Source organism: Chionomys nivalis, chromosome 12 (genome assembly GCF_950005125.1).
Source record: "Chionomys nivalis chromosome 12, mChiNiv1.1, whole genome shotgun sequence".
NCBI classification, from domain to species: Eukaryota; Metazoa; Chordata; class Mammalia; order Rodentia; family Cricetidae; genus Chionomys; species Chionomys nivalis.
In genome coordinates, this window is record NC_080097.1 from 38,876,926 (window position 1) to 39,130,805 (window position 253,880).

At 44.6% G+C, this 253,880-nt stretch overlaps 3 protein-coding genes across 3 annotated transcripts; 1 reads left to right on the forward strand and 2 right to left on the reverse strand.

Moving 5' to 3' along the window:
- Positions 1-10,375: 10,375 nt before the first annotated feature.
- Positions 10,376-104,836, reverse strand: Lcp1 (lymphocyte cytosolic protein 1). Its single transcript, XM_057786541.1, has 18 exons — positions 104,793-104,836; positions 59,283-59,347; positions 57,279-57,396; positions 38,270-38,355; positions 37,963-38,126; positions 37,483-37,612; positions 34,948-35,080; positions 33,510-33,591; positions 31,909-32,074; positions 29,789-29,931; positions 26,970-27,065; positions 25,037-25,232; positions 22,986-23,064; positions 22,324-22,438; positions 21,100-21,233; positions 17,587-17,710; positions 15,467-15,591; positions 10,376-12,029 (listed from the first exon to the last, which is right to left on the reverse strand). The coding sequence occupies exons 4-18, from the start codon at positions 38,331-38,333 to the stop codon at positions 11,897-11,899; spliced, it is 1,884 nt and encodes a 627-aa protein (XP_057642524.1). The 5' UTR covers positions 38,334-38,355; positions 57,279-57,396; positions 59,283-59,347; positions 104,793-104,836; the 3' UTR covers positions 10,376-11,896.
- A 1,444-nt stretch (positions 104,837-106,280) lies between these two features.
- Positions 106,281-139,521, forward strand: Lrrc63 (leucine rich repeat containing 63). The gene is made up of 9 exons (XM_057786725.1): positions 106,281-106,425; positions 109,436-110,143; positions 110,618-110,665; positions 111,691-111,851; positions 113,801-113,899; positions 122,280-122,416; positions 129,482-129,565; positions 137,600-137,839; positions 139,281-139,521. The coding sequence occupies exons 1-9, from the start codon at positions 106,311-106,313 to the stop codon at positions 139,519-139,521; spliced, it is 1,833 nt and encodes a 610-aa protein (XP_057642708.1). The 5' UTR covers positions 106,281-106,310.
- Positions 139,522-172,677: 33,156 nt separating this feature from the next.
- On the reverse strand, positions 172,678-207,591 carry Rubcnl (rubicon like autophagy enhancer). Its single transcript, XM_057786434.1, has 14 exons — positions 207,485-207,591; positions 196,046-196,657; positions 191,843-191,925; positions 191,139-191,349; positions 187,746-187,847; positions 187,286-187,346; positions 184,602-184,734; positions 183,019-183,164; positions 181,536-181,600; positions 177,349-177,587; positions 177,002-177,063; positions 175,545-175,698; positions 175,032-175,122; positions 172,678-173,199 (listed from the first exon to the last, which is right to left on the reverse strand). The coding sequence occupies exons 2-14, from the start codon at positions 196,623-196,625 to the stop codon at positions 173,084-173,086; spliced, it is 2,043 nt and encodes a 680-aa protein (XP_057642417.1). The 5' UTR covers positions 196,626-196,657; positions 207,485-207,591; the 3' UTR covers positions 172,678-173,083.
- Positions 207,592-253,880: the final 46,289 nt, after the last annotated feature.

The window sequence follows — 253,880 nt, forward strand, 5'->3', positions numbered from 1 at the left end:
AGAGGGTGGAGCTAGCCACTAGCTAACCATAAAGGTCTGGAAGTCTCTTAAAAAAAAAAAAAAAAAGACTGAGCTCCTGTCTCCTGTCACCTTATACTTCCTCTCTCTGCCCAGTCATATCACTTCCTGTCTGTCTGGACAGACCTCCAGACCTCTATGGTGAATTAGTGGCTAGCTCTGCCCTCTGCTTTTCGGGCAAGCTTTATTTGTACAAACAAGGTTATCACCACACTCCACCCTTCCAGCTCCAAGCTTTCTTCCTCTCTCTCTCTCTCTCTCTCTCTCTCTCTCTCTCTCTCTCTCTCTCTCTCTCTCGCTTTAGGAAACAAACAGGCAGACACACAAACAAATTACCAAAACCAGAATAAAATAAAACAAAGAAAAAGCACAAAAACACATACACACACATAAAACATAAAAACACAAAACAAGAAAGCATAATATATGAGCATAAAACCAGTAATGGGGAAAATGCCCAAATAGCACGGCAGTGGTAACACACATACCTTTAATCCCAGCACTCGGGAGGTAGAGACTGAGGCAGGTGGATCTCTGTGAGGCCAGCCTGGTCTACAAGAGTGAGTTACAGGACAGCCAGGGCTGCACAGAGAAACTCTCTTCAAAAGACAAAAACAAAAATACCATTGAGTTAATTTTGAGTTGGCTATCTACTGCTGGACATAGGCCTGCCCTTAAGAGTGGTTTGTATACCCAGTGAGATTCTATTGGAGAAAACTAATTTTTCATTTTTGAGCAGTTATCAATTGGAGGTGGCTTTTTGGCCAGGTATGGGAGATTGTGTCCACTTTGCTGTTCCAGCACTGGGAACCCATCTGGCACAAGCAATGCATGGCCTGTGTATGCTGCCACAGTCTCTGAAAATACATAATGCTTATGTGTGTGTGTTTGTGTGTATATACATATGTGTGTACATGCACATATGGGCATAAGTTTTTCCTTTTGTTAGCCCAAGAAGTAACTAGTCAAGAGTTAAGATACTCTGACAAAAATAATAAATTTCATACTATCTATTTTTTTCTGTGTTTCCTAGAGAAAGTATGAAAATCAATATCTTACTTCTGCTGAAGTATGGACATTTCTTTTAGCAACAAATCTACAGGGTGGCATGATCTTTTATGTTCTTTGTGTCTGAGTGTATTAGTTAGGGTTCCTACTGCTGTAATAAAGCATCATGACCAAAAGCACCCTGCCGAGGAAAGGGTTGACTTGCCTTATATAGACTAAATCACAGGACATCAAGGAATGCCAAGGTAGACACTCAAACAGGGCAGGATTCTGGAGGCAGAAGCTGTTGCAGAGGCCATGAAGGACCGCTGCTTAGTGGCTTGCTCCTTGTGGCTTGCCCAGCCTGCTTTCTAAAGAACCCCCAGCCCAGGCTGGCACCACCCACAATGCATACTGGGCCCTCCCCCATTGTCTCATGAAAACAATGCTAAAAGTTTGCCTGTAACCTGATCTCACAGAGGCATCTTCTCAGTTGAGGTTTCCTTCTCTCAGATGACTCTAGTTTGTGTCAAGTTAACATGAAAGCACCCAGAACGCTGACCTTAGTACCGAACACTAGTCTAGTCGCACACAGCACGCATGACGTAGGCTTCCCGTCCAATAGCATTTCTTGCTGTGCTGTGACAGAGGCTTCTTGTCCGGTGACGTCTCTTGCTGCGTTGGGACTCTGCTGACAGGGTCGTTGCTGCTCCTGGGCAGGCTAGCTGTCCTGAAGTCCATCTTCTTAATGCTTCTCAGGCCTGTCCCTCTGGTCTAGATGTGGTTTTAATTTTTATTATCTTTTGATTTGAGGATTTAGGTGCTTCTTCAGTTTTAGAAGAAACACTCTTCCTTCTCCAGCCATCTCATCTTTGCTGCTCCTAGGCTGGGCCTTCCACTAGCGCTTGTTACTCACTCCTTCATGTCCTAGATCTGCCCTTTCACCATTAGAAAGTCATGATATTGCTTCCTTTAAGTTTCATCCTGGGTGCGTTTCTCTGCACCACCTTCAGATTCACTATTTTAGCAGTGGCCACATAGTCCCTGGAGAACTCAGCAACTATAAACCTGCCTAGGGCGTTTATATGTTTACCCATTTTGTTTTTATATCAGTATTTTAAATGACTATGTTAAGATACTTTATTGTTCAATCTTTTACAGTAAGATTGCTTAAGGCCCCTCCCTTCCTCCATCCCCCCCTGCTCCCCCACCCCCCCCTCCACCTTCCTCTCTCCTCTCCATTCTCTTTCTGGCCAGCCAGTCTCTCTTTCAGATCCCAAGAGCGCTCAGAATATTTCTTTAAAGTCAGTGTCACACTGCTCTGCCAGGTCAATTGCGTTCAGAGTGAATCTGTGCTGATTTTGTTGCCGCCCTCGTTAGCTTTGTGTTTTCAGAGACAGAGTCCTAATCTGCAGGCTCATTTTGAGCAGGGTGTCTTTCGTGAAGGAAGGCTCTGTTTCTCTCTTTCTATGCTCATTTCTTACTGTCCCGTACCCCCAATACCAGCCCCAAGTAAGTCCCTTCCCCCCACACAACAGGGTTTCTCTGTGTACCCCTGGCCATCCCGGCACTCAGAGATCCACCTGCCTCTGCAAGTAACTCCTTAACGTCTGGCCCAAGTCCCGGCTTATGCCAGATTTTGGATTTCCTGTGACAGAATAATGTTGATGGCTTTCAAAATGCAGGCACCAGGCGAGGGCAAAGGGACGCCTTTATTGATTGATTTTTCTCTTTTATTGCTTGTAAACCAGCACCTATTTGTAAACCACTCTGGGCAGCAGTGAGCAACCCTTTGAGATTCTTTTGGTTGTGGCGTGCACAGAAAAACACACAGATCTGTGAAGCTGGGTTCGCCTTACAAGATACATGTACTGGAGTACCGCACACCCCATCAAGGTACAGCCCTGTCACCCTGTCTGCCCCAGCCAGGTTCTCCTACTGCAGCAGCCTCTGGCTATGATCCTATCTCTGTAGTGTGGCTTCCGCGGCTTGAGAACATCAAGTGAGCATACAGGGAGCTGTACTTTGTGTCATGCTTTGTCTGCTGTTGTACGCTAAAGAATCTCCCACGTCCTTCCATGCACTAGAAGCTGGTTCTTTCTTACTGCTGGGCGGCATGCAGATATAACTGCTGCACTGTTTACTCAGTTCTTCCAGGAAAGGACATCTGGGGTATGCTCAGTTTGGAGCTATTATTGTGCATACAGCTGCTATGCATATTCGGCTACAAGGCTTCTTTCATGAGTGCCATTGTCAGGGAACAAGTGTGTGTAGATGTTAAAGTCCTAACCGCTCCGTTTTCTTCTCATTATTTGTTGTGGCCAGTCTTGTCACTGGGAAGCTATTCTAGCAAGTGTGTGGTGCTTTTCGGTGGGGTTTTAATTTGTATTTCCACGATGAAATGTTGGGAAACACTTTTCCGTTCCTGCTGGCGGTGCATGTGTGTTGTTTCTCTGTTGGTTTCAGGGATCAAATTCAGGTCATCAGGTTTAGCAGCAAGTACTTTGCTTGGTCTGCTGAGCCATCTTGCTGGCCCTCTATCTTATTTTTAATCAGATGTTTGCCTTATTACTAATGGGTAGGAATTATCACTTCTGGAACTCAGTACTTTGAGACATAGATTATATGCACACACATACACACACACACACATATCTTTTGGTCTCTTAGAAGTGCACCTTCTGAGCCAGCACTAGGGAGGCAGAGGCAGGTGGGTCTCTGTGAGTTCAAGGCCAGCCTGGTCTACAAGAGCTAGTTCCAGGACAGGCTCTAAAGCTACAGAGAAACCCTGTCTTCAAAAAGCACAAAAAAGAAGGAGGAGGAGGAAGAGGAGAAGAGGAAGAAGAAGAAGAACAAGAAGGAAGGAAGGAAGGAAGGAAGGAAGGAAGGAAGGAAGGAAGGAAGGAAGGAAGGAAGGAAGGAAGAAAGAAGTGCATCTTCTGAAGACAAACTTTTAGCACAGCTCATTCATATTAAACTGGTAAGCGGGAAAGTGTGAGGATAGGCCAGTGCATGCCCCACTCAGAACCTCATCTGGCCCATCACGACCCCAGATGCTGTGCTGTTTTAGGTGGTAAACTACCATGCACAGAAATAGCCTAGCAGATACAGCGAATTGGACCATGGCCCCTCTGGAGGATCAGTTTCATTCAGAGATTGGTTCTCCAGCTAATTTGGAGTATTCTCTGGCAAAAATAACCTAATAGGGATTTCTAAAAGTCTTACAACCCTCTGTCTTTATTAAGGCAGAAGCTTCGGCAGCGATTTCTGCTTTGGAGTTTCTCCTGGCTTCAAGCAGAGTAAGAACAAGGGCCAGGGCCATGGTGGCCTCAGCCAGCTCATTTCAGACATACCCTTCAGTCTCACTGCAAGGGAAGCACTGAGAGCCAATTAATTGGATGCCTTTTTTTAAAAAAAAATATATATATATATATGAGTTCAGGTACAGCTCACTTTCCAAGGTTTCCTTTCAAAATTACCCAGTCATTAAAGCTGCATAATCTTGGGAGGCTTTGAAAAACATAATTGATAGACCTTTCTTACGCTTCACACCTTTCCTCTCATGTTTATTCATAGGAAATGAGTCTGTGTTATAATTTACACCAAGTCATAGAGTATTTGGAGGAAAGAAGACACACATTAAAAGACATTTAAAAAGCTGAAAGCAGACAATTGAGTCCTGAGTTCCAATATCCTTGCTTTGGTGAGCAAAAGCAAAGAAATGAAAAAGGAGCCTGAGATCTGGAGGACCAAAAAGGTTGCCTGGCACCCACACAGGAGAGCACTACCCATTGAATAGCTGGTTAGAGCCAGGGAGAGAGTAAGGCTTATCGTTGAGAGATTTCTATGAATTCATACTCACTTTGATGTTCTGCTCACCTGCTGAGATGCTCCAGCCAGATGCTGCAGCCAGGCCTGCCCTTCGGATCAGTTCTCCAGATATAAAGCCATCATTCTCAAACGTCCCTGTACATTCAGTTCGTTGGGGATGTTTTCAATATCCATGTTTAAACCAACTGTATCCACATGCTGAGGCAATAGTTATAGTCACAAACTTTCCAAAAGTTCCCTGTGGTGGTTCCAAGAAGGAGCCAGGGTGCTGGGCAGCTCATCTGAGCCAGCCAAGCCCCCTCCAAGTGTATGGCATGAACCACAAGCTGTAGAATGTCTTGGGGCAAATTACTGGCCTCATCAGCCCAGGTGGGACTGAGTTTCAAAGTAGGATGCAGGGCATTTGTAGCACTGAGCTCCAGGCAGTTCCTACATACTTTAAAGGTGAAAATCTCTCCTAAGTTTTGCCCTTGTCCACCTGTTTCCACAGACAGGACAGCTTCCAGTTGCAGTCATGCTGGTCATATACCTATATATGTATATACGTATATACATACATACATATATTCACACATACACATATATACAGGCGCTATAGGATATTCCTTTACACTGTGTGAAGATGTGTCACTGTGAATGGTTTAATAAAGAGTTGATGGCCAACAGCTAGACAAGAAGAGGTTAGGTGGGACTTCTGAAGACAGAGAGGATTTAGGGAAGAAGAAAGCTGGAGTAGCCAGCCAGACATGGAGGAAGCAGGACATGCAGAAGAAGTAAGAGCCAGGAGTCACGTGGCAGCATGTAGATTAATAAAAATGGGTTAATTTAAGTTGTGAGAACTACTTAGAAAGAAGTCTAAGCCAAGGCTGAGCTTTTATAACTAATAATAAGTCTCAGGATCATTTTTTGTGAGATGTCAACCCAAAGAAAAATCAGTCGACATACAGGTGTGCATATGTGTGTGCAAATACACAAGGAGGTCAGAAGTCAACCTCATCCAATGTTCTTTCTCTGGTGTCCTTCCTCAGGCTCCTTCCCCTTTATTTTAAAACGGTCTCTCATTGGCTCAGGATTTTTCCAAGCAGTCTAGGTTGGCTGGCCAGTGAGCCCCAAGGATCTGCCAGTCTCAACCTTCCCACTGCTGGGGTGACAATTCCATACCACTACACTGACTTTTGGCTTTTTACGTAGGTTCTAGAGATCAAACTTATTGCCCACGCTTTACCGAATGAGTTGTCCTCCCAGCACCATACTGGTCTTTTAGTTCCTCAAAGATATTAAACGCCTTCACTCTTCAGTATCTTTTGTACTACACTACTTGGTAAACACATCTCCTCCCTCCCCGCTTTCAGTGATTTGGCAGAGGTTAAAACAATGAAGTTATAACTCCCAATGACTTCTTAGTCGTTGGAAACTGCACGTTTGGGGAAAAGAAGAATAATTATGGAGGCTTCTGGACAGTTTGTTTACCAAATTACCTAGCTGTTCACTGAGCATTATAGATAGACCATCCCAGAAATGGTTGAAGAGAAGCATCCAGGTGCGATGTGAACTATAGAGAGACAGAGGGAAAATGTGTGGGATTAGGCACAGACTAGGTCAGGTCCATTAATGAGGCAGCCACCAGGAGACGGTAGTGCCCAGCCACCAGGAGACGGTAGTACCTGGCTACTGGAAGACAGTAGTGTTTAGCTACCGGGAGAAGGTAGTGCCCAGCCACCAGGAGACGGTAGTGCCCAGCCACCAGGAGAAGGTAGTGCCCAGCCACCAGGAGACGGTAGTGCCCAGCCACCAGGAGACAGTAGTACCTGGCTACTGGAAGACAGTAGTGTTTAGCTACCCGGAGAAGGTAGTGCCCAGCCACCAGAAGAAGGTAGTGCCCAGCTACTGGGAGAAGGTAGTGCCCAGCCACTAGAAGGTAGTGCCAAAAGACACTCTTGATGAATCCAGGAGGCCCAGAAGACACAGTTCCTTGGACCTGTGCTGAAGAGAGGATGCTGTAAGGGAAGGACTATGGATAAGGAGAGCACTGAAAGTCAGCGCTGGGTTGTGGAGGATGTGGAAATGGAGGGAAGAGGTACTCCGGCTGTCTCAAACAGTTCTGATGGCGGGAATGGCACTGGACATTCTACCGATGTGGATGAAGAAGAAAAGTTGAGGCAGAAGATGCAGTAACAGGAGGGAGGTGGCACCCAGGACTGTCCCAGGGATAATGGAGGCACATCGACATGAATGTCACTTACTCCCTAAGCATTAGTGTGGCATAGACTAGTCTAGGTTGCTACAAGTCACAATATTATACAGTAATTGCTCAGCCATCTTTTCATGAGTGACTTACCAGAGTCAAGGGCTTTTTTTTTAGTAAAAGTTAAATCAAGATTCAAGAAAATTTTGGTGTTACTGCTTCGTGAATAATGTGACTGTCTTTTGCTGTAGACTTTCACTGTAGCTAACTCCCCTTCTGTTATATATTTGGGAATTAATCCCCACAGTTCAGAATTGTTTCTCCCTAGGTATATGTGAAAACAGTTTCTCACTGCCAGGTCTTCATTCCTCTCTCCTAGGTAAGTGCAGAAATCTGCCTTCCTGCAATTATCTTTATCAGCAATTATTTGGTCAGTGTTTAGGGTCCTGAAAAGAGCATTCCATTTATGATATTCACAGATATCCAAGGACATAGAATTACTACCTGCCCAAGCTGCTGCTCTGGTTTTACCTCACTCAAAAGAATCCTAACTCCTTATGCTCACCTTCACCTCAGTTTACTGATGATTTTAGTTCAGAAAATTTAGTGCTTGTGTTTTACTCTCAAGCCCTATTCAAAATTTTACAAAAAATAAACCTTTTATCTCTTTAGTAACCACCAAAAATGTAGTGTAGCACACAAGCCTTCCTCTCTAGAATTCCCTGATTATTTAATTCCTTTCCTAACTAACTTTCTCCATTAAGGAGCTCACCAGATATGCTCTAGCCACTCCCACTTTTGAACCAACACCCACGGATCTCTGTGTGTGTGTGTGTGAAAACCCTTATTATTTATTTTTTTTTATGGGGAAAAAGAATTCCGGCCCTGGAACCTGCTAGGCCTGGAGAATTGCTGGTTTTAAACAGTATATGTAACTGGGAACATTTGTAACGGGATGGAAAAAGAGAAAAATAAAGAAACATGGGCAGATGTATCCCATTGTGAGTAGATTTCTTACCCCTTAGATTTCTAATCTCCTTTTATCTTATTGTGGTGTCTTTAATTGGACCCTGAGAGGGATCCCTAGAAGCTGGACTTTTAGGGACTCCATTACTAGGTGACCATCTACGAAAGAGGCTGATGGTGTGCCCTGGGACAGCCTTGATGAGCATGTGCCTGTGGTATATGCATGTCTAAGTGGATACAGTTGATAGGTTAGCTGGGATTTTGCAAGTCACCTAATCTAACCATTGCATCATGTAGGCTTCAGAGTCCTAATTTCCAGGCAGACAACAGCACACTCTATGCCAAGATCTTTCCAGGTAGGTCCATTTCATAACTTTCCTTGTAATCACGTCTGTCTGTTCAGTGTTTCCCAGTCAGTAAACATTGCTTGTAACTAGTATAAATCACATTCAAAATAGTTTCCTCGCTCTTACTGAAGACTAGGGAATGTGTATGGCTTCGTAGGGAGCACCAAAACATGTCAGTCATGGATCCTAAACATGTAAGTCATGGATCCTGCTTGCTTCTCATTCATCAGACCTGAATTCCCACATAAATGTTTGAAGATTCTTCATTCAGAATTGAGTTCTGAGTTCCCATAGGACTACACCTTTATTGAAGTCTACACTTCATTTTAGCCTTGTGTACACAAGCACGGGTGTGTGTTATCTCTTTGCTGTACTAACATCTTTCTCTAGATATAAAAATGAGAAGTTGGAATTGGTTGTCTTGGGTTCTATGTAACATAATTTGAGGAAATGTAAAAGCATCTCTGATGTTCTTCCCCAGCATGTAGTGAATTGGATAGGTCAGAAATTGATAGGTACCTGTTCAGTGAAAATTAAGTCTATGCTCAAGAAGTGGGGATATTATTATTCACTTTGGTCTTATTTGCTAGACTGAGACAATGTAAACATCTATAAGCTACAAACCAAACCCAGCTTGGACACTGAACAAGGCAAGGTACCTACTGAAGAGACTGAGCTGGGTCTCTAGGTAAAGATAATGTCTCCATCTCCAGGACAGGGTGTTAAGTGGAAAAGAGTAAGATAAGGAGCATCTTAGGATGTAGGCATGACATGTGCATGGATGTTCCTGGGATGAGAATAAGTGGTGACAGTAAGTATTAACTGGGCAGAAAGTTGAGGGATTGAGACAGAGGCCGTAGATGGTAGGTGCAGTAGCACTTTAAGGATCGCAAGCAGTACGGGTAGAACTTGAAAATTCCTATATCATAAATATCCCCTGTGCTGACTTTAAGCCTCCACTGTTTTAATAACAGTTGGACAAAATCCAGTCGCCTCCAGTGAACCAATACACGATAGCTTCAAAGAACGACTCTAGCATGGGGTCAGGAAGGAGTGGTTGCTGTCTATTACAGATGTTCATTTGGGTGCAGTTTAGGCAGGGAAGAGAGTGGCTTCTGTCTACTGCACGTTTTGGAGTACACTTTTGCCTTACTTGGTTTCCCCAAGTGAAATCTGACCATAAGAAGCTAAATTTAGAATCTTGTATCCCTTAGGCTACTGAATACTTGTCTGTCATTCCTGGTGGTTCTCCTTTCTTGGTAGAGCTTGTATGTTAACCTGTCCTTGTTCTGTGTGCTTGTGTATAAGACCTAGAGCTACAGTCTAGTCCCAACCAATAGTACCAGTAGCTTCTTTGTGTGTAATAAACACAGATACTGTGCCCACACAGGAGCTGAAAATACATCCAGTCTAGGAAAGAGCCATTTTTACATTAGCCACCTGCAAGCCTGGGCATACATTTAGATGCAAACGATTGGTTTCCTAGCCGCTACATAGCAGTGTGATTTTTTTGTGGGTCAAGGTAGAGCCATGCCACATTGATGGCAAATTTCAGTTGTCTCAGCAGTCCAGCCTAGAAGGAGCTAGCTTCTACAGACTCTCTTTACATTCCCCCACGAGGACGCACCCTCTGCCAAAGTGATCTAGCCCAGAGGGAGAGGAGGCCCCAGATGTGACTGACACAAAGCACATTTTCTCATTTCCCCGTAGAAGTCAGTTCCCCAATCTCTAAGCTTGATCTTCGTGACTGGATCCAAAGCGTTTTGAATAATTCTTGTTTCAACTTCCTTCATGTAAATAATAGCAATGCATCCTTCAATCTTCAGCTGAGACACTTCTCCTCATTACACCACTTAAAACACATCCAGAGTTGCATGTGTGTATGTGTGTGTGCATATGTGTGTGTGTGTCTGTTTTTGCCAGTTACTTGAGTGCAAGACTATCTCTTGTATGGATACCTTCCTTAGCCCTTAAACATTTCCCATAGACATTAACAGTGCTCTGGACTTGTGGGGGACAAGCAACCTTGAACAGATCCAGACAAAGCCAGAACTGGGAACATTTTATTTGGAAAGACCGTTAACATGATTTGTCTTCATTTTCCATTAAGGCAATAACACCCTTCCTTCATGGAGGCGGACGGGGAGACAGCATCTGAGGCGTCGCGGAGTTCAGGCTAAGGTCACAGCCACACACTTTGCACTCAGACGCAGCAGGGATACTGGCAGAGAGCTGGAAAGAGCCATTTCTTGGCTTTCTGAGCCCACTGCCAAGGAATGAAGTCAAGATCCTGCATTTTCACTGCTTTCGGAAGATGCTGAAGTTCCATTACATCCTGCTGTCTCCAAAGAAGATACCTTGGGAATAAGTCTTTCACTAATGCAGAGGGAGTTTAGCATCGGTTTACAATGCTCTGTGGCATTTTTAGCTTTTGATAAGTTTTCATGAAAATCGCTTATCTAGTGGATCTATTCAAATTCATACTGTCCTTTTTGGTTTGCTTTGGAAACCCAGGCAGTTCCTAGTAAGCGAGTCTACTCTTGACATCCAGCTACATATGTGTATGTACCTGCGCAAGCATTTGGGTGAGGCGGGGACATATATTATTGGCACATATTAACCCCTCAGGAACTTGAGGGCGGGGGAAAAAGCTTTTGCAGTACCAACAAAATGAGAATTGGTAATACGGCCTGGCGGCAATCAAATATTCTGATGTCTCAGAGCAAATGACACTGAGCAGGATTGTTTCTGAATGTCATCAGACATGTTGCCAACACTGCAGTGACCAGATATCTAAGGAGGAGGGATAACTGTGTGGAGATGCAGCACCCAGCAGAGCAGATGCTCTGTGATTCCCCCTGCACCTGCCCTTAGTGGTTTCATTCTTTATTATACTTTCCTTGAGCGCCCCCCAATTTTGCAGGCTCCCAGAGACTCTTGGGATGCCAAGAGCTTGACTGGCTGGTCAGAGGCACCAGTGGCTCAGAGAGACAAAGATGGCAAGGAAGGAGACCACAGAGCAGATGAGGTTCTGAGGGGCTGGAGCAAACTCAGAAGGTGAGAGAAGGGAATGCAAGGAGAAGCTGCGACCATCCAGGGTTGGCCTCCAGCAACAGGCTTTATTTAAGGCAAGGAAGATGATCTCCTCCAGGTCCTCACACTACACAAGGAAAAAAGCAGCTAGATAAAACTGGTTTGAAAAATCAAGTGACAGAAACACTGTAGTTTTACCCTTGATTACCAGTGAAATCAGGGAAGGCATCTGGAAGTAACTTCTCTTTAGCTTTTTTTTTTTTCTGGTAGAATTTCAAAGAATTAAAAAAAAAAATCTGTAGAAGAGTAAATCTTCTGAAAAACAAAAACAAACCAAAAGAGAGAAGCATGTATTGCTAAGGACAGTAGAAGCTACTTGGCCAAACAAATACGCACTTTCTGGAATCTCATATAATGTCTCTAAGGTTCAGGACTTTGGAATGGCTTGAACAGTCCTCTGTATCCTGGGAGCACCCTGCGCTGACCTTCAGGGATGATCGGGTCACCTTCTGGCTTGCTCCCCTGGGCCTTACACCCTCTTCATCCCTTTCCCCATGAGGCAGGCAAACACCGTCATGACCATTTTGGGGTTCACTTCAACCAGGTCTTCTGGAAGAGCATACACTCTTGCTCCAATTTTTCGGGCCATGGAGATGGCATACCTGAAAGGGAGAACAAATGCAGATCCTGAGCAGCTGTGGGTGAGGAGGACCCTTGAGGGACAAAGGTGCAGAGTCTTCAGTCAGGGCAGCGGCTGGTCGCCCCATCTGCCCACATGTGCAGACAAACCTTGGCTCAAGAGGCTCCCCCAGAAGCCTCAGTCCTGCTCTCTAGACACACGATGACTATGAAACATACGTTGGACCCTTTAAGGCCTTCTCAACTTTTACCTTTTCTATGTATATATGCATTTGTGTTCATGTATGTGAAGGTCAGAGGTCAATATCGAGTGCCTTTCTCAATCATGCTTGGCTTTATTTTTCGAAGCAGGATCTTTCACTGAGCCCCAGCAAGCTCACTGATTAGGCTGGGCTGGCTGCTCCATAATCCCCAGGGAGTCACCCGCCTCCACCCCCAGCACTGGCACCATAGCTGTGCAGGACCAGACATGGATTTCAGCATGGCTGCAGGGCATGGCCACACAGATTCTGTGTTTGGATGACAGACACTTTCCCAACTGAGCCCTCTCTCCAGCTTCCCCCTGCCACTTTTAAGACCCACATGCAGAATATTCTCTTGAGGTACAAAGTGTGGCAGAACAAGTCCAAGAACGAAGTAAGAACTGCAAGGAATGAACACTCTACGGATTTCAACTACAGCACCAAAAGGAGAAAACCGCACGTATAATATATCTTGTCACACATGATACCCAAGTGTATCATTTCCTGTTCTGTGTACAGATGTTTTTATTTATAGTGTGCTGCTATTAGACCAGTCAGTGTTTTGTGCTCTGTTTTCCAATGAAATCATCTCAGCTACGCCAGTACTTCACTGCGCTGATATATTACATCATCTCTGCTAGCTGCGGCCTGTTCTCGCGCACCCACACTGTTGCCTTGCAGCTTGTCCCCTCAAGTTAGTGCGCCCTCTTGCTGGAGCTACTCCTCAGGCTCTCCCCCACCCACCCAGGGCCCCGCCACTTCCTCTTGCTCTCCCAAAGAACTTCCTCGTACTTAGTGACCAAACGAATTTGAGAGCAGCACTGTTCTCCCTCCTCTAAGTAACTTCCTCCATGTTAATTATTTAAGAGGCAAAATGAATATTTTCACCATAAAATACATAGGGAAAGCTGCATGTAAATCTGGGTGTTAACAAACAAACAAACAAACAAACAAACAAACAAACAAACAAAGAAACCCAACTCAAACCAAAACCACTGAAACAATCTTGTCTCCAAAACAACCATTCTTAACATTTTGTGGACTTTTCCCTTTCATTTCATGGTGTGTGTGTGTGTGTGTGTGTCGTATGTATGCTTGCATATGTATATGAGTGATGTGTGTTTGAGTGTGTGTGTCTATGGAAAGCAGACAAAAATTTTACCTGTTGTTCCTCAGGTTCTGTTCACATTATTTTATATTATTTTATTACTTATTTTGGTTTTTTGGAGAGTGTCTCTCACTGCCCCGGAACTCATCATGTTGACTAGAGAAGCGACTAGCCAAAGGGCTTCACCTACCTGGCAGGGCGATTACAGCCCAGGCTACCATGCCCATATCTGCCATACTCTACTCCCCAACTCCGTAAACTCTTTTCTATAAAGAGAGGTTAGTTTGTTTTTGTTTTGTTTTTCCATGCTAGCGAGCAACCCAAGGCTTCTTGTATATTCGGGAAGGTTCTACTGCCGACTCTGTCGCCAGAGCCTGGTCTCTGAAGTCAACTGGGGCGCTCACCTGGCAGCTTAAAACTGTGTGACCTTGGCAAGTCCTTAAACTGAACCACAGTGCCCAGGACTGGTTTGTTTCAAGTCTTCGTGGGGTTTTGTTTGTTTGTTTGTTTTGTTTTCTTTCTGTTGTCATGGTGTTTTTCTATCTAGAATTTCTACCTCCTCCATCTGCTTCCTGCTGGCTTACCTGTCCTTGCAGATGAGCTCAGCCTAGGAGTCATTTACTTTAAAGAGCTACAGCCCCTTCCTGCCCCTCCCTGACCTGTGCTTCCATTTGTATACCCATCACACTCTGTGTAACCGCAGCTTAACTAACTTCTCTCCAGCAGACTGTATGGAGCATCATCATCTGGGAAATGCAGGTCCCCGTTTCCAAAGCTGACCACAGGGAGAAAAGGGTACTGCTGGGATTTAAAGCAGGGTACTACGAATTCTAGATCTGTGAGGGATTCAGTTGTGTCCCTTCTCCCAGAAAGATATGGTGAATACCTAGATCCCATAATCTCCGGCTGAGATCTTATTTGGAAATACAGCTGCTGTAGGTATCACAAGACAAGGTCATGCAATGAGTCTAATATGGCCTGTGTCCTCATAAGGGAGAAGACACATGAAGTCACACAAATAGAGTGAGTGGACACAGAGATTACGATTATGGGTCTGGAGAGATGGCTCAGAGGTTAAGAGCATTGTCTGCTCTTCCAGAGGTCCTGAGTTCAATTCCCAGCAACCACATGGTGGTTCATAGCCATCTATAATGAGATCTGCTTGCATGCCAGAAGGAATGTTGTATACATAATAAATAAATACATCTTTTTAAAAAATTACGATTATGCTTTACAATCCAATGAATTCAAAGGTTTGCTAGCTATTACAGCAGCCAGAAGAGAGCATGGGAGTCTGTCTCAGAGCTGTTGGGATCAGCCCGCTTTGATGTCAGCTTGATTTCTAGTTTCTACGATTATGAATGAACACATTTCTGTTGCCTTAAACCAGCTAGTTAGTGTGGTACTTTACTATGGCACTGCTGGGGAGTTAACACAAATTCATCTAAGTACGGTACCTCTGTAGAGCAGCAGTTAGTACACCTTCATCTAAGAGACCACACAGAGCCATATCCTGACTTTTTAGATCAAGTGAAGCCCAGACAGCAACTGCCTTAGCTTTTGCAGACTCTGCTGTAACTTCTGAACTGTGCTGTTGGAGCAGAGACGCTCCTATGTAAATGAATGAACTGTGATTCAATAAATCTTTATTTAAAAATGCATACAATGGGCCAGATTTGGAGACTAGTGCCCTGGCGCCCATCACAGAGGGTTCATTTGGTAGGACAGGCAAAGCACAGTGGCTCTGTTGGTGACATTCCCAACATATCTGTGGATAGTCATGAGCAAAGTGCTCAAATCTGGACTTTCCACACCAAACTTTAGTTTTGAAATCTATAGGTTAGGATTAAGAGACCAGTTTTATAAAATGGTAGCCTTGCTTATTATTTATGAGAATAGTCTAGATTTTGTTTTGCTCCATTCTAACACAAGCAATCTTAAACAGCTACTGTACCACGCCTAAATTGATGATGAGGCCTCAATAAATCACGAGAAGAAAAATCAGGAATCGTAGGGATAAAGTATGTGCAGAAAGCGTCAACATCAGATTCCACAACCACCCTGCTGGCAGCTGTGGACCTCTCTCCCATCCCCAAGTTTATCTACATACTTTGCATTGTTGAGTTTCTCTTCATCGTCCAGGTTTTCTGTCTTTAGAAGGTCATAGTTTATGGAGCCTGGTTGAATGGCATCAATGAGATCCAGAACCGGAAGGCTGGTACTGATTTTGGGGTCCTGAGTAAAGAGAAAGGGAGGGTTATCATCACATCCTAGAGGTACTTCTGTCGGCCTTAAGGGAAGTGGGTAGGTCTTTTTTTTTTTTTTTAAATATAGAATAAACATAGAAAGAAGAGAACAAAGGTGTCTTAAAAGCCTTGCTTTGTGTAAGAGGAGCTCTGCATGTGTGCCTTCTTTAGCCACGTCCTGGGCAAGAGGAGCATGCCCATGTCACTGTCTAAGCATGCAGAGTTCAAGCAGCACATGCTCAGAAGGCATGAGTCAGAATAAACTCCAAGGCTTGTAAGAGATACCAGTCCTCTTGCCCAATTTTCCTCTGCAGGTAAAACAATCCTTTGTCATAACAGAATGTAGTCTATTTTAATATTTCCTTTTGGTTGATAAAAAGAATTGATGCGGCCAAAACCAAGGATGGATTTGTACTCTCGTTTCTTCCATTAGCATCCACGGCTACCTCCATAGGATGCTTTGGTGAAAAAGCATCACTGAAGCCAAATGGAGAGATCCAATCCCCATCTCCTCCCTGCATCCTGCCCTGGGTGTGGAGCTGACAGCAGGTGAGGGATGGTGGGCATCTAGAAGGTGACAAGGGAATGGGCTCGGGGCTCGGTTCCAAAATGGTTAATCAGGAGTGGGCTGCATCCATTGCTTTCGAGTCTCACTGGAAAAGAACTTGGCTACCCTGACCTTTCGTTTTGCATCACCACAGGGCCCTTTCTAATCAGCGCTGTAACAATTTAGCGAGAAGGCAGCGAAAATTAGACCAGAACGACTCGTGGAATAAGAATCAAGCACTCCAAAGAGTGAGTGTCAGCCCGGCTTACCAAACCTCAGCCCCACAAGGACACCCAGGACACCGGTGTGGAATTAGTGCCCGGGGCAGCAACTGCTTTCCAAGGAGAAGCACCTGCAACTGGTCAGTTCACAGCTATGCTAAGTGACCCATAGCCCCGCTGCCCCAGGGGAAGGTATTTTCCCCTCACTTAGAGAACAGCGCCTGCAAACCAAATGTTTCCTAAGCTTTAGTTTCCTTACCTACAGGATGAAGTCAGAGACAAGAGCCCCTGGGACTCAGAAGGCAGCAGTAGCCGAGATGCCTGTGACGCTTCCCCACTGCCCTTCCAAATCTTTCTCAGGAATGAATGATCTGCTCACTTCAGTCACTAGCCAGAGCAGAAGGCTTGGAGGGGGCTGGAACTCACCCAGGATGAGCTCACAACAGACAGGGTTCTTGCCACTGCCCTACCCAGCTTTGTCCCAGCAAGAAGTGACTATGATTTCTCTTTTCCTTCCTGTGGGGTGTAAGGGGTCCCTCCCCACAAATCCTGACCTTTAAATTAGAACACTGAAGTTACGATGCACGGACATTATTGCAATATGGATCAAAAGTCATGGACCTTGAAAAAGACTCTAGCTATCAGACAGTCAAGTTAATAAATTTCATAATATATAATGGTATTATTAATAAAAATAGGATTGAGATGGAATACACCCCCAAAAAATAGCTCATGAGAGATTTTTTGGCATTTCACACTTCACCATTATAATGTAAAAAACTCTGGCCGGGCGGTGGTGGCGCACGCCTTTAATCCCAGCACTCGGGAGGCAGAGGCAGGCGGATCTCTGTGAGTTCGAGGCCAGCCTGGTCTACAAGAGCTAGTTCCAGGACAGGCACCAAAGCTACAGAGAAACCCTGTCTCGAAAAACCAAAAGAAAAAAAAAAAACTCTGATTTGGGGAAGTGTGAACATTTTAAGAAACATATTACTGTGTTTTATATCACTTCAAAAGAACAGAGCCTAGAATGAGGTGCTTAAAAAAAATAGATTTTTTAAAATTAACCATTAAATGAAAAGAGAAATTTGTCACTGAAATGGCCATGAGCATTAGGACAAAAATGGATCATTTAAGAAAAACCAAAGGGATCATCAAACCTCTAGCGCCTAAGGCCACGTAACGAAAACAAAGGGGAGAAGAGGAGATAAAACCTCACCTTGAAGCTGGTGATGGACGAGCTTTTCTGTGCCTCCTTCAGCGTTTCATTCACCCAGTTGACAATAATGTCATCGTTGACTTTCTGGCCATCTCCGATGTCTTCCAGCATGTTCAGTGTGTACCTGAATGAAACCGAGAATGATTTTTATGGAAAAGCAGCTAAGATATTCTTTTCTTTCTAGGCACACCATGGAAGGGAGTCTGAACACTATTACATCGGAGAGGGAAGAGAGTATTGAATAACTCTGGCCCCTTCTGCTCATCCTGTGTTCATGGCCGCTCTGTTCACAGCAGCTGGGAAATGGGAAAAGCCCAGAAGCCCATCAGCTGGTGGCTGGGTAATGAACACGTGATACATTTATAACACAACGGAATGTCGCTTGGATCCAATGCCCTCTTCTGTCCCCACGGATACCTACACTCTGGTCTACACACTCCACACAAGCACACACACACACACACACACACACTTCTCTTTAATAAAACCAATTAAAGGCCGTGCCCACCTAGATTTTCCCCTTAGGAGGTCATTACCCTTTAATATCACACAAGTGACTGTGCTTTTCGCTGGAACGTTGCTGACAAGATCTCAATACTTGCAAAGCACACTGGACTGAAAAGCCTTTTGCCCAAATGAAGCAGCAACATGAGCTCCAGGTCCAGCCAGTGCCTCACTCAACAAAAGAGGATAGATGGGGGGGGGGGGCATCTGAGAGGCCAGGGAAGATGGAATATCTCTGGCTTGTTCTCTCTCCTGCCTTCCCATGCTCAATGCTCATCTATTCAGCATGTGATAAGAGGGACAAGCGTGGTGTTTTGTTGGTAGGGACCTGGTCCATCGTCACCCTCCACAGCCTGTTTCACTGCATTCTCTCTCGCCTGCCTTTGACTCTGTCCTCCTGCCTCGCTCTGCCATTGCCACCTGCTGGCAGTTTACTTGTTTTTAGCTTCTGTCTCCTAATGTGTGCCTTATTTGCCAGCTGTCTCCAATCTTAGAATGATCTCCATGCTCCTGAAGGGGGAAAGGGAGGCCGAAGCGTACAACCCTCGTTTGTTCTTGGAGGGGAAAAAAAAAAGTGACATGTTATTTATTGTCCTGATAAATGGCCAAATTAGCAAATCTGTGCAATCCAAGTGAAATAAATTCTCCTTAGAACTGGATGCAAATTGAATAGATCTGTTAACTCTGTGGCAGCCTGAGGGGGAAAAGGGAAGGAAAACAAGGCAAAAACAAATCCCTCCTGGTACCGTTTACACAATCACCAGTCATTTTTCCTCCTCCAGCAGAAATGTATTTCTCTGCCCACTTCCGTGTATGCAGGAATCTTGGGTAATAAACATTTGTGAGAACTGTCACTGGTCATCTGGGTGAAGTCAGCTGCAGCAGCAGAAAGGCCTTACCTCATCTACAAACCAGCCCCGTAGAAAGGCCACATATGTTTGAAACTTCTGAAGCAGGTAAGCATGGGGAATAATTTAGCAACCTGGAGCACCGCTTGGTCTGGGCTATGAACACAGCCCTCTCCTAAGAATGCACTTGGCAGTCTGAGACCCTTACCCGTGCATACCACACACACACACACACACACACACACAAACACACACACCCCTCACCCACACAAGGCAGCTAGCAATCTGATAGTGATCCAGGACCCCACCTGTACTGGGCTGAGTGCTCACCCATCTCTGAACAACGGATAAGTTTCCCCTTCCTTTGACAGTGAAAAACAGATAAACCCCTTCACTCATACGCCATTATGTCTGGGTAAGACAATGTGGTTTAGATCGGGTCTGGGCATACCTGCAATAAGACACACTGTGTCCTCAAGTCAACATCTAGGGAGGCTCTCCTAGTTGTCTTTTAGGCCTGTGCATAACTGGGTACGCATTGGATTAAAATAAGATGCAGATGGGAAGGGGCATAGCATGTGCAGTAAAAAACAAACAAGCACAAACCTTACATAACTTAAATCTGTCAATCAAAATAGAGACCTACTCAAATTAGGACCCTAGTAACCAAACTCTTACTCCTGTGTCCCCCAAGGAAGACCCAAATAATAATCAGGCCCTTTGAGTGCTCCCAGTCATGTGACCTCTGTCACTCTCAGCATAGAATTCTCATAATTCTTTCTGGTATATACTATTGTTCACTTTTAAAATAAGTTTTCTTGCTACTGTGGCAATCTGTGTGAGCCTTTCTGTCAATTCCGTACGTAAGAAGTCAAGAGCTTGGAAACATCCAGACGTCCTGACCATAAATAACACTGTCAGGACAAATAGCACAATACAGGGTGGGTTTTTAGATAGTATAAAATTCAAAATAGAATAGTGTTCAATTAAGTTTTCTTATCATTAAATTAAAACATATAAATATTATCCTATATTGTAGCCCATGAGAAAATGTAGTTATAACACTAAAAAGGACTTTTGCTTTCAAACCATCAGCACCTCCCCCAAATATATGAAAGACAATGAATCTCATTTAGGAATAGTTCTTGAAACTATATATTGGTGAGACTGGCCCTCGGGAACTTTCAAGTCATAGTGTCCCACCTATGGCCTTTGGGCCCCATGTGACTGAGGACAGCCAACACAAAATCCACAAACCCACTTCAAACATGCACTCAGGGTTTCTCAAACGGGTGGGAGTGAACACAGAACAAATAATTAAGAAAATTAAAAACTAAAAGTTTGATGCAAAGTCAGACCAGTACCATCCAAGAATTCAAGGACCTTAAAATATAAGAAACAACTTTGCACAACATACATAATCAAATTATTTCAAACTGGTGAGAAGGAGAAATCTTACAAGAGCCCCATGGGAAAAAATCTATCATATCAAATACAGAGGAGCAAAGATGAGGCTCACAAAAGGTTTTCTGCTGTTAGCAACACAGGCAAGAAGACAGTGAACGTTAATTTCAAAGCAGTAGAAGAAAAATACACTAATATACAATTCTACATTCAGAGAAGATATATTTCAAGAATAAAAAAGCAACTAAGGCTGTTTTGGGCATATAAAAACTTTAACAATTAGTGATCAATAGACCTGTACTATGAGAAAGATTACAGATAGAAGAGAAAGCTCTAAGGTGGAGATTGAAACCTATAGGAAAGGAATTCACTGTTATTGGCACAAAATCAGTTGAAGGTAAAAGGACAGGAGAAGATGTGCCAGCCAAGAGGAGGTAGGGTGACTATATTAATAACGGGAAGAAAAAGCTCAATATGACCAGGCACACAGAAGGTCATTCTGTAAAGATAAAAGTATGATTCATTCAGAGGAAACAATAATCTAAAATACGAATGAACCTAAAGATAGGCTTCATAAGAACTCAAACAAAAAGCAAAATCGGGAAGAAAAAAATGTAGCAGAAAAACAAAAGGCACTTCCTTAGTTACAAACTTGGGTTATAGCTTTACCGAATTCAATCACTTCCCTGAAATTTTTATGTTTCCAGATGAATAACCCATTCACGAAGATCTCACTCATCCCTGTGGATGGTATTACCTTCTCATGAGCTGCCACACCAACGCCAACGTGAGAGTGTGGTTCCCTTCGTTGAGATCTTGTCCTGCGATGCCAACTAGGGAGAACTTAGCCTGATTCTTCCCCAGCTCCACGGCATAATTACAGTTCTCAAGCTGTTAGTGAGGCAGAGAGAAAACAACTTAACAGCTTACGGCATCATACGGTTATCATAAACCTCAGGAAAATCATAAAAAAAATAAAGATACAAAGTCAATAGCATCAAATGTGTAATCACAAATATCAACTGGATTCTGCACTACTACAATCTACAATAACTAAAGAGATTTCCATCCATAAATACAACTCCTCAGTGCCACCAAAAGTACCCAGGTGTGAAACAAGAAGAAATTTACTGTCTTGAGCATTTTCATGAGCATTCACAGCACACAGCGAGCCATCCTCAGTTATCTGTCTGTGATATTTCTAAAATAGTTGGGCTTTTGGAGATAAATAGACAGGAAAAATGTATATTCTCCATCTTACAGACACACGGTGGACAGACGTGGAACACAGATAGATATTCTAGCAGCTACTTGTAGATCATGAAGGACCACAGAAGGCAAGTCGGATGGCTCAGAGGGTAAATGAATTTGCCGGGTTCGATCCTCGGAACCCACATCATAGGAGGAGAGAACTGATTATCCTAAAAGTTGTCCTCTCATACCCATGTGTGCACGCGTGCTGTAGCACATGTGCATGTATGTGTGCACTCCACATACAGGCACACGTGCACACACGCATGCGCACGCACACACAATAAATAAATACGGAAAGAGTCACAGAGAGGAGGAGTGGTGGGACATGGCTGTGTCAATCCTATCCTTACAAAACAATGTTCCCACCGTGTTGACAGCAGATAAACCGTACCAGTCAAGCTGTGAGCACAAAGCTCCAATTCTTTAAAAAAGTAGAATGAAGATCTTGCTAGGCGGTGGAGAGACCCCGTGGCTTTGCTTTCTCTAACTACCTTAACTGGAGAATGTTCATGATAATGCACAGCGACGTCCAACATGAATCATGAAGAGCAATCAGCTGCAAGGGCAGGTTCATTGTAATGGAAGCATTCATGGGGCCTCTGGTGGCTGCGCTATTATTTAATCCCTGCTACACACTTGAGGAAGCGTTCACAAAGGGCTTTTGCAGGCTAACCCCTCCCCCCGCCCCCCGCCTGTCTCCTGGCCCAGCAGAAAACTCATCGCTTACCTTTTTCATATTGCCCCCCAGCTTGGGGTACGGAGGCTTGTTTACTCTGTTCCAGTCAACAGGGACTTTGATCTTTTCATAAAGCTGGAAGATGACCAGGGCATCCGATAAGTCACTGAACACAAACAAACACAAAGAATTGTCAGAGACCCAGCATTTTGCTCGGGGACTACAGCATGTGAGTCACCTAGTTCCGGCAACATTCCCAGCGACCCTGGAAGCGTGGTAGGAGTAGTTCCACCTCTAAAGATGCAGAAACTGCGATTCAGAGACCTAGGTTTACTCTCCCCATGCTCCTTCCATGGACACAAACTGCCTTGAGTCAGGAAAAGAAACATGGCTTTAGCCGCGGCACAGGGGATACTTAATTGTGAACTTAACACTCTGCTTAGCCTGCTCCTGAGAAGATGATGGGCTTATGACACACATCAAGATAGTTGTTTTGCTGAGGTATAATTTTTGTATTAAATTCAGTGAAAACTGATCCATGGGTGTGAGCTTCTCAGTGGAGGAGGTCACAGCGCCACTCCTGTATCCCATCAAGGTACACATCTGGGAAAAAGCCCCACACCACAGTAGTACGGTGTGTGGGATCCTGTACTCCTTCAGGGTCTCTGTGTTACAGATCAAGGATGAGTCCCCCACCCCCCAGCTCCTCCTACCTGTACAAATGATTGACTCGAGGGTTGACTCCCAAGGAGTTCATCCAGTTCCTGAACGTCCGCTCTTCCCTCGTCTCACCTAGGTGAGTGAAGGCTGGTTAATATATATATATATATATATATATATATAATATACGCCCTAGGACAGCTCTTGCTTATGATCTGAGTTTATCTACAGCCGATAGAATACAGATGGAAGGCACAGAAGACAGACACTACTAGAAGAGGGCTGATACTCTAATTTTCCCCATTTAATTTCTCCAAACATTTCTATAGCATCTAACAAGATTTAGCATCATCATCAGGGTCCATAGAGTCAGCTGGATGTACAGAGGTAGAAGGCAAATAGATATGTTTGCCATTCTAGGTGAGACAGGGGTAAGGACCACATAGTTCAGATTTGGAAGCATGGAGCTGAAACTTCACTGCCTGGGAATGAGGGGAAGAGGAGAGCCTTTGGAGGACAGGAAGAGGTAAGAGTAAGAAGGGTGTAACCCTGAGCACAGAGGGAGCAATAGGCAAGTTCTCTGCTCAGAACACTGGGAAGTGAAGTGTCGGGGATCTATGCAGTGTAGCTACAGAGCTAAGACTGTCTAGAAGCTGCAGCTGGGACTGGGAATCTGTGTAGGCCGTGTAGCAGATTTACGCTGATATATTATACAACACCAGTTATTGTGGGTTCTTCTGTTTGATGGCTGTAATAAATTCTCGGGCAAGGCAGAGATATAATGAAAGCTATGCCAGATGTGCCTGGCAGCGGTGCACAGGATGACTGAAGGGTGATACGCATTTACATTAAACATGCAGAAGGGATCACGTTTGGGGTTGGTGTGTGGGGCACATTTAACTGTTTGATGAGTGGAGGAACAGACCCCAAAGATCAAGTGGAGGAACAGGCCCCTAAAATCGACTAAAATGGACTAAGACAATGAGTCCAGATGAACAGAAAGGGAAAATGTTTCCTAGAAGGCATTTCAAATAAAGAAGTATTGGTAGTTATTTACATACTAGATTAAGAGGGAAGGGCAGAAAGGTATCTTAGCAAAACTCAAGACCATTAGTTTTGGTGACCAAAATAAAAACAAACAAAAAACAGGATTGCCGAACCGAAATGAGACTCACTAGCGGGGAGTAGATCAGACAGGGCGTGGGGAAGGTAACGGAGATGAGAAGTGTTCAGTTCTGGCCTGGATGTGCTTTATTGGGAGAACCCAAACTGTGGTGCCGAAGTGGCAGCCAGAAATGCACAGCTAGTCAGTCTGATGCACAGAGTTAAGATCAGGACAAATACACCAAGCCACGGCTTCTCCAAAGCGGCCGCGTTGGACACGGACGCTACCGTATTGGTAACGAGACTGAAGCATCATGGGAATGGCCTTAGATAAAAGCAGCCTGGATTTCCTTGAGTTAATAACATTCATTCCACACTAATTTTTACGACAATGCAGAGACTAGCTTATGTTTTTTAAAGGATCAGTAAATATCTCTGGAATCATTGGCTGGTAGACGCTGGGCTGACTGAAACGGCCTGCCATTTTATATCAGGGCTTTCATCTGTAAAATGTGACGGTCAGGATTCTGCTTCAAAAGACTCTTCTGTGTCCTAATGGCCTCATAAAGAACAAAGTAGAAGTGAAAACATGAGGAGCCACGTTCTAGTGCAAGTTACATATCACTTCAGATGGCCAGTGGTGGCCATTTCTTGCCTCAGGAATTAACCCAGTCCATTAAGTAGATACATTAGGGTTCTGGAGCTTACAATTTATCTCATTCAATAACTAAATATATTGTCTTTCCTAAAACAGTTAATTCTGATAATAAATGATGCCTGTGTATAATGGCTGTGATAGAATCGTATTTGACTATTGCTGCTTGGCTATAATTGACCTGATTAAGTCATTCTCTTTGCTGTACATTGGAGAATTGATGGCCTGCTTGTGTATGTGTGGGGGTTCGCATTTGCTTCAGGGCTGGTTTTGAATTGCTGTTTAACCAGAACTGTGAGCCTTTTTTTTTTCTTGAACACCTTAAGCAGCTAACATTATGGTTACCTTCCAGGGCCCCCCAGTCAATGTCCTGGTTCTCTGGTTTGTGCAAGGCAGGGTATTTGTTAAAGAGGTTGGCAATGAAAGCCAGGTTCAACTTGGGGTTCCCTCGGACAACATCGGTGGCTGTGACAAACTGCCGGCAGCCCAGCCTCTCCGCCTGCTGCAGCATGCACTCTGCCCTCTGGATGTCATCCTTCTCCTGCAATGAAAAGGATGTCAAGAGGCTGGGTCAAGGATCCATACACATCTGGGCATGCATAACATGAAGAAATAGTAGGGTCTCATTAATGCGCCAAGTGCTAACACGGGCAGGTCCCTATTACATATACCACACGCACCCAAGTCACGAAGTCACAGGGTCCGTAACTGAGACCAAGGGCCCCTCATCATTTAACAAGTTCAGATGAACAGCTGGTTGCATTTTAAAGGGAACCGCAGGAAAGTCTGACATCCATTACGCGGCCCTAAACTATTTTCAGTCGCTAGGCTTCCTTTTGTTGTAGCTTTTTGCACAGACTTTATGAGAATTTGCGCTATTGAAAGTTTATTAAGTAATAATTTATGTTCCTGTTTCTACTTCAGAGAAGACATTTACAGTCATAAATTAAGAACGTCTGATGCATACAATTACTTTTCCCACACTGGGTTGGTTAAAACCCAAAGTAAGGGTCAGCCTCCATACCATTGGTAAATGTCCCATAATAACTTGGCTTTGGTGAACTCCCAGCTAAGGACTGCAGCCCATGCTCAGGCAAGGGAGGACAATTCCCATCATTTGTAATCAGATTCTTAAAACGATGTCTTAAGACATCGTCAACAGTCTAGACGATGAGCCACTCTTTGTGAAGTCCGTGGCACCGCTTCCTTTCACAAAGCAAAGCCTCCCATCAGAATTATTCCCTAGGCTGCTGCTTCAGTAGGTGACAAGCTCATCTCATGACCATCAGTCCTTGTTTGCAGTCACTTCATCTCTCCTTCAGAGATCCAATACTAACTCATTGGCTTTAGTCCCAGTGACATTAGAGGAGGCATGTTAACAGACAAGGCAATGCTTGAGAATCAGAGAGCTTGCTCATGCGTGTGAAGCCCAGAGCTCTCTCCCAAGCACTGCGACACACAAACAAAAACAAAACAACGGAAACCACTGACAGCAACAAAATCCCTTGAAGAACTGTGCTTTGATTGGATCCTCACCCAAGGCGTCTATCCCGAACAGCTTTCTTTCTGTTAGCTTGACTCAAGCTAAAGTCACCTGAGAAGAGGAATCTCAACTGAGAAAACTCCGCCATCGGATTACCCTGTAGGCAAGTCTGCAGAGCTTTTTCTAGCTTTGATTGATGTGGCACTTCCCCTAGCAGGGTAGCCCAGGCACGACAGAAAGTGCCACCCCTGGGCAGGACGTTCTGATAGCTTGTCTAAGAAGACAGGCGGAGCAAGGCAGTAAGCAGCGTTCCTCCATGCCTTCCGCTTCAGCTCCTACCCTGACTTTCCTCTGTGATGACTGTGATTGGGAAGTGCGAGCCAAATAAACCCTTTCCTCCCAGAGTTTCTTTTTGCCAGAGTGTTCTATGACACCAACAGGAACCTACGACAGCATAGATTGCCATAGCCCACAAATTAATGGTTATTAGTCATCGATTGAGAATAAAAATACAAAACAGAAAGAACACTTTCCTATTTAGACCCAGGTTGGTGTTGCTGTGCCTTTGGAACGATGGGCATACAAAACGTTCTGTGTGGTACATGTCACTGCATTAGTAACTATTCTTACCCTGGAGTTTCATGCCCGGTTCAGTTTTCCATAATTATTATCAAAAATTACTAACAGTGTTCAATAGTTTAACAGGCACTTAAGCAGAGCAGAGGCCAAGGTGACCCATAGGAGCAGTCAACACCGAGAGTATGGTGTCCTTTGAAGACAGTGGCACAGCCTTACCCTCAGCCCTGACATGTCAATCACAACAGCGGGGATTCCTTCTTCGTCTCCTTTGGGAGCCACCTGCTCAAGCAGGTGGTAATACGCCTTCGAGTCCTGAGAAAAGGTTAAGAAATTACAATGTAAAAAAGTGAAGTTAATTGCACACTTAACACAACAATCATCTCCTAAAAACATACATCGTACTTTTTATCCCTGTCATTCAGGAATGTAGCAATTAACTGACCTAGAAATACTAACTCGCTAGAATGTTCACGCTGTCCAGTTGCATATTATATTTCTTTCTCTTTAAAGGAGTCTAGCAATAAAGAAAATACAGGGCCAACATAAAAGGCAACACAAAGGTTCTGTTGTCTTCAGGGGTGAGAAACAGTTTATTTACATGAATTAAATTATATACAGGAAAATATGTATATACCTTTATACTGTTGTAGAAGTCAGTCAGCTAAGGGTTAATTAAAAAAAGCAACAGAGAAAAAGGAAGCAGAAGTTTAAAGCAGAGTTTAAAATACAGTCAAACGGATAATCAGCAAAAGAGAAAATTCAAAGACAGACGATTAACACATTGGCAAGCTGTCTTGTGTTGCTGCTTTATCAAATTACGATTTATTTACATGTGTATGTGGAGGGGCACATGTGTGCAGAGGTCAGAGGACAGCTTCCGGTCTGTTCTCTCCTCCCACTGTGTGGGTCCTGAGGACTCTACTCTGGTCCTCAGCCTTAACAGAATACGTTTATCGGTTGAGCCATTTTGATTGCTTTTTTATTTTATTTTATGAGACAGAGTTTCATCATGCATTTTGAGCTGGCTGGCCTTGAACTTGTGGTTCTCCTCCTGCAGCTTCCTAAGTGTTGGGGTCACAGGCAATAAGCAGTTTCTGAGGAGAAGGAAAGATATCTCCAGGGTTAAGAGCATCTCATGTCTTTCTATAAACTAGAAACTATGGGTAATCTGGGTTATAAGGAATTGGGCTGGGGATGAATTCTTAATATGATTATTGACAAATAGAATTTTCAGGGTCATGATCTTAAAAATACAGATTTATGCTCAGTCAATGGAAGCATATAGAATTTCACTCCATCTGTTCAGATAATTTGAAAGCCTTTTAATTTAGCTTAAATACTGAGAACTCAGGAGTTGCACCACTGCTTTTAACTGGGGTACACACCTCAGACACATGTATTATAGTAGCTCCCCTACACACATACATTTACAAGCCCTGTGTAAATGCTCTATTGACTTTCCCAAAGTCCAAAATGGTTAGTTAAGAACACAGCCTTTCAGTGAGAGTAAATCAGGCCCATTTATGACTGAGATCATAACTTAGGGTACATAGTTCTCCAACATAACAGGGCAGAACTATTGAGCACAGATAGGAAGTGTTGTCTGGCTCCTGTGAGCCCCACTAGTCCTGTGGCTAGTGCTGCCTGAAGATGGTTCACCAGTGTGCCTAGCTGAGCGCCTGGGGGTGGGGGAGGGGCTGCTCCGCTATACGCTTTACTCTGATTGGCCCTGTGCCTGACAAATGCCAAGTTCTGAACAAGCCAGGTCAGCCCACGTGGTGCAGCAGTCAGAAGCTGCTGTTACTCAATTATAAGCCTGGCAGATTCTTGGCAGATCATGTGACCTTTCCTCTGGCTCTTCACGTTTGAGAGAGTAGACACAGGAATCTTGCCTAATGTTGGTAGCCCATGTCTCGCTGTTGCTCTGGGGACTCTAATCCTCCTTAGCTGTTCCTTAGGTGTTTGTCACCCTAGTCCATCTGTCACCAGTTACAGCTATTTCCTCTCACCTTAATATAGAATTTTTCATAAAGTTGAAGACCACATGTTGGCCTTCCTGACCATTCTTTTATGGATCTTTTATTTCTTTGTTTCCATATTTGTGAAATTCTTTTTTTTTTTTTTTTTGATTTTCGAGACAGGGTTTCCCCGTAGCTTTTTGGTTCCTGTCCTGGAACTAGCTCTTGTAGACCAGGCTGACCTCGAACTCACAGAGATCCACCTGCCTCTGCCTCCCAAGTGCTGGGATTAAAGGCGTGCACCACCACCGCCCGGCCATTTTTGTGAAATTCTTACCTTAGGGCTTGTGGTAAGGATTCAGTGAGTCAATCACAAAAGCACCTAGCAACGCCTGGCATGTAGCAAACACTGTACTTGCTTACGATTACTTATTACTATTATTAGTGATCAGAAAGACATCTTCACTTAACTCTGTGGAAGGAACCCCTCTAGGATGGCACCATTTATAAAGGGAGAGACATCAAACTCTTACATACACTTTCTTTTCTATGATTTATTTATTTGCATGTGTTCAGACATGTGCATGCATATGTATATGCACAAGGGAATGCTCATGTGTGTGCAGGTGTGCAGGTTCTCCTGCCTGGTCAAAAGTGGGCATTGGCTTCTTGTAGCTGGAGTTACAAAGGCTTATGGGATGTCAGGCTTGTCACGTGAGTGTTCGATCTACACTCTGGTCCTCACGATGAGAGCCATCTCTCCAGCCCCTACACATACCCTCTTCACCTTAAAGTAGTATCGCCCTTGCACCGCCATGCACTCCTGATGATCTCCTTCCTGCCACTGAAATTCGCAGTGAGACTCATCTCCCTTTGAAGCTGCACAAGGGCTCAGGGCAGATGTGTGTGTGACCCGGAACTAGAGCTGCAGATTGGCTCTGGGGGATGGTGAGTGGCTGCAAACAGAACCACACTAAACCCAGGCTGCTAAGACACAAGGCCCAGCATCTGTCCTTTCTCTGTGAACTCCACACCTCCCCTCCGTTGCAGTAGGCACGTTCAGCAGAGTGCCCCTACCTTGATGTCAGTGCTGAAGTTGGCGATTTTGGTGCAACCTGCATTTTCCAGGTGGTAGTTAGCCCACCGCAGCAGCAGGTCTTCGGGAGATAGCTTCATCAAGTCCTCTAGGCTCTCTCCTTCTCTCAGAAGGGCAATCAGAGCTGGAGACACACACATAATAATAAAATGACTCAAAATAAACACAAGGATGTTTGGGGGCATTTGTTGTGCCTGACGTGGAGCCCTGTTGGAAGAGCAAAGAGCAACCTTTGGGTGCAATGTCTTATAGCCCTGCCCATGAAGGAAACAACTCACTTATACTTCCTAAAAGGGGTGCATTAATGCAAGTTAACTTGCTATCCCCATTTTTCAGTTAGGAAAGGTAAGGACCAAGGAATCTCAAGCCTTTGCCTATGAGCACTAGTTATAGCACAAAGGTAAGCTAAGTGACTTGCTGGAAGTGCTCTGTTGGGTCTGCTGGACCACACTTCATATCACAATGACACCTCTGCTTTTAGGAGGTTGATGTTGCAATCATGACAATGTTCTCTTTTCTATCCCCATGGGCGTTTTATAGTCCAAATGCTTACCTGTATAATTATAGCAATGCAACAATGCAACCAACTTTCCTCTGCGTTTCCCCAGAAGAATAAATATTTTCTGCCTGGCTGTGTTTAAATTTAGTTGATTTGATTTTGCAAATCAATATTCTTTCTCTTGAGTTCTAAGATTCCTATTTGCTATTTTTTTTTTTTGCTTTTTAAACATAATGCTTAGTATTTGGGTTTTAAAGTGATATCTCAACGTTTGTACTGCTTGTTATAATTTGATTTAAAATATATGCATAGTTGGGGCTGAAGAGATGGCTCAGCAGTTAAGAACCTGGCTGCTCTTCCATAGGATCCAGGTTCAATTCCCAGCATCCACATGATGACTCACAACCATCTGTAACTTCAGTCCCAGGGGACCCAACACCCTCTTCTGTTCTCCAGAGGCACCAGGCATGCATGTAGTATATGTACATACAAAATACTGACATGCTTAAAGATAATTAATTAATTAATTTGAAAATTAAATATGTATAACTGAAGATTATAATTTAGCTGCAGATTTCAGAATGGTGGGAACAGTACCTGAAATTTTTGAAAGGTAACATGAGTTTTGTGTGGTGCTTGTCAAGGTCCACACATGAGAACTCACCTGGGCTATCATTGCTTATGTACCTTGTTCAAAATTTCCCCTTTTCCTTTCTTTTTCCCCAGTGCTGGGGGTTGAACCTACAGCCCTGAGCAAATAACCAGGGTCTCATTTAGTTGCCCTTGAATTCACTCTAAAAATCTAGGCAGGAGTTAAGCTTGTCATCTTCCTGCCTCTGCCTCCCAAGTAGCTGGGACTGTAGGTCAGTGCTATCAGGCCTGGCTTTAGTTCGGAATTTCAAAGCTCTAATGTGGTTTTCTGAAGATGTATTGCGTGTATTTAAGGTACATAATATGGTGTTTTCATGTACTGATCACACTAGACGCAGCGATGTGATTATTCTAATCAGGCAAACGAGTACCCCATCAATTTATATAGCTGCTTGGTTCTCTCTGGGCAGCGGTAACAGTATCCAAAGTCTCTTTGGGCAAGTTAGCAACATGTGCTACAGTATGACAGATTTCGCCTCATGTTTACCTGAGGGCTCTAGACTCATCCATCCTGTATAAATACAACCTACAGCTTCCTTTGTAGTCAATAAGAAATAGACCAATCTCACCCAATCTGGTGCATTTGCTAAAGTATTTGAATGTGATTAGTCTTTACAAAATATGTATCAAAATTCAGCCTGTTTACTGTGAAGCCCCTGTAGACCATTTGAGCGGGAAAGCAGCCTCTGAGGTGAGGGTTCCAATCAGGCCAAGCTCTATATTCTAAACAAAGCGCTATTGCCAGTCTGTGGTCTCTAAAAGCCTTGCACTGACATTTTAAAAACCTGGTTTGCATGGATAGATAGAGTCTGTTACTCTAATTCTGTGGACTCAGTATTACTGAGTGGTTTTCTCAGCTGGAGAATGCCTGATATCTTCGCCCAATCACCAACACAGGCAATGTTAGAAAGCCATGCCAGAAAATCTTAGCACGTGAGACTTTGTCTTTACCTTCATTTCTGCTGAGTTCGATGTCAGCAAACAACCCAATCTTAATGACTTGCCACAAAAGTCCCAGGACCAAATAAGGCTTTCCCTCCTTCAGGTCCTCGGCTCCTATATTAACCACATGGCATCCAATGGCTGAGGCAGAGTTCAGAGCCAAGTTCAAGTTTTCCTGAAGAAGAAAAAAATATGCAAGCTTGGTTCCTTCACTTTGACGATGCCCAGAGATTATTATCAACAGCCAGTGTTATCCTTCTGGAATGTTCTCAGACCCAGAGGCAAGGTCTTCACTAGTTTTAACACTGAGAAAAAGCAGTGGAATAATAATGAGGAAGGACCTAATAGCCCACACACTGAGCTTATACAGGGGTCTACTCACTCAAACCAGTACCCAGCGTGGAGGACGAGTCCTATGCTGGTCTGTTTTGCACTTTGATGAAGCCTATACATTCAGAGCCTCCATTAACTGAAGAAAGTCATTGTCCTATCATTGCCTATGGCTAAGAAGATAATTGTTTATGTAAATTAGGGTCATAAAAAAGAACAACAGAATGGTCTTTTGACTTGCAAATTTACTGTCAGGGAAAGAAAATGATATAAATCTAATTCCCGGAAAAGACATCAGTTCGTTTGTTTGTTTTCTTCAAAAAACAAGCTACTGAGTATCCCTGACAACTAGCAAACTTGCATATGCACCTATGTATGCAAGTTCCAGGCTGCTATACCAACCAGGCATGCATCTACGGTAACTCGTATACAGCTGGGACAGTCAGAGTGTTCCATCTCTCATGTTCTGTTTCTGGACAGTGTCAGAGAGTAGAAAGGCTTTTGCAGTGTGTATGGCAAATTAAGAAGAAACTCCCCCAGAAGTCCTTCCCAGCCATTCCAAACAGTAAATAAAGACAGTCCCTACTATAGCCAAAATTATGAATAAATCTAACATTAAGTGCATTCTCATATGCTCAACTCTTGTTACTAACTTGGTTAAACATCTTAAAAGTACACAGGACTGCTTAAGTCCAAACAGGAGATAACCTGTTATTCATGATTTAGGGTATCAAACATGGTTCCTGAGCTAGAGAATTACAATAGTGCTAAAATATTGGAATACAAGAAAGAAACCCAGCTTATCTTCCGCTGGTGACTAGTTGGGCTAATCGACAAGCAGAAGGGTGGAAGCGGGTTCTATTTATTCCACTCTTGGCTGTGTCCCAGCACTGTGGAGTCCTCCAGAGCATAGCCTGTTTTCCCATCCCTTCCCTGCTCAGAAAGCCTTGTCTTTTCCACTAATGTGGTCTATTCGGCATCAATTCAAAGGTGATTTGGTAAGGCAAGCTTGAGTTACAATTACAGCCACTATGAAGTGTATTCTTATGTGGCCTAAACAAACCCAGCTGCTAACACACCCCAGCCTCCTTCCTGGACTGCTCCACCAATAAACACAAGCCAGGAATGCGTCCTTCTACCCACGGGCTGTAAGAACCATCAGCCAAGGCCTAAGCATGGGGAAGGAAGCCTGAGCGCTTGCATAAAGCTGACTCAGCGGTGATGGCAGGCGCTCACACCAAGCCGGCACCCCGTGTTTGTGCAGCAGCAGAGAGACAAACCTGAATGGTGAAGGGTGTGAGCTTCTTTTTGTTGATTGTTCTCTCATCGATCGTGTCTGGCACTGACAGGTTGATCATTTTACTGCAAGAGAAACAATGGAATTAAAGAAGGCAACCCACTGAGTAGCCGAGTCCGGTGGGGTGAAATTGAAGGTCAAGCAGGACCTTAACTGGACCTGTCAGCAACACTCTATTTCCCCACAGCGTGCACGAGCTGCGCTGTCGTGATTGGATCTGAACTCTGTGGGGGACCGGCAGTGTTCAGGAACCTATCACAATGCAGTGAGTTAGGAAGAGAAGCCGGCTTCTTTCACTCACCTAAGCTATTGTAGAACAGTGGTTCCCCACCTTCCCTTCCCGATGTTGCAACCCTTCAATACAGCTCCTCGTGTTGTGCTGACCCCAACCATAAAATTATTTTCATGGCTTCTTCATAACTGTAGTTTTGCTACTGTTATGAACCGTAAAGTAAATATCTGATATGCAACCCCCAAAGGAGTCGTGACCCACAGGTTGAGAACCGCTGCTTCAGACCATCATTGAATTCTAGGTGGGTAGTTAAAGCAAACCCCCGGTGAGTTTCTTAGCCTTGTAAATTGTCCCTACTATGCAAGAGACTGCTGATCTACTTTCTGGATTTACATTATGTAAATATTTCTATCTGATATCTGATCAATACACTTAACTAAACAAGCAATGGCTTGTCCTATCATTCTGCAGTCATTTGATCGATGAGTGATAAATTTTCCTCACTTAAGTATCCAATACATTGATCAGAAATCCAAACAAGTGACGGTTGTTTATGAAAACCTGATTTTGCTCAAGTTATTGTTTGCTTAATCTTCAACAGGGCGGAGAAAATAAATGACATTAGTGGCTTCTGTTTTATTTAAAGAAAGGAAACGAAAATCCAATCCCCAAACGGAAGCCAGACTTCGTGGTGCAGGCCCGTAATCTCAGCTACTCAGGAGGCTATCTTTTGTAGTTACTTTGAAACATATATTTTCCTAACTTTGTCATGTGTGTACACATGCTCATGTATCTCTATGTGCACACTCGTGTATTTAAAATAAACTTCGGCTGCTCTGTTTCCTTCCCAAGTCCATCGGGGCAGGCCATGCTCAGGTGAAGCAGAGTGGCACACACTTCCAAAAACCACTGCTCTGGGCCGGCATCACCGTGGTGTCTTGGCTTATGCACAAGTTCATGTTTATACGTGGTGTCCCTTCTCTCCATGGAGACAACAGCAGTTTGACGGACTGCACTATAAGTCGCTTCTGAAGTTAGTTAGCTCCCCTGTGCCCCTGTCAAATACAGTCCATAAAAGTACCTCATATATGCAAACATCAAAAAAAATGGTCTACAATAAAAACACTCAGCTGCTGATACATCAATAAAGGGGGGGGGCTTTGGAAATTAAGAAGGAACTTGCATTTACCAAAGAACTATGCCGTCCCCTACAGCGTTGAAGAGATCATTGGTGTTGGGGTTCATGGGGATGACATGCCGGCAGTCGGGGTCATTCTCCAGGGCTTTGTTTATCCAGTTGACGAAGGCATACTTTTCTTCCTCTGCAAATAAAGAGCTGAAGTGACTTGCATGCAATGTGAAAGCCAGAGGAAGGCATTGCACACATGGACCTCACGTTCTCATGCCCAAGAGTAATACTGCAAGGCTACCAGGCCATCCTCCCACCATCTTGGATTTACTGGTTTTATAAATCAGAACTCCCTTAAGAAACAGGCACTGAATCCGGTAATAAAGATACAATTAAAGATTTAGAACAAAATTTTAAATGCATGTTATATCTGGATAATTATAAATAATAAAATACTTTGTGTGGGTGTAATTTAAATAATGTGGTTTGATATTTATAGGATAAAACTCAGGATCCTGCTTGTGTAACTCCCCCAACCCCCAATTTAAATGTTGTATGTCGTGGTCAATCATTACAATATTGTTGGCCTTTTCTACGGTTATAATGAAACAGTTAGGAAATGAAATCACCTGTGATAGACTTCTTCCTTCCTATAAGCAAAGCTACAATGAGTTGATCTTAAGTCTTACTGAAAACCTGGGCTGGAGCGATGACTCGCAGTTAAGAGCACTGTCTGCTCTTCCAAAGGTCCTGTGTTCAATTCCCAGCAACCAGATGGTGGCTCACAACCATCTGGTGCCCTCCTGAGGAAGAGACCTGGTCCGTCATTCTCATCAATTTAGACCATGAAACCCAATATGGACAACTTCAACAGAACTGCCATATATGGGCTGCCCATGCCTGCTTCAGCATTGCCAGGGCATAAATTTCAAAATTTCAACTTTCTTAGTAAACCCTGAGGCTCTGCCTTCTCCTCTAGTTCCATGTTTTACAATAGTATGTAAATTGTTGAAACTGGTAAAGACAGGAAAGTGAATTGCTATCCTCAGATTTCTGGTGCACTTTGACACAGTAAAGGCTTGAAAAATCCCTACTAGGCTAGACAAGATTGAGTAGTACATTCAGAACCCTGTAAGCTACAACATTGGCCTAATACGATAGGCCCACTAGTGCAAAAGTGGTACAAATGTTAGAGGAGTAACCAGCTACTTTAAAAATTGCATCTAAGACCTATTTCATGAGATGGAACCCATACCCGACATGGTTAAAGGGGCCAAGCACCTGTGGCTGCTTAAACCACAGGCTCTAGGAGTGAACACATTATTATTCTGCTAAATGGGCACAGTATGAAACTGAATCTTTTGACATATTGCTACACCCATAGGTTAGAGCATCGCTTAATCCTCATAAAAGAAGCTTCGGTAGATAACTATTAACAGAGATTCCTAACCAAGCTCTGAGACTGTGGAGTATTCAGCTCTAAATGGGACATACATATCACACCCCTAACCCTCAAGGCTCCGGATCTTCTCTGAAAAGGGGCTAGAGAGACTCCAAGAGTCAGAGGTGGTTGGTGACATCAAGGAAACAGTGTTTACCAGACACAACTGGGCAGCTGCACAGATGAACACACAGTGATTCTGAGAATTGCACAGATGAACACACATGATTGTGACAGCATGCATAAGACCTGAGCAAGCTGCAGCCAGATAAGATCCCAGCATGGTGGGGGTGATGTGGGCATGAAATCCCACCATTGTCCAAGGAGAGGGAGAGCCCACTTTCTATAGTGATGTGACAACCACACAGCAGGGCAGGCCCCACTCCCAAGACTAACTGGGCAACACAAACTGGACTCAATGGAGAAAGAAAAAAGGAAGAAATCTCAATATAGGTGGGACAGTAGAGAGGATGGTTATGGGAGGAGTTGGGGAGGGGTGTGCATATCCAAAATACATCCTATAACATTCCCAAAGAATTAATAGTATTTTTTTTTAAAAAAAAAAAAAGCTAAACCTTTTCTCATCAACTGCAAGCAATGCTTATCTATAAACTTATCTTTAACACTGAATCATCTCTTAGAAAACTAAAGTTTGGGAAATACTGAGTGATTACACCATTTGGGATCTTAGAAGCTTCCACTAAGGCTGCTTTGTATCAGCATTTGGAATAAACATAAAACTTCTCTTCCCAATCAATATTTTGTGACCACTCAGCAGGCATTAAGAATAATCATTATTCTGAAGACAGCGACTCAAAGGGCCAATTTTGTCTGGGAGATGTTTAAAGGAATTTTGAGCAGTTTTTAAAACCCACTTGAAATGCAAATGAGACCACTCAGTACGGGAAGGTCCCTGGGGCTCCAGGGCTCCTGCCTCCTGTGCCTGGGCACTGACCCACTCCTACAGGGGAGACAGGCTTCCACCACACAGGTGGGCTTGCTTCTTCACTTTTAACCCTTTGGCTTGTATACCAAATTTTGATTCTGTAACCCCAGGAAGCCTGGACCCTCTCTCCTCCGTTTATCCTCCTCTAGTCCTCTACTCTGGCAACTCTCGCCTGCCCCCCTGCTCCTCGCCCAGCAGCATGGCTTACCGGAGTAGGAGTGCTGAGTGCCAACGCTGGACTGCTCGGAGGTGCCGCCGATCGCGCAGATCCCTTCCTTTTTGTTGATAGCTTTCCGGAAAGTCTTGGCAACCTCGGTGCTTTTCAGGCCATGGAAGACCTATAAAAATGCAAAATTTTTTACCTCATTTGGTTTAATTTTTAAAAAAAAAAAAAAAAAAACTGGGTCTTGTTATGCAGTTTAGGCTGGCCTGGTACTATGTAGCCCAGGCTAGCCTTGAACTCAAAGCAAATTCTCTTGCCTTAGGCTCCCAAGTGCAGGGATTACAGAGGTGGGCTACCACGCCCAGCTAGATTAAGGCATTTCTAGTGACCCAAACTACAGTCAAGAAAACCGCAAAGGTAAGACTGTAATGATGAACCAGGGAGGGAAGGATTGCTACTCTGGATATTTGTTGACGCTACGTTCAAGTTCCAAATGCATCACCTTGAATTCAGTAGCATGCTCACCTTGATAAACTCATCAAAGCTGATCTTCCCATCTTGGTCTAGGTCGCCCGTGGCCATCAGGTTTTCTGTGATCTCTCTCACGCGATACCCAGGCAGAGGCAGGCAGGCGGCCTTGAACAAGTCATTCAGCTCATTGCAGCTGATGTATCCATTGCCGTCGGTGTCTGTAACGAGACAGTGAAGTTTCGGGTGACTCAGGCGCAGTCTTTAGAAAGGGCAGCAGCCCACAGGTTGAGAACCTCTGCTTTAAACAGTTCGTGAGGTGGTTCGGTAGAGAGCGGCACACAGCGGCTCCAGGCCCACTCACCGACTTTGGCAAAGGCCTCTCTGAGTTCCATCATCTCCTCATCAGACACTGATCCTCTGGCCATTCTGACTGCTTAGGTGACAGACCTAGGGGAAAGAGAACACAGGGGTGAGCGCTGTGCATCTTCATCCTTACAGCAGCACCTTCAGAACAAATCCTGTTTATTAGAGGAAGACGCGTTCCTCCCCACTCCATGACTCGTAGCCATCATCCAAACTGTCCCAGCCTCCCACGAGCAGTCGTCAAAGAGAGCTGTCTACAATCCCCTCCCTGCACGGAGACGGCTTCTTTCCACCTCTTTTTCTTGGAAGTGTTCATTCTTGGGATACTCATCCTTTGTCGAATCCTCCTGTTCTCATAAGGAAGCCAGTGAAGAAGAGCTATATAATACCAGCCCCTCATGAGCTCCCAGCTACAGGGTTCCCCGGCACCCGCCGGAGGGAGCCCTGCGGGGCGGACCTTCTGGCCCCTTTGAACTCTGAGCCAACATTATAGGGAACACAGAAAGAGGTGGTAAGGTTACTATATTTAGGTGTAATTTATCTTATAGAGATATACAAATAAAACATTTAACTTTTACCTAAGTGTCTTTGCAAACATCATCATGTTCTTAATGCTTGACCAAGCCGATAGATACACTTCATAAATTCAGAGTTCTATGTATATGTTTGACCATACATAGTCAAGGACGAAGGAAGGAGGTGGCTTTCTAAGAATTCATGTATGAAAATCTGAAGCACATTCTAGGGGTTTTCTCAGAAAAGCTTGCTGAGCAACCTGCTAGCCCTGTGCATCACTACTGCCCTCTAGTGGGCAGAAAGAGAAGGCCCTGGCTAACCCAGGAATTACAGCCGTCAATAGTGGGGGAGAGTCATGGAAGTCAACTGGATTTCCTGTTGGGGAGGGTTGTAATGGTGTGAGAAGACAGCCGGTGAGACGTTTCTAACTAATTTCATTTTGACTATCGTAACAAAATTATCTATTTTAAAATGTCTTAAATGTGTGGGAAGGATACTTTAAACCGACTTCCTTTTTTCCTTTTAAATATTTTCATATCACTTTTTGGTGCCGTATTTGTTCTCAGTGACAACTGACACCCACGCAAAGAGGCAATGTTTTAACATTAAAACCTCCAGGCCAAACTACATCACACTCAGCTCTGAAAACTCTGCATCCATTATCTACCAACATGAGTGGAACTTTCCTGCCATGTGCCGTGACAGTGGCTTCAACCGTTCGTTACCCTAGGTAACTTTTTGTTAACAGAATTCTTATATTATATAAACAAATATCCAAGACCATAAGAAGTAAACAAAAATAACAACGATGAGAATGTCGTCTGAGATTAGACTGTGCCTTGCCCCACATGCTCTGATCTCCTTGACACCACAGGCATCTATAGAACATACTGGAGATCTGGCTGCCATCTCCCTTCCGGTCCCTCTCCGTCTCCATCCCTCCTCTCACAATCTTCTTTTTTCAAAACTCATTTGAATGAAGTTACAAAGGTATCTCCAAGTCAAAGGGGAGTAGACACAGACGCAGCAAGAGGACGGAGGGACAACGCACCAACTAGACGCACGATGCGACGCACGACGCACGACGCAGCGAGGAGCTTCCGCACTTGGTGGATACCTAAAACCTGTCTAGTTTTGCCTAGAAGTGACTCAAAATCAAACCCTAGTTTGCTGAAAGCTACCACCAAAAGAACTCGGCTGGTAGCAAAATCCTTATCTGGCATTAAGAAGAGGGCATTTGCGGGGTGAAGTAAATACCATATTTGATTGTCCCTTAATGACTCTCACGGCTAAATTACCATGAGGATTTCCATTCTATAGAGGACACAAGCTAGTCCCGGCAACATTCCAACTCTCAATTCTCTCCCCTCCTCCAGCTGTCTGCTCAGGCTCCACACCCTCACACTCCTGGCAAACACTCCTCTCCCCAGCAGCTCATTGCTCAGCAAGTACTCACTAAAGAGGGAGATTTGAACTTCAACCCTGCGGGCCTGCCTGGGAATTGCAGAAGAGGAAGCTCGTGCTTCTTTGTGTTATGCAATCGAGGCTTCGGTTACAGGAACACAGCTACAACTTTACAAAACGATTGTGACTGAGATGGCACCCGCACGTTCATAGCAGGGTCTCCCTGTCACACTGTAGCAATCCCTGGATTTCACAGCTGGTCTGGTTCTACAGCTGGCAGGCCACACTTGTTAGACGTCTTACACTTGGTTCACGGGTGTCCATTCAACACACATTTTACAAATGCCTACATGAGTCAGGGCCTGTTTTTTCTTCCAAGTGAAGTGTGATCCAGTTAGTTACTGAAAGGCATGGCACAAACACTGTGTGTGGCGAGCAAACAGGTCGTGGAATCCAAAACTGGCCTTATGTTTGCAAAGAAGTGTATTCGTTTATGGAACACCATAAAAGACTGTGAGAAGTTTAAGTAAAAACAAGAATGAGATTGCATTGTGTCAAAACAGAACTAGGGGAAATGGGGAGCTAGCTTAGCAGTTAAGAGCATGTGCTACTCTTGCAGAGGACCTGGATTCGGGTCCCAGCACCCACATCAGGTAACTCACCAACACCTGTAATTCCAGCTCCAGGACACCCAATGTCCTCCAGCCTTACCTGCCCAAATATGGTGCACACCAACTCATGCAGGAACATGCATATGCATAAATAAAAATTTAAGTAATTTTTAAAGAACAAAGCCATAGAGGCAACCGAGGAATCATAGCATTGGGTTAAAATGGAAAATCTAGAAAAACTCCAAAGATGATGGTATAGCAGAGTAAAAATATTTTAGCATAAATATCGCATGTCTCCGCAGACTGTATGACTCATCCAAACTAAGACCTTAAAAGGAAATATTGGTTATTTTAAAACACGGTACGTTGGTCAGGAATGAACACCTCCTAGAACACCTAATAACATTCTCTCGGGAGGCTTAGAAGCAGAAAGATCAACTTGACAGTGCAAGCAGTGAGAACAGCTTCATGTTGAAAAACCCTCAAGGCTTCAGTGGTTCAGCGGCTTCAGAAAGAGAGGAGTGGGCTTACGCAGTGTGAAAAGTGGGCTGAGAAGGGAGGTGGACAGCTAAAGTCGCTGGGACCACTGTGGGCTGTTGCAGGGCCCAGCTTTGAACAGACTGTCTTGTCTCTTGGAGCTTCATACAGAGCAGTAAGGACCTAGAAGCACAGCCCCACTTTCAGAGACAGGGGCACTTCAGGGGATGATTAGAGTGTTCTAACGTACACACGAGGAAACTGGCATATAACCATGCAAAGCGCGTTGTCTGTGCAGATCTCAGAGGCCGTGTCTGGCTGGTGCTCCCAGTGCAGGAGAGAGGGTGAAGCCTCTCTAAAAGGAACAGCAAAGTCCTTGACTTGAATTGAACTGAGTGGGTGTGCAAAAGACACCGCTTCGGCACAGTGGGGTGGGACATGATTAATGGAAGACCCTGCACCAGCCACATCTAAGAAGGTCATGGCTAGTCTAATTTTAGATGCTTTGCAGAGCTTGTGTGTTTGCCTGAGGGGACTGTGCCCAATTCTATCCATGCACGTTTGAAGGCGTGGGCACCTTCAAATCACCCATTATCACCCATGAGGCAGGTTTCTAGGGAAAGCTGTCATTTTGCAACACTAGCACCATAAAGACAGCAGTAATGGGTCACGCTATGGCATCTGGAGCCCCAAAGGGAGACTGAAGAGGTAATGCATGTGTCTTCCAGGCCATGAATGAGTACTTTCAACTCAGTTTTACAGACCCTACCCTGAGCATGGTCCAAATTTCTAATATCTTTTTGATGCTAGGGCCTAAATAGGTCAGTCATGAGCTCTATCACTGACCTGCCTCCCCAGACTTCACTCCTGCCCTCTCTTTCAGTAAAACATTTAACTGCATTTTATTTAGCGTGGCAAGGTGTACATGTGTGGACATAGGTGTGCCACACCGAACATGTCGGAGTCATAGGACGTTTTGAAGGAGTCATTGCTCGAGGGATCAGACTCGGGTAGTGAGACTGAGCCTTTAGTACGTTTACCTACTGGGTATCTTAGTAGCCCACACGTCCCTTTCTAACCACTGCATCATCTAAAAGTGCCCTGCCTGAAACCATTTTAATCAGCAGCCAGCTTGGGAACTGCATTTATGAATCACCACCCAAATCAGATCGAAGAAGACCAATCTCAAGTCGTTTATCTGGGTCACGTCTGGCTGCTAGTTTTCCTGTGAGCCCTTTTGTTCTTTAGATCAGTCACTGCAGAATCCCAAAACCTTTGGCTAAAGAGATCACTAGCAGCTTGTCTTTGCTTTTTTAAATATTTAAGACTATCCTTCAGCTCAAGTGAACTCCCAAGCTGCAAAAGCCAGAGGCAGTTCCTGCCTTAAAGATGGCACGGTTTGTGTCTCTGCTTGCAGATAGCACGGTGTTCCCCAGATGGTCATGGCCAGTGATTCTGAGACAGAGTGATTTCCAAAGTACTCGGCTGAAGTTCCTCCCTGGAGGCTGAATATAGAAGTCATTTGTGGGAGTGTACCCCGGAACACAGGGCTGAGGGCCTCACAGAAGAGAACAGTTTCTCTAAGTGAATATGTACTGGCGAGCAGAAATTCCTGTTTCAGAACCGATCATGGAAACAGCAACAAGGGGGGTAAGTGGCTGGTCCTGGTGTCATCCTCACAGGCAGCTCTGGGCTCAGCTGTGTTGAGGTTAGGGACAGTGGCGACCAGGTATCTACCTGCTGGAGTACAAGGGCATCTGTCACCCCGTATCACATGACAAAGGAATTCTTCGGACTGTGTCCCACTTTTTCTGCAACTTGACTCTGCAGCTACAGGAAAACTGGAGACTGCTGACCCTTGGTCACAGCAGTGTCCCAGCAACCTCAGGACGTCCACGGGGGAAGCTACAAAACACCCAGACACCTCAGCGAACTGCTGTTAGCCAGAAACACGCTGTATACGCAACACGAACAGTACCGGACTCAGTGTTAGCTTCAGTTGGCTAAGAAAAGAAAATGTCACAAGTTTCTGTGGTGAAATAAAATACAATTTAAAATTGAAAACAGTGTTTGTTTTTGTTTGGTCCTGCCCTTTCTGGGCACTTTCAGGAGAGCTAACAAAAAATATACAGCAACTTCCTCTATGTCCTTGGATCCAATTCTGTATGCTGCTTACCCTTCATATAAACGATGACTCTGAAAATACACTTTTAAAATGACTTTGTTTTTTTTTTTTTTAACAACTCAAATATAAGGGTTGGAGAAATGTCTCAGTGGTTAAGAGCACTGGCTGGTCTTGATTTCCAGCGCCCACAACTGCCTGTGGCCCCAGTTTCAGGGGCTGCAGCTCCCTCCTCTGACTTCCACCAGCAGCACACACACAATATGTGCACAGACATACATGTAGGCAAAACACCCAAAGATAACTTTTAAAAAAATAAATTCAATTACAAATGGCCCCAAATATAAATGGGCACTTGGAGGAACTCTTATAAATCCCTTCTATCAAGTTAAACCTCAAATTTGACGGGTTTTTGTTGGTTGGTTGGTTGGTTGGTTGCTTGCTTGCTTTTTCTCTTTGCAAATGCACCAGTTTCCCCACAGGCTGCTCCAGGGCACGGTATCCTTTCTCTGCAGCCTGTGACCTAAAGACCTCAGGGAAGAAGACCGAGGAGGCCTGTGACAACAAGTCTGGGGCTGTGTAAACACTACTGGGAAGCCAGCGGATCACAGCAGAACCTGCTCCCCATGGTGGTGTCTGAAAGCCTTCACAAGCTGGCCATTCAGTGGAGGGGCTTCTGAAGCTGTAGGGACAGAATTAGGCACACAGATTCCAGCCCTATCTCAAATTTGCTTTGCCTCTTCTGCCCTTCCTAGCACATCCTTAATACCCCTGCCCTCTACCAAGGTACCCAAACCAAGTTCTGGAAGCAAGGGTGAGATGCCAGGTTCTTAGTGCCTCAGAACCTGTCTCCTTCCCTAGGCATTGGAGCCTAGGAAAGATACCACCAGCCTCTTGGAAATCCACGCTACTTTTTGTCCTGCATTTTAACGCAGGGAATTTTAAAGGCCACGCTTCCCCCGACTGAAAGTTCAGGACATGCCAAAATTCATTTGCTTAAAGAATTGCTATCTATCAATATACTGTTATTACCTGAATATCAAGCACCATTCACTCACCTAGGTGTTTCCATACAAAGCTCTGCTCTGGTTGCTGGAAGATGCAGGAAGAAGTACAAGAATGGGGACCCGAGACTAGGGCTTCACGAAGCTCACAGCTCAATGTCAAGTTTTGAATGAAACACATGGACACGGCTAATGGCCTACAAGGGGGCTAACACAGTGAGACTTTTCTCGGGCTCATGAGCAAATGAGTGAAAAGGCTAAACACAGATCACCGAGAATGAAGAAAGGACTGGACAGGAGCAGTAAACACAGAGGCCTATCGAAAATTAAAAGAGCAGGCCAGGCAGTGTGATGCAGACCTATAAGCCTAGCACTTCAGATACCGAGGCGAGAAGATATCCATGAATTTGAGGCCAGCCTTTGTTACATGGTGAGTCCAGGCCAGCCAGGACTTCCCCATCTCAAAATACAGAAATACAGAATTAAACAAAGAAATATATCAAACACCAAAATCAGCCCATACAATTCACTAAATGAGTAAGTTCACCAAAGTAACGGGCTGGGAGTGAGGGAAAGTTCTCTATTGGTTCTCATGAGCAGACCCTGCCTTCCTCCTGGCTGTGTAACATCAACCTCCAGCTTATTCTCTGGACCTCGGTTTCTTCCTTTATGAACTGAGAGAGGAAGTCCCTTCCATGTTAAAACTCCAAGATCCCATTTAGTGGCTGACCACTGAATATGTAGATTAGAGGCAAGTTTGCAGAGAATATAACGCAGTTGGTACGGGTGCCTTCCGGAGCAGGCTGTGCCCCAGATGTGTCTCTTAAGACGTGAGTGAGTAAGGGAGGGGCCCTGGTATCCAGGGGCTAGTCATTGTCCCTGCTCTTACCTCATCAGCAAACAGGGCCGTCCCAGAAGCATCTCCTCATGGACCCCAGGCAGATGCCCCAGCTCAGCTGCCCAGTGGAGCAGTACAGAGCAGAAGAGCTGTCAAAGTGGCCCGTGGGACCTCTTTTCTGGGATGGCATCACACTCGGTTAAAGACAAGCTGATCCAGTTCATTCCTAGCTTGCATCACACTCGGTTAAAGACAAGCTGATCCAGTTCATTCCTAGCTTCTAGGCAAGACAGTGCACAGACTGTCCCAGAAAGAGAGCCATCTAGTATTTTCTTTAAAAAGACCCAAATAAGGAAACTCTATAACCTCTCTGGTATCTCATGTCCCTGCCTTGTAACCTAAATCCTTTCCGATACAATTACAGATGCTCCTTTCTTAGGCTAATTTCAGAGGGAACTACAGGAGCTGTGATGTTTTTATTCTTTTTAGATGTTGGTTTAGGAGTTTGTTTTCCAATCTTTAAATTAATTGGCCTTGCAGTCTCCTGAGTTTGTACTGACTTCCTTAACCAGGGACCATAAGAACACTAAAGCAGCAGGCCAGCCATTTTAAAGATCAGGGAGATTGCTGAAGGGGTTACAAACAGAACTGTCACGTGGGCCAGCTGCTCCACTATTGGGCATTTACCACAAGGACAAGAAACCATTAGGTTAAGAGATTTGCACCCCTTTGTTACGGCAGCACTGTGCTTGATGGCCAAGAAATGCCAGGCATGGTGGCACACACTATAATTTCAGCACCTGGGAGGCTGAGGCAGGAGGATGGTAAGTTGAAGGCCAGCCTGGACTACATAGTAAAGCGCTGCCTTAAAGGGAAAAAAATGGACAAGAAATGGAAACAATCTAAACGTCTGTTAACTGAAGACTGGATAAAGACATTGTTGTAAAAATGATGTAAGTGGTATAAACTCAATGAAATCGATACCTCTTAAAAAAAATAGGAAGAAATTCTGCCAGCACAAGAATGAATACAGATGAACCTGAAGGCAGCCAGAGGAAGACACATGCCACCTCATCTCAGGAATACGTAGACTAATTCTGAAAAGCTGATCTTATGTGAGTTGAGAGTTAAACAGTGGCAACCAGAGGCTGGAGTGGTTGTTACGGGGCCAACACGTACACTGTGACAGTTGCATGGGCAGATAAGTTGGGGAGACTGCCCTGCAGCATGGTGACTGTAGTTGATGACAGCATGCCATAGTCTTGAAAATGCTAAGGAAGTGGAAAGAAAGGGTTGACTATACTAAAAAGTAACTATGAGAGAGCATACTTACCAATTTCTATATAGTATATTTATTTCAAAACCAGCATTGCATATGAGAAACACATACTACTTCATAGGTCAACTAAAAATCAATTTGGAGGAAAGCATTTAGAAAACAAAAAGCAAAAAAAGCACTTAGAAAACAACAGTATATTTATACATATATATAATAGTATATATAAACAAAATATAAAAGAAAGCACATCTATTTAGAGTCATAGAAACTAACTGATGGGCATAGGGGAGTCCTTATATCTCTGCAATGTTTCTTTAACTCTAAAAGTAGCCAAGACAAACAGTTATATACAGAAAAATCATAGACTCATAGAAGGTAGTCAAGTGCTTACTTGAATGTAATTTGCATATTATCAACTGGGCTATCAAACCCCTTTTCTAGCAATTCTACATGTGTCCCATTAAGCAAACTCATAAATCAGTTATCCCTCCCTTCCACTGACATCTACCAACATCTGCTGCCCCCAGGGCCTGGGTGAGATGCTGAGAGAAACAAAAGTAAGACGTAGCTTGTCTAGTAAGGAAGGCAGATAGCGCTCACTACAGAATCCAGAAGGACTCCTTAGAGTCACAGGAAGACTTTGTCCCAGCCCTCGGAGAGAAATAAAGACTTCCCTAGAGGACAACACCTATGCTGGGTTCAAATGTACCCTCCAGAGTCCTGTGTTAGAAACCGAGCTGGAACGTAGAAGTGTTAGAGGGCAGGCCAATGACAGTGTTTAGCACGGAGTCTTCATTGACCATGTAATGTCAATATGGCAGGAGTGTATTTCCAGGAGAACAAAGTTGACCCCTCTCACCCTTTCTTGCCTGTGTTTTCTTGTCTTCTGCCTGCTACCATGGGATAATGCAGAGGGACCCAATGTAGCCCTTCCACTTTGGACTTCACAGCCTCTAAAACCGAAAGGGACAGATCTCTCTGCTTTAATAGACTGCCCAGCCTCAGGCGTTTGGTCACAGTAGCACAAAATGACCTAAGACGTGTAGACTCAAAGATGAGCAGGACAGTTCTTGAGGGCCAGTCAGCTCTTTTCCTCTCTTATGGGTGCTCTTTAACCCAGAGCCTCTAGAGAGGTCTAGTCATTTAGAGTCAGAGCAAACAGTAGCTAAAGGACAGCGGAGAGATGTGGATGATAACAACACAGCTCCTGCTTGCTGAATGTGTTATCTGTACCGTGATGCAGGTCTCGCCACTGAGCATTAATGAGGGGGATGAGGTTAAATGACCAGCTTAAGGTCAGGGAGCTGTGACCTGGGGAAGGTGCCTCATTTTCCAAGTGCCCTGGCCACTGAACTCGTATATCTGTTCTCTGTCCTTCCTCGGGGTGACCCGAAAAGGGAACTCCCAAAGATCAAAGCCCTAGTATCATGTAGAAAACACTCAGACAAATTGGGGGCTAGAACTCTCTGGGGCAATTCTAGATGTCTCCTCTCTCAAGCTCCTCAACATCTCAAAGGAAGTGTTAAGATGAGCGAGCAAGGCCACCACCAGGGTTGGTCTTACCTGCTTGTGTCCCCATGGCTCCCGTGGAGAAAGGGTTCTGTATTTGGGAGACCTGCATACTTTGGTTATCCACTATCATATTATGAAGCAGATGTCTTGTCTTGGGTACTAAAAATAAAAGCTGCCTTCAGGGACACAGAGCCAAACAAAGGAAAGTCATCATGTCTGTGAAAGGCTACACTATCTGGAGTAGTGTAAAGATGACATCATCACGGTGCTGCAAGAACACAGAGAAGGAAGCCCAGGATTCTCCCTGGGAAGCGGAAGAGGGGAGAGGAGAGAGGAAGGGGATGGGAGGAGAGAAGATGGTGAGAGGGGAGTGAGAGGGAGGAGCCAGGATGGGCGGGGATGGGGAAGAGGGGCCCAGGAAGGTGGCTTTCCAGGGAAGACAATATCGAACTAAGTCTTAGGGACTCAATACGGAGTTTTCCATATAAACAAGATGGAAACGGCTTTGTAAAACAAAAGGCAAGCAAAGCATACAGACTTCTGATGCTGGCTTGGGGTGGCTGACGTTAGGGGCTGTGGATGCTGAACCCCACAGAAAGGAGCCCTGGGAGTGTGGTTCTCTTCTTTCTTGAAGGGAAACGTCAGCGGCCCATGCTACACTGCCCTGCTACACCCAGCAGGGCAGGCAATAAAATGCAGACAAAATGCTTCCACCTAGAACTGTTTCCTGGGCTTAGATGCATTTGCTTCCTCCTCAGAACACAGTCTTTGCTTCCTCCTCAGAACACGGTCCCTGAGAAACCACCGCAGTGAGAAGAAGGAACCAGAACTGGGGGAAACGAGGCCCTCCAAAGTAGAGAAGTGAGTCAGAAACTAGCCAGAAAGAGAGAAGTAGGATGTCCCAAATCTTAAGTTTGGTCCAACCAAGTTGTGGGGAAAGACATCAATGAGAAGTTAAGAACCTAAGATTTGGGAAGGCGGGAAATCCCCAAATACTGAGATACACAGTTAATGAAACAAGGGACGAGGGGGAGGAAAGGGTAGATGTTGAAAGAGAACACAAAGATCAGATCTTTCACAAATTTACCTTAGGGGGCGGAGTTTATTTCTAATCTACATGTAAGAAGTATTATAGTCAATAGCCGGAAGTCACACTTGATTGTTTACACACCGTGTGTACTGTATGAGTGTAAATCTGGGTTCTACACCATGGTCTATCTCTAAAAGAGCTTAGCTGGCCTTGTTTTGGCTCCTTTGCCAGTTCCCTGCTCACAGTCCTAGGAACCCCATGGTACCAGAAGCCGTCAGCACTGATATTAACTAACCTTATTCTAAGGGTTTCTGAGTTACTAACAGTGGAAAGTACCTTCTAACAGTTGAGGAAGTGTGGCCAGACTTGGAAAATACACAGTAATGTTAAGAAAAGTCCAACCACATCCACCATGACCCATGAGAAGTGAGAATGCTTTGGGCATCTCAGATCAAGGCCCCTGGTGTTCCTCCCCTGGGATACCAAATGTGGAACAAGTTCTGTTGGCCTGCACTGTAGTTCCCCCCGCCTGGTCACTCCGTAACTCTCCAGGCGCTTTCTATATTCTAGCTTGAGCTGAAAACCAGTGACCGCATTTGTAGATTAACAGTAGCAACACAAACTTCTAATTATTCTCAATAATGCAACCTCATCTCAATGGGCTCAATGGAGTTGTTCCTTTAAAATCTTTGATGACAAGGTCAATTACACATACACAGAGAGAGAGACAGAGAGACAGAGTGAGACAGAGTGAGACAGAGAGGGGGGCATGCCACAGGCAGTTGGCAAGTATTTACTAATGCCAATTTATGATGGGACATTACTTTCACTAAATTTTTAAGCGCCACAAGAAAGAAATCTCAGTGGCTACACAGTGTAGTCTAATATTTCCAGAACTGTTCGTCTTTATGTCATAACCCTCAAGCACTTACTGGCTTGCTTCTCAAATATGTTTGTTAAACTAGCAGACCCAACACAGAGCTGGGATCGCTTACTGACAGAAAACATGGCATGAGGAACAATCCTTAAATACTCGATTCCAGACAGGAACACTTAGCACTTCCTATCAGGTGGAACCTAGGTCATGGCAGAGGATACCGGGTTTCAGTGTATAGACTAGTGTGGAATCTTGATTCTCCAACCACAGGCTCTGGGTGTTGGGATGATAGGCGTATACCACTACACCTGACTACGATGTAGTTTTTTTAAGATGTATTTATTTTTATTTAATGTGTATGAGAATTTATGTCTGCATGTACGTGTACACACCATGTGATTCTTGGTACCCGAGGAGGCCAGAAGAAGTCATCAGAGTTCCTGTAACGGGAATTACAAAGGATTTTGAGCTGTGTTGTGGGTGCTGGGAACTGAATCCAGGGCCTTAGCAAGAGCAGTAGGCACACTTTAACTTCTGCTTCATCTTTCCAGTCCTCAACAATGCAGTTTAAACAGACACAGTTGGCACTTTTCAGAAACTGTGCCCTTAAAGTGGAAGAGGCGACTGTAAATCTTGACTCTATCAGTGACTGCTACAAACTGTGGATAAATCTCTCCCCACCCCCACCCCCCGAAGTCTTATAAAATAGGAGACAATAATACCAACTATACATAGCTATTGGGGGAAATAAAATAGCAACTGTATTTCAAATGCTTGGACATTGGAAACGCCTATCAAATGTAGTGGCGCACATGGATCCAAGGACATCCCAGAAAACAGACCATAGCCGCTTCCATCTACAGGTAAGGAATTGGCCTCAGAGAGTCAAGAGATTGCTCAGTGTCTAATGTGGTCAGAGCCAGAACAGGAATCCAAATCCGTGTCCATTTCCTCCCTTCCTATACATTGGACACACTGGACCTGTCTTTTCCATGAACAGGGACCACAAGCTCTGCGTTTAAAACCTGTAAAATATTCACAAGCTTCTAAAAAAAACAGACATCTGCACAAAAACTGGAGGGAGAATCAAGGCTCTGGAAGCCCAGGCAAAACCAACTGATCATCAACAGGGAGCAGCGATGTCCCAACTGTCACTCTCAGTGGTCAGAGGGAAAAAAACACAACCGCTGATATTTTGATTAAAAAAAAAATCTCTGCTGGAAAGACAGTGAGGCAGGGGAAATCTGAAAAGTTTCCAAGGCGCCCACTACCCTCCATCATTCCAAAGAGGAAATTTTAAAAAATGTTTACAAGCCATTAGAAATGGCATGGACAGCTCAAGTCACAGTTTGAAGATGAAGGAGGGGGTTCCCCAATGGAAAGCTACACACGCCTTTCCCCTCACCCCTTCCTTTCTCTTAGTATCCATTACCTCGTATTTCTCCATAGGGAATTTCTATCACCTTGTTCCCTTGGGTAAAAGGAATTGGTAGGATTTGAGTCTGAAACATTTCCCACAGGCTCTGAGTGTTTGAGCAATTGGTCTCCAGATAACGATGCCGTTTTGGGAGGTGTACAAACTTTGGGTCTCTGGTATGGCTAGATGAAGTCAGTCTCCCGGGGTAAGCCTTAAAGGTGATATTTGCCTTTGATGTTGGCCCCCAACCTAGATCTAAATGTGAATAGCTCAGTCTGCCAGATGTGAATCAATTAACCTGCACATGCACATTCCCGCTCCACTGGTACAGCGGTTCCAGACTCCAAACTGTCCCAGCCTAGACGGATGGTAACCTCTGAAGGATGAGTCAAAACCGACCTTGTCCCCACCCCCGAGTTGCCCTTGTCAGTCATTTAGTCACAGCTATGACAGAAGCAACAGAAACAGATTACACATATTTTCACAAACTCCTGGGACCAGGAATGTTCCAGACTTCAGAGTTTTGCAGATCTGAGGCTGTCTTGACGGCGGCGCCTACCCAAACCCCTGAAATCTGAACAATTCCAGAATCTGAAACTTCCTGAGAATCCGATCAGCAGCCAGAAAGTTTTGATTTTCAGAGCATTTGGATTTTGGATGTTTCAGTCGGGCAGCTCAGCTACCGTGAACTCAGGCTGTCAGGGAGCTAAAAGGACCCAACTTTAACGAGAGGGTTCGCCTGCAGTTGGCAGGGCAGTGAGGCATGCTCACCGAAACTCTCTGAGCAATGGTACCCAAGGCGATGAGAAGCTAATACACAAATACTTCCAGGTAGCTCTTCACCTCGCTGATTCAGGGACACACTTTGGTGGATTTTAATGGTGACTGCCAGAATAAGGAACCAAAAAGCAGGTGATTAAACACCAGGTAGTCACTTCGTTAGGCTACTTCCCTCTGAAAAGGGTAGGCAGAGAAAAAACGAAGACAAATGATCTGTGTGACCGCAGTACGTGTGCATAACGAATCTGGCGGCTGAAACTGGAGTCTCAGCTTTCTCACGGTGGCGGTCCCACCTCTGGCTTCCATACATGTTCAGAGACTAACATGTATGTGTGTGAGAGAGAAAAGTGGGGGGCGGGGCTGTAAGTTGTGCTAAACTAAAATAAGAATCAATGCTGCAACCACAGAGCCACGGCTTGGCTGGTTCCTCAATTTAACATCTTAACTTTTCCTTCCTGGGGGTTGGGGTACTGACCATATCTTAGAAACGGCCTTAGTTCGGCTTATAAGTGGGACTGACATCGACCCTGCTCTGAAGCTGAGGAAAACGTCTTTTAACTCACTAAGTGGGTCACTTTCAACTTCGGTTCTTCCGCTCACAGTTGAAGCGATATTTCGTGGGTAGACAGTCTTTAGATCTCTTATATTTGGCAATTACTGTGTAACTCCGGGTTCATGCACTTGGGTGTAGAATTAAATTAATTTACTCACGACTGACAGTCACCAGACTAGAAAATGTGAATGCCACTTGACTGAAGTTCTTAGCGTCTAAGACTAAGAACTTTCCCAGGACTTTAAAGGGGAAAATCGCGCTGTATGGCCTGGGCCTGGTAAACGCCAACGCCAGTCACACACACGAGACTGTGCACGTGGTGATGAGGCCAGGAGCACAGCCTCTTGAAAGCAGCCACACCACAGCTGCGCTTCTTGGGGGAACTTAGAACCGTCTGCACTCGACTTCAGAGCTTCGGCGTACATATGCACTATAGCTTGCGGTTTCTTCCTGGGACTGTTCTGGAATCCAATAGTGGATACAGCACGCATCCAATTGCAGAAAATTAAACAAAACACACAAATGAACAAGCCTGCTGTCACGTGTGAAGATGAGACCACGGCCTGCCTCACGGGACTGCCGGGATGACTAAGGCTTTCTTATGGTCAAAGCCCTTGGAGAAACACCCAGTTCTCAGTGAGCAGGGTGCCATAGCTGCTCCATCAGGGTGGTAATGGAGATTCCTCCTCGCTGCCCTCCCCTCCGGGGCTTGCCATCTCTTACAAGATGGAGCTATTATGCAATTGATGGGAAGGCAGATGCAATGATGGAAATTGGCAAACAGAGACAACAGGAAGAGTCGGGGGTGAAGACAGGAAGTTGAGTCAGGAGGAAGCTCAGGAAAACAACTGGGAGACGCCATCTGGGAACACAGCTTCAGCAGCTGGAGCAAGAGCCCCTAGGAGACGGATATCTCGTCAAGAGGCGGCTTCTTAGTGAGTCAGAAAGCTGCCAGTTTTGATATCAAAAAGCTTTGTCGCAAAATTGAAACTCACTGAGTCTGCTGACAACTTAGTTATGATGCATTTGATGGGCTCTAACTTCAGGTGTTGTTTTCTTTCTTTCTTTTGTTTTTTGCATTGTTCCGTACACAAACAGAATAATGTCATCTCACTGCATATCTGTGGACTGGGAACCATCCAGCCCCCACCCCAAATCCTGGGGAGAAAATTATTCACCCAGACAATGTCATTCTGCTGTAATGTCTGTCGTTAGTCATAAAGTCCAATGACTTTATTATCTGACCATAACTCTTCTCAAACACAAGCTAAATGAAGAATTTCTTTATTTTATCTCATAGAGCCTTATTTTGAGATTTGATTGCTATCTCCTCTGTACGTGCCGAGCGGCCTGCCCTCTTTAGGTGAAAAAGGAAGGCTGACTTGGAGAATTTCCTAAGAACAAGATGGAATGACTCAGTAAAGTCCTCAGTATATGTGTCCTGTGTTTGTTGTCACTGACAAGGGCCTACCTTGGAAACATAGTTTGTGTAAGGACAGCAGGTAGTACGTCTGTGACCGTATTTAAAATAAAACGACGTACTGTGGTCGTTTATCTCTGAAGGCTAAGGTCACTGCACAATCTCTTGAAGTCAACATCCACTTGATACTGTGAGGCTGAAACGAAGAACAGGGCTTTAGAAAAGATGCAGAACGGCAGCCGCGATGCAGTAATCGCTGCTGCGGCGTCCTTCACTGCGGTCTGCATAAGGACTCAACGAGCCCTAAACTAGGCCGTGAAATTAGAGATTTTCGTGTTATGAAACAAGTTCATAAAAACGCATGTGTGATAAATGTTCCTTTCAGTCAGTATCGGTGGCAGCTCTGCCTGCCAGGAGAGGTAGAGAAGGGACTAGAGTCTGTGACTGTGGCAGGACTCAAAAGAAAAGAAAAAAAAGATACAATCAATGCTATACTGACCCTAAGGCAAAGCCTTAGGCAAACTTCAGGCCCAGCATGCAGGAAGCAGCAGCCTGGGAAGCCTGTGGAAGACCTGGTTTTTCAGGTGATCGTTAAATACAGGCAGAAGATTTACAGAGATGATCGTTAAAGAAACCGAGTGAGATGGAGGGAACCGGCCTGTGGAACTTCCCGGTGACTTGCGGTCTGGGGCACCCAGAATGTGGGTGGGCCAGATGAGGAGAGAAGACGGCTCAAGTAGGAGGAAGTGGCATGAAATAAGGCTGCGGAAGTGGGCTGAGGCAAATTTGTGAAGGTACAAAAATTCTTGGTAAAACTATTAATGAGTCATCCCACCCCACCGTTACATGAAATCTGCCAATGGGTGTCTTGCGATTTTCTTTCTTTCTTTCTTTCTTTCTTTCTTTCTTTCTTTCTTTCTTTCTTTCTTTCTTTCTTTTTTGTCTTGAATTCCTTCTCTCTCTCTCTCTCTCTCTCTCTCTCACACACACACACACACACACACACACACACACACACACACACGTTAAGCTCCCTAATCTGCTGCTCCGTGGCCCAGCAGGCTTCAAGGCAGGTGGGTAGGCCCCTCCACCAGCAACCCAGCTCTTGAAACCCAGGCCACCCCCTGCCCCACCCTGACTCTTATGACCTTGGGCCAACAATTTCAACAACTAAAACCACTCCTTGATAGCTCAAGGCACTTAAGAGGATTCCAAGTGCTCAGGCGGCTGCAGAAATTGAGCACTTGCTGCACTAGACTCTCCAGATCTATACATTCCGTATCCACAAACTCAACCCAGTTCAGACTGAAGCATCTTCTAAAACACTGGGGTTTGCACAGAACGCAGAATGATGTCTTCCTTGTTATCATCCCCTAGTCTGTGCAATACAAGATCTTACACTGTAGTACTTAGGCAGTCCTAAGGTATACGGGACTGGGCGTCTACAGCTTCAAGACTGCAGAGGTCCTCCTTTGGCTCTAATTTAAATGCACACATTGGAATACTACGTTACTCACTGGTCACCCTTCTCCAAAAGGGTCCAAGCTAGAAGCAACAACCAAGTGAAAACACTGGAATTTTTTCCAACACCACTGACAGTTGCAAGGCATAGCATACAATGGATATAAAATTTAAAATAGTCCTACCAGACACAGATTGCTCCTGAACCGGCTCCCTGAGCAGCCACCACCAACCGCCTCAACGGTATCTTTGTCAGGGCTGAGACCCGGAAGAGCCCTCCCTCATGCTTCTGGTCTGAGTAGAATTTGTGCATTGGTGGCCTGGCAGGTGGATGCTTCAGCAATCCAAACTTGGTTGGCATTAACTCTGCCATATTCATTTTTACTCTTTCCCAAATGTAAGGGGAAAATATTGACATTCCTTCATGTCTTCATTTATTTCATTCTCATTACTATCTCTGATGAAAATATTGGAAATATTTTTTTTTCAGTATTTCTAGTCCCTTCCTCCAGAGATTCCCATTTTTTGTTTGTTTGTTTCCTATTTTTAAACTAGCCAGGTAAGCTCTACAGGTGAAGACTAATGACCAATGCAACTTCCAGAAATTCATATTTATAGAAAAATGGCAAATCCCATTTAAACTTGCCTACACAGACATTCTTTTGTAAAAGTTCCTCTAACAGAAACCAATTCTGACAAATTCTTGGTCCATTTGACACCAAGGTGTGTATTGTTGAACCATCACAAGCTTTGCTAACGAAGAAACCTATTTCTGCTCTCCTTTTTAAGTTGCCCCGCTGTGCTACTTCTCGGCCATAAGACACACTGGGCTTCAGCACGCGTGCTGGACAGCTTCTGCACGTCATCTGTCCTGGGCTCCGCCAGTCGGGAAAAGCAAACAAAAGCTTAGATGCCTGGGTCCTTCACGGCTCTATGCTGCAGCAGTGTACTAGAACTTCCTTTGCACACAGGAGGCCCTTCCTCCAGAATTCAACAGAGCGTTCACCCACATGGCCTTTCAGCCTTAACAAATAATCCAGACAGCGCTACAAAAGTAGCACGAGCCACCCACACAGGTTACTTTGGATTTTAGAGACTGGATGGAAGAGAGGAGACCTCTAATTCTATGTAGTTAGAAAACACAGGCATGAAAAACCCGTTGTCAAAAACCACTCACAGAACCAGCCCCACGTCTGGTAACATGACCTAAGATGTTAAGGGAGCCACTGAGTGGCTATAAGGAAGTTTGGTTTTTTTCTAAAGAAAAACAACCACAGAAGCTAAAATTAAACCACCTCCATTAGTATAACGAGAAGCAAAGTCTAAATGATCAATATGCATTTTCCCGAAAACATTTTAAAGTTGACCAAATCAGAGCAAATAGCCTTCCTGAAATAGAGCAGTCAGCAGGTATCAAAGCATGGTTTGGCTTTAAAGATGGGAAGAAAATAAGTTTCTTTACGGGGTGTGCTGATAACCTGATAACTGCAGAGAACTGGGCAAGATCCAAGCCAGAGAACATCATCCCCATTCCCCGGCCACCCTAGGTGGCTGCAGGTCCTGATTCTTAGAGGGAGGCAGGGCACCCAGGGCTCAGAGGACAGGTGCCCAACCATTTCAAGGTAAACTCCACAGTCCCCAGCAGCAGAACCCCAGCTGTGCCCCCAAACACTCCCAACAAGCCAAGGAACAGGCAGCAACTTTACCTTGTAGAGAAACTGTCTTTGGTGGTGCTGCTCTGTGGTCAGGGACACCAGTCCTTCAGTTCTGCAGAGCAGCCTGTCAAGCCCAAGCCGGGGTGTGTGGTCACAAGGCAGGAAGTAACTACGGTGACAAATCACCAGGCAGGAAAGAAATAGATTTTGTCTTTATAAGGACATTTTACTCAACTTTTTTTTCTCTCGAGTCTCCTCCCCCCAAAATCACCTGACAACAGGTCACAGTGAAATCCAAAAGCCACCTTCCACTTCCTCTTCTCTCTGAGCATTTTGCTCTTTCCCTGGGTCTCTCTCAGCAGGCCCTGGGCTACTTAAACCCTTCAGATCTCAGATAGGGGAGCGAAGGTCAGCTTGCTGGCCCAACTCTTTTGTCTGACTCTAGTTGCTAAAAGCAAAACCCGGGAGCCTACCTACTTTCAGCAGGGATAAACAAATTCTTCATTTCTAATGGAAGCTCTGAGGGAAAGGTTGGTGAGTACCTGAGACACACTGAAAGAGATTCCCTATTCCCTGAACCCATTTAAACCCATTTAAACCCAACCCTTCCCACATTCTTAACGATGAACTTATTGGTATAAACAAAACAAAAGGATCTCTTTAAGGACAGGGCCTGTAGAGAAAGGTTTCTTCCTATATTATTTACTCATTCTTTTATTTATAGAACGCCCATGTGCTAAGGATCTCTTTAACCCAATTAGAGGGTTCAATTATTCAGATGTTTCCCGTAAAGAACGGTGGTGGATCATACAGAGTGATTACTAAAAGGCTAACTTCATTCCTTCATACAGACTAAATCCCATCATAGGATCGTATCTGAGCTCCGCTGACTGAATATTGAGCACACTCAGCTCTGCATTTCCCGGACTCAGTATGTTTCCAACAGTGACAGAGATGTTCTCATTTAGCCTTGGGGATGTCTGCTGCAGCTAGGCTCCTGGGTAAGATGGCAAAGATGACTTCTCATGCTTCAGATATCGGCATTTCCCAGGAGCCATGCAAGCTGTCAGGGCATAGCATCATCCCTCGGACCGAGCTGCTCTGAAGACTTCCTTGGCTTTTCTGATTTCCTTAAAAAAATGTTCTTAGTTTTAACTCCCAAAGTTGAGATAAAGTCTGTCAGTTTATCTCCCCCATGAGCCTGGTGAGGCAATCTTGGACTCAAACCCTCAGGGCTCCTATTGGGCAAGAGGGTCTGCTCCAGAATGGGAAAACAGGGAGAAGGCTCAATTTTCTCTGGATGTGGTCCAAAAGAACATTCTAGAAATGGTTCTGGTAAGAACTGACAACTCTCTTTTGGTGTAGCAGGCAAGAGTGAGGTGGTGAGTAGGACCCCAATTAAGTGGCAAAGAGAATCAAGGGCACCTGACTTCTCAAAGAAATATCCAGACATTGTAACATGATTAATAAGAACCCAGAGACAGATCTTCAACCTGAAGATCAGAAAAGCAAAACAGCCAGCCACTGGCTCTTACCTGTACCTCAGCCTGAAATGGCGATCCTGCCTCCAGGAATCTCAGAATGTGTGAGAGCTGTCTCCTCTCATTTTATAATCCTCTCTAGGAGCCGGGATTAAAGGCGTGCACCACTGGGGGTTAGGCGTGTACCACTACCCGGTTTCTATGGTAGCTAGTGTGACTAATGGCATTAGAAGGTATGTGTTACCATTATCTGGTCTGTAACGCTGACCAGTGGGGTTGTTTTACTCTCTGATCTTCAGGCAAACTTTATTTATGAAAATACCAATGAAATGCCACTACAAGACATTGTCCATCTTGGACCGACCACATGACCCAGCAGTAAAAGGCTGGTGGTTTCCACCCCTGGGAACAGTCTTCACTCAGGGTCGTGCAGAAGAGCTCCACAGATGGTCTTAAGAGAGTGTGTACTGATGGTGCATCTGCCTGTATGAGTCTACATACTTGTGGTTTCAGAACAGAGTAAAGGCCAACAGCCATGTTTCATGAAAAAGGAACCAATCCACATTTTGTTTACCTGGGGGACAGAAAACAGGAACATTCTGCGTGTGCTTTTGCCTGATCCCAGGAGATGGGAGGAATCTAGAAAAGAAAAAGAGGAAAAACATACTCAGGCCTCGGTTCCTCTAGTGTGTGTCTGCCAAGGCTGGTGATTGAGACAGAAAGAAAACAGAGCCTTTGCTCTCGGGGAGGAAGAACAAAGCCTGGTGCAGAGGAACACGTAAGTCAATGCTCAAGAGAGGGCAGAGGAAACCAGCGTGTTGTAGCGTGATGTAGAGCCGGCCCAGATTTTCAGCCGAATCTGGTTCTGGTCACAAAGACTTGGAGTTCCACTGGGCCTGTGCTGAGATGAATGTCGCCGAGCAGGACATTGCTTATAGACACCGAATCGACACAGCCCCTTCTCCCTGATCATCAGCTCACCCAGCTCCTCCTCAGCCACACGTCACTGCCCCCAGCCACATCCTGGATTTCACCATTCAAGCCCCTCCCTCGTAATCTCGCCACCTGCCTCTCTCCTGATGAAAATCTACCCAGGGGAAGCTGTTGTAGGGCAAGGCTTTTTTTTCTCTCTCTCTTCCTGTCAGTGTTTAAAATTGCATATTACCTTTATTATGTTTAGGTATGTGCCTTGTATATCTAATCTCTCCAAGACCTTTATCACCAAGTTGGCCTTACCCTTTCTGAGGAGTGGATGGGGGTTGGGTGGGAGTAAGGGGGGGGGAGTAAGAGGAGGGGAGGGAGGGGAAGCTGTGGTTGATATGTAAAATGAAAAGGAAAAAAACCTTTAAGTAAAAATTAAATAAAATTGCTTGTGATGGTGACACAGGACAATAACTTTGAGTTTTGTTGTTTTTTGTTTCTCTGCAGACAGTATTCCCTTTTGACCTGCACCCAGATACATCCCCCACCCTTGCTCCATCTGCTTTGTCTCCGCTGATCCCTCCTCCGCTGAGCCCCACCTTTCCTTCCCTTGCCTCTCTCTATGCCTCCTGCCCTCCCTGAATCCATCTGACACCAGGCCTGCTCTCCTCATGACCTCAATTTCCAAGACCAGATCACCTGCACAGGGGAGTGGCCGAGTAAAAGTTCTGGCTCAAGTAACTGGGGTCAGAGGCCAACTTTACTGATGATCTGGTTGTATGACTTTAGACAGATGACTGAATTTCACTGGCCTCCAGATTTTCATCCAGAAGATGGGAGAAGAGCAATGTCTGTTCAGTGCATTTGTTGAGAGCATTAAGTGCACAGAGGGGTAGCGATCTGGGAAAACTGCTTGTCACAAATGTTGTGTAAGCGCCAACTGCTTCTTTAATGTTTCTACCGGGCTGGGGACTAACCCCTTCACATATATCGTCTCATTTATTCCTCACCCATAACACATACATTGAATATTCTTTTCTTCAGCTTAGCAGTATCTTTATTGGTATAGGATTCACATGGTCTAACACTCACTCCTTCAAAATAGGTTTATCATATGATCTGATATGTATACACATTATGCCATACAATTCAAGAATATTTTTATCACCCCCCAGTACCAATTAGCAGTTACTCCCCGCTTATCCGCATCTCCCACATCCTCAGCCATCCACCTTGAACTATTTCTGTCTCTATGGATTTGCCTGCTCTGAACATAACACACAAATGGAACCATGGCTTCTTGTAGCCTTTTGATCTGGTTAAGGCAATGTTTTGCTAGGTGGGCCTTGAACCCTCGACCCTCTTGTCTTCAGCCTCCTGAGTGTGACTGAGATTACAGGTGTGTTCCTTGATGACCAAACAATCTCAAGTCTTTTTGGGGTGTATTTGGTTGGTTTTCTCACTTAGCATGTTTTCAAGGTCCGCTCATGCTATACCGTGTTATGAATGTACTACTTCATTTTTAATTACATTCTATTTTATTGACTTTGGGAGTTGAACAGACCATGGCACATAAGTTGGGGGGGGGGGGCAGATGGCAACATTCGGGAGCCAGTTCTCCTCCTTCACCATCTGGGCACCAGGAACCACACTCAAGTCAAGATTGGCGCCAAATGCCTTTATCTGCTGGGCACCTCACTAGCCCTTTGTTCCCCTAAAAGAATGATGCTCCATGTTTGAGATTGCACCACCTGTTACAGCCGCTTGGTCGTCTGGTGGCTATTTGGGTGGCTCTATTGCTTTGGCACTATAAGTCACGCTGCTATGAATGTTTGTACACATATTTTGTGTGGCTCTGTTTTTTGATCAAATGAATGTATGCATCACTTTAGAAGCTGCATATCACCCCAAGGCTGATGATAAAGCACCACTCTTGATAACTCTCCTGATTTCTCTTCCCTAGAGACAACCATTTTCAACAGACATCATCCTTTCCTCCACTATCAGCTCCAAACCATCTCATGCTGTACTTACACTGTATCTTGACTGCTTAGGTTCATGTACATAGACATGAATATATACACTTATCTCTCCTTCCTATTTGGAAGTGAATTTGTTTCTCACCTACCCATTATCTAAAACAAGTTATAACAATGTTTTCATTAAATCAATATTTTGTTTTTATAATGACTATCAAGACAGTCATAACTGGGCTGGGGAAATGGTTCAGTGGGTAAAGTATTTGCCGTGCAGTGTGGTGAATTGATTTCAAATCCCCACACCCATGGAAAGCCAGGCAGGGTCATATATGTCTCTAATCCCAGCACTCCACACAGGGAGACCAAAGGTATCGATGGGAGAATTCCAGGAATATTGAGGGCCTGGCTTATGGAATGAGAAATAATAAAAAGAGCTTGTCTCAAAAAAAGGTGGAAAGTAAGAGGTGACATTTGAGTTTCTCCTCTGACCACCTGCATGCACCCAGAGGCACACCCATGTCCACTCACACACATAAATACATACATAACTTACACAGACACACACACACAACAACAGAAAAACATATAACGAAAAGCATTCCCGAGCAATTGGATGCACTTTGCTAGGTTCTTACATACTTATGAATACCACACAGAACTCACTAACAGAGCTAAAATAAGACAAAACCCAACAACCCCGCGCAGAGTCCCCTTGCAGTTGACAGGACAGTGAGGCATGCTCACCGAAACTCTCTCTGAGCAACGGTACACAGGGCGGCGAGCAGCTGTCACACAAATACTCTTCACCTCGCTGATTCGGAGACACACCTTGCATGGATTTTAGTGGTGACTGCCAGAATAAGAAACCAAAAGGCAGGTGATTAAACACCAGGTAGTCATTTCATTAGGCCACTTCCCTCTGAAAAGGGTGAGCAGAGAAAAAATGAGGACAAATTATCTGCTTAACTACAGTTCATGTGCTTAACTAACCTGGTGGCTGAAATGGTGTCTCAGCTTTCTCACGGTGGAGGACCCAACCTCCACACATCCTCATCCATCCCTCTCCCGCGCACTTGGGGAGGACCCTCTGAAGTCCTCATCCTCCGTCTGCTCTGTGCCCCACTGCATGAGAAGGTCATCTGTCTTAGCCTCATCCTGGAAGCTCTTTCTTCTGCTGTGGACTGGAAGCCATGTACCTTCCCGTCTCTGAGGCTACTTCCTTGTTTAAATGTGGGCACATCCTCTACCAGATTCCACGGAACATATGGGGCAAAATTTTCTTGAGACATTCAACAGCTGAAAACACATATGGCCTACTTGCATTCTCAGGAATTCACTCTGGAAAAATTTTTTTTTTTTCAAAACTGTGAAGGGCTTTTCAGTGTGTTCCAGAATACAGCACTGCTGTTGAGAAAGTGGATATCTTTCTGATTTAATGGTCCCTTCTATATGGTTTCTGATTTTCTTATCCTGAAATGTCAGGATTTCTCCTTTACACTCAGTGTCCTGAAGTGCTTGTACAATACTTCTCAGTGTGCGTCTGTGTGCACCTACTGTGTGAGGTTCTCATGATAGTTCTAGTATGTGTCTGTGTGCACCCACTGTGTGAGGTTCTCATGATAGTTTTCAGTGTGTGTCTGTGTGCACCCACTGTGTGAGTCTCATGATAGTTATAGTGTGTGTGTGCACCCACTGTGTGAGGTTCTCATGATAGTTCTACTGTGTGTCTGTGTGCACCCACTGTGTGAGGTTCTCATGATAGTTCTACTGTGTGTCTGTGTGCACCCACTGTGTGAGATTCTCATGATAGTTCTACTGTGTGTCTGTGTGCACCCACTGTGTGAGGTTCTCATGATAGTTTTCAGTGTGTGTCTGTGTGCACCCACTGTGTGAGTCTCATGATAGTTCTACTGTGTGTCTGTGTGCACCCACTGTGTGAGATTCTCATGATAGTTCTACTGTGTATCTGTGTGCACCTACTGTGTGAGCTTCTCTCATTCCATTCATTCTGGAAATCTGAGTCTCCATTCTGAGATGGTCTCTTTCTATCACTGTACTCTTCCTTTCTTCCTCGCCTCCCTCCCCTGTTCATCTTCCCAGGTTCCTTTCCCTGGCATAGCACTTACTGCATGTTGTACGTCTCGGGTTGCTGTCCTAACACCCCCCCCCCATTCTCTGCCTCTTGGTCCTCATGCCCTGTTGTCGGAATCCCCCGAGCCCAAGTCTTGCATAGTGTGCTATTTCTGTTAGTGCTGCTTATATTTATGCCCCGGTCTATTTTGTCAGGTTATCACACAATTCCACAGACTGTATAATTTAGAAGAACAGAAATATTTGCTCCCAGTTTGGAGGACTGGAGTCCAGTCTAAGGTATGGCTTGGCAGGATCTTCTTACTCCTCCATCACATGAAGTAAAAACGGAAGGGAGCTGAACTCCCCTTTTATAATGGCACTAGGCCATTATAAATGGTACCAGGCTTTTGTGGGGGCCACCAACCTGCTCCTAACTCATGACACAGAGACTTATTATTTGCTTTGAATGCCCAGCCTAGTTTAGGCATGTTTCTGCCTAGCTCTTTTAACTTAAATTATATTTCTCTTCATCTACCTTTTGCCTCAGGACTTATTACCTTTTTCACTTCTGTATATTTTGCTTTCACTGTCTCTCTGTGCCTGGCTGGCTGCTGTTTTCCTGGCTTCTTGCCCCAGGCATGGCCCTTGTTCTCTCCTCCTTCTTCTCTCCTTCATTCTTCCCTTCTTTTCTCTGAGCCTAGAGTTCTATTTATTCTCTCTGCCTGCCAGTTCAGACTATCCTTTCTCCCACCTAGCTACAGTCCATTCTGCTCTTTATTAGACCAATCGGGTGCCTTAGGTAAGCAGGACGAAACAAATGAGACACATTTTTACATAATTAAACAAATGCAGCAGAAACAAAAGCAACACACCTTTCCACGGTTACGGTAATCGTCTGCAGCATAAACAAACGCAGCACATCTTTTTATAATTAAACAAACACAGCAGAAACAAAAGTAAAATAGCTACTTAAAATAACATTTCACAGTACCCATTCATAGAGACAAAGTGCTCACGACTAATAACTTCGTTAAAGTCTCCCCTCCTTACACTGTCTCATGGTAGGTGCACTGTCACAGGAACCTATACTGGAACAAAGAATCAACCTATAGCAACAGCTAAGAATCTTTTCTTCCCCTCCCTGGATTCTTTTGTTATAGCAAAGGGGAACACAGGATGGGTGGAGATTGCGTCTGCCCCATGTGCAAACTACAAAGCTTCCTGTGTTTAGACGGAGGCTCCATCTTGCCTCCCTGCCTTCAGAAGCATCCTGTAACCCAGAGCGCTGAGTTCTGCTGAGTGCCTATGGTGTGAAGTGTGTTTTCTCACATCGCAGACTTGGAGTTCAGCTAAAGCATGCCCCATAGTCTGTGCAGCTCACGGCTTCTAACTTCCTGCCGGACGCTAGCGTTTTGTCGTCTCCTTTGCTAACTGATCTTCAACAATATACGAAGTTCTAGGAGGCCCATGGTCAAGTTGGCTTTGTTAGATTCTAAACACGACACCAGGCATTTCATAGATACCAGTTTAACAAAATTAATAAAGAAGCTAGGTTTGAAGGATGGGATTGAAAGCCTGGGGAACATACATGAGAAAGACTAGTGCTGAGAAAAAGCAAGGTACGTAGACCAAAGCTGAGTTGTGTGACCATCAAGAATGCAGAGCACTGTGTGTGTGTGTGTGTGTGATGAAAACTGGGGCCTTCAATACCTCAAAGAGAGTGTGAAGAAGACAGAGCTCAGCTCATAGTAGATCTTCAATATGGGTTACAGATCTTAAATTTACCCTGAGTCTTGGGGTTTTCCAGAGAGGTGTAGACTAGTATATGTAGGTCTCTATATATGTATGTGTATATATATATATATATATATATATATATATATATATATATAGTATATTATTTGAATACACTATATATATATAGTGTATTATTTGAATACACACACACACAGACATCTAAAGAAATTTATAAGACATTGCTTGTGTGATTACAGATGCTGACAAATTTCCAGACCTTCAGGAGAGTCCCTGATATAATCTAGTCTGAACTCTAGTAGGCTTGAGATCCAGAGAAAACCAGGGTTTCAATTTAGGTGCAAAGGGAAAAAGAAGTCAGTGTCCCAGTTAAGGCAATGGCTAAGGGAAGTGTCTCCTCCACAGACAGGATCTCATGTGAGTGATTCACATCATCTTGGGCAGTTGGGAGACCTACCTTTTCCTGAATCCAGACCTTTGGTGGCCATCGAAGCTAAAGATAAAGGCCATCTGCTTTACGATCAAAACTCACCCAAAGGCACTGTCGCCAAACCCTAGAATAGTGTTTGACTGAGTACCTGGGCATGCTACAGGCTGGCCAAGTTGAGCACAGCATTCATTGTCACCCTCTGTAAGCAATGGAGAGACATTTTAAGGTTTGTATTAGTTTCCCAGGGCTGCGATAACAATGACCACAAACCAAACGATCTAAAGTAATAGAAACATATTATCTCTAAGTTCTAGAAACTACAAGTCTAAAAGTAAAGACGTCGGCAGATCCGCTCCTTCTGAAAGCTGTGTGTCATCTTGCTCCTAGTTCCTGTCGTCTGTCCTAGTTCCTGATGGCTTCCAGGCATCCTCTTGTCCTCCTTGCTTACAATGACATCACTCTGGTTTCTGCCCGAACCCACACTTCTGTGCCCTTATTTCCCCTTTTCAGAGGAAAACAGTAATATTGGATTACGTTCCATCCTAATGATCTCATCTTGATCATCCCCGAACACCCTGTTTCCAAATAAGGTCGCACTTGTAGGCACTTGGGTGCAGGACCTCAACTTCTCCACTGGGACCCGATTCACTAGGGAGGCATAAATGAGAAGTGACAAAGTCATGCCTGTGTTTTAGAAAAACCACAAGGGCTGGAGCAGGGGAATATAAAGATGAAACCACCTGGAGTGGGGAGCTGGTCCTCAGGGGGGGCCCAAGGTGAAGATGGCGACCACGGAACAAAGAGCCTTCATTCATTTTCCCAATCTCATACAAACCACACGATCCCTCTCATCTTCATTATTCTTCTGCTATACCTGACATATGTCCCGTTGGCCGAGGAGACTCCACTCCTTCCTGCCCCTGCCACCCCTCTTCCCACTGTGTCCTGGAACATTAAGTTCTTAACTGCTTTCAGACCCTTCATTTCCACCCTGACTGAAATGCCTCCGTTCATCACCAGCTTTTTCTTTCTTTCCCTTTTAGGTCCTAAAGCACTTGTCCAAGAGCTGTTGCTGGTGTTTCTAGCACACTCTACATTCATTTGTCAACTAACCTTTATGACTGCATGCCTATGTGTGTTTAGACACCTTAAGGGGATGTGGGGAGTGGATGCATGAAGCCCTGAGCGAATGTGTATGGTTGACAAGAATGTGGCCACATCAAGGACCCCAATGCCTCAGTCTCACAGGAATGGCAAGAGCTATCCCAGGTTAGCTATGGGAATGATAAGGCCTTCCCCTGGTCCAAGTATGGATGTTGATGAATGATTGATCTTTACCTAAAGCCAGTATGTGTAGAAACAGCAACCATGTCTTCTTCCTCCTATATAGTCCACTGTTTATTTTCATGTCATATATATATATAGGCATATATATATATATATATAGGTTTATATATGTTATCTATAGGAGAGAAAGTAAATGCTATTTGTCTTTTAAATTTTGGCTTAATTTACTTAATACGATAATATCCATTTTCATGCATTTTCCTAAAAATAGCAAAATTTATTTCTTCTAATGATTGCAGCCTGAGACTATTCCCTTACAAAGACCTCCTGCCAAGACAAACTAACCTGCCTCCTCCTTGTGCTGTGTTTCTGAGCTGCTAGCGCTGTGTGTCCCCACCTGAGTAGACAGCCTATCTGCCCCCAGCTTTTCTACTGGTGTCTGTCATTTCCCTTTCTCCACCACCCCAGTCAGGTCAAGTCCCAAACTGTTCAGGTATGGCATTTATTTTGTTATACCCAGATCTGCGAAGTCCCCCCAATACCAACAAGGAGACGGAATCATGTGTGTAAAGGCAAAAAGCCTTTATTCTTACACAAGTTTGTGAACTCGGACTCTCCATGTGCCCAACATATTGGTGCAATCAGAGAGCCCTGAGTACAGTTGGGGTGGGGTTTTTATAACAGCAGAGGGATTTCTAAGGATCAGGACCCCTGATTGGCTGACATTTGTCTCGGGGTGTCCTGGTGAGAAGTGATGGGTGTGTGCCTATAGGTGATCCTATCTATAATGGTTGGTTCATTAGGAATTTTCTTTGGATGGTCTGTTTCTGGGTGAAGCATGGGTGGTCTGAGTTTGTGGCTTTTCTTGGAGCCAGGTATTATCTTAGGGTAAAGTGAGACTCAGACTTACCTTCCTGTTGGTCTATAGGGCCTGTCTTGGCAGGTGTGTACCGAGCTGCCCTGGGTCCTACAATTCAATCATCGGACTTTCACTTCAAACATACTCTATTCCAGTGACTCCATAAACAGTACTAAAAGATGGATTCCTGAATCCAAAGGCAAGCTGGAGGTTGCCACACACACTAAAGTCCTGATACCTCATGCTAAGCACTGTGGTAGAGATATATATGCAGAGCACTAAAAAGACATGCGTGGTGGGGACCAAAGCCGTATGGCATGTTCGAAGACGTGCAACTGAAACTACACCAAGCTATCATCACACGACTGTTAGCATGACCATTATAAAAGTATCAAAACATAGTGAGGGCTGGGGAGGATGTGGACAAAGGGGACTACCTGCCCACTACTGGTGGGAATGCAAATTATTTTGGCTGTTATTGGAAACAGTATAGACATTCCTTTAAAAAGTTAAAAATAGATCTACCTTATGACCCAGAATCATCATTCTGGGTAGATGTCCAAAGGAATCAAAGCCAGAGTTTGGGAGTGAAATCTGTACTTCCATGCATATTGAAACACTGTTGATAAGAACGAGGTTGTGTTCTCAACCTAAGTGCTCATCAACAGACAAATTACACACACACACACACATTGGAATACTATACATCCTTCAAAGCAATGGAAATTTGTCAATGAAAACAACATGGATCAATATGGATAACATTATGTTAAGTGAAATAAGTCAGGCATACATTGAAAGACACATACTGCATGGTGCCAGTCGCTCATGTGCAGAATCTTAAAAAAGTTGAACTAACAGAAGCAAAGAGCAAGCGGGAACTGTGGCTGGGGGGCAATAGGGGTGATGCTAGCCAAATGATATAAAATTTAGATGCAGGAATCAATTCTAGAGGTCTGTGGTACAGCATTGTGGCTATACTTAATGGATCATATACTTGAAAAATGCCTTTCAATGTTGTCATTCTAAAGAACGGTAAGTCTGCGAGATGAGGTATATACACCATTTACTTTCCATGTACGGGCAACTTGTCCCACAGGCCAGACTGGTCAAGCCTCTAGAATCCTAGCTCCATCTACCCAGCTTTGGGGTGACAGGCGTGTATGTACCACCACACCTGGCTTTTTTCATATGTGTACTGGAGATTGAACTCCGGTCTTCATGATTGTGCAGCAAGAAATTTACCCACTAAACCCGCTCCCCAGATGAACATTTTGCCAATTAAGGAAGAAGAGAGGACCAGGGAGATGGTTCGGTGGATAAAGCACTTGTGAAACACAAGGGCATGAGTTCGGATTCCCTAGCATTCACATGACGCCAGGCGAATGCTGCAGACTGCCTTGGGCCCCAGTGATCTTCCAGCAGAGACAAGGGATCATGGGAGCCAGACGGACAGCTAGACTCGTTGAACTGGTGAGCTCTAGGTTCAAGGGAGAGCCCCTGCCTTGGTGTGCACAGTAGAGCGTGGTTGAGGAAGGTACCTGGTGTCAGCCTCTGGCCTCCACATGCACCCTGACACGTGCACCCCAACATGTGCAGATGTAGTTGTTGGGGCTTTACTCATTTCTTTTTGCTCTTTTGGGGGCCCGCCACCGAGCTCCCAAATAAATCACACACAGAGAGGCTTATTATTACTTTTAAATGCCCAGCCTTAGCTAGGCTTGTTTCTAGCCAGCTTTTCTTATCTTAAATTATCCTGTCTACCTTTTGCCTCTGGGCTTTCTCCTTTTCTTACTTCTGTATATCTTACTTTCCCTCTTACTCTGTGACTGGCCGGGCGGCTGGGTGGCTGGCCCCTAGCATCCACCTCTCTTTGCTTTCTCTTGCTCCTTCTCCTCCCAGATTTCTTCTCCTATTTATTCTGACTTCCAGCCCCTTTGAGATTTAGTATATACACCATTGTCAGGTGTGTGTGTGTGTGTGTGTGTGTGTGTGTGTGTGAGTGTGTGTGTGTTTAGAGATTAGAAGTTAAATTCAATGCCATCTTCCTTCACTTTCCTACTTATTTGTGTGGAACAAGGCAGGTCACTGAACGTGGAACTTGTCCAATAAGCCAGACTGGTCAAGCCTCTAGAATCCTACCTTTCCTCCCTCACTATTGACCATTCAGCGCTTTATTAGACCATCAGGTGTTTTAGACAGGCAAAGAGTCACAGCTTCTCAGAGTTAAACAAATACAACATGTCCTTGCTTCATTTAAAAACGTTCCACAGCATAAACAAATGTAACACATCTAAAATAATATTCTACAACATGCAGGCATGCACATACACATGCATGCACCACCAGACACACATTTTAAAAAGAGAACAGTATCTGGGCATGGTGGTGCACACCTTTAATCCCAGCACTCGGGAGGCAAAGGCAGGTGGATCACTGTGAGTTCAAGGCCAGTTTGATCTATAGAACCAGTTCCAGGACAGCCAGAGCTACATGTAGAGAGACTCTGTCTCAAAAAATAAAGAAATAAAATAAATTAATTTTAAAAATTAAAAAATAAAGAGAACAGACAAGTAGGATGATATGTGGCTGTGCTTGTTAAATGTTTAGATGCTGACCAGAAAAATAAGAAGACGGAGAGCGGACATCATTCTAGACAGAAGGGCCAGCGGACACAAACACTGCTGCAGACATTTCCCAGGGGAAACTTGGCTTCGGGAGCACAGGAACTGCACCAACCCCCCAAGCACGTAATGTGCATTTCAGAGAGACAAACTCAGTTCCTATTGTGATTAGCTGAGAAGGCAAACTGATTCTATAAACAACATGACATTCACAAGCTAAACCAAACATAATTAGATGTTTCAAATATCAATCTAAAATTCTCTCTTGACGTGTGATAGCCCTCTTGGAGAATTTATATAGGCAGTTACCGCAAAAAGGTTAACTTTACATCCCTCTAATGTGAATTTTACCATCCTTAACTGATAAGGGATGGTAGTAAAAGCTAATTATAGGTGGTGTTGTCAAGTAGATCCTGAAGGGAAAGGGCAGTTTGCAGCTGTCAAACCTGTAAAGGTGTTATCTCTACAGTATTCCTAAGGATTCAGAAACGAAGTTCAGCAAATGACGCAGGTTGCAGCTGTTTCAAAAGCCTACAGATCGCAAACCTGTGACTTAGGACAAGTCCCCAGACACCCGCTGACATTTTCGGACCCACTGTCACTGACAGAAGCTGACCCGAATGCTGCCACCCTCCTGCAGGTCCCACCCTGGGAATGCAAGACCTCCTCCTCCTCTTCTGTAAGCACATCTGGTACCGGGGAGGTGTTTGCGACTTTCCCACTCACCAACCAAGCATTTAAAGGTTTGAAAATAAACTACCGAAAATCAAAGTGTGACTCAAACATTTTAGGGGAAGAGTAAACATGTAAAATCATGCTCCCCTTTAACAATATAAACCTAAAACGTAAATAAATAGAAATAAAATAAACCGATAAAAGTATTTAGAAACGTAGACAAAGATCTGGAATTAGAAAATCGTAAGAGACCAAACTGATTCTAGTGTGTACCTGGGCAAGACAGAGTCCTTTTGTCACTAAGCTTGTATGCATTTTGGAGAGAGGAAAAAAAACCCACATCTATCACAGGGTTACTTGTTGGAATAAAAACCGGTTACCATGTTTTACACGCAGTCCTCATTTCTGTTCAATTTTAGCTACATCTGGGTTTTGTAGATTTACATTACAACTTCAATGTTTTGTTCTGTCATCAAGTTCAGCCAGCCTTTTCTTCTTAGGACATAATCAGGGCACTTCCGAGACAACTGAGTCAGTCAGGTGCTCGCTTTGCAAACACAAGGACCTGAGTTCGAGCCCCAGAACTCCACAGAAACAAAAGGCACAGTGGCATGTACTTGCAAGGCCTGCCCTGGGGCAGGGAGACAGGTGGATGAGCTTGCTGACCAGCCAGACTACTTAGTGAGCTGCAAGTGAGAGAACGTACCTCAATAAATAAATAAATAAAAGGGTGATAGACGGTCATGTGTGCATGATGCATGTGCGCGTGCACACAGACACACACACGCACACAGACACACACACACACACCGCATACTCTTGAATCTCAAGTGGGATTTACTTTGCATCTATTAAATGCCCAAAATGGATACCTTAACAGATAACATTGAGCAGTCTCAGTATTTTCTCTTTTAAGGTAAGGAAACTGAGTCTCAGATGGGAAAAACTTATCTTCGTCTTCCCTGGTTCCCTGCAGCTATACTTTGGGGACATCTCTGGTCATGTTCTCCATTCTTTAAATAGAGATATGAATCAGCCACAATCCCTCCCCATACTAGGTCAAAGGATATCGGTGAAGTTTCAAGTTGGTTCATATGACCCTGTTTCCTTATTTCAGTCCATATCTTGCTTATTCAGTAAAAAAGTAGTCACTGTGTATAATGAAGTACTTTAAAAACTCACAAAGTGGGGGCTGGATAGATGGCTCAGAAGTTAAGAACACTGGCTGCTCTTCCAGAGGTCCTGAGTTCAATTCCCAGCAACCACATGGTGGTTCACAACCATCTGTCATGAGATCTAGTGCCCTCTTTTTGCCCGCAGTGCAGGCATACATGCAGGCAGAATGCTGTATATATAATAAGTAAATCTTTTTAAAAAGCCATACAAAGTAAGCAGGTAAGAAGGGCCAGGCCACAGGGGTGCTTGGGAGAAGGCTTGGTGATGAAAAGCTCCTGATGCTCTTGCAGGGGACCTGCGTTTGGCTCCCAACACCGTGGCTTACCACTGCCTGCAATTTCAGATCCAGGGGATCCAATACCCTATTCCGACCTCCACGGACACCAAGCACACATGTGTCAATACATACACGAAGGCAAAACACAATGCTCAAGAAATCTAAAATAAAATCTGAAAGGAAGAAGCACAGGGAGTTAAAATAGAACAGAAAATAAAACTGGCCCCTTTAGATTAGCCTAATGGCACACCAGGAGATGGAGCAGAAGCGGCCAGAAGCAGTCAGGGTGGGAAACTATGCCTGGATAAGATGTATGGGATCAGCTGCAAGGCTAGCCTGGGACTATAGCAACGGGCAATAGGAAAAGATGTAAATAAAAGGGACACATGAAAACCGTCTTGTGCAGATAAAGAAAGAGGGTGAGTCTGGGGTAAGACTGAGGCTCACATCTAAGGAATTCAGGAGATGGCAATCCTCTGGATTGGACTGAGGCATTAGAGCAAGATGAATATGACGTCTACTAGACCTCAAGAGGTTAACATGACACCGAAGATAGGTTGGAAAATCTGGCCCAGGGGCCATACCAAGGATCTGACTGGATCACAGAGCCAGGTCGGAGCTGAAAATACACATCTGAGACTCATCTCTAGACAGGGAATTAAAACTTGGAGACGACAGTATTAACCCTGCAGGAGCACACACTTAGATGCAAATGAACAGAAGCTCACAGATGACCACCTGAAACCAACATGAACCAGGGGAAAGCCGAGATGCCCATGCGGTCAAGCTAGGGATGCGCTGAGACACTGGCGGCACTTCAGTTACAAAGGACTGCAGTTTTGCTGTGCCCCTCTGTGCTCAGTGAAGCTAGAATCAAGAAAGACAGAGGCAGGCACACTTTCTATTTTGTTCATTTCAAGAATCGCTATGTTCAGGAGGAGAAAACTGTGGCTAAATATTAAGTCTCATAAGTCAGGCTGGGATGAAAAACGGGGAAGAGGGGGCCATTTTCTTCAGTGGTAAGTGCTCCAGGCAATAAGGGGAATAAGCCCACACCCTTGTTCCTTCAAATAGCCCTAACTAGGCTCAGTGGCTCTCTCACTCTCTCTCTCTTTGTCCCTCTTCCCCTGCCCCCTCTACACATGCACACACATGCATGCACATGCACACGCCCACACTATGAACAGAAGAGAGAGGCTTTTGAGGGAGGAAGGAATTCAGGGGAAATGGGAGGTGGATAGAGTAATGGGGGGTTAATGTGATCAAATATGTTATGAAATTATCAAAGAACATACATATTTTTAAATAAGTATGAAATATTAATGGCCCATTTAATAGTGATCCACTTCCATGGATATCCTGGAAGTGCCCAGAAACTGTTACAAGCTTGTTTGTGACTGGAATGGCATCTGAATTCATGGTCTCTCATCCTTGTTCATTTCTTCTTCTGCAAGCTGCTCAGTTATCGAGAACACAGCAGCTAATGGGGTGGAGTTACTCTGTTTTGAAGTTGTTTTTTTTTTAACTTCCAGTCCTCTTAGAACTGAAGCTCTATGCAATTAAATGCATTTCTCTTTCCTGATGTCTTGGCTACGCAGGTTTTATACAGACCGGTGAAAAGATGCCCTCTTCTAAGGGAATTCTATAGTAACTGTAAAATGTGGGAGCTTCATAAGCAGGGGTCACAGATTTAACCTCAGTGAGTTACTAGTTCCTGTGACCACGTGGGAGGGTTTTGTGTGGAGTCTGCAGAGCCAAAGGCTCAGCCTCAAGATGATCGGTGATCTCTTAGCTCTTTATGAACTCCAGGCAAGGCTATGAGGTCACAGCGGGGATAAGCATACTTCTCATCCCATTAATATCTTATCACTCTTTCTTGACTAACAATGAGAAACGGGGGGGGGGGGGGGATGGATGCCCTACAACCCAGACAGGCCTTAAATTTGTGAACTTCCTGTCTTACTTTCTCAAGTGTTGGGTCACAGTCATGTGCTACCATAGTACTTCTTCAAACTATGATTCTTTTTAAATTGTAAAGAGCATCAAAGTAATGAAACATGGATTCCCCAAAATTACTCTTGGTGGATTTAGAGAACCCACTGAACTTACAGACTTGCACCCAGAGGTAGAACACCGTTTAGAATATGCATGATGATGACTCTATCTGCTTCAGTCAGTGCCACCAGTATCTTTGCCCTATGTCTTGCTCCTTACTTGTGATCTGAGTCAGTCCTAAATATCCACAAATACCAATAACATTGTTAAAATGAGGGAGATGGGCCCAGTGTGAATGTCAGGGGCTGCCATAGCCTGGAAAATGTACTTTCCCTGAAGGCCGCAGCAGAATGAATGCACACTTGTCAAAGAGAACCTGGAGGTTTTTGTAAAAATAATCTGATTTTTTAAATATTGGAAAGAATTTTTAAAACTTTGCAGATGTTCTGGTTAATCCATAAATGGTTGATCCAGAAGCTACTAACCCACCAACACTGGCCTATAGAAACTGTGCTGTTTGTGCAGAAAACTGGAAGTCATTGCAGGTCACAAGCAATGCCATCCTTAGCGTGAACACTGGGTGTAAATGATGCAAAGATATTGAAAAAAACCTAAAAAAAAAAAAAAGAAGAAGCATAAAGTAATGGAAGTGAAAAGAGAGAGAATTTAAACCCAAAGAAGATAGAAGCCAACATACCAAGCAAATAGAAGCCAAAATCAAACCAGAATAGTTAGTTTTTACCTGCTAAATAGATTTCAAGTCAACATTAGACAAGATAAAGAAGGTGACTACATATTATCATAAGGAATGATCCAGTAAGTAGATATACCAATTCTCCTCTCTCTTTCTTTCTCTCTCTTTCTTTCTCTCTTTCTCTCTCTCTCTCTTTCTCTATCTATATATATCTATATATCTATATCTATATCTATATCTATATCTATCTATCTATCTATCTATCTATATATATATATATATATATTGCAGCTTTCAATGCCACAAAGCAAACACTAATTGATATAAAAGGACAGAGAGCTACTAATGTAAGGTGGGTGATTTCAGTACCCAGTTCTCATCAGCACACAGTTCTTCCAGACTGAAACCCAACGAAGCTGCTTCAGAGGGAGACCACAACACAGACTAAATGGTCTTAACATGCATCTACAGAACATCCCACCAAAAGACACAAAAGAGCTTCTCAGAAGTTCAAAAACTTTGCTTTATGATGAAATATACTTTTGGCCAGAAAGCAAGTCTTAACAAATACAGAAGAATCAAAATCATTTCCCATATCTTACCATATCATACTGAAATTAAACAAGAAGGCAAGAGGGGAAAAAAAAAAACAAAGAATGTATTCAAATACATAAAGACTGAACAATACACTTTTTAATAAAGAAACTTGTTCTATTTATAATTATACACAGCCATGTGTGTCTGTGTACACGGGTGTGGTGCCTAAAAAGACCAAAGATATCGGGTCTCCTCGGAGCTCAAATTAAAGGTGGTTGTTGGTGAGGTGCTCAACATGGGTTCTGGGAATCGAGCTCAGGTTCCCTGAAAGAGAAGTACATGTTTTTAACCATGGAGCCGTCTCTTTAGCCCTGAACAGCAACACTCTTAAATCACCAATGGGCTGATGAAGAAATCAGGAAGGGAGTTACAGTTTCTCAAGCGAAGGCAGTTCTAAAAGGAGCTTGCAGCTATGACCGCTCGACTTAAGAGTCTGAGTGATCTCAAATAAGTAACTTAATGATGCGCCTCCAGGTCACAGAAAAACAAGAACAGACAAATGCAAAGCCAGGAAGAGATAAGAAAGATTTGGGCAGTCGTCAATTAAATGGAGACCAAAGAAGATCAATAAAACAAAGAGCTTGCTTTTTAAAAGAATAAACAAACTCTACAAATTCTTAGGCAAACCAGCCGAAAGAAGCAGAGAGAAGATTCAAAATCAAAGATGAACAAAGGGACCTTCATAAAAGATCTCATCAACAAGCTTCCAAAGATTGTTATAGAAAACTGAAGAAATATTCCTAAAACACTGAAAAATCTAGAAGAAATGGTTCAATTTCTATGTACATGCATACAGCTCACAAAAAAATTAATTTAAGAGAATGGGAATTACTTAAACGGAGCTATAATGAACAATAAGATTGAAAGAGTAATAAGGAGTCTAAGAAAAGGCCAGGATCCTCACGGGTACTTACTGTCAAAGGTCACCAGACTTTTAAAGAAGGGCTTGCCCCAGTGTGCCTTAAACTGTCTTATAAGCTAGAAAGGGAAGGATGATTACCAAACTTAGTGTATGAAACAAAAGCCAGATAAGAGCACAATAACAAAAAGAACACTATAGCCCAATTTAGTTGGTGAATATGGGCACAGTGATTATATATATAATCACTCAAGGCAAGCCTGGTCTACAGATCAAGTTCCAGGACAGGCTCCAAAGCTGCAGAGAATCCCTGTCTTGAAAAACCAAAGGAAAAAAAATACATGCAAATTAAATTCAATAACATGTTACAAAGGTCATTCACTTTGACCAAATTTGTTTCATATGGATATTCAAGGAAGATAGGACAGAAATAACACTATTACCTCAATAGATGTAGAAAAGAGATTTTACAAATTAAATATCCCTTCATAATAAAAACCCTGAAGAAACTAGTAATAAAAAGAACATATGTCAACGCAATAAAGGCTATATATATAACAACTCAATCATTGACATTATATGAAGTATGAAAAAACTGAAAGAATTTCTCTTGAAATAAGAACAAGGCAAAGACGTCTACTCTCTATATCGTCATTAAATATAGCACCTGAAGTCCCATCTAGATCAACAAGACAAGAGAAAGCAATAAAATGATACAAATGAGAAAGGAAGGCACTGGGGAGATGGTTGGGTGGTAAATCATTTGCTGTGTAAGCCCAGTGGCCTGAGTTTGGGTCCTTGGAACCCGCGGGATGCTGGTGTAGTACTGCAATTGCCTATGTTCACCCTGGGCTTCTGCTGGGAGATGAAAGGTGACCCAGGAGAACTGTGGGAAGTCTGTGGCCCAGCTAGCCTGGTATACGCAGCAGCAGCAACTGAGAGCCTGTCTCAGACAAGACGGAAAGCGGGGACCAACACCTGAGGTTGTTTTCTGACCTCCACATCTGCCCATGGCAAATGGGTAGGCCCGACCCCTATGCTCTTATACCTCTCTCTCAAGCAAAAGAAACAGAAAAGAAAGAAGTCAAAAAATATCTGTGTTTGCAATGATATGGTTCTATGTTTAAAAGATCCTGAAAACATCACCAGAAAACTCTTAAATCTGACAAACACTTTCAGAAGAGTAACAGGGTTGGGAAAAAAAAAATCCTATCTTACCAAAATCAGTAGCTTTTCTATATACCACTAATGAGCTTTCCCAAAAAGAAATTTTAAAAAATCCATTCGTGAGAGCCTCAGAAGAATTAAACAAAATATCTAGGAATAAAAACTAAGGATGTAAAAAACCTCTACATGGAAAGCTTGAAGACCCTGAAGAAAGAATCTGAAGGGGACACTAGAAGATGGGAAGATTCCCACCCTCAAGGGTAGGCAGAGTTCATATTGTGAAAAGGGCGTCTTTCTGTGCGGCTGCGTATCCTTGGCTGTCAACATGACTGCACCTGGAGTCAAAGCCTAAGCAACTGCACACAGCTGTGAGGGGCTTCCTTCCCAGCAGCCAAGATAAGAACCAGCTTAAAGGCCCATCAGTATATGACCAGGAAAAGAAATACATATAAGACGGAGTTTGATTTAACTGAAAACTGCATCATTTTTAGGAAAATGATATTAGTATATGAAGTATAAAATAAGCTAGATTAAAAAGAAAAACATACCTAATCTGGATCTTTGAGGTAGGAAAACAAGCCTTTAATCTAGATCTGTAATTTAATCAAGATATAATCTGGGTCATACCTTCTCCTGGAAGCCTATATCTACAAGAACATGGAAGTGGGAAACTTACTCTTTGCCTGTTCGTTCTCTTCTTCCTAGCAAGCCTATTCCTTCACTGGCATTGGAGTCTACTTCTTCAGTACTTCAGCTTATCCTGAAGACCAGCTGAGACATCCAGCTTCATGGACCAAACAACGTGTGTGTGTGTGTGTGTGTGTGTGTGTGTGTGTGTGTGTGTTTGAAAAAAATGGTTCTCCAAAGGGAGTGGCACTATTGGGAGGTATGACTTTGTTGGAAGAAGTGTCACCGTGGAGGTGGGATTTGAGGTCTCATATGCTCAACCTTTGCTCAGTGTGATATTCAGTCTACTTCCTATCACCTTCCGATGAAGGTGTAGCCAGTACCATATCTGTCTGTATAGCATTATGCTTCCCACCACGATGATAATGGACTGCATCTCTGAAACTGTAAGCAAGCCACCTCAATGAAATGTTTTCCGTTACAAAAGTTAACATGATCATGGTGTCTCTTCACAGCAATGTATATCTATATCTATATAACATATACATACATATAATCAGAGAGTGAGAAAGAGAAAAATTCATTCTATAAGTTCTTATAAGTTCTATAAGTTCTCTAGAGAACTTTGACTAATATATATTATTATACATTATATATATATACAAAATGTGAAAGTAGACATAAAAATATATAGGAGGAGGAAGGGCTATAAAGGGAGATAGTAAGAGGGCAGAACAAGGAAAAGAGAAAGGCAAATATAATATTTCTCTCATATATACATGAAAACTAGTATATATATGTATACATATATATGTATACATATATATATACATATATATATATACACACACACACAGATGCATTATACGTTATGATATCAGGAGACCTATTTTGTGGGGGAAAAACCATCAGGAAAAGGGTTGGGGAAAGTGGCAGATGACAGGGTGCTTATGAGCAGAGTACAATCATATACATGTATGAGAATGTCATAGGGAAACCTGCTGCGTGCTTACTAAAAACAATATTGAAAAGAAACAAAAGAAGAAGAAAACACTTAAGAAGGGGATAAAAATAATGACATTAGTGCTACTTTTGAGAAAGGCAGGTGCCCAGTTACAGTAACACGGAGAGGCCAGTACCAATTCAGGCAAAATGTTACAGTGGGTTACCCTGTGTCAGAAGCATCGCCGTCATCACCTAGGAACTAGGGGAAACCTTCTGCCTAGAAAATATTGGGTGCTTAATGTTAGTTCAGCACGATGGGACTTTATGCAATCAAGATGTCACGTTGAATTATTGCTGGAAGTAGACAAGGTTTGGACAGTTCCCTTGGTTTGAAGTCTGTTTCTCCCAGGTTTGTCTTAGGTTCTGCTGCAGGGTCATGCACCCACTCACTTGCTCACCAGGTATCTAGTGGGCACTCAGGTTCAGATTCTGTCAGAGGTCCTAGAGACACAATGGGGTGCGGATGAGAGATATGTTTCTGACTGGAAGGAATCCCACGTTCTAGGCTGGAGAAAGACATCGCATGTAAGGTAACTGAGTGACAAACCCTATGGAGAAAAAAAATCAAGCAGGGAAGAGAAACAGGAGGTTGTGCTCACGCTATGTGTACATGAAGTTGAGAGCATGGGGGGAGCCGTGCTGTGAAACTGACCTTCTGAACAGGATTACCAGGAAAGGCCTTTCCGAGAAAGCCACATTTGAGCAGAAACTTGAGGGAGGAAGGGCTGACCAAGCGAGCCACAGGGCTAGCTTGCAGATATCCGGGGTAGGTAAATTCCAGGCAAATGGCAGGATTACAAACGGCCTGAAGAAAGAGTGTTGTTCATTGTCGAGGCTGATGTGGTACGGCCACAGTGAAGGGCGGAGTCGAAGCGGATAATAGCGAAAGGTTCACAGGGGATGGCTGAAGTCTATTCCACACAGATCTCAAGGAAGGGAGGAACCAGTCAGCCTCCAGCGAGCTGCTGCCTGGTCACGCAAAGAGAGCAGAGAGCTCACTAGCCACTGGCGGTACGGTTTCAGAGGATAGCTATTACAGGCTCACTTTTTCTCTTTAAATTCTAATTTTGAAATCATTTTGAAATTATCCAAAGGGTGTAAAAGTAGTTAAAGGAATTCCTATATACACTTTGCTTGGCTTCACCAAACATTAATCTCTTAGGTCACCAGTATCAGAAAAATCTAGAGGGGGTGTCAGATCGATTGCATATGCCTTCAAAGGGGGAAAGCAGACATTTTGAAGGGTCACAGAACTGACTCAGAACCCTCCTTAGCGGACATACTTCTGAGTGCCCACTTTAGTCACTGAGGGTCAATAAATGGACAGACAGACTTGGAAACACTCCTCGAGTCAGACCTGTATGAACAAGCAAAACAGAGTTTCAGATTTCCACTCACCCAACAAGTACTTACTAGACCACTCTCTGGTCCCCAACCCGAGCACCCTGTGTGTGACAAGTGACACAGAACATAGAAGGGCACCAAATATCTAATGAAGACATCCCAGGGACTCTATAATAAAGTATGGTTTTCACAAATCAAAGCGGAAATGATGAAACATTCTGAACTTTCCCATAGGAGATGTATATACCTAATTAATTTTTTAAATGAGGTTTTTAACATGTTCTTCAGTTGCATACTTTGAAGGAAATGAAAGATAAGCAAGGCTTGGGCACGAGTCAAGACAGCCTCAATCTACACTGGTAAATCGCAGCACGTTCAGCAAGCTGGTCTAGGAAACAGATGCCCTGGAGAGACAATGACCTGTGGTCACACCCCATCCCTGAGTTGATTTTTTTTCCTTCTAGTGACTTAGGGAAAAGTCCACCCAACCCCCCTTTGCTTTGGGAGTGTTTGAGGCTGCTCTCAACTTGGCAACCCTCCTGCATCCGTTTCCAGCATGCTGGAGATCTAGGCATCATCTGCCATTGCAGCTGCACTGGCTTCTTAAGGCTTCTCGGGCCCAGTTTCCTTATCAACAAAAGAGGAAGCGTGAATAGAGCGAAAGTCACAGCGCAGCTGCAGAGGTCAATGCGGAACCACGGAATGTCCTTAGTGCAATGACTTATCTACTGCAGGTGGTCCAAAAGCGCTGGTAACCATCCCTCAGACTATCCTAACACCTCCATCAGCACTGTTCTTGGAAGATCTTGGACATGGGGTTCAAGATACTGAGGTGGACCTTTAAGGGTAAGGAGCTCATTAGAGGAATCACTGACAACATAGACAGGCAGACAGGGACAGAGAGCACGGTGGGGGCTCTGAAGAGAGATCGGGGGCCCATGTGACAGAAGAGTGTCTCCTCTCGCTCCGTTCTCAGCATGTTGTGGTTTTTCAGCAGAGTCTGCACCCAGACTCTGATTCCTGGGCAGGAGGCAGGGAGTAGGGAGCCGGGCCTATGGCCACCAGTACCCCTGTGATGTAAGCTCACTTCCTTGGGTGAAAACCCCTGACCCCTGGTCATCTAGTAGCTGGAGTGTGTCACTGTCTCAGTAGGGGGCCTGTGGGTATGTCCGGGAGGGGAGGAGCCTGAACAGCTGGATCCTAACACTGTGTTCTTCCAGTTCCCGGCTTCATCTTCCATGAGCCTTGGGTTGGGAGAATCAGCTCCCCTAGAGCCGTCTTCAATTTCTGCTACACAAGCAAACATAAAATTTGACGTGATCTGGCGGCTGATCATGCAGTGAGATAAGAACTATAAGTGCAAAATCAACTCTAAAATGAAATTTAAAACACGCACATAAAGCAAACTCGGCATTTTAATTGCGATAGGACTGAGTCAAACTTCGTCCTGGAACCTGAGGCTGACCTAAGGCTCAAGGCTCTGCACCATCACCCAGGCTACCTGCCACTCACTATGACCAGTTCAGACCTTCCCCTGCAGTCTCTGAACTCAGAATTCCAGTGATGTCACAGTGCCTTCACTTAGCATTAAGTTGTTAGTTCCTGAGAGCCAGCGCCTTCCTCATTAGCCTGTCAGAAGTACAGCAATCACTCACGCGGCCTCAGTTCCCAATACTTCTCAGGGTCAAACCCTGCCTGCTGGTGCCCTGACCCTCCTGCCCTACATCTCAGGCCCATTCTCCGGGAAAACTGGAGTACCTGCATGAACAAGAGTCCTGAAAAGAAGCCTCTGCAATGGCTGATGGGTTAGAACTTCAGGGATGTGGAGAGGTGAGAATGTCGCGGGTCCAGAGAGAGCCTAGTTAAGAAGTCATGTTGGGCTAGCTTCAACCACCTAAACAGCCATCCCTTGTTCATCTATGAATCAGTCTAACCCTCCAGTGACTAAGAGATAAAAAGCTTTGTAAGGTATTAACAAAGCTCCATTGTTATTATTATTGTTGATTATTATTATTATTATTATTATTATTTTACCAAAGGGCTAACTATGATATAAGATAGCTTCTGAGGCCAGCAGCTGAAATTTCTCTGGTTGGCTGGTACACACCTCTGATGTTCCCACCACTGTATTTGGAAAATGTCTTGACTTATGGCTTTGTTCTGTTACTATAAAAACCTCATGAACTGACTTCCACATTGGAAGAGCTGTGTTCCTGGGTCATGATTACACTTATTTGGCTCCGGAATGAACTATCCCTATGCCCTTTGAGTTGAGCATTGTGTTTTCTCATCAATGGTTATAGTATCCAACGTGGGGCTCTTCAGAATAACTCATTTGGCACAGGAGGAGTCACCTGGACGGAAGTGAGATACTGTCATAGACCCACTGAGTCCAAGCCATCTGCCATTCCGTCCTCAGCTGGACAGTGACAACTTCCTTCAGGGCTCTGTCAGCTCTCCTTTGGTTTGGTCAAGGGGCCCTTGGTTTATTCTGAGTTAGCTATACTTCTCTGTTTTGTTTTGTTTCAAAGCATTTGGTTTAAGGTATCTATTTTGCTTCGGAAGCATTTTGGTCTAGACCTCTGTTTTGGCTTTTTGTTTGTTTGCCTTCAGATCTCCAGAGGCATTCTGGCTTCTGACTCTTGTTTTCAGCTTTTGTTCTTCTTTGAAGGCATTCTGATTTCTGCTTTCCCTTGTCTTGGTTTTCTTTGCTTTGGAGCATTTTGTCTTCTTATCATTCTCCATTTCTCTATGGCTTCTCTCGCTCGCAACTTTTTGCTAAGTCTTTGGCTTAGGAATTTTATGAGGGCCTGATCATAAAGTCCCTGACAATAAATGGCACTTATGCCCCACAACCCAACACTGTGGAGCTGTGTGCCAGCACCCAACAGACATACTCCACTCCTAAATCAGAAATAACTCGATTGGTTCATCTGGGAAGACACACATAAGGGTTGGATCTCCCAATATCTTGAGTATACTCGCACTTCTGTGAACATGGAGGATCACGCTGAGACCCAGAGGGAGGGGCCGGTATCCGAGTGACTCTGAGAAAGCCCATTGCAGAACAGCACAAAAACCTGATCCAAACTGGGATCCCTAGTAGGCATACAGATGCTTAGAAATTTTCAGGAGAAAGGGAAAAAAAGAGAGAGAGAGAGAAAGAGAGAAACAAGGTTTCAAAACAGTAGCAAGTTTTTGGAGATAAACCCTCATCCATTGGAGCTCCAGATTTTTTTTTTGTGATAACTATAGACTAGCAATTTGCAAGTATGGGAAAAACGGGGAAATCGAACCAAAGATAATGCTGCCTTATCTTCCCTCAACAGGGAACATAGATGTCCCAAAACTGGTATTTTGTGCTCAAAAACTAAAAGTCTTAGGCAATAAAACAAAAGACAATGAATGGGCAATCTGCTTTAAAAGGAATGTAAAAATAATATTTAAAGATGAGGTAGATTATAAAATTGGTAATTTATAAAAGTTAATAAGAGCTCTAAAAACCATGGTTTAAATTATTATTATTATTTTTATTTTGGTTTTTTGAGACAGAATTTTTCTGTAGCTTTGGAGCCTATCCTGGAACTAGCTCTTGTAGACCAGGTTGGCCTCGAACTCACAGAGATCCGCCTGCCTCTGCCTCCCGAGTGCTAGGATTAAAGGCGTGTGCCACCACCGCCGGGCCAAAAATATTGCTTTAAAAATATTTTCAATATTAGAATGAAATATTGAAAATAAATAATTTTTTAAAAATTTAGAGGTTATATCAGAGCTAGAGATGAATTCTGAGAATAACCCCTACGAGCGACTCTTTTTTTTTTCCTCTTTAAAGACTGTTTTATTTTTTTTTTTAATTAAAATTTCCAACTGCTCCCCGTTTCCCATTTCCCTCCCCCTCCTCCCACATATTGCCCCCTCCCCCCGCTCCCCTCCCCCATCCCCACTCCACTTCTCCTCCCCCTAGTCCACTCCCCCTCCCTCTCGATACTGAAGAGCAGTCCAAATTCCCTGCTCTACAGGAAGACCAAGGTCCTCCCACTTCTATCTAGGTCCAGGAAGCTGAGCATCCAAACAGGCTACGCTCCCACAAAGCCAGTTCATGTATTAGGATCGAAACCTAGTGCCATTGTCCTTGGCTTCTCATCAGCCTTCATTGTCCGCCTTGTTCAGAGAGTCCAGTTTCAACCCATGCTTATTCAGTCCCAGTCCAGCTGGCCTTGGAGAGCTCCCAATAGATCAGTTCCACTGTCACAGTGGGTGGGTGCATGCCTCGTGGTCCTGATTTCCTTGCTCATGTTCTCCCTCCTTCTGCTCCTCATTTGGACCTTAAGAGCTCAGACGGTTGATCCAAATTGGGTCTCTGTCTCTCTCTCGATCCATCGCCAGATGAAAGTTCCTGTGCCATTCTCCTTGGCCTCTCGTCAGCTCTCATTGTCCACCACATTCAGAGAGTCCGGTTTCATCCCATGTTTTTTTCAGTAGCAGTCCAGCTGGCCTTGGTGAGCTCCCAATAGATCGGCCCCCCTGTCTCAGAGGTTATATCAGAGCTAGAGATGAATTCTGAGAATAACCCCTACGAGCGACTCTTTTTAACACCCTGTCACTGAAGTCTTTATCTCCTAGCAGGACAAAAAAAAAAAAAAAAAAAAAAAAAAACAAGAGGGGAAGGGAGGGAGGAAGGAAGGGACAGAGGGAGAGAGAGAAGAAATCCCAGGGTACATTAAATAATTCCCACTTGTAAAGGCCGCTTCCCCTTGGGGAGCTGCACTTACACTAGGAACTGTCATGTCTTCCCTTTAAGTGCTTCCATTTGTTTACATTTCAATATCCTTATTATATTGTCCTGAAATTCCTTTCAACGCTGAAGCCACAATTAGACCACAGGTAGACCTGACTTGAGGTCCCTAAAGCTTGAAAGAATTCCTCAGGCTGCTAAGGATGACGGGATGCTGTCTCCAATCCCTAAGCCAATAGTTCCCGACCTTCCTAATGCAGCAACCCTTGGATACAGTTCCTCATGCTGTGGTGACCCCAACCCTGAAATCATTCTCTCCACTTCCTCTCCCTGCGATATGCTGAAGACTGGCCTGAGCTCTAAAACTTTTAAGGTCAAAATAGATAAATTTAGCTCTGTACGTTTTCATTTGTGAGAGGTTTACAAAAGGTGGCCACCTGAGCATTACTCATGACCACAGTGTTGGGGGAACAGCTATACGGAACGGGACTGGACGGCCCAATCCAAGAGGCAGGCAGGCCGGCACCATCAGCTCTAGGAAGGAACTATGCTGCACACTGACACTGGGCCAGAAGGGAATGCCTGCTCAAAATACAACATGACAACAATAACAGACAAAGCAAATCAGAGGAGTGGAGAAAAAAGAAGGAGAGAAAGAAGGAAGGAAGGAAGGAAGGAAGGAAGGAAGGAAGGAAGGAAGGAAGGAAGGAAGGAAGGAAGGAAGGAAGGAAGGAAAGAAAGAAGAAAGAAAGAAAGAAAGAATATCCCTTTGGCCTAAAATAATGTGAGAAAAACATTTTCATCAGTACAGGTATCCCCCCCAGCTGTTTAGCTCTTAAAAGAGGTAAATTACCGCAAGTCCACGTGACAAACTATGCCTTTTGATCTTTTCTGCTTCTCAGGCTTTCTCAACATCTTAAAGAGACAGGGCTACAAATTTTCTACTTAAAAAAGCAAAAACAAAATAACATCAACAACGAAACAAATAAAAAATCAAAAAACCTGGATGCACCTAGATTTCATGCAATTGTGTCATGCAAATCGATGGTAATTGCTTTTATATGTTGTTTGTATAAAAACTTATACAACTGTGGCCACTTCGGTTTCTTATTCATTTTTACTGTGTGCTAGAGTTATTATTTAAAATATTTTGGGGATGTCTCATTATAGAGTACACATGCAGATTTACAAATGTAAATATTTGGTGATTTATTAAAAGACCTAACAAAGGGCTGGAGGGATGGCTCAGAAGTTAAGAGCACTGGCTGATCTTCCAGAGGTTCTGAGTTCAATTCCCAGCAACCACATGGTGGTTCACAACCATCTATAATGAGATCTGGTGCCCTCTTCTGGCCTGCAGGCATACAAGGAGGCTGAACACTGTGTACACAATAAATAAATATTTAAAAAAAAAAGACCTAATGAAGCCAGGCAGTGGTGGTGCACGCCTTTAATCCCAGCACTGGGGAGGCAGAGGCAGGCAGATCTCTGTGAGTTTGAGACCAGCCTGGTCTACAGAGTGAGTTCCAGGACAGCCAGGGTTCTGTTACACAGAGAAACCCTGTCTCAAAAAACCCAAAATGACCTAATAAATACAGACTGTGTCACAAACCTGGGTACTCTAAACATCTTAAAACTGATTAAAATGATATCTTTAGGTCTATTGTTTCATAAAACCTTAAAGCACTGACCATTTATATAAAATATTCGTTAGATTATAAAATAAAGACTTCATTCAGCTATACAATTCAACGTTCTATACATAGCTTTTGATAAGAATTTCCTCCCAAAACAGGTTCTAAACAAACATAAATTAATTACAAATTCATTTCATTTGTATAATGTCATGAGAAACAAAAATCAAGTAACTTCTTTTTCAAACCATCAACATAAAACCTATTCAATGTTTTTGCTAAGGTTGGATTACACATGAAATAATGGATACATACGTTTACTAAAGGTCTTTGTGTCAGGGTTTCTTTCTACAGTAAGGATCACAGGAGACAATCCCAATAAACAATAATATCCAAAATCTTGCTTTTTGAAAACCTATCTTCTGTGTTACTATAGACGCAAGCACTGTCCACATGAGCTTCGCTTTCCATGTCTCTCCTTACCAAACTGGTTCATCAGTGTTCGTGTGGACTGAAGCTGTTAAGCTAGCTCAGCTTCCTCTTGGCTCACAGCAAAACCAACATTTTAAAGGGAAACGTGCCAACAATCAGGGGTTGACCACATTCCCAACCCACAAACAAAAGGGACAAAATAATAGCAAAAGACCAAGGGGGTGTATTTAATCAGCACGGCCACTTAAAAGAAACCAGGAGAGATGTAATGGTCTTAGATCTTTTCTTTCTTTAAGGCAATTTACATGTGTTTTAAATTTTTTTTAAAGTCTTGTTTTTAAACAGCAAGATAAACATAAGTATACAGTTCTGGGCAAGATGGTATCTCCTTGATATTTATTTTAGTTCTGGTTTGACAGCATGTCCCCTACTGCTTGAGGATAAAATCGATTCTAAGAGACGATTCCTCCAGCGTCAGGTGCAGTTTTTCCTATCAGATCACTGCTGGACTGTCAAACTCTGCATTTCAAAGTTTAAAAGGATGAGGTATTCTCTGTGTTTGGATAAGCTTTGTATGGATGTGTATATGTATGGAAATATAAGTAAAAAAAATCACATTACATCAAAGATTCTGTGCTGACTGGGAAAAACTGTATCTGGGTCCTTCTAACCCTGGCCTGTAGACAGTGAGCCTCACCTCAGACATGCTAGCTGCATCTGGAGCACACTCAGGTGGATTTCACAAATGCCGGGCGATACTCATCTGTGACGCCATTGATCAGTGAGAGCCACAAGTAACCAAATGTTTCCCTCATTCTTTTATGGTGTTTCTTAAATCCTTTTATAACTATATGCTTTAAAATTTGCTTATGATATTTAATATTTTACTTGGTACATCCTTAAATGATAAAATAATGATAATCTTGGTTTTGATGAAGTTATAAATGAGGATATTATTTCCTTTCATTAATGATGGTTTTTATTATGAGTGCTGGTTACCCATAACCCTCACTTTACTCAAAACTAGTTCTCATGATTGAAAGTTTCAAGTATTTTCACTGTCTTATAAAAAATATTTTTACTCATTATTTAATTTGGATTAATAAAGCTAGCTTTTAAATTGACAAGAACTTATTTTAAGTCTTCCAAATGAAACCCCATTTTGGGTTATCTGTATTTTAAATCCAAATTATATATATATATTTATTTATTTATTTTGTATACAATATTCTGTTTGTGTGTATCCCTGCAGGCCAAAAGAGGGCACCAGACCCCATTACAAATGGTTGTGAGCCACCATGTGGTTGCTGGGAATTGAACTCAGAACCTTTGGAAGAGCAGGCAATGCTCTTAACCTCTGAGCCATCTCTCCAGCCCCTTAAATTCAAATTCTTACAGCTAAAAAAATTAAATTTCCCATATATACATTTGTATGGACTCATACATATTTTTATTGTGTTAAAAATGTTAGGACAAGCCGGACGGTGGTGGCGCACGCCTTTAATCCCAGCACTCGGGAGGCAGAGGCAGGCAGATCTCTGTGAGTTCGAGACTAGCCTGGTCTACAAGAGCTAGTTCCAGGACAGGCTCCAAAACCACAGAGAAACCCTGTCTCGAAAAACCAAAAAAAAAAAAAAAAAAGTTAGGACAAAATAATCTTGGTTCTGTCAAGCATTCTATAACACACACATCCTTATCAAAACATCTTTACCGACACCTGCTTTACCTAGAGAGCAGGAAAAATTTAGGTTAAATCTTCTCATCCAAATTATACAGAAGGCATCAGTCTCTAATTAAACAACATTCATGGTACTTATACCTTAAGTTACTAATGTTTCTTGATTCATATTTAAGGTGCCATAGAGTACAGTTTGCCAGGATTTTAAATTTTTGTTTAAATATTAGTTGTATTTCACTAATATGAAGGAAACAGATAATACCATGCATCTTAGGATTTTTTGTGGCTATGATAAAACATCGATACCAAAATCATCTGGGGAGGAAGGGGTTAATTCCAGCTTACAACACTCAGGTCACAGGGCATAGCTGAGAGAAATCTAGACAGGAGCTCACACAGGTCAGTAACCTGGAGGCAGGAGCTGATGCAGAGCCATGAAGGAGTGCCGCTTCCCCATGGCTTCCTCAACCCCATTTCTTATACCATCCAGGGCCACCAGTCCAGGGGTGGCCCTGCCTACAGTGGTCTGGACCCTCCCACATCAATCATCAATCAAGAACACGTCCCAAACACTTAAATGTTCAACATCCTTAGCGATCAAGGAAACGCAAATCAAAACTACTTTGAGATTCCATCTTATACTTGTCAGAATGGCTAAGATCAGTAACACAAGCGACAGCTTATCCTGGAGAGCATGTGAAGTAAGGGGAACACTCATCTATTGTGGGTAGGGGTGCAAACTTGTAAAGCCATTATGGTAATCAATATGGGGGTTCCTCAGAAAGATGGGAATTGCTCTACCACAAGATACAGCTATCTCACTCTTGGGCATTGCTCAACCGTATTCATTGCTGCTCTCTTCATAACAGCCAGAACCTGGAAATAACCTAGATGTCTCTCAACAGAAGAATGGATAAAGAAAGTGTGCACACTGACACAATGGAGTATTACTAAGCTGTATTTTTTTTAATTTTATTGATTTTTATTGAGCTCTACATGCTCCTCTCCCTGCCTCTCCCCTTCCCTTCAACCCTCTCCTAAGATCCTCATGCTACCAATTTACTCAGGAGATCTTGTCTTTTTCTACTTTCTACTTCCCATGTAGCTTAGATCCTCATTGTTGTCTAAATGCTCTGGGATTGTGATTTGTGGGTTGGTTTTCTTTGCTTTAGGTTTTAAATCCACTTACAAGTGAGTACATGCGATAATTTCTTTCTGGGTCTAGGTTACCTCACTCAAAATGATGTTTTCTAGCTCCATCCATTTGCCTGCAAAATTCAAGTTGTCGTTATTTTTTTCTGCTGTGTTTACTAAGCTGCTTTTAAAAAAATAACATCATGAAATGTGCAGGCAAATGGGTGGAACTAGAATAAAATCATCCTGAGTGAGGTAACCCAGATTCAGAAAGATAAATATGATATATATTTTCTTATAGGTGGATATCAGACATTAAATAAATGATACTCAAGCTACAATCCAAAGACCCAGAGAGGTTAGACACAGAGAAAGGGGGTGGAGAAGACACACAGATCTCCCCAGGAGGGAGAAATAGAACAGATTTTATGGGTAGGCTGGGAGTGGGAGGATGTGAATTGCAGGATCAGGGGTAATGGGGAAGGGAGATAGTGTTGAAGGAGGGAATGCAGGGAGAAACAGCTAGAATTGAGGACATGTGAGAGGCGGTATAGAAAGGTGGTGCAATGGAAACTTCCTGAAATACACAAAGGCTATCTTAACGGAATCTCAAAATAATGGAGGAGACGGAGTCCCAGTTAGCCATCTCTTGTCACCAAATGAAGCTTCTCTTACCAGGACTGGGTTACATCCAAATTGAGTCATTGGCCAAAGGGACCCCATGGAAATCCCCAAACAATCCATGCTGCTGCCAAAAGAATAGGTTGCTCTCCACACACCTACACCAAGGCCCCATTGCTGGAGATAACACCCCCACAGATCATTGGACATAGAGCCGTCAAGATGGTGCCTACATACAACCTTCACCCCTGTGCTCCAGTGTCTTCAGTACAGGAAGGCACTTTGCAGGCTACCAAAAGAGAAACGTAAACACCAACCAACCACAAAACCTTAGACCTATGATCTGTCCTACCTGCAAAATATACGATGGCAATGGTGGCACAAAGCTTGTGGGAGTAACCAACCAACGTCTGATTTGACTTAAGGCACACTCCACAAGATATTCTGGACCTCATACCCAACACTACCTGGGTAACCAAACACCAGAGACTAAATATCCCAGAGACCTAAATTGAAACCAAATACTACTGGTCTAGAAAAAAAAAAAGGAACAATAAAATGACCCTTGATGACCTTCTGTATACCCATAGATCAGCACCTTATTCAGCCATCATCAGAGAAGCCTCTTTCTGCAGCAGATGGGAACAAATACAGAGACCCATAGCCAGACAGTGTGCAGAGAGACCTTGGAAAGCACAGCTCTAAATGAGATGTCTCTTTCAAGGCCCACCTCTCAGAGCTCAGGGAACCCAGCCCAGGGAAGAGGAGGCAGGAAGACTGTAAGAGCCAGAGGGGATGGAGGACACCAGAACCAATTCCAAAGGTCACGTGAACGCACAGAGACTACAGCAGCAAGCACAGAGTCAGCGCCGTCTATACCAGGTCCTCTCATACATGTTAAAGCTTTCAGTTTAATATTTTTATGGGACCCCTGAGTGGGTGAACAAGTTGGTCTCTTATTCTAGTGCCTTCTCTTGGGCTCTTTTTCTTTTGTTGATCTGCCTTGTCTAACTTTGACATGAGGGGTCCTTAGCTTCTTATATTTTATTTTGTTATGTTTGGTTGTTACCTCTTAGAAGCCTGTTTTTTTTTCTAATGAGAGACAGAAAGGGAGTGGACCCAGATGGGAGGGGAAGTACTGAGCAACTGGGCACAGTAGAAGGAGGGGAAACTGTAATCAGGATATACTCTATGAGAAAAGAATCTATTTTTAATAAAAGGGGGAAATGTCCTATAGACTTGCCCACAGACCAATCTGGTGGGGCATTTTCTCAGCTGAGGATCCTCCTTCCAAAATGACCCTAGCTTGAGTCAAGTTGACATAGAACTAACCAACACACTATATAGGCCACATGTAAAAGTTACACCAGATATAGACAAAAGAAAAGAAAAAAAAATCAGATCTGGATCATGATGGCTAAGAGTTTGTACCAGCTATTTCTTCCCCCTGAAAGACTTCTGTCCTGCTTACTGCTTGCTCAGCCTCATCTACATCAGATCCTAGGAATGAGCCTTTCTAGCTGTGTCGGCCATGATAAAATAATTAGCAAGTAATGCATGACCGTTCTTCATATGCACAAAATGTGAACCTTGTTTAACAGGGATGCTATGAGTGAGAATTCTGGAAGAAAGCAGCTGTGTGTGTCTGCAAAGGCTGGGGGACTGATAAGAACTTCAGTGACATTGAGGTTGGTATGCTGTGGGCCCAGAGCTTACCTGCAGGTTAGCTCTGACTGTCTTTAGACCCCGAAGTAGCCATTCTGTACCCGCTTCTGTGGTGGACCTAACATCCTGTGATTGACAGATAAAATCGCACTTAACATCCTGTGGGGAGCAGATAAAACCCCTTTTGGAATGTATTAACTTAATGAAATTCTAGATTCCACACATCAAAGGGCTAAGAATGCTATCAGATAACATCAGGGGCCCATGGCTGAGATTTCTCTGCTTGGCTGTAACCTACCTCTGATGTTTTCACCAAATGTATCTGAAAAGTGTCTTGATTCACGGCCTTCTTTGTTCTGCTGCACATTGGAAAATGTAATTTGGGGAAACTTAAATCAGAGCTCCTGGTGGGCTGTGGTCAGACATTTTGGCTACAAAATAAACTTTCTCATATCACTCTTGAGAGCCGAACTTTTGCATGGACACAGCTCACAGAGCCTCCCTGCTTGCTAGTCAGGACACAGATGGTCAAGTTCCTTCCACATTTTCACTTCCAGCTTCCTCTACCCAGACTCTTCCCCAGGAAATCTGGGTACTTGGTGAGTGTCCTTTACCATTCGCAGAGATTAACTCTGTGGCCGAGTACTTCTCCAGCTTGGTAAATATTTCATGTTTCTTGAAGAGGATGTGTGGTCACTATTTAGTGGACACGAGTATAAACATTTACCTCTTAAATCAAGCCCATTAGCTGAGTTATTAAAAATCGTATTGCCCCAGTAATTGCATGGTCCTTTGATCTTTTGTTTTCTGAGACATGTTTAACAGCAGCGGCAACAACAGTCCTCTTTTAGAGATGAACTTAGCAATGTTTCCTTGTGATTTTGCCAGGTTTTGCTGTATTGGAAGTCATGCCGTTAGCTGCTGATGGTCTCATGTGGGCATCTTCCCCATGGGAGTCTACCTTGTCCAGAGTTATTATTGTTTGCCCAGCTTTGTGGGAAGCTTTCTTTGAAACTATCTGATCAATGCTGAGCATCATCTCGTCCCCGTTTTAGAATAAGGGGCTTCAATTTGAAGACCCTTAGCTTCCTGTGGGCATTTCTTTTTCAATTCTCTGATTGTGGCAGGCCACAGAGCTCATCTCTACTGTCTATGGAGATAGGACAATGCTAGCACCAGCTCCTGAGAGTCCACATCCAAGTCAGACTCCCTGTGGACTGCCATGATTTCACCTCCAGTTAATGTGCCATTTTGAGGTGAGTTAGCAACTAGGTCATCTGTATGTAATAATCACCATAACAAATGTGGCACTTCCTTTTAAATACCTGAGAAAAAAGAATTGACATTCACTGAGTATTTTCATTATTATTTCATCTTAGATTTTTTTTACTGTTCATGCACACCTCATGTGGGGTGTGTGTGTGTGTGTGTGTGTGTGTGTGTTAGGCTTATGTGGTTAGTTGCACACGGCGCTGCCCATGCATGGGTATTCAGAGGCAAGAGGTTGACTTCTGCTGTCTTCCTCTGTCAATCTGATCTTAGTTTTTGAGACAGGATGTTTCACTGCACTGGGAGCTTCCTGAATTAGTCAGGTTAGTGGTCCAGCAAGCCCCCAGGGTCTGCTAGTCTTGACCCTCCAAACACCGAAGAAGTAGATGCACACCCCAACACCCCCACAGCAAGGTGCTCCTCACTTCCAGCACAGTCGGCACTCTATGCCCTGAGCCAGCTCTTCAGCCCCTGATGAGCGTTTTCAATGCTCAGACACTGCAGCAATTCATTCTGTTAAAAATCTCACTGACTTTTCCCAGCTTCCTACAGAAAAATTCCACTGTGTCACAGTTTTATGGACGCGAAAGATAAAGTTTACGGTGCTGAATAACTTAAACCAAGTAATTGCATTAGTAGACGGTGGTGTCAGCTCTTCAAACTTCGGGACCCCCAGAGCTCATCTTAAACCACACAGGAATTTTGTTAAGGAGCAAAACAAGGAATTTCAGGTGTACATAATGTGTAATATCTCTGACAATTTCCAGGGAATATAATACACATTACAGTGTATGAGTGGGCTATGTAATATCTCTGACAATGTCTAGGGAATATAATACATATCACAGTGTACGAGTGGGCTGTGTAATATCTCTGACAATCTCTAGGGAATACAATACATATCACAGTGTACGAGTGGGCTGTGTAATATCTCTGACAATCTCTAGGGAATACAATACATATCACAGTGTACGAGTGGGCTGTGTAATATCTCTGACAATCTCTAGGGATTACAATACATATCACAGTGTACACGTGGGCTGTGTAATATCTCTGACAATCTCTAGGGAATACAATACATATCACAGTGTACACGTGGGCAAGGCACTAGGATCAGCCATTCTTACAAAACACATTCAGTCATAGGCACAACAGAGGAAGTTCAGGTCAGTTATCAATCGAGTACCATGTTAACTAAAATAAGGCACTGCTGACAGTCTGCCCCAAGCCAAAGCTCACACAAGCTTCTCGCCACACAGTAAACACAGTGTTAATAAGCACTAAGAAAAGTGCGCTTACGAAACACGGCATATTGATGCTGGGTATGAGATGGGCCTCACACTAAGATCGTTCCTGGAGCTGAAGAAGAGAGAACATTCTCAGGCTTCTCACATTCTCCCTATTCAAGGCGTCAGTAAGCTTCTTACAAACGGTGAACACTGTCACTATGCATTCTGTGTGCTTGTGACGCAGAGTGTGGGTGCTGGGCGGGTATCACACACAAAAGCTGTGTCACACACTGCTTTTCTCATGGCGCGAAAGAAGAAAATGCATCCTCTGCTCCCATTTACACCTTGATTTTTCCAAAGGCTCAAATAAGTGAATCCAGAACTGAGAAGCACTAACAGATATATGTTGCAGAATATTTAGGATATGCTACATTTGTTTATGCTGCGGAATACTTAATGATGCAAAGATGTGATGCATTCTTATATGTTGCTTTTGTTTAACTCTGTAAGGCCGTGTTACCTTGCCTGCCTAAAACACCTGATTGGTCTAATAAAGACCTGAGCAGCCAATAGCTAGGCAGGAGTGGGATAGGCAGGGCTGCCAGACAGAGTAAATAGGAGAAAAAGAAAAAAAGGGAAGAGTGAGGGAAGGAGGAGGAGAAGATGACACCAGAGGCCAGCCACCCAGTCACAAAGCCAGCTACAGAGTAAGAAGGAAAGAAGGGTGTATAGAATAGAGAAAAGTAAAAGCTCAGCAATAAAAGGGAGATGGGATAATTTAGGAAAAGCTGGCTAGAAATAAGCTAAGCTAAGGCCTGACATTCATAAGTAAGAATAAGTGTCTGTATTTATTTTGGAGCTGGGTGACTGTAGTGATATTTCTTTTATATTTTAATAAAGCTTGCCTGAAGATCAGAGAGTAAAACAGCCCCACTGATCAGCCTTATAGACCAGGCAGTGATGACACACACCTTTAATCCTAGCAGCCACACTAATTTGCCATAGAAACCAGGCAGTAAAGGTGCAGGCCTTTAATCCCAGCCCTAGGGAGGAATATAAGACAGGAGGAGACAGTTCCCACATGTAGTCTCACTTTGAGATTCCTAGAGAGGGGATCGCCATTTTTGAACAGAGTCGTAGAGGTAAGAGCCAGTGGCTGGCTGTTTTGCTTTTCAGACCTTCAGGTTGAACCTCAATTTCTGTCTCTGGGTTTTTATTAATTGTGCTACATGTGGTGGCCCCCAAAAGAGTTAAAAAAAAAAAACCCCACAGATGTGTGCTCATAGAACAGAACATACTGCTGAGTGGAGTGCTGCCGATGGTTAAGTCCTCTCTCGGAAGATGGAGGCTCATTCTCAGGCGCCTGACATTCTCTGTTACTTACATCGGAGTAATGAAAATCAAATTTTGGTTAAGCCCCAGCACTGGTTAGAATAAAAGAAAATCAGCGCTTACTCCTACTCACAGCCAATAAGAGCTTAAACAGAAACTTTGGGGAAATACAAATGTGGGATATTTTATCAAAAAAAGTTTTCAAGTATTTATGCTACTTGGAAGGACACAGCCTACAGAATGGGAAGAAATCTTCACCAACCCCACATCAAACAGAGGGCTGATCTCCAAAATATACAAAGTACTCAAGAAACTAGACACCATAATATCAAATAATTCAATTTAAAAATGGAGTACAGATCTAAACAGAGAATCTTAACATAAGAATCTCAAATGGCCAAAAGACACTTAAGGACATGTTCAACATCCTTAGACATCAGGGAAATGCAAATAACTCTGAGATACCATCTTACACCTGTCAGAACGGCTAATATGAAAACCAATGATAACACTTATGTTGGAAAGAATGTGGAGTAAGGGGAACTTACTTGTAGAGCCACTTTGGAAATCAGTATGGCAGCTTCTCAGAAAATTGGGAATCAATCTACCTAAAGACCCAGCAATATTACTCCTGGGCATATACCCAAAGGATGCACACTCATACCACAAGGACATTTGCTCAACTGTGTTCAAAGCAGCATTATTTATAATAGCCAGAGCCTGGAAACAACCTAGATGCCTCTCAACTGAAGAATGGATAAAGAGAATGTGGTACATTTACACAATGGAGTGCTACTCAGCTGTAAAAATCAATGACATCTTGAAATTTGCAGGCAAATGGATGAAACTAGAAAAAAAAAAAAACTACCCCGAGTGAGGTAACTGATACCCAGAAAGTCAAACACAATATGTACTTACTCATAAGTGGATATTAGATGTAAAGCAAAGGATAACCAGCCTATTGTTCACCAAAGAAACTAGGTGAAAAGGGGGACCCACACATGGAGGACCCCAAGAAAGGGAAATAGTTAAGATCTCCTGGGTAAACTGGGAAGGAGAGTAGAAGGGAGGGAGTGGGGGACAGGAACATGAGGGCTCGAAATGGCTTAGCTAGGGAGGGACAGAGAGGAAGAGCAATGAAAAAGTCGTCTTGATAGGGAGCCATTAAGGGGTTAGAGAGAAAACAGGAGCTAGGGAAACTCCCAGGAATCCAGAAGGATGACCTAGCAATAGTGGAGAGGGTGCTTGAACTGGCCTTTTCCTATTATCAAATTAGTGACTACCCTAATTATCATCATAGGACCTACATCCGGCAACTGATGGAAGAGATGCAGTGATCCACAGCCAAGCACTGGGCTGAGCTCCTGGAGCTTAGCTGAAGAGGAGGAGGGATCATATGAGCAAGTGGGGGGTCAAGATCATGAATGGGAAAATCAGAAACAGCTGACCCAAGCTTGTGGGAACCCAAGGACTCTGGAGTAACAGCTGGGGATCCTGCATGGGACCCAACTAAGCCCTCTGAATGTGGGTGACAGTGACGTGGCTTGTTCTGTTGGGGGCTGGCAGTGGGACCAAGACTTATCCTGGGTTCACGAACTGACTTTTTGGAGCCCATTCCCTATGGTCGGTTACCTTGTTCCGCTCAGGAGGGAGGGACTTGGTCCTGTCTCAATTTGGTATAGCAGACTTTGTTGACTCCCCAACAAGGGAGGCCTTATCCCCTCTGAAGAGTTGATGGGGAGGTGGGATATGGGAAAGTGGGGGGCAGGAAAAGGGGATGTAGGGAGAACTGGGGCTAGTATATACAATTAAAAAAATTTAAATAAAAAATAAACAAAAAGATTAAAAAAGAAAAATACTAAGAATATGTAAGACAGTCTGGTAGTAAAAAAGTGTTGAAAGACACAAATTACTAAATTAAAATACTGTAAAATTATAGTATTGAGATATTAAAATAAGCAAACTAATGAAAATTAATAAAATTCAAAAAAATATTTGTTACTTGGGAAAAAAAACCTTAATTTTTTGGAGGAATTACAGGTTATAGAATTATAACAATATATTAAAATGAAAATAGATATGTATACATACTTAATATGAAATGCCTTTTTACATTTGATTTTTGTAATTGCCTTTTATTATAAATATATATTATTTGTGTGCATGTGTGTATATATTACTTGAAAATATCCACAGCTAGTTCTATATGAAAGAGTTATTTGAAAACATGATTTTTCTACAACAAACACGTATAAATTTCATAATCTTTAGTTCAGTGTTTCATTAATAATTCCTGGCCAGACTGAGAATCAAAGTTAGAGGCTCTCAAGTTTCCTAATGCTGTAACCTTTTAATACGGTTCCTCATATCGTGGTGACCCCCCATTTCTACTTCATAACTGTAATTTTGCTACCATTATGAATCATAATGTAAAAATTGATAGGCAGGATGTCTTCCAGGAGACCCCTATTGGTGGGTTGAGACCAACAGGTGGAGATCTGCTGATCAAGGTGCTAAGCCTATAAAATCAAAGCTGTTATTGAGAGTCTAAGATGATTTGTACTTCACGACGCCTGAGAAAACCTGGAACTGACAAAATAGTGATCTTAGCACATCAATTATATGATATAAATACACATATACATATATGTACACCTACATATACCTATGTATCTCCTGGAATGTTCATACCAAATGTTGGGGGTTGGGAAGAAGAAGGAGGAGGAAGAGGAGGAGGAGGAGAAGGCAACTTTTACTTTGTGCACATTCAAGTTCTTTTTTTTCCCAACAAGCAAAATTAATTAGTAATTAAAAATCAAGAAAGCCGGAGAAGGGAGCTTATCAAAACCTACCAAAACACTAAAACAGGTCAATGTCCAGTGTGAATGCTTCCATCCACCAAAATTTGACAGATATTATTTAATACATAATATCACCCAGTATAACCCTTGAAAATTGAACGGAGATAAAGACATTTGTACTCCAACATCAGAATATGTGAAAAATTTCAACAAATCCAACCATTACCATTTATACTGGGAGTAACTGATTAGGAATTGTTTGGGTAGAAGTTCCTGATAGGATGATAGAAGGTGCAAAGAGAAAAACCTCATAGAGGCAAGGAAACAGGATCAGGGAGGTTAAGCAACTGCAGCTGCTTGGAGCTTTCTTTTCCACACCTTTCTATGGAGACAGAAAGGAGCCCTATTCTGTCACTGACTTAGGAATACTTCTCATGTAAATTTCAGGAGTGCACAAGTGAGAAACACACCCTCTGTTGAGAGGAAACCTCAAACCCACTCCATTTTCCCCATTTCAGGAGGCCAGATCTTGAACCTGTACCGGACTAAGTGACTTCCCCAGAGACAGCCAACTTCCCTTGCTTCATCCGGTCCTCAACAAAAAACGACCCCCCCCCCCAGTCCCTCCTACATCAGAGACATAAACAAGATACCTGGAATCAAAGGGTCTGTCAATGTCTGCGCCTTGGTTCCTGCACGGTGGGGGTCATTGGAGAGAATCTAGCCTTCACACAGGATCCGGGCTCTGCAGTTCATTTCCTCTGGAGCCTTTTTAAGTTTCCTTATTCCTTTAGCCACAGCCCATCAACAGCTCATTTACAAACCCCAGCCTCCACAATAGGAAGCTTGGGAGGCTTTCAAAGCCCCATCAGGCTAATGTCTCTATGCATTACCCAAGACACCTCTCCTGAACAACTCTTCCCTATGGAAATAGGTATAAATAAGGGAAATGTGCTTTCTGAGAAGCACCCTGGGCCAAATCCTGTCCTTGGGAATGGCTTTAAGATCACAAGGGCTCACAGTACAAGATTAGCAAAACCGGTCCTTCCTGTCTCTAACTAAATAATTTCTACTAAGCTGGATATTAACCCCCTGGTTCTACTCTCCATTGCTGCAGTACATGGCTCTTGGTCCTTTCCAAATGCCCGGGTCATCAATGGCCCCGATAACGCTATTTTTTTTCTTCTTTATACATTTTAGTCTTCACTGAACACATCAAGCACCTCACAAGCCCACACTGCAAACACCCGTACTAAGTAGGTGTGGAGGTCAGGTCTTTCTTCTTGCCAGTAAGACCTGTACAAAGCAATATGCCCCAGGACAAATGCCCTGGATGTGATCTCTGTAATACGCCGAATCCAGATATGGAGTTGGAGCTCAGTAGAAAGAGACCTTTCCATCTGTCTTTCTGCACTGGTGGAGGGCAGTAGCACCTCATAGCTATTCTGTTAGGATCTGATTCTGGATGGGCTGAAAAGAAACGGTGGGGGTAGAGCTCTAGAACTTACAAGGAGGAGGTACCCCTTCAGCAATGGCCAGGCAAGGTTTCCATGACACCAGTGTAAACTAGGGGCACAGACGAAGTCTTGGGGCACAGACAATGCCATCTGACGGGTTGTAAGGAAATCTCTACAGCCATAGAGTCTCCTCTTCAAGACAGAGCCTAAAGTGTTAAACTCAGAAGAGTGGAGCTGCTTAGCTTGGAAGAGCAGGGAAGGGCTCCTGGATACCACATATTCCTGGATGTCCACTCAACCTCTGCCAGTCTCCACCATCGTCACACCCTTTACACAGCCTGCAGTCTTAATGCACTTACGAATAAAACATATGTCCAATCCAGACAGCGAAAATAGAGCAGAATGATGGATTCGAGAAGCCAAGAGGGCGAGCTGCTATTGACACTGTAATGAAGTCATTACAACGTGTTTCCAAATGCCACAGGTACTTGCTCAGCAGAAGCAATGAAGTTCGTGCACCTTACAGACATATGGATGTTTTGATTCTCAGACGCCCCCAGTTTTGCAGGTGAATAAATTGCAGGGGCTTGGAGACTCTGGGCAATGAGCCTGAAAACCAAGCTAACCAATGGCAGCAGGAGGAACCAAACCCAATAGAGCAGAGCTACGCTGCACTGCCTTTGATTGAATATGATGTACGTACTAGAATTCTCAGCCAGGTGACATTTGCAGAGAAATATAAAACATCAAACCGGCACAGCAGGGCCTTCCATGTAGCGAGTCTGGTTCACACTTAAGGACAAGATGCGTCATAACTCAGAGCATGCAGGACAGTGACCTCAGTCAACACAACAAAGAAAAGAAGTTTTATTTCAGTTTTTTGGGGTGCAAAAAAATTTCTGATATCATCTAGTTGCAGACTACGATGAAGAATGACCAATGCATCCAGGAAACACAAAATTTTCCTGAGTTTTGGGAAAGTCTGAGTAACACTACTCCATCCAAGCAACATACCACAAAACCAGAGGAAAAGAGAAAGAAAGATTGGTTCAAGTAGTTACAGACAATGCTTTGGGAATAATCTAAAATTTCATTCATACGGTTGAAATTATAAAGCCTCAAGGTAATAATGAATTGATGAAGTTAAGGTTTAGTGCCTAGCAAGGTGACATGTGCCTCTGAGCCATGTGAAGGATCATTGCAGAGCAAATGGCTAGATTCACAAGCACAATGTTAAGGACAGATAGGCATTGTCCTTCCATGCACTTGAACTGTTTCTTAACTCTACGATGTAGATCCCATGACATTTCCTTGTTGGCAATGTCTTTCTTTTGGTTTGAATCCCAGAATCTATAACTCAAACAAAGGAAAGGAAGTCTCATCCATCTCGAGACAGAAAAGGAAACAACTGGTCCCAAAGAACGAAAAGCAGAGGTAAAGCTCTGGTCTTTGAACTGCGACGAGCAGTAAGGAGAGCAACCGCTCCTTCCGAAGGGCTTTATCTGCATTTGAGAAAACATCTGCATTTTCTCCAGCACAGCACGAGGACTTTTGACATAAATATATGTCTTCAAAGCTACAGAGCGGTGACTGGCGGGAAGCAGCAGTCTTCTTCTTCAGCAAGGAAGACTATCACATGGAATATGCACAATGAACACCAACGGTTGCAAACTCAGGCCAAGAAAAGCATCTCTTTCTCAAAAGCATTTCAAGACTCAACACTGAATCGATATGCATTCAAAAATAACTATTCTTTCTCTAAAGGAACCTTTCAAAGTAACCCAAACAAAAGAACACAAGTCTCTCCAGTTGTTTCTAAGATGTTAGCTCAGATCTATACTGTTTAGCAAATGTCTGTCCTGTTTGAAAGGAAAATCAATCCATCCATCACAAAAAGGTCTATGCGAAATAATGAAGATCTCTAGAACACTTTATTTTGCACCATCCAACAGTGGCATCCTTTCACCAACGGCAAACCCGAGGTTCTCTATGCATGCATGCTTTATCCTTAGAACAATCAATAGCATTATCTGTGGGGCGCTCAAGTCTCTGCTTTTGTGCAAGCCTTTTTATCTCATCTTAGCAACATTTAAAACACGATGCAGGGTGCTATAACCTCGGTGCTCACCATGAATTTAGCCACCTTCACCCAATCCACTTGCTGAGCAGAGGCACTGCAGTTTGTTCTGACAGGCAGAGGTTCTGCCAAATGGCAAAGCTAAGGGGACAAGTAAACTAGCCGACAGAACTGCACATCAGGTGAAGTGGAGCCCTAAAACCAAAGAGGGAGCAGCCTCGTTTCCAAGAGATAAAACAGTATTTTTTTTTTTAAAGTGAGTAGGAAGAGTGAGGTAGCTGTACTTTCAAAAACAACAGAAATACAAGAAGTGTTAAAAGTAATCCAAACTGAATGAAATGTGGGCTTTCAGAAAACGTATCCTGTTAAATATACCACTCCCGTGGAAAACCATGGAAGATGCGGTAGAGTAGCTGACATGGGCATAGAAGACGTATCAAACCAGGGATTTAAGCTTCATTTCCCCTAAGTGATTGGAGCCGAGTGGCAGCAATAGCTACAGAATACAAAATTTTTATAACTGAGGAGGGTATTAAACTGCCCATTAAGCTGTTGTGGCCCGGCAGCCACCAGAAGAAACCTGCAAGGAATGATAGAGCATTTTTTTTATTAATTAATAAATGCACTTGCCTTGATTTGTGACGATGTGAAGCTAAGCATACATTTCAGAAGCGGAGCATCAGCCAGTGAACCTGGATCCCAGCTGGTCTCAGCTTTTAAGAATACAGAACCAGCTTCGGAGATTAGCCCACACATCTTTATCCTTAAGAATAGAAACCTTTCTGACGTTTACAAAATACGCACGATGTACGTGACTTGCGACAAACCTGGCCACCAGTTTTGCTTTTCTGTCTGCATCTTGTCCTTCTGGGGAACTAATCAATCTGATGCAGACACAGGCAAAAGTGGAATACATCCATGGTTTGGGGAGGGCGCCTGATTTAGAACAAAGTAATCTACGTGACAAAACCACATGCTAACACAGGACAACAACTTGTACAGTATTACCCAGACTCTTTTCTGATTATTATCTGTTTCCATTGCTTCTAAGGAGAAATAGGAACACTCGGCTAGTAAACAGTAGTCTCTAATTTCTCAACGTGCCACTAAAATTCCCACACCTTACTTACGAGGAAAGCATATAAGCGAGACGCCTGGGAAGAAGTGCCCCTAACTTTAATTCTCATTAGAGTTCACCATCTCTGTCATAGGCTTTTTCTAGTTTTCGTTCTCGAGTCTCCAGAGATGCATGCACATACGGGCAAAGACACACACTACCACTAAACACGCAGAATCACTGACACCACGACAAAGGCACAGTAAAAACACAGTAGTCACAGCCAACCATTGTGACAGTGAGACCTGGTTTTCCTTTAAAGCCTAAAGCTCCCATTCCCACACAGTTCCACTTCCACCAGGAACTTTAAAGGCTCAGAAAGACAGAACAGGTTGCACCCAAGAGACAAGAAGGAAAACAGAATGTGCGCTTGGGAGATGAGGGCTTTACTGCAAAATAAGCAACGGTGGCCAGTTGTCCAATAAAGTAGCGTTATTAGAAAATGCCAGTCCAGATTCCAGACGCCCGTCATGTCATGGAGAAAAGTAAGTAAATAATAGTGGTCACTGTTTTTAGGAATAAGAATAGTAATAACAATTGTCACCACAGCCTTCCGTACAGCAGCTTGCACGTGGAGCCGCTCCTCCCGCTCCACCGCCTCAGCCTCCAGGCATCCTGCCTTGCCCGCCTCAGAAATAGGGGGCACCGGCGGAACCTGCGGACTCAGTGGGTGGATCCAGTGGGTGTGGTAGATGGGAGCGGCCACGTGGGCCCCGCCCCTCGTTCCTGGCGCGCCCAGCCCTCGTGCGCCTGCGCTTCCCACTCGCCTATCGCAGGCTCCCGGTTGGTGGTGGCGCTATGCTCCTCGAACCGGGCTTTGGTGGCGCTTGGGATGCTATTAACGGAGCAGCATCCTGCAGAAACCTGAAAACCTAACTAGAGACGTCGTTAGACGGTCACTGACAGCCAGGACTCGGGGCAAAGGAGATGGATGTGGGAAAGCTGGTCTGTCTGCTTGGAGACAGGGTCGCGTAGGAGCCCGCCTCTTCGGGGCGGGGGCGGGAGGGTCGCCTCACAAGCTAAGGAAACTTGGGGCGAGCACGCGCTGCCAGCCCGCAGACCTGGAGCGAGCGCTGGCCTGCAGTTACTTTTCGCGGGTAAACCGCTCCTCAGCACCGCTCCAGGCTTCCCCTGCCAGGCGGGCCGCGGGGTAGTCGGTGCCAGGCACTTTTTGAGGTTGCCCTGCAAACAAAGCCGCGTTGAGGGGTGTGGGGAGGTGCATCTTGTTTTGTTATTTTATTGTTAGCTGGGATTCCCCGCCTGTAAGGAACATCTCGTTGTATTAAAGACTATTTTATTTTTGACTTGCATAATTATGGGCAAATTATGTCGGCTGAAAGTTAAAACAAGTCATTGTCACACAAGAAAAGAGTTTGTGAGTGTTTCGATGTTGTGGGACTTCGGAGGCGTTTCTAGTAGAATCTTTCGCATCCTCTTTTGACCTTCTAAATCTCTACTGATGATATTTGGGAGGTAGCGAATGAAATGCCATGTCTGCATTTGGGGAGGAGGCTCTCCATTTACTGACCGAAAATTGCGTTGGCTGACTGAATTTTGTAATCGGACGGGAAATGTTAGCATGGTCCAGCTTAATATTGGTTTATGTTTTATCTATAAGAAACCCACATCCCCGTGTAGCCCAGGCTGTTCCTTCTCGGTCTTTCAAGTGTTGAGCTTACAAGTGTATTCCCCAACTTCTTGCTCATTAACCTGAAATTTTAAGTAAATTTGAGAGCAGGGAGTTTTGACTCAGTGGTAGAGACCTTGCCCAGCATGGCTGAGACCACAGCTTCAATATCCAGTACAGGAAAAAAGCATTGAACTTCCTGAGCGCCGCCCCCCTTAAGCCTCAGGCTTAAGCCAGTATTAAAATATATGTAACATTAAAAAAAAAACAACAACAGTGCTTCAAAATATAAGTTTTGAATGATTATTTTCTTCCTCTCTTTTTCTTACTTGAACTCAGTATAGTGCCAGCCCAGGATGGTTTCTGTCAGGATATTTTCTGAGTGACAGACACCTGCCTTTCGGTCACAGCTCATCCTCAGACACCTCAGTTCTCACTTAACCGGCAACCATGAACAGGAACGACTGTCATGCCTTAGCAACACAGCTGCACCCCCTACTTCTCCGAAGACCCTTGCCTCCAAAGCTCCCCAAGTTGCCTTTAAGTAAGAAGAAAGTTCTCACAGGTATGTACAGATGTGTGTATTAACAACCTTGGCGTGTTTTTGCGTAGACATCCCTTGCTTTATATGATTCACAGTAAAGACAGTTATTCCTAACCATAATTTTAAATGTTTATGGTGAGGTGACAACAGTCAATGATCCATTCTATAGGTGTGCACATCGATGCATCCACACTTGTGGATTCGTTAAGTGTGAATTTGCTTATTACTAAAATTTCTTTGAAATCTTCCAATCAATAGCTGTTTTATGGATATTCGTGGGAACATGCATGTAGGTAAATAAAAATACAAGTTCTCCAACGCGCATGCACCAGCCGGAGGGAACACTGCCTCTGCCTTGTTTCAACTCCCGTAAAATAGAAAAGTGCTCCTTTCCCAATCTGTTCCATGTTTCTTGAATTTTTGCACTCCCGCCCTGTACCCATGATTTCTGTAAGTGTAGTGCTGAAGCTCGGTCTAAGCCGAAGAAGGTTGCAATGCGCTTAGCAGGGAACACGTGAGAGATGAACTTCCTGAATGTGTGAGTGTTCTTGGCTGTGAAGTCCATGCTAACAAGTCAATAATATATTCTGTGTGGCTAGTGAAGAGTTAATGAGCCATTATGTAAGTGGGACATAAACAATGTGTCCCTAAAAGCAGAACACAACCACAAGATTGTGTGTTGATTGGTTGATGAACATGCTGAGAGCAGAGGCTTGCAGGACCCTAGCCTGCGTTTTCCCTAGGAGCCTGGTGCAGGGTAACTGAGCATGTGCTAAGAGTTCACCACTAGTGAAGATTGAATATTGAGCAAGGTGCTAGGAACTGGTGATGGAACAGTTAGCAAAACCAGACCCAGCTCATCTCCTCCTGTCAGCTTCTGTCAGGTAGGAGAGAGATAGAAGTCGTGAGCAAATGTCAGTTCAGCCTGTGATAAGTACCATAAAGATGAGCCAGTCTGGGGACTGGAGAGATGGTTTCGTGGCTCTTCCTAGAGGACCCTGGTTCTATTCCCGGCACCACATGGTGGCTCACAGTTCCAGTGTGCTCTTCTAGCCTCTGCAGGCACTAGGCATGCCCATCATGTAGGCAAAATCCTCATACATATTTTTAAAGACAAGCCACTTTTATAATGTGACTATGTAATCCTACTTACTCCTGTATTTCTGTGTATTTCTCTATTAACTATTGTATTTTCGTAGGCAATAATATTTCTTCGCCTTCCCCTCCTGAATCTCCCCTCTACCACTTGACTTTATTGGTTGTATTATTTTGATGCCAACGTTTATATTGCGAGATCTATTTATAATGTTACATTTATTATATTTTTGACCTGTGTCAATTAAAGATGTGAAAAGCAGCAAATCCCACACAAGCATTGTTGTGTCAGTCCTACGTCATCCTTTCTGTGTCTCTGTAATGTCTGGTGTTTCTTTCTTATTTACAACCTGTTCTATAAATAGCACCCATGCTCACACAGATTGACAGCTCATTACCAGTTCCTGTGTTGGAATTTCTCTATTTGTCCTTTGGCTTAACACCATCGTCTAGTGTAGGGTTTCTCAACCGTGGCACTCCAAAGGTTTGCTTTTGGCGTCTTGGAGAGTCTATGACCTTGACTAATATCAATCCGGAGTACTTTGTTTGTAATGAATAGTTGAGGTATTTGTTCAATGAATGAACAAGTACAGTGGCTCAAGTCTAGTTGATAAGCATACTGGTCGTCATACAGAATTAATGACCTTGTTTCTGGTTTTCATCACCTTTCAATTAGCCACCAATAACGAGCTTCCCAGCAAATGGAAAGGTGAAGCGGCGGGTCAAAGCAGCATTGGATGCGCTGTGTGTCTGGGGACAGACCGATGCAGTTAGCAGATGAGAAGGTCCTAGGGTAGGAGCCAGGCTTGAACCAGACCTTGACTTAAAGTGGTATAGAAGAGGAGACCATGTGGTTTTGGAGAGCAGAGGAAAGTACTGGGAAAAAAGGAACTTGATACTTTAGACAAACTGAGATCATAGTGAAATGGTCCAGTTAGGGATGCTGGTACATTTTTGTTCTCTATCAGCAGAGGAGGTTCTTAGGTGTTAGGGAGATAAGTTTCCCCTTCAGTGGATACTTCTGGGAGTTCTCCACAAGTCCACAAGTCTCCCCAGTTAGTTTGAAATGGGAAATTTCATGCCCCTCTCCAGCCACCAAAAGGAGAGGGAGATTAAGGGAACAAGATTGATTGCAATAGCACTAGCCACAGCCCCAATTCTGAACCCAGATATGTTCACATAGAGAGTTGAGATATAGTAGTTGAGCTGCCAGATAGAGAACTTATGTACCTTCCTACTGAAGTTCTGCCATAACGAATCTATTCCCTCCCCACTGGAATGTCATTTCCCTTCCATTTATTGCATCAGTTAAGACACTTGACATTCGGTCCCATAGGAAAGTAGAGGTATATCTGATGGCGTGAGATACCCAAGAGTGCAGAATCCGTGGATTTCTGGACCTAAGAGAAAGCATTCTTAGTGGAGAGATGAACATGTGGCCTCCTCAGTCGATGTCAGCTTGTCCCCTTGTCTGAAAGACTGCTTTTCTATTTTCATTTGACATTAAAAAGAAATGCTGATCTTATTTTTAAAAAGTACAGATGGGGCAAGCTAATGATGAGAGAGCCATTTCGTCAAAAATCCCTGATCACTTTCCCCACTCATAGTACCAGAGTTTTAGTCACAACTGCCCCAGATCTCCACATCTTGTACCTTTCTCTATGCCTTGGGTTCTTCCAAGAGCTGTTCTCCATCCTTTGTAAGTCATTTTTGCTGTTTTAGCTCACAGTCGTTTGTTCAAAATGCATCTCCCCAAATGTCTCCCCGTCAGCTTGACTGAAATCTCCACAGCGAAATGGAGGTAGCTTTTCTTTCTTTTTTTAAGATGAGTGAGCTGTGAAATGAGAAAATAAATGCTCAGCCTTCAGCATCTTTGTTTGGACAGCTTGATACATACAGACTAATTATATCCCTGTCCCCCCTTTCTCTTGTTCAGCTACTACTAATGGATCTGAGAAGACCCATGTAAAATTGCCCCACGATGAAAGCGCATCAGTAAAAAGCGACCACGGTGCTTCTCAATCACAGAGACCTATTAGTATTCAAAGTATCTCTCTTGACCATGACCGTAAGGCCTGTGAGAGAGTGGTTAACATTTTACCACGTAAACGCGGCGCTCACCCCGTCATGCACTGGAAGATCCCACATAGTGCTGCTGGTTCCATATTTGTTCCAAGCTGTCTGTCGGCATCCTCTCGAGTTTTTAGGAAAAAACTACGCCAAATAAGGAGAGCCAGAAAGGCCAAGAAAAAGGAAGAAAAAAGAGATGCGATTTTCCCAGATAAGCCATTTAGAAACACTTTAATTCTCTCCAATCAGTTTTCCAAGCCTTTACCCCCTTCTTACTCTAGGCATATAATCTCCAAACTTAAGGTACCACGTGCTGAGCCTCACCCTGTACCAAAGTTACCAAAGTCTCCAGACTATACTCAAGAACTTACTCTTCCGAGATCTGAAAGCCAAACACTGCTCAGCCCTATACCCAGCTCGTCATCCATAGTACCAGAACCATGGTGGTCCGAACGACCGCCACGCCCCTTCGCAAGAGTAAGTCAGCTGGTACTGAACATTGCTACCCTTCCCGCAGCCCATACTCTGCCAACGCCTGTGTTACCGAGAAGACCTCCGAGACAGATGGTAATAGGTAAATAAAATTGAAACATGGTCGGCTGTAGTGGGGTTGATCAGAACAAAGGGAAGAGGAGAAATTCAAGATGGATGGCTCCCTTCCTTCTGGGTTTTCAGGGTGGAAAGAAGGACCCACCTTTTCAATTGGACAGTAATGCCCCAGTTTGGGAACAGCAACAGACATCCTAACCTTATAGAGGTGCCGGTGCCAACCTGGCTACCGCATTCAGATAGTATTGGTGAGAGTTGATCAGGAAGCTCAGAAAACATAGAAAGTGGTCGGCGAGAAGGGGCCCGTGGTGCATTAAGTGGGGCCTGGTGTCATCAAGTGAGAATAAGCAATTTAGAGGGCGGCCTAGATGATCCTGAGCTCCTTAGGAAGACGGGACGTGTTGGTAAGTGCGTGCCAGTCCATTAATTGGTGAATAATTATAATGGAACCACCCTCAAAGGGGCCTAAAAGTTGTCCTTTGTTTTTCTTTCTATCTAGAAACTGCGACAGACAGCGGAAAGGTAGAAGCCCCCAGACAACCGGATGGTAAATGCTGGGTTCATACCATTCTTCTAGAAACTGTAAGAATCCTTTCTCTCGATATTTGTGTCTGTGTGTGCAATGCACACACATCTGTCCCACCTCATTTCCGGTTCCTTGGGCCATTTGTTGAGTAGTTAGTTCTTACATCTCGGCAATGCACCGGCAGTTACTTCTTACATCTCGATGATGTATCTTGATGTACTGATGTTGAGAATATAGAAGCTAAAGTGTTCTTAATTGAGACAGGGCTGATAGACATGGCGTTATGAGAGTCAACTCCTACCATATACCAGGCTCCATACTAAATGCTCAGACCTCGGTCTTCTAGCAGAAACAAATGAAGCCCATGTTAAGGAAAGATTACATTATTCTGCTGCCAGGGCTGGTGGCAGACGCCTGTCATCTCATCACTTACTTAGGTGGAGGCGGGAAGATTGGAGAGTTCCATGCCAGGCTGGGCTATAAGACACCACCTAAAGTATTAACACCATTTTGGACCTCATATTTATGTCTGCCTACAATCTGACGGACATGGTATGTGACAAAATAATTTATCCTTGTGAAGCACGCAAAAACAAAATGAATGAAGAGCAGCAGAAACAGTATTAGGTTACCCGGCAGATTTGTGTTTTGGTCCTGCCCATCATTACTGAGTAACCGCTACAGTTCAATCCACCAAAAGGTGCGTAAAACAGCTGCCAAAGGCACTGGAGAGTAAGCCGTGCAGGCATGACTTAGACGGCCCCAGTCCCCAAACCTAGAGAAGCTTGCGGGTTAGCAGGGAGCAAGCCGCAGCCCTGTGTCTTAACTCTCTCTGTCCCTTCTCCAGTGACCAGGTTCCACCGCCTCCCGTTGCACACGTTTCTCGAGTTTTTGATTGGGTTTACCTTTGCTGGATCCAGAGCAAGTGCAGTCTGTTTTAAAAATTTAAAACTGAGCGTTTGGGGTTGTGGTCCTTCTGAGAGGCTTCATTCCTTCCTGAAGCAATTATAGACAACGAGTTTTATGTTTTGATTTGCTTCCTCTAGCGTTAATTAGAACTGCGAGAAAAGTGGACCCCGAGGCCCACGTGTTGCGAGGGGAAGGCTTTAAGACTATCGCGGCAACCCGCTACGAGACAATAATGGCGATGAGCAACCTGGCCATAATAAATTGCCAAATATATGGAAGAAATGCACTTAATCTTAAGGTATGCTAGGTCCCCTTAAGAGTGACGTCCTCTTGTGTTATCCGTTGTTTTTATCGTCAGTTTCTCCATACACATTCGTTTCCTTTCAATTGAGGGAGTCTTTCCCTGTCCCAGCGGACATTTCCCAGCAACGCATGGCAGTTATACCTCTACACTGACAACTTTGTCTTCTGCTCACCAGGAAAGTGTGACAGGACACCGAGGCTCAAAGAAATTATACCACTTTTTTTTCCCTCACCATTTAGCCTGATAAGTAGGATAGAAATTGTTCCTGTTTTTAAATTGCCAGAAACTTTATATCTTATGTAAGTCTAGCGTGAGGCTGGTTGGCACTCAGCAATGGCGCTGCCCAGCAAATGAATCACAGTAGGTACTGCTCGGTCATTTATTGAGCACGCAGTATGTTCTAAGCCCGGGCTCCTCTTGCAACTCCCATTCTGCAAAGTGGGCATTAGTGATAATCTCAGTCCACAGATGCAAACATGGAGGTGCCAGGAAAACTTGCCCAAGACCTCACAGTAAGTCAACGGAGCTGTTTGCTTGTCTGAGACAGGGTCTCCTGAACTGCCCGTGTAACTGAGGATGACTTTCGAGCCTTGTACCTCCTCCTCCTGAGTGCTGGGATTATAAGTATGTGCCACCATGCTCCACTTACATGGTGCTGGGAATGGATGGAATCCGGGGCTCCATGCATGCTGAGCAAGCACCCTACCAAAACAAGCTACACCCCCCCCCCCAGATGCCCCAAGCTCCTCGACCTCAAAAATCTATATATTCGATTTTTTTTAAAGAAGGGGGAGGGGAAAAAGGGAGGGAGAATGATAATGAGTTCTAAAAGTGTTTCCTATTAGCCAGAGTGAAGTGAGTGTGTTTTTCTTGTTAGTAAGTGCATTGATTTTGTCACCCCCAACAATCACGGTCCTTCTCAGAAACTGCTCTAGATTGCATGTATTGCAGACTGTAGCCCTGGAGGGACGTTTCAATGGCAAAGCATCCTGGTTTCAGAATGCCATGAGCTTGTCAAGTTCTTCTTATTCTCAACTGAAGTGCATGTCTTGAACAAGAGTGGCACTGTGTGTAAGAAGGCAGAAGTGGTACATAGCTCAGTAACCTAGCAACAATCCAGCATAGAGCACTCACGCGCATACATCAATCTCATCCCTGCCCCAGGAACTTGGCTTTCTGTCTCCTTTAGCAGCCTTTTCTTTTTCCTCTAGTGGGAATTAAGTTCTGAGGATTTCTAGTCTCAGGATTTTAACGGGATGTTAATATTTTAGGATTGTCGTGTGATCTTTTAGGATCTCATTGTTTGGGATTTTGACTTTTAGAATTATAATCATCACTGACAAGGGTCCTGGAGCTAATAAATAAGTTCAGCAAAAATTAGTCAGTAAGGTCAGCATACAAACTCATAGACTGTGTTTCTGTGCATCAGAAAAAGAAGCTAGGGAAGTAGCTCCCGGAAACACATTAAATATAGAAAAAGAAAAACATGCTCATTGTCTCGTAAAATAAAAGTAATTCAGGCTGAGGAGATGGCGTAGTGGATAAAGCATCTGCATTCATAAAGCTGAGCATGTTACCATGACTATGTACCATGTGATCCTGGGAAGGAGCAAGAGAATCCTCAGAAGTTCATGGTCAGCTTCTGAATTGCAATGTAGGACAAATAGAGCCTGTCTTAATGTGGAAAGCAAAGATTGACACCCAGAGTTGTCCTTTGACTTCCACATGTGTCCTGTACACACACACACACACACACACAATATCTATCACACATACACACAAAGAACAATTTGATTTGAACTATGTAGACTTGTAATTTTTCTCTTAAAAGATCAGAACAGTTTTGGCAGTGCATCCTGTAGTATTACCATTTAGAAAACTGAACTGTTCAACATAGAATTTACTGTTAATAATTAATATCTTATTTTGTGTTACTCCCCTAGGGATTCTTTCTTCTGCACTGTCCAGACTTAACACCTATTGCTTTTCAATTGATATACCTTAATTTATCATTTAATGACCTCAGCCAGTTTCCTATGGAAGTGAGTACACCTTTTTCCTACCTATATTGCTATAATTTACTATTGTAAATAAAAGTAGACATCTTTATTGTTGTGATCCAGCTGCCCTCACTCCCTCTGACAGATAGCGGAACTTCCTTGTGGTCTGTAATTGACAAGGATGTTTGTGTTCTTTCTGGCCGGTTGTTTGTCCACAGAAGGAGTAGAGGTATAAAAGTTGCTGGGCAAAATAAAGGTTGCTGTTCTTCCACCTGAAAGGAAGCCTCCGTGAAGCCTCCGTGTGTCAATCCCGGCACACACACACACACACACACACACACCCCGCCCCGCCAATCTCGGCTATCCAGGCTGCGCTGGCTGCAGCATTTATGATATCCTGAAGATACTATGAAACACATACGTGTTGGACTGCATCCTTCCTTATTAGAAGTGACGAAAGCATAGCATGTTTTTCTTTGGAAAATCAGTGATGCAAACCTCAAATGCTCTATTGCACCAAGCTCTCAAATATGTTCTCATGGTTTACATAACGCATAAAAAAGAATTCATTCTTCTTTTAGTAACAATTAAAATGAACTTGTACGTGTGCCCATCAGGAATTAAAAGACCAGGTTAGCCTGGGCGGACTGGGGTGAAACAGTTTGGTTTCCCCGTGACAGGATCCTCTCACTCAGGAACTCTCAGCTGCTGTAGTTGCCTGCACGAGAGTGCAGGAGATCAAGCCAGGCAGTGGCCTGCTGTGGGTGCGAGAGGGGTCCCTAAGCCCCCACTCCTGTCTGACAGTTGATGACTGCTGGGGGAGGGGCAAGTATATTTTCCTAAGTGTCTGGCCCCTGGCAGGTCAACCTATTCCACTGGATGGCCTCATAACCGTGACCGTATGTGAAGCACAAATTAGACTCAACAGTAGACTGTTTAAAACTCACAGGAGAGTGTGATGTTGGGGGAAGGGATCTGGAGTTAGGAGGAGAAATGGGAGTGAATATGGTTAAAATACGTTTTCTATATTATGAAATTCTCCAAGAGTTAATAAAAATATTTTTAAAATGTTAGTGACCAGACCATATAAACACTGTAACAAGTTTTAGCTGTCAGCAGCTAAGATAGGAAAACCAGGCATAGGGTGACTTAATTTGATACCCTTTTTAAAATAAAGGAGGCTTTACAAGTAATTTGGATAGGCTCTGTTTATACTGCCTTATCCAGCATTTTGCTGATCATTGGGTAATAGATTGTTTTATGAAATGACTTTCAGTGTATTAGCTCTTAGTGAACGATTTTCAGCAAATTGACTTCTCTATTTTGCTCAGTATTTAGAGCATGGTTTCCGACAGTCCGGCAACATGCCTATTTCATGAATCTTATTCTCTTGTGGAGTGAGAGCATGCGCACACACGTGCATCCCCTTGTGCATGCTACAGTCCATGCTGATGAAGACGTGCACATGTGGACAGGACAAGGTGCTATAATGTGTCTTATTTCACGGGAGAGGACCACTTTTCTCTCTAACACATGGCACTGGCTTTGTTAGGTTAGTGAAGCCATGCTAACAAGCGTTTCTAACTACGGGGATCTCGGTTCTTCATGTTTATCTTTCTCCTGAGCAGACACAGATAAGGAGTGCTTGCCAAAAACAAAAACAAAACCTGTCCATCCGCTGGAAGACAGAGCGTACAAATACAAGGCTATAATTGTCACCTAAGAATATGATGCTAAATGCAAAGGTGTGGTTATGACATAGACTGTGACGTTAAAATGCACATCTGTGCTGTCTAGCGATAGATGAAAGATGGGGGTCTTTTAAGCAGGCATGAGTTCGGGAGAGGGGCTATTCAAGAAGAAAGTAACCAGTGAGGGGGCAAAAGAAGGCGGCACAGGGCATGGCCATAATTGTAGTACATTATGTACATATATTTAAAGATCCCAATGAAACCCATTATTTTGTATAGTTTACACTAATCCAGAAAACTTGGGAATGGAAAGCAATGGACAGAAAGTAAAAACACAAGAAAAGATATACCAGCAAATGGTACTGAGAAAATTTACAGGAGAAAATTAGTGTGATTCTACCTCCCATGAAGATTAGATCCGTGTATGTCTCTCTTTGGGTCTTCTTTGTTGTCTAGGTTCTCTGGAGTTATGAATTATAGGCTTGTTTTTCTTTGCTTTATGTCTAAAAGCCACTTATGAGTGAATACATATTATATTTGTCTTTCTGGGTCTGGGTTACCTCACTCAATATGATGTTTTCTAGCTCCATCCATTTGCCTGCACATTTCAAGAGTTCATTAATTTTTGCGCTGTGTAGTACTCCATTGTAGTTTTTATCATACAAGTCTTTTACTTTCTTGGTTAGAGTTATCCCAGGATATTTTTTGAGGCTTTTTGGAAAGGTGCTGTTTTTCTAATTTCTTTCTCAGTTTTTCATGTATATGTAGAAAATCGACTGATTTGTGTGTGTGTGTGTTACTTTTGTATCTTGCTATTTACTGAAAAGGCTTATCAACTGCAGAAGTTCCCTGGTAGAGTTAGTTCTTAGGGTTTTTTTATTTATAAAACCATATCACCTGCAAATGAAACATTTGACTTCTCCCTTTCCTGTTTGTATTCCTTGATCTCCTTCAATTGTCTTACCTTAAAGCTAAGACTTCAAATACTATATTGACTAGGTATAGAGAGGGTGGTTATCCTTGCCTTATTTCTGATTCTAGTGGAACTGCATTCAGTTTGTCTCAGCTTAGGTTGATGTTGGCTGTGGCTTCTGGCGAAGGAATATTTTCTTGACTGTTTAAGTTTGTGTTTTTACGCTGGGGTCTAGGCATCTGGAGTTGTCCTTGAGGTGTGTATTGGCATTGATATCTGGTCTTGTCTTTGTTGGGTGGGTGTTCAGTTCTTGGGTTATTGTTCCCATCTGTGGGTCCTAGGCAAGTGTGGTGGTTGTGGGTTCCCTGGTAGGGTAGAATATTCTTTTGTGGATCATTGTGTCAGAAAAGAATAGTGATGTACTAAGAAGTAAGGCTGAGAAGAGCTGTAGGAAAGAGCTAGGGCGACCTTAACTTTTCACCTAGAAGCAGAGACCCCCAGGGAATGGAGATGAAGGGAGGAGGGGTTCCCAGCAAGGCACCACAAGACTTAGAAGAAGGCTGAATGTATCATAATGGAGGACAGACAGGAAGGGTAGCTAAAATTGTCTTCCTGATTCCTAGTCCAGTTTGACCTTTGGGGGTCACTATTAGAAAGAGTTTCTGGGGATGGACAGTTAACACAAGGAACGACTATGGGTTAGAAGGGAAGGCTGACAGGGTTGGCTGGAAGGAGTTAAGTTGGGTTGCTGCCATGAGTCCCCAGAGAATCAAAGCAACTAATTCTTAATCAAGGAGTCAAGGAAGAATCGAAATAGAAATTAGAGAATTTTGAAGATGAATGATAGTGAAAGCAGGTGTCAATATTTATTTGGTGCATCTGAAACTGCTCAGGGGAAAGTAGACAGCTGTAAATGCCTATTTTAAGAAAGAAGTATCTTGCCTGGTGGTGGTGGCACACATCCTTAATCTCAGCACTTGAGAGGCAAAGGCAGGCGTATTTCTGTGAGTTTGAGGCCAGGCTGGTCTACAGAGTGAGTTCCAGGACAGCTAGGGATACACAGAGAAACCCTGTCTCAAAAAACAAACAACAAAAAACTAAACAAAAATAAAGAAGTATCTCATAGCAATAAAATAACCTTCCAACTTAAGGCATCAGAAAAAAGTGAACTAAACCTTAAAGAAACTAGAAAAGGAATAATAAAAGTTAGTATAGGAATTTGAGAACAGGAAATCAATAGAGATAAAGCAAAAAATGCAAGAGTTATTAATGTGGGATTCCCCTTTGTATGTTCTGAATGTTTTATTACTGTTAGTTAATAAAGAAGCTGCTTTGGCCTGTAGCAGGGCAGAACATAGCCAGGTGGGAAATTCGGACAGAGATTTATAGAGAGAGTAGGTGGACTCAGAGAGATGCCATGTAGCTACTGAAGAAGAAAGATACTGGAACCTTACCAGTAGTAGACCACAGCCTCGTAGTGATACATAGATTAATAGAAATGGGTTAATTTAAGATGTAAGCGCTAGCTAGAAATATGCCTGAGCCATTGGCCAAACACTGTTGTAATTAGCATAGTTTCTGTGTGATTATTCGGGTCTGAGCAGTCAAGAAATGAACATACAATCTCTGCTAACAAGTTACTACTTTGAAAAGATCAACAAAATTGACAAGGATTACATAGAAAGACCAAGAAAACAATACAGAAGATTCAAGTTCCCAAAATCAAGAATGAAAGGTCACTGTTGACCTTACAGAAATACCAAGAAAGAGCTTAGACTTTTAAGTAACTATTCCAACCAATTTAATAACTTAGATGAGATGAATATATTTCTATAAACACTATAAGAGCAGACTAAAATATGAGTGATTTATTACAATAGCTTCAACAATAATTTTAAAACATTCCACAAAGGAATGTTTCAGTATAGATGATTTCATGAGTGAATTCTTTCAAATTAATTATCTAGGAAGAATTAAAACAATCTTTCACAAACTCAACAAAGAGAATATGAGAGAACATTTTCCATTTTAAACCATCAAGCCAGTAATAGCAAACATCAGCCATAACAAGAAAAGTAAGTACAGAGTATCATCATGCCTGCATATATCATGTCCTCAGCCATGTTTCATGTCCTCATGACATGTTTCCAATCCAACATACAAAAGCAATTTCACGCCACAACCAAGTAAGATTTATCTCAGGAATACACAGATGGCTCAACATAGAAAGACTGATATAAGATTAAAACATGAAAGGGGAAAATACAATTATTCCAATAGATATCCTAGAACACAGCTGAGACAGTCAGCACCTTTTCAATGCCCAGTCCAAGAAAACCCACTCAATGCGTAGGAATAGAGGAGACAACCCTTGCAAACCCTCACAGCTAGTATACTTGATGATGGAAGACTGGAAGTTTGCCTCCTCAAGTCAGGAACAAGATGGAGATGGACATTCTGACTACTTCTGTTCAACCTTGCACTGGACTATCTAACCAAAGCAATTGACCAAGCACTGATATCTACCCAGATCAGAAAGAAAAAATATGATTGACTGTATCTACAACTTGACAACCAATTATCCCATCAAGATGCATGAACATTTTATCTCAACTATATGAAACAGTTTTGAAGAAGAGAAGATATGAAAGCCGTGATATGATATGCAGGTGATATGATCCTTCATACAGATATAGTAAACCTAGTATAATACAATTATAGTGTGTACTTCCTGAAAGGTTGCAGAGCATAAGGTTAATGCAGAAAAATGTCTACTGTGTTATAATATGTCATCAGTATGCAATCTTGATAAGAAAATTGAGAAAACAATTTCATTTAAAATCACATAAAAAAGAATAAAATATTTAGGAATAGGGTCAACCAAAGCTCCATACCTACCCTGTGAAATTTCAGTAGAAAAAAAAAATTAAATGAGACATGTATAAGTGAACAAACATCTCAGGTCCACTGGTCCAGAGGTTTGATATTCTTCTGATGATAATGATTCCAAATTAATTTACAGCTTAATTCAGTTTTACATTTCCATATGAAAAAATTGGTAGGCATGAAATTTTTAGGAGATTGCAGTGAAGTAACCTGAGTGTATCACCTGGCTATGGTGAATACTGCTCGGGAGGTATTCCTGTCCTGGAACTAGCTCTTGTAGACCAGGCTGGTCTCGAACTCACAGAGATCCGCCTGCCTCTGCCTCCCGAGTGCTGGGATTAAAGGCGTGCGCCACCACTGCCCGGCTGATGGTCTTATATGAAAATATGAGTCAATAAAAATTTAGGACTTTTCCCAGATTGAAATACTCTAACCTTCAGGGAAGCCCTTAAAACAGAAAAAAAAAAACCAAAAAACAAAAATCAAAAAAACAAAAACAAAAAAACAAAGAAACAAAAGACATACAAACCCAACCAAACAATCAAACAAAGCAAACTCAAAATAGCTTCAGGAAGTCCCTGAAACTAGATTCACCACCTCACACTCTCTGCCCCCCAAAGAATAAGCGATAAAGACTAATGAGAGTCACCATGGGAGGAACAAGGCTGAAAAGAAGATCCTGAGCTAGCATAACTGCCTGGAAGAAACAGGCTGGCTGAGCTGCCAGAAGTGGTTTAGACCAACTGAGTCACTTGGAAGGATACTCTCCAATCTGTTGAACTGCCTGCAGGTGGTACAGTGTGTTTCAGGTTCCCATGAGCTGTCACCCATGCTGGGGCGGGCTTTGGTGATGCACCTGTCATTTTCGCGCCTGTATGTAACCCCACACTCATATTCCTGTAAGTGACTCCCCCCCGATAAAACTCATTGGACTTCGTCGGTATCCAGACTCGTCGTCTCTGTTGTGGACTCCCTCTCTGGGATGTGTATGTTGTGTCTGTTATGCCCGTGTCACAGGACCCCCCCAAACGAGACCACCACAGAACCAGTATCCGATGCAAACACGCTGGGATTATAGATTACAAATTAGCTAACTCAGACTGTAATCCAACACACGGCCACAGTGGGTGGGGGAGAACAGCCCCGAGGCTTTAGGTTGGGGGGGGGGGAAGCTGCAAGCAGGATGGCACAAGCCTTGGCGTTTCGGGATTGGGTAAAAGTATACAACTCTTGAATCTGTTGGTTGAGGTATAGGGGAATTTCAAAACAGTGGTTAATCAGATACCTCAAGGACGTTTGAAGCAAGCAGATGTAAACAGATGTTACTTGGGTACCCTGGTGGGTCACTTTGACCAGGGCAGGTACAGTTTCTTGGGAATTTTTATGACTTTGCTGGGCTGCATTTATTCCCCTAGTTAGGTCCTGTCTAAAATGAAGTTCTTTCTCAAAATGGAGTTTGTTCTACTCCTTCGGTGTCTTTCCAGGAAAAGTCTTGTCGTGTGTGTGTGTGTGTGTGTGTGTGTGTGTGTGTGTGTGTGTGTGTGCACATGCATGTGGGTATCTATGGAGGCCAGGAGAGGACATTGGATCCCCTGCAGTTAGTTACAGGCAGTTGCCAGCTTGGGTACAAGGTCGAGAACTCCAGTCCTCTTCAACGGTAGTGAGTGTCCTTACCCTCTGAGCCGTCATTCCAGCGCTCCGAGGATAATTCTTGAGTCAGGGACACATGAGCAAAGTAAGTTTACCTGTCTCAACATATCATATTAACCCCAACCTTTGAGTTTGAGGAATTTCTTCTTTTAATTCATTTTATTCCAATTAGTTCATAAATTAAAGCATCACAAAGCCTCTCACCCTGTGCATCGCAGTGAACGTCTGTCCAGTTAGAAGGGCCATTCTGAAGCCAAGGAGCCCCACTCAGAGGTTTACCCTTTGACCACCAACTCCGTTTTCATCAGTTTCTCCACCACACATCTACACACTTCCGAAAGGAAAACCAGGCCCTGTCAGCCATCCTGCCTACCAGGACAACATGGAGTCTGAGCCAGGACTCCAGCTCTCGTCAGAGAAGTTTTCTTCTTGCAAAATACGTGGCCCTTGACGCAGAGACTGTCAACTGGTCGGGTGCAGAGGGTGAGAGACTCTGGGGTGCTCAGCCCGAAATGAGAGGCGCATATTGCACCCCCTGCTATACAGCTCGGGGTCTGTGTAGAGGTGGGCACTGGAAAGGTCGTAAGAGCTGGAGGTGGTGAATGACTTCATGGGAACTGTTTTCCAGCAGGAGCAGGGCAGATGCACAGGTGAACTCACGGAAATTACCACAGCATGCATGAGGCCAGTGCAAACCCAATCCAGACCTGCTTCCAGCATGGAGAGGGAGGTGGGCACAGAGTCCTACCCCTAGCTGAGGCCATCAGAATTTGATAATTGCTTGGTGAGGGAAAGGCAATTCTCACTAATGCTGTGACCCACCAGTAGGTCAATCACACTCCACAGAGTCTTCAGTGGGTGGAGGTTGGTGGGGAGGGACAAGGCATGCTGATGAAGTTGCATGGGTCAGGAGGAGGGAGTGGGGTGGACTGAGAGGAATGGGAGAAGGAGGGTGGATACGATCAAAACTCATTATATGGAAATCTCAAAGATTTAATAAAGTCGTTATTTAAAAGGAAAAAAGTATGACTGATGAAATTAGAGCTTTATAGCCTCCTTCGTGACTCAGACGTTCTGACCCCCCCCCCCGTTTCTCATCACTCAGTGCTACCCTGCTTTGGTCTTTTTTTTCTCAAAGTGTTTATTGAGCCACACGATATGAGTCATCATGGTTTTCTACACCGATCTTACTGTATTGGTTTAAAACATTTATAAAAGGCACACATGAGAGTTTGTAGACTTCTCATTCAATTAATATTGGTTTTTCTTTTCTATTCCCCAGATACTTCAGCTTAAAAATCTACAAGTACTGAAACTGAGAAATAACCCTATCAGAGAAATTCCTTTTCAAATCCAGCAATTGAAATACCTTAGGAATTTCTCCATTGCCTTTAATCTTATTAAAGAGCTTCCTGTTGGGTAATGTAAATTATTTGTATCTATTTTACTTAGTTGTAAATTATTTAGTAAAGTCTCCAGTTTCCCTTTTGAAAGTGGCTAGAAGCATTTTGACCACTTACAAATTCTCATTCTGGTACCATTAGCAGATTCTCTTCTTACTAAAGCCAACCCAGCCACACAGGGCTAAGGATGACTCTGGTGAATACAGAGCCTTGTGCCTCCCGCTGACAGTGCTTTTGCATATGGGAAACACCACACTGGGCATTAGGAGCTTGAGATGTGTGCTTTATTACTAAGGATGACGGCCAGAGGATCTGTAGAAAGCAGTCTGTGCGTTCTGGCCCTCGGTGTTCCAGTCTGTAACAAGAAGACTGGTCTATATGATGGCTGAGAGCCTTTGCATTCTAATAAGAATGCTGACCTTGAGTGTAGGAAGGTGGCATTCTCACTGTCTGACGACCAGTTTAATGCTTGAGGGAAATTTTATTTATTTATTTATTTATTTATTTATTTATTTATTTATTTATTTATTTATTTTGGTTTTTCGAGACAGGGTTTCTCTGTGGTTTTGGAGCCTGTCCTGGAACTAGCTCTTGTAGACCAGGCTGGACTTGAACTCACAGAGATTCGCCTGCCTCTGCCTCCCGAGTGCTGGGATTAAAGGCGTGCGCCACCAACGCCCAGCTTGAGGGAAATTTTAAACTGAATCTTTAACCAAAACACCAAAACAAGATATCTCGCCGGGTGGTGGTGGCGCACGCCTTTAATCCCAGCACTCGGGAGGCAGAGGCAGGCGGATCTCTGTGAGTTCGAGACCAGCCTGGTCTACAAGAGCTAGTTCCAGGACAGGCTCCAAAACCACAGAGAAACCCTGTCTCGAAAAAAAAAAAAAAAAAAAAAAAAAAAAACAAGATATCTCTTCCAATTAAGAGTTTAACAAGCTGAATGTAGTAAGTTAAGGGTGTGTGTGTGTGTGTGTGTGTGTATGTATGTCCATGCACATGTGTTTGTGTGTGTTATGTAGATGTAAATATACATAGCTATATCTGTATTATATATACATAACTATATATATTCATAGGCACATACAGCACCTAAATAGGAATTCATAACATATAATCTGTAGTCATAATCACATACTTTAAATAGTCTTGTCACTGAAAATGTGACAATCCCTATGGTAACTAAAATTTGGTTGTAATTAAAGAGTCAACCTTTGTCATTGTTACACACTGGCCAAGTTGCATAAACTGTTGGCTACAATAAAATGTTTCAGGTACTTTAAACATATTAGTATTTCTAAAGCAAAGTGCTATTTTTACTAACTATAATTAGATGCACATGTCTATTAAAGACAGATTGACAGCATACTAAACTCAACATGGAAAACAGTAGTACAGTCTTACCGATTGCAAAGAAAACACAGAGCAACCTCTGACATGACGGGAAATGACTGTTCAGTGAAAACTCACCTAGAGGGATGACACCACAAAAGATGCCATTGCACCCCTTATTGCACCCCTTATTTAAAACTGTCAGCCCTCTCGCTTGCTCAGCCAGGGAGACCTGATGGCACTGTGGCAGGATTTAGGAAGCATCACCTGAAACCAGGGAAACGCAGTGAACAGAGCAGGCCTCGGCATCCTCGAGTCGGTTATGCCTCCAGACACATTTCACACTCTGGTCGTTACTGTCTGAAGTAGTCACACAGATGTGCAGTGGACATTCCCACTTTAATTCTTGGGCTTCGGCAGGTGTTCTTATATACCTGCTGTGTGCTGCCGGGGCTCCTGGTCCGTCAAGAAGACAGACAAGTGAATATAATTAGCAACATAAAATTATGGAGCTGTGCCCTGTAAGCTCTGTGGACAGGAAAGGGTAACGTGGAAGCCATGCTGCAGGTTCAGAGTCATTCCCTGGTAGAGAGGATGCCTAACCCAATGCAGCTTGAGTTGGCTCCATCTCCGGGGTCAAGCAAAGGATGGTCGTTCCATGAATGGGATAGATGTTTCTTGAATGAACAGAGTTCCAAAGCATCATATATAATGTAGGTTAGAAAGCAGCAACTTTTTGCTAAATTTTGCAACCTACAGGGCAGAGCCAACTGGAGTGATAAATGGGTCTTTGTGAGGTAACGGGAGGAAGTATACTTTACAGAATGACTGGCCATCATGGGCTTTCTATAGGGCAGTGTTGGAGCCAAATTCTCCTTTAGGTGACACTTGTAGCCATGTGAAGAATGGCTTTGTGAGAACAAACCAGAGTTCACAGTGACCACTGGGAACTGTCAGAGTGGTTGAAGCAAGAGAGGAAGAGAAGGTGAACTAGGGCCATGGAGTGAGCGCTGCAATATCTAATACTGGTTAAGACGTAGCAAGTAAAAGGAAAAGAAGCACCTGGGTTTAAAGGTCAGAGTAGGGGCTGGGGAAATGGCTCAGTTCTTATGAGCACACACAGCTCTTCCAGCGCCAAGCCCTGTTCCCAGCACCCATATTGGGTCGCTCACAACCGCCTGGAGCTCCAGCTCCAGGAGATCACATGCCCACTTCTGGCCTCCCCTGGTATCACACGCATGTGCACAGACACACAAATAACATATCCAAAAAAGTCATGTTGTGCACTGATAGATAAGAGGAAGTTACAGAGACCAGGGCGAAGGGAGTGCTCGGGCTGTGCAAAGGCAGCCAGATGCATCAAGGAAGACGAGTGAGTGGATCCCTTCCTAGGAGGAGGATGGGAAGAGTCAAACACAACAGAGAAGCCCAGTCAGACGAAAGTCAAATGGTCAGCGCAGAAGCCATAAAGGGAGTTTGTGGCCAGCCTGAGCAACCCTGACTTAAAAAACGAAGTAGATTGCCTCTTTCTGTTATTACTTGCTTACATTTTTACTTAAGATTTTTATGTACTAAAGCCGTTTTTCCTTTCTACGTCACTTGGGTGACTAAGTTTCTCTAAAAGTATGGCAGGGTCCTTTCACTCTCTCTCCACATGCCTGGCTAGGTCTTTCTAGTCACGTGACGTCTGTGTGCCACAGGAGAGGAGAGCACTGCTCCCCAAGGCCAGCTCAGTACCGTAGATGCTGAGCCTTGTGGAAAGCCACTCATGGCCTTGACGTCATTTTCTATTGGCAAGGCTAGGCAAAGTGCACTTCATGTCAAGAACACTACAAAAATCAAGGGGAAATTTCTTTGTAAATTGTTTTGTAAATTCTTCCAGTTATTTCTAAATCCTTTTCTTTTCTCCTAAACCCACATTTTTACAATGAATAAGACATCTAGATCATTGGCAGTTTCTTCCCCTTTTATGTAAAATAGATTTTTTTTCCTCATGTTATATATCCTAATTATGGTTTCCCGTCCCTCCGCTCCTCCTCACCTCACCTCCCATCTGAATCTACTCCCTTTCTGCCTCTCATTAGAAAACAAGCTTCTAAAGGATAATAATAAGATAAATAATAAGATAAAACAAAAGAAAGGAACACACTGGAATTAGACAAGACAAACAAAGAGAAGGAAAAGAGCCCAGAAGAAGGCACAAGGAACTTTGAGACCCATCTATTCACACACTCAGGAATCTCACAAAAACATTACATTGGAAGGAAGCTATAATATATGCAAAAGACACACCCGTGCAGGAACCATGAGGTTTGCTCAAGTTGATTAGAAGACCTTGTTTCACTCACGTTCTCTAGTCCCCGTGGCGCTTTTGTTCTTCCTCCTTTTCTGCTGGGTTCCCTGAGCCCTGAGGGGAGGGATATAATAAAGACTTCCTGTTCAGGGCTGAGTGTCCCAAGGTCTCTCACTGTGGGTCTCTGTATTTGTTCCCATCTGGCGACTGGAGGAAGCTTCTGTTATGGAGGCTGAGCAAGACACTGATCTACGAGTCTATCAGATGTCATTAGGAGTCATCTTTTGCTACGTTCTTTTAGTAGAATAGTAGTATTTGTCTTTACCCTACGTCCCTGGGCTATCTAATCTCAGGTTCTCGGTCACTCAAGTCGTGTTGGGTGTGGGTCCCATCTCCTGGAGTGGTCCTTAAGTCAAACCAGATATCGGTTGGCTCCTCCTACAAGCTTTCTGCCTCCATTGCACTAACATATCTTGTCGGCAGATATCATTGGGGAGTTGAGACCACTGATGTTGGGAGACATCAGTAAGCAGCGTTTGTTGATTGTTGAGTATGATTGACTCTTTAGGTTGGAGTTTTCCTTCTAGCTTCCCATGGGAGGGTATTTGTAGATAGATATTTCTTAAATTTGGTTTTATCATGAAATGTCTTATTTTCTCCATCTGTTGTGATTGACAGTTTTGCTGGGTATAGTAGTCTAGGTTGGCATCTGTGGTCTATTAGAGTCAGGTGTTATATTAATATGTCTGCCTTTACATATTACTTGGTCTTTTCTCATTGCACCTTCTAATATTCTCTCTTTGTTCTATATAGTCAAATGTTTTGATTGTTATGTGTCAAGGGGACTTTCTTTTCTGGTTCAGTATATTTAGTATACTGTATGCTTTCATGTACTTTGGTGGGCATTTCCTTCTTTAGGTTAGGAAATTTTTTTTCTATGATTTTTTAAATATATTTTCTGGGTCTTTTCTCTGGGTTTCTTCTTCTTCTATTATTCTTAGATTTGGTCTTTTCATAATGTCCCAGATTTCCTGAATGTTTTGTGCCAGAAGTTCTTTTTTTCTTCCTTTTTATTTTTTAGATTTAACACTTTCTTTGACCTGTGCATTCATTTAATCTATTATGTTGTCAATGCCTGAGAGTCTCTCTTCCATCTCTTGTATTCTGTTGGTGAGGCTTGCCTCTGAGTTCCTAAGTTTTTCTTTTCCACATTCCCCTCAGTTTAGGTTTTCTTTATTGATTCTGTTTTTACATTCCCAGGATCTTGACTGATTTTTCATTTCCTTCCACTGTTTGTGTTTTCGTAGATTCCTCGAAGAGGTTTGTTCATTCTCCTTTACTGACCTCTATCATATTCACAAAGTCTATTTTAAGGTCTCTTTCTTATGCTTCAGTTGCCGTGCTCAGGCCCTGCTGTGGTAGGGTTAATGAGCCTGGTGGAGACAGATAGTTACTGATCGTGTTTTTACTCTGGCATCTAGACGTTTGGATTTGGAAAGATTATAATTCTAGGTGCTGATACCTGGTATTGTCTTTTTTCCCCCTTGGTTTCTATTGACCTCTCTAGTTCTTAGGAGAGTGTGTTGGCCGTATGTTGTCCAGTAGGAAATTCTGCTGGGATCCTGACAGATGTGGCCACTGGGGTTTCCAGATAAATCTGTTTCTAGGAATGGGAATGAACTGGGGAGGTCCATAGAGGGGAGAAAAACAGGGTGAGCCACTGGGATCTGCTTAGTTCCTGGGAATGGAGCAGGGAGTGAGGAAAGGCCACAACAGGTGATCTTCCACAGAGCTGGGAATGAGACTGGGCAATTGGATTTGGAGGAGCAGAGGGAGAGTGAGGATCTGCTGTGGGTCTACCCCCGTCCCTGACTAGTCTAGCCTGTGGTTCCCAGAGAGTGCCTCCTGGAGTTGGAGACTGGGATGATGGGATAAGCGGGGGGAAGGAAGTTGGAAGGGCAAGATCTCTGTGATGTGCTGAGGCAAAACAACAAACAAACTATGATCTCAAGTTGAAAACAGTAGATAGTGTCAGCATTTTCTTAACAGAGATGAAAAAGAAATTGGGGTGACCACTGAACCGCAAAGGGTTATCTTACACTTCCCTAGTCAATACCACCAGTTTCTCAGAGAAAAGGACTTTAGATCAGCTGGGGTTCATTCATTTCTGATTTACTCGGCGTGACACTGGATAGATAGAAGTAGAAGATGGAATTCCTGGTCTCTAGGACCTCCTAGTTGTACGATGGCACAGGGACCCAGAGAGGTGAACTGTCACACAGAAGAGTCGGCTCTTCTAGTTGAAAAGATCTGGAGAGAGTTCTGTGCAAAGAGGCAACATCTGGGTTAAGATTTCAAATATGAGAGACAATGACCAGTGTCAAGTTTGGGGAGACGCTGCATGAGGTTTGGAGATACGTAGGAGCTGTTGTTCAGATACCTGGAGCACATAAACAGTGGCTCACAGGAAGTATGGAATGGAGAGCCACAGGCAAGCTATGAACGTCATCCAGGGCGGGATCCTAAAGCTCTCCATCTGCCATGCTGAAACAGTGGGAAGCTGGTTAAATCCTGTACTCACACTGCCTTAGTAATGTTCCAGGTCATTTGTGCAGGAAGAGGCGGCCTTTGAGAACAGGATACACAGTGTAGGGGAAGGGTGGGCGTTACCAGGGATTGTGATCAGTATCATACTTTGCTGTTCAATTCCAGTCTTCCAGAAACGATTTCTGTTGCATCCCCCCGGGAGATAGACCCATGGTGCTGCTGTGGTTACTAGATCTAGGACTCACGCTTATTCAGAATGGCCCCATCTAATTTGAAAATAATTCATTACATATTATAATTACAAATATGGTCACATTCTGAGATTTAAATGGGCCCAAAGTAAGAGCTAAAGGATACTATGGCTCTACACCACACAACTACATCATCATGAGTCTGCCCAAATTCTGGGTAGCCAGAAACAGAAGCACCACAGCTTCCTTGGAAGAAGACCCTGTGAAGTCAGAGACAAATGCAGCTGCAAGCCAGGGAAGGTGAGAATTGCAGACAACCCTGGGCAGCTAGGAGAGATGTCGTCCCCCAGAAGGGCATTGTTCTTCCCACAGTTGGGTTCTGGAACTCTGGTTCCTGAACCACGCGTGGGAAGCTGCGGTGCTGCTGCTTCTGGCTACCCAGAATTTGGGCAGGAAACAAACATAGAAACCAAGAAAAAGCTTTGGCTGATAAAAGATTCTTAGCTGTCTTTTGCTAAGTGAGGCTTTTCCCACTCCGATTTCTTCAAGCCATTGTCACGGGCAGAAGAATCATTTTGGGAGGTATTTGTGGAATGTGTACTACCCATAGTGAAAAGTAACTCTCAGTGTCTTAGGAAAATGCTTAATTTCTACATGTTTTCATTCCCAGTGACAAGGACTAGTCATTACTAAAACTAACTGTTTTTTTCTATTTAAGGTTATTTAACCTGCTTTATCTTGAGGAACTTGACATTTCCTACAATGAAATTTATAATATTCCGAATGAAATCCAGAGACTCAGGTACCCGCAAAGCAGTAGTTACACAGAAAATGACCTGCCCCCCACCAAGGATGTTTTGGTAATGAGAGTGATGAAGGACTTAGTCTTTTCATTTGTTTCAGTCACAGAATATAATATGTGAATCATGGACTTTATTTTAAAGTGTAATTTGAATATCTAGTGTATAGTGTCTGCAAGATGTATTTTCAATGATTTTTATAAAAGTAAAATGTGACCTTTTAGTAGAATAACAAGCTGTTTTTGTCAATTTTTTGGTGTGAGTATATATAGCTCTTACACATTTCAATTTATAGATGTAATATTCAAGTATATATTATATAATATATATTCACATACATATTATATATGCATATATGTGCATATATAATAAATTCTTTTACAAATTAATAAAAGTCCTGAATTTATCTGTGTTCTATTTTTTGTTTTTGAGACAAGGACTCTTCCTGATCTGAAACTCACTATGTAGACCAGCCTGGCCTCCAGTTCATAAAGATCTGCCTGCCTCTGTATCCCAATTTCTGGGATTCAAGGTGTGGGCCACCATGCCTGGCTCTGTGTCTTATTTTTATTATGAATTTATAACAATGACTAATAGGGAAGATATTTTTCAGTAGTTATTTCACTAATTTGCAAGATTATTTGTCATAATTCTTAAGCTTATATTATGGAATTACCTGTCCCTCCTTCAGCATCTACAAGCACAGACTTAACACATCAATTGCGGTTGTCTTGAGTTACAGAGAATTTTTGTTGGAAGTATTTACTTTCTATTTTAAAATATGTGGTAGGTGCTAGAGATGTGGCACAGTGGTTAAGAGCACTTGCTGTTCTCCCAAGTTCAGGTCAAGACACCAAAACTGGGTGGTTCACAACCCCTTCAAACTCCATCCAGAATTGGATGCCTTCTTCTGTCCCCCAAGGGCACTGGCCTCACACATGTCTCTCTCTCTCTCTCTCTCTCTCTCTCTCTCTCTCTCTCTCTCTCTCTCTCTCACACACACACACACACACACACACCCCACACACACCACATGCACTCACACACATAAACACACACATCTCTCACACACGTAAATATAAATGCTAAATCTAAAACACTATGTACTCTTAATCTTTCAAAACCTGTAAAATACTTTATTTTAAATTACATATCTGTGTGTGTGAGGTTGTGTCTGTGTGAGGACAGGTGCCTGGAGAGGCCAGAGGCACTGGATGCCCTGGAGCTGGAGTTACAGGCAGTTGTAAGTCATCTGCTGTGGGTGCTGGGAATGAAACTCGGTCCTTGGCCAGCGTAGGTGCTCTTAGCCATGGAACTGTCTCTTCAGCCTCTCAAATCAACTTTATGTCCTTCATAAGAATGTGTGTCTCATTTCATAATTTTCATATAGCTGTCTCCAAGTATTTCAAATTGTGTTTCTATATATAATATTTCTCTTATTTTTAATATTAGCTGATTAAGGAAAATACAGAATAGAAAAGAGACACTGTTTTAGCCTAAATTTTAACAAATCAAGCTGTGTAACCAAATTTCATTATTAGTTCTCACTGCCTGATTGGTTTCCTAAAAACACAATTATACTTTCAGCAAAATAAGAAAATGTCTTCCCCAGGTTTTCCAATGTTTATATCAATTTTTTTAGGTCTTGTGTAGTAATCTTTATATTTTACCAGGAGAATCCAGCCTATTCGATGTTGTTATAATAGGTACAGCTATTTTTCTGTGTACTTACTTGTCTTAGTCATGGTCTCTGTTGCTGTGAACAGACACCATGACTACCGCAACTCTTATAAAGGAAGACATCTAACAGGGGCTGGCTTACAGTTTCAGAGGTTTAGTCCATTACCATCATGGTGGGAAGCAAGGCAGCATTCAGGCAGACATGGTGCTAGAGCTGGAGCTGAGCGTTCTTACATCCTGAGTAACAGGCAGCAGGAAGTGGTCATTCTTTACTGAGCATGACTTGAGCATATATGAGACCACAAAGCCCACCTCCACAGTGACACTCTTCCTCCAACAAAACCTCGCCTCCTAACAGTGCCACTCCCCTTGGGAGCCATTTCGTTTCAAACAATATTACTTTACCCTGTACCTTTCTTGCTGTTGATGTGTTTGGATACTGTTTTTTTCCCCACCCCCTGCTTTATTTTGGAGCTTACCAGACTTGCCCGATAGGCTATGGGCCACCTCGCCTTTTCCTGATGCCCCAGCTCTTAGAGGATGCCTTGGGCCATGGCTGTGTCTGGTGTTGCAGCTTCCAGGCAGCCCAGATGTCAGGGTTCCTCTGCCTGGAGGCAGCGGCAGGGTTCCAGCAGCCCTGGTCTGGGCTCTGAGACTTCTCTCTGGAATACTTTGGTGATCAGAGTCTGCAGTTTCTCTTCTGTGGTCCTTACAGCTCTTCTCTGGGCTCATCTCAGATCCCCACGCCCTCTTGCCCTCTCTCTCCACCCACTGGCCTCCTTCTCGCCCAGAGTTGCCATACTGCTGCTCCCACACTGCTAGAAATAAGAAAGAGTCCCTCAAGGGAAACTTTATATTGTTAGGGAGTTTGTGACTCCTGGGACAGGACCATAGACTCAATCCAATTATAACGAAGAGATGTATTGATTATCTGCTTTTAGGATGAACAATCTCTGAGCCGAATTTGAGATTGCACTGAGGAGGGGTGTGGGGAAAGGTTTCTAAAGGGAAACCTGCAGGAGCCCCACCTCCACTACCTCCATTCCCAGGGGACTCTGCATCTTGGAGCAGACCCAGGGTATCCTTGGCTCTGTCCTGCTTCCCCTCTCAACCTTTCCTCCTGACCCATCTCTATTCCTCGATGTCACACATTGACCCACAAAGATAGGCTCTACCAAGGACCCCGCAGCCACCACACTTACTAAGGCTGCAGAGAGGGCATCAGGATCCGAGCAATAGAATAGCTACCAACAAAACATGACAGGATAGTTACATCAAGAAACACTTCAACTGTCATAACTCTAGATGCCTAGATCCTGCCACAAAAATACAAAGATGGACATCCTAGATAGTGGGCCTCCTCCAGAAGCCAGCAACCCCACGGCAGTATTCCCTGAGAAAAGAAGTTTAGATGAAACACAAAACATGGACTTCAAAATAGCAATTATGACTATGTTCAAGGACCTTAAGGACCACATGAAGGACCTTAATGAAGACCGTGGGAACAGAAAGAGAGTTGAATGAAATAGTAAAAAAAAATCAAGCCATTGAAGTAGAACTGGACAAAGAAGTACAATCACTAAAGAGAGTTCAAATTAAAATAAACCTAGAAACAAAAAACTTAGATGTCAAACAAAAGCCTTAGAGGTAAAGCACCACTGACACCAAAAGATTACAAGACATGGAAGAGAAAATGGCATGTGTCGAAAACATGGAAGAAGAAGTGAATAGCTCAGTCAAAGAAAGTTTTAAATCTTAAAAAAAAAAATCAAGATATAAAATGCCCTGGAAATCTGGGAAACTATGAAAAGACCAAATCTCCAAGTAATTGGTATAGAGGAAGAAGAAGAAACTCAGGTCAGAAGCACATAAAATATTTTTAAACAAATCATAGAGGAAAATTTCCCCAATCTAAGGAAAAGACGAAGAAATGCTTATCAAAGTACAAGAGTATACGGAACCCCAGATAGACAGGATCAGAAAACAAAGTACCCATGATGCATAATAATCAAATCACTAAATGTACAGAACAGAACAGCAACCCAAAAAAGGATATTATAAGCTGCAAGAGAGGGAGCAAACGAGAAGTCGCATACAAAGGTAGGCTCATTAGAATAATGCCTGACTTTTCAATAGAGAATCTGAAAGCCATGAGGGACTGGGTAAATGTTCTACAAACTAGGAGAAATCATAGATGGGCAGCCATCAGAATCAACAATAAAAAAAGAAACATCCTTGATAAAACCAAGTTTAAGCAATTTCTATCTTGGAATCTAGCTTCACAGAAGACTCTAGAAGAAAAACTTCAGTCTGAAGAGGTGAACTACACCCAGGACACAAGATAAGTAATCTAAAAATAGCAAATCAGAAAAGTTGTAAAAATACCCACACCACAACAACAACAAAATAACAAGAATCAATAAACATTGCTCATTAATAATCCTCAACGTTAGTGTTCTCAATCCCACAATAAAAATACACAAACTAACAGATTGGGTTCGAAAACAGGATCTGTCTTTCCGCTGTATCCAAAAAGCACACCTCACCTTGAGGAATAGATATCACTTCAGGGTAAATGGATGGAAACAGGTATTCCAAGCAAATGGTACCAAAGAAGCCAGCAGGTGTAGCTATTTTAATACCTGACAAAATAGACACAAGACGAACTAATCAGAAGACATAGGGAAGGACACTACATAGTATAGGAAAAATCCACCAGAAGAAACAAAGAAACAGTAATACACACTGGAGAAAAGACAGCATCTTCAACAAATGTTGCTTGTTAAACTGGATGGCTGAATATTAAAGAATGAAAATAGATCCATATTTATTTTCTTGCCACAAAGCTCAATTCCAAATGGATCAAAGAGTGCAACATAGGAACACGTAACCTGTATTGGATAGTTTCATGTCAACTTGATGTAAGCTAGTGTTATCTGAAAGAAGGGAGCCACAATTGATAAAATGCCTTCATAAGATCCAGTTCTAAGGCATTTTCTCAATTATTGAATGATGGAGGCAGGCTCAGGCCATCGTGAGTGGTGCCATCCCTGGATTGGTGGTCCTGGGTTCTATAAAAAAGCGAACTGAGCAAGCCATGGGGACCAAGCCAGGAAGCAGTGCCCCTCCATGGCCTCTGCAACAGCTCCTGACTCCAGGTTCCTGCCCTGTTTGAAGCTCTTGCCCTGACTTTCTTCAGGTAATCAAGTATTTTCTTCTTAAAATCTAAGAACAGCATATTGGTGAACAACAATATGGAAGTGGAAGTGTTAGCCAAACAAACCCTTTCCTCCCCACCTTGATTTTTGGTCATGGTGTTGAATCAAAGCAACAGAAACTCTGACTAGGACCTAACCTGAACTTGACTGAGGAGAAAGGGGGGAATAGACTTGAACTCATCAGCACTGGAACTGGATTTCTGAACAACACACTGATAGTACAGGCACCAAGACCAAATATTAATAGATTAAAACTTTATGAAGTCAAGTACCTTCTGTATGGAAAAGCATACCATCATTCTGACAAAGCAGCAGCCTACAGAATAGGAAAATGTCTTTACCAAGTATACATCTGATAGAGGGTTAGTGTCTAGAATATATGAAGTATGCCGGCGGTGGTGGCGCACGCCTTTAATCCCAGCACTTGGTAGGCAGAGGCAGGTGAATCTCTGTGAGTTCGAGACCAGCCTGGTCTACAAGAGCTAGCTCCAGGACAGGCTCCAAAGCCACAGAGAAACCCTGTCTCGAAAAACCAAAAAAAAAAAAAAAAAAAACCTGAACACCAAGAAAACAAACTAATTACAAAATGTGGTTTTTTTTTTTTTACTAAACTAAACAGAGACTTTCTGAAAGATGAAACACAAATGATTGAGAAACTCTTAAATAATGTTCAACATCCTTAGCCATCAAGGAAATGCAAATTAAGACTACTTTGAGATTCCATCTTGCACCAGTCAGAAAGGTCAAGATCAATAACACAAATGACAGTACCTGCTGATGGGGAAAGTACCTCTATCAGATGTATACTTGGTAACGTATTCTCAACTGGTAGGAGCACAAACTGGTATACCCAGACATCCTTTTCTACCAACTAAAATGTCCAATGCCAAGAATGGATTACATCTTGTTGAGTTATTGGCGAAGGGTCACATGGAACCTCCCCAAATGTCATAGATTATTGCCATGGTTACTGGTTGCTTTCCACAATCTATGGTAAGGGCCTATTGCTGAAGACAGTGTTTATTTATTTCATGGATCATGGGGAAATCAAACTAGTGCCTAACTGGAAGTTTCATCCCTACTGACTGGGATTCATGGTGCTGGAAGGTACCCTGCAGGCTACCAGAGGACAAAGGTAGCCATCAGGCCAGCTACAAACACTGTGACCTACAACAGTGACCTGGTGTAATAGTTGCACAAATGTCATGGGGGTAACCAACCACTCTCTGCTTTGGACTTAAGGTCGCTCTATGATATGAAAGCCATACCAGATGCTGCTAAACTGACCAAGAAACAGACTAGATAAGCTATGGACCTAGGAAAAACCAAATACCACTATTCTGCTAAAGGAACATCACAATGAAATGACTCCTGATGACATTCTGTTGTCGCCATAGGCCAGTGCCTGGCTCAGCCATCAGCAGAGAAACATCTTGCGGTAGATGAGAGCTAACACAGAAATCCAAAACTACACAGTGTGCATTGAGAGACTTTGGAGCACTAAGGCCTAAATGGGATGTCTTCATGAGACCCTGCCCCTCAAAGCTCAGGGATCTGTGCAGAAGAGGAGGTGGAAAGATTGTAAGACCTGGAGATGCTGGATGACTCCAAGGATACAGTATCTTCCGACACAGCAGAACCGATGCACATATGAACTCACAGAAACTGGCTGCACGTGGAAGATCTGCACAGATAGGGTCCAGCACCAAGAAGGGGATGTGGATATAGGGTCTCATTCCTTACCAATAATTATTTGCAACCGATGCATGCTATCAAAGGGAAAATCAAGTTTTTACCAATGGGAAATCATTGCATATAGTAATCACACCCCAGGGCAGGCTCCGTGCTGCTCATTAGTTAGCCATCATCGAATGAACTCCATGGTTTGTTGTTGTTGTTGTTTTCTGGTCTTCGTTTTGTGGTTGTGGTGGTGAACTTTTTGTTTTGGCATTTTTGCCTTATTTTGGCTTTTGACTTTGTGATTTTTGTTTTTGTGTGTGTGTGTTTGTGTGTGTGTGTGTTTGTGTGTTTTAAAGAGAAAGAGATAAACAAGGATGAGTGGGTAGGGAAGTGGCAGGATCTGGGAAGAGTTATGGTAGGGGAAGGAACATGATCAAAACATATTTTATGAAGATTTTAATAAACAGTGTATAAGAAGTGTGTAAATGTTCAAATGCTAACAGTACTCTGCTACTGACCCTTAGGTTTGTGTTGCCTGTAGAAGGACGTGATTGTGTCCATTCTGTCCTTCTGGACAAAATAAGAGCATGGGGTTTGCCTCACATATATTGCCCTCAGTATGTGGTTAAGAACGGTAGTCAAGCTGTATTTGAAGAGTCTCTTTGTTTGAAACTTTGATCATGTTTTACTTTGTCAGCAAGAGTTACCATCAGAGAACCCAGTTTGGGGCAAAGGGATGCAAGACTAGATTGTCACAGAGTGTTCAGAAGCTCCCACCTGCCCAACCACCTAGAGGCCTGTTTACCTGTAGAGCATTTTGACAGTGATTTGATGTTTGTATGTCCCTTGTTTACAGAAACTTTTCTATCCACCTTCAGCACTCCTTAGAAAAGAGACTTCAGGAAACACCACTGAGGCAGTGAGGAAAATCAGTCCTGTTCAGTCTCTTTGAATAAAGGGAAAGGATTGTTATAAACGGTTGGCCCGATGAAAAGCAAGGGACCAAGTTGCTGAAGATTCAGAGCATAACATAACAGTATATTTTGATGTCATATACTTCCCTGTTTTTATTAGGCATTAATGAAAACATTTATTGGCGTTCCGTTTGTCTTTGAAAATACTTTTTTTCTGTATGTCACCACACTGTGTTTATGTGGTGTAACACTTTTTAGTCCTCTGCTTTTTCCGTGGCTATTTCTTTGTCCAGAGTGATGATGTTTGCAGAGACTCACCCAAGGGTATCATCCATCAGCTGTCCTGTTCACATTTTCTTTGCATAATGATATATTGGTTGAGTTTTTCTATAAGGAAATTCCCTTGATTCCATGAAAATATTAAAATAGATGTTTTATTCCCACCCGTGTGGGTGCCAGGTTTCAAGAACACCAGTACAGAAACTCGCATGAGTACTATAAATTGCATGATTATCTTCTAAAATATGATGTCTCTTCTGTACAGATCACTTGAGAAGCTGAATGTCGATGGGAATTACATGACTTCTTTTCCACCTGGGATTTTAAGGCTGAACTTGACCAAACTCCATTTCGATAATACGTTCACTAGTTTCCATTTTTGGACAGAGTATTGCTGGAACAACCCCCCACGACTAACTCATATTTGTGCTTTCTTCATTGTCAAAAATAATCTACATAAAGTTTATGATTTCATCCCAAAGAGAGTTCAAAGGTGTCTAAGAATGTAAGTAATTTCAAGCATGCTTTATATCAAAGCACACTTCTGAGTATTTCACTAGCCCACACACAAAGTTCTTCCTTTACCCATTCTTGCTTTGCAGGTATAAGAGTGTACTCTAAATCAGTCCCATTTTATAACGTTCTCCAGTTATTTCTAAAGTTCAGTGATTGTGGGCAGTATCTATGCATCTATTAGTTAAACCTTGTCTGTGAATTACTAAGTACACAGAAGTGATTCCTTTCCAAAATTGTTAAGTCCCGAGGGACATGCTTTCCTCCGTCTGCCCTGAGTGATACCAGGAGTGGATCAGGCAATACACACACACACACACACACACACACACACACACACACACACACACCAAGAATCAATGAGCAATTGACACTTTGTTACCTAATCCCAAGACTAGGGTTCTTAGGGTCCACTGAAATGTTATAAACCATTTTGACTATGTAATTAAAGGAAATTACCATCATTATCGCTGGGACTATGAACTGTACAAATACTTATAGTATGCCTAAGTAAAATGGTTTCCCAGGAATATATAAAAGAGCAATATTGACTCAGTAAAGACATATGGAGCGTAGCTTTGATCGTGATTGTCCCTCAAAGAGCCATGTGCCAATGTCTTTAGCCCCAAGGTGCTGCTGCTACTGGTTAGTAAGAGGTGGGACCTAGTGAAAGATTCCCAGGTTCAGGGAGAACATACCCTTTAAGGCAACTATGGGGTCCCAGTTCCTTTAGTTTTTTTTGGCCATAGATGAGTGCATGGCTTTGTTCTGCTACTAACATCCACCATGATATGAGAATATGGCTCCATAATAGTGTGTGTGTGTTGTGTGTGTGCGCGCATGCGCGCGCGGGCGCGTGCATGTGTGTGGCATTGAGAAAGACTTGGATTTAATCCCCAGTACCCCAAAAGAAGCCCAGTCCCATCTCTCCAGGGACTAGAGAGATGGCTCCATGGTTAAGAACTCTGCCTGCTCTTCCTAAAGGTCCTGAGTTCAATTCCCAGCAACCACATGGTGGCTCACAACCATCTATGATGAGGTCTGGTGCCCTCTTGAGGAAGAAACGTGGTCAGTTGTCCTCTTCTACTTAGACCAGGAAACCTAATATGGACAAGTTCAACAGAACCACCATATACGGGCTGCCCATGCATGCTTCAGTATTGCCAGAGCACAAATTTCATTTTCATTCACCTCAAAAGAAGAGGAGGCTCCTCAGATTCACTTTCCAATTATAATGCACTGTGCACATATATGCTTACTTTAGAAAGCAGGTTCCTTGCACACATATTTAATCTGCTGTCTCCTGTATTAGGATTTAAATTTTGACTTAATAGTAGATGCCTTGTCTAGATGTCAGATCGATAAAAACCAAGCAATAATTTTTACTTTAGTGGAAACTCAAAATATCCTCTTGATGTCTCTCTTCCTTTCAGCACATCCAGGTGTGACTGGTGTCATGGTCCCAAGTTTGGTGAAGGTTTTCGCATCATCCGATCCTGTGATATGTTTGGATCAACCCAGATTCCTATCATGTTCTTTGTCTGCTCTTCTTCCTGCTATCTGGAGATCAGGGAGACCAGTTTTGTTTTAGAAGGTTTCCCTTGTAGAAGAATAGCTCTAAATATGGACTGGGTGAAAGAAAGGAGAGCTAGAGATGTATCATTTTATTTGTAAAGTCCACAAAGATTTATGTATAAGGAAGTCATCTCTTAGAGTCCAGGTTCTGTGTAGAGACCTACAGGTCTTCTCCGTTGAGTTCTCTGTCTGATTGTTAGGGATCATTGTGGAACTGTGATGCGGGAACTAGAAGTGGCCTTTGGGGTTCAGTTAGGCTCTTGAGAATTTTCTGGAGCACATGTTTACAGTAAGAAAAAAAGATGTTCAAAAACATTTGCAGAAAGCGCTGCATCTTCCATCTTGTCTTTTCATGAACCCATATTCAATGACGAGCCAGCAGCTCAAAACCATCACAGAGAACTCTGTCATCAAGGCTGCAAAGTTGTATGTCCAGGTATCCAACGTTAGTCTGTGTGTTTCTGTGAAAACCTGTCCATCGCTGACCATCTCAGTTGGTTTTCTTTTGAGAATAAAAGATTAAATTCCAACTCAATTTTTCTTATTGGTTTCCCTGCCTCTTAGAAAACTAATACAATCATAAAACCAATACAATCAGTGGTTACCTTGGCCTTTAGCCCACAAAGTTGAGACTAACTCCATGGGCCGGTGCTGAATTTACTGGAGACTTGATGAGAGCCAAACCAGAAAGCAGAATTCAGTGACACTACAAAGCGGTACCCACCTAAAATGGAACTTGGGTTCATTTTGAAAGCTGGAAAGATGGCTCAGCAATTAAGAGCACTTGTTGCCCTTGCAGAGGACCCTCGTTCCCAGTACCCGCATGGTGGTCCAGTGACACCCATAACTCCAATTCCAAGGGATCAGGTGCCTTCTTCTGACCTCTAAGGGTACCAGGCATACATGTATGCAGGCAAAACACTCATACACATAAAATTAATTTTTAAAACACTGTTTAAGTGTTTATTTTGTTTAAAAGAAGGTATGGGGGTTTAAACAAGAATGGCCCCATAAACTCATATGTTTGGATACTTGGTCCCCTGTTGGTGAACTGTTTGGGAAGGATTAGGAGGTGTGGTCTTGTCGAAGGAGCTATGTCCCTGGGGGCTGGCTTTGAGGTTTCAAAAGCTATGTGCTGTGCCCAATAAGCTCCCTACCTCCTGCTTGGCATTGGAAATGTGAACTCTCTGCTGTTCCTTCAGCCGTGCGCTCACTCTATTACGGACTCTAACCCTCTGGAGCCATTAGCCCAATTAAACATTGTTTTTATCAGTTGCTTTGGCTGTGCTGTTTTATCACAGAAGGATGGTTTTACACACACACATATATACATACATATATATATGCCAAGGAGTGGACTAGCTCAGTCATATGGAAGACCTAAATCTTCACCTAAATCCACACTCGTCTTTCTTTGATTTCAGGAGATATTTTTGACATTAAGATCTTCAGACACTGTACAAAACAAAAGAAAAATTGTTTTGTTTCCATATTAACTAATAATTACTGTAGCATTTAAAAATCTTTTTTCCTTGGTATTTTTTCTACTGCCATATTTATTGGTCTTAACACGCTGTGCATAACATACACATGTACAAACATATACATGTGACACACACATGTGGCAGGAGAGAGCCCAGCCTTCTGCCACACACAGCAAACACGTTTCCTTAGCTTGCAGCCTACTTTTTTATTTGACTTGATGTAAAGATTTTAAATGTTAGGCTCTGAAATCTATCAGGCTGTCCTTTTATGTCCTTTATTGATTAGTTTAGCAAGTCCTCCCTCATTCCTTCAATTATTGACCTGCCATTTATTTACTCTCCACTTGAATCAATGAGTCTCTCAGAATCTTAGCTTTGGGGAACCTAAGAAGTTGTGCCTCCAGCTGTCGTCTACTTGGTCTTCACCCCAGCTCGAAATCCACCTCCGTGGTCTGCAGCGGTCTTGCATGGCCAGCCATCTTGTTTCGTTTCCTGTTCTGATCCTCTGACTTCTCCATTTAATGTCAGGGCTACACCGTTTTCAGTATTTCAACAGAAACCACATCTCGGCACATCTGCATTACAAGTTCTAATGTAATTGTTGTTTTTGCACAAAACTTTCCAGTCCCCACACCCTGCACTGTTGGAGAGCACACCTTGGGCCTTGCACACACCAGTTCACAACTCTTATCGCTGAGCTACAGCCAGCCCCTGCTCGTATGCCTTTTTTTCCATAGTGATCACTGTAATCTTTGGAATTGCTTTATCTTGTTTTCTGCAGTAAGTATACCATCTTGGATTTTTGTGAGAAGTGTTCTAATTTGAAAAGAACCAACACTCGCAGACGACATAGTACCTCTCCATCCAGGAACACTGTGTTGGTTCATTTGTGTGACCACGATGGCTTTGATTTAGTTAGCAGGGGTTCACATATGTTTCATCTGTCTTTGCAAGAGTAAGAATAGTGTGTCTATAGTCTGAGGTCTGAGTCTTCTCAGGACATTGCAACTATGAATGTCATTTCATATGCACTAACTTGAAAAGTATAATTTGCAAGCTCAGAGTTTTGCTCTGTACAGCTCAGTGGCATATTTTTAATGTCCAGTTCTGTAAATCTGTAAACTGATTCTGTTTGAATATTTTTTCACACAATATATTCTGATTAAAGTGTCCCCTCCCCCAACTCCTCCCAGATCCTCCCTTCCTCCCCACCCACCCAAATCTATACCCTTTCTTTTTCTTTCTCATTAGAAAATAAGCATACAAATAATAATAATAATAATAATAATAATAATAATAATAATAATAATGGTTAAAACCAAAAAAACCTGAATAGGACAAAACAAATATGGGAGAAAAAAGACACACATTCACACACAGAAATCCCATAAAAACACAAAGCGAGAGACCATAATATATAAGCAAAAGGTCTATAAGGCAAAAAAATAAAAACCCAACCAAAGCAAAACAAAAACAAACAACAAAAACTCCAAAAATACAATTGAGTTAATCTTGTGTTGATCATCCACTTCCCATAAACTCGGCTTGTATACCCTGTGAGACTTCGTTGGAGAAAGCTGATTTTTCTTTTGTAAGCAATTATCAATTAGAGATATCCCCCAGGTTATGGATGGGGGCTTGTTTCTACTTCCCCTCTCAGCACTGGGACACCACCTGGCTTGGACCCGTGCAAGCCCTGTGCATGCTGCCCCAGTTTCTGTGAGTTCTTGTGTGTGTTATTAGTGCTACTGTGCCTAGAAGGCCTTGTTTCCTTAGTGTCGTCCATTCCCACTGGCTTCTACAATCTTTCTGCCTCCTCTTCTAGACTCTCTGAGCCATGAGGGGAGGGAATTGGTGAAAACATCCCTTTCAGGACCGAGTGTCTCAAGATCTCTCACTCTGTGCATGCTGTCCAGTTATGGGTTTCTTATTTTTGTTCCCATCTACAGAAGGGAAAACCTTTAATGATGAGAGAGCAAGACGCTACTAATTTTTGATTGTAGTAGAATGTTGTTAGGGATCATTTTTATTGCTGCAATCTTTTAGCAGAACACTAGTATTTGGTTTTCCCTCAGTTCCATGGCTTATCTAGTCTCAGATTTTCGGCCACCTGAACAGTGTTGGGTTAGGGTACCCTCATGGAGTAGGCCTGAAATCCAGTCAGTGGTTGGTTATTCTCATAACGTTTGTGCATTACACCAGCATAACATGCAGTCAAGCCACCATTGTAGATAGAAGATTTTATAGTTGAGTTGATATTTACTTTTCTCCTCTGGTAGCATGCAGAATATCTTCCAGAATCATGAACACTAATCAGTAGGGGTGAAAGTTCTAGGTAGGCACCAGCTCAATCTCTCCAGCTCCATGCATTATCTTCAGCAGCGGGGCTTTACCATCACTTTGTGGAGAGGCTTAGCAATAGCCTGAGTTACTTGGGGATTTCAATGGGGCGCCTTTGTCCAACAATTCCATTAGATGTAGCCCATTCCTAGTGCTGGAGGCTTCACTTGGTGTTGAGCAAGAGATGTCCATTTGGGGCTTTGTCTCCCCTATTATTTGGTGACTTCATTTGTATTTCTTTGATTTTTGTGTATATTTTGAAAAGCTTCTATTGTAGTAGGTTTTCATATGACCCCTCAAATGGTCCTTAGTTTTAGCTTTCCTTCCTCACATTCCTTTCCTTACTTTCTTCTTCCCTCCCCCTCCCCTTCGATCCTCCATCCCCACCCCCAATCATTCATAACTATTTATTCTGGTTTGTTGGTTTGTTTATTTGTTCTTTCACTACCAACAGGCTTCGTGGGAAATCAGTATTCTCAGCCACTTGTGCCGAAAGCCAGGGGTGGGATGGAGTGGAGGGAGGGCTTCCTAAATCTTCTTTGCCATTTATACTTGGAATCTCAGAGAACCGTCAGCATCCTCTGCACATCACAACAGATTCAACATCCTCTGGGCAGCAGGCACTCCCAACCAGTCCTTGGGTATGCCTGTGCTTTAACACATTAAACTTTCAAGTGCTTTTATCTGTTTAAACTCCTGCATTTTTGGTCTTTGTGCTGAGTCTGACTCCCCTCCTGCCACTGCAATGAGTGACTACTGGAAGATAGTGCCAGCGAGGGCAGGGAGTAGACTTGGGAAGAGACCAGTGCTCAACCAAGGGACCCAGAGCCATGAGGGTTCACAATGGCACTGCCTATGGCTTCTGCTTCCTGCCAGTTGGGGGGGGGGGTGGAGAAGTCCAGAGGTCTGGAGTTTGCTTGCTTAGGAAGCAGAAAGAACAGTCTATTGTACGGTGGTGAACACGGCTTCTGCAGGCTATCCCCACCTCTTCTACCCATGATCATGCATCCCGAATGTCTTCCACTTCTCAACAGTGTGGACTGACATTCAGATGGAGTCCTTTTTTATCAAGAGACAACTAAATAGTACGGCATGGAAAATGGGCAGGAATTAATTCTGTCTCCTTTTAGAGACTAGACTTGGTCCTTATTGCAGATATAAAAAAAGCTAAAGTGGAGTGATTTGCCCAAAGCTCTGAACTTGTTACGGAGCTGCCAAAAGACTTGGTGCTGGACTTGGAGACCAAGACTTAGGAACGGTAGCTCTTCATTTAGAAATAGAACTCCCATCTCCTCCAGCCCAGCCCTAGCCTCCCTTTTGCACTATGACCACTGCCTTTATGCAAGCTACTGTTTGCGTGCTTGCTTGCTTTCTTGCTTGTTTAAAATAGATTGTTAAGTCTCTATTTCTTCAGTCTGCTACTTATAAAACACAGTGACCTTCCAAGTGATCGAATGTCCATGGCGTTCCTCTTGAGTTTTTCATTTGTTGTTTTCATTACATTTGGGGGTTGGGAGAGAAAGCACAGAGTAATATAAAATTGATTCTTCCTTCTGATTTCTCTGAGTTGTGCTTAGTTGAGCACATCTAATATTTAAATAGGATTCCCTTGACTGCTGAGAAATGCTAATGTTCTGGGTGCAATTAATCTCAGAAATCCATGCATGCACAGAGCAAAGATGCCAACTCATTCTGATTATCTCACTCTTTCCTGGCCGGGTAGGAGGCCCTGTGTAAGTACTGCAGCCTGTAGTTGTTGAGGGGGTGGAGAGACGGGTCAGCAGTTAAGAGCTCTGGCTGCTTTTTCAGAGGACCCAGGTTCAATACTCAGCACCCATATATGGCAGGTCACAAGTGTCTGTAACTCCAGTCCCCTCTTCTGGCTTCTAGTTTCTGTGGGTATCAGACACACATGTGGTATACAAATATGCATACAGGCAAAATACCCATGCACATTAAATAAAAATAATACATAATTAAAATAGCTTAAAAGGATATGATTGTTAGGGGACATTTGTAGAGTGTAGTGAAGAATTTGTATTTTAATTAATTGTCTCTTTCTTTGCTTTTTAAATGGAGGGTATAAGATTTTTCATCCTGGTGGTTCTTAGCACTACATTTTGTACATAGCAATTAACTCATGAATTTATTCAACTGACATAATAAAAAACAACAACAAAAAAGGGGGTTGGAAAGATGGCTCAGTGGTTAAGAGCATTGCCTGCTCTTCTAAAGGTCCTGAGTTCAATTCCCAGCAACCACATGGTGGCTCACAACTATCTGTAATGAGGTCTGGTGCCCTCTTCTGGCCTGCAGGCACACACATAGACAGAACACTGTATACATAATAAAAAAATTTTTTTTTCAACTGAACAAATTCTCAAAACTATAGTGAGCCCAATAATATGGTGTGAAGAACTTCACACATTCAATCATTTTGAATCTCTCCTTTGACTTAAGTGAGATGCATTTTCTCTGTGTATTCTCATCTTGTAAAATACATTCACAATTATGGTCTTTTATGGCTTTTTGCGAGGAAAAGAACGCTGGGCGCAACTACGAGGTTCACACATCTTATGACATCGTCTCCTGCAGGTCATTGCAGTCTTACCTCCCAGCTACTCCAACGAACACCTTGTCTTCTAAGCCCAACCTGCCTGCAAACCTTGTCAATCTGTTGATTTAAAACTTCTGTGTGTTCACACACGGGCACTTTGCAAGTGCATTTGATATTGCCTCTCCGCTGCTCACTGAACTATGATGGGCCCTGGGGAGCAGCTGCAACAAGGTATCAAAAATGAGATTTTCACTGTCTTCATTTTAGCCCTGTAGCTTAAAATAAGATGATGTTTCCAAAATGAGGTACCAAGCAGAACCTGGGAGGAAGGCAGTCAAAACTGGAGTGAGGCCAAGCAGTCTGTCTGCCTGGAGGATACCTAACAGGCATGTGTGTTGGGGCTGAGAGAGTAGATCAAAAGATAACCCATGGGATGACAAGCTAGCTCGGTGAGTAATGTGTTTGCCACACAAGTGTGAAGATCTGGGTGCAGAGACCCAGAAACTACATCAAGCCAGACCTGGTACACATGTCTATAATCCCAGCACACCCAGGTGGGAAGTGGAAACAGGAGAATCCTAGGAAACTCACAGGCCAGTTAAAATGGTGTATACATTAGTAAATAGCAAGCACTGTCTCAAGGTGCAAGGTCACCTCAGATGGTCCTTTAACAATTTGATTGTCAGGGGCACACCGTGGAATGCATGCATCTGCACCTGCATTCCTTCACATAAACACCTACACATAGTGCACACACAGAAAGGGGTGGTATTAAATTGAGTGTCATATGAAGGAATTCCTTTGGAGAGCAGAGCCCAGCTGAGCTAAGGCTTCAGAGGCCATGGTGATTGTTCCCCTTTCCCTATGCCAAGTGGAGAAGCTTCCAGGCACACAGATAGTGTTTGGATGTGTCCCCTGAAGCATCAGGAGCAAGGGGCACTGATGTGACACACCCAGAGAAATGTGAAGGAAAGAGGCTGCCTACTAGCTTTCGGTGGGGGGGGGGCAAGCAAAGGGAAAGGAGGCAGCAGGGCAGCAGTCTGGGCAGAAGCTGTCAGCCTCAGATGGGTCAAAGGTGTGTGTTTTCATCTGTGGGTGCTAGAAACAAAACCCAGGTCCTCTGCAGGAGCAGTAAGTGCTTTCAATTTCTGAGTCATCTTTCCAGTCCCAAATCACACAGTTCTCATAACACAAAGAGGCAGAAAGGGTTTTGTTATCACAGGGCCAAGGGAAACATCATCTCTGACTTCTAAAGGTTTGCTGGAATAAGCTGAGAGATCTAACAGAGAGAAAACAATGGCGCGAATTTGCAAAAGGACAAAAGTGACATGGGGGAAATCACAGGAGTGTGACTATTCACTAGCCAAGAAGAACTTAGAAGTGTGTGTTCTCCCTCTTCTACAGAGAACAGGAGAATTGGAAATGCAGATTCATTTGTTGTGCATGAGAACAAGGGTATTTCTTTTCAACGTCAATATCATAGAAATAATTGCGTAATGGGGACTTTCCGATTTCATTCTCTCTGGTAATATGCCAAGAGAGAAACCCAGCATGACCCCTGGTCATTATGTATCAGAACCAGCTTTTGGCAGGGCTCGGAGAAACCTTAAGCATGCCTATATTTAGATTCTACCTGAATTATTGGTAGGTAATGGCTCTAGAGACAGTCTCTTTGGAATGTGAATCAGTCCAACAGACAAACATTTTCCATGATGGACGTCTGTCCAAGAGTAGCTACAATTCCTCGGTACTTGAGGGCCATGGGGTATGAAAGCTCTTGTTTCCTTTGGTTATCTGGCCTTGGTTCGTTAGGCAATTGAAGAGAACCTTTCTCCTTACATCAAATTTCCATGTGCCATAAAACATTTCATTTGGGGGCCTTAGTTATCTGAGCCCCAGCTGGATCTACCAATGTTGTGGATCTTTTTGTGCACTGTGAAGATTTCTCACTCTGGTTAGCTTAGTAAAGAACTGAACAGCCTATAGCTAGGCAGGATTTGCAGGCACAGAGGATGCTGGGAAGAAGAAGAAGAAGAAGGGGGATAGTCTCTGGCCTGCACAGAGAGAACAGACATGCAGGAGGAGAGGTAAAAGCAGCGAATCACGTGTCAGCATGTAAATTAATAGAAATGGGTTAATTTATTAGAGCTAGTTAGAAACAAGCCTAAGCTATCAGCTGAGCTTTCCTAATTAGTAAGAAGACTCCATGTTGTTTATTTGGGAGCTGGCTGGTGCGATAGAGAAAAGTCCAGCTACAAGAGATTTCATTAAAACAGACAAACACAAACATTCTTGGAAAAGGCGTCAAAGGTAATGAGAGAAAGAACTTTATGCTGCCCCTCCCTAACTGCTATCATCCCTAATTGGACCAACCTGTTCAGAAAAGCAGCCATTGAAATTACCTGGCGTGAGTAAGAAGGAAACACGGCGGTGGTGGCGCACGCCTTTAATCCCAGCACTCGGGAGGCAGAGGCAGGCGGATCTCTGTGAGTTCGAGACCAGCCTGGTCTACAAGAGCTAGTTCCAGGACAGGCTCCAAAGCCACAGAGAAACCCTGTCTCGAAAAACCAAAAAAAAAAAAAAAAAGAAAGAAGGAAACACGGAACGTGCAACAAACCCGCTTAGGAGTGTGCGACCTGCTTTTAAAGGCTGCCTAGTGCATGCGCACAGGGGGATGACGTGGTTACGTTATACGCAGATGACAGAGTTCACATATACGTGCAAGGGCTCATACAGCTGCGTCATACGTAGATGATGCAACCATGCTGCGTGTGGGTCACACGGGGTCATTTAAGATTTCCAGGACCGGCAGGCACTTCTGCCTGAGGGCTTGTCTGCAGACGCATAGCCCTGGAAACGGAAGTGTCAGCCATGTTGTGTGGCTGAATCATTACAGCCATGGCTTCTTCCATCTGTAGCTGCTTATGAACGTAGCCAGTGTGTGAGGCTGAGAGGGTCAAATGCCCTGTTCTGTTAGAGAGCTGCTTTCATGATGCCTGGAACACGAGGAGAATCAGGATTAGCCCCACTGTTCAACGTAACATGGGGATCTCAGGCTCTGACCCACCTAAACGTTTCAGAAGCAAGCTGCTTGTCTGTTTGCCCTTGGGAAAATGAGAACTCGCTCAATATTGGCTATGTTTCAATAAGGAAAGTCGATGCTAAAAACCAGAGTAGTTTCCAGAATAAATATGTGTGTGACCACATTCCTCTCCAGCTGACACAGTCACGAGTCACCTAGCCTGTTCCCCTGGAGCTCGGACAAGCTGTGGGCCCTATTTTTGAAAGTTTAGTGAGAAGCATAAACTGTCAGATCATAAAAATCATCCTCCCGTTTCCTTTTCTTTAGTCTCATCCCAATTTTACATACTGTGCATTGCATCCCTTCTTTCTACTCAGGAAAGACGCAAGCTTGCTGACCTTTTCAACCCCGGATCCCTCCTGATTTTGTCACACACTTTTAATTTGAGGAGATATAAAACTGGCAGCGTTACCCAAGTCTTTTATAATAATGCAAAATTTGGCTCTGCCAGCAGATCAATAGTCCCCATCAGACAGATCCACTTAGGAAGAGTCATTATCTAATTGGAAAGATATGCCAAGACCCCAGATTCTCAACGACCTTAACGGAGCATTTCTCATCCTAGAAATCATGGTAATGGCCTCTTAAAGAGTTTCGGACAAGGGTATTTCTTTCACAGAAATAATTGCCTAATGGGGGTTTTCCAATTTCAGTTTCTCTTTCTGTTTGGCAATCTACCAAGGGAGGGACCCAATATGACCCCTGGTCACTGTGAGCCCTTATACATCCTTCCATTACATGCCACCTGAATTCATGTGGATCTTGTGATAGAGGTACCTGTTTTCATACCATGAGATCTATTTATCTCTTCCTTAGTTTCCGGGGGTGGGGGTGGGGCAAATGGAATCACAAAAATTTGTAATAGTCAGTTGATGCAAGTCAACAGTATAATAAGTTAAAATAAGTTAAAATTTTACTTCTTTTTAAAATTTAATTATTGATTTTATTTTTGTGTAAAAATGAGGATTTTGCCTGAATATACATCTGTACACCACATGCATGCCTGTGCCTTCAGAGGGTAGAAGAGATGGTCAGATCCCCTGGGATTGGCATCACAGACAACTGCAAGCAAACACGTGGGTGCTGGGAATCTAATCCTGGTCCTCTGGGAGAGCAGCCAATGTTCCTAACCACGAACCCCATCTCCAGCCCCAGTAGTCTATCCTTGGGCTAAGATAAATACGTGTAAAAGAAGCAGAGAAAGAATATTACTTTAGAAGGCAATAGGATGCTAATTAAGCCATGTCTTGGCTTGATAATATACATTTTCTTCAGTCTGTCGAGACCCTGCCCCAACACCAGACCCTGAGATCCTCTGTGAACACTGAGGCTCCCCACTGAAGAATTCTCTGGAGGGGACTTTGTAAGAAATTTTCAGTTTGGGGTCTAGAGAAGTAAGCACCACGGCCCTTCTGAAACACACCTGGGCTTGTCACTCAGCTGCTGAAGTCAGGGGCAGGTGGGGACCACTAAGAAGAGGGGACCCAGATTTCCTTTCTCTGAAAGGCTGGTGGCTGGAGTTGAACACACCACTCAAGGAGGCTCCTGAGTAGAGAAGCTTAAGCGAGGTCTCCCCACTAGGCCCCACCTTGGCTCTACATTGACAGTCATTCTGCGCTGTGACAATTCCTTCCAATCTCATCCCCAAACCACAGCTGTGTGCCCTTCCTCTCTGTTCTCTGTGGGTTCTTAGCACCAGCGTTTACAGCCTTTCCCATAGTTGTGGCTTCCCTCACGTGGCAGAGCGGATGGTCCATCGGTGGCAATTCATCTTGACTCTCAACTTGAGACTGAACAGAGAAAGGCCTAGGAGAAGGGGAAAGCGCACCATACGAGATCAGATCATGGACTGTTCTGACAAGGAATGAATGTATCGAACTCTTGATGGATTCATGATAAGATGGTGCCTTTGGAAGGTGGCAAACAGCAGGAGGTGAGGCAGAGCTGAAGCCAGTGGACCACAGTGGCCTTGAGGGTCGTAAACTTGCTCCGGGCATCTTCCTGCTCCTCTGAGTTGCTCACTTGGCTGCCTTGAATTGAACAGATTTGCCCCACACACCCTCCCACCGTGAGGGCTAAAATCCTGAGGAAGTGTGACTAAAACAAAGAACTCCTGCTTTGTGGCGGTTGTCTGAGGTATTTAGGTCACAGCAGCACAGCGTCAGACTGGCACACTGTCTAAACCACAGCCTTCTCCTGACCAGCCGCAAGCAATCAGCCGCCCTTTCATGGAGAAGTAGCAAGACCCCATCTCCAAAGCCCTTAGCAAACCGAATGGACCGGGCTCCTAAGCTCACCACCGTGCTCACAGGGGGGTTGATGAGCGCACGCTGATGCATGGTTCCAGGTAACTGAGCTTTCTCTAAAGCGGTCCTGAACACACTTCACATCTATACACCCCCCCCCCTCAAATTGCGTGTGTCATGCTCTTATCCAACGAGGTTCTTAACTTTTTATGACAGTGTCTCCAAATTAAACCTTGACCTCTAATTTAAATAATTTTCAGACATCTCAAGAGATCTATTCAGTAATTGAATGGGAAGTGAGTGGGCGGAAGGCTCCAAGGTACAGCCCAAGCTCCCTGGCTGTAATGGCTTTCAGGATCACTGCCAGACAGGGCCCCGGGCTTCTGAGCCAAGGTACTGTGATGATTCCAACTAGAAAGACCTTTGATATGTTTTCATCAAAACTTATACCTAACAACTGGTGAGTGTAGGCCGAATGCTAGCTGTCCATCACCTGTTTCTCACGTCACTCGGTGAAGCGCTTCGAGTTAACATCTCTGTTTTACAGGTAACTGAAACGAATAAAGGAGCAGCAGACTCTGAACAATAAGATAGCAAGGCAATGAGTGCGAGCGTGTCTGTGCCTCTGCTATAGGAAGTTAGCTTGCTTTCTGCCAACTTCTTGACCCCTCTCAGCCATACCCTAGAAGGTGACACCACCCCCTTTCCACGCTACTGTAGTCTCCAAACTGAGACTTCTCTTTGAAAATATTGACTGACTCATTACATAGGAAATAGTGTCTCACTGTGGCCATTTTAATTTTTCTTTATTTCTTTTGTTTTGTTTCTTTTTCTTTTTTTCTTTTGAGACAGGGTTTCCCAGTAGCTTTGGAGCCTGTCCTGGAACTTGCTCTGTAGCCCAGGCTGGCCTCAGACTCAGAGATCCACCTGCCTCTGCCTCCCAAGTGCTGGAATTATAGCTGTGCACCACCGTCTGACTCTTATTTTTCTTATTTTCAATTTCATTTTCTGGTAGCTTACCTTTATAAACTTTTTAAATTTTATGGGGCATACAGCCTACTAATATATTAAATCCTCTACTTGGGGCTGGCCTAACCTAAGTATTTTGTTTTTAAAACAGAAAGTAAGTAAGGAAAAAAAGGAAAGGACAGAAGGGGGAAAGAGGAGAGAGAGAGAGAGAGAGAGAGAGAGAGAGAGAGAGAGAGAGAGAGAGAGAGAGAAAGGAGAAAGAAAAGAAGGAAGGTTGGAGAAAGGGAAGCCTAGGCATACCAACCCTTCCCCTCCTGTGCTTGTTGCAGAAAAGGGAACAGTGTCCAGGCTCTGAGAAACTGGACAGAGTGAGTGTGTCCTTGTCAAGGAGCTGACCAGCAGAGACACAGGTGACAGGAAGCATGTGGCTTTGCATGTGTCAAAACTAGCTTGAGCCTTGCAGGCTTGTGTGGTATGTTCTTGTGCCAACCATGGAATTATGTCCCTGCCATGATGAGAATTGCACCTCCGTGAATACAGCACCGAAACCCAGGGCCCAAGCTCATTCCACAGGAAGTAGGTCCACGCTCAGGGCTAGAGCATTTGACGGCAGAAAGCTCTGTGGAGAGCAAAAGGCTCCCACGGCCCTTTCACACCGTTTCAGAGAGTTGCATAAAGCAAAGTGACTGCTAGGTGTTGCAAGCACGGAGACCACAGTCTGCCAGCCACCATGGCCCCTCGCTGTGGCCTTCCCTCAACCCTTTCCTGGCAAATAATATCTACTATTTTGTGCAGCGCAAAAAAGCAAGGCTTTCTGGGAAATTGTGTCTCTAAAACCGGTGATTGGGCAAGAGAAGAAAAATCAAATTACCAGCTATGTAGGACTACATTTGGGTTGCGAGTGCAAGGATCCTCAAATGCAAACTATCATCTTTTGCTCCACCCATAAACAAAACAGCTTGAAGGAAGAAACGGCAGGCAAGAACGGCACTGCCGAAGCAGCCTTCCTGCTTGTGTTAGCTTGTTTTCCGCCAATGAATACTATGACAGGATGTGCTCTCCGGGATCTGAGTCTTGAAAAGACAATGAAGCCACTGCTCGGCGAAGGAAGTCGCACATTCAAACGGCAGGTGGATCTGCTCCCGACTGTTACTTTCAGCCACAAACCAGTGGCTTCAAACCACACGGCTTTAGCAGCTCACAGTTCTCGGGGGCCCGAACTTTGAAATGAGGGTCTTTGGGCTAAAGCTGATGGTAACTTCCTTATTGCATGCTCAGCTGATCAGCAACGTGAATTCAACCAGGAACCCCAGGTTCCTCACTGCAGGTGACAAGACCTCAGCACCAGTTCCAGGGATTTGGATGTAGGTGTGGGGTGAATTGGGTGGCAGCCCTTTCTGCCTGCCAGAGGGAATCTGAGACACTTCAGCCTTCGCCCTCATTCTCCGCGCTCCCGTCTACTCCCCCCCCCCCCCCCCCGCTTAGCCTCACCTTCCACACCCACACCCCGTCACCATTTACACCATTCTCACCCTCCATCACCCTCTATACCACCCTCACCCCACTCCCACTCTCTGCTCCACCCCCATCCTCTTCCACACTCTCTTCCTCCACATCACACATCCCTTGCAAAGCAACCTGACTCTTTTGGCTGCACCTTCACCGCAGATGGAGCCTGTCGGTTACCTAGTGGGGCCCTCTGCTGAAATATGTCTTCTTCCGGGCATTTCAGGGATTGTGATGAGGATGACTGAGAGCATGTGACCTCTGCTTCATGAAGCATCATAGCCACTACTAATGATTCTTGTTTTTGGTTTTTTTTTTGACGGGGGGGGGGGTGTCCCTCAGCATGAGGAGCTATCAGTGACCCAAACTTCTGTGTCACCATATTGGATTTTGTTGTTGTTGTTCTATGGAAATTATTTTTAATAGCTCTCCAGGCAGTTTGCCAAATATTTTAAGTTTCTAGGGTTTTTAATCTGAGAAAGACAGATTTGGGTCCACATGAAACCTGCAGTCAGCGACACAATTCTCAAATTGAGTGGGCATATGAGCTAAGCCATGGTGCACAGTGATGCCTCTCGAAGTCGGCTATGTTTGCCACCAACAGTTGCCCCAGTGACACCTGCCCTGGCAGGAGGAGATCAGACAAACGGCCACAAAACTGAACCGGTGAGCACACTGCCCAGCACGGTGTCATTGTCTATTGTAGCAAGACTCTCGTGACAAAGGAAGCAGTGTGCAGACTTCCTCCCAGACACAATCTTATCACCAAGCAAACCTAACAAAGAGTTCCTGTGTCAGATTCTGAGTAGTGCTGGTGATAAAAAGAATAAATAAAAGAGCTCCCTTGTTCAGAGGGTTAGCAGCAGAACAATTTTAGACAGGGACGGCTTTTACAAAAAATATTATGCGCCGGGCGGTGGTGGCGCATGCCTTTAATCCCAGCACTCGGGAGGCAGAGGCAGGCGGATCTCTGTCAGTTCGAGACCAGCCTGGTCTACAAGAGCTAGTGCCAGGACAGGCTCCATAGCCACAGAGAAACCCTGTCTCGAAAAACCAAAAAAAAAAAAAAAAAAAAAAAAAAAAAAAAAAAAATATAGGACCTAAATGGTAAGAAATAAGCTTTCCTTGTGTAAGACCCTGGGTCACCCATTGCTGCTGCAGCCTAGCCAAGCCAAGAGCTAAGAACAATGGCTTAGATAAGAAGCAAAGGACCTGATCTTGTGGCATCTTGAGGATCAGAAAGTAATAACCCAGGGTTTGGGCTCCCCCCTCCCCCCCCCCCCCCCGCCTCAACTTGCTTGGTAAAAGTGAGAAAGTATAGGGTGGATTGCTTCTGTGTTATTAAGACAAACTCTTTCCATGTAGCTCAAGCTGGCCTGGAATTCAGTATGTAACTATGGCTGGCTTCAAACTCGCAGGAATCCTCCTGCTTCAGCCTCCCTAGTGATAGAATTCCAGGTATAAGCCACCATGCCCAGCATTTTTAAAATCACTTACTTTTCTTCTCTCTTCCTTCCTTCCTTCTTTCTTTCTTTCCTTCTTTTCTTTTAGAAAATTAAATCATCAGTAGTAACATTTATAGAGGCTTTATGTAAGGAAAATACTAATTTTAGAAGACATTTTAAACAGCCTTGGAAGTTCTGTTATGTGATACATATTTCTGTACAAAATACCTTTACTTCACTTCCCTCTAAAACAGAAATTCAGCTGAGAATTGAATTTTAGGCTGGTGGCCTTTCCATGTTAGCCCTTGGACATGGAGGCTTCGGAACTGTTTTAAATGGCATGCCCGCCCTCTGTATAGCCAAGGTCCCTCTGTTGGCAACCTGTGTGTCTTCTCACTGCATCTCATGTCTCTCTGTCTTTGAAGTTACAAGATACGTCTAGCGTGAACTTGGTTTTACTATGCTTGGGAATTTAGAATAAATCCTTAAGTTGGAGCTACAGACTGTTCCTTTCTAGGACGTTCTCAGCCATTGGCTCTTGGTGTTCTGCTGTCATTTGTAATCTCTCTCACCTCCATTTCCTTCCCATTTTCATCTCTATGTTTTGGTGTCCAGCACTTGTAAGCATTGCAGCTGGCCTGCTCCTTTGATTTCTTCCCTCATACTAGATCTGGCTTCTAGCTCCCACCTTGCAACAAGCTTATGGATCCAACAATGGCAACTTAAAAGACAGGACATGTACACAGTGCATTGTGGGGAAGACCAGACAGAAACAAACTGGGCTTGGAGTAGAGGAAAAGAGAAAGCTTAACTGTAGAGAAAGGGGAATCGCTTTCCATTTCCCCTATCTTTTGCAGAATTTATAAAGGTCCTGAATAGTATTGGGATCTAGGGTGCTGTTACATGGCCATTTGGATCCCCCCCCGCCGCCCCAGAAGGTGAATCTGTTGTAGTTGAACTCGAGATGAGGGATAGGGCCCCAGTGAGGCTTGGACCACAATGGGGAGCACAGGCACCAGGAGAACCTATCCAAGTCACAGCACTAAATGCAAGCATTGCAGCTGGCTTACTCCTTTGCTTTTGCTGAACCAAATGTAAGCATTGCATTTCAGGGAGTAAGCATGGCAGCCAGGGAGTCAAGGAATATTACAAAGTCACTGCAAGTCTAGCTGCTTACAACCCTGCTCTGGGCGAAGGTTTCCTCAATTTCGTAGCTGTGTTGTAGCTGGGGAGGCTTTCCCTAGCTCTGCTCAAGTTCCCCCGGAGTGTAACAACTCTGCTCCACTAGGGCAAGGTTTGTTTCCCTAGCAAAGGTGTTACAATTCTGCTCTGCTCCCCTCCAACTCCCCTCCAGCCCCGGCAAAAAGCTGTTACAGCTGGGCTTCACTGCAGCGAAAATATTACACCACACAACAAACCTCACTCTAGTGATTTATTGGAAGGGAATAATCCGGGAGAGCCGCTGGCTCTGCCAGGGTGGAAAAAGGCAACTCCACCTGAACTGGAGCTTTTTAGAGGCAGAGCTTTTCCAGGGTGAAGATTTTCAGGGTGAGAATTGGTTGGATTTCAGTCCCTGAGCTTGGAAAAACTCAGAGGTTGGCTAGATTTTGTGCTCAGGAATCTGTTGATTTCACACTCAGGGACTGCTTTTTTTGTTGTTGTTTGTTTGTTTGTTTTTTGTTTTTCTGCTCAGGGGTTGGTTGGTTTCTGTACTGAGTTGGTCAGGGGCAGAGTGTGTTTCTTTGGCCCTGGTTACAAGGTGTGCTTCCTTCACAGGCCCTTTTAGACCTTTTGGCTCTGGCTTCAGGGCCAGGGTGTGTTTCTTTGGCTGGCACTTTTACTCTTTAGCTCTCTAAAGGATTTCCTCATGTTTATCTTCCTGTTTTCCAGCTGATTCTAAAATGTCATTTATTTCATATGATCAATTTTTATAGTGGCCCTTTTGATTCTGTTTGATTCTTGCTGACTTTGTTTCTCCACAGTGTCCATTCTTGAGTTATGATTTATAACCCTATTAAATTAGTCACTATAAATGTGCTCATTGCAGAGCCTCTGTCATCTTGTTTTACACATTCTCCTCATGATAATCTTGTTTGTTGACTCCTTCTTGGGGATGACTTTCTCTTTGGACTAGCACTTTTTTTAAGTTGTAATTATTTTTGATAGACATTACTTTTTCCCAAGGTAATGAATCACAGGAGCCCTGGGTTCTGCAAACCTCCCATTTGCTCCGGAGTGAGAACTGTATTGTTTTCAGTGGCTCTGGGTAAGGCCTTTGGTTTTAGTCCTTGGCTTGAGTTTCCCAATCTTTGTAAATAAGACACATTCAGACACCATGTACAAGGTCTATGCTTGCATGGGTGATTTTTCCCATGTGTTGATAAATATGGTAATGTCTCCTACCACTTCCTCAAGCAAGTAGATGTTTTAAAAATATGTGTCAAAGCTCCTTTCCCCTAGATTTCCTATCTTAATGTAAAATTCAGATAAAGCTCTGAGGTGCAAAATGCTGTTCCGTGAGCTTCATCACCATCCTCCAGGCAATCCCATTCATTCTTCTAGAGTTTGATTAGAGCCAAAGACTTAAACTATTAATTCCTCAACTTTAGGTCCTCAGAAATATCATGAGGCACAAGCTACTCCAGTTAAATTCAGTCTGCCACCCACCAAAAGAAGACATGGAATTTGGACAAGGACTAGTATTCCTGAGGAGATTTTACGAGTCAACATGGCTAACCTGGATCAAATTTTCTCGACTAGTTCTAGTCAGAATTAGCTTATAGGAGATGTTTACATGAAGACTGTTGGAGGTCAGACCCAAGTCAGACACTGTTGTAGCTCATGAACACTCTGGTGGATCTGCTGACTCACTTTGGCGAGGGAGTGGCCTCCAGCCCCACAGCCCCACCATCTTCTGTGGAACCTCTTCCTTTGTCCTCCCACCTTCTACACTCAGTGCAGTCCACAGCAGGAGCACCCACAAGCCATCCTCGACAGTGAGATTGCAAACTTGGACGTAGAGAAGTCACCAACACAGATGTTCTGCGTTTACAAAGGCATGGGCTGGGTGAGGCTGAACTCGCCTGTGCTGGAGTGGTAGAATTCTCACCCTTCGTCTCCTGAAGAGATGAGGAAGATGGGGGGTTTCAGAACCAAGAAGTAAGAGACGGGCGATGGTGGCGCACGCCTTTAATCCCAGCACTGGGGAGGCAGAGGCAGGCAGATCTCTGTGAGTTCGAGACCAGCCTGGTCTACAGAGCTAGTTCCAGGACAGGCTCCAAAGCCACAGAGAAACCCTGTCTCGAAAAACAAAAAACAAAAAAAAACAAACAAACAAAAAAACAGAACCAAGAAGGACAGAGTGGTAGGCAGAGCCGATGCTGTAACACACACTATGACCTTTGCCCAGCCTCCCAGGAGGATATAACAGACACCCACAACAATGACTCCTCTGTCCTTTCTCGCTCAAGTCTGTTTGGGAGGCTGCTAATTGTCCAGACTCACTTGGAAGCCGTAAGACTGGGGCGCCATTACCATAGAGCATGGCGATTGTTGTGGGGTGAACAATGGGGGGGGCGCACTGAACGGATCTGGAGGAACAAACAGCAGAAAAAACACACGGACTCTAACCTCCGCCACCTTCTCCAATCCTCAGCTCTGTGACTTCAGTCTCCATCTGAAAAGTCACCTCATAGAGCAGAATTCGGACGTAAGTCGATGAAAATAGGGCCGTTTACTCCTAGTTTTCTAAGAGAGTTTCAGTCACAGGCTGTCACAGCTTTCAGTTAAAGTGATCTCTTAAAGAGAAGGCCTTCTCCCAAGTGTGGGTGAAATGTAATGACAGCCGCTGATTCCTGAAGGAAGTGTTGTGTGGATAGGGGGCTAAAGCCATCTCTTCAACGTGCGAAGTTTCACCCCGTTCTCTTGTGTTCACCTTACATCCATCTCTCAAACTCTGCTTGACTGTGATCCTCCTGATTTTTTAAGCTGATAGACTTCCAGAGAAACACACGTCCCCACCTTTAGCCCAGGACGCCTCACACTGTGGTCTGGCCTTCCTGTAGGACAGGGGAGCAGCAGAGGCTTCTTCCCATGCAGCCCCTCAAACACCCGCCAGCATTCTCAGACTTCCATCAGGTGAGACTGTTGAATGAGTCTCCCTTGATGCTCTTTCCTATACAATGTGCTTTGTTCTCTTAGGTTTCTGTATAGACGTAACCTCGGTAAATTTCCAGGAAGAGGGGAGAGCAGAGCGCGCAGTGTGTGAGCATCCACCCTTAAACTAAACATGGGCTCATCTTGAAGGTGGAGCTGCTGCTTTGCTGGAATTTTAGACGCAGAGGCAACGCAGCAGTGTGTTTGTGAAGACTCATCACACAACACGACAGATCATGGCCACGCCTGCAGCTGTGGTGATACACGATTCCTTCCCACTTTTGTTTTGCAAACTTTTCATCTTACACACACACACACACACACACACACACACACACACACACACACACGTCCATGCCCGTTCGCTGTCGTGGAATATCAGCGCCGTGAAGGCTGATGGGGAGCGAGGAAAGGCTAAGCTGGAGCAGCCTCCAGACCTGGTGTCCTTTCGCTTCGGTAAAGATCATCTCTAAGGAAAAGTAAGGATAACTGGGCTCTTACTTTTATTTATTTTTTTTAATTTTTCTTCTTTTTCTTCTGTTTCTTCTTCTTCTTCTTCTTCTTCTTCTTCTTCTTCTTCTTCTTCTTCTTCTTCTTCTTCTTCTTCTTCTTCTTCTTCTTCTTCTTCTTCTTCTTTTTTGAGAAGGGATCTCATTATGTAGCCCCGTCCTGGGAGACACTCATCAATCCTCCTGCCTCCACATCCGGGGTTCTGAGATTACAGGCATGAGCCGCCACACTTAGTCTAAGGCTCTTTATTGAAGGAAATCAGGAAGGAATTGCTGAAGGTCATTTATGGTGAATGCCTGGGACAACAGCCTGCACCATAAGCACATGATATATTATTCTCTAAACCTGATCTATCCTCTATAAATACAAGCTTAGTTAAGTAAAAGGTTAACTGTTCATCAGTAACTATTAGTGATTATTAATTTGTCAATTCATTATTGATTTGTCACTTTAAACAGCTTCACACACACACACACACACACACACACACACACGGAGAACATTCCTGGCAGAGAAGATATAAAGGACAGAGGCAGAAACGAAAGGAACTAGATTCTTCCTGGGTGGGTTGGGCAGGAAGCCAGTGTACTTAGCCCAGCGAGCTGGGACAGAGGAAGAGGTTAGAGGTAGAGGATGTGGGGGACCGATGATGAAGAAGCATTGGAGCGTGGGCAGCAGAGCAAGTGGTCTGGAGGACGGGAGAGGCGGCCTCGGAGAGGATGCAATTAGGGGGATGACATCACAGGGATGGTTTAGAAGTGGCGTGAAGAGAAAGTACGGTCAGAAAACATAACAGCAGAGGCGAGAGGGCTGAGAAAATGGATAGTGGGTTATTGTTCCAGATGCAAGGTCTGGACAAGGGAGCTGCTTACCCAGCAGCCATATTGGTCAACCACAGGGCTCCCTTCCACGGCGCCCCACACCTCTGACCCCGAGATCCAACTCTGACCCCTGAGATCCAGCTCTGACGCCCGCTGGTTCTTGGTCTTCCTGCTCCTTGAGTGGGCTGATTCCTCTGCGGCCTGCTGAGCCGGTGTTTATGGGACCACAAGTATCACCTGCACGGTCCCTTCATTTCAGCTGTGGGCTGATATTAATACATTTGGTGGCTCTTTTCTCAGGAGATGGCATTGCCATCCAACCCTCCCACTCCAGACGCTGCTGCTAGGGTTGTTTTTCCTGCAGCTGTGTTGTTCTGGGAGCCCCTTAGATCAGGTCCATATCTGACCTCCCAAACGGCCCACTCAAGATCCAGCTGAGGCATCATTATCAGAGTCTCCTCCCGCTCTAAAATTCTAGGATTTCAGTAGTTTACAGCAAAAGGCCACTTGCTAAGCCTTGCAAAGGACATTTATGAACAGCCTAAATGACAAAGCCGTGTCACCAGTGCCCTCTGCTGGAGATACCTGGAGTTTACAGCAGGCACAAAGGGGAAATGACAGAGAAACCATACTTGAATGTGAACTAAAGTTCAATGTAGGATTACTGCTAGGGGTGACTGGTGATCTCCAGACTTCAGACATTTGACCCTCAGAAGACCCCTTTGTGTAGATGGTGTTACTGCCACCAGCAAAACTCAGGCTACCGAGGGAACAGAGGTCTAAGTAACTTGCCCACAGTCATAGGTCTGAGGCCACCAAGTGAGCCTGAACTTGACCTTGGAGTTTTGGAACATAGAACCAGTCTTCTGCTTTATCAAGGAAAATACTTTTTAAAAGATGCTTCAGTGGAATACGGCTTTAATAAAACTGTATCACCCAAGATCACTGGCTGAGGGCATCTCATGGACCCTGCTGTCTAGCACACTGATATTTTGAGCCAGGTCATTTGCTGTGGGAGACTTTAACACCATCCTCCACTCGCCAGATGCCAGCAGCAGCCTCCACAGCTGAAACCCGTTTTACACCGTGGAACTCGGCTCTTGGTGAGCCAGGTGACAGACAGATGTGTGTCGGGGGGGACTGACAGCTGCAGATTATCTGTGCCCTCCTTCTCTAGGTGAGGAAATCGCCTCACGAAAGGACTGTCCTGAGTGGTGCAAGTCATGTTTTCCAAATCAACTCTGGCCTTTTGACCTTTGCCCTTTGGCCCTGCCCTGGCTTCTTTTGCAATACTGAGGCTGGAGGTTGGATTCTTTATGCTCCTCTTTAGTCAGTGATGTTCTTCACAAATAGATATCTTCTCTCTTTCTTTCTCTCTTTCTGCCTGTCTCCCCCTCGCCCCCACCGAAGACACCTCACTAAAGACACTGGCACATATGTGGAGCTCAGAGTACACCCCATGGGAGCTGAATCTCTCCTAGCACGTGGACCTAGAGGTCCTACCAAGGCCATCGGGATTGGTGCACTCTCTCTTTGGCCGTCAGGAGAGATCCAGACTGAGGCCAGGAGGAGGGGCCACCAAAGCAGGCAAGAAAGCAACTACTGTGGAGATGTTCTTCCCCAAATGCTCACACATCTAGAACACAACAAGCAACTTTTAAGACATGCTATTTCTCTTGGGTCTCCCTGCTAGTTAACTCTCCATCCCTGTAAGAAATTATCTCAGCTATGTCAATTTAAAAAAGAAAGGTTGCTTTGGATTCATAGCTTGAAACTGTAATCCATAATTCATCAGTCATTGGGGGGGCTCGGAGAAAAGCAAGTAAATCTAGTGACAGAAGCAGGGGGCCTCAGTAGTCAGGAAGAGGGGGGGGAGAGAGAGAGGGGGGGGAGAGAGGAAGAGGGAGAGAGAGAGGGAGAGAGAGAGGGAGGGAGAGAGGGAGAGAGAGAGGGAGAGAGAGAGGGAGGGAGAGAGGGAGAGAGAGAGGGAGAGAGAGAGGGAGGGAGAGAGGGAGAGAGAGAGGGAGGGAGAGAGGGAGAGAGGGAGAGAGAGAGAGAGATTGACTGCTTTCAAGGGAGGGCTCCTGATATAATTCCCTTTTACAGAGGCCTCCTTCCTGGCGACTCTACCACCTCTCAATAGCTCCACAGGCTGGCACTGAGCCTTCAGCACACAAGCTTTGGGGGACATTTAAGATCCAAATCCATGACACTCTCCGAAGGGCTTAGAATTGCCTTCAGAGAGAGCAGCTGATTACAGAAGACCACAATTAAACAATATTTGTACAATGTCAACTTTCTGCTAATAATGGCCTTTCTTGGTGGGCCTTCAAATTTTAGAAAATAGAGGTTAAAAGGTCATATTTGGGTGCTTTTCTCTATACCTCGGATCTTTATAACATGCAGAGACTGCTGACTCTGTGGTAGGAAAAAGAGGGGGAAGTTTCTGGCCCAGTTCTCCACACTGAAATATAATATCAAACATTTAACCCATACAGAATGGGCCTCAACAAAGAAGAAAAGATGGCACTAGCCACTGTCACTGGGGTGTCAGAGGGGGGTAGGAGGAGGGGCTGAAGGAATTGCTATTCACAGGCTGTATGGAAGTACCTCAGTGTGGTTACTGCCTGTTCTCTGCACAGAGACTGGCCTTAAGGAACTTGCCTCTCAGAACAGGTAGGTATCTGAACCCCCACAACCATCCCATCCTTCCTCTCTGAGTCTGCTTGCTTCTCTCTTCAAGACTTAATCGGCTCCGGGACAGCTGTGCCATGAAGCAGTGGCTATCGGGAGTCTAGACTCAGCAAAAAAAAACAACAACAACAACAAAAAGCCAGTGTTACTGTTAGAGGCCCCCCAGCTCCATTGGCAGGAAATGGTGTTTTCTTCTGAGTAACCAGTTGTCAATTTAGACGCAGTGGTTAAGTGCCTGCTGCATTAGCATGAGGACCCGACTACAGACCCCAGCACACACACAGGAGGTGTGCACACAGGTGTGCACCTGCAATCCCGACACTCCAGAGCATCCCTTGGTCTGGCTGACCAGTCAGTCTAGCTAATTAGCAAGCTCCAGGCTTCATAGCAGAGCCTGTTTCAAAAAACAGGATAGAGTATAGGAAGATACCTGATGTCAACCTCTGGTCTGTACATGCAAACACGTATCTGTACACACACACACAATTGCCTACACAGGCATACATTACACACAAAAATACACACAGGCATAAACTACACACACAGACACACACAAACTAATCTGTGAATTTGTATCCAGTAAGAGGAAACATGCGAGAAAGAGTGAGGTCCTACTGTGTGTACAAAGTATCCTAGTATGACCAGCGTCTGAGGTGAGAACCAGGGAACATGGCAGAAGCCAGGATGATAACGTGCTAAGTCTCCAGTGGCCCCCAGTGGCCGACTTCTTCCAACCATCCAGATCTCGCCTCTTGCAGGCTCAGCTGCTGTCATGCCAGCATCACCAGCCGGCAAGCAAGTGTTCCAGCTCTGTGCCTACAGGAGAACTTCCCTCTCAAACTGTAGCAGAAGTTCTTTCCCCAGAGCCTGTGGAGGTAAGGTGACGCACTCCAGTTTCACAGACCTGGAGTCCACACTGAGCAAAGAGAACAGGAAGAGTTCAGCTCCAGTCATGGGCAGCTACTGTCAAGCCCTTCCCCACGGGCATCTCTAGGCGCCTAGCAATAGTGCTTGCTCCATAAACTTCATTCGTTTCTTCTTAATGTTAAAACGTACTTCAGGTGAATGGAACTGGGGGCCAGAAAACAATAGCAAGGACAGGATGACAAAAGGGGCCCTTTCCCTAATGAACAACTGGGAACTTCTCCGAGGTCTTGTCTAGGAATAAGGCAGGGAAGTTACATGGCAGAAGACAGTATTGTAGGATCAGTGATTTAATGCGTCATTCTTTAGCATCTCTGGGCCCCAGCTCCCTGTTCTGGCTGAAGAGAACATTGTAGACTAGACATATCCACAGGCGTTTAGGATGTTAGTCCCTGTCCTTAGGTCTAAGCCTGTGTGTCTGCTTAACATCAACCAGCCAGACGCTGCCCATGAACTGCTTATCACCAGTCTTACTGAGGCCATTTCCAGAAGGGAGAAGGCAGAGAATCGCAGTTTCATTGTCGAACAAACATTTGAGGACTGTGTTAAGAAGTAATTTCTCTACTGGTTTGAGAAGGGAATTCATTGTTCCCTTTTTCTGTTCCACCAACAACTAACATGGTTCTTTTCTGAATGATGCTGTGGCAAGCAGACACAAACAGAAATTGGGAACTCAGCGTGCAGAGGAGACAGTGATCCAGCATCAAGTGTGTGCTGGGGGAGGCTGTTTGTTCATTTCCTGGCCACTCAGACTCCTGAAATAATCACACAGAAACTATATTATTTAAAATATTGCTTGGCCAATAGCTTAAGCATATTTCTAGCTAGCTCTTATATCCTAAACTAGCCCATCTCCATTAATCTGTGTCGCCACGTGGCTATAGCTTACCGGCAAGGTTTCAGCACATCTGTTTCCTGTGGGTGGCTACATGGCATCTCCCTACCTCTTACCTGCAGCAGGGATAAATCATAAAGCTTAAGTCATGATGCACCGGTCCCTGCACTTTTTCAGGCCTCTGTATGTGCCTTTAGTCTCTCATCCCTAGGTGTCCCCGTCCTACCTCATCTTACTGGTTTCCTGCTGCTATGGTCTGTCTGTCTGTCCTTGCTAGTCAGGCTTTTCCAGAGATCCAGGAAGCTGAGACAGGAGAGAGACAAAGGCTATGGGACCTTACTCGTCCACAGCTCCATTCCTCTTTAGAATGAGGCTGTGGGTACTGGGGAAGCCAGAATTCCCTGGAATATGGTTCCAATTCCCCTTCTAAAGTTGCTCAGGACTTTGCCCTGGTTTAGTCTCCTGAAGGTAAGCTGTGCTGCCTCCACAAGTCCCAAGGGGGGTGTGAAATAGTCAGTGTGCAAGGAAAAGGGAGCTAGCATCAGCCCAGGGCAAGCTGTGCCTGGGCTGTCGTTCCCTAGCAGAACAAGAGAGCCTGAGACCCAACGCTGCTCTCATAGGTGCTGATGAAGTTATGCCCATAAAGTAGGAGAATATTTCTATTTTAGACATACAGTCTGTGGGCCTATGATTGTACTTTTAAAAAAAGATTTATATTTATGGGAGCTGGGTAGATGGTTCAGCACTTAAGAACACTTGCTGTTCTTGAAGAACCTGGATTCCCAGCACCCACATGGTGGCTCACAACCATCCTTTAACTTCAGTTCCGGAGGATCTGAAGCATTGAACATGCACATGGTGCATACACATAGCTATGCAAGCATAGCCTGCCTCCTCCTCCCCACTGGTGATATCATAAGGGCACATAAACAATTTAGCAATTGAGCTCCCTTCCCAGCCCCTAAGAGCTCTTTAAAAACACTATTGAACTGTGTTTTTAAACACTATTTTTAAAAACTGTGTTTTTAAAAAACTATCGAAAACTTGTCTTTGTGCTGAGCTTTGGGGAGTCCCTTCAAATCTACACTAAGATGAGTGTAGAGTGGAGATAATCATGTACCTGGCCCTGCCTCTTCCTGCCTCTCCAAGGGTCCACTCCTCTTCCTTTCTTGGCCCTGGTATATGTAGGCCTTTTTTTTTTTTTTTTTTTTTAAATCAGAGAGCCTCCATTCTTTCCTCAATCCACCCAGTACCCAACCCCTTCTCTGTCTTCCTGGAGCAAAGGCCAAACTGTGTCCCTCAGAGCCATTGATATCATTGTGCTGTTCAGAGCACAGACCCCTCTCAGTCAGTGCACTACCTGCCGTGGGCTCTTCTGCATACCCCATTTTCCCCCCACTAAATCCTTCCACTTTTCCCCATGTCCTTTGACAAAGCAAACTACTATTCCCACCTCAATTCTGGGCTGTTGGTCCTCTTGTGGGGGGTCTCCTCTCTCCACACCTCTCCAATATGGTGTCTGATTAGTCCTCTAGCTACAAGTGGAAGCCCTCACTCCAGCATCATTCTGATGGCACATACGTGCTAGAGCGTCTGCAAACATCTTGCCCCTGTTTTCCTTCTGTCAGCTCACCAGAAAACCCCAAGTGCCCTACAGCAGAGCCTGCGCTTGACCGTGGTGCCAGCCCCGGCCTCTCCTGCCTCCAGTCCCACTAGTACCACATAGAATTCAGGTTCACCCCACAGTCTCTGCCTTGATCTGTTCTCACAGAAAATTCTCTCTCTCCCTCCATCTTCTGGATATCCCAGTGATGCCTCAGTGCTGTGGGACAATGACTTTATACCCTGCACAGGTTTGTCAGTTATACTGGTTAATAAAATGCTGATTGGTCAGTAGCCAGGCAGGAAGTAGAAGTGGGGCAACAAGAACAGGAGAATTCTGGGAAGAGGAAAGAGTAGTTTGTAGTCGTCACCCAGATGCAGAGGAAGCAAGATGAGACTGTCTCACGGATAAAATGTGCCAAGGCTAACACAGACAAGAATTATGGACTAATTTAAGATGTGAGAGTTAATAAGAAGCCTGAGCTAATAGGCCAATCAGTTTATAATTAATGTAGGCCTCTGTGTGTTTCTTTGGAACTGAACGGCTGCCGGACTGGGCGGGACAAAATCCTTTGTCAACACCTCAGACTTGACTGAGAACAGAATTCACTTCTGGAGTGGTTTATTCCCCAGGGCCACACAGAAAAAACTCCTCCTCTGAATCTCTGTCCTGCACCTGCAGACTGGCCTGCTCAGTACTGCTGTTAGACAATGATGCCCAAGCATGGTATTCTGTGCTCTCTTGCTCTCACTCTCTCTCTTTGGTTTTTCAAGACAGAGTTTCTCTGTGTAGCTTCAAAACCTGTCCTGGAACTTGCTCTGTAGACCAGGCTGGCCTGAAACTCACAGAGATCCACCTGTCTGCCTCTACCTCCCAAAGAGTGCTGGATTCTACCTTCTCTTCTGTTCCATCCCCCACCTTCCTTGTGAGATTAGGAGGGGAAGTGTGGTTAGAGCTCTGGCCAGTCTCACAGACTGCACTGCAGAGTTCACTCTGGGGCAGCCTGGGGAAGTCCTGGGCTCCCAGTGTCCTCTCCAGAGCCCATGTGGAACTTTAGCTGCCGTGTGCACAGTGCCGGGAGGAGGGAGCTCACAGAGGTGGTTCTGTCACGAGGGCTCTACTTCATGGAGGGCCGTAGGCTACTGAAGAACCAGCAGCTACACGGACTTCCTGTAGGCAGGCAAGGAGAGGCCATGGCTAGGTGATAAAGGTGGCAAATTTCCAAGACAGCCAGCTCTACATCCCGACTTGAGACAAAAGCCTGGCAGCTTTTGTCTCCCATCAGCAGCCTCCCCCCATGACCTGGCTCAACAAGTTCAAGGCCTGATCAGGACGTGTCAATCACAGCTGTGGACCACCCAACCATCCTATCTATTTTCAAACCGACTAACCCTAAAGGAGGGGAGGAAGACCCTTCAGAGGCTTCAGAGCCCCCGGGCCTTGAGAGGAGACTGGGTTCTCTGCCTGAAGCCCCATAGAGAGGTATTTATCTGTGTGTCTATGTGTGCGTGTTTCCTCAACCCAACAAACGCCTTCCCATAATTGTTGGTTCTGTTGGCTGCATTTGAGATTTCTCTGCTGCTACCTGCGACATCTCAGGTTTCTCCTGCCTTTGAATTCTTCAACTGGCAGAGAAAATGAACCCAACCAAGACCCTTAGATTATGTCATCTCTAGACAGTATCACGATTGTCACAGGAGTGGGTTGGTTATCACACGGGTGCATTCCTGATAAAATAATAAATCTGACCTCGCTTCCCTGCCCCCCCCCCAACGTGCGTCCACTTGTCCTTCCAACACACTTGACGCTGCAGAAGTGTCTCGTCAGATGCTGTCCTTGGACTTCTGGTCTCAAGAACCACGAGTCAACTAAAGGTAAATTGTGTATAAAGTACCTAGCCACTGGTAGTCTCTCGCAGTTGCACAAACAGGAAGAGGTGGCCTCACGGTCACACACCAGTCTGGCCTCAGCCCTGTGTAGACCACAAGAGACTTGCTTGAATGTTAGATTCAATTTCTCTTCTTTCTGAAAATTAATATGGACCCATAGATCTTCCATGTAAGGCAATACAGTTTCACCATGCTTCCAAACTCATGGCTCACCCTGGCAGCTGTGGGGCAAGCGGCTGTCCTTGATGCCTAAGAAGAGACCGAGTAAGCAAAGCCATGTCCCCTCCACTGCCCTGGGATATGGGTCCTGTCTGTGGCTAGTGTGTGTCTTTGGCCATCTTTCAGAGTTTATTTGGTATGTCTTGACTGCTGCGTGTTAGGTATACAACACTGAATAAGGCCTCTCACGTGCCTGAAACGGTGACTATTTTTCCACAGGTGCTACTTGCCCATCCTTGAACCCTCATAACCACCTCAAATAGCAGAGGCCAGTGTTGCTGTGGCACATAACCGCAAACTTGGTAGTTTAAATAGCAGGATGTTTTTCTCTCATAGCTCTGGATTCCATAATTTGCAAAGTAGAGGCTTCGTCCCATGTCTCTTCCAGCTTCTGGTTACTGTTCACAACCCTTGGCTTGCAGGTACATCATTCCAACCCTGTCTCTGCCTTGTCCTTTGTGGCTACAGCTCCGTCCATGTTTCTTTCCTCTTCTAAGAATATCAGCCATTGGGTCAAAGTTCATCCTGACCCTGCTCTAATTTGATGGATTACATCTTCAAAGACCCTAGTTCCAAATCCGTCATCAGTGCCTAGAGTTTGGATTCCTTCATATTTTGGGGAACACAAATCAACCCACAACTGTAGGTATCGCTCCAATCCTTCTGTAAATTGTAAACTGAGATTTGTGGTAACTTAGCCAGAGATTAATTAAATACACGGTACCTAAGTATCTGTTTACACCTAATTATCACTTATTGTACCTTGAGTGTGGTAGGCACCCTGCTGGGTTCCTACCTAGGTCATTCAGCCAGAAGAAAGAGGTGTGGGATTTGATGTAAAGTCCTGGCCAGGTCAAGATAGCAGAATGTCTCTGGGAAGGCCTACCCTCCCTCTGCACCCAACATCTGTTGCCTCAAGGTGGCACAAGTCAGTACAACTGGATGTCTCGCTGTGTGTGGGTGATGGTCTGATAGGAAAGTACTTCTCTTCCGCCAGCAAGTCAAGCTGAGGAAGAACCACCCAGTGAGTAAACCCCATTAAACACCAATGTCACAATTCACGACCTCCCTGTAGGGGGCGCCAGGGGGCTAGGATCACTTCTCTATTCTAATTGTGGGAAGGACCCTCAGCAAGCAGGCTGGGGAGGAACCAAAAGCCTGGAATGGCTACAGAAGAGCCAGTGAAATGATCTCATTCTTAAAATGATCTCATTCTGCCTCAAAGTGAAAATGAAAAAACATTTCCTGGTAGCAATTGGTCATCCTCAATCCCAACTGTGATAACACAGCCCAGGGCAAAGGCTCAGACAGTAAATCTCCCCTTGCAGCTCTTCCTGGACACCATCCGTGATAACACAGCAGGAGGGGCAAGGGAGTGGCTCAGACAGTAAGTCATTCCCCCTTGCCAGCACAGGGACCTGAAGTCCATCCCCACACGAAAACACCAGATTAGTTGTAAATAATTGTAATCCCAGCGCTGGGGAGGCTATGAGGAGAAGATCCCTGGGGCTCGCTTCCCAGCCAATGAGAAACCCATCTCCAATGAGGCAGATGGCACTTATGGGATTACAATGGGTTATCCATTATAAGGGATAATGTTCTCGGCTTCAGCACGCATATTCACACACAGGCATACACATCTGCATGAATGCATGCAGACCCATACTCAAACACAGACACACTAAAAACACAACAACAAACAAACCAAACACCTTAAGGCTCTTGGTGACAATTCTGAGGACCTGGGGTTGATCCCCAGGATCCATTTGGTAGGAGGAGAGAATTGACTCCTGCAGGCTATCCACGAACATATACTTGTGCTCACATACACATGAACACACATGTGCGCACGCACACATACACACACGTGTAAATAAATGTCATTTAAAATTTTAAAGCTGTATAAATACACATGCATGCCAGTCTTATGAACACAGTGGCTCTGACCCAGAACTTGCACGCAATGACTGAGGCCCAGTAGGTCCCTCAGCTCAACACGGGGAGAGGAGGGAGGAAATAATGAAAAAGCACTTTACCCAGTGCCACAAATGACACCCACTCCCTGTGAGAATCCAGGCAAGTTATTTCTCTTCTAGGATCCTCAGTTTCCTTCCCTGTAAAACGGGGGTGCCAGCATTCACCCCAGAATACCACTGAGTGAGAAACCACACCTGCTCTCTCACCCTTGCTTCTGAGAGACTGAAGGACAGACAAGAGGGAAGCGGTGTCGAGGTTTAATCTTATGTCCCCTGTGCGCCCGTATTCTACTTAAAGAAGAACTTGCTTAAATACAAGCATGGGAGAGCCCTCAACAGAATGTCCAGACATGGCGGGGACACTGTGCATACTTCAGTCTGCTCGGTTATTATCTCACTGAAACTCATTCTCCTTCCCCTCACTCAGCACAGACGGTGAGGGACAGTGGTGGGCGGGGCTGGGGATGCCTGCAGCACCTTGCTGCCTGCCTTTGCTGTTTGAGAAGTTCAACCTGGGGCACATTGTGCTCGGTGATATGATGTGATGAGTACTGTTGAGAGAGAACCAGTCAGCCTGAGGCTATTCTAGGAGGGGACTTGGTCCTAAGTCTCCTCTAGCAGGACAAGGTATGCAGGAGAAAGGAGGGGAAAAGCAGGCTTACCCATTCCAGGAAAGTGTGTAACTAAGAGAAGCGGTAGGAAAAGAATTTCACCAGTTTCGTGATCCTCAGAACTTGGTCCTTAGTGTTTACGTGCAGGGTCCCCACCCTCAGCCCGGGTTCCTGTGTTGGAACAGTTGGTCCTTACCTCGGAGGTTTGGAGCCTTTGGGGCCATTGTGGTTGGCAGAGGTCTGGCCTAGCTTTGGTTCTAGGCTAGCTCTCTGCTTCCTGCCTGCTTTCTGTGAAGGACTTGTGCCTTGTGTTCCTCTGTGACGTCTGTTTCTTCCCTGATCTCACATACCTAAGCCACGAGGTTATAATGGTTCCCTCCCTTACATTGGCTCTAGCAGGAATTTTGCCACAGGTGTGAGAAATATCACTCCTATGCATTGTAATGGAAGTCACGACTCTAAGGTTATGATTGAGAGCGCATGTTTGTCAAGGTTTAAGAGTACTTTTGTTGTTAGTGACATATACCTCTATATAGTCCCAGTACTCAGGACAAGACAGGAGGGAGGCGGGACAAGACTCAGGGAGATGGGAGGCAAGTTTGAAGTCTGCCAGGCCTTCATAGGAAGAACTTGTCTTTTATGCCTTTACTCCCAGCACTCAGGAGGCCGGAGGATCTTTGTGAGTTCAAGGCCAGCTTGGACAGGCTCCAAAGCTACAGAGAAACCCTGTCTCGAAAAACAAAAACAACAACAACAACAAAAAAAAAGGAAGAACTGTCTCACAAAACAAAAACCAAGTAAATGAAAAAACCAAACAAATGAAAAGGAATATTTTATCCAAATTTATTTGTTTTTAATATTCAACTCTCTATAAGATTTTTTTCTTTTAAAGGTGCAGGTTTTATGTGACCTGGGCTGGCCTTGGATTTTCTGTTAATCTAGAAAGTCCTAATCTCCGCCTCTACTTTCTCCGCCTCTACTTCCTGAATGCTGGGATTACAGGCACAGGCCTTCATGCTCCGCTTTCAGAGTCTCTGTGTTCTTCACCATGAAGAGGCAGAATGGAGTTCTCCCCTCTGGCTCCCTTGGTTTAGCACAGACCATCAAGGCTAGCATGGGACAGAGCCAGCAAAGGGGCTGAATGTATGCTCTTGAAACAGCGCCACCTATAGGCAACTGCTCCAAATGACATCTCACCGGACCTGGGTGGGTGGCTGAAAGAGTCATCTAAAAAGGAACCTAAGAGCAGAGTTGCCTTGTATTCCTTGCACATCGAGGGATAAATAAAACAGGAGACTGACACAGTCACGAGATAACATTCAGTAGGAGTCTTTTTTTTTTTTTTTTTTTTTTTTTTTTTTGAAGAAACAAAAGCTTGGCCAAACAGAATTCTTGTTGTCCTGTGTTCCCTTATGGGGCCAATCCATTTCACAAGCAACTTTGAAGGAAGCGGAACTAAGTATTTCACCTTGTCAGTTACAGTTCATAAAAAAATAGGTTCTGTATTTAGCTTAAAACAGCTATCCCTCCACAACTTAAGTACAAAAAGATTTTTTTACAAACAGCCAGTAGCAGCAAAAAAAAAAAGTCAAACATTTGTAAACAAAACCTTAGCAACAACCTTATGCTTAGTAACAAAACTTCCATAGTCCTTGAAAGCATTAAATATCTACAAGAGGGGAATTATTTTCATCTTTCCCTTACTATAAAGTACTTAGTATCTGAAACAATGTTACCAGGAGCAGACACAATTTGGTATGGTCATAAATTGCTTTGAACAAACGCTTCAGGGCCGTCATGTCCCCGCCACAGAGGGGAAGCTCTCCAGATGCTGTCTCCGAGCCGTGATCCTGGAACAGCGGGGGCATCTCGAAGACTGGAAACACTGTTTGTGAAAGCAAGCCCTGCACCCTGCAAGCAAGGGGGCCCGGGGTCAGAAATGTGCTCCTTAATTTCACACATACAGATGGATACTTGTTCCCATGGCGGTGGGCGGGGGGGAGGGGGTGTGGGGGGCTGGGACCCTGAGTCCAGAACACAGGGTCTTAGAGGAAAAAAATCAACCCCGCCAAAACTCAGGGCTATCAGTGACTCAACTGCTCTTGACTATGAACGAGGCTCAGGAGCCTGGTGGATATGGCCGACGCCACCTACCTCCAGATCAGCCCAAGCACTAGGTGCAGTTCCCCTTGTCTTAACTTGGTGGCTGATGGCTCTTGCAAGGTGGCATCCATGCTCCTGAAATGTCTCTAAACGGACAGAGCTGCCTCATCTGAAGTCATGTTCTTTTCTCGGCACTAGTCTGAATCCAGTGACTAGTTGCTGTAAAGTTTGAATGAAGATCCAGCTATCTCTGTAAGCTGGGTCAATGCTGAAATGCTACCCCCACTACCATGCAGAGCTCTGTAAGGTGGCCCCGGGCTTCTTGAAGCCCACCACTATTCAATAGTGCCCCCTGTCCAGGTCTGCTAATTTCACATCCCCACGGGCCTGGAAATCCCAGGCTGAAGTCTCTTTTCTGGGGAACTTGTCTGCAAGACTACAATATCCTGAGAAGAGGCCGTGTTGACATAAAATATGAAGAAAGGGTTCCCCGTGAAAATCCCTCCCACACACACAACAGAATTTAGAGAGCATGGGATTCCTGCAACAGCCCCATCTGTAAAGAGACAAATAATTAGGACTAGGAGATAGCTCAGTTGGTAAAGTACTTGCCACATAAATATGAGGACCTGAGTTCAATTGCCAGAGCCCACATACAAAGTTGGGTGTGGTGGCACATGCCTGTAACTCAGTGTTGAGATGACAGAGACAGGAGGATTGCAGGGACTATGGACCAACCTAGCATATTCTCTAGGTGAGTTCTAGGCCAGTGGGAGACCCTATCTCAAAAACAAAGATGAATTATGTCTAAGTGATGACACCCAAGGGTGGCTTCTGGCCCCACACACATGCACACATACTGGCCCACACATATGAATGTATGCACACACATGCATATAAGAGCCAGTATCAAATGTGTTAGACTTTGAGAGCCATTTTGTCTCTGTGGTGGTTTGAATAAGTATGCCCTCCCCCATAGACTCATGTGTTTGAATGCTTGGACCACAGGGAGTGGCATTATTAGGAGATGTGGCCTGTTTGGAGGATGTGTGTCACTGTGGGAGTGGGCTTTGAGGTCTCCTATGCTCAAGCTACACCCAGTGTGGAACACAGTCTCCTGCTGCCTGTAGATCAAATTATAGAACTCTCAGCTCCTTCTCCAGCACCAAGCTTCTGCTTGCACACTGCCCTGCTTCCCACCATAATGACAATAGACTAAATCTCTGAACCGGTAAGCCAACCCTGGTTAAATGTCTTCCTTTGTAAGAGTTGCTGTGGTCATTGTGTCTCTTCACAGCAATAGAAACCCTAACTAAGACAGTCTCTGTAACCACAGGTTCACTCCGCCACTATGCTTTAAGAACAGAAATCACCCTTCAGAGTTGGGTGGAATTGAAATCTAGTGAAAACTGGTGGTGGCAATGGGTCAGACTGGGACTATAATATCATTCTTTATCCCTCTCTGCAAAATATGCCTTGCCGTGGACCCCAGGCTTTACCGCCTCCAATCCACCCTGGAGCACACACGCATCACTTCCCTGTACATAGATAAGGGGCGGAGGCATCATTCCGTTGAAGTTAGTATCGGGATTTAGCTACTTGGCAATTAAGGGATTATGAAGCTGATGTTATTAAAGTACCTGGGCATCTTATGCAAGTCATGGTCTGGAACGGGAAGATGACGGTCGTACTCTGACAAAACTCACAGATGAAGCCCTTCCCCTGGCACAGCTGCAAAAGAAGGCATCTAAGGTTACACGTTGACACTGCTGCTTGTGCTGGCCAGACTGGGCTACCATTTACACAGAACCGTAGAAGCATCAGCTTGTTAATGTCTATAAGTTTAGCCTTTAGGAGAATGGATCAGAATAATAATAACAACAACAACAACAACAAGAAAAAGCACATTCCATAATGCTGCTCAGGGCAGAGTGGCCTCTAACAGAGTGTGGGCATTCAAACTAAGAAACTACAGGGCCCCATCTTGCATCTCAGCAGAACGGCTTTGGTTATCTGATGTAAGATTCTGTCTGAGTCAATGCTCTCCCTGCTCAGGGTGGGGAAAGTTAGATGTGATCAAGAGTCAAATGAGAAGCCTCTCCCTCTCTAGATCTTGGCACTAGGAAAGGAACCTGTCCCAGGTGATCCCTCACCTCACAGCTGGCCACGTGGGCAAGAGAAGACTTCAGGATGTCCTTAAGCAAGGGTGCCAGCAGTCCTTTCTTGGTCCTGAGGAGGTCCTCCATGGAGAACAGATGGCACTCATCAGTCAGATGGCTTGGAACCTGCTCAAACTCCTTCAGCACACTGCCAGAGAGGAGACAGTTCCTTGAGTCACCTATACTATTTTTTTCCCCAATTAAAAGGCTCTTTTGTGGCTGGGGTGATGGCTCAGTCACTAAAATGCTTGCTTTGTAAGAAGAGCCTGAGTCCAGATCCCCAGCACCTACACAGAAAGCTGGCCACTGAAGTAAATGCCTGTAATCCCAGTTCTGGGGAGGCAGAGACGGGGGATGCCCAGAGCTCACTGGAACTTGCCAATTGGTGCGTGAGCTCCAGACCAAGTGAAAGACTGTGATTCAAAAACTAAGGGGGAGAGCTATTGATGAGACACCGACCACCAACCTCTGGTCTCCACATGCACATAAACACACATAAAATCTCTATCCATAAATTCATGTCTCAACCTTTACTGACTTTTTGCTTTTGATAATGTGTCTGTGATGTAAATTTAACTATCCTCCTATTACTGAACACCTAGTAGGTTTCTATGTTATATCTTACTTTAAATGTATATTTTAACTAAATTTCTTCCCATCTCTGTAAGAATAGCTCCAGGGTAAGCATTAAGAAGTAGTTTCGGGAAGCCATGATCTCCCTCTGTGAGACATGCATCCTGCCTCTACGCGAGGGGCATTTAGTTGGCCCTGGAAACCCTCACACCACTACTCACAAGAAACAGACAGCAGCCTATCCCTTGGTGGGCGGATTTAAAAAAAAATCAATATGCACACACAGCCTGCTACTCGGTCTTCAAAAGGGCTGGAGTCCTGACACATGGGGCGATGTGGATGGACCTTGAGGACACAGAGGTGAAGTTATCCAGTGATAAGAGGACATTTATTCTATGATCCACATACATAAAGTACTTAGAGTGGTCAAATTCATCAAGAAAGAATGCGGGTTGCCAGAGGCCGGGATGCAGAGGAGAGAAGGGGACGGTGGAATGGCTACAGAGCTGGGGTTTTGCAAGAGGCAGGAGTTCTGCAGATGGACCGTGGTGGCGGTGACACAATTGGAAACACCCTCAATGTCCATGAGCTGTGCACTGAAAGTGGGTGGGACGATACCAACTCCATTGCTGGGGTCCAGCACAATCTATTGCATATATTTATATTCTATGTGTACTCTAGACACAAGGTATTTACTTTTATCCTTTTCCTGTCCTTTTTTTTTTTTTTTGTATTAAAACAACTCATTTTCGTTTGTTTCCTTCAGTGCCGGGGGGTCAAGAATAAAAGGTCCCAGGGAGTCGGAGGAACCGTGGCAGCCAGGCAAGGAAGCACACCTGAGGTGGGAGTGGGACGAGCGTTCCCGCTGGGAATCATACCTGTCAGCGAACCTGCAAGTCCTCAACAGCTTCTTGATATGAAACAGTTGCTCCCGGATGTCCTAAGGCAAAAAGTCAACCCCTGAGAATGAGATGATGAGTGGCCACTGGCAACGCACATGACAAACCTTCAAGTTTTTTGAGATACTATGCTGGCAGGAAACATAACTGAATCCTGGGATCCAGCAATCCTTGGGCCCACGCAGGTGAGAGACCATTCACTCCACAGCCTATCTGCCTTGTTGAGTGTCGGGAGACTCTCTGAAACCAGAGTGACAGGCATCTCCTCCTATGGGGGGTGCCCTCTTCCTACCCTTGCTTCCTCCTCCATGGAGGCATCCGCTCACCTTCACCCTATCCAGTTCCTTGGATTTTGCGTAGAGGCCATGATGCCCGCCTTGCAGGTTGAAGACAGGCTGGTGCCATATGCTGTCCAGTAGCCATTTCGAGAAATTGCTGACTGGGTACTTCCTGAAGTCCCACATCGTCAGGATCCTCGCCGGGATCCAGGACTCTGCAGATGAGTGGCAGTTCTCACAGAAGTACTTGCCCAGATACTCACAGTACCGGAGCCGCTTCACAAACTCTGTGGAGGGCAGGAGGGTGAGACCGTGTTCATGATGTTAGGAATCTGCCCTAGGCCACCTCCCTACTCCTATGCCAGCTTCAGACTCAGACCACTGACCACAGTGGCAAGGCCAGGTTCAACTGCCAGACAGCATAGCTGGGACATGGGCATGGGGATTTCACTACAGCCATTCGTAACTTTGCTGGGATAAGACAGAGGCCAAAGAAATGGAATCCTCCCAAACACTTTTGTACTTGGAAAACGGGCTCCATGAACTGCAATGCAGTGAGAACCTTTCGCGTGGGGTCTGGGAATCTGGTGGAGTGTGCAGGCACCACCTGTTACTGATAGGAACTCCAAAGACAGCTCAGAATCTCTTAGGCTAATAAACTGCGATCCAGAGACTTTGGGGAGAGCCCACATATGAAGATCACAGTCTAAAGCGGGGTACTCATGGTGTTAGGATGTAGCCTGATGAAGGGTGTATATATATACACATATACATATATGTGGACTGGGAAGAGAGTACCTAGACTATAAATCGGGGAGGAGGACACAGAGAGAATACCCAGACCTTCCCCCAGAATGCTAACAACGCACATCTCTGTGGCATGGGGAAAACTACTTATTTCCTGCACTTTTGAATCTGCTGAAACAAACACATGGTGCTTCTGAAATCTCTCTAATAAAACGTTTTGATGCACAAAACGTGCATCACAATGTAGGGATGACGGTGACAATACGGTGCCCTCACAACCTGGGCTCAGAAGGAAACAACACAGCCGAACTCTCCGGTGCAGCCGTCCCTCAGCATTAACACCCGACATGAGTCAACTCTTGGCGTTTGCCGTTCCTGCTTTGATGTGTGCCTCTGTGTAGTCGAGATAACACAAGGTGTAATTCTAGTTCTTATGTCTGTTAGCTCCGTGGTGAGAAAGAACAACATAACGATGGGAAGACGGTGACTAACGCCGTAGCCCTGTAGATACCGATGACCACGTTCCTAATAATGCCTCGAAGAATAGGCAGGAACGAGTCTCTTCTGGGCACTTAGCCTGTTCTCCAAGCTGGTTACAGGTTAATAAATGTCACTCTATGTTTATAATTCCATGACTTAGGAGCTTGTGTTCTCTCTTTAAGGAAAACACAGGACGGCGAAGACAAGTGTCACTGTAGGGACACACAGGCAGTGAACAGGCGAGTTCAGTTGACATCCAGTGTATAGCCAGTATATCCTGCTCCTCCCTGGGTACAGGTACTGAAGGGGAAGAGGAAGAGCCGATGTCTCTGCACTTGCTGAATTATCCTTTGGGGAGAGGTTTGCTAAACAGTGAAATCTCCAACAAAACCAATTACAAAAGCACAGTACTCCGAAGTATACCTGAAGGACAGGTGTAGTGCGCTATACCATGCAACCGTACAGCACTCTGAAGCATGCCACCTGAAGGCAGACTCTACCCTGGTAACCCGCATCCCTGATCAGACTTGGCATGATGGGAAGAGACAGGAGGATAGGAGCAGTAATTTCCTCCTGATATAACCCGGCTCTCCCCAACATCTAAGCCCCCAGCATCTCAGTATTCATTCACGCATCCACTCACCAAGCCTCAATGAATGCCCACTGTGCTGCCATTGGTACAGCACGGATGATGTCATCACTCTTCCTAAGACCGTTAGGACAGAAAAATGGAAGGTTCCTAAACCAGCGACTCTCAGCCAGGGCGATTTTTACCCTCTCAGGGGTGGTGTGGGGGCATTGGCAAGTACCTGGAGCCATTTCACTTGTCACCGTTTAGGGGGCTGCTAAGGGATTATGTAATTCTGCTCCAAACCTCAAACCCTGCTCCCCCCAATTCAGCAGAACTGGAGTTAGAAATCCCCCCTCCCACAACTGTTTTCTTTCTCACGGAATCAGTGACATGGAAAATAATTCTAGGACTGGGCTGTCCAAAGAAACCTTTTGAAGACATGGTGATGCACTGTTGCCCAACACAGCTGCCATGGCATGGGCCAAGGGTGACTAAGAAACTGAAGTTTAAATTTTAATTGACTTTGAGTTTAAGATGCCACAAGGGCAGGCTATATTGGAGAATGCAGTTCTCGGATAAAGCTGACCAGAGAGAAGACCACCAACCCGGGGAATGGAACACCAACAATGGACTAGACTTTCTCCAATCATTAATTAACTAAGAAAATGCCTTACAGCAGGATCTTAGGGAGGCTTCTTCTCAATTAAGGTTCCCTCCTTTCAGATAACTATAGCTTGTGTGTCAAGTTGACAGAAGACTAGCCAGCAAGAGGTAGAAGGCGAAATGGCCTGTACGTAAAATTGGAGGGGACTCAGGAAGAATGTCAATAGAATGTGGAATTTTGGACTGAACTCTGAAATGGATAGACTATGGGCCACCGTCTTCTGAAATCTGGTAAAGTCTGAAGTTAACCTGAGGGGATTGAGCCAACCTTAACATCTCAGATATAATGATTGCCCTGTGATTGGCATTGACAGAAGCCAGGGAAGATGGCTTGGGAGCCCTTCGCACTGTTTCTGAAACTCTTCTGTAAGTCTAAATGATCTCAGAATTCAAGGTGGAAACAATCAGAATCAGACCAAGTTTTCAGGAGAAGCGCTAGCTAGATCACTTCCGTAGATGACATCACCGACTTACTCTGCACCTCCTCTGCATGGTTTCCCTCTCCTCAGCTGCCTTCCCAGTGGCCCCAGGCCCTTTGCATGTGCTGGGCACCCCACATCCTAGAGATAATCACCTCCTTATAAAACCTCTCATTCTCCTCTCCACCTCCACCTCAGATTAAGTTTCTCTGCTGTGGATTCCACAGCAGTCTTGCCTTCCCCTTTTCTTATCTTGCCCTCCAAGCTGGGAAGCAGATTCTGTGAGGGCAGGATCTGCAGGATTCCCCCACTGTACTGACAGAATTTCAGTGAATTTAGGAAGGTATCAAAGGATCCATGGAGTCGGTCATGTCTACATAGTTTCTGAGCCATGAATTTGACATTTCGGATGGCGTTAGCATGTACAGATTAACTAACAGACCTGCTTCTCGGCAGACCAGCTAGAAAACTGAGTCATTTGAGGAAGACTCTCTGTGACTGTGGTACATTCATGAGCTAGAAGAAGCCAGGGTGGTTCTGCTTTCAGTTCTAATCTCTTGAAATAGACCAAGCAATGCCCCGTCTCAGCTAAAAATCTTGCACAGGGAAGACGAGTTTGCAGGATCTTGACCAGCCCAGAAATGAGTCACCATGTCCTCTCTTAGAGAAGTCTTGCCAAGAGCCATTTGTTTACTCTGTGGGTGTGTCTGGGGGGAATCATCTATGAGCCAGCATGGCCCTGAGGCTGGAGATGAACAATGAACAAAACCAACAATGTCTCTGCCTTCTTGGAGCTTAGTGGTGATGGAGCAGATAAGAATCTGTACATAAAGTTAAGAGTATTCTAGGGATGGATGCCATGCTGGGAGTAAACAGTCTGGAGGCTGATTGAATGAAGCACACAAACTATTGGATGTGGCCAGGTAGGCACGTCCCATGGGGTAGCCAGGGAAAACTCGGAGTAAAGAGGAGGAGGAGGAAGTGAAGAAGAGGGGGAGAGGAAGAAGAGGAGTGGGCTGAAAAAGAGGGTAAAGGTGTGACGGAAGCCAATAGTCATAGGGGAGTCTCCAGAGAGGGCATTCTGGGGAGAGGAAGCAATAGGTTCAAATGCCTAAATCTCCAAGTGCCTAGCGGAGAAAGCAGCCAGGATGCTGGTCCTCCTGGCTCCTGACTAGTCACGCAGCTTAGTGGATAATTGTGGCCTCCTAGTGAAAGACAGGATCACTTCCACAAATCCATCACAACATGCTCACACTGAAAAGGCTCCTGTCCCACACCAAAGCAATGCACCGTCCAGCTCTGCCTATCGGCACTGTTACCACGCAACAGGCAAGTGGCACAGAACCCACACTTACTGGGCTGTATCGGAGTCCCGCATCCGGCACAGAAGAAATTCTGGGCCACCACCGCTATATCCCTCCTGAGGACAGAAAGTGGCAGCTGTTAGCATTTCAGAGCTGATCAGGGCAGCATTTTTTCATTGATAACAAAGCAGTCGGCATCATTGTGTGCTCCTTGGCATAGGGTGCTTAATTTTGTCATTTTTTTCATTTTGAGAGAATTTTATACTGATCCAATATGGCTGTCTGGTTAAACATGGGACTCTTAAATTTAAAAGTCAAGGTAAAAGTCCCAAAATTAGAAGTCAGTATCACAAAGAACCCTTCTATTGTAGAGTCCTTGGGGCTTCCCATTGCCCGTGAGCAGAAGCCAGAGGTACACCAAAGACAGCCGAGGAGACACAACACAATCTGACGTGCTCGGAAAGGTCACACATGAATAAATGCAATATACATTAGAAGAAGAGAGGGCGCAAGGTCAGGTTATCAAATGCTCCTTCCTGCGAAGAGTGTTCTGGGAACAGCGGTGCCCTGATTTCAATGGTGACCTAGAATTATGGGCATAGTGGTAAATTTAAACTTTTGTTGCAATTCAAGGTCAACAAAAATTGCCGAGGTTAAAAAGAATGCATTAAATCTCCATCCGTATGTCTTATAGAGGATTCTGGGAAATTTGAGAGAAAAGCTATCCTGTGCAAGGAAAGTGACCTGTCCCAGTGCCCCGAGGACAAGCTCTGTCCAGGCATTCACAGCGGCCTTCCTGGGTTCCACCAAGTCTGAGAGCAAAGATATGACGCATGAGCCACCTCCATGGAGCTCAGGAAACGTTGCTCCATAGCCCTGAAGTTCATATGAGGGAACACGAGAACAGAAAAACTGCACGTGGCTCAAATATGTTGCCTGTAACCTTTGTCTGCAATCCATTACCTACTCTCAGGACAAATCACAATTGAACTACTATGTACACACAATGCATCCGGCCACATATGCACACACAATATAAGTTTACTCCCTTCTTGTATAATTTTAGCTGTCTCGGAGAGCCTGTGATGTTATGGAATAAAGATTTTACTCATGCCCCGCTACATTTCTCAACTATGGACAATCTCGAGATTAAATTCTTCTCTCAAAACTCGCACGCATTCATTGTTCTTTTCATTGCATGCTAGCTGGTCTGGGAAAGAGAATGGTCTCATCATTTGAAACCGTTGCGTTTGGTTTTGGTTTCAGTATCAGCCACTTAAAATCCTCTTTGGGCCGATTTGATCTAGAGGTGCTAGGGAACATTCAGAACTGGGGAGGGAGAGTCACACTCCTAACGTCTGGGACCGCCCCTGTGCCTCCGCCCACCCCCAACAACAGAGCACCAAAACGAAGAAACATTCACTCCTTTGTCCCTCAGTACATTGGTTTTACTTCATCTGCTTCCATAGGAACCAGGTGGGCCCCGTCCCGTGTTCCAAGTAGAACCCGGATCCCGGGCAGCACCCACACTTACTTGACTGGCGTGTGAACGGTAAGTATGATTTGAAATTGAGGGGGGACCCAGTCTTCAGCCCCTGGGACCCTAGACTTAGGCATGAGTTCCTGTGTTGTGTCCACACTGGAATCCAAGTCTTCCCCAGCACGCTCTACATTCTCCACCTGCGTGACACGTGAGAGGAGTCAGGGATGACCTCAGAAAGCATTTCAGGCGCTTAACTGAAAAGAACTCTCCAGTGTTTCCCATAACAATTTACCACCGGAACTCGGAACTGGTTTTAGCTGATCTGAAGGATTTGACACAGGTCCTTTACTTTCCAGCTGAGCACCCCCCCCCCTTTTTTTTTAATGATTCTGTGTTTTGTGTGCCTGGTGCCTGTGCAGGCCAGAAGAGGGTATCAGAACCCCAGGACTGGAGTTCCTCGCCCTTGTGAGCCGCTGGGTGTAGGAGCTGGAAGCTCACACTGCAAGAACATCCGAGCTCTTAGCCACTGTGCCTGGGCCCATCTGTTTTAGCATTTATAGCTCATTTGTTTCCAGATTTCCCATGTGGTGAGGAGGGCTCTGTGACCAGGGCCACTCCATGACAAAAGCGGCCTCCAGTGACAAAAGCAGCAGCCAATCAGAGAGTTCTGCCACGGTCTTGTTGCAGAAAACCCTGCAAGCTCAACAGCTTACTGTAAAATCTTACATTTTCCTGTTGTCGTTTAGAATCCAGACTCCTCCAAACCAGAAACCTCCGCAATTTGGCCATTATCATTCAAGCCTGTTCCCGTGAATCCCAGCCCCACGCCCCCCCCCCACACACACACTCACACACGTACACTATCCACCACACCTGAGTTTGCTCGTGGGGCTTCACTCCTCCATTTGTGTTCGGACCACCCTTGCTAGCTCCACCTGGCTAACACCTGGGTGATTATCTAAGCTTTCCAGTCACCTTAATTCCTCTGATAGAATTAGATGCCTGCCCACCCTGGCCCTTCCAGAGAGGTGGTTTTTGTTTGTTTGTTTGTTTCTTGTTTTTTCAACACTTCTTTTAGCATTTCCTACCACCAGGGCGCTTCATGTTCTTGCGGTCTATCCTGCAAGTAAAAAGTCCTGCATATTTTCACGTCTGTCAGCTAGCAGTGACACCTGCTTCACCACTGACCCTCCTGCCCACAGTCCTGCTCAGGTCTGCCCAGCACTTTAAAATAAGAGTAATAAGACGGGGAAATAAGAGCAACACCTCAGCATACTTGGGGAGGATCACAATATCTTAGCAGGCCTGTAATCCCAGAACTAGGGAGTCTGGAGTAAAAGAATTCTGTAAATTAGAGACTGGCCTGGGCTACACAGCAAGACCTTTTGTTTTTTTGTTTGTTTTTTGTTTTTGTTTTTTTGTTTGTTTTTTTTTTCCGTTTTTTTCTCAAAAACAATAACACCGTAGTGCGAAGCGTTAAGTACATTCCCTGATGTTCAATGGGTGCTCACAATCATTTTGAGACCTTCGGGATGCCTATAAGCCATCCTAGGAAACAGAAACATTTGAATCAAGCAGGCCAAGTGAGAAACTAAAAACGTTTCATTCCATCGTCAACTGGCTTCCATACTTACTCCTGAGCTGGCTGCTGTCAGGGAGCCTGGCAGCCGAGAATTGACTTCCGACAGCACCTGGCACTTCCAGAACCCTCGGAACAACTCTCTGGCTAACAGCCCAGCAAAACTGAAGTCTGACTCACAAGTTGCACTGAAACACAAGAGAAAGAAAAGCTGGACGACTGTATATAGGGTATACAGCCGGGATCTTTGGGAGTTCAACTGTGTGTCCAGAAAAGCATCGTGTGAGATAGTTATTAGCTGAGCATCTAAAGCAACACAGTTCATCCACAATCGGCAGAGTCTCTCATTTATTAAGACCATGAAGACTGGGTAGGGTGAAAAGAACACTGGCTTTAAAGTCAGAAAACCAGAGTTCAAATCCTTCTTCTGATGTTTAATAGCATTGTGGGGCTGACCCATCCTTTAATCTCAGCACTGGGGTGGCAGAGGCAGGGGGATCCCCATGAGTTCAAGGCCAGTCTAATCTACCTAACAAGTTCCAAGACAGCTGTAGCTACATAGTGAGACCCTGTCACGAGGGGTGGGAGCATTGTGACATCCTTTTATAAGCCTTGCTTCCATGTCTATAAAATAGGATCACAAATAAATGCACAGGGGTTGGAGAGAGGACTCAGCAGTTAAGAGCACTTGTTGCCCTTGCAGAGACCTAGGATTTGGTTCCAGCACCTACATGGCGGCTCACAGTCATCCATAATTCCAATTCCAGGGGATCAAAGCCTGTCTTCTGACCTCCATGGGCACACGATACACACATGGTACACAAACATGCATGCAGGTAAAACACTCATAAAAATAAATCTAAATTTGTTTTAAATAAATGCACAAAGACATATGGAAAACTTGCCTAGCCTCCCTGTGAGGTTAAATGAAGACATGGACATTGCAGAATTTTTGTACACTGCGTGAAGATGTGTTGCTGCAATTGGTGTAATAAAAAGCTGAACAACCAATAGCTAGGCAGAAGAGGATAGGCGGGACTTCCAAGCAGAGAAGTCAGAGGGATGAATCTAGGCACATGGGAAACTCAATGGAGATACTGAAGAGGTCAGACATACAGTACAGAGTAGAGGTAACCAAGTCACGTGGTTTGAATGTAGATTAATAAAAGCAGGTTAATTTAAGCTTTAAGAGCTGGTTAGAAAAAAGCCTAAGCCAAGGCCAAGCTTTCATAATTAATAAGTCTCTCTTTGTTGGCTGGCAGTCCTGACACATATACAAAAGCTTTTTACACAGCATATATAAAACACAGAGTGACTTTGGGGATGCTAGGCCTTGAATATGGGCCGTGTCCTCCAAAGGTCCAGGTTATAAGGGATTGGCTCCCACAGAGATGACTGAAGCTTGGGGAGGTGGAACTTAGCAGGAGGTCTGTAGATCACTGGAGGCAGTAACCACAAAGGATGGTGGGAACATTCCCCACTACCCTTGATCCTGCCATGATATCCCTAAGCCACACTACCCTCACTGTCAATGACACTATTTTGTCTTTGCGTTTCCAAAGACAAACAACCTTTTCTCTCTGTAAGTTAGTTGTCTCAGGTATTTTATCATTGCAAACATCACTGCTGTTATGGAGGTGACCGACTGACTTCTAGGTGATCTTCTTGGATTAGTTTCTTCGCCTGGTGCTGTGATAAAAGGGCAAAAGCAACTTGAGGGGCAAAACACCCATGCAGACAAAAATAAAATACATACTCCTGAGAAAATATTAATTTAAGGGAGAAAGTATTTACTTTACTTTTTATTATTTTAAATCTTTTTCTTTGTTTTTTTTTTGTTTTGTTTTTTGAGACAGGGTTTCTCTGTGTAGCCTTGGCTGTTCTGGAACTCACTCTGTGGGCTATGTTGGATTCAAACTCAGAGAGCCACCTGCCTCTGCCTCCCAAATTCTGGGATTAAAGGCGTGCGCCACCACAGCCTGGCTAAAATTTTTGATAGTATAATTATAACTTCTCCCTTCCCTTCCCTCCCTCCACCACTAACTTGCTAAACCAGCATAATCTGGTTTAGCAATCTATAAACCTTTGTTTTTAAAAGTGCAGTCATGGCCTCTCCTCAGGAAAACTTCTCTGTGCAACAAACAGAGACGACAGAAAACAACAACCAATCAGAATGCAGAGTCGTGGAGTCCAATCTCAATAAATACATCTCCAGACACTCCCACACCTAAGGCTCAGGGGAACACTGCAGAAGAAGGGGTTGGAAAATTGTCAGAGCCAGGGGCTTGGGGTGTTTGTTGTGAGGCTGTCTCCAGGAATGTCAGAAAGGATTTATTTTAGCTTGACCTTCAAGGGACAGTCCACTATGGTAGAGAAGTCAAGGCATTGGGAAGCGGCTCACCACACTGCACAGCAGTCAGAAGAGAACAGGGAATGCATGCGAGCTCACACTCAGCACTCTCCACCCACAGAGTGCAGCTCACCTTGTCCAGAGGATGATCTCCCATTAACATGGGTCTTCCCACATCAGATAATATAGTCAAGATGATCCCCAGAGACAGGCTGAGGGGCCCTATTCTTGGGTGATTCTGGACTCTGTCAACCTGACAACGTTAGCCATCTGCGAACCCTGTTTGTGGCTAAACTGGTCCCAATATCCAGTATGGGTGACATAGTGGACATGGTGGCTCCAAAGAAACCCCCAGCGGTCCATGTGTGTAAGCACAAGAAGACATGTACCTTTTTAAAGAGTTGCAGGGGCGTCTGCTGCCTTCTGTGATGTCATTACATTCCCCAAGTTCTGCGAGAAAATGAAAGAAAGGATAACAGGGTCTTTTAGCCTGTCTCACTTGGCTAATTTTATAAGAATATAAAAATAGGAACCTGCATTCAGGAAACCTGCTGTGCTAACCACCTACAGATAACAGTGCGAGACTCCAGGTAACCACCAGAGATGGGATTTTTATATAAACTTCATCAAAACCACACAGCAGATCTAATGAATATCTGCATTTTTTGTTTAGCTCTTACAAGTAAGATGAACAATTATCAAGATGCCAGAGACAAGGAAACAGCTTCTCCTTCGCCACATCCTGGGAGAGGTTTCCTCAGACATCCCTAACATGGCCTCGTGTGTGATGTTTGCTGGTAGGTGTATGGTATGTGAGGGAGTTGGAAGCAAGGAGGTTCTAAACCTCACCTAACATGACGAACTCATCTGAGTCATGTCTGCAGGCTTCTCTCACCACAGGAGAGGCAGAAAGTGTCTCAGCCACCGGGCTGACCTGGAGCACAGCACAACCTGGAAAGAAGAAAGAGGGACGATGTCGTCAGGAAGTGAGACTCGAGCCGGAGAGATGGGTCAGTCGGCAAAGCGTTCGCTGTGCAAGGACCCAAGTGCAACTCCCAGAATTGACAGAAAAAGCTGATCATGGTAACTTGAGCTTGTAATTCCAACCCTGGGAAGTGGGGGGTGGGGCCCACAGGTAGAATTTGGGAGCTCATTAGAGTCAGTGAGCTAATCACAGAGTTCTAGGCCAATGGTAGAGCTTGTCTTAAAAAAAAAAAAAAAAAAAGACAGAGACCTGCATCAGCGCAATGGACTGAGCTCCAAAAGTTCAGTTTAAGAGTGGGAGGAATGAGAATATGAGTCAAGAGGTCAAGAGCATGATGGATACACCCACTGCACCCACTGAAACAGTCGACCTGAGCTAATGGGAGCTCACCAACTTCAGCCGGACAGGGAAGGAACAAGCATAGGACCAAACTAGTTCCTCTGAATGGGGTTGACAGTTGCATGGCTGGGGCGGACTGAGGGACCACTGGTGGCGGCACCAGGATTTATCCTTACTGCATGTAGTGGCTTTGGGGGAACCTTTTCTCTTTGGATGTATATCTTGCTCAGCCTAGATATAGTAGGGAGGGCCTTGGACCTTCCACCAAGCAATGTGCCTTACCCTCTCTGAGGATTGGATGGGGGTGGGGTGGGAGAGTATGTGGAGGGAATGGGAGGAAGGGAGGGAGTGGGAACTTGGATTGGTATGTATAATAAAAAAAGATAGTTTGTTTTCTTTTTTAAAAAATATATAAAAAGAAAGGAAGGAAGAAAGTACAAAGGAAGGAGAGGAAGGAAGGAAGGAAGGAAGGAAGGAAGGAAGGAAGGAAGGAAGGAAGGAAGGAGACAACTCCTGATACCAAAATTTTCCTCTGACCTGCACACACACACACACACACACACACACACACACACACTACCATCACCATCATCATCATCATCATCATCACACACATGTTTAAACACATATGCATGAATACCACAATAAGCAAACAGCTCAATAGTAGAACACCTGCAGGGTGGTGGTGGTGCACGCCTTTAATCCCAGGCAGAGGCAGGTGAAGCTCTGAGTTTAAGGCCAACCTGTTCTACAGAGGGAGTTCCAGGATTCCCAGGGAGATGCAAAGAAACCTTATCTTGAGAGGTAAAGGCTGGAGAATTGCATGTTCAAACCAGTCTGGTATATAGTAAGACATTTTTGAAAGAAGAAGAGGAGGACGGTGAGGAAGAGGAAGGAGGAGAGAAGAAGGAAGAGGAAGAAGAGGAGGAAGGGGGAAAGAAGAGCGTAGCTCCCAACTGACAGAAATTGGACCAGTGGCACGGATAAAGCTGCAGCTTCAAGGATTAAAAGCAGCAGGAAGCTAGTTTATAGTTTCACTATAATTGGATGAAACAGGCTGCTACAATCTGTCTGCTTTTCGATATGTTTGAAAATTTCCCAGTTTAAAATAAAACTAAGAGAGGCAAAATAAAAATAAAAAAAGTCAAACTGGCCGTGAAATACATAGCGCAGGGCACATACTTATGCTGGGTTGAGTCATGTCCGTCCGAAGTTCGTGTCCACCTAGAACACGTGAATGTGATCTTTTTTTTGTTGTTGTTGTTTTTTGTTTTTTGTTTTTTTTCGAGACAGGGTTTTTCTGTGGCTTTGGAGCCTGTCCTGGAACTAGCTCTGTAGACCAGGCTGGTCTCGAACTCACAGAGATCCGCCTGCCTCTGCCTCCCGAGTGCTGGGATTAAAGGCGTGCGCCACCGTCGCCCGGCCGTGAATGTGATCTTATTTGGCAACAGAATCTACACAGACAGAAGAGAGAGTCAAACCATAGCCTCCCGCCCCCTCCAGAAGAGGTTTTAGATGAATAGTGTAGCCGTGTTAAATTAGAACTTACCTCTGCCCACCTTGAAGCTAGACATATGATTGTCCTAAGGGAAACAGAGAAAGTGCAGTGTCTTTAAGCCATACAGGAAGGGCATTGAGCTGGAGGATCTGGGGACCCACCAACTGGACAGATACAGAAAGAGACTTAAAGAGGCTCAGGACTAAAGGTGCAGGTCTCTCAGAGGCGTCCACTGAGAGGAGGCAATTGATGGAGACAAAATCTTCTAGAAACTAAACATGTGGGGGTGGGGCTGAAGGCGGGACTTGTTTTAAGAAATGGATGCAAAGTATCAAAGTTAGCATTCATTGCTACCTTTGATACCCTTTTCCCCAGAAAGAATCTCTGGGTTCCCAGCTGTCCTTGACCAGTGACTGGGCTGGACTGTCACCTCTGCAAGGTGTTAGCCCTCTTGCCTCCTTGGCCCCAGCTCTGCACTTCTTCTCTGGGGAAAGAGAGTGTGGTAGTTTGCATGTAATTGGCCCCCATAATCTCACAGTGAGTGGTAGATACTACTTGGAAGTGTGACCTTATTGAAATAGATATGGCCTCACTGAAGGAAGTGTGTACACATTGTGGGGGTGGGCTTTGAGGTCTCCTATGTTCAAGGTATCACCCAATGTCACAGTCCTGCTGCCTTCAAGATGTAGCCAGCACCATGTCTGCCTGCATGTCAGCATGCTCTCCATCATGATGATAATGGACTGAACCTCTGAAACTGTAAGCGAGCCACCCCAGCTAAATATTTTTCTTATAAGAGTTGCCATGTGTCTTTCACAGGCATAGAAATCCTAACTACAACAGAACATGTCCTGCCACCTCTGAGTCCCATCACCAAGTACACGGCAGGTTCATTGTTGGCTAAATGAAAGAGGACCACTGGGCAAGAGGGAAAAAACGTGGAGGGAAAGCTAGGGGGATGCTGTGTGATGGAAAACAAAGTAAGACAGAAGACAACAGCCACCATGAAAAGGAAGAATGAAATCCAAGGAGAAACAAAACAAGAAATGCAGCCTTGGTCAAAAGATGGAGCATGAGCACCGACCACAAGGCAAGACAGCAGCCTAGGAGATCATCTACACATGCAAAGTGACATTATCACCAACAAAGTACATACACCACCAAAGGCCCTCAAAACTGAGTCACTGAAAGTAACACATCACACACCCACCCACACACACACACATACACACACCTCAAAATGTTTTAAGTTAGTTTCAGATTTTGAATTGCCACATTCATGGCTAACCTAGGGTGTATGTTCCCAGTGGGCCATGGGTTGGTCACATTCTGAAATATGTCCCTCCTTGAGGATTGGACAGAGGACAGACAGCGTGTGCGGAGATCACAACCCTCAGATTCAAGCGTTCGCCCAACTTGCCTTCATAGCCACTGTCCGAGGAAGTGGAGGACCCTGGCTCTGGCCTTGCAGGGGTGTAAAAGGCCACTTCAGCCTCGGTCTGATCGTCCCCATGAGACCTGCTGGCCTCCTCTGTGCCCCAGATCTCCGGCAGCTGTTGACTCATGAGGTTGTATTTCATAGTCTCCAATGCGGAGATAATCATGTCTGCCGCATAGAAGTGGACATTTTCCTACAGGAAAAAAAACATAGTCAGTTCAAACAGGAGCACGATCAACTGCTTCCGAGTATGGATCAGATTTGCAAACTGGAGAAGTGCCACTTAAGTGACCTGAATGCAGATTCATATAGCTGTTGACTTAACTAAATTATGACATAACCCACATTCAGAGACACAGATATACCAAACTGAATTCCTTTTCAGGACTGGAGATTGAACTTAACATCACATACACTAGGCAAGCACTCTCCTACTGAGCCCCAACCCCAGCCACCAAGTTGAATTTCTTAAGATAGGATACTCTCAGGACGTGGGGTGCAGCACCTGGCATAGTTCATCAGTCACGGACAACTGAGCACACGGTGCCTGGAAACTTCTCCTGGCAGCCTCCATTAAACACTGAGCAGAGCCCTTTGGCTGTGCCTCGCCCGGGTGGTTTCCACACTCACATCTGAGAGATGCTGCCGAAGGATCAGGCTCTCAGTGGTTGAGAAGATCCACTCACCTTGTCCACATCAATGGGCAGCACAGATGTCTCTAGTGGGAAGAAATTCCAAGAATGGCTTCTTCTGCTGCTCCGAGCAGCACCTGCCAATACAGCTAGGCGTTAAAAAGGAGAAAGAGCGTGCATTATCCTGAATGGGCATACATAAGGCACCGCTGGGAGGGGTGGCTCAGTGGTTAAGAGCATTGGCCGCTCTTCCAGAGGTCCTAAGTTCAATTCCTGGCAACCACATGGTGGCTCACAACCATCTATAATGAGATCTGGCATCCTCTTCCTGCCTGCAGTCGTACATGCAGACAGAACACTGTATACATAATAAATAAATAAATCTTTAAAAAGAACTATAAAAAATAATAATAAAATGGAGAAAGGGAGCCTGGGGACATGGCTTGGTCAAGAAAGTGCTTGCTATACAAGCTCCAGGACCTGAGTTTAGGACCCGAGTTCAGTCTCCTGTTGTATTGGGCACAGCACTTTTAATCTCAGTGCCAGAGAAGCAGGGACAGAAGTGTCCCTGGGCTTGGTAGTTTAGACAAATTAGTGAGCTGCCGGCTCAGTGAAAGACTCTGTTTCCAAAAGAAGGGTGGATGGAGAATGATAACAGCCACCTGACATTGACCTCTGGCCTCCATGTGTGCATGCATGCAGGTGAGTACACAACACAAAAGAAAACATACACACACACACACACACATGCACGCACACACGCACACACGTGTGCATGCATACAAAGACAGAGAAAAAATGGGGAGAACAAATTCAAAGATTATCTAAACAAACAAAACCAATTGTAGGTGCAAGTCTTCAACACCATTAAGGGGCAGGGGAAAGGTACAGCTCTAGAAAGATGTGGGGGATGGAAGAGGAAAGAGACTTCTGATGACAAGGCCTGCAGACATAGCCTTGCTGTCAGTCATTTCTACAGGAAACGAATGGAGTGACTGAGAGGTATCTACAGGAAACCACCAGAACAGAGGGACCAGTGGAGCAAAGATGGCGGGAAGATGAGCAGGTCACGGGAAATACCCACAAGAGATGGGAAGGTGGCCTTAAGAATTACAGGATCTCTTCCCCAGCTCGTGGCAATTGGCCCCAGACTTCCTGTTACATACACAAGTCATCTGAAAACAAAGAGTCCCCAGTCAAGCCCAACGTCTATGACACTGTGTCATCCATTCTTGCGTCCTCACCCCCCCACACACACTCCTTCCTGGCAATGGGCACCGAAGAGAGAGCTTCCTATCACAGAGCGGCTAACTGCAGCCTTGGAAGGAAGTGAAATTTCATGACAGCCGGAGGAGCTGAGGTTTCCTGACCTGCTAAATTAAAATAAGATCCTGCCAACGTTCTGGGGGCTGTGGGTTCTCTGCTGGCAGACAAACACTGCCAGAGTCACCCTGACGCCTCATGTTGACCAAAGTGGGTTGGACATGGAAGACGGAGGATTTCTTGACTGCGGTTGGTAAACATTTTGGGGGTAGGATGTGAAGGCCATTCACCATCTCCGCCACTGTAACCAGAAGGCCACTACTGATGAAAGAAACTAAATTGCTGGTTTGTCTTTTTTTTTTTTTTAAAACAAAAACAGGAAGCTGGCAGGTTTGAGCCCCTTCGTCATAGGCGCAAACCTGAGGGTAGAGGAAAAAGCAAGATCCTGCAGAATGGTGCTCAGCCCTGTTATACCTCCGTCACAGATTCTCTCATGCCTTGAGTTGGGATTATTACCTGTTACACATAAGGAGATAGAGAAGGCAAAGGTATTTTGTAAACATGTAGGTCCTGTTTAACCAATAGGACCCAGGAGGATTGTTTATACAGTCTCAGGAAATGCTCCCCTCAGCTGCCGTTAGAGGCGTGGGGGTCCGAGGAAAGCCCGTGTCTTAGTGGCCAATGTTCCTTCTTTCTGCTGCTCCACACTAAAGGAAGAGAGAACCCGGTCACGTCTGGGCTTCTGTTTCTAAAGGGCACAGAAGGAATCTCTTCACCAAGTTTAAGACAGTCTCGTCAGACGTGATGACTCACGCCTGTCATCTCAGCCCTCAGGAAGCGGAAGTGAGAGGACCGCTGTGAGTCTAAGACCAGCCTGGACTACAGAGAGCTCATCTCTGAAACAAAACAAATAGAACACCTCAAAATACTGAATCGGTACTGATAGGGTTGCTGGGAAACCCTGCCTTTGGACAACAGGGGCCGCAGTACTTGTCTTTGCTTTGGGGTTCATTTTGTCCCATTATTTTATCCAGGAGAAAGACAAAGACACAAAAGTAATGCTAAGTTGAAGAACGACTTGTACAAGGCTATGACAAGTGGGTTTGGGCCTCAGAGGCCATCGTCAGTCAGTGGCTGCTTTAACTTGTCACCATGATGGTTTCTGTGGGAAAAGACTTCCTCCAGGGGGCAATCTAACAGCAAAGTCGTCTCTCACTTAGCAACCTCTAAATCCACAAGCAAGCTGCTCTTTATCCTGAGAACTAACCACCTGGGTGGACGAAAGAAAGAAAGAAAGAAAGAAAGAGAGAGAGAGAGAGAGAGAGAGAGAGAGAGAGAGAGAGAGAGAGGGAAAGAAAGAAAGAAAGAAAGAAAGAAAGAAAGAAAGAAAGAAAGAAAGAAAGAAAGAAAGAAAGAAAGAAAGAAAGAAAGAAAGAACTTGAACTTGGAGTGGCTACCAGGTGCCCAGGGCAATGTCCCCAGTTAGTTCCTTGGGCACCTGACGATAGGGAACCTGAAATGAACCTATCCTATAGCCATACTGATGAATATCTTGCATATCACCATAGAACCTTCAACTAGCAATGGATGGAGATAGAGACAGAGACCCACACTGGAGCACCGGACTGAGCTCCCAAGGTCCTAATGAGGAGCAGAAGGAGGGAGAACATGAACAACGAAGTCAGGACCACGAGGGGTGCACCCACCCACTGAGACAGTGGGGCCGATCTATTGGGAGCTCACCAAGGCCAGTTGGACTGTGACTGAAAAAGCGTGGGATAAAACCGGACTCTCTGAACATGGCGGACAATGATAGCTGACGAGAGGCCAAGGACAATGGCACGGGGTTTTGATCCTACTTCAGGTTCTGGCTTTGTGGGAGCCTAGACAGTTTGGATGTTCACCTTCCTAGACCTGGATGGAGGGGGGAGGACCTTGGACTTTCCACAGGGCAGGGAACTCTGACTGCTCCTGGGACTGGAGAGGGAGGAGAAGAGGAGTGGGGGGAGGGGGAGAGGGGCGGGAGGATGGGGAGGGAAATGGGAGGCGGGGAGGAGGCGGAAATTTTTTTTTCAATAAAAAAAAATAAAATTAAATTAAAAAAAAAGAATATAGAAAGGAAGGAAGGAAGGAAGGAAGGAAGGAAGGAAGGAAGGAAAGAAAGAGGCCTGTTTTGAGAGACATTTCGCTCAAATGTGGTTGCCTCAACATTTAGCCTCTGAAAGACAGTAAGATAAATACACACACAGGCTGACAACATCAAGAGACAGCTTTGAAAATTATTTTGCAATAAACAACAATGACAACAGAACGCTTCCAGACTATTTGAAGCAGGGCTCTAAACTCACAGTGTGGATATAAGGTAATGAATCCTTCGACATAAAATAAAGACAACTAGTTGGACCTTGCCTGGGGCTTTGGTTGAACTGATTCATTCAGCTTTCTATTTTCAGAATCTGTGCACTGCTTCACAGCAAGAGAGCCCTTGTTTTCACACCAAGAGGCTTTAGAGAGCCTTTCCGGGGAGTATTGTGGCTACTGCTTTCAAACCTGCTATTTTCGTAGCTATCTGTGCTGGAACTAGCACAGGTGAGGCACGTCCGTCGTCCGCCTTCCCCACCCACAGCGGGTTGAGTGTTTCTAATGTTCTCCCTGCAAACAAAGCCTGGAGTGTTTTCGCATCTGTCTGCTAGGAACGATACCCGCTTCACCGCTGACCCTCCCTTCTAAGGTCCTGGCCCAGCACTTGAACTATACTGAGCTAAAATGATGACCTTTCTCTCAGTGGAAGGAGGAGATGATATCTGATCCACCTGTTGTGACCATCACAGAATATGGGCTGTGGTGACATTAAAGGAGCTTACGCATTGGCTTCTGGTCAAAGCAGAAGGCCATGAACGTCATTTCTCACGGCAAGACAATAGGCAGACTTTTGAGCCAAGCCCAGACAAACACGTGGATGGAGAAGAATAAAGGAAGTCACCAGGTAGTTACCGTCATCTGCAGAAGCTGTCAAAGGAGGAGACTCAAAACGGGCACTGTCTTCCTTAGGGCATGGGGAAGTAGCCACAGTCTTGGGGTTTCTGAGCAGAGATTTGTGCTGAGGATGAACCTCTTGCTCTTCCGTAGCCAGGGAAAAGTCACCATTCTTTCGCCCAGGGCCATTGGCAGTATTCTCAGACAGGGGTGTTTCTGCTAGGGAGTCCCGGTAGGACAACAGTGGCAGGCCCACAGGAGAGGGCGTGCCCACCCCCAAGTGTTTCCCACTGCTCTGCACTGTCGCTCTCTGGGGGAATAAGTCTTGTAGCGGCTGCTCCACACACGGTGGGTTGATCCAGCAGGCTTTATGCCGCAGGAGCCTCACATCTAACTGGCAAAGAAGGTGGTCAGTGTCCAGGAGCTGGGGTGAACCATCAGCATCCTCACAGGCACCGCTGATCCCTTCCCAGGGGTCTACAGGACAATCTTGCCGGTCTGTGGACTGGGACACCATCCTTCCTGGTGTGGAGGGAGCGTGCTCGAAACATAGCTCTCCAGTGGCTGCCGTACCACCAGGCATGGTCCTTGAATTCATCACATGGCCAGCTGGAGGTCTGAAGAGTTTATCTGCAATGAGCAAGAGTCATCCTAGATAAATAAAAGTCCAGTCATATTTTTGTTATTATATTATATATTATTGTTAATAAGCAAAAAACAAACAAACAAAAACAAATAATTCCTTTATACCTCACATTAACTTCTTGTATTTTCAAGTCAAAGATAAATGACTAAATCAGAGAAACAAAACAAACAAACAAACAAAAATAGCAGGAAATCTAGAGAGTTTGATGTAGAGATAAGAAACATTTTTGCCAGTGTGAGCTTAACTGAAGAAGTCACAAAGATCAACTAATAATGCAAAACAGCAACATACCAAAGGTATTATGATAAAAATTACCTGTCAAATCAAAAATGGGAGTGCTGTGTAAAAGTCAAGACACTTTTCTAGCACATTCTTTGGAGTTCGTTCTAGTCTTAGAGCAAAGTCAGGAAGACAACCACTAAGACCCTGGTGCCATGTGGTTTGCATCAGCTTGAATATTTGCAACATCTATAGGAATTCAATATGAGTTTCTAATATTTTTAAATGACGCTGTGGCTCTAGAATCCATTTTTAAAATGGTTCTGTCTGCTTTGGCTGTAGTTAGGATGATGATGATGGCTAAAACGTTGATCTGCACAGTGAGAAACACTTCAGTGATTTCAGCAAACCTGTTCCTCTCCTTCTTTCCCCATCCCAGGAAGTAAATTTCTCAGTCCCCTGAGTCTACGATTTAGGAGCCATGTGTAACCCCATGCATTCCCAGCTCTCCATATTTAACCCCTGAACAAGTTTAGAGCTGGCGTGTTCATCTAAGCCACTGTCTTCTCCCACTTGGACACCCACCTAGGACTTCACAGTGGAGAGCAGCTTCCCTCCTTCTGCCCTTCCCCAACCACAACCTCAGGCATTCAGAGAAACCCTTTATAAACCCAAACTGCATCTCATTCTCCCAATCAAACCCCCGTGGATTCCCATCAAATCAAGAATGAAATACACAGTTCTTACCTTGTCTTTAAGGCTTGTCATGACCCTGAAGTCCTCTCATTTATCTTTCTCAACCTTTGTCAGCCCCAACAACAGAACAAGCTCTCAGGCCCTCAATTCTCACCACCCCAAGGGTGCAGTTCACCTTCTGCTTGAAGTTCTCTTCCCTCAAGTGAGCTCAGCCTGATCCTCTCTTGTCATGCATGCCTTAGTTTTGAATTACTTCCTCAAGGAAATGTTTCCTAATTAAAGGTAGTTCCCTGGTCACCTCTTACTCTGTCAGTCTGTTCAAATGTCGTCACAGAAACATCACTTCCTGATTCTTTTCTGCTCCTTCCCCTCTGAGTCTTCCTCTGCCCCCAACTGTAAGCTCCACGACAGCAAGGGTTTTGTTTGTTCTCTACCACATCATATCCCCGTGTCTTCCGTTGCATGTAAGAGCTTAATAAATGCTTATGGAATAGATGAACATAACCAACAATTTGGAAATAAAGTCAAGAGATAAATGCCTTCTTTGGTAGATGTGGTTGTTCAATTATTGGGGTGTAATTATTTTTAACAAGAATAGAAATGAACACAAGCCTCCTAAAGATATAGAATTTTTCTTACTCCACATGGACATTGATAAGATACAACTTCAAATACACCAAAAGGAACTACACATAAAAATTGTTCTTAAAAGTCTTTAGATTTCTTTGATTTAAAGGCCCTGTATCCTAGGTTACATGTTTTGGAGTAATGCAGATGAAGGATACACTCTTTGTGTATGATGTGTTGCAAAGGGCGTGGAAGGGATGGAATAGTTACTTTGGATTTTATTTACAAAAAAAAAAAAATAGGTTTCTATAAAGGCCCTAAACACAGAGCCCCAGAACAAGAAGTAGAGTTCCCGTCACTCAACGCTCCAAAAACCCTTCTTCAGTCCCACAGATAACAGCTGGCTATTCCATCCCTCCCACGCCCTTTGCAACGAATGATCCACCTACGTCAGATCCGAAGATTTGTTTTGTCTTCTTGAGTTACTGTTCCATTGTTGTGAAGAGACACCGTGACCAAGGCAAGTCTTATCAAAGAAAGCATTTAACTGGGGTCTTTTTTATAGCTCTAGAGGGTTAGTTCGTGGTCACCATGGCAGGAAGCAGACAGACATGGTGCTGGAGCTGTAGCTGAGGGCTCTACATTCTGATTCGAAAGACAGTAGCAGGAGGTGGGGGCTGAGATTGGGCCTGGTGTGGGGGGTTTTAAAACTCAAAGCTCACACTCAATGATACATATCCTCCAATAAGGCCACACCTCCTAGTCTTTCCCAAACAGTTCACCAACTGGGGACCAAGCATTCAAAGGTATGAGCCTATGGGGGCCGTTCTCATTCAAAGCTTCAGAGGAGTTTCATAGTGGGCACATTCTGTAATTTATATTATTCTTTTCCAACAAGGCAATGTAAAGGTTATTTCACACACTTTTTAACTTCTTTTTTAATTTTGTATCTTTATTTTTTATCATATGAATGCTTTGTCTCCATGTATATATGTTCACCATGTGTGTGCCTGGTCCCTATGGAGGTCAGGAGAGGGCATCAGATTCCCTGGAACAGGATTACAAGCAGCTGAGATCTACTATATGGGAACTGGGAACTGATCCCCTGCCTTCTGCTAGAACAGCTGTCTCTCCAGCCCCTTGTCTTTCCCCGGTGTAAATGTGCTACTGTTTACATAGCCAGACCCAACGTAAATATTTATTTCCAGCTTTTCATTACTATGAAATATACATCAGTGGGCAACTTTGTTCATAGTATTTTTGCTGAACCCCTCTGCTTGTCTGTCTCTCTTACTAGCTCCAATCTTACTTTGAGTCACACTTCAAAATGGTCCCATGACCCCCTAGAGCTCTAGCCCCTGGTTTGTTTTCTACCTCTATGATAAACGTCATGAATAAAAGCAATTTGGGGAGGGGGGTGATGGCTAACCTTATGTCAACTTGATGACATCGGGAATTGACTAAAACCCCAGCATATGCGGGATGGATTTTCCTGATTGGATCATTTAAGATAGGTTGACTAGTATTCTGTTGTATGTATACACTGCATTTTTAAAAATTTTAAATTTATTCATCATCTAATGGACATTTAAATTGCTTACATTACATATGTTGACTATAGTGAACAGTCATGGTGAACACAGGACTGCGGATATCTCTGGCATGATGAGTTGACTTCTTTTAGACATTTATCCAGAAGTGAGACTCTTACACCATTCAGTAGTTCTATTTACAGCATTGGCTGACCCTCTGTAGTGTTCCCATAATGGCAGTGCTGTTACCAACAGCACACCAGGCCCCCTTTCTCCACATCCCCACAAAGAAATTCATTACAACACATTTCCTGGTGTGTTACTAAAAACACCCAGTAGTAAGCAAATGTGGCCAAAAATGAGTAATTCTTCAACCATAGCATGTGATCAAATTCATGAATATTTCCCTATACCCTCTTCAGTCTCTCTCCGGGCCTACTTCCCTTCAGACACTGACTTCAAACAAAGATTCACATCCCCAAGTAAGCTGACAGATTCTCAATCTATCATGTCAAACTGAAAATGTTAATATGCCCAGCAACACAGTTCCAAGCTTCTAGACAGCATCTAGGATCAGAGCAAACAGAGACTTTTTTTTCTAAAGGTCAAAGCTTTACTGTAACAGGTGAACATTATCTTATAGGAAGGTCAGCAGGAAGAACAGTGCCTTATTGCAGTGGCTGCCTGGTGACGTCACAGGCACTGCTTCCTCTCTGGTTCTCTCTTTAGTAAAAAGAGATTTGCCAGTAGCTCTATAGGCTTGCTGTCAGAGGCACAAGGAAGAAGAGCAGAGAGCTATTAAAAGTAATATGTGTGGCACGATGAGGGGGCAGCCCTAAGGCAAGGACTGGAGAACCCCGGATGTTCACCTGAAGAAACACAGAGTTGCCTCAGATTCACAAGTGACCAACTTCCTATGGCCATTACATGCTTCCCACTTCCCACTCTTAGCTTTCTCCGTGAACACTCACATGAGCTCAGGTGCTAATGTATCAGTTTGAGAAATGAGATGGGACCATGAGGGGACTTGCTCCAAGCTTTACTTTGGCAATCAGCAGAAGCAGAACAAAATGGAAGTCTGATGCCTGAGCCAGAAGTCCTTTCGTGAGGAGTCATATGGCACACACTGGCTGACATCATCAAGAAACCACCAGTTTCCTTGGCAATGTGACCTTGAAGACTTTCCTGTCCGATTTATTTCCAAGTGCAGAATTAAGAAGCTGGGAGTGGTGGCTCGTGCCTAGGATTTCAGCACTTGGGAGGCTAAGGCAGGAGGATCTTGAATTACAGGATCAGCTGAGCTACTAAAGAGCTCAAGGCCAGGGTGGCCTACACAGTGAGATGCTGTCTCAGACAACAAGGAAAGGAAGATTAAGAACCGAGTGCTCCCTGGAATTGGTGGTAGATGCTTGTAATCCCAGCTACTCAAGAGGCTTGTGATTCTAAACTGATGGACAGATTGGGCAATGTGTCAAGATTCTGTCTCAAAATAAAAGTTAAAGGGTCTGTGGGTGTGGCGCGGTGGTATAGCACTTGCCTAGCAAACACACCAGGACATGGTTCTTTCTCCTTCCTCCCCCCAAAAAGAAGCGAGTTTCATTTATATGCCCCATACATTCTCTAATATTCTGTATAATTATAAAGCACATGTAAAAACAACATTATTTTTGCTTTCCAATGAACCTTCTTGTACCCTAAAAATACCCTGCATTTGAGAGATCATTGCTCAAGTAATAATCCATTTGTAATGTTACAGGCGGAATACAGTAGTAAACCACATGTAACTCCAACATTCAAGAGGCAGAGGCAGGAGGAGCAAGATTCTGTCTCAAAAAGCAAAGCAAGCAAGCAAACAAACCAAAAAACCAACAAACCAACAAATGTGAAACCAGAAATCTATATGATCATAATTAAAGACTAACGAAAACACTGAAAAATACCTGTCAACGCAGAAACATTTGAGTTGGTACTTGTCCTTGAAAGAGGCCTAGATTTCCACACATGAGCAAAATAAAATGAGTTGCCATGGGGGAAAATGTCTGGTACATCCCCAGGGTTAACACAAACCGACCATCTGATCTAGGAACTCGTCTACAGACTCACAAAAAAAAAAACCCAAAAAATGGAAAAAGATGTTCAACAAGCCTCATACTTGAATGTAAGAGCAGCACTTGCTCATCACAGACAGAAAAGAGGAAACACTGCAAATGTCCACCAACCAATACTACATGACCAAAGGGTCCGGCAAGCATGCCGCGAAATAGTGCTTAGTCATGATTAAAAATGTTAAATAGTGCTTAGTCATGGTTAAAAATGTGAAATAGTGCTTAGTCATGGTTAAAAATGAATGCTACTGGGAGTGAGCCAAGTAAACGAAGTCAGACACAAAAGACATTTCCCTTTTCTAAGTATTTATGTCAGATGACCAGGGCAGGTCAATCTACACAAATGGAGTAGATCAGCAGCTCTTAGAATGGAGGAGAGGGAACGCGGTTGGCTAAAGAGAAGCAGGCTTACTTCTGAGGTAGGGAAAGGGTTCTGAAAGCAACCCCAGCAATGGCACCCACTAAAGTTCATTGACTTCTATGGCAAACAAGAGTCATATGGCATCTGAGTTTTATATCGATCTCAGCAATGCTATTTTAGTATTGGAACAGGAAGAAGTGTCCCTCTCCCTTAAAGATGACCTAGGAAGACTAGGGGGCTGGTGAATCTAAGTGGGGTCATCAGAGGAATGCCACCCACAAGGCTGTGGAGGTACGGAAATGGTAGAAGAAAGCAGGAGAGAGAAGGAGAGTTAAGAGATGACGAAGAGATGAGCCTAAAATAGCATGCAGAGGGAGGGGGAGTAAAAGTGGACTCACCACAACAGCGCTGTAGAGAGAGAGAGAGAGAGAGAGAGAGAGAGAGAGAGAGAGAGAGAGAGAGAGAGAGACAGAGGAAAACATCATTCTAGATGGCTTCTGGACAGCTATCACACCTATCTCCTGAGTATGCCATGTACTCAGACATGTACCCTGACTTTCAAACAGCACAGGGGCCAAGTCTGTGACCCTGTTAACAGCCAGAAAACAAGGCCCTAATGTTAAGCACTGTGGTGTGTATGGTTGGGTGCCTATCTTTTAGAAGCACATACAGAAAGGCTTAGAAAGAGCAGGGTTTCTTGCGTTGCTTTAAAATGCTGCCAGAAGGAATGGATGTGGAAGATGGATGTTATTGACACACTGATAACCACTGGAATCGGGAGAAGAGAGCACTGTTCATTACACTATCCTTTCTAGTTGCAAGTGGAAATTTTCCATTAGAAAATCTTACATGTAAAGAAATTTGAAAAAGAGACTCAATTTGCTACATCTATATGCTATGACCTCTATGATCCTTCCTTGGACACTCCACACCTTTATCACTTCGTTGTCTGGGTCTTTATGGAAATGCTACCATCTCCTTTTCACCACCTAGGTGTGTGCTGTCCCCATTTCCCACCCATTTTTTCTCTATAGCAGTTTTCTTCTGACATCGCCCTCCTCATCCGGTCATGGTACGACATTCAGTTTGTGCCTTGAACTGTTCTAAATCACACACACACACACACATTCACACACACACTTATACTTTGGTTAGGGTACAATCTTTCAAGATGTTTCAGATAAGAATAAACTCTCTTGTTTTCCAAATAGCAGCAAAGAGGCCGGAGGATTGAGAACAAGATGAAAACTATTAAAAATTCAGGATGACTAAAAAATACTTGGTATGGGAGCAAACCTGGAAGTCCTTAAATGAGAGAAGATGGTCCAGAAATGTGGACACTTGACATAAAATTAACTTGGGTTCCGAAAGGAAAGAAGAAGAGGGAAAAGAGAAGGAGGAAGGAAAGAACAGAAACCCACCTCTTTAGCCTCAGAGTCCACGAGAAGACGTTAACGGGGCTACCTCTTAGGGAAGGCACACACAGTCTGAAATCTGTTTTCAAATGGTAGACCCCAGAGACCCAGGCCAAACCAATTTAGCCCTTATTTTCTCAGACCCACAGGTGAAGGGAAGAAGTTTAAACCTCAGGACCCAAACTCCCCCAGAAGAACTGTACTCATCACGTGCTGCCGGGCCCCGTGATGATGGTGTGCTGTAGTGGTATTTTGTTTGTGTTTTAATAAATAAATCCTGCCTGAACATCAGAGTGCAGAGCTAAGCCATTAGAAGCCACATAGTGGTGGCACACACCTTTAATCCCAGGCCTGAGGCCACCCTAGGATTCATGAGAATGAGTCTGTCTCAAAAAGAGAAATAGAACTCACACAAAAGTGATCCCAGCACTTGGAATCCCACACCTTTAATCCCAGCACTAGAGAGGTGGAAACAGGAGTGATATGGCCTGGCAGAGAGTGGTATTTAAGGAGGAGGAGACAAGAGCTCATTGGAATCTGAGGTTTGGTGGAGGCACAGTGCTGTCTAGGCAGTCTGAGGATCGCCCCTTTGGTCTGAGCATTGGTAGAGGTTAAAGGTCTCTCTAGTGACTCCTGCTCTGCTTCTCTGATCTTCAGCTTTAGCCCCTCCATCTGACTCTGGGTTTTGATCAATTAAGATCAAGTAGAATTTGTGCTACATTGTGTCCTTGCTTCTCAGACATTAAAGCTCCAGAAGACTTTAAAATGAGAGCAAGCAGTCAAAAACTCCTGTGTTTGTGCAGGTTACAGGATAATTCAGATCATTTGGCAATTGAGCCATACTTAGATGTGTTTAAATAACAGTTCATGTTTATTTAGCTGTCCCCCAAACTACCTTTTCAAAACTCATTTTCAAATGAAGAAAGAGCAGAGAAGGATACTCCATAGATTTTCAGAGTTCAGATGTTCTTAGATCCACTAGAATGGGTTACAGTTAAAAGGGGGTGAAGAACATAGGAAAAATAGCCTGACTGCAATGTTCCTTACTTGACATCAACCGAGGACAACGCCCGCTCACACCTCAGACCTCCATATTCTTCCATCCACCACAACAACAACGACAACAACACACACGCGCACACACACACAACCCACCTTGGAGGGCTAATGTACACTTCCTCTTTTAACAAATGCAAAGCCAAAGACCATGTGGTTTCATGGTCTATGGTCTATTTATTTACAGTTACTCAGCTGCCAGGTGACAAAAACACCCACATCTGAAATCTCCTTTTCCCCCTAAGACGTCTTTTTCCTTCTCAACTCATGCTTCCCGTTCTGAAGGACAGAGAGCATCTACTCAATATGAGAATACTATTATTATTTCATGGCTCCAAAAACTGAAAGTGATGACCACACAGCCATCCCAGAGCTCTTTGGAGAATCACAGCTGGAAAGATGATTCCAGAACCTCCATTCTCAACCTGCAGACCACCTCTATATATGGTATAAAACCCAGGGCGGAGAGCATACACACACTCACATGCACACGCGCGCACACACACACACTCACACACCTCCAAGTCAGTAAGGTGGTTTCACGACAGAGTGGTCAGACACTTCTGAGCTCCATGACCTTGAGCGAGGCACCACACCTCTCTGTGCTCCATTCCAACCTTCAGCTGGATGTGAGAACTAAGTGAATTGTAGCTTGTGTGCCTTAGCCGGGCACACCGTGTTCTCCAGAAGTTAACTTTGCTATCATTGTCCTCACTATCACAGAGCCATTCCCAGCTGGGATGAATGGCTAGGAAGCCCTCTGAGTCTTCTTCCTTCAGGCCCTCTTAACTCAAATGTATGAACTGACCAGAGATCTTTTGGAGGCATGCTGAAAAGATGTAATAGGATCGACAGGCACCAGTGTCTCTGGGATTTATTCTCTGGAAGCCTGTGCGTGCGTATTTAAGAACTGCATAGACGTTAATAGTCACACAGTTCACCACGCCAATCTCTCTGCACATGAATAGAAATCTATTATTAGTGACGAGGGAAACTATTCATATCTGTCGATTGTGTCACGTGTGTGCATGCAGAGGAACGGGGACTTGGACCACTAGCAAATGAAGTTCTTTCCATTTGAATATTTGCCTGCGGCGCCCACAGAAATTGTCTCTGTAAAAACAAGCAAATAAGCAAGGGGGCTGAAGAGATGGCTCAGTAATTAAAAGCACTGATGCTCTTGCAAAGGACCCAGGTTCAAGTCCCAGCATCCACATGGTGACTCATAGCCATCCACAGTTGGGGGATCCGAGGCTTTCTTGTGGTCTACTTGGGCACCACACACACACATAGTACACAGATATACAGGAGGACAAAACACTAAAATGTAAACTAAAATAAATCTAATTTTTAAAAAGAAAACAAACAAGAGCATAGCATGCAAACTAACCACGGCCTCAGATGCCATGACCCTCAAATTCCATCAGTGTTTCTTACACACACACACACACACAGCCTCTCTACAGACCCCAAGGAACTGAATGAGAAGAGGCAGTTCCTATTATCTGGGCTGTGAGGAGCAGGTGGCAAGGCCGCTGAAGAGGAACTGAGAGCTGTGGGGATAGAGAAACAGACATGCTTTGACCTTTGCCACAGGGAGTTACAAAAAGACCAACCTTGCATAAAGCCTCTTCTGGCCGCTGCTGCGCAGGGGCTGTGGGCCCAGCACCAGTTTACTCACTGCAAAAGCCGAAGGCCACCCCTAAAGCCTGTCGAGGGTACCTCCCTCCTGGAGGCTCATTTCTCTTTCCACCCTCTGGGAAGTGGAACCCGGGCTCTCTCACCGCACCAAGGAAGTGCCTTGACAAATATTTGGTCCTGACACTGGTCTAAGGACCCCTGAGTTTGTTAACGGGCTTCAAGTTCTTTGCCGCTGAAGAATCTCACACTTGGCACTGGGATGCATGGTAGGGGCAGCTCTAGAGAACATGTTTCTTCTGAGCCTTAACTCCCAATTCCAGGTCAGCAGGTGGATGGACTTCAGGTGGGGTGTGCTTGCTTACGCGGCAAAATGTTTTTCTGCCACCTTGAGAAGTCCAAGGCAGTTGGCATTTAAGGGCCTATGGGCAACCACCTGGGTTCAGGCTCCTTACTGCCTCCAATGATGATGTCTGGCCCCCCTCCCTCCCCAAGCCCTCCCCCTCCGCAAAAGAGCACTCATTTTGCAAAGTCACACCGTAAAAAAAAAAAAAGAAAAGAAAAGAAAAAAAAGAAAAGAAAGGAAGAAAGAAAGGAAGGAAGGAAGGAAGGAAGGAAGAAAGAAAGAAAGAAAGAAAGAAAGAAAGAAAGAAAAGTCCTCTTCCCCCCCCCCCCCCGAGGAACTCCTTCCCACAACCCCCAAGTAACCATGACACTGTCCTGACCACCTCTAGGACCTCCTGTCACCCTATGTCTGAGGCCTCCTGCACTCCCCTCTCATCCTCATAGTGCCCCGCCTCCCGCAGCCAGGCCAATTCAGCTCCGGGCTGCCTTCAAGGGGGTCACTGCGTTGTGGAACCTTGGGAACACGCAACGCCAGCCAGGACCAAGGTGCAGTCGGAACGCTGCCGGGATGCCAGTCATCTTCGCTTCCCTCTGCCTGTGACGCCCACCATAACGAAAAGCCCCAGGAAAGCGAAGCCTGCGTCTGCACGCAGGAACGCGGGGACACTGGGACGCGCCACCGAGTGGGTGCCCTGGACCCGTGCCTCGAGGCTACACTCTGCCCTCGGATGCCACCGACCCGCCACACCCGGCAGAAATAGGCGCGAAACCAAACTGGCCCAAATGAGCTCCCAGCCCCCAACTCCCAAGCTGCAGCTTCCCCCACTCGGATGTGTCAGCGCTGAAGTCAGCGAACCTCGCGTGGACCGCGGCTTACCCGCGCCTCCTGGCCGTTATATCCACCTAATAGCCACCTTGCCATGTGGCAGCAGCAGGTCCGGATCACCTCGTCGATATGCGGCCAACAGCTCCGAGGTTCTGATGGTGCAGAGAGAAGTTGCCAACGAATACAGAAAGTTTTCACCAATAGAAACCTAAGTCCTCTGCTCAGCTGCACGTGCAACCACCCTCAGCCCCTCTAGGTGGCGCTGCGTGCTCTCTGGGGAAAGGACTGGGACCATTAATCCTGCAGACATTCCCAGCAAAATCCACCTCCATCACTCCAGAGTTCTTTGGCTTTTGACTTTGTCCATTATCGTTTCCAGGTCACAGAGCAAACGCAATGGGATTTTTGGATTATTTGTCGATTATCTCTGAAATATTTCCAGTGCCTGGGACAAGTTTGGAGTGGTTTAAACTTAACTAGTTGTTGGCTTTTCCGAAGAAGTTAGAAACCAATTAAAACAAAGTCAGCTGAATACTAGCTGCCAGTCATTGTCCTCCCCTTTCCTTGTGGCTAGTTTGATTCGGCGGCGTTACACTGGGTTGGACCTAGAAAGATTCCGTGTCAACTGAACACCCACCGGAGAAAACTTACATTGAAAAGTCAGCTAGGAGGGGCGTTTTGATGCCAGCCTGAGCTACACAGCGAGACTATTTCAAGGAAAGTCAATAAGCAAACTGTGTTAAGTTAGCGCTAATATTCGTAGCTCCTTTGCTGTTCCCGCTGCCTTTAATTGTGTTACGTAGCCTTGATTACACCCCTGATTGTAACACATCATTGCTCCTGCTTCAAAGATAAGGGGTCTGTGGCTTACACAGTTGTATAATGACTCCTCCGAGGTCACACAGCTAGATAGTACCGGCAGACATTTTAGGTAGGTGTACCTGGGAGCAGATCCGACGTCTGATGGCTACGGAATCAAACAGGCAGACGAATAAAGTAAAGGGGACCATGTGAGAAACTTGTTTCAGGGCCATCTAAAAGGAAAGAAGTCACGGGGTGGGGCAAGAGAAAGAATCTTAGCAACAGCCAATGTCTTGCGGAGCAAATTGGTGTTAATGAGACATCTCACGCAGATTCTTTTTTTTTTTTTTTTTTTGAAAGCTTGTTCCCCGGGTGGCTGGTGATATCTTGGGAGACTCTGGAACTTTTAGAAAGTAGAGCTGAGCTGGTGGAAGTAGATAACTAAGAATAGGACTTTTAAGTTTATAGCCTAGTCCCCGTTCCACGGCTTTTCCACTCCTTCATGAAGGAGCCCTTGCCTCCGCCTCCCACGCCATCAGACCGCCCCCGACTGGTAGCCCAAACAAGCCTTTCCACCCTGGAGTTAATTCTGCCAGGTTCACCACTAACCAAAAAGTAAAAACAATGCTCTGGAAGATGAAGGTGAGGCGCCGAAGTAGAGATGTGGGCCCTGAGTTTAAGCCCAGCACCGGGAGAAAACAATGCCAAATGGCAGACTAAATGAAGTCCTAGTTAAGAAAAGGATTCTTGGGCTAGGGATGCACAGGTCAGTGGCATTGCTGGGATGCATAAGGCACCACAGTTCCTGATATATAAAGACTTTTCTCACAGGGGGCTAGGATCTTTTGAACAAAAATTGTAGGAGTTTTGGTCAGTCTTCCGTGAAATCACCTTCACCAAATTTGCTGTTTGGCTATGAGAGCACCTTACTAAATCTGAATGTGCATATTCTATCTCAAGCGCTTGTCTTACAAGCCTGAAAACCTGAGTTCACCAGGCAGTGGGAGCACACGCCTTTAACCTCAGCAATTGGGAGGTAGAGCAGGCAGATCTCTCTGAATTAGAGGCCAGCGTGGTTCCCTAGTGGGCCAGCCTAGCCTCCGGGGCAAGTTCTCGGCCAGTAAGAGATCCTGTCTTTATAAGCAAGGTGACTTAAGTAGGAATGACAGCAGGTGTTACCCTCTGGTCTCTCACACACACACTCACACAGTACACACATATATATTTCACATCTAGTCACAATGGAGCTCTACATTTTGAAAGAGAATCTTGAGAACTAAGAGGAAGTTTCAGGGACACGTCATTCAATCTGGAAACACTCTCTAGAAATCTTCCACGCCCCTTCTGGGATGCGAAAGAACTTTCCCAGCATCAACTATGAGGACTAGGCATCCTGGGGCTGCCTAAGTGACTGGCCAGTTCTCAGTCACCAATTACTACAACTGAGCATCACCCCGGCGAAGCATAGGCTGGCATGATTTTTCCCCATCCATGGAGAAGGCCAATGGTAAGGAGGTCCAAGACTAGCACTGAAAGACATGAATGTCAGGGACAGCTTAGCCCTTTAGCCAGCCAGCATTAGATGAGCAAGCGCATAAAGCTCCCTTGTGGCCAGAGCATCCTCATAGCTGCAAGAGAATAAGAGTCTGGTGGTGCGCCCCCTGCAAAACCCAGCTGTTGTAGAATATTAGTTAAAGATGTATCACATTTGTTTATGCTGTGGAATATTTGTTTAATGGTGCAAAGATGTGTTGCATTCTTTTATGTCGCATTTCTTTAACTCTGTGCAGCTGTGTTACTTTGCCTGTCTAAAACACCTGATGGTCTAATAAAGAGCTGAACAGCCAATAGCGAGAAAGGGGGAAGGACAGGCAGGGTGGCAGACAGAGAGAATAAATTGGAGGAGGAAAGAAGAAATCTGGGAAGAAAATCAAGGACCAAGAAAAGAGGAGAGAGGACACCAGGGACCAGCCACACAGCCACACAGCCAGCCACAGAGTAAGAGGAAAGGATTATAGAATAGAGAAAGATAAAAATTCAGAGGCAATAGGTAGATTAATTAAATAAGCCAAGCTACGGCCAGACATTCATAAGAAAGAATAAGCCTCTGTTTTGGTGGAGGGAGCTGTCTGGCAGGTCCCCAAAGAGCAAAGAGTAAAATCATCAACTACACCTAGCCAGTCTTCACGAGAAGTCACTGTGCTGTGAGCAGACCTTTGAGCTTTGTCCCTGCGTTTGAACTCAGCTGACAGTCAGGAAAGGGGAAACTGGTCTTGACAAAATAGGAAGGAAATGAGAGGAAACAAGCTCGAGAGTGAGCCGATGGAGCCTGGTGGTGTCACCCACACACCGAGACCTGTGGAGAGGGACAAGGCCAGCAGGCGAAGCTGCCCTCAGCTGCTCTGTTGCTTCTCTTCCTGGCAGCCTGTCTTACACAGCATTACCTACAAAAGGACAGATCCGGGTTTTCGTTTACCCGAGAGACCTAAAAGAAAGCCACGGAGTTTAGGGAGTATAAAATTTCTGCCTAGGATGACAGACATGTGTGACTGGATTGTAGTGGCGATGGTCCAATGTGACTAAAAAGGGTTGATATCATAATGTTTTGAACATTTTACCATAACAAAAACATATGCACACATATATTTATTAAAAATCCATTATCACAATACAATACTCTTCTGGACTAAAAGCTCAAGGGAACGTAATGTGCCTGAGAATACTTAGAGACTCTTTGCTTGAGTTTTAACAAATCTGTCATTATTTGCTTCCTCTTAGAGGTACCAGGGCTGGACCTCTGGGTTGTTATTCTCCCCCATCAGGAAGAAGAGTATTCTTAACCCTTTGGGGGTTGTTTTGTTTGTTTTGAGATGGTTTTACTCTATCCAGTCTTCACCTCTTGAGCTCATAAAATCCTCCTGCCTTAGTAGGTAGAAGTGGTGGTTTAAATAGGTATGCCCCCCAAACTCATATGTTTGAATGCTTGACCCATAGGAAGTAGCTTTATTAGGAGGCGTGGCCTTAGATGGAGCTGGAGGATGTGTGTCACTGTGGGGATGGCCTCTGAGGTCTACTATGCTCAAGCTACACTCAGTGTGGCACACAGACTCCTGCTGATGCCTGTGGATCAAGATGTAGAACTCAGTTCCTTCTCCAGCACCGAGCTTCTGCTTACATGCTGCCTTGTCCCACCATGATGATAACGGACTGAACTGTTGAAACTGTAAGCCAGTCCAACGAAATGTCTTCCTTTACAAGACTGGCTGTGTTCACGGTGTCTCTTCACAGAAGTAGAAACCCTAACTAAGACAGCGGAACTGAAGGCACATACCATACTGTTAACCTGCCACGCACTGTTCTCAGTACTTCCCTTGCTGGTAAGTGGCTTGGAGTACCAGGGAGCATGCTCAGAGACCCCCTACCCTGGAAGAGGTTCTTTGCCTAAGAGATGGAGGCAGTTAACAAAAAGAGTGTGGACACACCACAAAGCTTAACCACACGCTCAGGCCATCCCCAATCCCTAGGGCTGATTCCTGAAGCTGACAGGACAGGGACCTTTTTGTCTGACTCATAACAGGCACCGCCCTTCATTGTATAGTTTCTATTTCTTCTCTCTAAAAAGTATTTTTAGCTGAACTAGCAGAGCCAGAAGCTGCACCTGCTTTGTAGTCTATTTTTATGATTAAAATGTGGTATACAGAAAAAATTGGGGTTCCACATGAGTGCAGCTCTAATTTGCTATTAGAACTAAAAATATTATAGAAATTCCCAGGCTAGTCAAGACTACATAGTAGGTAGGTGCTGTTTTAAAAAAATGACAAAATTAAAGACCTAAAAGTGATGAGTTGGGATGTACCCTGGTAGTGAGCACTTGCCTAGCATGTATAAGACCCCAGTCAATTGTTTCTGTTCTTGTTGCTCACTGTTTGTGGGGCCAGGAGGAGGCCCTCCCTCATCTACCTTTCTCTCCTTGGATCTCCACCACCACCTCTGACCCAGATCTAACAGTGTCCTCGGTAGCGATGGTTATTTCATTAACGTCTCTGAACTCTCACGTAGTTTGTGGGGTGTGATCTGAGAGTACAGTTATGAAACAGAAATACATTAAGCTGATATTATTCAAGCCCAGGAGCAGTTCCAATGCCCAATGCCTATTTCCATCAGGCCTCCGAAGTCTTCTCTGGTGTGATTTTAGTTGCATTTGCATTCCTTTCTCTTTACCCCTGCCTCAGTGACCCTAAGAGCCACAGTGGCCCCCACACTGCGGTCCTTCTCTTCCTCCCTTTGCATCCAGGTCATCAACCTCATCTTACATCCTCCACAAGTCCCTCCTAGTGCTGATCTCTGTCCTCAGTGCCTCATCCCTGATGGTTTACTTGCTTTGTTGTGGCCATCTGGTCTACCTTAGACCACTTCCCAAGTCATTTCCACGTGGACTACATGGTAAGGAGTGACTGAAACACACAGATAAAATCTTCTGTGGCCAGCATGATTTTTATTAAAGAACTGTGGTACAAGAAAAAGAAACATTTTTTCTACAATTTCTTCTAAATCAAGTTAACTTGGTATCCCTACTTGAATAAGTGTTAAGACATTGAATCTGGGGTGTGAGGGAGAGCAGGTCCCATCCTTAGAGTTTCCTAAGAGCTCCTTGACCCTTATGTAACACTCTGGGAAAATTTCTGATCTTCGATCTGTCCTGATGGGTGCAGAAATTTCCGTTTTCAAAGTTAATATTAGTTTCCTCAGTTGCATGTTCTACAGTAAGTGTAGGCATGGGGGGTCCTTCCCCAGATCCTGGGGTTTGCTCACTCAGTATCCACGGAGTCCTTCATTCCTCATTTTAAGGCCTTACACTTCCCATCACAACATACAGATAGAAAAATCTCTTTTCTTGGTCTGCAGTTGGAAGAGGTCCCTACACATCCTCTCCACCCACTCACGCACACCACTCCACCCTCTGCCAAACCCAGGGAACTTTTGCCCGACACCATGTCATATCAGAGAGCCATAGTTACACTGAATCTGGGATCCTTTAACAATCCTGTAAGATTCAAAGCCCTGTTGGGCTGAGGGAGGAGAAAAAAAAGTGCTCACACTGGACTTGGAAGTTGTTAAAAAAAAATTAAGGACAAAATTAATTCCTTGATAAATTATTAGCCATGACAAATTTCAAATGGCAGCTTCAGTAAAATTTTTATTGCTGTTCAAAATTCTAGAACCCCAGCATGGTGAAAGCCAGCAAATACTGGCTTCCAGTCTGAGAAGGGCTGCATCTCCAGCAAGTACATTGGTTCAGCATCAGCACCTCTCCATCAGTTCATCTAACCAACAACCCCACGTCCTTCTGTTTGATTCATCAAGCCATCCTATACTTAAAAATATATTTTCTGGCCAGGCAATGGTGGGGCACCCCTTTAATTGCAGCACTGGAGAGGCAGAGGCAGGCTAATCTCTGTGAGTTTGAGGCCAATCTGGTCTACAGAACGAGTTCCAAGACAGGCTTCAAAGCTACACAGATAAGCTCTGTCTTGGTCTTGAAAAACTTTTGTGTGTGTGTGTGTGTGTGATTCTGTGTGTGATTCTGTGTGTGATTCTGTGTGTGATTCTGTGTTAATTTGCCTTTGGGGACAAAAGGCACCAACCATCCCACAATGGCATCCTCACCTATCCCACTTCCCACAGTTACACAATAGCAATCAGTAATTACCGCTTCTGTTTATGTATCAGTCTCCAAGCCCCTTCTGATTATATCAGAGCCTATGAGACGGAGCCTAGATAATGGGCTCCAGGGATTCCACATCCTATTTCTGGAACCTCTGCTTGTAGTTCATAACTAGGAGGAACGAGAGCTGCAAGTTATTAGACTTTATGTTTCTTACTTCTGTTTCTCTTAATAATGCTAACAATCAAGAAATTGGTAAGAGATACCACCCAGGCCCAGAACCAGGACTACGAGGTACCCCGCCCCAACACCCACCTCATCTATGAACTGCTGGAGCATGTCAAGGGGCCGGATCTGAAGAGCCAAAGCTACAGGATCTCCACGATAGGAGTCCCAGTGAGGACCCAGTATCAACAGTGTAGCAGAAGTCAGAGGCCTCAAACCGGACCAAGGACTCATTGCAATGAACACTTGCAAGTAAAGATGAATGGACTAAAGGGTAAGCTGTGTGACTTACAGCTTCCATGCTCAGAATTTTTGTTTATTTGTTGCTTGTTCGTTTGTTTGCTTGGTTGGCTGGTTTTGAGCTTTTGTTTTTTTTTTATTTTACTTTTATTTTGGGGTAAGGTTACAAGAGCAGAGGGTGGAAGCGAGGGGACAGGAAGATGAGTGGGGTCAAGATCATGAAATCCACAGAGAATCGATAAAAAGTTTTTAAAAAAGAAATTGGTAAGAAGGCTGGAGAGATGGCACAGCAGCTAAGCGAGCATACTGATATTTCAGAGGACATGCGTTCAGTTTCCAGTACCCACATCAGATGGCTAAAACCACCAGTAACTTTAGCTCCAGGGCATCTGACAGCCTCTTCTGGCCTCTGTTGGCAGGGCTCTCTTGACCACCCCCTGCACACATACATATAATAAAAATAAAATAAAAGCTTTTTTAAAAAAATTAAATTGGCAAGGATGAGCTGGGTGGGCACGGTGTTTCATATCTATAATCTCAGCACTTGGGAGGCTGAGGAGGGAGGGGTGCCATGAGTTCAAGACCAGCCTGGATTACACAGTGAGTTCCAGATCAACCTGAACTATAGAGTGAGACTCTGCCTCAAAAACAAAAAGAAGGAAAGAACAGTATAAAGACATTGGCAATTAAATTGTATAAACTTTAAAGCACAGTGATGATGGAGATACTAACTGTACTTGTAGAGGGAAAAGTGCAGATGCCATTCACAGAGCAGTTCACAGTCTTAGCATTCTGAAGGACATCCTCCTAGGAGAGTAAACTGTGTTTCCCACACTGTTTATAAGCTGGCTGGTGAGAGGGCTTGTGACAGTCTGGTCAACACTGATGACACTGGATTTTGTGCAGCGCTCAGCACAAGGGCTCTGTGAAGAAGGAAAGACGTGCAGAACAGACCAAAAAGGCCATTTCAACACTCGGTCAGCTAGGAAGGGCCCTTGAGTGCTGATCTCAGACACAGACACAAGTGACACCCATAGAGAACGAGGCTTCCTGTGTGGAGAGGGAGTGCTTTGTAGCTGGAGCTACCAGTGACCACACTCGCCAGGCCACATGGGGTAGGGGATTTTCCTCTGCGAATCTGGGGTTTTAAAGAGAAGCAGATCAGTCAGCAGAAATGTGTGCAAATGAAGCAGAAGGAACGCCTGGCTGCCTTGTGCTGCTACCCCAAGCTAAGCTTGCTGGCCTGGAATCTAAGAAGAAAAAGTGGGAAGATAAGAGATGTGAATTGGAAGCCCTGGGATTGCAGCCTTGTACCAAGAGTAGCGGGGCTGCTAAAGGGCTTTGACCCTCAGGGCACGAACGAGCTGGAAAGCCTACTGATAATGACTTGCACCCCCCCTCACACACACACACACACTTCCCACCCCACACCCCACCTCTACCTCCGGCAATCCAAGGATCTTTAAGGCAGAGTTTCCCAAACACTGATGGGCATAAACTTATCTGACAGTCTGCAGGTCTCTGGTGGCACACCGCCCTGAGCAGCTTCAGGAGATACACGCAGACTGTTCTCTGAACATCAGACTTTCAGACAGATGAGCTGGTAGGGTTACTTGTCAACTTGACCTAAGTTAGAGTCATCTGCGAAGAGGGAATGCCTTTGTCAGATAGGCCTGTAGGGCATTTTCTTGATGAATGATTGATAGGGAAGGGCCTGGTCTACTGGGGATGACGCTAACCCCCAGCAGGTGGTCCTGGGTTGTCTAAGAAACCAAGCTGACAGCCAGGCGATGGTGGCGCACGCCTTTAATCCCAGCACTTGGGAGGCAGAGGCAGGTGGATCTCTGTGAGTTCGAGACCAGCCTGGTCTACAAGAGCTAGTTCCAGGACAGGCTCCAAAGCCACAGAGAAACCCGGCTCCAAAGCCACAGAGAAACGCTGTCTCGAAAAACCAAAAAAAAAAAAAAAAAAAAAAAAAAAAAAAAAAAAAAAAAGAAACCAAGCTGACAAAGTCATGGGGAATAAGCCAGCATCAACATTCCTCTGTGGCCCCTGCTCCATCCCTGCCTCGGGGCTCCTGCCTTGACACCCTGCCCTGGCTTCCATTAGTGATGGACTATAAACCGTAAACCGTAATAAACCCTTTCCTCCCTCCCCAAGTCGCTTTTGGTCATGGTCTTTATCATAGCGATAGAAACCTAAGACCAGTGAACACTTCATTGAATCCTCCATTGGTTTCTCAGGGCTGTGAGAAGGCGAGGATGTGGCTAGAAGGCTCGTAGGAAGCTCTTTTCTAACCTTAGATAGCTGAGGTTTTCTGGGGTGACCTAATTGCCCAGACAGAGAATGCCGTGACAAGACTGTTAGTCATTTATTCTAAGCACTTCGGTTATTCCGGAACTTTACTGAGACTCTATGCTTTCAGCTCAGAACCCTTGGTCTCATCTGCTCTGTCTGTGTTCAGTTTCCGAAATGGATTCTGAAGCTGCTTTTTTTCCCCCTATTGTCTGCAGCGAGACTGACCCCCTCCGCTTTTCTAGAGGCTGATATCTGTCAACACAGAAAACACAACTCTTGCCTCACAAGGGATAAGCGACAATTTACTATGGAGCTAAATTTGAGTGACTTAGGACTACAGAGATAGGTTACCCAGAGTCCATATACCAATGAGGAAAGAGTTTTGTGGAGCTTATGTATAGTAAAGGAGCAAAGAGAGCTATAAACCAAGGCATTTAAAAAATACTTGGTAAAATCAGCTGAGAGGTGGTTACAGCAAGACGGGGGATTCTCTCTGTATAGGCTTCCAATGCCATCTGACACGCTTAGCTTTGGTTTGGGAAAGCCAGTGGTCTGTTAAGTTCCAAAAGGTTTCTCTCTATTAATCCCAGGCTGTTAGGTCTGATACAGAGGTGGGCAAGAAATGGCTGTTTAGGGAGCCAAAGCTAGCTTTAAGATAAAGTGTCCTCAAGCTTTGGATCGGCAACATTCCAACCCCTCCCCTACCCATGCCGTTTTAATCGGTCGATCTTTGCAGGCACAACTTCTTTCCAGGAATTCTTGTGCACACACCAAACCAACACCATCAGAGTCTCCAAGCGTGACCCCTGAGCCTGGATTTGGATACCTTAGGGATTTGAAGAGAGGTTACAGATAAATACGTTAGACTCTTTTAAATTGGTGCTGCAGCGAGAGAAACAGGAGTCCTACAGTCTTGGTGTGTGTGTCGGTGCAGCGTGTGTGTGCACAAGTGTGAATGAGGCTATGGATGGAGTACTGGGCCAGTATCCACGCACAGGCAGACCCGACACAGGTAGCTAACACTGCCATGCACATTGTCTCAGTTGGGGTTCCTATTGCCGTGCTGAAACACCGTGACCCAAAGCACCTCAGGGAGGAAAGGGTTCATTTGGTTCTCATATCCCGAATCATAGTCCATTGAGGGAAGCCAAGGAAGCTGAGGCAGGAACCTGGAGGCAGGAACAAAAGCGGGAGCCATGGAGGGGTGCTGCTTACTGACTTGCTTCTAAAAAGTTCATTTTATGTAATTTACACATATGTTGCTAAACCAAAATAGTTTAATTTTAAAGTATAGGGGTGAGGTGGTGAGATTGGTCAGCTTGCTGCCAAGCCTAACAGCCTGAGTTATCTCCTAGACCTAGGGCAAAAATGATTTCTAAATGTCATCATCTGCCCTTTACACAAACTGTGGTATGTGTGTATGTGCGCCCTCAAGCACAAATAATATATAAATAAATGTAAATTTTAAGATAGGGAAACTAGCAAGCTTTGTATACATTCTCTATACAGGACGGGTACCTCAGATTCCAGCCCCCAGGAAGCAGAAGCAGAATCACCGTGGTCGACACAGCAGTCAGCCTGGGCTACACAGCAAGTTCCAAGCCAGCCACAACGATATGGCAAGGCCCTGACTGAAAAAAAAGTAAAAGAAATAGGTTCTGTCATTCAGTTAATAACATAACAACAACAAATACAAAAAAACTATGTGCAAACATCTCAAGTATCAACCTTACCTCATGCCACACACAAAGCAGGATGTGAAATGGATCACAAAGACCAAAGAGTAAGTAAGGCTTTTAAACAAAATTGTCAGAGCAGAATGAACCCCTCTCTATGTGACGTGAATAAAGACTATGATTATGTAAGCCACCTTCTCCAGCCAGCTCCCAATGGGAGGCAGACTGGAGTTTTGCTGAGGCTCCGTACTCTGTGCTCCAGGGGACACTTATCATCCATGTGATACAGATAAGATGCTTCTCTTTGGGCCTCTGTTCCCTTCTTTGAAAACAGATGCAACCCTAGTAATGCCTAGTACACGGAGCTGTCATGAAGACCAACTGAGATACACAGCAGACACACAGACATAACAGAAAAGACTAGTAACAGAAATAGGTGCCTCAACACTCTCTGCAACATAGTGGAATCTTTTGTATTAGCTATAATATATATTTATTGGGGACTTACAATGAATCATGAATGATTGCGCTGATGGGATTAAGTAACACATATATGCAAAAATACACACACACACACGCACACGCGCACACACACACACACACACATTGATTTCACAAAAGCACTAGAACCTTTCCAATTGATGATTAGCGACAAAGAAGGAAAAGGGAAGTCAATGCTTTTAAGACTGTCCCTAAAAGTACATCAGAATGGAACATGGGTCCTTAGAGTGCAGAGCTCCTGACTGTCATCTGCACCATTCTGGGTCATGTGCAGGATGTGTGTGACCTCCCAGCGCAGGACAGCTTACCTTCTTCAGCAACTGAGATGGTTCTTGCTAAGCTTCGGTTCCCTGGTGCCAGTGATTTCCAGTACAAGGAGCTGATACAAGGACCAAATAAAATACATATTAGCTGTCGGTCGAGATCGTAGACCTCAGGACAAGTGCCAGCGTGCAGATGTCAATGACTCATGGACAGTCACAGCTCTCAGGAGGGAGAGCCACAGCCTTCTCCTGCACTCCACGCTTTCTCTCAAGGATCAAGCTCCGAATGTTCCCCACCCCGTCAGACCCATGACGACGCCGGCATCTAATCTGCATAGTGATCCTCAAACCAGTGGGCATCATACAATTGTCAAATCCAAGCAAAAACAGACTAAGATCCATGTTTGGAGATAGGGGATCTTTCTATTCCAGTTTCTCAATGATCACCATTAATGAAAAGTCCCGGGACTGAGATTGATGCTGCGTGAGGAGGCATCGTGTGAGCTGCAGGCTAGCCTGGTCTACACAGTGATCTCAAGTCAGCCAGAGCTACATAGCAAGATCCTGTCTGAAAAAGAAAAAAAGAGAGAAAGATTACCTGGTCAATTTTTCTCTCTCTGGAATTAACAAGAGTTTTCTACCAATATTCTATTCCCTAATGGTAGCTAATCTCTACACCATATCAAGGACTCAAGGCAACTTATGACAGAAATAATATTTCTTTCTTTGACTGTGCATGAGTGGTTTAAGACATCTAAGCCTCAGTTTCTTTGCTTGTCGCATAAATGACAGTCTATTTTAGCGAGGTAATTTTAGTGAAGATTAAAATAATACAAATACAGTTATAGCAATCATACCTAAATATGTGAAGCTTTCTACCTATTAAAACACTGAGAATATTACCATAACTTTTTCTAACTGTCAAAGGACAAAATAACACTTGGCTATGTGACTTTTTAATTAAAAGATTAAATGAGAAAGTAAATTATGTGTGGTAGAACTTCTGATACATTATAAGAGTTTGACAAATGTTATCTTTCTTGAAAAAAACCTCTCTAGTAGTTTGTTTAGTAGGCTTAAACACACACACACACACGTGACAGAGGACATATATGTCTATGTAACTTCCCATGGTCAACACTGATCCCAGCCAACAAGAACAATTTACACACTATTCCTTGACCCTCTGTCGTCTTTGGGATTCTGCCGAAGCCCCCTGTCCAGTCGGAGAGTCATCAGCCTCACTGCGTAGATTAAATTGAGAATTCCTTTGAACCCAACCTTTGGTTCCTTTGTTGAAACTTATGCTTGATGGGAAAATGATGGTTTCTATTTATTCTTTGTCCAAGGATTATTTCCTCCACATCCAAATGGATTTGTAAACTGTATAATCATTGCTTGACCCATGAAAACCTTTGTGGTACCGTTCTCTTCTCCCCAAGTCATTCCTCCAAGACTCTTGTCGTGTCCCATCTGAACAAAGCCCAGGTGGCCTCTGTCCTCACCCATCAGCTCTCAGCTCACTTCTCTCTCAGCCAATCAGTCAGCTTCATCCTTTACTCCTTTTCTTTTTTTTTCAGCATTTTTTTATTCTTTTTTAATTAAAATTTCCACCTTCTCCCCGTTTCCCATTTCCCTCCCCTCCTCCCAAATATTGCCCCCTCCCCCCACTCCCCTCCCCCTATCCCCACTCCTCTTCTCCTCCCCCCACACCATTCCCCCTCCCTCTCGATACTGAAGAGCAGTCCAAATTCTCTGCCCTGCGGGAAGACGAAGGTCTTCTATCTATGTCCAGGAAGGTGAGCGTCTAAACAGGCTAAGCGCCCACAAAGCCAGTTCATGTATTAGGATCGAAACCTAGTGCTTCTCATCAGCCTTCATTGTCCGCCATGCTCAGAGAGTCCAGTTTCAACCCATGCTTATTCAGACCCAGACCAGCTGGCCTTGGTGGGCTCACAATAAATCAGTTCCACTGTCATAGTGGGTGGGTGCATCCCTCGTGGTCCTGGTTTCCTTGCTCATGTTCTCCCTCCTTCTGCTCCTCATTTGGACCTTAAGAGCTCAGACCGTTGCTCCAAACTGAGACTCTGTCTCTACCTCGATCCATCGCCAGATGAAGGTTCTAAGGTGATATGCAAGATATAGGATAGGGTCATTTCAGGTTCCCTCTCCTTAGTTGCCCAAGGTACCAGCTGGGGACATCTCCCTGGACACCTGCTAACCCCTCTAGAGTCAAGTTTCTTGCCAACCCTAAGATGGCTCTCTTAGTTAGGATATATACTTCGCTGCTCCCGTATCCTCCCTTCCTATATCCCAACCATCCTAATCCCCCGAGCTCCTCCCATCCTCCCCTTCTCATGTTTCTCATCCCATTTCCCCTTTGCCCCTTGCCACCTCACCCGCAAGTTCCCAGTTTTTGCCCTGCAATCTTGTCTACTTCCCCTCTCCAGGCGGATGACTATATGATTTTCTTTGGGTTCACTTTCTTATTTAGCTTCTCTAGGATCACAAATTATATGCTCAGTAAAAATGGCAATTCTACCAAGGGCAATTTATAGATTCAATGCAATCCCCATTAAAATCCCATCAAAATTCTTCACAGATCTTGAGAGGACAATAATCAACTTTATGGAGAAACAAAAAACCCAGGATAGCCAAAACAATCTTATATAATAAAGGATCGTCTGGAGGCATTACCATCCCTGACCTCAAACTCTATTACAGAGCCTCAGTATTGAAAACAGCTTGGTATTGGCATAAAAACAGAGAAGTCGATCAATGGAACCGAGTAGAAAACCCTGATTTTAACCCACAAACATATGAACACCTAATTTTTGATAAAGGAGCTAAATGTATTCAATGGAAAAAAGAGAGCATCTTCAACAAATGGTGCTGGCAGAACTGGTTGTCAACGTGTAGAAGAATGAAAATAGATCCATATCTATCACCATGCACAAAACTCAAGTCCAAATGGATTAAAGACCTCAATATTAGTCTGAACACACTGAACCTGATAGAAGAAAAAGTGGGAAGTACTCTACAACATATGGGTACAGGAGATCACTTCCTACGTTTATCCCCAGCAGCACAGACATTAAGGACAACATTGAATAAATGGGACCTCCTGAAACTGAGTAGCTTCTGTAAAGCAAAGGACACTGTCACTAAGACAAAAAGGCAACCCACTGACTGGGAGAAGATCTTCACCAACCCTGCAACAGACAAGGGTCTGATCTCCAAAATATATAAAGAACTCAAGAAACTAGACTTTAAAATGCTAATTAACCTAATAAAAAAATGGGGCACTGATCTGAACAGAGAATTCTCAACAGAAGAAATTTAAATGGCCAAAAGACACTTAAGGTCATGTTCAACCTCCTCAGCGATAAGGGAAATGCAAATTAAAACAACTTTGAGATACCATCTTACACCTGTCAGAATGGCTAAAATCAAAAACAGCAATGATAGCCTTTGCTGGAGAGGTTGTGGAGAAAGGGGCACACTCATTCATTGCTGGTGGGAATGCAAACTTGTGCAACCACTTTGGAAATCAGTGTGGCGATTTCTCAGGAAATTTGGGATCAACCTACCCCAAGATCCAGTAATACCACTATTGGGAATATACCCAAGAGATGCCCCATCAAATGACAAAAGTATCTGTTCAAGTATGTTCATAGCAGCATTGTTTGTAATAGCCAAAACCTGGAAACAACCTAGATGCCCTTCAATGGAGGAATGGATGAAGAAAGTGTGGAATATATACATATTAGAGTACTACTCAGCGGTAAAAAACAATGACTTCTCGAATTTTGCGTGCAAATGGATGGAAATAGAAAACACTATCCTGAGTGAGGTATCCCAGACCCAAAAAGAGGAACATGGGATGTACTCACTCATAATCGGTTTCTAGCCTTTGCTCCTTTTCAACTGGCTTAGACTTATAGGTAACTTGGTATTGTGTCCCAGTGAATGTCTTTAAACAAACAGGCTTTTCTGTCGGTGCCTAAACACAGCAGCCACTCAAGACATGTTTTCCAGCCATATTCTTGGAGCTGAGAGACTGTGCACTGTGTCGAAACCACAAACCAAAGGGCGATATAAAGAGGTGCATTAGCTCTCTGATGCTGCATCGGCTTGAGCTTCAGACTGCTTGAGGGTGGATAGTTCCCGGGATGGAGAGCTGCCTCAGGGAAAGTGATTGTTAGGCAAGCATAGTGAACTGAGTTCTATTTCTCCAGCACCCGTGAGGAGGTGGGGGTGGGGAGGGGCAGGCAGATGTAGCAGGATCCTACCTGTAATCCCAGCACATGGAAGGCTGGGCCAAGAGGATCCATGGAGCTTACTGAATGGGTAAGACCAGGGTTCAGTAGGAGCATGGGGCCTCTGGTCACATTGCATCTACAGTGAGAAAGTAGAGAGAGACCTACGCTTGTGCTGGTCACTGGTTCCTTGTCATTCAGCTCCTGACCCCAGGCTGGAGGATGCTGCCCACAGTCAGAACAGGCCTTCCCACCTCAGGCTAGAGTTCAGTCTAGAAACTCCCTTACAAACATGCCACGAGGTATGTCTCCTAGCTCATTCTAGATCCTGTCAAGTTGACCATTGTAGTCAACCATCACAGGGAGCGAGCAGAGGAAGGATCTGGACACCTGGTTTTCTGCAAGGGTTTTTTTGTGGATTGTGGCATGGAGGAGAGGACAGAAGAGAACACACTTGGCATGTTGCAGTAAGGTAAGTGAAATTCGTTCTGAAATAAACCCCTCTCCTCCAAATCTTGTTAGAACATTCTGTTTTGTGTTTGGACCCCTATCTCTGACTGGCTTCTCTGGACAACTTTCAGCTGCTTTTTGTAGCCACCCCACTCCTTAAGCATGGAGTCACACCAAGATGCCCTCTAGAAGAAGAAGCCATGATCGTTAAGGTCGGTCCCAACACCACGAGGTCACCATGAACTCAACAATGTCTCCTTAAATGGTCATACAATCTTTTAAGTTCCTTCTTCCTCTATCTTATGGTTAACAGAATATCTGTCCACACAAGAAACAGAAACAAAGATATTTTTGTTGAGAGCAGAGGGAGAGGTATTTACTCTTGACAGTAAGAAGCATTTAGGTGATATCAGGTGATCTGAACATACCCATCAGATTCCTTTGAAACATAAAAAGATCCCCACTTATCACACACAAGTGCCCCTGCCCACAGCCCTTTACACTCTAGCTGACCAAACAACATGGGTAAGAGCCTGCTGATGGACACTTTGTGACAGCAGCAGAGGTCACAAGCGGCCCATCGTGGCATATGAGCAAGAGCTGAACGGCAGGATGACCCAGCCATCATGGAAGATTCTGACTGCGTTGCCCAAAGAAAAGTGGGCTTCTGTTTCTGTTTGTTCGTCTTGCTCTTTGCTTTTCTTTAATCCTCTGCCCCAGAATGACTATTCCCCTCCCCTACATGTCGACCAGTTCCAGGCCATGTCACTGACTTAGAAAACCAACTATGAAACAAGAGCAACCAGAGGAGTGACTTCCGGGCTCCTGTTCAACCCAGAAAAGACATCCGAGGACCACAAAGTCCTGCGGCACAAGCAGAACACACACAGAGAACCAGAAGGCCCAGCTGGAATCAAGAGGCACATTCCTATCCCTTCCCAAGAGCCTAGAATTAGATTCCCGTTATGAATACACTCTAGAACAGGAATGCTACAAAATGTTGGTTGCTAATTTTTTAAAAACCCTACATAAAATTCCTTCTTTGCAAAGGACTAGTGGTTTAACTGCTTCACACCGATCACTTTGCTCCAAAATCGGGCAACTCTTCAGCATTCTGAGTGTTTTGTTCTCTGTGCTTGACATAAAAGCATCTTGTGTTCCTTGTTTTAGTGGCATGCTGAAATAAATACACACAGTCTTTCTGGAAACTGCAGAAAGCCTGGAACTGGGAGGAGGGTGCAATTTTATGATAATGATAATAATTGTGCTGGACATGTGGTAAAGACAGCATAAACAAACAAAAAGTAAGATAAATCAATAATTTTTAAAAGTGTTTTGAGAGTAACAATCTCATAATAAAATAACTGGAGATGTACTCAACAGCATAGGTGTTGGGGTTCATGACGTGGTTCGGTGATAGCTTGCCTAACACGCACAAGACCGTGGGTGTCCTCCTCTACCTCAGAAAGGAGGGAGAGAGGGAGAGAAAAGAAGAGAGGGAAAGAGTGAGAGGTGGGGAAGGAAACAGAGGGAGGAAAAAAAGGAAGGGTTGGTAAAGGAGAAAAATCTAATGTAAATGATGTGGTCACTCAGGCTTGTAATCTAGCACTTGGGAGATTGAGCAAGGGAGCATTGTGAGTTCAAGGCCAGCCCGGGCTACGTAGTAAATTCCAAGTCACCTGGGCAGCAGTGTGGGACTCTACTTCAAATTAAAAAAAAAAAAAAAAAGACAAGAGATTAGATATAAAAATGCATGTGGCTTGTTCTATTTACATTGCATCCAAAAGAGATGATACCCCACTCTATTTTTCAAGGAATGTAAAGAACCATACACTATAAACATAAAGTATGTAGTTTATAGAACCATAAACTATAAACTGTGGGGCGTAGTTTGGATAGGCTGTGACTGTGTAGGGGTGAGGTTCGGGAGGTTGTGGCAATCTCCTAGCGTCTGAGACATGGCTACAAGGGTGTGCTGCGGTCTGAAGAACTTAACTCCTAATGCAGCAGGTGGGACATTGGGCTTCTCGGAAGGTGTTTAGCTCGGAAGAGCTCCACATTATGAAAGGATTAACAACTAGCCTTATGTAAAGGGCTTACTAGAATTAGTTTTTTCTCTTCCTGTCTGCCTTGTGAGGATGCGGCAAGAAGGCCCTTACCAGTGGGAATGAGCTAGCCTGGGTCTCAGACCTCCTAACGCCTGAGTGTCAGCAGCTACTTAAAGGTTCTTTGTCAATCATCCAGCCCCAGGTGTGCAGCAACCAGACAAAAACAAGCTATTTGCTATGTAATTAGTAAACACTATACACACGCTTTATGTACCTTTTCTTAAAGTATGTCTTGTATTGTTTGTTGCTGTTTTTAGGATGTGAGAAGGAGACATTAATAAGTTCTAGAACAGAATGAGACTGGGGGGTGCCCCTCCATATCGGCAAGGCTGTTTGCTGCTGACTTTTCTCTTCACTGTGACCAAATAAGAGAATGACCAAAGGGAGGAAGGGCTGATTGTATCTCAGCTACAGGGGAGTTTCAGTACCTCATGGGAAGGAAGACGCGGCAGAGTTCCCAGTGGCGACCATGCAGCAGGAACATGCGGTAGAGGCTTGTTCACGCATGAGATACGATGCATGGAAGGCAGCCATGCAGGGAAGGGGCGGGTATAATCCTCAAAGGCCCAGCCATAGAGCTACTTCTACCACTCAGGCTCCACACCCTTGAGGCTCAAGCACACACACTGGAAACCAGAGATTCAAAGCAAAACACAGGTTTGGAGGGTACATTTCAAAGCCCCGCTGTGATGTCCCTTCTGCTTGTCGCTTTATTTGGCTTCTCTCATCATGTCCATACAAGATTGAACTTCCTCATTTTGTCTTTGTTAAGCAAAGTACCGCAACCTGGGTTGCTTAAAATAGCACATATGTCTTCTCTTCACTTCTGGGTGGAGTGGAGAGGCTAAAATCCAGGTAACGGGCAGGGTTGGCAGATAAGCCAGCATTCAATCTCTGAGGGAGAATCCATTCAGTGCCTCTATTCTAGCTTTGTATAGCTATCTTAGGTGATCCCTGACTTCAGAGGATTCCAGTTTCGGTCTCTAACTTCATATCACATGGTCTCTGTGGAGGTTTGAATAGGACTGGCCCCCATAGGCTCATACATTTGTTTGCTTTGTCTCAGTGATGTGCTGTTTAGGAAGGATTAGGAGGTATGGTCTTGTAGGAGGAGGTGTGTCTTGGGTGGGCTTTGAGGTTTAAAAAGTTCATGCTAGATCCAATCTCTCTCTCTCTCTCTCTCTCTCTCTCTCTCTCTCTCTCTCTCTCTCTCTCTCTCCGCCCCCCTGCTTTCTGCCTGCAGATCAGGATAAAGAGCGCTCAGCTACTGCTCCAGTGCCACACCTGTCGCCTGTCTGCTCCCCGCCGTAACGATCCTGGACCAACCTTTTCAAACTGTAAGCAAGGCCCCAGTTAAATGTTTTCCTTTAGAAAAGTTGCCTTGGTCATGGAGTCTCTCCACAGCCATAGAACAATAAGACAGTCTTCCTCCCTAATGTGCATCTCTATGTTCAAATCTCTCTTCCTCTCTTCCTCCTCCTTTTTCTTGTCCCCCTCCACCTTGACTTTCTCCCCCCCCCCCTTTTTTTGAAACTAAGTTTTGCAATGTAGTCCAGGGTAGCCTCAGCCCCATCCCATAGAGGGGGGATTATAGGCATGTACTAGCATGCCTGGTTTCCAATTTCTCTTGAAGGACAGCCATCACCGAATACACCCTAATGTACTAGGTGACCTCAGTGGAGATGGATGGGCAGGGAAGGAGTCCCGCGCTCATTCCAGCCTGCTCCTGCTTGTGTTTGTGGTGCTTGCAGCACACTTCCCATCGGGTGAACACCTCCTTCCTGCAGGGCACCTCCACACCCACACTGCTGGATGTGTGAGTACACTTCTTGCCTTCGGGGAGAGATGAAGACACTCTCTAGGCCAGTTGGCGCTCGGGTGACATCGTCTCTCCTCTAGTCAAGGCCCCGAGCTTTGTTCACTTAACCCTTTCTCCGGCTTCCTCTCAAATAGACATTGTTCTTGTACCTCACTGATGTGGGGCGGTGAGCACCGAAAGCGGACATCCTGGGCACACAGGGACAAATGGTCGTCCTGGCTCTCATTGGCAACCTGCCTGCTTGTCTTGTGTCTTCTGTTGGTAAAGAGTGGCAGTGTGATGTATTTGCAGCTTTGTGAAAACTGTGGGGAGTTCCAGCTGATTTCTATCCAAGTCCAACACCCTAAATTACTCAAGAAGCCATGTCGTTCTGTGATTGGGTAAAATCCAGAGAAATAGTCTGTCCTGTAGAGCCACACCTAACTGCCCGCACTGTGGTCTGAGAAAACCATAAACCTTGGGATGATACGGCTGAGATCTGGATGATGTGGCTGAGATCTGGATGATACGGCTGAGATCTGGATGAGATGGCTGAGATCTGGACGATACGGCTGAGACCTGGACGATACGGCTGAGACCTGGACGATACGGCTGAGATCTGGATGATACGGCTGAGATCGGAATGATACGGCTGAGATCAGGATGATACAGCTGAAATCTGGATGATGCGGCTGAGATCGGGATGATGCGGCTGAAATCTGGATGATGATATAGCTGAGATCTGGATGATGCGGCTGAGATCTGGATGATGCGGCTGAGATCTGGATGATGCGGCTGAGATCTGGATGATACGGCTGAGATCTGGATGACGCGGCTGAAATCTGGATGATGCGGCTGAGATCGGGATGATACGGCTGAGATCTGGATGATGCGGCTGAGATCTGGATGATGCGGCTGAAATCTGGATGATGCGGCTGAGATCGGGATGATGCGGCTGAGATCTGGATGATGCGGCTGAGATCTGGATGATGCGGCTGAGATCTGGATGAGACAGCTGAGATCTGGATGATACGGCTGAGATCTGAAGCCCATGCTTTGACACAGAGATCCAGAGCATCTGCTCCTACCCCGGGGTCTCTGAGAAGAGCCCGTATTGAGTTGTCTCCGCTACCTCTCTCCTGATCTTTCTTCTGCCACACCACGGTAGAGTCCCCACGCCTGTATGGAGAGGCTTTCTGAAGACTGCCGGAGCAATGGCATGGCCAGCTTTTAGAGATGGTGTCCAGGAGAATGGATAGCTTTTAAAAGTCTGACTACATTGAGTTCTGGAGAGGATGGAGGATGGAGGACTGGAACCCTCAAGCACTGCTGGTGGGGTGGTGGGGAGGTGGCTTCACACACACACACCACACATAAACACACACGTAGTCGAACTTTTTGATCAGGATGGTTGACTTCCCAATAATGGCACAGCATTATTAATTATGAAAGCTCAGCTGATAGCTTAGGCTTGTTTCTAACTCACTCTTATAACTTAAGTTAACCCATTTCTATTCATTTACTTTCTGCCTCGTGGCTTTATTACCTCATCTAGGTAGTGCCCATCCTGCTTGCTCTGTGTCTCTTGGTCTCTTCATCTTCTTCTCCCCAGCATCCTCTCTGCCTGGAAATCCTGCCTAGCTATTGGCCATTCAGCGTTTTATTAAACCAATCAGAGTGACACATCTTCATAGTGTATAAAAAATTTATTCCACAACACACGCGCGCGCGCACACACACACACACCTCTTTTAAAACACTTGGCAACCTCATTTGTTTACTGTGGTGCTATGCACACACACACACACACACACACACACACATACCTGTCTGAGCAATGCACCTAGCAACCTCTATCTCCACCGGCATTGAGCTACACATTCACACACACACACACACACACACACGCCCTGCTGAGACTGTTAGTGTCGCTGGTACTTACATGTGTTCAGAGCTGATCACTAAGATTGGACAGCCAAGGTTCTGATGCTTAAGTACCCTTGTATAATGGCTAGATTTTTGTCAACGTGGCACAAGGTAGGGTCCATCTAGGAAGAGGGAACCTCTGTTAAGAAAATGCTCCCCCCAACAGATGGCCTGTAGGCAAGTATGTGGGGCACTTTCTCGATTAACGATTGATGTAGGCAGGCCCACCTCAGCGGGAGTGGTCCCACCTGTGGGCAGGTGGTCACGGGGCTGTGAGAAAGCAGGCTGGGCAAGCCACGGACAGCAAACAATATTCCTCCATTTGTTTCTGCTTCCATTCCTTCCTCAGATTCCTGCCCTCAGTTCCTGACCCGACTTCCCTTGGTGAGTGGAGACGATTGTGATGTGCAAGCGAAACAAGCCATTTCTTCCCCATTGCTTTTGATCATAGTATTTTATTACACAGTTGAAAGCAAACTAGACCACCTTGAAAGATGAGCAACTGGCTTTCTGGTGGTGGGGGTGGGGTGGGGAGATCAATAGGAGACAATGAGAGAGGAGGGGCCAGAGAAAAAGACATGGGCTGGATTCTGAATCCTTCTGGCCTTGGCCATCTGAAGAAGAGTTTTCTTCTCTGATCTCATAATGCATTTTGTAGAGCAGCTTCACAAGCTCATACAGGAAGATTACAACCACCTAACTGCACCCTTAGACTGTGATATTCTGTTATGAAGTTACTAAGAGACAGGGCCAGTGATAGCAGCAATGGATCTCAAGGAAGCAAGACCTGTGTTTGCTGAATAGGAATGCCCAGCGTCACAGAACTTCATTGCGTTTGTCTTTTAAATAGAAGGCCACAAGAGGGCGCCAGACTTCACCTTTCTTACTTAAAAACAGCTACCAGGCTTTATAAAGTTCAAGGTGGGGAAGGCTTTCTCTGCTCTTTAATAAAATTGTAAACATATGTCTTCATATTATTTTTCAAAAATGTGGATATTAATTTTTTCAAACGCAATATCTGGGTTAAACACACACACAATTATCTTTTTTTTTTTTTTGCTTTTGGATTCAGACTGGGTAGCCTGCCCATAAGTGTTTTGTTTTTATTTGTCCACTTAGCAAATTTCCCTTCTGGTTTGACTGGGCGTAGGCAAGCTGCTTGGTGTTGAAACGTCCATACGGAGCCAAGGGGCCTTCCCTCAAGAGATTTGTCATCAGAGTTGAGCTTGACACAAACAGACAAACAAGAAGGAGTGGGCCGCGCTCTCAGGGGTGTTTCAATGCAGCATGGGCTCTGGGAGAGTGAGAACACCAGACTGCGCTTGCTCATTTGAGACCGTCCCATTCATTCCCTGGCCCTCCATCCTGGCATACAGACAATCTTAACTGCTCCATGCCGGCTAAGGGGAAGCCTAGAGCAAGTGTGAAGAGGCAACAGTGGAGCTCAGTTCTGACCAATAAGACACAAGAATCTGGGGCCGATGGGTCTTGTTTCCCCACTTGGGGCGCTGCCTCAAGCATCTTGCCGCTAGGGGGTGCGTCTAGGATGTGGGATGGTATGTCTATCAAAGGAAGTATGGAAACGAAGGCCAGGGGTGCTCTGTCTCCACACTTGTCTGATTATTATAAAACAAGACTCATCCTTCACCATTAGCCAGCTTTGGGGTGAGTCCTCATTCAGGTGTGGGATTGCTCTGCTCTCCCGGGTCCTCCTTATCCTCACTGAAGGCAGCAGACTGGAGGAAAATCCCGCTGGACTGTGGATTTGTAAGAGGACTGTGGTCCCAAGCCTCCCTCCTTGCCCAGACATGTGTTCTGGGCAAATTAGTTCAATTCCAAACTGTAGGTCTCTATTTTGAAGAAAAATTACCAGGGAGGGGGTCTTACCAGGGAGGATTTGAAGAGATGATATAAGTTAACAAAGCCGTACGCTTTTCCTTTAACCTGTAAAATGCCGAAAGCTAGCTGCGCAGACTCCCTTTGGCACCCTCAGCCGGGCCACCAGGCGCGAGGGCCCGTGGCTTGTTCCTCCTCCGCTTTTAGTTACAAATATTTCCCAGTTTTATGGACTGGGGACCTCTCTGCCCTTCAGCACACAGGGCCCCCCAGTATCTCTTCTTTCCCTTCTACTCTTTTGGAACAACATGGAGGAAAATGTGTTTTCTGGGGCTCTCCTTAGAGAAAGTTCACATTTGCAACTGGCACACATGTAACGTGGGGGAGAAGGGAAGAAAAACCAACCAAAACAATAAGCCTGTCACCCTGTATGCTAATGAAAAGTAAAAAAAAAATTAACAAATAAAATAAAAATCTAAAACTCAGTAGTAGAAAAACAAGTTAATGAAATAAAGTGTTTGGACAACGTTTATTAATACATGAGAAGGTGGAAATTACCAATACCATGAAACATGAAGAAAATACACGAGGTGAGACGGCTCAGCTGTTAGGAGCCCTGACTGTTGTTCCCTAGGGCCTGGGTTCCTGAGTTCTGTCCCAGCACCCACACAATGCTCTCTTCTGGCCACCCCAGGAATGGATGAACTCACAAGCAAACATCCATACACATAAAAATAAAAATACCTTTGAATGCCTTTTTAAAAGAAGCCTCCTATAGGATAGATAGTCACCTACATACCACACAGAACCAGAGTTTGAAAATGAAACAAATAATTTGGCCACATTGCTTGCAGGGGAAGACTGCCTGGGCTTCTTCGGTGTTGTTGATGTGTTTTTATGGGATTTCTGTGTGTGGGCGTGTGTGTCTGTGTCTATGGGTGTATCTTGTGCATTGTCTCTTTCTGTTTGTTTTGTTCCTTTGTTTGTTTTGTCCCATTTGGGTTTGTTTGCTTTTATTTTATGATGTTTTTCTTTTCTTTTTTTACATGCCTGTTTTATAAGGGTAGAGAGAGCAAGGTAGGGTATGGACCTGGGTGGGTGGGAGGATATGAAAAGAGTTGGGGGAGGGGAAACTGTAGTCAGAATAAATTGTATGAAAAAAATCTATTTTCAATTAACATTATTCCTTTTAAATGATCTGATCAGAGGGCAAAATTTATGGAAGACCACGATTACCCTCTCTCTGTTTAACCAACAATCTGGATTCTGACGGTGAGACCTTCCAGAGAGATCACGGGCTACGGAAGGAGCGTTTAAGGTAGGTCACGAAGAACTTTCAAGCCTTACACACTCAGATGAAACAAGTTAAGAAATTATTCATGAAATAGTCTTTGAGCAATTGGAAGACATTAACAGGTGTCACACGAGCTGATAGGCCATCCGGGAACTGAGATTGTTTTACCGTCATTATGACACCCAATTTCAACAACCGTCTCATGAGGCAGGTGATTATAACAATTTCCAATATGAGGAAGTCGGTGAATGAAGTAATTCTGTGGGATGTTGAAATCCCTCGACACACCTCCAGGAGTACTTTGGCTGTTGTGTAATGGGTGAACCAGAGGGCCTCCCTGACAGGAGGGATTAGACCGGGTGGAGCGCTCTCCCAAGCCGCTGTCTTCCTGAGCTACAGTGGAATCCGGTTCTCTTAGTCAACAGTAAGATCTGTATGGAGAGTATGTGCTCAGCATTATGAAGGCATTTATTATTTATTATCTTATGTGCTTTGGTGTTTTGTCCTCGGTGTCAGGTTCACTGGGACTGAAGTTACAGATGGTTGTGAGTCGCTGGGTGCTGGGAATTGAACTGGGAGAGCAGTCAGTACTCTTTGCTGAGCCAACTCTCCAGCCCTAGTAGGCATTTAAAGGAGCCAGGACATCTAAGTTCAGTGCAATGTAAATCTTTAGGGTGTTTTCTGCTAATTTTTACATGAGTTTCTTACAGAAAATTTGTAGTTAGTCTAGAGAATGAAAGAAAAAGAAAGAATTAAGAGAAAAATCGAGAAGTAGATGAAGGGAAGGAGGAGGGAGTGGGAAGAGCAGAGGGAGAGGGAATGGGAGCTGGGATTGATATGTAAAATGAGAAAAGACAGTTTTTTCTAAAACAAAAATAATAATAATTAATAATTTTACAAAAAGAGAAAAACTTCATTAATAGAAAAGGAAGCTAAATAACTCATTGAGACAAATTTTGAGGCTCCATCTAGGGCACGTTGACATGGTGGGAAGGCCTTCAGCCTTCAGGTGTCCAGGGACCTGGAGTCTGATTGACCACAAAGGAATTCCTCCCAGCCTTTCCCAGCATCCAGTTCTCCCAGTGACCATGGGGATCTGGAGCCAGCAAAGGAGTCCGGTTTGACACATGACACGAGCATGTGGATTATGCTTCGCATTTCCAGGGGACCAGTGTGTGGCACATTTATGTTCTTCAAAACAAATGATTAAGACAGAGGCAGGGAGATCTCTGAATTCAAGGCCAGCCTGGTCTATAAGAGCTAGTGCCAGGGGCAGGTTCCAAACTCTATCTTAAAGAAAAGAAAAGAAAAGCTGGGCCGTGGTGGTGCACGCCTTTAATCCCAGCACTCGGGAGGCAGAGGCAGGAGGATCTCTGGGAGTTCGAGGCCAGCCTGGTCTACAAGAGCTAGTTCCAGGACAGGCACCAAAGCTACAGAGAAATCCTGTCTCGAAAAACCAAAAAAAAAAAAAAAAAAAAAAAGAAAGAAAGAAAGAAAAAAAGAAAAGAAATGATTAAACAACGAGCGGGTTCTAGAAGAAGCATTTTTCCATTATTTTATGTGCGTGGGTCTTTTGCATCATGTATGTTTGTGTGCCCAGTGATGGAACCAGTAGGCCTCACCTCTTACCAGTTCCACTGCTTTAATCCTGCCACCCCGGGGACCAGGGTCCCAGCACATGAGCTCATAGCAGACACATGCAGGCCATATGCAAAGCACAGTGATGATCAGTGGGTTGTCACCTCTTTTCTCTCCTCCTCCTCTTCCCTCTTCTGGTCTCTTCTATCCTATTATCTCCTCTTTTCCCTTCCCTTCCCTTCCCTTCCCTTCCCTTCCCTTCCCTTCCCTTCCCTTCCCTTCCCTTCCCTCTTTCTCTACCCATTTCTCCCTCTTTTCCTCTTTCCATCCTTCTCTGCAAATAGAAAACAAAATATTTCTATGCAATGATTAGGACCAGGATGTTGAGGCACACATCTCTGGGTCAATATGTAAGTCTGGCCCATACACAAAACTAGTTTTCACGATTAAGGAGGTAGCCTGAAGTTGGACTAGAAATAAAAGTGAGTTAATTCTCTAGCCAAGAACATAGTTCTAGGACACACTAATTCCAGCAGTGTAAAGTCAGGGTAGACGCTACAAGCTAGGGCAGGGTTGAATCTATGGTTGAAGTGTAATTGCCCATTAGTGGAAAGTAAGGATTAGGAGCTCAGAAATCCAGGCAGGAGTGATCACACAGGATTTACCCATCTATCACAGGAACTTAAACTCTAGTGATTAATTGTTAAGGTGAATACGTTTTTTAAATTGAAATTTAGGGTTCTTATATGTAATCTAAGAACTCAGAAAGTTGGGGCAGGAGGATTGCTGCAAGTTTGAGGCCACTCTGAGATACATAATAAGATAGATAGATAGATAGATAGATAGATAGATAGATAGATAGATAGATAGATATTGCCTGCCTTTGTAGGCAGGTATTCCGAACTAGATTTTTTGTTTGTTTAGGGCTGGGTCTCAGAAACTAATAAGGTCCAATTAAATCAGTCTTTACCCAATAACCCAAATAACTACCAGTCTTTGAACTTTTTAAAAATACATACAACTTTCAATGAGAAAGTTCCTAAGAGCCTTGATTTATATTAATTTATCCACAGGCAATGAGCAGGTATAATTATCCTAAGACATTATATAACTGTATATTGAAAAGTAGAAATAAAACTAGAAATTTAGAAAAGGAGATGAAGAATATGCAGAAATGTTGCTCTGTTGCAGAAATGCTGCTCTGATGCAGGAATGCTGCACTGACGCAGAAATGCTGCTCTGATTCAAAAATGCTACCCTGTTGCAGAAATGCTGCTCTGATGCAGAAATGCAGAAATGCTGCTCTGATGCAAAAATGCAGAAATGCTGCTCTGATGCAGAAATGCAGAAATGCTGCTCTGATGATGCAGAAATGCTGCTCTGATGATGCAGAAATGCTGCTCTGACGCAGAAATGCTGCCCTGATGCAGAAATGCTGCCCTGTTGCAGAAATGTTGCTCTCTTGCAGAAATGTTGCTCTGATGCAGAAGTGCTGCTCTGATGCAGAAATGCTGCTCTGGTGCAGAAATGTTGCTCTGGTGCAGAAATGCTGCTCTGATGCAGAAATGCAACTCTGATGCAGAAATGCAGAAATGCTACTCTGATGCAGAAATGTTGCTTTGGTGCAGAAATGCTTCCCTGTGCTCTCAAACCCCTCTCAATTGTCAGTGGTCCCCCTGGGGTAAACACATTCCATTTTGAGATCTTTGCTTTAGAATAGCAATGTCAAATTACACGGTCTAAATAGCATGGCTGGGTTTTTGAGCAACTTACCCCAGGCTGGGAGCATGATGCTTGTTGATCCTACAGTGGTGTGTCTGGGTGTGCTGATTATTCTGAGGAATGGCACGGTAACCAGTCTCAGAGGGCCTGTTCCACCTGCCCATCCTAGCAACCCCCCAGTGCACCGATTTATCTTCTGCCTAAAAAATAGTAGGCTCCAGCTGCTGAGGTCAAAGGTCAAATGAAACTTTACCAGATGGCAAATCCAGGGATGTTCCTAGCACCTGGGTCTCGGATTTGGAGACAGGATCTAGCCATTCCTAGAAGAGCTGAATCCTTGGCTCAGAGAACAGGCACAGCTGGATAAGAAAATCCCGCTGTTTCTGCCCTGAAGGAACCTCACAAGAACAGTGTCACACAGCCCAGGTCCCCAGACATATGAGTCTGAGCCTTGCACCCCACAGGGTCCTTTCCGAACCCTCAAACTTTCTGGGGACTTCAGGAAGGCATTCTGATACCCACTTCTTTATGATTTAAAAGTAACCAGCCTTATGCCCGCATAATTCACATTTTATCAGCTCATGCATATTCATATCTCAGTGGATTCAATCTAAATACCCCTCATAGACATGCCCAGAGGTAGGTCTCTTCTGGAAATTTAGCTGACAAGCAGTATTAGCGACCTCAACATCCTTTTTGAAAAATCGGCTTCCTCCTCCGCTCTCTTCAACTGCTCTGTGTGTCTGTCTCTGTTCTCCATACATCCACACAGAGCCTTCCACCCACTCACTGAAAGTCAGCTCTTTATTTAAATGTTCAGATAGGACTTGGATGCTTCTGACCGAAGCCAGGAAGGTAACGCTATCTCTTCCAAGCACCGCCATGATGGAATCAGTTTAAAGGATTTTCAGTGTTTATGCCTCTTCTCCAAGTTGTAAGTCTTCATGTCAGAAAAGCGTCTTGACTTACCTGAGGAATAGTCCGGTAGGGAGTAGGCCTGCATAGCACACACCCTGGTCCCGAGAGCCTTCCCCTGGCTGAGGGAAATATAGAGAAAATCTATCCAGTGTATGCTGAACATGTCTCCCGTATCTAGTCTCTCCGGCCCTATTTCCACAGAAGCAGCGCCCAGGTGTGTTCCACAGGCTCACAGCTGGACAGGGTCAGGTCTTTACCTGCTGATGGCCAGTTGCATCTTAGAAACCGTGTTAGCCACCTCTTTGCTTATTTCTGTTGAATCAAGACTTAGTAAAATCTGGTTGCGTGTGCTTTGGTTCAGTTCACTGTGTCATGACAATCTTTAAAATCTTTATAAGATCCTGGGGAATCACGGAATGGATCGAAGTCCTCGTCCCACTTGGTCCAAAAAGCTTGTGGAGACCTGAGTAAAATGGTGAACCTGAGCATGAGTGACCTACTCCGAAGGGAGGGGCCTCGGGGGACAATATTAGGTGGAGATTGTCTTCTCTCAGTGATAGACGTTATGGATTTTTTTCAACTACTTTTACATGTATTACATTTACGTGTTTACTGTGTGCACACATGCTTGCCAGTGGACACGCCACCGTACACGTGTGACAGTCAGAGAACAGCTTGAGGAAGTCCCAAGGTGTAGCGGGAGCTTTTTCCGTTCCTTCAGCCAATAGCCGCTGAGATACCAGCCCATTGGGGCGTGGTCTCTCTCTTTAAAAAAGCGGCCCCTTCCCTCCCTGTGTGGGCGCGCTATCTCTCTGGCTTTCAGCTCAGCTTCTGGTGACTAGGCTCCCTTCCTGATTGTGCAGAGGGCTGTTGTCTGGGACGGTGATCTGTAAGTTTTCCCCCCTTAAATCAATAACCATTCTATTAATCATAATTCCAAACTAGTGTGGGATTGTTTGTGACTTACGCCTTCACCAAGGATTGAACTCAGTCCGTCAGACTTGGCAACAAGCGCACTTCCTCAAGGAACCATTTCATTGGCCCAGTTTTAGATGATAATGAAGACAGCAATTATTAATGGAAACCTTCTCCGTTGCATCACTAGCCCTAAGATAACATCTGGATTCCTTTTGGCCCTCAGACCATCACCCATCTGGCCCCAGCTCTCCTCTTCCTTTCCTCCCACCCCCTCCCCCAGCCCTCAGACATGCTACACCAGTGGTTCTCAACCTTTATGATGCTGTGACCCTTTGATACAGCTCATCGTGTTGTGGGGACCCCCAACCATAAAATTACTTTTGTTTGTACCTCATAACTGTAATTTTGCTGCTGTTATGAATTGTAGTGTAAATATCTGATACAGGATATCTGATATTTGACCCTTAGTGGGGTCACAACCCACAGGTTGAAAACCACCATGCTACTCTCCGGCCTTTCTTCTTGTTTCCGTCACCAGAAACACCTTTCTGGCCTCATGCTGCCTGTCACACTCCTACTCATCCTGGACATCCCAGCCTTAGTGTCGCCACCACCTTGAAGCTTTCCCAGTCTCCTGCGCTGTCCCCAGAATTAGAGCTATGCAATCTCAGGCCCCCAGGAGCATTTTCTTCTCTCTTGCCACATTTTTGTCTTTGCAAGCCTCTTCTCAGAGGAGTAATATGTGTCTCTCCACAGAGAGATAATGTGTGTCTCTCCACAGAGGGGTAATGTGTGTCTCTGCACAGAGAGATAATGTGTGTCTCTCCACAGAGGGGTAATGTGTGTCTCTGCACAGAGAGATAATGTGTGTCTCTCCACAGAAGGGTAATGTGTGTCTCTCCACAGAGGGGTAATGTGTATCTCTTCACAGAGAGGTAATACGTGTCTTTCCACAGAGGGGTTAATGTGTGTCTTTCCACAGAGGGGTAATGTGTATCTCTTCACAGAGAGGTAATACGTGTCTTTCCACAGAGGTAATGTGTATCTCTACACAGAGAGATACACATTGTTGTATCTTCACAGGGGTTAAGAAAGATTACTGTGTGGATGTAGACGAAAGCAAAGTACCAGTTTTGCCTTTGTGCAAAGAAGACTAAAGAACAATGTGTACATAGGATAATAATTCATTTTTTTTCCTTTATGAAAAAGAGGATGAAGCTGGGCGGTGGTGGTGCATGCCTTTAATCCCAGCACTTGGGAAGCAGAAGCAGGTAGATCTCTGTGAGTTCAAGGCCAGCCTGGTCTACAGGCTGTTACACAGAGAAACCCTGTCTCAAAAAAAAAAGGATGAAATGTACATGAATATCTTTTGATTAAGAAAAGTAGAGCGAGATGGGGAGATGGTTTACTGTGCAAAGCTCTTGTCATAAAAGTGTGAGGGCATGAGGTCAAGTCCCAGGCACCCACATACCATGTGGCTGCAGTACACATCTGTGATGCCCATGCTCGTAGGGCAAGGTGGGAGGTGGTGGTGAGGGATCTCTGAAAGCCTGGGGCCAGACTGCCTGAGACAGGCAACTAACACAGATCCTATTTCAAACACTGGGGAAGGTGAGGCTGTGGTTGTCGGTTGACTGAACACCAGTACGGTGGCATGAGTTCATCTGTTCACACACACACACACACAAGCAGAGAGACTCCCAGGTCATTTGCCTAGCTGGTATGCTTCCCTGAGCAGCCTGTGCGTCACAGAAACCCTTCCCCCGGCTCATCACCAGGCATTGTTTTGCAGGCTGTGCAGCATTTGGAATCCATTTATCGGAGCCTCTAGTCTGTGTCCAGATGACCTAAGGACTGAGGGCTCTGATTTCTGTCTCCAAATCAACAAGGAGACCTCACAGACTGAGGTCTGGATTTTTTCTACACGCGAGCCAGATAAGATCCCAAGAGGAGAACTGCTAAGAATAAAGAGAAGAATCCACCAAACAGGAAAAGAAAGGAAAGATAAAAGGCAGAGTGAAGTCACTCGTCCTGGAAGAACATGCACACCATGGTTTTCGCGATTGGAATTCCCTCTGTGTTTACCACAAGAGCATCAACCAGCAGAGATGCCTTTCTCATCTAACCCCCACGTGGTGCTGTCAGGATCCAGGAACCACTGAGCAGATCTGATTTCTGTAGTGAAGAGCCTGCCTTGGAGGCCACTTCAGCCCTTACTCCTCCAGCCCCTTGAATTTCCTCTACAGACCACATGTGTGCTGTCCCCATCAGGAAGAACAGGGAGCTGGGACAGCCACGAGAGTGAGTGTATGGTGTGGTGAGAGTGTGTCTGGTAGCGTGTAATGTATATGTGTGGAAGTGTTCACGTGTGTGAGTGTTCATGTGCAAGGATGTGTGTGTACAGGTACACATTCACAAATGCCCACTTCTGGTGATCCTTGATCACCTTTCTCCAGAGCCAAGGTCTCTCGGTGAAACTGGAGCTCTCTGATAGGCTAGACGGGCGGCCAACAAGCCCCAGAGATTTGCCTGGCTCTGTCTCCCAGCATTGGAAGGTTAGTTCCTTTCAAAAATCCCTTTACCTGCCCAGCAGTGGTGGCGCATGTCTTTAATCCCAGCACTTGGGAGGCAGAGGCAGCCGAATCTCCGTGAGTTCGAGGCCAGCCTGGTCTACAAGAGTGTTAGGCACCAGGCATCAATGCTACACAGAGAAACCCTGTCTCAAAAAACCAAAAAAAAAAAAAAAAAAAAAGAACAAAAAAGAAAATCCCTTTCCCAACTCCAGGCTGGTGGATGTAACTGTAATATGCACGCATGTTTTCCAAATTAGCATGCCAAACTTCTCTCCAAGTTTCTTCCTTCTTTGGCCTTCTTTGTCTCATCCATGTGTCAATATTACTCCCAATGCCAACCACACAGGTTAGAGTGCACACTGTCCCCCGTCCTCAACTACCCACACATCACCTCATCACTGTAGAAGCAACAAGGAGGTGGTAGAGAAAGGCCACAGTGGAAACACCCCACTCCTCCAATGACAGGAGTTGGTCAAATCCCTTGTAAAGAAGGTGAAGACGCTTAGCTTGACAAGTCTATGGGGACCAGGACTCAGGGAATAGCAGGTAGGAAGGATGGGAAACAGATTGGGTTGGTTAGTGGAGAAGGAACAGTTCCTAAATCCATAGGGTAAAACGATGCTACCGGATGGAGCTCTCTCGTCTTCTTTATGTAAGTGGGTGTCATCCTTAGGGGGAAAGTAGGGACAGGGCAGTGGCTGGCCTTGTCATTTGGACACTGTGACCGCCAAGTGAAGTCAGGCTCAGTTGACAGCAAATAATAATCATGAAAGTCCCCTCCACCCATCCCCTTCCCTGCCTGCTTTATCTCTGGACCCCGCACAGAGGGTCTGGTCCCAAAGTTCTACTTTGTCTAACAAAACAAAGACTGGGAAATTGTGCATTGGCTCAGACACTCCTCTGAGAGGCTGTTGGCTTTTCCAAGTCAGCTCCTCCATCCTTTTCCAAGCCTTGGTGTGATCACTGACACATCCAAGAGGACGAGATGGCTTCCACGGCCAGAGCCCCACCCCAGAGCTATTGAAGCTCTTTAAAGGAAACCAGGGGCCACTGGTTATAAGAAAACAGGGTATTTGCACCAGAATGGAAGCCTTTGTGTACGCCCACAGCAGAGCCAGGGACTCCAAACTGCTGAGCTGTGGCTTCTCCAGCTTAGGAGGGGAAAGGACTTCTCTCGCCTCATTGTTCCAGGCAAGCTCAACGGGCCATGCTTCCGGTTCGGGCAACCAAAACCTTGTCGGCTTTTCCTTCCTATACACAAAATTTTAGAAGTCACCAAGTTGCTGAGTTTCCTCTGGTACCAGGAAAAAAGCCATTACGGTTGAATGCAAGGAACTGATCTGACCCACAGTCAATGATTTCTTCCTGCAAGTGACGAAGCCGGTTTCCTCCAGCTGATAACGAACCCTGGAAACACACCCGATGTGTGCTTTCCAAAGCACATACTGCGCAGCCCACACCTTCCTCCATCCAAGGGGAAGAATCAGTTGTTCAATTTTTAATTAAAAGTGTTTACATTTATTTATTTAGCATGGAGGGGAGTGTGTGTGCCAAAGGGGGGGCAGTCAGAAGGCAACATGTGGGGTTCCATTCTCCCCTTCCACCGTGGTCTCAGAGATCAAAACAGATTGTTAGTCTCAGGTCTCAGCTGAAGCTACCCAACTGGCCAAAGAATAATGGATTTGTTGTTGTTTTTTAAAAGTTTTTTCGATTGTGGTAAGTATACAGGATATGAAGTTTATTTATTTTTTTTTATCATTTTAGGAGTGTAATTTGGTGGCATCAAAGGTACTGAGTCATATTGTAAAATAACTATTAATGACCCCACAGTCTTCCTGAAGAAATGTCTGCAGCAGAAATAACAAGGAGAAAGCTATTAATATCATTTTTTTACAAATCTTTCTTTCCTTAAAGGAACAGTATACTGGTCCTACAAGAATAGCATTCTGGGTATTGGGGAAGAAATGAAAGCCTGCGCCCCTCTGGGCAGGTGTGGATTTAGGCATGGAAATAAGGGCTGTCGTAAGTTTCCAGCTTATAGGAAAGTGTGTGCAGCATTGACCCTTAAGAAATCTCCATCTGAAAAACTCCAAGCATGAAGAAGAGACATCATCCCCCTTCTAGGGGGAGCCTGGTTAGAGGAAATGCACTGGGCCCTGTGAGTTTGGGCTTTAGAGTCAGAATAATCTGGGTTCAAAAGCCAGCTCCGGTTCTTCAGAGCTCACTGGGAGGCACTGATACTCTCTATACCTCCTGTTTCTCTGCTGTAAAGAGGGGATTAATAAAATGAGCTACTTCAGAGTAGATAGTAAGAACTGGAGGAGGCAAGTGGATTAGTTGGCATAACTCCAGCTACGCTACATTAACAAAAGGACCCCTGTACCTCGGAGCTTAATCTGGCAGAAGAGCACTCCCTGCGTATGCCACAAGGACAGGAAGGTGACTTTCCTCTGAGACTGGTCAAATACCTGAGCTGCCTCCAAACGGCAACCCTGGCCCCTTAAAAGGCTCTAGCTTCTCAATAAATTTTTGCTTTTTCATTTTGTTTATTGTTTGTTTGTTTTGAGACAGAGTTTCTCTGTGTAGCCCTGGCTGTCCTGGAACTTGTAGCTCAGGATGGCATCAAACTCAGAGATCCACCTGCTTCTGCCTCCCGAGTGCTGGGATTAAAGGCATGTACTATTGTCCAGGCCTCGGAGTGACCATGTCATTTCTGGTTATAATCCATTATAAAGCAGCGTGTGTATCAGACACAGACCCAAGAAAGACATACGGTACCCCCTAGAGGGTTATGTATTTGGTGGATTGCTCATAACAGAAAGTATCTGAAACTTGAGGAGGATGTGAGATGGACGGGTAGGAAGAAATAACCTACCCTCATTCTCTCCATCTTTTTAACTCTCGGTGTGGCCAAGCTCAACTCTGAGCCAGCAGTCAACGGTTCCTGGTGTCCCAGGGGAAGAGGTCGACTGTAGCAGCAGGTGGCCCACGTCCAGTGAGGCATGCAGAAGGCTTTGCAATGTACCGAGAGTGCCACACGCTAAGACTAAATGGGGACAAGGTTTCGGTGGTACGTGCTGGTAATTGTGTCTTCATGGAAGACTGAGGCAGGAGAACCAGAAGTTCAAAGTCTGCCTGGGCTAGAGAGTGAGTTCAAGGCAAGCCTGGGCAATTTATATGACTTACTCTCAAGAGGTAAAAGACAGCCAGGGCCTACATGTGCAAAGCCCTGGGCTCAGCCCACAGCAAATGGGTTGGCTGGGGAGAAAGAGAAGGGAGAGGAGAGAGATACACACACACACACAGAGAGAGAGAGAGAGAGAGAGAGAGAGAGAGAGAGAGAGAGAGAGAGAGAGAGAGAGCTCTGTAACATTCCATCCCACAGGGAAGCTCTTAAGCAGGGAGGTAAACAACTCAAAATGGCTTCAGGAAGTTCCTGAAACCTGCCAGATTCACTAAGCCTCTTCCTCCCAAAAGAAGCCGTAAAACTGCTGGACGGTCACTTAAGGACAAGCCAAACTGCACAGACTCTGCCACCCACCACACTCGGTAACTGGAAGAAGCAGAAACCAGCCGAGCTGCCAAAGAGGTGTAAACCAACTGAGGCCCCTAGGAAGGACGCTCTCCAACCTGCAGGCTGTGCAATGTGCTCCAGATTCCTAGCACTTGTGAGTTGTAGCCCATGCTGGGGCAGGCTTGGGTGCAGCTGCCTTTGAGTCCTGTAACTAACCCCAATAAAAATCCTTGATTCACCAAGTTGGACTTTGGTGCTTTCTGTACTTTCATGGGATCCCTATTTGGGGTGAGCAAATATGCATGTTGTGTCTCCCCAGGAAAATTTTTGTCATCCAACAGAGGGGGAGAGAGTTTTCAGGATTTGTAGGAGTTTGAAGTTTACTTAACCACTAACAAAGAGATTTACACTCACTAAAGAGAATGTGTAGGTCTACATTCCGGGCTCGGTTTCCATCAACCAGCTGTCCCCTTTCCTGACACAGTGTGCGAAGCCAAGAGGTTCCTATTCTCTCCTAAAGGATAAGTTTACCCGGAAGAATAGTGTTTTGTTTGCAAAGTGAGAATCATTGACAGTTCCACCCCAAAGTTATCTCTATCTGTTCTGCCAGCAATTACAACCCATGGGCTCATGGCAAAGCTGCTGCTAAGCGTTACATTTTCATTCTTCAACTTGCCAATAAGATCGTGTGGTGCCTTATCTGGTACTACAGCCAAATCACTAAGAGCAGAAGTCGGAACCCTGACACTCCAAAGCCCGGGGCATCCTGAACAAGCTGCTAGCTGTTTGTGTTGGGTTTTGTTAAACAATGCTCTGGATTCTGCGCCAATAAAAAGCCCCGGAGCCTGGTTTCTAAGGTTACTCTCACATACATAGCTCTTCATGCTGCCTATGAAGAAATGGCTTTTCTCAGAATCAAATTCATTTTTCCCCTGCGATTATATGTGTTTTGTCAGCGCTCGTAGGAACTCTGGGAGGAGAGCTGGGAACATAGCTTGGATGGTAAAGTATTGGTCATGTAAGCGTGAGGGTCCGAGTTTGACCCCCAGGACAAATATAAAAAGCTTGCTGAATGGGTTGGTGGGGTGAACCTTTGTAATCCCAGAGCTAGGGAAGCAGAGAAAAATGGACCTCTGGCATCCACAGGCTATCAGCATAGCCTTCTCTGTGAGTTCTAGACCATTCAGGGATGTTGTCTGAGGAGAAAGAAAGAAGGGCGGGAAGGAGAGAGGGAAAGGAATGATACCAGTCTTCTGGCCTCTGCACACACGTTCACACCTGTCCATCTGCACACATACACACACCAAGCTGAAACAAAACAAGATAAAAAGCAAGGCAAGCTGGGTCTGATGGCAACGCCTATAATCTCAGCCCTCGGAAGACAGAAGCAAGCAGATCTCTGTGAGTTTGATGTCATCCTGGTCCATATTGTGATTTCTAGGACAGGCATGGCTACACAGTAAAAAATAGTGTCAAAGGAAAAGAGAAGAATGAATCAATGAAAGAGAAGAAAAAGATAACTTTGCATGGGAAGGCAGTATAGAGGTCATTTTTCCAACCCCCACACACCCTGTCAGCACCTTGGAAAGCCATGGTTCCTTTCTTCACCAGCCTCTGCCACCCTCCACTTGAACCCTTTCATTGGCACTCAGCTCACTCGTAGAATACTGGAGACATCTTACTATTGGCTTTGAACCCCTTACAGTGCTTGGCCAATGAGATCTCCTTAGCCCTTTCAACCTCTCCCAGGGGCAGCTGCACGGCAAAGAAGTAACTGACCCTTGATGCTCAGCTCCCAGTAAGGGCAGAATCCAAACCCATATCTGTTCTTCCCCAAAGCTCAGGCTTTTCTCCTGTAAGTGCTCTGCTTCCCAGTATCTTTCTGGGAACCCCAGTTCTTCAAAGACCCCTCTGAAGAACTTAGTGTAACAAGTTAATCGATTTATAGTTTAACCCAATAGCAAACTGGAGATAAAGTGCTGTTGATGGCACTGTAAATAGGTATTACATTCATGTTTACAAGGAGTTTTCAACCATCACCTTTGAGACTCTCCACAGTCCTATAGGAGAGCTAGGTCAATCTCCACAGTCCTATAGGAGAGCTAGGTCAATCTCCATCTTGCCCATTACATAGCGGTCACTGAAACTCCCAGGTGGTACAGCTAGGAGCAAAGTCCAGGTCATCATTAATATTATTACATGATGTCATGTACAGCAATATAGGTTATAATTATAATACTGTCTGATAATAGTAATATGTTATTACTAGTGTTATTATTAAACAGCGCTATGCTTATCGTGTATCCTGGGCTGGCTTCGAACTCACTGTGTAGCTTGAATTTCAAATCCTCCTGCCTCCCTCCTCCTCCTGAGGACTAGGATTACAGGCCTGCAGCACCATGCCCATTTTTGAAATGCTGGAGATGAACTCGTGGTTTGTGGCAGGCTAGGTGAGCCCTTTACCTGCTGAGGGGCGTTGTCATCCCCAACCAGATCTTTTAACCGTGGCTTCTGTGGTCTTCCTATATCTCTGTGCTCAGTGAATAGTGCAAACCACAGTCAATGAAGGCTGTTGATGCAGCCTCTTCCCCGAAGTAGCTTGTCCGGGCCATGAGGAGACATCGTTCTGACCCTGGCTTCCACGCTGCTTCCTTTCTTTCGTCCAGTGCTCCACTGCAGAGATTTGGTCTCCCTCATAAATCTGTCTCACGCCTACTCTTTAGGCTGGAATCCCAAGGAGCAATTCAATTCCCATTAACATTGCTACTTGACCTCCGAGCAAACCACATTTGATCAACAATGTTCTGGGGACTGGGTCTTTGAAGCGGTGAGATCAGACACAGGCAACCTCTGGCCACAGTGGTATAAAATGCTTCTATGCGGCCCACAGGATGCCAAACTGCCGCCTCCAAATATCCAGATGTTTGGCATTCATGTAGAACAAAACTTTGATTTGTTGGCCAAATATGCCTTTGTCATGTAATCAGTCTGAACCCTCTGGGATTTTTTTTTTTTTTTTTTTGGCATCCTGTAGGCACTGCTTGTTTTTAAGTGTGTAGATTTTAGCATTTCAGCTTCTAGAAGGTACCCCAGCACAACAGACCCCACACCGCTTTCCAGTGCACAGATCTTTTCTGGTTGCTGGTCAGTCTGACCAAAACAGAAAGACAAAGTCAAACACATAGTTTATAACCTCTTTAATCAGCTAACCACATCTGCCTCAGAGGCCGAGGCAGTGTTCTGATGGGACACGAGAGAAAAGGAGAAAAATAATCCCTGATTTTTCGGTTACATCATGGAGCGTGACGTAGGGACGATGGGACCTCCTTTCATTCATCTGGACTTTACCTAGAATGGTCAATGAAAAATGTTTCACTGTGGTTTATTCTTTTTGTTGGTCTAATACCCAGCGACCTGGAAGGAAGCACATTTTGTTCTTTGTGTTGTTTTGTTTTGTTTTCTCTGTAGGTCTTTCTACAGGGTTTCTCTGTAGCTTAGGAGCCTGTCCTGGAACTAGCTCTTGTAGACTAGGCTGGCCTCGAACTCACAGAGGTCCGCCTGCTTCTGCCTCCTGTGTGCTAGGATTGAAGGCGTGCTCCACCACCGCCCGGCAAGGAAGCACATTTTATAGATACTTAACAGTGAGTATTGAAGAGCTCTCTAGAGAGCAAAATCGCTGCTTGTTCTCTTGGAGTAATGTTTTCCCCATCTTTCAGGATCCCAGACACACCTTCTGTTCTTAGGACAACCTTGGCACTCAGTTTACCAATAGTCGCGTCTGTTCTGTTTGCAGCTTTCGGTCCTTGTCAGGCTCTGTGTCTGCCTGCTTTCTTTGGTGTTCTTCACACCCCAGAAGCTTCTGGAGGCAGAAGATTCATCATTGACCCACAGTGCGAGCTGTCCATCAGCACTGATTGGATAGCTGATGGACTAAGCGGGCACACATCCTGGGGATGTCTGACTGGCACAGAATTAGAAACGTCCTCAGACTGGACCTCTGAAGGTTTCTGAGGACAGAGCTCAGCTCTTGTCTTAATGCTATTAGTTTTCTTGTTGCTGTGGCAGATGAGTGACGTGGACAATTGGAGAGGGCACCTTTATCTGGGCTTGTGGTTCTACCGGGTTCAATCCATGGTTGTTTGGGTCCACTGGGTTGGACAGAACATCATGGAGGCAGGAGCATATGGTGGAAGTAACTGCTGGTGATGGAGAAGCAGAGAGAAAACAGTACAAAGGGGCCAGGTATAAGATATTCCAAGGGCCTACTATCAGAGACCCAGTTCTCCAGATAGGCCCTTTCTCCTAAAGGTTCCAGACCTCCCTACATAAAACCACAGGCTGTATGCAGTGGAGCCCCTTGTGCATGGCCTTTTGGTAGCTTAGCCCAATCAAAACAATCATCTCCGGGGAGTCAAGTTTCTGCCTTCTATCAGGCCAGCCAAAGTGACCTTTGAAGAGAAAGAGTGCGGGCTTTCCCTCTGAGTCCTAATTTTGTGGTACTCCATTGACTCAATCCCGACACTAGAAAGATCAACATCAGTGGCCACGTTATAGACAGAAATGCCTTTACCCAGCGACTGGGATCCAACTCCATTCAGTGAGAGTGGGAGAGGGGCACTCAGCAACCAAAACAACAGAGGTCTGTGGAACTGCGCCTCCATCAAGGGCTGCGATGCAACTTTCTTTAGATGGAGCAGCCAGACCTTGTCTATGAAATCTTCATTCTCAGTGGTGTGGGGTTTTTTAAGGCAGGCCCTTTAAACACCAAAAGGCACTGAGCCAGAGAGGAATGTCTTTCAGCAGAGCAACTGCAGATAGCGATGGATAAGATCTCTGGAGAAAGGATGTCTCCAGATTGTTTCAGCTCCCCCACGGAGATAGCTGGACTGTACCCATGAAGTTATAGAGCCCTGCGTGTCAACATCGATGCTTGCGTCGGTAGTAGAAGCTACTGAGCAATGTGTCATCCCTAAGACAAGCAAAGCACAGGGTCCTAACCTCTCTGGAAGTTCTGAGTACCAGTCATGGCCCTGAGGCCACCAGGCTCTGAGTTCCAACACAGACCACTTCGTTATCTCTTGGAGATTTTCTCCAACTGTGTTGCTGTTCGAGTCTGAAATATCCCCTACATTCTCATGTGTTTAAACAGTTGGCTCCTACTTAGTGGCGCTGTCTTGGGAACTTGTGCAACCTTTGAGACTATAGACCAGCTAGCAGAAGTGGGGTGCTTGGGGTGGACCTTGAAAGTGACACCCATTTTCATTCCCTGCCCTAGCTCTCTGCTTCCTGATATACTGAGATGTGAATCTGAGCCAGAGGCTCCCACCCCCAAGGATAAAGCCACCCCAGCTCCCATGCTTTTCTTGCTATGGATGGACTGCACTGTCTGGAAGAGTTGACCCACCTTAGCCTCTCCGCCCTCAAGCAGCTTCTGTCAGGGGGTCACAGTGAGAGGAAAGAAACTGACACACACTGTAAAGGGTGAAACAACAACAATCTGGACCCAGGCTTCAGGAGATTCAAATGAAACAAAGGACAGAAAGCTGAGAGCCATAGGAATGTTATTTACTATGCCACTTTTGGGAAAAATGGAAAGCATTTGCCATAGTCAGTTAGAGGGGAATAGTATATAAGTTATCTATAACTATTGGCCTTTTTAACATTAATTCTTTGTACTAATTAAAATGAAAATAAAAAAAAATAATGTGGGGAAACACCTGTCCTGCAAATTAAAGGTAGATTATTAGCCATCATTTACAGAGCCGCAGTGGAGGCTCAGCAGTTAAGAGCATGTACTGCTCTTCCTCGGTACCAGAGCTGGTTCCCAGTGCCCACACCAGGCAGTTCACAGCTATATCTCCAGCTCCAGGGAATCCAATGCCTTCTGCTGACACCCATCGCACCAGCACATATTAGGCATACACATGCGCACACACAAACGCACGTGCACATGTAAGCAAAAATTCAAAATAATTATTTGCATATTTTAGTATAAATTCATTAAAGTTGCATTTCTATAAAAAATAACTGGAAGGAAATTTAAATGAAAACTCACTTTTTGGAGAAAATGGTTTGGGGGGATGTCTCAGTTAGGGTTACTATTGCTACAATGAAACACTATGACCAAAAAGCAAGCTGGGGAGGACAGGGTTTGTTTGGGTTATACTTCCATATCATTGTTCATAATTGAAGGAAGTCAGGGCAGGAACTCAAGTAGTGTGTGAACCTGGAGCTGATGTAGAGGCCATGGAGGGGTGCAGCTCACTGCTTGGCTCATGGAGGCTTGCTCAGATTGCTTTCACAGAACCCGGGCCCACCAATCCAGGGATGGCCTCACCCACAATGGACTTGACGCTCTTCCATCAATCATTCACCGTGAAAACGCCTTACAAGCTCACCTACACCTGGATCTTAAGGAGGTATTTTCTTAATTGAGACACCCTCTTCCCTGATGACTTTAGCTTGGGTCAAGTTAATAAAATTAGCCAGTAAAACCTATCCCTTGTCAACTTAACACACAAACGCATCACTTTTCAGCTAGAACCTTTCCTTTCTGCTTTCTCCCCAAGATGGAATGTTAATATGAACATGACAATATAAAACATAAATAACTTTAAAAGTCCCACAGTCCTACAAATTCAAACACATTAAAACTCCAGTATTTTTAAACTATCCAGTCTCTTTAAAGAATCCAAAATCTCTTTTAAAAGTTCAAAGTCTTTCAACTGTGGGCTCTTCTAAAAGTCAAAATTAAATTAAATACCTTCTCACTTCAAGAGGGAAGAACCAGAGCACAGTCAGAATCAGAACCAAACTCCAACAGTATAAATAACTCAACAGGCAGTGTCTGGGATCCACTCTCAGCCTTCGGGACTCCTCTTTGAGCTGGCACAATACCCAGTGTTCTCTTGCTAATCCTTGTTGAAATAAATTCGTACCTATACACTTGTATGCTTTTACCCTTCAAAACTAACTTTTGGCTGAATGCATCTGGAGTACCAGAAACCAGAAGCAGTGTCATTATCCATCCTCATGGTCCCTAATTCATAACTTAGATGTCTGTGACACTGGTGTATCAAGCATCATGAGGATTCTGACCTTTCTGTGACTAGCTGTTAGGGAGAGTGGTGTTTGAGATTGTTGATAGATAGATCTCGGTTCCTTTTTCCAATGTGAACATTGAATCCTTTCTCAATACCTTCTGGGGGATATTTTGGTTCCTTTCTGGAAAAAAATAGAGATTCTTTGCTCGTGGGTACTATAGAAACAGGCTATTAGGGTAAGGAACAGTAGCCAAAAGTAGCTGGGCTAAGGGGAGTCTCTGATGGCTGAATTTCCTCCCTGTACACATCTCAGGCAATACACAGATGATTGTATGTTTTGTGACTGGCTTGGAGGAGCAGTTTATTGGATGGCCAGTATTGACCCATTCATCCTCTCGTACTGCTCTGATGAGGCAAAGAACTCTTTCTCTGGATGTGAAGCATCAGAAAGATACTTTAAGTAGAGCAGAAAATCCAAACGGCTGCTCAGGCTGATTTCTAAAGTTTGGAAATTTGGAGGAGGAAAAAGATCTTAGGCACGAACTAGCCACTCCTTCCCTTTCATGGGACCATGAGGAAATTGAATTCTAGAGAAAATAAATAGCAGCCCAGCTGCCGGGCAGAAAGAGGGTGCATTTTCCTAATTCCAAAACTGGCTTTCTGGCTCCAGGACCCAGTTGTATTTCTGTGACCTTAGCTTTCAAGAACTCCAGTCGGAACAGCCACCAGCAAGGCACAGTAATATTGAGGAGCGCCAGCGTCTTGGCAGCAACCAGCAGCTCTCTAACTGGCTGGAAGGCCTGCGAGAGGGAGGCAAAGCCTGGGACTGGAAACCCAGCCAAATGCCCGAGGCTAGTGAGGCGGTAGATCTTAGAGGAGACCTCACAACTACTACTTTAGGGAAGCAATGTCATTCCTCACTGCATTCCAAATAGCTATCCTTACACAGATAAGTGCAGCGCTCACCCCTCTTCAAAGCACTGTCTCTCTCAGCAGATGGAGACCATTACAGAAAACCATAACCCATCAAAATGCAGGGAACAAGTGACTGTGGGTGCCTGGCCCCAAGTGATATATTTAGAACACAACTCCCCTCTCTGCAGGTCAGGGAACATTTCAGAAGAGGGTGCAGAGAGATTGCCAGAGCCAGAGGGTACCGGAAGGTCTTCTGTGGGATCTTCTAGAAACGTCAGGAAAGCTACACCCGGAAAGTTGAAACAATATGGCTTCCTAAAGAAGAGCTGAAGAAAGGTGAGACCAATGATATATTCACACGGAAGGCGGAAATCTCCTAGACAAGAATTGGGACAACTGAGAATGCTAGGAGCTGAGAAAAAAAAATAATCTTCCCCAGGGAAGAGTCCCCTAACTGGTTATCCAATACTAAGTGGTCGACCTTGAAATCATATACATACAAGTAATATTATATTATATATACACACTTCACGTACAATTTTAAAAAGGGGCCATGTATTTGAGAGAGAGAAAGGCGGTGGTACATGGAAGGGGTTGGAGAGAGGAAAGGGAAGGGAGAAATGATATAATTATATTTTACTTTCAAAGATTAGAAAAATATTTTTTAAAATGTTAATTAATTAATATTAAGAAATAACTATAGAAGTCAGGTGATCGTGGCACATGCCTTTAAACCCAGCGTTTGAGAGGCAGAGGCAGGTGGATGGCTATGAGTTTGAGGCCAGCCTGCTCTACAGAGCAAGTTCCAGGTTATCCAAGGCTACACAGAGAAACCCTGTCTCAGAAAACCGAAAAGAAAAGAAAAAGAAAAAGAAAAAGAAATAGCGGTAGCCTGTGCAGTTTTTCTGAGCTTACCTGATCTTTCCTGCAGAATCAAGCTTTTTCTTTACACATATGAAGAAAAGCCCAGTGCAAAGTCAAAGGGAACGAGATTAAATTGCAATCGGCAAACCAGCATTGTAAATCAATGCCAGATTGTCACTGTTATTCTCAGTAACTGCGCCAGGTTACATGACTCACACATGTTACAAAAGAAAAAAGGAAAAGAGAAACTGGGATTTTCCTCTTAACTTGCTGGGATTATGCAGAAGGTGGTTAACAGATCCCAAATATGTATTTGTTTGCCGACTTAATTCACATGGTTAATGAATGCTTAAGACAACAGTCAACTAGCTCAGCATTCAACGTTTCTCACTGGCATTCAAGTTATTTTTCAAGCCCAAAGAAGTGAGCTTGAAAGCAAACAACAACTTGTCCTCACTTTTGGGAAGCCTACTCCCCAATCCACTCCCCATCCCTGCAGGTTTTAGAGTGTCCAGGGTTGAACCCAGGAGCTAGTGCACCCTACCACTGAGCTACAAAAAGGCCTAGTCTGAAAAAAAAATGTATCCATTAACTCAGCCATCTGGATCTAATTTTTCTGTATAAATAGGAAAAGGCACAGACCATTTGAAATTGCCGGTGAATCACTGTAGCTTAAGCAAGAGCGAGGCGCTGAAACATGTGATGATTTTGCACCATGAGTCTGCACTCCACTGTTTGGGAGTCTTTACTTCTTTTGATCTCCCCCCCCTTCCTCCTAACTCCCTGTCACCCATCAGCACACAAGGTAATCTACACACTTGTGTTCCCCAAGACATAAAACATGAAAACAGAGTTGGCTGCTAACGGTGCTAATGGCGCTCTTTTGACATCACACTTCATAGTGTTCTTTCTCTTCTGAAATCACTCACTGAGAAAATGGAGGTGGTGCTGGGTGAGACTCTGGGTAAATTAGCCCACGGAGTTGCTAGAGAAGGGACAAGTCTAGGCTCTTTAATCAGATAGTACCTGTGTCTTTGTGCGAGACACCAGTTAGTTCGTGCC

Bases quoted from the DNA above. Each gene is read 5' to 3' on its own strand.
- Lcp1 (XM_057786541.1), bottom strand. From the start codon at position 38,333: ATGGCCAGAGGATCAGTGTCTGATGAGGAGATGATGGAACTCAGAGAG. The intron at 38,127-38,269 runs GTGAGTGGGCCT...GTCTCGTTACAG, and splicing joins AGAGGCCTTTGCCAAAGTCG to ACACCGACGGCAATGGATAC. The intron at 17,711-21,099 runs GTAATACCATCC...GGTTTCATTCAG, and splicing joins GTGTGGCAGCTCATGAGAAG to GTACACACTGAACATGCTGG.
- Lrrc63 (XM_057786725.1), top strand. From the start codon at position 106,311: ATGAACAGGAACGACTGTCATGCCTTAGCAACACAGCTGCACCCCCTA. The intron at 106,426-109,435 runs GTATGTACAGAT...TCTCTTGTTCAG, and splicing joins TAAGAAGAAAGTTCTCACAG to CTACTACTAATGGATCTGAG. The intron at 113,900-122,279 runs GTGAGTACACCT...TCTATTCCCCAG, and splicing joins TCAGCCAGTTTCCTATGGAA to ATACTTCAGCTTAAAAATCT.
- Rubcnl (XM_057786434.1), bottom strand. From the start codon at position 196,625: ATGAATTCAAGGACCATGCCTGGTGGTACGGCAGCCACTGGAGAGCTA. The intron at 181,601-183,018 runs GTAAGTGTGGGT...TTCTGTCCTCAG, and splicing joins ACCGTTCACACGCCAGTCAA to GAGGGATATAGCGGTGGTGG. The intron at 177,588-181,535 runs GTAAGTGTGGGT...TGCCCTCCACAG, and splicing joins CGGGACTCCGATACAGCCCA to AGTTTGTGAAGCGGCTCCGG.